Here is a 288,358-nt window from a genome sequence, read left to right as displayed (position 1 = left end):
TGAACAGAATGCTGGACTGGGCTGATCCAGCATGGCTCTTAATGTGTTCTTATGTTCTTAATTGCCCATTCAGGACCAAGACACCCCAAAATATTTTTCATTGCAAGAGGGAACAATATAGTGTTCCTGGGAAAATTCATGTCCCCTACCCCTACCCCAGCTACTGTGAGGATTGAGGATTGTGAGGATTGAGGGGATAGAAAAGTCTGAGGGTGGTGGTGGCAGATGATGTCCGTGTCCCTGTTAATAAAAAAGTGTCAGTGCTCTGTTTCTGTAAGCCCTGGCTCCACTGTTTAACCTACTCAGTGTAGATTCCATTGAGAATCTGCTCTTCTATCTGTTAGATAGACAGATAGTTTGGTTTGTTACAAGCTATGAAGACAAACAAAAGAATTCTGTGTACTCAAGGGAGCTTTTGACTTTGACACCCCCCACACAAACACCAATAATATATGTCAAAAAGTTTTAGAACAAATCTAAATTCTTCAAAATGATGTTTCTTTCCATCTTAAAACTGTATTATCACCATAACCTGAAAATATTGCCATAAGATGTTCTTCCTGTATACAGATGTGAGTACACAGGCCTAAAGTACTTTGGTACTGTATTTTTGGTAGGGATGTTGGAGAAATCCAGAATGGATTCAAATGACTTCCAATTTCTATGACTCTGGCCCATGGATTCTGCAGCAGACCAGCTTTTTTTCAATCATGTGGACCAGTGTTTTTACTTTCTGGAATTGTATGCAAATTTAGTCATGCAAAAATACAAAAGTTGCTGGAAAATGCACAAATAATATATACACCATTGAAAACAACAACGTTTTATACATCTCTGATTTGTCATCATCCTCTCCTGTGTAGCAAACTTTTTTTGTATGTGTTCTACTCATTGATTGTACACTGCACTAAGAAAATCAAAAATTCCATAAACTGTGAAATCCCTTTTTGCATGCTTTTCTGAAGACGGGGAGGAAAACATCTGAATCTGTCAATGAGCAGACAATGGAGTGAAAGATGCCAATCCACAAAACACAGACAGAATGGATTTCACAAAATATAAAGATGAAGTATCCCTAATATTTGATATATTTTTTATGAATCACCGTTCTGATTTTTAGAGATTACCACAGATATCTCAGTATCATAAATTCTTCAGTTAGGACACACTGAAGTACCAATGTCTCCCCTTTGGTTTACAAGCTAAAGGCATTGGCAGTGAAGAACACTATATCTGCTTTATCTTACCGCATCCTTTGAGACTTACATCTTCTTTTGATTTCTCACTACTTATTCATTTCCTAAATTAGACTGCAGGAATAGATTAACGTCTTATGTGTCATATCAGAATTGTGTCACAAGTAATTTGTTAAAAAGCATAGCTAAATGCTTTTAGGGACACTTCACTATATGCTTTAAGTTATATATCAATACGTGTTACATCAGAATTAGATGTACCAGAAACTTTATCTGCAAAAATTGCTGCAGTGGCTTCTCTAAGGACCCTGTCAGTCAGTGTTTGATGAGGAAGGCAGATCAGAGAAAACTCTTTTTTGAGAGTCAGAAGAAATGGCTAGTTAAAATTAAATACACACATTCGATAGAGCTTCCGGGGGGGGGGGCAGTACATGGCCAATTTCCTTGGGGCTAATTACATTATTGGAGGGGGAGTACGTTACTCTTTGGTGAAGTCCAGGGTCAAACGGCATCAGTAAGGATTTGGGGGATGTTCATTTGGCCATCTCAGAACATCCATATAAATTGATTTTACTAAATTCAGAATTGCTGAAAGAGGAAAGATTTATAGACCTTAATCCAGGAAGTCTGTGGGATGCAGTTATTCAACAGAAATGCTACACCCATGAGTGCTTACACTATGCTTATCCGGGGAAGACCCCACAGTGCAGTTACTTAAGAAAGCTCCTGCTGGATCAGACCAAGAGTAAATCTAGTCCAGCATCTTGTTGCAGGCGAAGTAGGCAACCATATACTCCTGGAAATCCCACAAGCAGCGATGGCGGAGAATTCCGCCACGGATTTCAGTGAGGCCTAATGCACTGGCATTCGGCCCCCCGAAATCTGTGGTGGAACGGCCTGCCCCCCGCCCCCCCGTGGATTCCCCCCGGGACGAGGCTTACCTTAAGTATTTACGTAGCCTATCACGGCTGGGCAAGAAACAAAAACGAAAAAACGCATACGCAAATGGCGGCGGCTATGGCGGCCGCCATTTGCATTCCCTATTTTTTGCCGTAATAGCCTACGTAAATATTTACGTAGGCTAGAATGGCGAAAAATAGGGAATCCAAATGGTGGCCGCCGTAGCCGCCGCCATTTGCGTACGCGGCTTCCCCCGCCCCCAGCCTTGATAGGCTACGTAAATACTTACGTAGCCTATCATGACAGCCTGGAAGAATGCAAATGGCGGCCGCTATGGCGGCCGCCATTTGCATTCACAGCAGCCCATCTGCGGCTGGAACTCCGGCTGCGAACGGCCCTGGCCAGCTGCTCTGCGGAGCCGCCACGGAGCAGAGCCGGCCGGGCAGGATTCTGGGGGAGAGGACTGGATCGCCTTGCCCCCCCGTCGAGGATTCCGGGGGGAGGGATGGAGTGCCCCCCCACTGTGAAAAATTCCACGAAAAGGTAAGTGAGTTTCGTACATCCCTACAAAATAAGCCCTTAGACAGGACAGTGCTAGTTTGTTGCTGGGTTCTTTCTCTGGCATGTCATGACAAACAACCCTGGGATGGAGCACTCCTGGGTTATTTAGTTGTTGTGTTCACAATGCAGGAGTTACAGACCCCTCACCCCCAAAACTAGCTTGTTGTGATGTGTAAAGTGGGCCTTGTGTATAAGCCAGAAACCACTGTAATGCACAGAGGCTCCTTCCAATGGGGTTATGCTGCAGGAGCTCCTTGAACTAGGGGAAGGGTTCCGTGAAGATAGAAGCTTTTGAAAGTCACATTTTTCTTGTGTTTTGTGCTGGCTCTGGAACTTGAGGGCTCAGTTTCTTCCATTTCACCATTTCCTCTGCTCAGAACCAAAATCACTCTAATGGAATGTAGAGTTCCATGGTGCTCCAACTTCAGTTCGCTACCACCACTAATGTAGCAGTGAATTTTGAAGTGCAGGTGCTCATCATGACAGGCCCTATAGCCAAGTCCCCAAGATGAGCCCCCAAATGCAGGTAGCTATGTTCATAGCTTAATCTCCATCAGAAGTAGGCCATTTGTAAAGCTAAGGGATCTGAACCACCCATTCAAGACCAAGCTACCCCAAACCAATTTTCATTCTAACAATATATTGTTGCTAGGAGAATCCATTTCCTCCAGCTACTGTGAGGATTTTAGCTCAGGCCAGAAAGACAGAGAAGTGTGACGAGGGGTGGCAGATGTCATAATTGTCCCTACTAATGAAAACATCCTTCAACCTTGTGAGCCCTGGCTTCACTACACCACTGGCTACCACCGAAGGAAGACTGACAGATGGAGAAAATGAATGATTGAATGGGAAAACGTTATGGAGGGATAGAACCAAAGAGGCCAATGAGTGTCAGGATTGGGCCCAAGCTCCTTAGTTTGGTTTTTGACTCTGATTCAGATTTGGAGACAGAGCTAGAAGAAGCCCACCCAAGACAGAGAGCAGGGGAGGAAATTCCCCAAGACTCACCAGGAGGCAGCAAAGAACCTTCCCAGGGCTTATTGAGCAGGAAGGCCAGGCTGAGAGACTGTCTTCTCCCTTCCCCTCTGGAACCTGGCCTCTGTTGGAGCAGGGAGGGAGCCATGTAATTGACAAATGCCAAAGTTTGCCACCTAGTTAAGGGGGCTGAGCTGAGAGGAGTTGGGAGGTGTCCCACCAGACTGGCTAGCTGTCAGAAGCTGGGTTGGGGGAATCCTCCCTGAAGGGAAGAGCCCAGAAAAAGTTGGAAGTTGAAATTAGTTGAAAGACAACTGCCCTGCTTCCAGTAGCTCTCTTAACAAAAGTGCTATGTAGCTAATTAGGCCCAGAGGACAACTCCCAGCCTTTGTATTTGCTTTAATTGTGAAGAGGTGCTATTAATTGAATAAATGAGATTGTGGATTGAACAGTGAGTCCCTGTTGCCTCGCTACTCAGCTTGGAATCCCTGAAAACGGGCATAAAAAGGAGAGATGAAGAACCTGGGATCTCGGCACTACACCTGTGCTCAAATGGCCCCTCAAAATTCTCCACCCTATTTGTGGGCAGAGAAATTGGAGGAGACTATTTCACCAAATTTCTCCAGGGGGAGGAGAAATTCTCAACACTTTCTCACTGGTGGAGCAGAGTTGTGAAACAGCTTTGTCCTTTTTTCATAAGGATTGGGGGGTGGAGGTTGTGCTGCTACTGCAAGTGGCAACAGCATCAACTGCATTGGCAGGCTGGCCTCCATTTTGCATCCTCCACAATGCAGGTGTGAGGAGGGCAGTGTTGTGTCTAGCTCCATGGAAGAGGTGCCTACATCAGTTCTACAATTTCCTGATTTTTTTTCTTCCCCCATGAAAGAGGCTTCCACTTTTCTTCTTCATTTTCAGTCTGTTCAATAATTTATTTTTGTGATGTTTGTGAGATTACCCAACCACTGCAAAGTGGCCAAGGATGCTGTGTGTGTTTCTTCTTCTTCTTTTTATTACACATCTCTGCATTGCTCTGAGCCTCCCATGCTTGCCTGCATTTCTTGGGTTAAAAAAACACTGTGGGAAGAATGACCTCATGATGTCTTCCCCTGGGCTTTAATTGAAATGTGGGAAGCCTGGAGACTACAGGCTCCTGGAAAAATTAGTATACAATGAAAAACAAGACACTTACATACACTCCTTGGTCACCCCCTTAGTAAGGTAAGCACAAGAAAACCCAACCCAATCCATGAGAATTTCTCCAAAGTTTCCTTCACCATTGAATTTCATTTCAAAAGCTATTTCTTTTCTATCAAATTGAATGAGAATGGTAAAAAAAATGTAGGAGAGATTTTCAGCACTGTACTATCCATTACTATCACTTATTTTAAAGAGCTGATTTCATGGTATACTTTCATGAAATGTAACTTTCAATACAAGGATATATCACCGATCTCTGCTTTGTAGTGGCAAGAACATTCTAGGTAAAGTACTTAACTGGCCTAGATGGAAACCAAAATGCATAAACAGTACAACATTAGACAACATTTAGTGAGAATATATAAAAAAGTATTTCTGGTGCTAAAAGAAACAAACATAATGCCTTTGAACTGGAAATGTGAAAAGTTCACATTCATTTTATTCTTTCTACTCAAGGTCATTGCTGTTGTTGTTGTTGTTGTTCAGTCGTTCAGTCATGTCTGACTCTTCGTGACCCCATGGACCATAGCACGCCAGGCCTTCCTGTCCTCCGCTCTCTCCCGGAGTATGTTCAAGTTCATATTCATTGCATCGGTGATGCTATCTAGCCATCTCATCCTCTGCTGTCCCCTTCTCCTTTTGCCTTCAATCTTTCCCAGCATCAGGGTCTTTTCCCAGCATCAGGGTCTTTTCCAGGGAAAAGACCAAAGAGTCTTTTCTCTTTGCATTAGGAGGCCAAAATATTTGAGCTTCAGCTTCATTATCTGTCCTTCCAATGAGCAGTCAGGGTCTCTGCTTCTTACTATGCTGTCTAGATTTGCTATAGCTTTCCTCCCAAGGAGCAAGAGTCTTTTAATTTCATGGCTACAGACACCGTCTGTAGTGATCTTGGAGCCCAAGAAAATAAAATCTGTCACTGCTTCCATTTCTTCCCCTTCTATATGCCAGGAAGTGATGGGTCCAGATGCCATGGTCTTGGTTTTTTTAATGTTGAGTTTCAAACCAGCTTTTGCACTCTCCACTTTCACCCTCAACAAGAGGCTCTTGAGATCCTCTTCGCTTTCTGCCATTAGGGTGGTATCGTCTGCATATCTGAGGTTGTTGATAATTCTCCCGGCAATCTTAATTCCAACTGTGATTCAACCAACCCAGCGTTTCTCATGATGTATTCTGCATATAAATTAAATAAGCAGGGCAACAATATACAGCCTTGTCGTACTCTTTTCCCAATTTGGAACCAATCGGTTGTTCCATGTCCGGTTCTTACCGTTGCTTCTTGACCCTCGTACAGGTTTCTCAGGAGACAGGTAAGGTGGTCTGGTACTCCCATCTCTTTAAGCATTTGCCACAGTTTGTTGTGATCCACACAATCAAAGGCTTTAGCGTAGTCAATGAAGCAGAAATAGACATTTTTCTGGAATTCTCTTGCTTCCTCCATGATCCAGTGAATGTTGGCGATTTGATCTCTAGTTCCTCTGCCTCTTCGAAACCCAGCTTGTACTTCTGGTAGTTCTTGGTTCACATACTGCTGAAGCCTAGCTTGTAGGATTTTGAGCATCACCTTGCTGGCATGTGAAATGAGCTCAATTGTGTGGTAGTTTGAATACTCTTTGGTATTGCCCTTCTTTGGAATTGGAATGTAAACTGACCTTTTCCAGTCTTGTGGCCACTGTTGAGTGTTCCAAATTTGTTGGCATATTGAGTGCAGCACTTTAACAGCATCATCTTTTAGGATCTTAAATAGCTCAGCTGGAATACTGTCATTTCCGCTAGCTTTGTTGTTAGTAATGCTTCCTAAGGCCCACTTGACTTCACTCTCGTGGATGTCCGGCTCAAGTTCAGTGACTGCACTATCATGGCTCTCAGGGACATTCAGATCTTTCCTGTATAGTTCTTCTGTGTATTCTTGCCACCTCTTCTTAATTTCATCTGCTTCTGTTAGGTCCCTGCCTTCTTTGTCCTTTATCATGCCCATCTTTGTACAAAACATTCCCTTGAGATCTCTGATTTTATTGAAGAGATCTCTAGTCTTTCCCATCCTATTGTTTTCTTCGATTTCTTTGCATTGTTCATTTAAGAAGGGCTTCTTGTCTCTCCTTGCTATTCTCTGGAAATCTGCATTCAGTTCTGTATATCTTCCCCTTTCTCCCTTGCTTTTCGCTTCCCTTCTTTCCTTAGCTACTTGTAAAGCCTCATCAGACAGCCACTTTGCTTTCTTGCATTTCTTTTTCTTTGGGATGGATTTAGTTGCTGCCTCCTGAACAATGTTACGGACCTCTGTCCATGGTTCCTCTGGCACTCTATCAGGTCTAATCCCTTAAATCTATTCCTCACCTCCACTGTATATTCATCAGGGATATGATTAAGGTCATACCTGAATGGTTTAGTGGTTTTCCCTACGTTCTTCAATTTAAGCTGAAATTTTGCAAGAAGCAGCTCATGATCTGAGCCACAGTCAGCTCCAGGTCTTCTTTTTACTGACTGTATAGAGCTTCTCCATCTTTGGCTGCAAAGGACATAATCAATCTGATTTCAATATTGACCATCTGGTGATGTCCATGTGTAGAGTCGCCTCTTGTGCTGTTGGAAAAGAGTGTTTGCTATGATCAGCGTGTTCTCTTGGCAAAACTCTATTAGCCTTTGTCCTGCTTCATTTTGTACAACAAGGCCATGCTCGCCTGTTATCCTGGTGATTTATTGACTTCCTGCTTTAGCATTCCAATCCCCTATGATGAAGAGGACATCTTTTTTTTGGTGTTAGTTCTATAAGGTGTTGTAGGTCTTCATAGAACCGATCAACCTCAGCTTCTTCGGCCTCAGTGGTTGGGGCATAGACTTGAATTACTGTGATGTTGAATGGTTTGCCTTGGATTCGTACTGAGATCATTCTATTGTTTTTGAGATTGAACCCCAGTACTGCCTTTCCCACCTTTTTGTTGACTATGAGTGCTACTCCATTTCTTCTACGGGATTCTTGCCCACAGTAGTAGATAGAATGGTCACCTGAATTAAATTCGCCCATTAAAACATAGCTGTGCCCTTGGTTTCCCCTTTCTCACAAAATTTCTTCATACTTCATATTTCTTTCCTAAGCCCAAATCAAATACTGTGCTCTGTTTAATAAGGGTTTTAGATCAAATCCTCTTTGGATAAAAGGTTGTTATGCATTATTAATTACCCATTGTTATTACAGCATGCATGTCTACTATACCCCATAAATAACAAATGAATCCTCTTAGAAATAAAACAAAGCATTGATTAAAATGCACCATAATTGCTCTAATTGCACATTTGGACCATTTAGTAAATAAATATAGACTGGAAAAAGGAATATCCAAACGCGTCATGCCAGATTTTCAATGCAGAAGTTAGTTTTGAACTAAGTTGTTTTTGATATTTCAACAGTAGTATTCATAATACATTATAACAATGAAAATGTCTTTTGAAAATAATATTGTGCCCCCACCCCTGGATGCTAGAGATAAATTGGATCACAACTTTATTGATAAACACATTACCCTGACCACACTTTCGCCCTACCTAGATCCAGGAAGATGCCTTAAAACTTATTCTTGCTGCCATCTGTGATGGTGGAGCTCTTGGCAGTCCCTAGGGAAGGGTGAGACCCAGCCCTCCTACTGGGTCACTATATACATCTGATGAGCTGCAGTCAGCTTTATGAGTCTCTATTTATGCAGGCCTGATATAGCTGTTGGGGCCACTGGTTTTTCTCTTTTTTCCCCTTGTCTTTATTTAGCAGAAGCATTCAAAAGGTTCTTTAACTATAGCAAAGGCCAGCATCAAGGGTAGGCCCACACCCCAGCAGGAGCCCACTGAAAAAAGCCCCCCGGATTTGCTCCTCCTCTTCACCACTGCGGCCTGTTTGTTTCCCTGCTTCTTGCTCTGGCCCAGACAATGGTGGTGGTGAGAAGGAGGAGCAACAGATGCCACTTCTTGCTTGGCTCCCTGCCTGCCAAGCAAACATCTGGTAGCAATGAGGAGAAAGAGCAGGGGGAGCAATAGCAGCTGGTGACAGTGGCGGTGAGAAGGTAGATTCACTGAGGGAGGGGGTTCACTGAGTGTGCCTTGCCTGAAGCTCCTCGGAAACCTGGAGTCAACACTATCATCAACAAATGACTTTACGGAAGACAGGAATTGGGAGAGGATCTTCCATTTCTATCCTAGACACATCCACTGTAGACGTCTAATGCTTGTCTCAGTGTGAGGCCTAAGCAGTAGTAGCTCATGAGGCAGTTCACTGGAGGATGCCATTATCTGCTGCTGAGCACCACTATGTCGGGGGAGGGAAACCCAGCACTCTTCTTGGAGGGCAGCATGAGGTAGTGGAGGCAACAGGGGTAAGGCTGCTGAGTGGCGAGCAGTCGCCAGTGTAGATGTGTGTAATGATGCCAGGAAATAATGGTGGGTGCTGCTGAATCCTCAGGAACTGCCTGCCTTCTCAGTGAACTGATCTAAACAAGACCAATGGCTCTTCCACGGCTTCACAGCACCTTCCACTTAAAGTGCCAAGTCCAAGCTCACCCATGCAGCAGTGTTCAATGGTGGATGTTTGTATCTGAATCTGAATACCATTTCAGTGAACCATTTCATGAGCAGCCCCTGGTTTTAACACATAGAAGGGAAGCCTGCAGTCTTGAAGGGTGGCTTAGAAATGCATTAAGTAAATGAGAGATTATTATTTATCTACAACGTCGATTATTTCTCCAAATGTCTTTCTTGAGAAAATGTGAGCATTCAGCAGGCCTATATGTTGGGTTGGGTAAGTCTGGGTGGGCAACACCCAACCTGCTGTCCCTTTTTGTGTCCCTCCCAATGGCTGCTGCACTGCCAAATTGCAGCTGAATTTTGCCAAGGCAGTGAGTGAGAGAGAGAGAGAGAGAGAGGGGGGGGGAAATTGCGGGCAATTTTCCATTAAAACAAGGCACACAGGGAGTGTGCACCTTGCTTTAATGCTAAATCAGTAGCAATTTCAGCAGTGTCTGATGTCTGTCTCTGTGTGTGTGAAGCCCCATACCCTCTGAAATTGCCCATCCCTGATAAGTAATGGGACAACATTACTGTATGTTTGAAGTTGATTTTGTTTATTTTATTGAAGGTATTTACAGGCCAACTTTTACAGCAAACGCCAGCACAAGGCAGCTTCCATAAAAAAATACAATATACAAAATAATTAAAAACAACTTAAATACACATGGTAGGCTCTAACAGTGTCCTACCACTGGCAGAAAGCACTGGCAGTTCCCGGTGCATGTGTGGCCCCTACTACTGCCAGCAGAGATATAGCGCTTCTGGGGGCAAGCCCCAAATGGCTGGAAACACAAGTGGAAGGCGCGACCTGCATTGAGCAGGGGGTTGGACTCGATGGCCTTGTAGGCCCCTTCCAACCCTACTATTCTATGATTCTATGATTCTATGACCTGTCGCTGCAACCTGTCCCTTCCAGAAACTTGTGTTTCTGGTTGTTTTGGGGGCTTGCCCTCAGAAGCACTAGGGCACCAGTGGATCCTACCCATAATAACAAACCATCAATAAATAAAGCAATAAAATCTATTATTAGACCAGCATAATGCCATTAAAAGCAACTACATTTTTAATGTTGTTTTAACACCAGTTCATGCCAATCATTTTAGGAAAAAACAACCAGAACTACATAGTTCTTTAAAGGCCACTAAAATGCCTACAATGGAGGGGCCATGCACATCTTGCCCAGAACAGGATCCCCACAGTTGTGACGCAACCAACAAAACGGCCCTGTCTCTTATGCCAACCAGTCCGACTGATCTCACTGGCAGGCATAGGAGAAGGGCCTCTGTATTTGATCTTCAAGCATGGGCTGATTTGTATGGGTGAACACAGTCCTTCAGTTAATCTGGTCCCAAACAATTGAGGGCTTTATAGGTCAATATTATCACTTTAAATTGGTTTTGGAAATTCACATGCAGCCAGTACAACTTACACAGTATAGGTGTCATATCCTTTGACCACCTTTCCCCGTCAACCACATTTTGCAGTTCCTGAACTGTCCTTAAGGGCAGCCCCAATTTAGAGCATGTTACTGTAGACTAGTATGGAGGTCACGAGTGCACAAATAACTGAGGCAAGGGGTGCTTCCAGATGGAAGGATCCTAGAGCGACCAGTCAGGGCGCATGTGCAGCTCTTCCATTCTTTCTCCCAAATGGATTCTTTGTGGTAAGAAAAAAAGATGGAAGAAGCAGCGGGAGAACTTGGGAGGGTTATGAGTAGGGATGTATGGATTTTGTTAAATGTGTTCTGTCTGTACATCATGGATTGTCTTTCATTCCCTTGTTCTACTCATTGATGGAATTGGGGTTTTTGTATGAGAATTTCATTCATTTTCAAATGTGCATGTGTGCAAATGCACTCTTGTGCAAGTGCATTTTTGCGCTAATCCCTCCAAAAAGTAAAACAAACAAACAAATAAACCTGGTCCACAAATCTGCACAATCCAGGTAACTCAGAAAAAGCTAGTCCACTACTGAATCTGCAAGTCGGATTCACAGGAATCCAAACTCATTTTAATCTGTTGAAGATTTCTCGAACATCCCTAGTTATGAATAGCAGATTATGACATCTGGACACCCTTCCCCCCCGGTAAATTCTGTGAATGAGGCTGAGCAATGGCACAGTAAAAGTATCATCAAGAAGCACTGTAAGTCTCTAGACAGGCTTGCAGCTGGTGGGTCAGTCTAGGTTGGTGGAAGCCATTCCTACCACTGCCACCTGTGTACCACAGTTACTGCAAAATCCAGAAGTGTATAATTTCTTGCACTTGTAAAACCTTTTATTTATCTGTCAAGATGATCATTTCATTCAAGGTATTATTATTATTTTTTACTTGAACTGTTCACTAGTCTCCTGCCAGGACAGACATAGGCCATTAGCTGCAAGGATGAGCTTTTTCTAAAAGCATGTCCTGCACATTTTTAACAAGAGAGTATTTTTGGACCCTGGTGGTTCTCTAGAGGAATATGACCAGAATATAGAAGCTTTTAAGCTGCAAGTTTTTTTTTTTTTTTTAAGAAAATGCAAGGTGAAACAGGATGTGAACTTGGAGAGTTTCCTATGAAGAACTTAGATTGACTGCCCCTTAGAGTGCAGCTGTCCAGACAGGTTTACCTAATTGATCTCAATAACCATTTACTTTAATGGTGCCTTGCATCAGTAATTAAGATCAGCCCTTTCTACCACAGTTTTAAAAATCCCTGTGGAAAGTGAGAAGAAAGTATTACAATAACTTCTCCTGTCCACAAAACTGCCCTTTTTTCTATTCAATATTTTAGTTTGTATTCCACAAATTCCCTTCTTTATGGGGCAAACATTTATGAGGCAAATTGGTCTGTATAACTATAGTATTGAAATTACTAATTTAAATAAAAAACCCTGTCTGTTTTAAAAATCAGCCATTTATATGTCACATTCATATCTTTTTATAGTCTTTCTATATAGTTATCATTTTCTAAATAATTGATGCATTAGATAAATAGTAATGAATAATGTAGCGTTCAAATAGATTGTTGATAATGGTTGTATCCACACATAACATTAAGCTATGGTTTATAGTTAACTATGGTTTGTTCCTTTAGCCATGAATTGTCTTGCAGACAAACAAAACCATTTATTATTTCCCCTATTTTTTCTTTGTTGCTCTCCTGCCCATTTTGCCAGTCTTCAGACCAGTTTCATTTTCAGGCTGCTCTTGCTGGGTGCCTCTGTTTCAGAGTGGACAGCAGTGCAAACAAGCCAGTGATAAGCCACAGTTCTGGTTTCAGACATCATGACAAGCCATGCCAAGCCAACTACAAACCATGGGTTCTATTTGTTGTTTATAGCTGGTTCACCAACCATGATTTGTTTACAAGGATGGGTTTAGATGCCAGATTTCAACAAACTACACCATGGCCCAGCTTTATGTGTGAACCAGGCCAATGGATGGGGCATATCATTATACCTGAATACTGAAAGATATATAAATTAAAACTAATTTTAAAAATACATGTGAAGACCTTGATCATTAATGACTTCAGTCCAGCTCCAGCTGCATGCAATTAATGACCCTGAACAACCCTAGAACAGGATGAGAATGTACATCCCTGAGTGCAGCAAAAATGCATCTAGCCAGTTGAAACGGGACCCAGAAGTACATTGCAATAGGGATTTTGATGTACTTCCAGATGAATTGTTGTTGTTGTTCAGTCGTTCAGTCGTGTCTGACTCTTCGTGACCCCATGGACCATAGCACTCCAGGCCTTCCTGTCCTGCTATCTCTCCCGAAGCATGCTCAAGTCCATATTCATTGCATCAGTGATGCTATCTAGCCATCTCATCCTCTGCCGTCCCCTACTTCCACTTGAATATATGCATCCAAATAAAATTATCTTCTTGCATGTGGATCTCTCTAGTTGAACTGGAGCAAATGGGTTTGCAAATTACTGGTCTCCTTACGATTCTCGGAATGGAATGACTGATCAGTTTCATGTGTGTGTGTCAGTACAGATCAAGAGGATAAGTTAGCCATTGTATGAAATCAACTCTGGACATTAAAATATTTTTAAATATTTTTAAAAATATTGCGCTAGTTATTTGTTTTGATTTCAAGCCAAAAAATTCTCCTTCAATGAAGACCTATAGAATAATACAGTGGAGTGAAAAAAATAAATAACACATTTAAAGAAAACTTCAACTGAGGAAAAATCCACATCCACATCCACACCACAAATAATATACAATGATTGAACCTTCAAAATGGAATGAACCTTCAGAGAATCAACATTCTATCATGCCTAAGAGAAGCTTTCCACATTATGAGCTTTCAGGTCCAAATAAATGAAATATTCTAGGTACTAGCCATGAAGTATAAGAACAAAACAAACCCTTGGAAAAGGTCAGGCAACCAATGTATGCTGAAGAATACAGATTACAAACTGAGTCAAGAGACTACGACACGATCTAAATGAGAGACTAGAAAGAACAATATAGGTGATGAAGTCAGAGTGTATACTGAGGAAGATTTCTTGTATACAGGTGGAGAAAGCATGTAATAAAAAAGTAATCGAAAAAAGATTGATAGAGACACACAGAAGTGAAGAACAAAGAAAAGGAGAGCTTTGCATTTAGTAGTTATGAAAACGTAAGCTAGGATGGCAGGGTTCATGAGAAACAGTGAGATTATGGCACAGTGAATTCCCATTGGTGCTATAAAGTTCATACGATGCTCTTTCCTCACAATTACTATTGGGGCAGGGGAAAAAATCCATTCACAAATTTAAAAATGCAGTCCAATTAAAATATGGACTTGATTTTGGAAGTGGTGGAGAAGGGAGAGAGTACTGACACAGAGGTTCAGCAGGGTGACTGCTAAGATATGGAATCCAAAGCATAAACCATGATCTGCTTTCAGCAGTGAAGAGAGCAGCATTGCTTCCCCCTTGGAGTTCATTTTGGTGGTGAGCGGGACACCCAGCGTCAGGTGTGTGAGAAATTGGTTTCAGTTCCTTTTTGATCAGTATTTTGCCAAGTTTGCACCTTTTGAATCAAACGCAGACTCGGATGCAATCTGCGGTCGAAGTCCATACACTTCTGAGCTTGCAATGGGATTCGTGGAGCAAAAGAAAATCACTCGACAACATATGTACTTATGAAAAAATGTGCACTCTTGACAAATGCAAACAAATATGCTTTAATCAATGGCAGAAGAATGCATATATTTCAAGGATGCATGCAACTGATGCATACATTTCGGAAAATGCGCGCCAAAATACACATGGATTTTCATGTGAAAAAAACGTTCTCAATCTGATACAGACTCAAGTCAGAATGAGCGTCAAGATGGAATTTGGAGAACTTTGGCCAGCTTTGCTGATTTGCACATCCCTAATCCAGGGTCCAGAGAGGTGGGCAGGTTCCCAACAGTGCACCACTTCCCATTCCCCCTCGTAGGTGAGAAATTCACTTTCACCTGCACTTGATCTCTGGGAAAGAGTAAAGCTGCGCATTTGGGTCACTTTTGTAGTGACCGCAAAAACTGCATTCCTGCCCTGACACTGACTGGCACTGGCTGGCTGGCTGGCTGGCTCCCAATTGCAGGGATCCCACAGGAGTGATGGGGCAAGGTGTTCCAGCAGGCCATGTAATACTCAAGCCATCCCTCCAGACTGACAGATTTCACCTATCATAACACTTAGGTATTGAGCAAATTCCTCACCTTAGGATGGTTTGGTTCTTTGCACATGCTCATTGCTTCACACAGAACAAAAAACCAACCCTAAATAGCTTGTTACATTTCTTGAAAGAGCTTCCTTTCCTTTTAACTGAACAATGGAAGAAGCAGTCTTTGAAAGAGAGATTAAAATAGACTAAAAATAATTGCAGAGTCAAAAAATGCTATTAATTTCCCCCCTTTCTGGGAAAAACATACTTAGCACTGATTTCATTTTTTATTTCTTTTTTACTGGATAGTTTTGTCAAAAGTCCGTATCATTACTAAGATAAAGAAATAGAACTGTATGGCAGTGTGCAGCTCTAAAATAGGTTTATCAGTGAGAAAAAAATAGTTCCTTTCTCTTTTCTCCTTGATCATGCAATCTAATCATTGTGAACTCCTTTGGTCTTCAATTCTTTTGTAATCTTTTTTTCCCCATAACAAAATCAGGTTTTCCTCATTTTCTTTCCTTCTTTGTCTGCTCTTCATAGAATTGGACAGAAGAAAGTAAGTGATAATGCAGACGGTTTTAAAATCTTTTATTGCTTTTGAAGCTCCAAAGCTTCCCAGGAGTTAACAAATAGATTTTGGCACTCTCCCTATTAATTCTGCTTTCTAACACTCTGCATGCCATGTAAGCTGCCTCAGACTGCATTACTTTTATCTTTGCCAACAGAGGCCCTGCAATTTTGACTGTGCATTAATAGGTGGTCTGGCTGTGCTGCGCTGCAGTTGATCTGTCAGTGTGCAGCTCATGAAACCCTCCTAGATCAGATACTAATTGCCAGCTACAACCATTTTTGGAAGGCTTGAGGTGAACCTCCATTGCCACAGTCAATATGGGACTCCAAAGGCACTTGACCGAGCAAAGGAGTGAATCAAAAGAATCTCCATAAGGCAGAACCATAGGCTCAAGTGACAAATTTAACCCACCTGGGAACCCAATCCAGCCCTATAGGGTCCTCTCAATAATGGGATGTTTTGTGGCTTCCCGGTTTTTGCATCTCCCCCCCCTTTCTAAAAGGTTGAAATGCCTCCTAAGGCTTAGTTAGTGGCACCAAGACCTTCAAGTTAAGATGCTGTCATGTTAGTCATTTTGCCCCCTTTTGCCTTTGGTCCCCCCAACCACTGGAAATACCCCCCCCCCCAAGAACCATCTCCAAAATTGAATTCAGCTGTCAGGCTGGAAGAGGTTCAGCACCCCTGCCATAAGGGCATCCTCTAGAAGCTATGTGCTGGCTGGTTCCGAACACATCCCACATTTGAGATTTTATCAAAGAGGTGAACATTGCAAATTATCCTTCAGAACCCATCGGGCACATACACACACACCCCTGTTCTTTCTTGCAGGCCTCGAATGCCCCCATCCCTGCCATGCTCCTGAATTTGCCACCCAAATTCAGTGACATGGTGGTGTCAGAGATGGAAATATAGCTTGCTTTTAAAAGTCAAAAAAGTGGTTTGCCACTGAAATTCATTTTAAAGCAAAATAGCCGCTCTTTTCCCGACTGCTGTTGCACTTCGGCAGCAAGCCACATTTTCAGCTTTTAAAAACTGGCTATTTTACTCACTGCCTTACCACCCATTTCAGCAGTATAGTGCCATTGGGGGGAAGGGGTACAGCCCTCAGTGGGGTCTGGGGGGGGCAATGTGGCCTCACAATCCCTGGAGATTGCATACCTCTCTTTTGGGGGAAGGGTCATAGCTGGTAGGGCTGGAAAAATTCTTGCCTGAAACCCTGGAGAGGCATCGCTAGGGATGGGCAGATTCCCTACCTGTCATCCTGCGGAGAAATCTGCCCGCGGGGGGAGGCAATCCATCCCTCCCCCCGGAATCTGTCCAGGCCGGCTCCACTCCACATTGATCTTGCGGAGCTGGCCGCCAGCTCCGCATTGCTGGTGAATGTCGGATACAGCTGGCAGCCATTGCTGTGCCATATCGCTGTAAGTCTCTGGACACAAATGGCATAGTGGGTGCCATTTGTGGCCGTAAAGCTGGTTGATTAGCTGAAATGCAACCATTTACGGCTGCATTTAGGTTAATCTACCAGCTTTATGGTCGCAAATGGTGTCCACTATGCCATTTGCATCCCTGTTTTTTGATGTGATAGGCTACGCAAATATTTGCGTAGCCTATCACGGGAACAGGGACGCAAGTAGGGATGTCAGAGAATTCTGCCACAGACTCCAGTGAGGCCAGATTCCTTAGAATCTGCCCCCCCGGAATCCATGGCGGAACAGCCTCCCCCCCGGAATCCCCCCGGGACAGAGCTTACCTGGCGGCGGTGGCGGCGGTGGTGGCAGCGGCGGCGGTGGCAGCTACAGCAGTGGCAGCGGATGCGGCGGCAGCGGCTGGTCTCCTGGCTGCTGCCAGGTTGCTGCGGCCACAAATGGCAGCTGTCATTTGCATAGCTTCCTTTTGCTGTGACAGGCTATGTAAATACTTACGTAGCCTATCACGGCAAAGAGCAGGGGTGCAAATAGCGGCCACTACACCATTTGCATGGCTTCCTTTTGCTGTGGTAGGCTACGTAAATAGTTACGTAGCCTATCATGGCTTGACAGCCATGCAAATGGTGGCCAGCATAGCGGCCACCATTTGCGGCCACAGCAGCCCGGCCGCGGCCGGAATTCCGGCTGCGGCCGGCCCCGGCCGGTGGCTCTGTGGAGTCGCTGCGGAGTGGAGCCAGCCAGGGAGGATTCTCTACCAGCTAATCTACCAGCTTTATGAGTGCAAATGGAGCCCACTATGCCATTTGCATCCGGAGACTTACTTACAGGGATATGGCATGGCAATGGCTGCCAGCCATATTGACATTCACCAGCGATGCAGAGCTGGAGGCCGGCTCCGCAGGATTGATGCAGAGACGGATCTGACCCGGATGGATTGTGGGGGGAGGTTGAGGTGAGTGCTCCGTTCCGCCATGAGCCCCAATGGGGCCGGATGCTTGGAATCCGGCCTCATTGGGGTCCATGGCAGAATTCTCCCCCATCCCTAGGCAGTGTCAACAATACCAGGTTAGATGGACCAATGGTCCAAGTATAAGGCAGCTTCCTATGTTCCTATCAGGAGCTGGTCCAAAGAGGGTGTAATCCCTAACTTTTCCAACATCTATACATAATAAGTCATTTAGGGCACAATCCTATGCATATTTAGACATGCCGGGATTTGCCGGCTAGGGAATGCTGGGAGCTGTAGGATTTTTTTCTGTCTAAACATGCATAGGATTGTGCCTTTAGAGAAAATGCATTGTTATCCTACACAGTCGCAGTAAGTCTTTTATCTAAAGTATAAAAAATATTTAATGAGATCCATACTGAATGAAAATTAAGAATATAGTACAAAGAAATGAGATATGTAAAATGTTTGATAATTTGTTGCTTATGGTATGGATATTGCTTGCTAGTTATTAGAAATAACATCTTTCTTCCTCTTTGCAGAAGTAATGTGAAACATCAGTGATGAGTTCCTGCAAAAATAGAATGAAAAGTAAGCTGTTGGCATTACACTGTGTTACTGAATATCATGAAAACATTTTGTAATTAATATGGGGCATTTCACAGATTACACACACACAAACCCAGGTTTTCCACTGAACATATACCCAATAGAGAGCTGCATCCAGTAGCTGTCTAATGAGCGTACCTGTATGATGCACATGTTTTCTTTTCAACCTCATATTTGTCGCATGGAGACTTTATATTTCTAGGAATACACATGATTGAGTGTTGGTGTACAGATTTTTTTTAAAAAATGTGATGTGTGAATCAAGGATCAGAATTTTAATTTTAAAAGAACCTGTAATTTAGCACTTGTAATCTAGAACCTTCTGCCCTTGTCTGCTTGCACTGAGAAAGTCTCAGGTTGTAACTGACAGAATAAGCATTTCAAAAATATAATAATCAAAAATATATAAGAAATAGAAAATGACTCCAGAAACTGGTCGGGAAAGTTTGTTGCTATCTCACAGATACCCTTTGTAGGGAAAGGCATGAAAGTCACAGGAAGCAGGTATCACTGGAAGCATGCTTATTACTTAGGGATGGCGGAGAAATACGCCACAGACTCCAAAGAGGCTGGATTCTTTAGAATCCAGCCCCGGAGTCCATGGTGGAACGGACTACCCCCCTGCCACTCCCCAAAATCCCCCCGGGACAGACCCTACCTGGCACCAGCTGGTCCGGGTCGTCGTCTTCGTTCCGCAGTCATCTGCTGCTGGGCTGCGGAACAAAATGTGTCCGGCATAGCAAACACCATTTGTGTCCCTGCCCTTGGCCATAATTGGCTACATAAATATTTACATAGTCTATCATGGCAAAGAGCAGGAACGCAAAAGGCGTAGCAGATGCCATTTGCATCCCTTCCCTTTGCCGTGATTGGCTACGTAAATATTTACATAGCCAATCACGGCCAAGGGCAGGGATGCAAATGGTGTTCCCTACGCCGGATGACATTTGCGGCAGCAGCACAGCAGCGGACGGGAGTCTGGCTATGGGCAGCCCCGGCCGGTTGCTCTGCAGACTCACCATGGAGTGGAGCCGGCCAGGCAGGATTCCGGGGGGAGGAACAGGTCACCCCCCCCCCCGCAGACGCCTGGACTGGAACGGGGTGAGTATTCTGTACACCCCTATTATTACTTGATGAAGATGTCATCCAATGGTGACTTGCATGTCATCACAGATGATAATACCATAGACAAACTACTATATCATTTCAGCTAATCTCAAACACAATGATCTTCAGCTGAGTCAGTTCACACAGAAATCTCTTGCTCATAAAGTAAGTCTTTCTGCAACTGCTATAGCAGGGAAGCCTTGCCGGTGACTTCCCTGCTGTGGAATATGCTGCTGCTAGGGATGTACGAAAGTAGGGATGTCAGAGAATTTCGCCACGAATCTCGGGGAGGCCGAATGCCAGCGCATTCGGCCCCCCTAAATCAGTGGCGAAATGCTCTGCCCCCCCGCCCCACCCCCCCGGGATGGGACTTACCTTGGGTGAATCTTCCTGGCGGCGGTGGCTCCGGTGGCGGTTCGGCAGTGGTTCGGTGGCTGCGGAGGCTGGTCTTCCGACCGGCTGCCACCGCTGCCATTTCCAGTAAAAATCCCAAAAAACAACATGATAGGTTACGTAAAGATTTACGTAGCCTATCACGGCTAGACTTTTAAAAAATACCATGATAGGCTATGTAAATGTTTACGTAGCCTATCACGGCTGATTGAAAAGAAAAACAACAACAACGCGCGTACGCAAATGGCGGCGCCCATGGGAGCCGCCATTTGCATTCCTTATTTTGACAAATCTTAGTCTACGTAAACATTTACGTAGACTAAGACGGAGAAAATAAGGGGAACGCAAATAGCGTAGACGCTACGCTATTTGCGTTCCCCTTATTTTCGCCGTCTTAGTCTATGTAAATGTTTACGTAGGCTAAGACGTGTCAAAATAAGGAACGCAAATGGCGGCGCCCATGGGCGCTGCCATTTGCGTACGCATGTTTTTTCTTTTCTTTTAAATCAGCCATGATAGGCTACATAAACATTTACGTAGCCTATCATGGCTTATTGCAGGGATGCAAACGGCGGCGGCTACGGCCGCCACCATTTGCGGACCTGGCCAGCCAGGATTCGGGGGGGAGGGACGGAGCGCCTCCCCCCCCGTCCAGAATTTCAGGGGGAGGGACGGAGCGCCTACCCCCCAGCCAGAATTTTTGGGGGAGGGACGGAGCACCTCCCCCCCACCTCAAATCAAATTTCATTAAAGGTAAGTGACTTTCGTACATCCCTAGAGTCACTTACCTTTCTGCGGAGTATGTTGATGGTGGGGGGGAAGCGTTCTGTCCCTCCCCCCAGAATCCTCGATGGGAGCGGAGGCGATCCATTCCTCCCCTCCGGAATCCTCCACGACCGGCTGTGCTCCGTGGCAGCTCCGTGGAGCAGCCGGCCAAGCCCAGGCCAGAGCCGTCCACAGCCGGATTTCTGGCTGCGGAGGGCTCTGGGTAAAAAAAAACCAACAAAAAAATCGCGTACACAAATGGCAGCAGCTACGGCTGCCACCATTTGCATTCCTTATTTTTGGCCGTCTTAGTCTACGTAAATATTTACGTAGGCTAAAACGGCGAATCAAAAAGGGATGCAAATAGCGCCCGCTACGCTATCTGCATTCCCCTTTATTTTCGCCATCATAGTCTACGTGAATATTTACGTAGACTAAGATGGCCAAAAACAAGGAACGCAAATGGCGGCGGCCGTAGCTGCTGCTATTTGCATACTTGGTTTTGTTTTTTACCCAGCCATGATAGGCTACGTAAATCTTTACGTAGCCTATCACGTCTTGTAAAAACAAAAACACAAAAAAAGACAAGACTGCAAATGGCGGCGGCGGCAGCCTGTCGGAAGACCAGCCGCCGCAGCTGCCGCCGCCAAAGCCACCGCCGGAGCCGCTGCTGCCTGGAAGTCTCGTCCGAGGTAAGTCTCATCCCGGGGGGGATCCGCGGGGGGGGCAGGGGGGCAGGGGGGCAGGCCGTTCCGCCACAGATTTCGGGGGGCCGAATGCACTGGCATTCGGCCTCACCGAGATCCGTGGTGGAATTCTCTGACATCCCTAGCTGCTGTAGCCAGCAGTCAGCTAGCATGGCTCTACCAGGCTCAAATGCTTCCTCAGAGTGAAACATTCTGGGTTAGGTGGCCTTGGAGACTGGTCATGCCATGGCAGTAAAGGCCGTCTCCAGGGCCACCTTGCCACCAATGCCTCACCCTGAGGAACGACCCCTCAGAGTGAGGCATGAATTGGGATGGAACAGGAGTTTCCCACTGCCGGGGCCCGGGGGGGAGGGAAGAGGAGAAGTGGCGGCAGCACATCCTCCTGCCTCAGCTGGAGAAATGTCTTGCACTGGCCCTGATACGGCATTCAATTTCAGGTTAAGGTTCTGTATTAGTGATGTGTATTGGTGACATCATTAATTCATTGCACATGTATTAGCAAAGTATTTGAACATGGACCCAAACATAGACGGACAGACACATTTGTATTAAAGCTGTTCTCAAATCCTCATTTTCCTTAAGTTTGTATTTTCTGAAATCCTTGGCAGGTTGTGCCCATGACTTCTCTTTCATTTCAACTTCTTGAATATTTGCATCCTACCCTTCTATTCAGAACAGATCCATGGACAGCTTACAAACAAGTTTTTAAAAAAATCAGATATAATAAAATAACACCCCCACCCCAAATATAGCAATATCAATTAAAACCACCAGTAGAGGGAAAAGAACACATTCCTGCCATATAATCCAACAACAGTCTAGGTAAACCTTTGTAAGGTTCAGCTAAGGATGGATACACAAGAGTCAAACCATATGTTGTTAGAAACCTGAAGTACCTGCAAGGGTTAACATTACATCTACACCATTTAATTGATAAATTATTTCAGTTAATCAAAAGAAAATACTTTGACCAATTAAAAAGATGCCTATGAGTAATAGGCAGCAGATTTCCCGCTGGCCAAGTTAATTATTTTTAATATAGAGGGTAGGACCCAGTCTGGCAGGTTCAAATTACAAGAAAAAGGATTCAGATCAAACATTACAAAAAACTTCCTGATAGTATGAGCTGTTCAACAGTAGAACAGACTGGGTCTGTTTGCATGATCATGGAGTGGGAAATAAGCCGTGGTGGCTTATTTCCCCCACCACGCGTACTGGTCACTTGCAGGTTGCTTGCTGGGAGGATTTGCATAATTACCCTTGCCAGTGCAGCTTGCCATGTCATGCAAACCTAGAGAGAGTGGCTTGTTGCTGCAGTTAGCAAGGCACCCCAGAACCCCACAACAGTTCATGTGAATCCTCACTGGTTCACATGATGCAGCAAGTTGCACCAGCAAGCGTAAATATGCAAATCCCCCTTCCCCCAGCAGGTGACCAGCACATGCCACAGTAGAGGTGTACGACAGTCACTTACCTTTTTGCAGCTTGGATTCGCGGTGGGGGGGAGGCGCTCCGTCCCTCCACCCGGAATCCTCCCTGGGCCGGCTCCAGTCTGCGGCAGCTCCGTGGAGCTGCCGGCCAGAGCTGTCCGCAGCTGGAGTTCCGGCTGCGGACGGGCTGCTGCGGACGCAAATGGCAGCCGCCCTAGCGGATGCCATTGGTGTCCTGCGAAGCTGCCATGATAGGCTACATAAGTATTTATGTAGCCTATCACCGCAAGCCAAAAAAACACACAAAACAGCGTACGCAAATCATAGAATCATAGAATAGTAGGGTTGGAAGGGGCCTACAAAGCCATTGAGTCCAACCCCCTGCTCAATGCAGGAATCCAAGTCAGAGCATCCCTGACAAATGGCTGTCCAGCCTCGTCTTGAAGGCCTCCAGTGTGGGAGAGCCCACCACCTCCCCAGGTAATTGGTTCCACTGTCATATTGCTCTTACGGTCAGGAAGTTTTTCGTGATGTTCAGCCGGAATCTGGCTTCCTGTAGCTTGAGCCCATTATTCCGTGTCCTGCACTCTGGGATGATCAAGAAGAGATCCTGGCCTTCTTCTCTGTGACAACCTTTCAAGTACTTGAAGAGTGCTATCATATCTCCCCTCAGTCTTCTCTTCTCAAGGCTAAATGGTGGGGACTACGGCGGCCGCCATTTGCGTTCCTTATTTTTATCATTTTAGCCTACGTAAATATTTACTTAGGCTATTATGGTGAAAAAAAAGGGGAATGCAAATAGTGCCCACTATGCTATTTGCATTCCCCTTTTTTTGCCATAATAGCCCATGTAAATATTTATGTAGGCTAAAATGGCTAAAAATAGGGAACGCAAATGGCGGCCGCCGGGAAACCCCCGGGACGGAACTTACCTGGGGCGGATGTGGTGGATGCGGCGGCGGTGGTACCGGCAGTGGTGGCGGCGGTGGTTGGTCTCCTGGCCGCCATTACTGTCCTTTGAGCTGTGATAAGCTATGTAAGAATTTACATAGCCAATCATGGCTAACACTCCCCCCCAAAAAACCCCCAGCGTACGCAAATGGCGGCGGCTATGGCGGCTGCCATTTGCGTTCCATATTTTTCGCCGTTCTAGCCTACGTAAATATTTACATAGGCAATTACGGCAAAAAAAAGGGAACCGCAAGTAGCGTAGTGGGTGCTATTTGCGTTCTTTTTCCCCCCGCTGTTTTATCCCACGTAAATATTTTTTATTTATAATTTTTTTATATATATTTATATAACCAGATCATCCCCTATCCACCCCACAGCAAAAACCAGGTCCAGGGTATGTCCTGCCACATGTGCTAGGCCAGTGATGTACTGAGACAGCCCCATAGTTGTCATGGTTGCCATGAATTCCTGAGCAGGCCCTTTCAGGAGTTGATGTTGAAGTCTCTAGGGATGTCAGAGAATTCCACCATGGATCTCGGTGAGGCCAAATTCCAGTGCATTTCCCCCCCCCCCGAAATCCGTGGTGGAACAAAGCCCCCCCTGCCCCCCTGAAATGGGCCCACAACGGAGCACCTACCTGCTGCCGTCTGCGCTGACTTGCAAATGGCGTCTGCGGCCACCATTCGCTTCCTCCATGTAGCCGTGATAGGCTACATAAATACTTACGTAGCCTATCACGGCTAACGCAGGGATGCCATTTGCGTCCCTGCGGAAGCTGTGATAGGCTACGTAAGTATTTATGTAGCCTATCAGGGCAAGCCAAAAAAACCCAACAGCATACGCAAATGGGGGCGGCTATGGCAGCCGCCATTTGCGTTCCCCCTTTTTTTCGCCGTTCTAGCCTATGTAAATATTTACATAGGCTATTAACGGCAAAAAAAAAAAGGAACGCAAATGGTGTAGTGGCCGCCATTTGCGTTCCTTTTTTTTTCTGTAATAAATGCCAAAAATCGCAGCCACTACACCATTTACGTTCCCTTTTTGTTGTTGTTGCTGTAATAGCCTACGTAAATATTTATGTAGGCTAAAATGGCAAAAAAAGGGAACGCAAATGGTGGCCGCCATAGCCGCCGCCGTTTTCATTCTCTTAGTTTTGCCGTGATAGGCTACTTAAATACTTACGTAGCCTATCACGGCTAACGCAGGGATGCCATTTGCGTCCCTGCGGAAGCTGTGATAGGCTATGTAAGTATTTATGTAGCGTATCAGGGCAAGCCAAAAAAACCCAACAGCATACGCAAATGGGGGCGGCTATGGCAGCCGCCATTTGCGTTCCCCCTTTTTTTCGCTGTTCTAGCCTACGTAAATATTTACATAGGCTATTAACGGCAAAAAAAAAAGGAACGCAAATGGTGTAGTGGCCGCCATTTGCGTTCCTTTTTTTTTCTGTAATAAACGCCAAAAATGGCAGCCACTACACCATTTATGTTCCCTTTTTTTTGTTGTTGCTGTAATAGCCTACGTAAATATTTATGTAGGCTAAAATGGCAAAAAAAGGGAACGCAAATGGTGGCCGCCATAGCCGCCGCCGTTTTCATTCTCTTAGTTTTGCCGTGATAGGCTACTTAAATACTTACGTAGCCTATCACGGCTTCCGCAGGGACGCAAATGTCTGGCTGTGGGTGGCCCCGGCCAGCGGCTCTGCGGAATCTCCATGGTGCAGAGCTGGCCGGAGAGAATTTCGGGGGAAGGGATGGAGCACCTCCCCCCCACTGCGAATGTCACCCTTCGAAAAGGTAAGTGACTTTTGTACATCCCTAGAAGTCTCCCAAAACCACTGTTCTAGGGTTCTCCAACACCACCTCCGAGACCATCTCAGCTGGCTCAGGCAGGAAGACTGCAGGGCAGCAGGGTGGGCGGTACACCAGCAGCATATCTGTTCTGTCTCTTTGGCCCAACACAAGGTACAGACCCTCAAAACTGGTGCTAGGGTAGATGGGTTTCCTCGTGAGGGAGATGGAATCCTTATGGATGACAGCAACTCCTCCACCCCGACCCTCCAATCAAGGTTGGTGCTGCACTAAGTACCCAGGTGGACAAAGCTGAGACAGATCCACCCCACCTGTATCATCCACCCAGGTCTCAGTAATGCATACCAGGTCAGCCCCTTCATCCACAATGCACAATCAAATCATGGATAACAATTGTTTTATTATAGACTGACCTGGCATTCAAAAGCAGCACCAACAGATCAGAGGGTGGGCTGATAGGGCAACCTAGATTTTGAGGTATGGGAGGAAAACCGAAAGATGGGACACATTTCAAATATCTGTCCTGCCTTTCCCTTACCTGACATGTCCAACCCCCAACGCCATACCTCCCATGCCCCTACCCAATCTGCTCTGGAGCTTCCCCAACCCTCTGAAGCAGATTTTGAGAGCAAGGGGGAGGGGGAATCAACCCTTCCCCATTCCACGGATGGCAGCTCCATTCCAATAGCAGAAGGGGTTAGCTGGGTACAGCACATTGTGGATCATGTGATTTTTGGCTCATGTATTTATTATTTATTTGTTTGTTTGTTACATTTATACACCACCCAATAGCCAAAGCTGCTTTCTGGTATTTTAAGATGCTATTTTAAAGTTTCAATATCTAATGGTTCAATTTTCATTCTTGACCATTCATTTAGCCATTTAGGCATCTTCCCCCAGCCCCACTTAACAGTACCTGTTTCCCACCCCTTTGCCTCCTATAGAAGAGACGTTTTACAATTGCATATTTGTTTCCTGTCATAATAGATGCATAGAGCAGATGTGGCTGGGCTTCGTGTGACCTCCTTAGCAGTAACCCACCTAGTCCAGCATTGTCCTAGTAGCTAAGAGAGAGTTCAGCTGTCCCTTAGAATAGCAGAACTGTGGATAACCTAGGAAACCTTCGCTATGCATTAGGAAAATAGGAGCACGTGTATGTCCTTATCACCACTGTCTACAAAGGCCATATATGCTTCCACAGCTAAGGCCCCAAAGAAAATGTGTTCTTAAAATAGAAGAAAATCAATGCTAGCACATCAGTTAGTCACCTTGAATATTTTGCCTCTGGCTTGCTTTGTGCTGGTTAAAATCCTTATGCAGGCAGGTTATCCAGTGCTTTAACGATAACGTACTAGGGATGTCTGAGAATTCCGCCACGGATCTCGGGGAGGCCGAATGCCAGCGCATTCGGCCCCCCGAAATCGGTGGCGGAACGGTCTGCCCCCCGCCCCCCCCCGGGATGGGACTTACCTTGGGTGGATCTTCCTGGCGGCGGCGGCTCTGGCAGCAGTTCGGCAGCGGTTTGGTGGTGGCGGCGGCAGCCGGTCTTCCGACTGGCTGCCGCTGCCGCCATTTCCAGTTAAAAAAAACAAAAACAAAAAAAAGTGATAGGGTACATAAAGATTTACGTAGCCTATCACAGCTAGATTTTTAAAAAACACCGTGATAGGCTACGTAAATGTTTACGTAGCCTATCACGGCTGATTTAAAAGAAAAAAAAAGCGCGTATGCAAATGGCGGCGCCCATGGGTGCCACCATTTGCGTTCCTTATTTTGGCACGTCTTAGTCTACATAAACATTTACGTAGACTAAGACGGCGAAAATAAGGGGAACGCAAATAGCATAGATGCTACGCTATTTGCGTTCCCCTTATTTTCACCATCTTAGTCTACGTAAATGTTTATGTAGACTAAGACGTGCGTGCCAAAATAAGGAATGCAAATGGCGGCGCCCATGGGCACCACCATTTGCGTACGCGCGTTTTTGTTTTTGTTTTAAATCAGCCGTGATAGGCTACATAAACATTTACGTAGCCTATCACGGCTGACTGCAGGGACACAAATGGCGGCAGCTACGGCCGCAGCCATTTGCATCCCTGCTAGCCAGCGGCCAGATGTCCGGCCGCTGGCGGAGCCGGCCGGCAGCTCCGCAGAATCCCTGCGGAGCAGAGCCAGCTGGCCAGAATTTCAGGGAGAGGGACGGAGCGCCTCCCCCCCAGCCAGAATTTCGGGGGGAGGGACGGAGCGCCTCCCCCCCCCACGAATGTCACCCTTCGAAAAGGTAAGTGACTTTCATACATCCCTATAACCTACTGCCTTTTCATATAATTGGGATCTTAACGTAAGCACCATCAAAATTAGTTATTGAAGGTCTGTGTGAATTTTCTCTAGCAACTCTTTCACTTCAATAATCAGATTTGTGAGATCTGAAAACAGAATTTCCTGTAGAATTTTGGGGAGGGACAAAAGAAAACTGCTACTATGCCCTCAAAGTTTCTGCATCACTTTATGCATCAGGAGAATCCATGGAACAACAAATGACATAAACCATCAGGGCCAAACAGATGTGGCACTAAACAGTGGGGTGTAAATGTAGCAAAGAAAAAGAAAGCAAATAAACATGCTCATTGGAAACATGTCGTTGTTTTTTTAAAAAAATAGCAGGCGGAGTTGATTTTATTAAGATTGCTACACACAGGAGAGTAAAACAGACACACACACCCAGACTTCAGAGCCACTATTAGCTCTGGAAGAAAAGTGCGCAGTGCGGGAGGAAAGAGTTAAACCGCTCCTCTCTGTACAAAGTAGTCCTTATTTATTTATTTATTTATTCATTCATTCATTCATTCATTTATTTATTTATTTAAACCCCTCATATTGTAAATGAATTTCTCCCACTGTGCCTGCTATTCTTTTTGTTTGTTTGTTTCAACTAATGTAATTCCAAGCGATGTGTTTATTTGATATTTATTTGTCACATTTATACATGACTTTCCAATAAAAAATGCACAAGGTAACAATAATAAAATCCACAATAGAAAATATTAAATCCACACAACATTAAAATACGCTGACACAATAAAACTAGAAAAATCAAATCAAAAAAGGTTCAAAGTGTTGTTGTTGTTTTTTAAATGGCAGCCAGGAAAAAAAATACAGATAATTAAAATACAGAGCAGCAGAGAAGAGAAAATCATCTCAGTTGGCCAAATGCCTATTTAAATAAAAAAAGGGATTTTGCCTGCTGGTGGGAGGCCAACAATAAGGGAACCTGGCTAGATGTGCCTTGTTTAGTAGGGAGTTCCAAACATCGCTGAGAAGCCCTTTCACAAGCTCCCACTAAACATACATCAGGGACAGGAATTCCTGCATGGAGCAGGGGGTTGGACTGGATGGCCTTGTAGGCCCCTTCCAACCCTACTGTTCTATGATTTTGTGAGAGAGAGGATGAAGCTGGACAGCCACCTGTCAGGGAAGCACTGACTTGGATTCCTGCATTGAGCAGGGGGTTGGACTGGATGGCCTTGTAGGCCCCTTCCAACCCTACTATTCTATGATTTTGTGAGAGAGAGGATGAAGCTGGACAGCCACCTGTCAGGGAAGCTCTGACTTGGATTCCTGCATTGAGCAGGGGGTTGGACTCGATGGTCTCATAGGCCTCATAGAACACCAGGGCAGGTTCCTACATATAGGAGTAGGCTGGTCACTTATGGATCTCCCAAAAAGACAAAATGCATCACCAAAAAAGGGGGTAACACAGGACACATTGCATAAAATGTGCACATGCAAATTATATGTATAAATGCACCTTTAGAAATAATTATTATAATTTGAACAGAAATACAATAAATCTCACAGTATTACATAAGATGGTGATCAGGTCATCTGGATGCCTGCCAGTTCTGCCTGGTATCCAGGTGCTTACTGTGGATAGGCAACAGTTCTTATGGTTCTTTATCTTTAAATTGGAATTGGATTGGACAGCCCTTTAAAGAGAGGATGCCTTCAATAGAGGACTGTCCTCTGTAAAAGAGGACACATAGCCATCCTAGACTTGGCCTCAAGCCTTTTAAGAGTGTATAGGTCATAGTCAGCACTTTGATGGGCAGCTACTATAGCTGTTGAAATGTAGGAGATGTACATAGTTTTCATGAGTTTTCTCTTCAGGCAATTTTTTCTCTATCACAAAGGCTTCTTAAGCTTGTCCAAGGGCATTTTCACACATGAGGTTTAAAGTGGCTCTTGTTTCAATTGGTTTTGTAATGTAAATATGCCCAGGATGCCTCTGCCCTTCCCTCCCCATAGTACATGCTGTCTGCCTACTTTGTTTGGTTTTTTACACTGCCAAAATGCATTTACCCATTCCTTAGTAATTTAAAAGGGGTGTGTGGTTTTTTTTTTTAATTGAAAATCTGCTCTGGGAATCAGGGCAGGGTTATGAGTCAATCAGCATCATGTACAGCTACCTTCTGCTTTATATAAATTATATATATAAATTATAGTTAAGGTCAAAGAGTAAAATAAGGGTTTGACCATTTGGAGTGGTAATTGGGGGGTAGGTTGTCCTTTATAAAAGGGGAATGGTTCCACCAATCTTTCTGAAATTTAAAGGTTTCAGAAAGAAGTGTTTGTTTTACATACCCTGAAAAGTTCAGGAAGGCTAGTGATAGTTTTAGGGGAAAGATCAGAGAAAATGCAAAACAAACTATCAAACAAACAAAAACTTGCTTAGTCAAAAGTGATTCTGAGAAACTGATTGGTGACCTTTTTTGTACACTATTTCTGAAAAATCCAAAGGCTTCTCACCCAAAACATCAGTAGTTTCTGATCCTTCTTGTATTGTAGTTGGTAGAGAATACCTTTTTTTTCTATTTAAAATTCTTGCTTTTTCAAAAAATAGCTTTTTAATCTGTAATGAGTACCTATGGAACTCTCATAACTATGCGCAACCGCCGATGCTTCTCTTTCTCTCCTCCCCACCTCACAGCTGATTTGGAATACTGAAGGGCTAGGAGAAAGGATATCTGATCATGAAAGCTGTAGTAAGAGCAGAATGTGTTGGATTTGGAATGTGGTGGGTCTGCTAAGTAAGCATCCTCCCTTCCCTGCCCCCTGCCACTTTAGCATCGTTCATGGTGGTGCTGAAATGGTGATCTGCTGCAGGTGACCAGGGAAGAGAGGAGGCCTTGTGTGAGGCCTCCTCCCTTTCCCAGTCACCCCAAGGAGATTGCAAGACTGCCTGGGGGGAGGGAGGGAAGGGAGGAGGGCTTGCACAAGGTCACCCCCACTCCCAGGGAGTCCCACTGCCACTTCAGCACCACTCATGATGACACCATTCGTGATGGAGATGTGCTCAGGGTGACCTGGGAAGGGAGGAGGCCTTGTCCCTTCTCCAGCCATCCCCTCGTCCCTGGCCGATATTTCCCCTTCCCCTCATACATCACGGATCATCCCCCCACACACAACTGGATTGCTCATCCCCCCCATGTTAGATAAAAAGTCCTTGCTTTCGGTTTAGAAGAAAAGAATGCCAGGCAGGCAGCAGTGGATCCAACACTATTTTATTGAACGTTTTGCAAAACGGGTGCAGAGCAGTCTGGACCCCGAGACACGTGTGCAAAAGCCTTTTATATCATATCGCTTCTATTGTTCTCACCAGTAACCAATGAAACAGTTAGTACATCGGCTCACTAAGTTAATATCCAATAAACAGTCACTATCAGCTTACCAAGCCGTTAGTCATGAGTGCGTCAGTATGATTCCCTTTTTGCTCCGCCTATATTTTCCCGCCACTCGGGCTCTTACGTAACTTGAGACGCCAATGGTTATGGAGTCTCCTTTTTCTAACAATTCCCTCCTTTAAGTCTTTATTCACGTCTTAAAGCATTTAAAACGGAGTTTCTTTATCAGCACAATAAAGCAAGAGCATCTGTTTTGACAGAGCGGTTTCAATTAACCGCTGGGATAAGCCTCTAGCGCAGGGGATAATGCAACAACCAAATAACACTAAAACTCCTATCATCACTACAAGCGAAATAAGGATTGAGGCTGCTAGGTGTTTCCATTTTCCAAACCATCTCTCCAACCAGTCAGTCACGGGGTTGTTGATCCCTGAATTCTCGGCTAATTCTTCAGACAAGGCGGTGAGACCCTGCAAAGCCCTTGTTACCGTGCCATCTGGGGCAGTGTTGTTAGGGATGAAGGTGCAACACCGTCCACCTAGCATGACACAAACCCCTCCTTTTTCTGCTAACATCATATCAAGAACACGCCGATTTTCCCAAGCCATTTGGCTGGTGGCATCTAGCTGCTCAGCCAATCCTTTTACAGCATCTCGAGTATAGTTTATAAACCTCTGCTGATTATAATAAACGTAATTGATCCAATCTACATTTTTGTTAATGGTCACCCACCAAAACAGGGTAGATTCAAATCCTGCAGAAATTTGATTTCTTCCTTTGAACTCATCTGGCACTCCCCTTGGTACTCCTATGGAGTCAATATATATTTGATCATCAAAAGGGGTTACTGATCGTTTCTGCCGGGGTTGGCCAGTCTTCTCTGCTGGATGGTATGCAATTGAAAAGGGGACTGCCAACTGAACTAACCCACAAGCTCCGGACCAATTGGAGGGCAATACCTCATACAACTCTAGGCCACCACAATACCACCAGAGATCAGCTCGTGGGATTGAAAGGGAATTATTCCTAAAGCGAGTAGAATTAACACATCTTACTTTACTCGTCAGGTTCCCTATACGCCCCTCTGTGTCTGCAAGGTTTCGGTGTATGCATCCGGTATGGTTTCTTCTTTGCAGGAAGACTGTGGAAGGTCTGACACGATCCTTTGATTTGAGTGGGGGGTATAATTTATTGAGGGTTTGGCATTCCTCCTCTCCCCATGCATCAGGGTGTTGGAACAAACGGATCACGCAGGTGAGGAGGGAAGGAGTGTCCCATCCCAGTGGAAAGGGCAGCACCTTTGCCACAGATCTCCCTGTGGCACAAACAAAACAGTCAGACTTATTTAAAGACTTGGCTGTATACTTTATCCACTCTAACCACACATTATCAGTTTCCTCTGTTATTGGGATCCCTAACCTGGTTCTCCAGGGACGCCTCTCTTTCTCAGGGATCTGTACCAGAAGTGGTCTGAGGGGTGTTGGTGTGACATTTCGGGGTTTTATCTTAAAGCTGTCAAGCCCAAGTCCTTGAGGTATCACCATCCACGTTAATATTTCTTTAACCAACATTACCAACACCACCCACAATACTTGCTTCATATTACAAGTTTTTGTAATTCGAACCCGAGCTTTTCCCAGATGTTGTGACTTGTATATTACAGGCGATTGTGGCTCCTGGATGGCTTCTTCACCTGTGTCCTTGGCAGCTTCCAGAGGGGTGCCAGGGAGCAAAGGACCGTTGCCTGTGTCCTCCTGTTCTTTCCAAGTGACAGAAGGAAGCGAGGGTCGCTTAAATGGCTTTATCCGGCTGCAATGTGTCCATTTACTAGAACCCACAAGCTTTACACACGAGTGGCTGGTTGGTCCCACCAAATAAGGCCCCTCCCACCCTTCCTTTAAAGCTTCTTTATTCCACTTTTTCAGCAACACCTCGTCTCCCGTCTGGAAGAGATGGATAGGTGCATCTAACGGCAGTCTCTGAAACGGAACGGAATAAGCTCGTAGCTGTGAAAGAACAGACTGTAGAGAAGTCAACTGATCCCTTAGCATCTGATCACCCACCTCCCACTTGACTTCCTCCCTCCTTCCGCAGTGTACCCGAGGCGGGAACCCAAACATCAGTTCAAAGGGGGACAATTTTATGTCCTTTCTTGGCATCCTTCGAAGCTTCGTTAAAGCTATTGGCAGAGCCTCAACCCAAGTGAGCTTCACCCCTCGTTGGAGTTTGGTTAAAGTCTCCTTGAGGCTCCGATTGATTCTTTCAACCTGCCCACTTGCCTGGGGCCTCCAGGGGCAATGTAAATGCCACTCTATTCCCAGAGCTTGTGCCAGCCCCCGTGTAATAACTGAGGTGAAATGTGAGCCCTGATCGGACTCTATAACTTCGGGCAGGGAGAACCGGGGCACCACCTCCTGTAACAATTTAGCAACAACAGTTTTAGCTTGGCAGTTCCTACATGGAAACGCCTCTACCCACCCTGTCATTTGACATACTATTACAAGCAAATACCTGTAACCCCTACATGGTGGCATCTCAGCAAAATCAATCTGCACCCTCTGGAAAGGATAGTAGGCCCATGGTCGCCCTCCTTTTGGAGGAGGGGGTGCCCTGGGAGGGTTGGTTTTCTGGCAAACTTCACAGGTTGCGGCTAGTCGGTGGGCGCATACAGTTAAGCCAGGGGAGACAAATAGCCTCTTGCAATAGTCGATCATGGCTGATGCTCCAGGGTGTCCAAGAGAATGGTGAACTTGCTCTAGAACAACCCTCTGCAGGGTCTGTGGAAGAAGCAGTCTTCCATCTGTCATCTGGATCCATCCGTCATCACAGGGACTTATTCCGTGTTCTTGTGCCATTCGTAACTCAGCAGGGGAGTATGTGGGGCGCTCTTTTCTTTTGGGTAAAATGAGGAATGTTCCTTGGATTCCCTCTCTGGCTGCTCTTTTTGCGGCCTCATCTGCCTTCTGATTTCCCTGTCTCCATTTTTCCTCTTTTTCTTTCCCATGGGCTCGGACGTGGACAACAGCTACTTGTGAGGGTAGCTGGAGGGCATCCAGAAGATCCACTATTAGGCCGCCATTAGCCACTGGAGATCCGTTTGCTGTAAGGAATCCCCTCTCTTTCCACAGTTGCCCATGAGCATGCACAACGGCGAAGGCATTTTTGCTATCGGTATAAATATTTACTCGCTTTCCCTTGCTGGCTTGCAGGGCTCTTGTCAGGGCTACCAGTTCAGCGGATTGGGCGGAGAAATGAGGAGGCAGCCTTTCCTCACGCACACTCTCCTCTAGAGTAACGACAGCCGCGCCTGTGTAGCGCCTTCCATCCAGCATATAGCTAGATCCATCTACAAACAGATCTCTGGCTCCCTCTATTGGTTCATCCTCAAGGTCCGGTCGGCCTTTGGTGTCCAGGTCTAATACTTCAAGGCAGTCATGATCTGGGAGTCCTGATCCGTTTGTGCCCAGTAATGTTGGCAGCAGTGTGGCGATATTAAAGCTGGAGCAAGCCTTAAAAGTGAGGTTTTCATTTGTTAGTAAACCTATTTCATATCGGGAATGCCGGGCTGGGTTGAGAAATTTGCTTCCTCCTCCTGATCCCAAAATTTGTGGCACTCCATGCGGCACCCAAATTTCAATGGGTCCTCCCATTGTCAATTTCTCCGCTTCAGCGCAAACCAGAGCCGTTGCCGCTACTGCCCTCAGGCAACTTGGCCATCCTCGCGCTACGACATCTAGGACCTTGGAGTAATATCCCACTGGTCTCCAAGAGGGCCCTTTTCGCTGGCAAAGCACTCCCGAAGCTATGCCCTTATTTTCATGCACATAAAGTCTAAATGGCCGGCTGGGATTTGGTATGGCTAGAGCAGGTGGTGACACAAGAGCAGCTTTAAGGCTGAGAAAAGACTTATTCATTTCCTTAGTCCATTTCCATTTATCCAGTCTATCTTTCTGCAGCGCCTCATACAGCGGCCGCGCTGTCTCCCCATAGTTTGCTATCCATAGTCGGCAGAATCCGGTCAGCCCCAGGTAGGCCCTCAATTCGCGGGGGGACTTAGGGACAGGAGTGTCACGGATGACTTCAACTCTTTCTTGCCCTAGGCTCCGAGTCCCCTTAGTTATGTGGTAGCCTAGGAATTTTACAGTTGGTTGGGCCAACTGTACTTTTTCTTTTGACACTTTATACCCCCCCCCTGCTAGATAGTTGAGGAGGGAAACCGTCCCACTCAGGCACGCATTCTTGGCCTTGGCTGAAATCAAGAGGTCGTCACAGTACTGGAGGAGATGCACCTCTGAGTGCTGCTGGACCCAGGGTTCGAGATCCTTTTGGAGCTGCTGGCCAAAGACCACCGGTGAGAGATTCAGCCCCTGAGGGATGACTGTCCATGCTAATTGAACTTTTGACCCCCCCCCTGGGCTTTCCCATTCAAAGGCGAACAAAGGCCTTGAATCAGGGTGGAGGGGGATGCTGAAAAAGGCGTCTTTTAGGTCTATGACAGTGAACCAGGCGTGCTCTTCCGGAATTCCTACAAGGAGGGTGTGTGGGTTGGGGACCACAGGATGGGGGGCCTCGATCTGCTGATTAATGAGCCGGAGGTCTTGCACTAAGCGGTAGCCCTGGCCCCCCCCTCCCCTTTTTGGCACAGCGATGATGGGCGTGTTATAGGGAGACATTATCTCAATGAGCCGGCCTTCTTCTCGGAGCTTTGTTATTACTGGTTGTAGGCCCTCCTTTCCTTGGCGGGAAAGGGGATACTGTTTCACATGAACAGGCCTCGCTCCCTCCTTGAGGGGAATTTTGTATGGTGCTGCCGACTTGGCACGAGAGGCCCCTCCAATCCCGGCCCAAGCTAGAGGGTTGACTCTGTTTTCTATTAAGCTCCAGTCCTCGGTGGCCTCTGGGATGGATTCTTCTGCAACCTTCAAAAGGGCCATTTGGTAGTTACTACTCTGCTGTTTAGGGAGCCGTATCTCCATCCTTCCGTCAGGAGTAAAAGCAATCTCAATTTGGAGTTTAGTCAATAAGTCCCTCCCTAGCAATGCCACCGGACAGGAGGGGGTACAGACAAATGCATGTTCTAGGTGTGTTTTCCCAACCTTGGTGAACAGGGGACGAGAGAGGGGCACTTGGGTTGCCCTTCCCTCGACCCCCATTATGGTGGTGAACCCCCCACCTCCCGTTGGGGGCTCACTGAGGGGGAGGACGGACAGGGCGGCCCCTGTGTCCACAAGGGCTTTGTAGGAGCGGCCCCCAACCTTTATTTTGACCATGGGGTCCCGTCTTGCCTCAGAGACGGCTAAGAGGGGGCCGGGCCCCGGTCTGTCCTAATCTCTTTCCTGTTCATACAGAACTCTCTGCGCTTCTCCCGTATTTTCCCCTCTCTCTTTCTGCTTCAAAGCCTCACAGTCACGCTTCCAGTGCCCCATTTTCTTACAAAAGGCACATTGATCTTTCCCCAGGGGAGATCCTTTCCTTCCCCCTTTCCTCCCCTTCCTAGCTCCCTCCTTGTCAGGTTTAAGAACCGCAGCAAGGAGCTTGGCCTGCCTTTTGTCTTTTTCTTTTCCTTCTTCTTCTTCTCGCCTCTCATAAACCTTTTGAGCTACTTCAACTAAAACTCCTAAGTCAGCTGCCAACCCTCCTTCAACTTTTTGCAACTTCTTTCTGATGTCCTGGCAGCTATTTCCCACGAACTGAGTCGTGAGGATCCTTAAATTATTTGGATCATTCAAGTCAATGTCTGTATATTTAGCGAAGGCTTCCCTCAGCCTTTGGAGGAACACAGCAGGAGGTTCGTTTTTGTCTTGCTTTAGAGTCAGGACTTTTTGCAAATTGGGGGCCCTTCTCGCGGCTTGCTTCATGCCTGCTAAAATGAGTCGAAAATAGTCAGCATGTAAGCGTCTATGTGCCGCTGTGGCCACCCCCCAATTGGGTCGCCCTGTGGGCAGAACCTCCACCGTCTCCTCCTCAGTTGCTTGGGGATTTTCCTCCCTATACTTGGCTCGTGCCCCTGCAAGGATGGTTGGCTTTTGGCTGAGAAAACAGGTGTTCAATAGCATTTGTGTATCGTCCCATGTGGGGTTGTGAGTAAGCCTCACATTCTCCATCAGAGACAGGAGTGGCCCGGGATCCTCTTCAAAGGAGGGGTTAAATTGTTTCCAATTATACAAATCAGATGTTGTGAATGGGACATAAACAAACATCGTCCCTTGAGGATGTTGGGCGGTAGGGTCGGGGACTTCTCTGATGGGGAAGGTGAACTTCACTGGTGGTTGGGGGTCCTTTCGCAGGTTGTAGTTAGGTCCCCCTTTTGCCTCTCTCTGTAGGACCTCCAATTTTTCCTCTAGGGAATATAGACGATCTTGGAGAGTGTCCTGGCGTTCAACTAGAGGGGTGGGGTCCTCCGGTACTATTTCATGAGAGGGGTCCTTCTCGGGGGCATCTAACCGCTGGGCGGGCCCCTCAGGAGAGGGTGGTGGTTGCAACGAGCGCCCTGCGACGGCTGTCCCGTAGGGAGGAGGAAGCAGTAGGTCCTCCGGTGCCGTGGCCACGACCCTGGGTGGTCCTTCTTTCGGTGGTTTCCTTTTGACCACCATGGGAAGGGCAAGGGACATGCATTTAACAACCCACGGAGCAGGCCTGCCGCCAAGGGGCACACAAGTTGCCCACGAATCAATATAAGGGAACTGGTCCCAACTTCCCCTCTGTGCTACTATTGTTCGCACATCAGATACCAAGGTTGGGTCAAAAGACCCCTCGGGTGGCCATTTGGGTTCTAATATTGGCCATTCCCGGGTGCAAAAAAAGACAAGATGATCCTTTGTCATCTTAGTTCCATAATCCTGCTTAAAATGTGACCAATTGCGCAAACAACACTCCAAGGGCGTATGGGACTTCTTCGCAGACTTAGATTGGGACCCGCCCATGACGGTGGGAATTTCAGTCAGCAATTCTTGCGCTTCGCCCTCCTCTGACCTAGCCCGTCTCCGGGGTAAGGAAATGCAGATCGGGGCTCCCCACTCGCTTCGCCCATAGGCGTCTCACACAATCACAAACACACCACCGTCCCGCGTTTATCCCCTGATGTAAGCTGTTTCACTTACCCCAAAAGCCTCTTCTGTCCCGCCCGCAGCTGCGTCCAGCTGCTTTATTGATCCACTGCCGGTGCCTAAAAGGAGTGATCACGTCTCCCTCTTCCTCTGGCGTTGGTCCCCAGGCACTTCTGCCGCCACCGTCGTGAGGAGAAGGCAGTATAAAACAACCGCCTGTGGCCACTTCTCCTCCGCGGCCCCTCGGCTCAGCGCGAAGGGGACGCGCCCCGAAGCAGGATCCGAGTCACGGCACCAAATTGTTAGATAAAAAGTCCTTGCTTTCGGTTTAGAAGAAAAGAATGCCAGGCAGGCAGCAGTGGATCCAACACTATTTTATTGAACGTTTTGCAAAACGGGTGCAGAGCAGTCTGGACCCCGAGACACGTGTGCAAAAGCCTTTTATATCATATCGCTTCTATTGTTCTCACCAGTAACCAATGAAACAGTTAGTACATCGGCTCACTAAGTTAATATCCAATAAACAGTCACTATCAGCTTACCAAGCCGTTAGTCATGAGTGCGTCAGTATGATTCCCTTTTTGCTCCGCCTATATTTTCCCGCCACTCGGGCTCTTACGTAACTTGAGACGCCAATGGTTATGGAGTCTCCTTTTTCTAACACCCAGATAGACTGAATCCTCCCCCCCTTGTAGGCTTGTGTGTACTGTGTCTCCCCATCCACAGTCTATGTGTGTGTTTGTGTCTCTACCTCCTTGTTCGTATGTGTTTGTTTCTACTCCCCAGTGTGTGTGGTTTAAAAAACCAATTATTGCCTACATCTATAATAATAAAATAGGAAGTATGTCTGTCTGTCTGTCAGTGCCATAGCTCCAAGAACATGAAACCTAGACACCTGAAAAATGTATGCATTGTATACAAATAAACAGTAGTTAACCTTAAGTCCAAATAGGTAACTGTAGGAGACATCTAGGCCTGGTCCTGCCTGCCAGGAGGACAGCTGTTGCCTGCTTAGTCCTGCTCCAGTGATTATGTGATAAGCCTCTAACAATGGTAGGAGGGGAAAATCGTTTAAAGGGGCAGTGCACACTCAAATACACAACAGTATGCATACAATCAGTGTAGCATTATAGGAGTGTTGTGAAGAAACTTTGAACTCTTACAGTCAAGTGAGGTGCAGAGGTTCACAGAGCACCCAGCGTGGCAAATTTAAAAGCAAATATGTTGGGGAGATATTTCCTTTTTAAAACACAAGGAAAGTCAATAATAAAGACCAGAGGGAAGGCTGTCTCATGTTAGCCACTCTCCATGCACCCACACTTTTCCTAGGACTTTCAGGCCCAAATGCAGATGGAGAGGATGGAGTCCCTGGAATGAGCAAAGATAGCTCACACTGTCTTGGTCTTGTGTTGTCTTATAAAGCCCCTGGAGAATGGCCTTATATTGCTTCGGGGGGGGGGGATAAGTTGATTGCTGTAGAATAAGCTAAATATTCTTTCCTTCCCTCTCATATGGGCAATGGCAAGGTCTGTATTCTTTTTTTCCATGTGGGCTTTCTTCATTAGGAACCAATGGGCTTTGTTAAAATACTGCTATATGAGTAAATGAGAAATTGGCAGTTAATTTCTCATTCCCTGCATGGCCAACTAGGTGCTGGTTTGCAATGCAATCCTATAAATATCTATTCAAAACTCAATGTGGCTTTCATCTGAGTGGACATGTACAGGTTCGACTATTAGTGAATATTTAGCAATAAAACCTTATCCTGTCAAATATGCCTGTCCTCATCCTTTATCCAGTTAATATGTTTAATTTATTATCTAATCCTCACTTATCCAAAACTTCTGTTTATATAAAAATATGTTTCCTAAGATCAGTGCCCCCTTTAGCAGTACAGAATTCATACTGTGACCTTATATTTACCTTAGTGAGGTTTTTGTTGTTCCATAGGATCAGAAAGGCACTACAGGGAGGCCTACACTGCTTTATACAATAAAGGCCATAAAGGCTTTCTATTTATGGAAGTCAGATACTTGGTGAGGCATAATTCATGGATTAAATTTTGTGGAAGTTTGAGATCTATTTTAAGATGTGTATAATAAAAATGCTTTTTAAAAAAAAAAACCCAATACCTTACCCAGTTATAAATTTTATTTTTTGTTTCCCCTCAGAAACTGGCAAGATAGCAGCTGAGTAATTTCCTTCGGGGGTGAAACAGCACTGCTGGGCCACAGGGAAAAATGAAAGCCAAAGCATGAGTGGGAAGGGGGAGGTCTTGAGGCTATAAAGTTGTAGCAGTGACCCAACATGTCAACCTTTCACTTTTAGTCATGAAAAAGTAGTCAGATGTGCCACTTCTCCATCCCTTTCTTCATCCCTTTTGACAGATAACACCTAAAACAACGACGTCAGCCAAGGAAGGTAGTATGCATTCCTTGTCACTTCCTTAGTGCTTTTTTTTTTTTTGTTATTATTAAAAATGCTTGCTACATAAAGAGACTTTTGTCAGCATTAGGATATACATAGCCTAGTTTGAACTTGAATGTGGTGTTCTAAGCCTGAAGGTACTAAAGAGAGACATAAAGGCCGTCTGTTTCAATTTCTACTCAAACAGTGTAGAAGGAAAACAACTTTACTGAGTTGTTCTCCTCCACGCTCATTCAGTTACCATAATATGAGGGGGGAAATGGGCCAAGCCTGTTGGCCTTGCCCTCACCTGCATGTTTTCATCACAATTCCTGTAGCCCCTCAATGTATTGGGAGCTGAGCTTCTGCAGCAGGGAGTCTTTCCTACTCAAGTAGGTTCCCTGTGCGATTGAGAATCCTGATTTAGAATGGTGACAGGAACATGTAGGAGGTTAAGGGGCCAAAGGGGCTGCCCCGTTCTCCCACTTGCACAATGGGGATTGTGTGTGTGTGTATGTGTGTGTGTGTGAGTGGGTGGGTGGGTGGTGGTGGGGCAGTATGAATGAATAGGGCTATAGTCTTCACTGTTTGGGTAAAAAGTGAATCAGATCTCATTTGTGGATAGACTGACAGAAATGATTTGTTTGAGGTGGGTAAAAGTCACACAAGATGCAATTCTTTAATCAAAATGTCTGGTGCCAGGACAGCCCAAATGCTGTTCACCTTCACAAGTCTTGCTTTTTGTTAAAGAATCTCAAGCATGATTTCCACCGATCTCTCTACCAGGACTTATTAACTAAAAGCATTTTTAAAGCTCTATTCATCCTAATGGGTACCATGGAAATATACAAGAGGTATGAAAAGATTAAAACATGCTGCAAATATAATAGAGTACAATTTAAATACCCCAACATCGTAATAAAAACAATTCAGAGGCGTCAAAACAGCAGAGCAGACTATTTGTTCATACATTGTTGACAACCAATGACTTGTTAACCATGGGTTGTTGAAAATGCAGTGGGAGTGTGTGTGTTGGTTCCAGCTATCTGCCTGCTCCCACTGTTTGTGATGTCCAAACCTGGTACTCAAGGCTGTTGGGGTTCAAACTCCGGGTTATTCCCGACAACCCAGGTTCAAACATCACAGTAAACAACCCCAGGACAGGGCATCCCTGAATCGTTTAGCTCCATGTGGCAGCAGTGGGAGCAATGGGCAGCCAGGAATCAGCATGCTTGCTCGCTCCTGCTACATTTTCAACAATTCATTTTTTTAACCATGGGTTGCGACATACAGACCAGACCTATATATAAACCAGCTTGCAAACTGACCCTTTCCCTAAGTTAAGCCACGTGCTAACAACAACATTCAAATTTCAGGTTGTACATAGAACAGACTACCCCCTCTCTACCTTCCTCTGCCTGTATCTTACTATTTTACAACAGTAAAGTCAGGGCCATGAATGAAGAAAGGTGGGGGCTCTAGACTGTTTTTCTTCAAACAAAAGCCCCCACCTCAAACTGCTTTGGAATTAAAGAGAGTTTAATAATAGTTTAAGATACAGCAAGCATCTTGGGCATGGATGATTTGGGTGAGCCTGGAGTAGCTTTTTGAATTCTGGCCAAAGACTGTATCATGACTGTTGAGATGAGGCCTTGTGAGAAAAAAGACAGATTTGGTTCAGAAAATACATTCTTCATCCATAGTCAGAATATGTACTTGCATCAACTCATATACTAGAGAGGTTTTGAGTGAATGGATATCAAGCTATATGCTAGGACATCGAGACACAGCTCAGCATGACTCCAAATTACTGTTATTCATCATTTCTAATATTTCTTCCATTTAAAGATCTGATACTGCATAGTATTTGCACTGGAGTGGTAAACTCTGAAACAGTGCTGTGCTGAAAATTTCTTCCACCTTGTTTTCAACAATCCTTATTGAATTTGATAGAAAAAATTACCTTTGAAAAAAATGTTCAAAGCAGAAAAATTTGGAGAAATTCTCATGGGTGGGGTTTGGAGTTCTTTTGCTTACCTTACTTATGAGGTGGCCAAGGAGGGTATGTGAGTGTCCTGTCTTTCATTGTACAATCATCTCTCTGGCAGCCAGCAGCCTCTGAACTTCCCGCACTTCAATTAAAGTCCAGGAAAAGATATCAAAAGCCCTTCCTCACAGGGCTTTTTCAGATCAGGCAGTGTTGGCAGCTGGGGAGGTTGCAGAACGAGGAAGAGATGTATAATAGAAAGAACATACACACACACAGTACCCTCAACCACTTTGCAATGATAAGGTAATCACCACCAAAAGAAATTCCAAAGAAATTCTAAAGCATCCTTAGAATGAGGCACAAAAATGGAAGCCTCTTTCATGGGGGAAACCTTTGGGAAATTGATGACAGATTTTGGCACAGCACTACTCTGCACAGACCATAACTATTCATTTGATATATTAAATTAAAATGAGACATATTCATGAGAAAGATTTAAATAAGAATAACAGCATTTTGGTAGGGAGGAATACAGCTTGTCCTGTTTATGTGTTACTCTTATTCTCCTTCCCTGGGTTGAGTAAGGGAGTAAGAAATGGTGTGATTATTAGTAAGTCATTCTTGAGTACTTATCATGCAAATAAGATTCTGAGATATTATTTTGTCTGTTTATATAATCAGATAGATGTGTTCAGATGTGATTTTCAACTCTACAGCATTTCTGTCATTTTTGAGTTTGACTGAATGGATTCTAAACTCTATTCATAGTTTTCAAACTGTGAGCCAAAATCATTTCTTCATATATTGAACCTGTTCTGAAACTGAAATGTTTATGGAAGTCACTAGCATTTATTATTTGCAAAATATGTTTAATATAGTTTCTTGGTATTTTTATGTGTGTGAAATCATGAGTATCTCACAAAATCAGCAATGCTCTATGAACCAAACATAAAGAAGATCAGATACAGAACGACTGGATGTATGATGTGTGCATATGAAATCTTAAATTGGGTGAGAAAAAGATCAGCTGTGTTCTATGAAATTATGAAATAAAGAAATATATGGAATAATTTAATCTAGAGATCAAAATGTCATAACACTTAACATTTGCAAAACTGGTAATCAGGAAGGTTCAGCTTGAGTAGTAGTGTTTTAATGATGGATGAAATGAGGAAATATTGTTTGCCTGTTTGGATTCTTGAGGCACATCTTTGGGTGAATTTCCCCCCACTATCAGTTCAATGCTTAGGATTAAATCCAATTTGGCAGGGGAAAAAAAAATTTCTGAAAGAACAAGACTACACGGTATTAGAGAAATTGAGAACACTGCTCTCCCACATTTCATCTTGTGTCTTGTGGAGACAGCAACTCATGTTGACTATTACGCTGTGATATATTCCTTATTGAAAGACATCTTCTTGTGCAGCCTCAGCACAAAGTGCATCTGGATTGCATTGTATGAATGAATACTTTTGATCCCTAAGGAAGCTCTTGGGCAGAGTGGGTTGTATTATCTGAATGCATATGAAAGCAGTCTTCAAGAACTATATCATCATATATCAGACTGTTTCAGGAACTACAGATACAAAACCATACCTCTACATGATGATTGCAAGACTGTACAGTGAAGATTTAAGAGGATAGCAATAGTTCAATAGTAGTTCACATGAGGACCCTAATTCAGTTTTGGAATTTGCTATGATAGGACCTCAGCTGAAGTCTCTGAGGGCGGAATCCTATGGGATCTGCCCTGGGTACGTATAAGTAAACTTGGAGGCTTACATGTATCCAATGTAGAGTGGGAGGAGGCACCTTGAGCCTCCCACTCTGCATTTAAACTAGACTAACTGTCTAGTGGTGGCTTTGGGGATGGGGAGAGAAGGAGGCTGAGGCAGCCATAGAATTTCTCGTATGGCTGCCGCCCTGGTTTCCCCCCACCTCCCCACCCCCAAGAATGCCTCCTTTCCCCATCTCCATGCTCCGGTGTGTGAGCGCAGAGAGGTAGTCAGTGGGTTCTCTCCATGACGGCTATGAGGGGGTGGAGGAGGGGGAGGGGAGCACGTTTTCCTGCCTCTGAGCTTGAACCCCTGTCTACAAGCTCAGAGTCAGGAAACCGAACAATCCTATGTCTCGCAGGTGCTGTCTAGGGGATGTAGGATTGCTCCTTGAGTTATTTTAAATCTAAGCTTTCTATCTTAAAGATATTGGGAAGGTTTGCACAATGATTTTCAGCCACAGTGGCTGAAATAAATAAGCCACCATGGTTTGTGGCACATGCCAGGCACCCTCAAGTGCCTTTTCCATAACACAACCCCAACTCATAGGTTGTCATGTCATCTAAACCCAACAAGGCTGGGTTGCTGGAATGGTTAACAAACCACCCACAACCCTACAACAGCCCAAGGGGTTCTGGTTCTGGGTAGTTTGTTGACCATGCCAACAACCCACCCTTAGCCTGGTTCAGATGACATGACAACTTACAAGTGGGGTTAGGTTAGGGAATGGGTGCCTGCAGGTGCCTGGCACATGTTGCAAACTATGGTGGCTTATTTATGCCACCATGGCTGAAAATGTTTGTGCAAGCCAGGTCTTTCTGTTCTTACTTTCCGTATCATTATGCTGTGGATTAGCCATTCCTCAGAGCAGTCCGCATTATATTCAGCAGTCAAAATGGGTGTTAGAAAATTATATTACAAGATTTCTCCCCACGTTTCCTGTGAATCCTCTTTAGTAGTTCTCCTCCACATGACTGTAATCACTTGGAGGAAGAGAGTGAGGCCCTGCCTACTGGTCCTGCACGTGGGTAAGTGGCTGAAGAGGGAAACCTGCTCTTCTCGTGAAGGCTTCCCCTGTGATTTAAACTCTGTCCCTGTGATTTAAACTCTGCAGAGTTGGGGTTCTAAGCTGTGAGAGGAGCCTGCATTTTCACATTTCCCCCTAGTGCATAGAGGGGAAATGCAGTGGGAGCGGCACATGCCAGGCATGTGCTACATCCAGTGGGGATGTGATGGGGAGCATGGGGTCAGGGTAGGGATGTACGAATCCCTTACCTGGATCCGCACAGGGGCATCTGCGGTGGGGGGTAGGTGCTCCGTCCCTCCCCCTGGAATCCTCCCTGGCCGGCTCCGCTCCACGGCAGCTCCGGAGTTCTGGCTGCGGCCAGGCTGCTGCGGTCGCAAATGGCGGCTGTCATAGCAGCCGCCATTTGCATCCTGCCAGGCTGCCATGATAGGCTACATAAGTATTTACATAGCCTATCACGGTAAAGGCAGCCATGCAAATGGCGCAGTGGCCGCCATTTGCGTGGCTGCCTTTACCATGATAGGCTATGTAAATACTTATATGGCCTATCATGGCAGCCTGGCAGGATGCAAATGGCATTGAGTTTCAGGGAGTATAGACTTACGTAGCCTATCACGGAAAGAGCAGGGGCGCAAACGGCATAGCGGCTGCCATTTGTGTCCCTGCTCTTTGCCGTGATAAGCTATGTAAATACTTATGTAGCCTATCATGGCAGCCTGGCAGGATGCAAATGGCGGCTGCTACAACAGCCGCCATTTGTGGCTGCAGCAGCTGGCCGAGAGACCAGCTGCCGCTGCCGGAGCCACCACCGGAGCTGCTGCCGAAGCCGCCGCTAGAGCTGCCGCCGCCTCCGCCCCAGGTAAGCTTCATCCTGGGGGGATTCTGTGGGGTGGTGGGGGGTGGGAGGCCATTCCACCACGGGTTTCTGGGGGCCGAATGCCAGTGCATTTGGCCTCACTGAAATCCGTGGCGGAATTCTCCACCATCCCTAGGTCAGGGGAAGTGGAGCTGTTCATTCCTCCACATGATTATAATCACATGGAGAAGAATGCTTGAAGGGGGTGATCATAGGCTTTCATTCTAGCTCCTTCAATATCCACTGATTGTATTCCTTCCAACCATCAGGCATCATCCCATCTTTTATTATATCTATACTCCCTGAAACTCAACTCCTTCCATAAGCCACACAATATCACCCTCTCTGTGTACATGGAAGATTATAAACCAAATATTCAGTTCTTATTAAGAGGGAAACTATAATTCTTTGTGTTATCACATTTATTCTTGGGTTTTTAATTATCTGCCAAAGGGGGATACATAAAGTATTAATTTCAAATTACCAAATGGCTACAAAAGCATACAAATCTACAAGTGTGTGGAAGATCCACTATCAAGAAGGAAAATTAGGATGCTGTAAAGTTATGATCAGTTACTGTTGAGTGAATATTAATCCCTAGGGTATACCACTATCTGGTCCGCAAAGATCAAATAGAAGACATGTCCATATTTCTTCCTGCATTATTTGAAGTCACTACAGAATTATCATTATTTGTATGTATTGTTAATTCACACAGTCTGAATATTAGCTCAGATAGGGATGTTTAGTGAGGGCTGTGAATAACAACTTAACAAAAACATACCACCTAAACTGGATATATTCTTTCAGATATATTGGACTTCAAAGGTGGAGTCTTGTGTGGTTCCCACCACCACCACCACCATCTTGTGAGCACAGCACATACAATACACTAATTTGCTTGTACACATGGCCAATATGTGTTCTTAGGCATGGATAATATACCACTGGAAAGTACAAATAAGGTGCAATCCTATGGCCGCTAGACAGAGGCTAGGCAGCCATAGGGTTAGTCGGTTCCTGGAGAACTGCCTCCCTGCCCCCACTGCCTCATAGGCAGCATGGATCATCCCTGCCTGCACTCCATGCTCATAAGAGCAGCACGGAGTGCAGCAAAAAGCGGGCGTTCCTGGGGGCGGAGCAGGGAGGGGAGTATGGAAGTGCCAGTACAACATTTTCTAGGTGTCATCTGGCCTCTCCATCCTGCACTCTGATATTCTGTGACTATACAGTTGAAACTGGCCATATAGCCATGAATACAGGGCAGCTGGAGCATGGAGATGTTCCTTCCCCCCCCCCATCGTTTTAGCCTACGTAAATATTTACATAAGCTATTATGGTGGGGAAAAAAAGGAACGCAAATGGTGCCCACTATGCTATTTGCGTTCCCCTTTTCTTCACCGTAATAGCTTACATAAATATTTACATAGGCTAAAATGACGGGATAAAAAGGAACGCAAATGGCGGCCGCTGTAGCCGCCGCCATTTGCGTACACTGTTGTTTCCCCCCCCCTGCAAGCTGCCCAGCAGCCGGATGTCCGGCTGCGGGCGGCCCCAGCCAGCGGGTCCACAGAATCTCCGCAGAGCGGAGCCGGTCAGATTAGGATTTTGGGGGGAGGTGCGGAGCGCCTCCTCCCCACCACGAATCACCCTGTTGAAAAGGTAAGTGACTTTCGTATATCCCTATTCCACACTCCTCCCGCCATGCATTGGATAGGTGGTCACCTCCAAGTTTGGAGGCAGCTGCCTATCCCCATAGGATTGCTTCCTCTGGCTACTTTCTGGTAACACATTTGTCCGGCGTGTGGTTAGTACAACTGAGGGCTCATAACTCAGTGGTAGAGCAGATGCTTTGCCTTCAGAAGGTCCCAGGTTTGATCCCTGGCATCTCAAGGTAGAACAGGAAACCAAACCCTGCCTGAAACCCTATAGAGCCACTGCCAGTCAGTGTTGACAATGCTGGGCTTGATGTAGTGATGGTTCGAGTCAGTATAAGGCTGCTTCCTATGTAAAATTACTTTGTTAAGGCAGTAGGAGGAGTACACTATCTGTGCCAATGATGCCTTGCCATCTTTCATCAGAATGACTGAGCGACACTTTTATTAGAACTGTCATTTCAGCCATCTAGTATAGAATATCTACTGTGTGATATCCCCATGAGTAATAATGAAAGCTCATCTATAAATTAATGCAAGAAGTGTTGCCTCAATAAAAATTGAATAATATAGCTGTTTCTGATCTTCTTAACTTTCTTTCATCAAGTTAGGAATTTAAATTGTAGTATTCTTTAAGAATCTCACTGAATAAGTGAGTCTAATGACAAAAATCAGTAAAGACAATTGACAGTAAGTAACAAACCCAACAGCTAGATGCAAAAGTAATAATTATAGCAAAAGTAATGGACAAGGGACTATTATGGGAATGATCAGTTCATGGGTTTAATTCGATTCATTATACAGTATTTTTATGGACCTGATTCAGACAAAGTCCAGCCCTCCTTGAAGAACCTTGGAACACACGTGGGTGCCATTTTTTGTTACCTCATGCAGCAGCTGCACAGGAGGTCTGTTCATATGGCTCTGATGACACTGTATTATTTATTTATTTATTTATTTATTTATTTATTTATTTATTTATTTATTTCCATACCACCAATAGCCGAAACTCTCTGGGCAGTTCACAAAAATTAAAACCATGAAGTACAGCATAAAACACTATAAAATAGGAAAGCTTAAAACTACAACATACAAGTACAACCAGAATTAAACCTAGCAGCGATGCAGAGATTTAAAACAGCAGAGGTAAAAGACTTGAATGCCAAAATGCTGGGAAAATGAAAAGGTCTTCACCTGGACCTTCACATGCAGTAGTGCCAGTCGTTTTGGGCAATACTATGATCTTTTAAGTTGTGACATGAATAGTCCCTGCGTGGGGGTATTGGTTCTCACGAACATGAGCACTGCTAGGTCATGAGCCCATTGGTGGCTTTGGCAGACCATTGCATTGAGGCACTGAATTGGGAGCTGGGGCTTGTCTGAACTAAGCCATGGATTTTTCAATCTAATCCACTCTGCTAAGGGAATCTGTCCCAGGCCAAAACTCTGCAGGACTGTTCACATAGAACTGTGAATGAGCATGAGCTAGCAACACCAAGGCATGATCTGTGTTGCACAGAACATACCTGATAATGATATAGGGAGATGTGATACAAAGAAGGGACGTGAGAGTCTCTACAGATAGTATTGAAGATAAAATTTTGGCAGGTGGAGCTGCTTTTACATGGGTGAGAAAAGGTATGCTAAGAATTACAAAACTTCACATTTCCTTTCTGTAAGTCTAAGCAATGAGTAAGGATGGAATCTTAAATACACTTACTAGCGAGGACTCCCTATTGAACAGAGTGAGGCTTACATCTGAGTAAACATACATAGAACTTTGCTGTACAACTCAGGGCCTAGTTCTCACATATTATGTTGTCTGCCTAAGTGCCTTGAGAACTACTTGTGCAATGTACTGACTTTGCACACATGAATGTGTAATGCCAGTTCCGTGCATTTTCCACTGTGGACATTGCCACTGTGGACATGTTTGTGTGAACTATACATGTCCTCTTATTGACATGTTGTTCTAGAACAGCCTTCCCCAATCTGGCACCCTCCAGATGTTTTGGACTATAACTCCTATCACCCTAATCCAGCATAGCCAATGGTCAGGAGTAATGGGAGTTGTAGTCCTAACATCTGGAGGGCTCCAGGTTGGGGAAAGCTGTTCTAGAATGACAAGAAGGTCTGTAAAGACCAGTATGATCATGGTGTCCCCTTTCCCCCTCATTTCCTTTTTCTTGTCCCTGCCATTTTCCTGCATTGACATTTTATTCTAACAAAAAAATCCTGCTTTTTTTACATCAGCCCCTTTGATGATGATTGAGGAATCAGCCCTCCCCATCTTCATTGAGTTAGGTGTGTCTGCCATTTCTTGGTAGCACCACTGCACCAGAACGCAGAACATGAGCTGCTGCAACATATTGCAGTGATGTGGCAAAATAGAGCCAGAGTCTTGTCTGAAGCACCGACCATTGAGATTTAGGGGGCGCAGCTGGGAAACTGAAAGCCCCTGATGACAGACACTGTGTACCATGCCTTAGCAGTTGGCAGAAGATAGACATGAGCATGGCCACACTGTGAGTGGTCCAAAAAGCTGCAGAGGAACTACAAATTAAATGAGGAACGAGGCTTCAGACTGTGCACAGATTTATATATTTATTGCACACAACCTTTTGAGCCACAGGCGTCTGCCCTTCAAACAGATGGTGAAAGCAGCCCAGGTCTAGGAAAGTTCCAGATTCACTGTGGGAGGTACTGGCACAACAGCAGCTACAGCCGGCGCCCCATGAGTTTGCAATTGTTCCAGAAAAGAATGGGGCCTCTGAGCTGTGGCAGTGATGGTGATGATCAACAAACAAGTTGGCAGCACCAATTCCCAGTTCTTCTTTGAGTAGGTTTCCAGAAAGAAAGATGCTTCATCAATGGCCACACATTTTAACACCACAAGGGATGAAGATCAAGCCAAAGCAACATCTGGCTTGCTGAGCTGAGCCTTTCATGACAGCGATGATTGCAGTTCAGGTGTGTTATTCATCTTGATGCCTGTCATGCCCTAGCCATGCAAACATCACCAACTGGATTAGGTTCCTTCCCTTCCTTACACTAAAGAGGAAGAGACACATAGCAATGTTTTCCATATTATCTCCATACGTATTGCTTGCCTGTAGGTTCCATTATTTCCTGATGGACTAGCACCAAATTAATTTTAGTTCACATATAATTGCCCTCAAAGCAAAAATTAAATACAGAAATAACACAACGAAGGGCAACAAAAGAGAAGTAGAATGGGGCGGGGGTGGGCTTTGCTGTACTGAGTTTTCAATTTATTTCATCAGATTTCAGCTATTACCTTGAATGTCTGCCATTTGATGGGCTTGCAGATGAGCTTTAGGGAAGGTACACAAGCCAGTTGTTTTTGAGCAGAATGAGGGTTCTCTCATCCAGCGGGATTGCAATAGAAATGAATGAAACTAGAATCAGAATGCATTTTAAGAGTCATTAATTTTGAGTGCTATTACATATCAGGGTCATTTTTGTGTTGAATCACCAATGAGTGTCCTCTTCCAATGCAGAGCAGAAGCACTAGGGTGTGAAAGTCAAATACATATTTTGGAAGAAGCAATATTCAAGTTGTTGAAACAGAAATGTACTCTGATTAGCCAACAATACCCTTTTATTGGTGTCTCAAAGCAATATTTCTTGGTTTGTTAGAAAGATACAATACAATTATATGCATGTTTATGCAGAAGAAAGTCCCTCTGCATTCAGTGGGGCTTACTCCCAAGTAAACGTGCATAGGATTACAGTCTTGATGTCTAAAAGGTGTCAAGGTTCAACCCTTAAGTTGTAAGGATTTCACCTGAAACACCTACCTTAGTTTAGCAAAGCGGTCAGAGAATCAGTATAGAAACTAGCTGGATGTGGGGGCCTTGAGTCAAAAGGACACTATACGTTTTAGTATAAACATAAATAAATAAATAAATAAGGCACCAAATTAATATGTTATTGCAGTAGTGTGGAAGCTCTGTCCCCGTGGTCTGGCTTGTGCTGTTCCAGTAATATCTGAATGGGGGAACCATGCAGATGAGGGCAAACTTGGAAAGAAACGGCTCTGTAAATACTGCTGGGGGATGCTTATACTTAGGAGAAAAATGTTACTTTGCAACATTTAAGTTGCAATCCTATGCACACTTACCTATGAGTAACCCGCATTAAAGACAGTGGGACTTCCAAGTAAACATATGTAGGACTACACTGCAAGTACTGAGTGTACTGTACTTACTGTACTGAGAAGTAAATTTCTCAGATTTACTTCTCAGTACAGCACTCACGCTAAAGCATTATGCAGCCAAAGAAATATATAATATATATTCCTCAAGATTTGTTCTCATGACTTATTTCATTATTTATTATTTATATATTACATTTATATCTCACCCTTTTTCCTCCCTAAGGAGCATACATAATCCTCCTCCTCCCCATTTTATCCTCACAACAACAACCCTGTGAGGTGGGTTGGGCTGAGAGTCTGTGACTGGCCCAAAGTCACCCAGTGAGCTTCCATGGCCAAGTGGGGACTAGAGCCTGGATCTCCCGACTCCCAGTCCACACTCTAGCCACTACACCACGCTGGCTCTCTCTAATGGAACTGATCTTACTTATAAGAACATAAGAAACCTGCTCATTCAGGCCAAAGGCTTATCTAATCCAGCATTCTATTCTCCCACAGTGGCCAACCAGATGCCTATCAGAGAAGCCACAAGCAGGACATGAGGGCAAAAGCTCTATCCCACTCACGTTCCCCAGCAACTGGTGTTCAGAGGCATGGTGCCTCTCCTCCTGGGGGTAGCCTATAGCCATTAGGTATACATAAGAGCCACTGATGATCTATTCTCCATGAATTTGACTAATCCACTTTTTAAGCCATCCAAGATCCAAGTAAGTTCAACACATCTTGTGATAACACATCCTATCATTTAACTACGGGCTGTGTGAAGAAGCACTTTCTTTTGTTTTTCCTGACTCTCCCATCAGACAAGGCCAGCAAGAGTCTTCAGCTGCTCGCTCCTACAATGGCTTGATTTTGAGAATGAATTAGGCCAGAATATGTGATAAAACATGCACCTCCATTTACAGTGCTATTTAATTAAGTAGGGCATTCCATTGATCCTGTTGTCAATACAAAGGGTAACAAAATTATCAAGTTAGCACTAAATAAATTCAGACCACTGTTGCCTGTCAATTTTTGCCATTTGAGACTATTTTGCAACATGCCACAGCTCAATAAACATAGTTCTAGTCTAAGTTTCCCTATTGAGAATTTTGTCATGAATATCAGCAGAAATTAGATACTGCTTTGAGACAACACAAATGTGTTTAGGTCACAAGCTCAAACATCTTCATTTTTCCTTAAGACAAGAGATACGTCCCACTAGAACCTTGTAAACTGATACGATCAGGCAACTTAATTTTTGGTTTTTGATTTCTGTTTGGATTTGTGTGTGTGTGTTTGCAATCAAATATAAACACCAAATCATAGGACTTCCTATGTAATTTTGAGAAGTGGGACTGAGATTTGTATTGAAATTGTGTGACTTGTCAATGATAACGGGAATCAGAGACTCTTCATGCTACCACTTTAGCCATATCAACCCATTTCAAGGTACTCATGAGCATACAGGAAACAAAATCACTCTAGACAGGTTTTTGGTAGTGCTGTGCCGAAAATTTCTCCCACATTTTTTGAACTTTCTCATTCAATTTGATAGAAAAGAAATTGGTTTTGAAAAGAAGTTCGAAGGAGAAGAAAATTTCAGAGAAATTCTCATGGAATATGTTTGGGGTTCTCATGCTTACCTATTTATGAGGTGGCCAAGGAGTGTGCATCAGTGTCCTGTCTTTCATTGTACAATCACCTCTCTGGCAGCCTGTGGCATCCTCAGCTTCCCATACTTCAATTAAAACCCAGGGTTTTTTCAGACCAGGAGGTACAGGCAGCCTGGGAGGCTGCAAAGCAATGGAGAGAAGCATAATGGAAAGGAAACAAACAAACAAAAAACAAGCACACAACAACAACAACACACAGCAACCTTGGACACCTTGCACTGATAAAGTAAGCTCAAAAACACCCCCTCTCCAATCAATTCAAAATAAATTATCGAACTCCCTGAAAATGAGGTAGGAAAATAGAAACCTCTTTCCTGGGTGGGGCGGGGAGGAATGTTCAGGAAATTAGAGAATGCCCAGCATGAGGTATTATAAGCATCTGCATTAGAGAGAGGATGTAAGCACAATCATCCCTCTGAAATTTAATGTTTTGAAGTCCCTGGGGAAGGTGTGGAATCCTGAAGAATGAGAACTAGAGCAGAGCCAAAAAAATTCAGAAGACATTTTTTTTCTCAGAAAATTTCTGATATATAGATATTTACCCCCCCTAGAAATAAAAGGCCACTTTGCAGAATTTTCTCCAAATGTTCTCCGTGTGTGTGTGTGTGTGTGTGTGTGTGTGGTTGCCTCCTGCCCTCCCTGGCCTGCAAAAAGCTCCAGAACAAAGCTAGATATGGGGCATTATAGATGATGCAAAATTGGGGCCAGGCTGCCGACATAGTTGATGCTGTTCCCACTTGCAATGGCAGTGAAAAAATCAATCAATCAATCAATCAATCAATCCACTTCAGAAAAAAGAAAGAAGCTGTGCTACCACCCTGTGCTACAAATGGTGAGCCCTACCTGTAAAATTGGCTCCCCAATTTCTCTGCCCACAAATAGGCCATTTGTGCACAGCTCTAGTTTTTGGTGCGCCAACAACAGTGGCAACTGAAGAAATATTGTAGTGTATGGAGTATTATGTAAGAAACCAAATGTACAGTTACAAGATGGGGGATACGTGGCTCAACAACACTACAAGCGAGAAAGATCTTGGAATTGTTGCCAATCACAAGCTGAATATGAGCCAACAATGTGATGTGGCTGCAAAAAAGGCAATTGCCATTTTGGGCTGCATTAATAGAAGCATAGCTTCCAAATCCCTGGAAGTACTAGTTCCCCTCTACTCTGCACCGGTTAGGCCTCATCTGGAGTACTGTGTCCACTTCTGGGCACCACACTTTAAGAAGGATGCAGACAAACTGGAGAGGGTTCAGAGGAGGGCAACAAAGATGATCAGAGGACTGGAAACAAAGCCCTATGAAGAGAAACTGAAAGAACTGGGCATGTTTATCCTTGAGAAGAGAAGACTGAGGGGAGATATGATAGCACTCTTCAAGTACTTGAAAGGTTATCACAGAGAAGAAGGCCAGGATCTCTTTTTGATCATCCCAGAGTGCAGGACACGGAATAATGGGCTCAAGTTACAGGAAGCCAGATTCCGGCTGAACATCAGGAAAAACTTCCTGACTGTTAGAGCAATACGACAATGGAACCCATTACCTAGGGAGGTGGTGGGCTCTCCCACACTGGAGGCGTTTAAGACGAGGCTGGAGTCTGGACAGCCATCTGTCAGGGCTGCTCTGACTTGGATTCCTGCATTGAGCAGGGGGTTGGACTCGATGGCCTTGTAGGCCCCTTCCAACCCTACTATTCTATGATTCTATGATTCTATGTTGTGCCTTTTACCGTGCTTCATACAGCCAAATGGCAATGCTGTTTTTGCAATGTGTGTATGCATTTGGTATCATCTCACTTTCCTCCAAGGAGCTGTGGGTGGTTGGAGGCTAGGCAACCAGGGGAGGGCTGGACAGAATTAAATCTTGTCTTGGTCTTCTACTTGCAGTTAGCTCTGCTCCCATTCAGTTCACTTTCCCTTCCCCACATCCATGGTGTATGTATGTTTTACTATTGGCCTAGTCGGGGTTCCCAGAGAATGAACAGCATCATGATTGCCTCTAAGCTTTCCAACAAGAAGTTTTGGAATGTGCAAAGAGAAAGGGACTTGCATGGATCTCACTAGGCCCCAGTTCACCATTGCAGAATCACAGAAGGACAACCCTGAACCTGGACTTAAACCTACAGCATTCCAAATCTCCTCTTTGTATCCCTTCTCCTCTAGAATATATGTGCTCTAATCTCTCCTTCTCTCTCATTTTTCAATTTTTATCTATCATCTCTCCATTCTACCACTTGCATTGCCCAAACCCAAGCTTTTCTGCAGGAGGCATGTATCATGCTCCCATCATTCCCTACTCATGGTTGTTTATGGATTCTTTAGATGATGTTATGACCCATCAGTTTTGCTTCTATTTTTAAACAGCACTTTTGCTGAGTTTTTTTTTTTTTTTTAGAGCAGGGAAATTGCAGTATTATTTGTGAAAGGGAAAGAAAATGCTTTCTCCACTTGTGTATTTGCACTATTTCACTATACCACAGTGTCCCCTAGAGGTTATGTAGTGGAAAAGCAGGAAAGGGAACACTCTTCGTATAGTGCTCGGACCTCAATACTCCGACAAAACCAAAACTAGATGCAATGGATTAGCAGCCTCATGTAGAAAAGCTCCCCATATAATTTCATTCTAAGTTTGCCCCATTGTGTCTAGGCTTCCATCACGAATCTTTCAAATCCCTAGTGCCCTCTCCATTCCTTTATTTTGCAAAGGTATCTGTAAAGTTTTCAAGTCTACAGAGGCAAAGGGGGAAAAAAGTTCAGGTTTAGAGGCCTGGAGTTTTCTGTTGGGAAGGGGTAACCCTGAGAGGAGTCATTTCATTTCTCCAGTTAAGCATCAGTTTTGTTTCTCCACTTAAATTTCATTTCTTCAGGTTTGAAGTAGTACTTTTGGTTTTGAGGGAGAAGGGTATAGGAAGAGAGCCAGTAAAAATCAGAAAGACCAGGCTGCAGCCAGAGCAAGAGCCAGTAAGAGAAGAGATGGCCAGAGCTTGAAGTGAGAGCAGAGACTGAAGAATGAGCAGGAAGAAGCAGCCCTGAAAAGTGAAATCTAAGGACAGCTAGGGTAAAGAAACTTGCATTTTGCAAATTTATTTTCTTTTAATGCCTTTTGTATCATTCAGCTCTATTGTGTGAATGCCTTTAGTTGTGATTTGCTAGCTTTAAATTTACCATTAAACTGTTGTGGTTAAACCTTGCATCTAGAGTCAGTTGTGGTTAAACCTTGCATCAGTCACCCCATGTCTACAGCTTAAATCCCATATTACTGGGAAGGGGATATTTTAAAGAAGGAAAATGGGACTGTTATGGGACCTATGGAGTCCCACTTATATCTTATGGAGGCAATATATCCTTAAGGAGTTGCTTAGGGGTCCAGGTCATAAGTGGAACCTTGACAGTTCTTTCCCAACTTCATCTCTCTCTCTCTCTCTCTCTCTCTCTGTCTGTCTCTCTCTCTCTCTGTGTGTGTGTGTGTGTGTGTGTGTGTGTGTAGTTCCTAGTTCTGTATACATACCCATGTGCTGGTCCAAGCTTAACTGGGTGAACCTAACCAACTTCTCTATTCTGTATCAAAGCCATACACTTGCATCTTCTCATGTATTTTGTAAAAAGCCTATATTCTTTGACTCTGTCCTTACTCTGTTGTCAATAGCTAATCCCTCTCCACCCCCACCCCCTCCATGGTGGATATTTTGCCTAGACCCAAGATGTATACTTACATGTGTTGGTCAGTTACACATGTATATTTGCATGTTGGTGTGCATGTGTGTTTCAGGACATACTATAATGCCATTCTCCTTCAGAATACTTAACAAGTAGGAAAACAACTGAAACAGGCTTCCTGTCACAAATTGACATGACATCTTGGGCACTGCCATTAATTAATCCAGGAATGTCTATTTTTATCAAGCAGAACTCTTGAATATTTATTTTCAGAGAGAGATTTTAAAAAGAGAGAGAAAGTTAATCATCACCATGCTATTGTATGGCAATGAAAAAAATTGGGGGTCTAATCCCTATTTTTTTTTACAGTCTCCCCGCTGAGTATAACATCAGTTTCCATCCCTTTCATCTTGCTACTTTGACACTGGTGTTCAAAAAACTGTTCTCATTTTGAGAGGCAACAGAGAATACTCATATCTTCTCTGAATATTAGTCTGAGAAAATTAGGAAGCTTGCATTTTCCCCAGAGACTAAAATGCCTTTCTTTACAAATATACATGTGTATAATTAATCCAAGCTACCATTAACTTATGCAAATATGGATTAACTTCTCATCCATCTGATGCTTATCTGCATGCAGATTTCTTTCAGTCTTCATCTTTATCTAAGAGCACTGAGTTGGCAGATATTACATTTATCTTGATTAGTACTGTTGCCTTGTAAGTTAAAAAACACAGACAACTTATTTTCAGTAACAATTCTTATTATTTTAATCATAGTTTCATACTGGTATTATATTTATGACGAGGGTGTCCTTTTTGTGGCCATGCAATAAGTATTTTAAGAATTGTTCATGTAACTTCTCCTCCCAGCAAAGCTGTCAGTCAGAATGGTGACTGAAGCCCAGGAATGAGGGGAAGTGAGTTCACGGCTAACTCAGGGACGCCATTTGCATCCCTGCGGAGGCCGTGATAGGCTACATAAGTATTTACGTAGCCTATCACAGCAAAAAACCAACAAAAAACAGCGAACGCAAATGGCGGCGGCTACAGCAGCCACCATTTGCATTCCTTTTTTTTTTTTTTTTGCTGTTTTAGCCTACGTAACATTTGTGTTCCCTTTTTTTTCGCAGTAATAGCCTACGTAAAGATTTACATAGGCTAAAACGGCAAAAAAAAGGGAACACAAATGGCAGCCGCCGTAGCCGCTGCCATTTGCGTCTGCTATTTTGTTTTGTTTTTTTCCGTGATAGGCTACATAAATATTTACATAGCCTATCATGGCAAAATACAGGGACGCAAATGGCGGCGGCTATGGCCGCCACCATTTGCATCCCTGAAGGCTGCCCAGGAGCCGGATGTCTGGCTGTGGGCGGCCCTGGCCGGCGGCTCTGCAGAATCTCCATGGAGCGGAGCTGGCCAGAGAGAATTTCGGGGGGAGGGACGGAGCGCCTCCCCCCCACCGCGAATGTCACCCTTTGAAAAGGTAAGTGACTTTCATACATCCCTAAGTGTCAAAGGCCTCTTTGTTTGGGCAGCAACTCACCTGTGAGCCCTGAACAGTACTTTTGTCTAGGGATGTATGAAATGACTTACCTGTTTCATTTCGTACATCCGCGGTGGGTGGGGAGGCACTCCGTCCCTCCCCCCGAAATCCTTGATGGCCAGCTCTGCTCTGTGGCAACTCCGCGGAGCCGCCGGCCAGGGCAGCCCACAGCGACATCCTGCTGGGCTGCGCAGGGACACAAATGGCGGCCGCCATAGCCGCCATTTGCATCCCTTTTTTTTGCCGTGATAGGCTACGTAAATATTTACGTAGCCTATCACTGCCTCTGCAGGGACGCAAATGGTGTCCCTGTGTTAGCTGTGATAGGCTACGTAAGTATTTATGTAGCCTATCACGGCTAAAATGGTGAAGCGAATGGTGGCTGCAGACACGGCTGCCATTCGCAGAGCAGTGCGAATGGCAGCAGGTGAGTGCTCCGTTTTGCGCGCCTGTCGCGGGGTGGGGGGCGGGGGGCTTCGTTCCACTACGGGTTTCAGGGGGATGAATGCACTGGCATTCAGTCTCACTGAGATCCACGGCGGAATTCTCCGCCATCCCTACTTTTGTCAGGAGCTGCTGGTTAGAACTGTGAAGCCATGTCCCCATGTGGTAAGCCACTTAGCACTACAGGCTGAACTATTCCCCTGGTATTGAAAAGTTCCCAGGTACTGGAGCACTTTTGCCCATTCAGGCTGGCTACTGGCTCTCTTCAACAGGAAGGAGTATCAAGACTTCCTGTTCAGGCTAAGACTTAGCATGGTCAGAGTGACATAGGTAGAGGTCCCCTATAAGGTCCTCTCCCCTACAGATCACAGAGTCCAAACTTTCCCTAGGGCTTCCCAAAACACCAGCTGCAACCACCTGCTGATTTATAGAGAAGAGTTGGACTCTGTAGAGCCTTAGCTGTGTGATTCAAAGCCAGCACATGGGGAGATTTATGACAACCTTCAAAGCCACCCAGACCAGAAAATAATAAATATGTATGTATTTATTTAACACATCAACATTCAGAACAAACAATAACTGATAAATAGCAACAGTAGTGGTTCTAAAACCCTAGTAGCACATCTCTGCTTTCAATAACTTCTCTCCCTCCCTTCTCATTCATGCCCTTCTGATTCTACTCATGAAAGGTACTATCCTATGCAAGTTTAGATGGAAAAAGGACTACAACTCCCAGCATGCCCCAGCCTGGCTAGGGCATGCTGGGAGTTGTAGGCCTTTTTTCCATCTAAACTTGCATAGGATTGCACCCTAACTAACTTAGGGCACATTCCTATGCATGTTTAGATAGAAAATGCTGGCTGGGGCATGCTGGGAGTTGTAGGACTTTTTCTGTCTAAATATGCATAGGATTGTGCCCTTAACTAACTGGCTCCTAAGTCTTTTCACTGTTTCTCACCATCCTAACTGAACTCCCTCTGCCTGACCTCTCACTGTCTCTGTCCTCCTAACTGACTTTCTCCAACTTCCACTAACTCCACCCATCATACCATTCTGGCTTTGCCTGTCAATCATTCCTCCCCTCATTCTTCTGTTCGAGGCAGCTATAGCCTTTCCTGGTTCTGGCTCTTAGCATATTTTGACATTTAGCTTGTTTCCTCTCTTTCTCTCCTGGGCTTGAACGTCTCACCTCTTATTTCTGGTGCGATGTCTGGCTCCTAGTTCCCAGCTCCCACTTGACAGCTGTTTACAACTCAGCTGTAACAACTTCCTGCAGCCACTGACAGAGAATATGTGGCTAGTCAAAATACTGAGCAAACTTTCTAACAAGATAGACCAAGGTGGGAAAAATCCAAAAATCAAACAGGGTTAGGAAGGTCTTCCAGGGTATGACAAAAATCTTACATTTTCTGATCCGCTGTACTAGTGGTGCTTCATCATAATGGTGATGACAAGACTCTTTTTTCAATAAAGGAAAACCATGGTATAGGAAGCAGAAGATAATGCACCTTGCCAAATCTAACATTTCAAATAACCAATTCCTAAACCCACTGTTTTAGTGTTTTTGTGCTTTGGCTTAAAATAAATGAAACCAAGGAAGCAATTCCAAGTCCAAAGCCAGTGCCCAAGTCAATGGCCAAACTGTCCAGACATCAGTCCTGCTTCCTATAATTCAAACCTTCACTATCAAAATCCATTATGTATCCTGAAGGTAAGTCTATGTGATAGCCTTTCCTGCATGAAACACTGAACTATCTGCAAAGAGGGAAAGGGTCAATGGTAGAATCATTTTTTGCTATATATTTGTTGTTGTTGTTGTTCAGTCGTTCAGTCATGTCCGACTCTTCGTGACCCCATGGACCATAGCACGCCAGGCCTTCCTGTCCTGCGCTCTCTCCCGGAGCGTGCTCAAGTTCATATTCATTGCATCCGTGATGCTATCTAGCCATCTCATCCTCTGCCGTCCCCTTCTCCTTTTGCCTTCAGTCTTTCCCAGCATCAGGGTCTTTTCCAGGGAGTTTTCTCTTCGCATTAGGTGGCCAAAATATTGGAGCTTCAGCTTCAGTATCTGTCCTTCCAATGAGCAGTCAGGGTTGATTTCCTTTAGGATGGACTGATTTGACCTCCTTGCAGTCCAGGGGACTCGTAAGAGTCTTCTCCAGCACCACAGTTCGAAAGCATCAATTCTTCGGCGCTCAGCCTTCCTTATAGTCCAGCTCTCACAGCCATACATTACTACTGGGAAAACCATCGCTTTGATTAGACGGACCTTTGTCGGCAAGGTGATGTCTCTGCTTCTTACTATGCTGTCTAGGTTTGCCATAGCTTTCCTCCCAAGGAGCAAGCGTCTTTTAATTTCATGGCTACAGTCACCATCTGCGGTGATCTTGGAGCCCAAGAAAGTAAAATCTGTCACTGCTTCCATTTCTTCCCCTTCTATATGCCAGGAAGTGATGGGGCCAGATGCCATGATCTTCGTTTTTTTAATGTTGAGTTTCAAACCAGCTTTTGCACTCTCCTCTTTCACCCTCAACAAGAGGCTCTTGAGATCCTCTTCGCTTTCTGCCATTAGGGTGGTATCGTCTGCATATCGGAGGTTGTTGATAATTCTCCCGGCAATCTTAATTCCGACCTCTGATTCATCCAACCCAGCATTTCTCATGATGTACTCTGCATATAAGTTAAATAAGCAGGGTGACAATATGCAGCCTTGTCGTACTCCTTTCCCAATTTTGAACCAATCGGTTGTTCCATGTCTGGTTCTTACTGTTGCTTCTTGACCCTCGTACAGGTTTCACTGAGTTACGCAAGCCCCTTCGCCACAACAAGGCAGTGATCCATGAAGGGGCTATATATTTACCATGATCTAAATCATTACTTTAATGATCTATATAAGCTTGCAGGTGTTTGGGGACAGGGCACGCTAAACATCTGAGATAAATAGTGGGACGGGAGGCATACTATAAAGAGGTTATTGTGGGAGGGGGTTCTTAATGAAGAGGCACTTGTGTTTCAAAGGCTCCAGTCAATTATCTAAATCCTTTCCTCTTTTCACACACACACATTCGGGCAGAACAACTGACAATTTAGTTCATTGTGCACAGCAAAACACTGTAATGTTTATCCATTTCTGGAAAGCTGTGCAGACTATATGCCAGAGCACAGTCAATTGGCATTAGCTTCGATGTGCTGCATCAGTGCACCTTAGCTCTATTTCACCCATTATGGTGCAAAGATTGCTCTTTGTGTTCCCAGGGATCTTTTGTATGAAAGAGCTGTCGTCTTCTCTGCCAAAATGGCTCTGCTCTGTGAGATTAGCTTTAATTAAAGTGAACCAGAAGACCCTGCACAATGCTACAACAAGATAGCTGAACCCTATTGAATAGCAACGTACAAGAATAAAGCTAGAGGATAGAACATCTAAAGGACAGTTGCTTTAGTGTTTTACCCAATTAGAGCACTCCAAGTGAGCTCTTGCAATGTGTCACAGCTATATAACACTGTGGATCGAATGCCTTTGGTCCAAGGATACCAGTTGCAAAATACCTGCACATACATTAGGCCATTTCTTGTCCTGGCTGAGAGGAGGAGTGGCTGGATATGAAAGGGCAAGTGTTGAAGATGAAAAAGGGAACATATGTTCCCTTCTTGCCCAATTGACACTTCTTGCCCAATTTAAGAAAGTGATAAAACTGTAGAGCTGGAAATGACTTGAAGGCCAGGTTTGGGAGTCCATTCCATCAGTAGTCCCTGGGCATGGAAGTTCACTATGACCTGAGGAGGACCCCCCCCCGGAGAACCCTCAGCACCCCTTATATACTTCTGTAGCCTGAGGACATAGCCCTATGCTCAGCCTCAAACTCCAAGGATGAGTTCCCCACAGCTTTCCCTGTCCCTCAACCACACAGGAACATGAGGTTACAGATGCCTTCCCAATCTGGTGCCCTCCAGATGTTTTGGACTACAACTCCCAGCATTCCTCACCATTGCCCATGCTGGCAGGTCTGACGAAAGTTGAAGTCATAAACATCTGGAAGGCATCAGGATGGGAATGGCTGGACCAATAACCATGGACCATTTAAGAACCACAGCCACTGGGATGGAGCCTCTGACAATCCTGGTCCTGCCAACCTTCTTAAGGCCTCAGTTGCCTGCAGTCCCTTGCTAGGACAGGGGACGGGGGCTCACTGATGAAGGAACATTTCCAGCCAGTATCTCCTGTGGTATGCTGTCCAAGGTCCTGAAAGGTCCTGTTTTAGCCCATACATTCCATGGGCTAAAACAGACATTACAGTAAAGGTGTGTCCAACAGCTATGGTTTTTTCCCCTCATTTTTACTCCCTGGGCATCCTGTTTCCCAGCAAAAACACCAGCTCTGCAGAGAAACAGCACACAAGGATCACACACCTGTTTCTTCGCAGCAGTTCTTCTGGGAATGCAGCCATGTGGCTGCTTCTGTCCGCAGCAGGAGATGGTGTGACCCTCCAGAGGGTTCCAGGGATGGATCCATTGGTCTCCAATCCTCCAAAGTTGCCCAGCCCTGCTCTAATTCCAGGTGGTAATTCCTGGAATTCCTCATACCAACTCATGGATTAGAGTCTGGAATACACTATCAGAGAGCTCTGGTTGAAATTAACCCCCAAATCTGATTCTTCTATAGTGTTGTAGCTGTGAAGGAGAGTGGGCCACATAGACACAGCTGAACAAGATGTTCCATACCAGTGGTTATATTCCAGTACATCTCTGGCAGTTGCAGTGTTTGGACAAAGGATTCACAGCCTCTTCCTTTAGCAGGGGACATAATTTCAGTGTAGCTTGATTCCTCTTTACAGGTGCCAGAGTGAGTTTCAGGAGGCCTAAATTAAATCCTGTGTCAACTCTGTATTAATATAAATGCTTTTCCTTTCTACAACACTCCCTTCCTCAAATGAAAATTAGGAAGTTGAAAACAAATAAAGCATGAGTACTATTGCCCACAAAATAAACTGTAAAAGTATTAAAGCAAGGTCATTTTCTAATCAGGTTGCTCTTTTCCCTTTCTGATAGGTAATAAAATATATAATCTGCTTCCATTTCTTTTCTTGCAAGTACAGTACATGCTCTGCATAGGCAATATACTTTCTCCTTCCTCCTATTCACCATGAAATGCAAAGGGTCTTTAGTTATTTCTGTGATAGTAGAAATAGTTATACCAGGAACTCCACAGGCCATGCAGCTGAGATATTTGGGGGAGAAGGGAGCTGGCACTTCCTGGGGATAAGCAGATTGTTCCCACTTCATATTATTGTTGAACCAATTAAGAACAAAACAACTTAAGAAGAGCCCTGCTGGATCAGACCAAGGGTCCATCTAGTCTAGCATTCTGTTCACACAGTGGTCAACCAGCTGTTGACCGGGTACCCACAAGCAGGACACAATTCAACAGCACCTTCTTGCCTATGTTCCCCAGCAACTGGTGTACATAGGTTCACTGCCTCTGGTACTGGAGGTAGCACATAGCCATCAAGACTAGTAGCCATTGATAGCCCTCATGCGAATTCAATAGTTTGACTATGCACTGTGTGAAGAATTTCTTCCTTTTATATGTCCTGAATCTCCCACCAATCAGCTTCATGGGAAGACCCCGGGTTCTAGTATTATGAGGAAAGGAGAAAAATGTCTTCCTATCCACATTCTCCACACCATGCATAATTTAGTACACCTCTATCATATCTCCCCTTACCCTCCTTTTTTCCAAGCTAAACAATCCCAGCTGTTGTAACCTTCTCTCTTAGGGAAGATAGTCCAGCCCCTTGATCATTTTAGTTGCCCTTTTCTGCACTTTTTCCAGCTCTACAATATCTTTTTTTAGGTGTGGTGACCAGAACTGGACACAATATTCCAAGTGTGGCTGTGCCATAGATTTGTATAGGGACAGTATGATATGGGCAGTTTTATTCTCAATTCCTTTTTGAGTTTTGCGTAACATGGAGTTTGCCTTTTTTCATAGTGGCTGCACACTGGGTTGACATCTTCACTGAGCTGTCCACCACAACCCCAAGATCTCTTTTTTGGTCGGTCACCACTAGCTCAGATCCCATCAGGCTATACTTGAAGTTGGGATTTTTTTGCCCCAACGTGCATCACTTTCCCCCACACAGGCTGCAATCCTAAGCACACTTACTTGGAAATAATTCACACTGAACTCAGTGGGGCTTACTTCTGAATAAACCTATATAAAATGGCACTGTTGGCATATATTATAACAGAATAACATTGCAATTCTTCACACACACTCCAAAATCTCACTGAAATCCATGGGCATTGGAGAGCTAATGCCAAGGAAGGGTACTATGGACTGACTCAGTGTTGTGTAAATGTCATCCAAGAGTTATTTATAGCAAATGCAATTGCATTTCATATGCTCCATGTGTCACATAGCTCAAGGCAAATGATGCTTTATACTGTGAATATGAAGAAATGATGCATTTCCCCCTCTTAGACACAGATTGTGTTCACGTAAATAGGTACTTGTTACTACTAAACAGGTTCCTGCTAAACAGCCCTCTGGGCCACACTGAAGCATCCATTTTTAAGACGAATGTTATATCCATTTCACTGGGAAATTCTGCTTTATAAAATAGATGGCACAACAATGTTGGCCTTGAATTTTTGCTCTAATATGCCTGCCTTCTTTACTGCCATCATAACCAATTTCTGCTTGTGAGTGAAGATAAACATTCATAGCCTTGGGCCAAATCCTATACTACTAGTAAACCTGTTTTGGATTCTTGGATACTATAATTTCTATCAAAACTTAACAAGTTAGCTATGCTTCAGAACTAAACCTTTAACAGTACAATCGTATACATATCTACTCAGAAGTAGGTCCTATTGAGATCAATTGTCCTTAATCCCAAGTACATGTGTGAATGTGTGTGCTTGTGTGTAGGACTGGAGCCTCAGACAATAATATTTAGCATTTAAGTGTTCCAAGTACACATATCATCTCCTTAATCTGTATATTGACCTTGTAAGGTAATAAATATTATTTTCCCCACAATGCAGATGGGAGATATGGCAGCTTACTTAAGGCTATTTAACATGCTCATCGAAAAATGGAGATGTGAACTAGGAATTTCCTGGTTTATAGTTTAGTTTGTGCGCTACTAGGCTACACTTTTTGCAAGCTGATGAGTAAATATTAAATACACAATGGGGGATTTCCCATCATCTACAAGCTTTATCTTTATTTTTGTGTTTCATTAGATTTATTTATTTCATGTTGTACTTTAATATAATGAATAAGGTATATAAATGTTTGAATACAATAATTTCCCTTCACGTTTCTTCACCTCCAATAACTGATCATGGTTTTCCATTCCTTTGAAATTACATTTGGGGTAACCACTCATGATTCCCAGGATCCATTCTTCCTTGGGGAAAGAAGCATTAACTCAGTGGTAGAGCACAGGCTTTAGGTTCCAGATTCCATCTCCAGCATCCTCAGGTAGGGCTGGGAAAGGCCCCTGTCTAAAATCCTGGTGTGCCACTGCCAATTGGTGTAGGCAATACTGAACTAGATGGACCTACGATCCTAATTCTGAAGATGCTCTAAAGTGACATTTGTGCTTCCTCTACTCAGCCATGGCCACCCAGAATATACAACTAATCTTGGAAAGGGAGGGAAAGGAGAGGAAGCATTCACGGGAATCACTTTTATTTTGTATCCTTGATTTTTTTTTTTCACTAGATGACTTTAAGCTGTCATTCATTTTGTAATCATCCTAGTAAAGAATTGTTGGAAACAATTTCACAGGCATGAATTCTCATTTGGCATTTCTAGGTTTAATGATATGATAATGAAATGGACTTTGGGATGGTTCCGTCAAGATTCCCCCACATCGCATCACCCCACCCCCTTTAAGGAGCAGAGACAATAGCTACAGGGAACTGATTAGATATAAGGAATATAAAAAAGCAATCTGAGCCAAGACCTCATGTGCTTTAGCAGAGTGTTGGTTTTACTGAGGAGATGTGGGTTCACATTAGCGATAGGTCATAGATGTTTTTTCCTTGGATCATGTCAGCTTGGAAAATAAGCTGATTTACTTCCCCAAAACTTGGAAATAGCTTGCCGAGTCAATCCAACTTCAGAAGATGCCTCCACCACCTCCATTGGGAAACTACATTTCCCATGGGCCAGCAGGGCCTTTCTCCCTGACATGCTATGAGCACACCAGCAGAGAAAGGAGGAGAGATTCTGTCTTTTAATTTCCCTCTTCCTGTAGCCAGGGTGTCACTGCTACTGCTGCCCTGGATGGGCAACTGTTGTTTAAAGGACAGGGGAGGGGCTTGGGGAAGGCAGGCTGAGTGAGTCAGAAAGCCAGATTTTAATCAGAGCCCTTGTAATGTACAACTCTCCTCTGAGGCATCCTTGAGCCTATACCAATTTTCAGCACAACATACCTCAGAGAATGGATGTGAGGATAAAATGGATAAGCCCTGTATTCCTAGGGATAAAAAAGGAATAGCAGTAGGATCTGTGTAGGGGTGTGTGTGTGTAAACAAATATAAGGAATAAATCAAAGTCAATGGGGATGGCGACATGGGGAAGACCCATCTTAGGTCAGCTTGCAACCCTGTAGTGGGCCACAACCTACCAGTTGAAGACTAGTGAGCTTGAAGCTATGCATCTACAAATATATCATTTGTCAGAAACATGTGTGGTCTGTCAACCAGTTAGTCCCTTTATGTGCATGCAAAAGCTCACAAACATTTATTTTGACTTTATTTTTCATTTCTGAAAGTCAAAAATGTCTTGTGATGCAATGGTTTTTGGCAATGCAGCATAAGAGGAGAGAGAAACTCCTATTGAGGAAATGAAAATAAAAGCCTTGGAACGTATGGCTCTCCACTACCCCTCCTATCGAATTATGGTCATGATGTGGAGATGTTTGCTTTACTTACAATTTGCCTTATCATACATTTAACAAGAATGTGAAGAAAAAGCTAGGGTGGACAAGTCTGAAATTTGGAAGCTTTGTTTGATCTTACGTACTGCTAATTTGTTTTTTGGGGGGATTCTTTTTTCTTTCTTTGCCCCTTTTAAAACTACACATGATGCATCAGATTTCTGTTTCCTAGATAAACATTCTTGCAGTGATTTGTGCCGCATTTCCTATGCAGACGGCTGTGCTAGACGGCATTTTTGACTGAATGGCATGATAACAGCAATCAAGAAACATTACAGCCTGTCATAGAATTATGCATTTGAATAGGTGTTCCATATACCTGAGATGCCTGAATCTACCTTGGCATTGGCAAAGAATCTCAGAAACATAGAATTATTGCAAGGATTTGGAAGACTTTCCAATAGGTAGCCACCCATAAAAAGCAAGCAGCAGCGCTGCATGCATGATTAAAAGAGAATTGATAATAAATATGAATAATGTATTGAGAAGGGAATTAACTGGAGTAAATCACTTGTCTTGCTGGCAAGCTGAGCAAAGTTACAAAGCTGCATGCCAACTTCCAGCGGACTCTGGTTGCTTAGTTGGTAGCCCGGTCAAAATGAACTGTGTCTGACTCCTAGGGATGAGGGAGAAATTCATTCAGTTCGCATTTTAATTTTGCACTTTTAAACTACTATGTGAACCAACACTCAGTTATCCTTGAAATTCACACTTCTCTGTATTTTATAATGGAGTTATATAACCAAAAGATGTGTACAAAAATAGATATATTAGGGAAATAACTTTATTTAGGCAAATAGTTTGCAAAAAAAAGTAAGGCTACACACACACACACACACACACACACACTGTACATATAACTTTACATATACAGTGTGTGTTACAAGGAATGTGCACAAAGGTGAATTTTCATGTGTACTTTAACTAGAGATCCTTAAAGCCTGTGGCAAATGGAATTTAAAATTGGACAAATTCTCAAAATTTGAGATGAACCAAACGTAAGTTTAGAAAAATGAAAGAAACTGGATTAGACAGATTCATTAATCCCTCCTTACTTCCTGTAAGTATATATAGCAGTTTCTCAAACTCTGGGTCAGGACTCAGGACCCACCAGTGGGTCTCAGCCAACCTTTAGGTGGGTCTCAGTGCTGCAGACCACCCAGGACCTCTTTGACTCTTTGCTTGATGGCCCTGTGTCATGGTTGCCCCATGCACACTGCACAGGCAGGGTAAGTTGGTTAGAAAGCAAGGCTTATCATCATCATCATCTTGTAAAATGGAATAAAGAGGATAAGACACAGAAGCTGTTATAGGAGAAAATGAATGTAAATGCAAAAGGAGGGAGGGATGAAAGAAGTTGGTAGATGGGAACAGATTACAAATTAAGTATGAAAGAAGAAGGGGAGAAAGAATGTCAGGAGATGGGTAAGAAGAATTGGAAAGGCATGTGGGGGGAGGACAAAAACGATATAAAATAAACTGGGTTTTTTCCTACTTAGAGCAGGGGTCCCTAAACTGTTTCAGGCTGTGGGAATATTTGGAATTTTAAGAGAGGGTCATGGGCACTCTCACACAATGGCTGCTATGGAGGGGCTTGCTCATTCATAAAGTAGCTTCATGGCTCTCTCAGGTGGGCCCTTGGAATAGAAAGTTTGAGAATCCCTGATATATAGCATTGTAGCCCTAGAGTTCATTCCTATGGTCTGGGCTGGTAGCTGAGTTTTCTCTAAGTCCAGAGTCTGGGTTTTAAAATTATTTTGAAATATAAACCTAGTTCACCCAGTCCTTTCAGAATTTATTTTTCAATGTGCCCAGCTTTTAAAATTTTATTTAACTTTTTTTACTGTGAAAATTGAAAATATATCTTGCTTGTCAAAGAGCTGTGTGAGGAAACTATGCCTACTAGAGATTTATTGGGCTGGACTGGGCACATGTATACTACTACTTTGCCATACATGCACTTTAACATATAAGAAAACACATAAGAATAAAATGGAGGCACTGATTGAATTAAGCCACCGAAGTGAAGGTGAGAAACTAGAAGGTTTTAAAAGTAACACTCATTAAAAAAAACAAAAACAAACCCATGCATGGTTAGATGTAACTGACATTGCATTTAAAGGTACATGCAGCATTGGTACACCCATATAGTGTGTTCCCACACTGATGACTAGCATGTTAATACTGCATGCAAAGGCACAGTAACCCATTTTAAATATGGTATCATCTGCATGTAGCACTGCATGGGGGAAGTATTTCTTTTATACAATGCCTCAGTCAGGAGAAAGAATAAGGATCTGGCAACAGCTCACGATCTGATTGTGGAGATGTCATGAGACCAGCTGTGCCCTGATCCATGAGAGGAAGAGAGACCAGGACAAATAGAGTGCTCTACTTCTGTTTGCTCTTCTCTCTTCCTTTGGCCTTTCTGTTGCCACCAGGTAGAATTCTTTATTTTACCTGCCTGTTTCCACCAAACAGCATTTCTTGTAAATAGGCTTTTAGGTATGGGGTGGGTAACCCAACAAGAAAAGAAATCACACTGCTGAAACAACAAAAATGTAAAGTTACTGAAAAAGTATTATTATTAGGGAAAAGGTTTAATATCTGAATTGTTACACCTCACACACACACACACACACACGAGCAAAAAGTTAAGAAAACATCCAAGTTAAATGCATCCAGCTAAACCAAACTAGACCACGTCTCTGTTTTCAAGTTCTTTCCAGCAATATCTGACTGTCAGAGTTCTCAACTTTACCAAGCTTTTTCTTGATCCTTTTTCTTCTTTCCTTCCAGCATTTCAATCTTCTTCTCAGTTTCAGCCTTCTGCTACAAAAACTGCCTTTTGCCTCACCATTTTATATGTTAAAGCTTGCCTGTTCTATTCTAACTCTGACTAATCAGGAGCGCTCACTTTTGCCCTTAATTCTTTTTGCTGAGCTCTTTGCAAAACCAACACTACTTCTTGCAAAACTCCAGACCCTTGGGTGCCACAATGTAAACAAAAACCCTTCTGCAACCCCTTATCTGCTGAACTTTGTTCTCTTGCTTGCTTTACAGACCTGGCAGCACCAAGCCTAGTGAAACATTAATGGAACATTTCACCTTTTGATTTTAGTAAATACAGCAATGAAATCAACTTCATAATGCTCATAAAACTATATACAAAATTAGAAAACACTTCTGCTCCTCATTGGAGATGTGTGTCTTTCTGTATAACTCCTCAGAAGAATGCACCTCTTTCTTTGTCACCTTCATTACAACATAGCTATCAGCACCACATCATTATTACATGAAAAGGAGAGGCATAGTTAGAATCAGAAGTTTACAGTAAAAACCAAAAACATTTGCCAATCATTTTTATTCACACACCCTATCAAAGAGCACTGAGTATATTGCAGAAAAGTGAACAACACCAGTTCAGTACAGAGAACATTTTGCTGTGCACTAAGCAAGATGGTGAAGCTAAATTACAAACACTGACCTAGGAAATCAAATGCCTCATAAATGGGTAATAAGCTGCATCAACAAGACAAGTGAATATGCAGTAGTTAGCTTGTTCTGCAAGTGTTCATAGAATTATAGAATAGTAGGGTTGGAAGGGGCCTATAAGACCATCGAGTCCAACCCCTTTTTTTTATGATGCTTGAAAAGTATCAAACCTGGTATGCAAATAAAGATATTACTTTCTTTTAGATGCTTAGTATTTATCTCTTTGGAAAATAACAATTTCTTTAAAAATTAAAATTAAATAAAAGTCACACTACAATAGAGAAAACATACAATTGACATACAAGCTATAGGCAATGTGCTTTAGTTCATTTCACTATTCCGTTAGGACTTCTAGAACAACATGTTAATGTACATCAGGGGTAGGCAACTTCTGGAGGTCCAGGGGCCATTTTCTCCCCCAGACTCCCTGTGAGGGCCACAGTCCACAGGGCACCCCAGAAAGACCACAAGTGCTCTGTAGCACTACAGAGCACTAAAACAGTTAGATTTAGCTTGTTTCCAACCTGGATTTAACCCTTGTGGTGCTCTGCAGTGGCCACAGATTGCCCAAGGGGCCAAATTTAATATTGTGAACCATTGATATTCAGTAGTATATAAATGCCACAAATACATACATACATACATACATCTCACAAATAAATACATAAATAAATAAATTTAGCTTGCATTTTTATTTTTTTGTTTTCGAAGGTCAGCAGGGACTGTGATAAGGGTCAGCGGGGGTTGCACGTGGTCCATGGGTGACATGTTGCTGACCCCTGATGTACATATTCATGCAAAGGTGGAAAGAGAAGATCGTACCTGCTGATAGCAACCTCAAACTCCATGCATTGGAATCCAGACTTAGTCACAACTTCAGTGTGCCTTCTCCAAGTATGATGAACTTAATTCCCATTGATCTCTACTTGGAGCAGGACTAAGTTGAGATCCAACCCATGTGTTTGATCAGGCCATCTGCACAGACCTTATGTACATATGAGCTGTATACTCCACCTGCATGATCTGCTCCATGAAAAAAAATATGAGGGAGATATTGTTTGTACAGCGTGTATACATATAGGTTCTGTGCAGATGAAGTGACCCAATCAACATGTGAATGGCAGAGGATGGGTATGATCCTACTTCCCCTCCACATGTTGATTGTACGTACGTTGTCTGAACACTCCTAGTGTCCTGTATGGAATGTGGAGAAATATCAGGCATTTATCTTTTCCAGACAAAATCTATCCTCGTCCCCGATTACATTTGAACATTTATCAGACTAGCAGAAGTAGTGCCATGGGAACAATGAAGAGGAAGTGACTCCTATTGCTCTGGAGGAAAAATTGTGGGTACACAGCCCACACTGCAGTGATAGAAAACACATGCTGCATAGCAAAGACAGTTCTTTCGTTAGTGCCAGCATCAAAAACTGTGCACTGCAGTGAAGTATAACATTCTTCGATTTTCTTTTTATCGAATGTCTATTAAATTCATCTGCTTCATCTCATCTTCATTTTCATACCTAACAGAATACCGTCCTGTGCTGGCACCGTGGTTTCCCAGCATAGGCTTAAATTCCTTATATCATTAGAGATATGTGCTGACCCAATCTTACAGTGTTGTGAAATCATATCTGTCCCAGCTGCAGGCAGGAAAAAGATGAACATAGGAAAAAGCTGAAACTATAATGTGTGAATTATTGTCACATCTCTGCTTTCATTTAGGCCTCGTGCACTCTGTTTTATATTTGTTTCTGCCCTTCTGCTCAATAAATGGCTCCTTATGAGTTTCTCATAAGGGTCCTTATGAGTTTCTCATTATATTGCTTTGTTAATGGACAATAATCAGTGCTTTTTTACTGGTGGAACTCACCGGAACTGAGTTCCGCTGCGGTGGCTTAGTGGTTAAGATGCTGAATTGCAGACCGGAAGGTCAGCAGGACAGCAGTTCGAGACCCGAGTGCTGCATGACGGAGTGAGCTCCCGTCTTCAGTCCCAGCTTCTGCCAACCTAGCAGTTCGAAAGCAACCTAGCAGTTCGAAAGCAAGAAATTGCAAGTAGATAAATAGGTACCGCTTAGGCAGGAAAGGTAACAGCGTTCCGTGCACCTCGGTGTTCAGTCATGCCGGCCACATGACCACGGAAGCGTCTTCGGACAGCGCTGGCTCTTCAGCTTAGCGGACACGACTGGTTGGGGGCACCTTTAGCTTTATATATATATATATATATATATAGATAGAGAGAGAGAGAGAGAGAGAGAGAGAGAGAGAGAGAGGGTTTGTCCACTATTTTAATGCTCTTCATTACAATTTAATCTCTGTCTACTCCCAAGGAAATCTAATCCAAGAGTTCCGGTACCTTTTTCTCCAGAAAAAACCCACTGATAATAATAAGCTATTTTTATAGGGCAAACATCTAACTCACACACTGGAGCTACCATTAAAAACATACATATAGCTACGCTGAATCAATGGTTTGTAGTTTCAGGCTTCAATACCACTACACATGTGCCTGGGAGTCAGCTCCACTTAACTCAGTGGGGCTAACTTCTGAGTAGATATGCATAGGATTGCAGAGTCTTTTATTAGTTGTGTCTGAGTGTGTCATTCATATTTCCACTACCTGTGATCTCAGCACTGTACATATTTCTTATTTTAACATAAGATACAGACAACTATCCTAACATGCCTTTAACTAATTTCTGCAGTTGGCATATTTGAGTAAAATGCTGGGCATGAGGTTTTGGAATCCAGTATCAGTTTTGAAGATTAATGCCATTTAAGTAAAGCAGCCTAAGGGCATTAGCCTGAATCTAAACAAAGTTCTTACTCTGTTAAAATTTTAAAAAAGAGGGGGAAGGAAGAAGCTAAGAGTCAATGGAATTGTGTCAAATGATTTAGGCCATTTTTTCAGCTGAAGTACATTTACATCTGCAACACTGTTGAACTGTAGAGATTAATTTGTATACATTCTCAAAGACTATATATGTTTGAGGCAGTATCCAAAATTGCCATTGCACTAGTGGTAATGACCTCCAGAACAATGAGAAAGTAGCACTTGGTAACAAACTGGAAACGACCTGAAACTACCACTTCAAGAACGGGACAAGTCAGCGGAGGTCACGGAAGGAGCTCTGCTAATTTGTCCCATTCCAGAAGCAGTAGCTTTGGTTAGTTTCTTGTGTTGCGCTGGCAAGCACTTCTTTCCATTGCAGTAGTATTCATTCCCACTAGTAGTGCAATGCCTTTAGAGCTAGCCATTGTCAACATTGGATACTGCCCTTTATGTTTAATCACCAAGGCACTAACAGCTACTTCCAAGGCACTAACAGATAGTGTAATCTTGATTCTGATGCAGAAGTTTTGTTTTTATTTTACTATTTATTATTTATTGTATTTATTTATAGTATTTGTATATCACTCCACATCCAAAGACCTCAAAGCGGTGAACAGCAGACAGGGTAAAAAATAAAAACGAGTTAAAAACTTTTTTTTTTTTTAAGACTAGGGATGGACGAAAGTCACTTACCTGATCCCGAAGCTTGCTTCGCGATGGGGGGAAGGCGCTCCATCCCTCCCTCCAAAATTCTGGGTGGGGGGAGGCACCCCATCCCTCCCCGCTGAAATTCTGGCCGGGTGGGGGAGCGCCCTGTCTCTCTGGCTGCGAAACCTCTTCTCCTGCCGGGACGCAAATGGCGGCAGCCATAGCCACCGCCGTTTGCGTCCCTGGCCTGCAGTCAGCCATGATAGGTTACATAAATGTTTACGTAGCCTATCATGGCTGACTTTGAAAAAAAAAAAGCACGTACGCAAATGGCGGTGCCCATGGGCGCCGCCATTTGCGTTCCGTATTTTGGCACGGGTAGTCTACGTAAATATTTACATAGACTACAGTGAAAATAAGGGCAACGTGAAAATAAGGAACGCAAATGGAAATGCAAATGGCGGCGCCCATGGGCGCTGCCATTTGCATATGTGCTTTTTTTTTTTCCCAAAGTCAGCTGTGATAGGCTACGTAAATATTTACGTAGCCTATCACGGTGTTTTTTGAAAATCTAGCTGTGATAGGCTACGCAAATCTTTATGTAGCCTATCACGTTTGTTGTTGTTCTTTTTTTTTTTTAACTTGGAAATGGCGGTGGTGGCAGCCAGTCGGAAGACCGGCTGCCGCCGCCACTGAACCGCCACCGAACCGCTGCCGAACCGCCGCCAAACTGTCGCCGGGAGCCGCCGCCGCCAGGGACATTTGCTCAAGGTAAGTCCCATCCCGGCGGGGGGGCCAGGGGGGGCAGACTGTTTCTCCACCAATTTCGGGGGGCTGTATGCGTTGGCATTTGCCCTCCCAGAGATTCGTGGAGAAATTCTCTGACATCCCTATAAGAAACAGAGTTCTGATAAAACCAAATTTAATAAACCGTGGCCGGTCACTTGAGGAAGGCTTCCTGAAAAAACAATGTTTTCAGGCGACCCGAAGGCAACACAATGTTGGTGCCTGCCTGACCTCCAAAGGCAGGGAATTCCATAGGAAGGGGGCCACCACACTGAAGGATCTTTTCCTGGTGGACTCCAATCAGGCCATGGCTGTATGTGGAACCACCAGGAACATGCACATTAACATCTATTTCTCTCATTGGGCTACTATACTTTGGGAAACTCACAGAAGGAAAGTTTCCCATCCCTTCCTCCTTCCTGTAGCTACTTCTGACACCTCTGTCAGAGGGCCTCCAGAACAATGTGTTTAGGGATGTCAGAGAATTCCACCATGGATCTCAGTGAGGCCAAATTCCAGTGCATTTCACCCCCCTGAAATCCATGGTGGAATGAAGCCCCCTGCCCCCCCCATGGAAGGCACACAAAACGGAGCACTTACCTGCTGCCGTTCACGCTGCTTTGCGAATGGCGGCCGCATCTGCAGCCACCATTCACTTCCTCATTATAGCCGTGATAGGCTACGTAAATAATTACGTAGCCTATCACAGCTAACGCAGGGACGCCATTTGTGTCCCTGCGGAGGCGGTGATAGGCTATGTAAGTATTTATGTAGCCTATTATGGAAAAACAACAACAACAACAACAACAACAGCGAATGCAAATGGCGGCGGCTGCCATTTGCGTTCCCTTTTTTTTTGCCGTTTTAGCCTACATAAATATTTACGTAGGCTATTATGGCAAAAAAAAGAAAAAGAAAAAAGGGAACGCAAATGGCAGCCACTACACCATTTATGTTCCCCCCACTTTTTTTTGCCATAATAGCCTACGTAAATATTTACGTAGGCTAAAACGGCAAAAAAAAAGGAGAGCAAATGGCGGCCGCCGTAGCCGCCGCCATTTGTGTTTGCTGTTGTTATTGTTGTTTTTTTGCCATGATAGGCTACGTAAATATTTACGTAGCCTATCATGGCAAAATACAGGGATGCAAATGGCGATGGCTACGATGGCCACCATTTGCGTCCCTGTAGGCTGCCCAGCGGCCGGATGTCTGGCTGCGGGCAGCCCTGGCCAGCAGCTCCACAGAATCTCTGTGGAGCAGGACCGGCCAGAGAGAATTTCGGGGGGAGGGACAGAGTGCCTCCCCCCCACCGTGAATGTCACCCTTCAAAAAGGTAAGTGACTTTCGTACATCCCTAAATGTGTTATGGAGTACAGGACACTGCTGGTAGGAAGAAGGGATGGGACAATTCCCTTGCATGAAGTTAAATTATCCTAGTGACCAAACCAGTTTTAGGGAAATTTCCTCTTTCCCAGCAGCCCGCATGCACTACCCCATACTGGTCAGTAAGGCTTTGCGGGTGGCAGGTGTCTGCAAGGAGGATGAGGAAACAGAAAATTTTCCTTCTACTAACTTACTTAGTAGTATTCTGGATGGACTCTATAAGAAATTATATTTGGAGCAGCATTTCTGTGTGCTCTGCTGCTCTGCAAAACAACTATAGAGGACATAGACCACTATATTACCCAGTGTCCCCAGATAATGACCCTCACACAAAATACCTGTCTTAGTTTAGTTACAGGAAAAAAATGTGTGACACCAACTGAACTCGAATAGTTTTTGTTATTAGACAAGAATAATGATGTTGCTATGCATGTTTTTTAAATCTGCATTGGCAGCCAGGAAACTGAGAGGTAAATTTGTCACCCAAATTTGAATGTCTTCATGTTTATAATGATTTATAGCTAATCAAATAAAATTATCTCCCTCTGCTTCCTTAGTAGTGCAATCCTATACAGATCTACTGTACTCAGACATATGTCCTGCTGAGTTCAATTTGGGCTTAATCCCAGGTAAGTGTGTATAGGAATGCAACCTAAGTTAACTTACGTATGAATCCAGCCATTATATTTTTAGCACATACACCCAGAGTGTGCCAAAGTCTAGCACTTTTCAGCCCCATTCAGCTAGGGCTGTGAAGGAACTGAGCACTGCCAACCCCCATTCTTCTAAAGCTGGGCCAGGAAGAGTTCTGGGTAACCATCACTTTTATCAGTTCATCAGAGATGTAGCTTGGAACACTATGCATCAGTGGAAATTATTTTTGTGCAAACATGCACAGGATTGTGCTGTTTGTCTGATGAAGTCAATACCTGAATTGTAAAACCATGAATAGAAATGTAGTGACAGCATTGCTTGGAAGAACAATGCAAATTTGTCTGCGATAAACAGGACTAGAGATCTTTCAGAGTGCAACTTTTTAAATTTTTATTTTAAAGAAAAGGCACATCTAAGAAAAAAATGTAACCCTTTTCAAGAAAATACTTTTTTAAAAAATCACATGGAATACTTCCATAGGGCAGAATCTGAAATGTTTTGTCAGACTGCTCACTATATCTGATGTCAAAGCCAAGACAGTTCTGCAGCTGTAATGACTCTGGCAACAAATCTGAACTGCCCTTTAAAAAAGAGCACATCATGCAATGAGAAGGTCACCCTAACTTTAAATATCTCTGATCTTGCTCTTTAATATTGAGTAGACAAGGAGAGGGCAGGCTTAAGAAAACTAGGCATTCAGCATGACCTGAATGATGATACACCATGCTATGCAGAGGACAAAATATTAGAACGGTGTGCAAATGGCCTCTTGGAATTCTCCACCCTATTCGTAGGCAGAGAAACTGGGGAAACAATTCTCCAATAGTTTCTTGCAGGTAGGGCTCACCATTGGCAGGAGTTGTAGCACACACAGCTTCTTTTTTTCCCAAGGGTTTTTGTATTCTTGTGCTGCTAATGCAAGTGGCAATAGCATCAACTGTGTTGGCAGCATAGCCCCCATTTTCATCCTCACAATGAATGTGTGTGTGTGTGTGTGCGCGCACGCGCGCGTGTGCGTGTAGGGGGTGGGGCAGTGTTTAGCTCCAGGAAACAGTTGGAACTAGTCCTGCCAAAATCTGTCTTCCAATTTCCTGGAAGTTTTTTCCATCATGAAAGAAGCTTCTGTTTTTCTGCCTCCTTTTCAGGGCATTTTTATAATTCATTTTGAATTTATTTTGGTGGTGGTTTTGAGCTTAACTAATCACTACAAGGTGACCAAGGGTATTGTGTGTGTGTTTTATTTATCTGTTACAAAACTTTCCATTGCTCTGCAGCTTCCCAGGCTGCCTGTGCTTCCTGATTTGAAAAGCCCTATGGGAAGAATTATCTTATGATTAGGGATGTACGAAAGTCACTTACCTTTTCGCAGCTTGGCTTCGTGGTGGGGGGAGGTGCTTCGCTTTTCCCCCCGAAGTTCAGGCGAAGGGGAGGAGGCTTCCCGCCTCGCCCGGCTGAAATTCAGGCCGGGGGGGAGGCTTCCTGCCTCGCCCGGCCGAAATTCAGGCCGGGGAGAAGCGCCCCGTCTCCCCGGCCGCGAAACAAAAAGTAAAAAAAAAAAAAAAAAGACCCCGTGATAGGCTACGTGACGATTTACGTAGCCTATCACGGCTAGATTTCCAAAGTCAGCCGTGATAGGCTACATAAATTGTCACGTAGCCTATCATGGGTGACTTTGAAAAAAAACAAAAGTGTCTAGTCTACATAAAGATTTACGTAGACTACGGCGAAAATAAAAAGGTAAAGGTGTCCCCAACCAGTCGTGTCGGACTCTAGGGTGCGGTGCTCATCCCCGTTTCTAAGCCGAAGAGCCAGCGCTGTCCGAAGACGCTTCCGTGGTCATGTGGCCGGCATGACTGAACACCGAGGTGCACGGAACGCTGTTACCTTTCCCGCCGAGGCGGTACCTATTTATCTACTTGCAATTTCTTGCTTTCGAACTGCTAGGTTGGCAGAAGCTGGGACTGAAGACGGGAGCTCACTCCGTCACGCAGCACTCGGGTCTTGAACTGCTGACCTGCCGACCTTCCAGTCTGCAGTTCAGCATCTTAACCACTAAGCCACCACGGCTTAGCGTTCCCTTATTTTCGCCGTAGTCTATGTAAATGTTTACGTAGACTAGACATGCCAAAATAAGGAACGCAAATGGCGGTGCCCATGGGCCGCTGCCATTTGCGTACACACTTTTTTTTTTTTCAAAGTCACCCGTGATAGGCTACGTGTAGATTTATGTAGCCTATCACAGCTGACTTTGGAAATCTAGCTGTGATAGGCTACGTAAATTGTTAAAAAAACTAAACTAAAAAACTAAAAAAACTAAAGTTTTTTACTTTAGTTTTTTTTTTTGCAATGGCGGCGGCAGCAGCCGGTCAGGAGACCGGCCGCCGCCCCCACCTGCGCCGAACCGCCGCCGAACTGCTGCCGGGACCCGCCTCTGGGAGGGACATTCGCCAAAGGTAAGTCCCATCCTGGGGGGGTGGCGGGGGGGTGGAGGAGAATTTCACCGCCGATTTCGGGGGCCGAATGCGTTGGCGCTCGGCTCCCTGAAGATTCGGGGAGAAATTCTCCGCCATGCCTACTTATGATGCCTTCCCTTCAGCATTACCTGAAATGTGGAAAGCCAAGGAGGCTGCAGACTGCCAGAGATATGATAGTACAATGGAAGACAGGACACTCACACACACTCCTGGGCAACATAATAAGTAAGGCAAACACAAATCCTGAATCCAACCCCTCATAATTTCTTCACGAGCAATTGTTGGGTTAATTCTGGGATGTTTAAAAACATAAACAACCTAGTGATTCTGGGTTTGCATGTCACGAAACAACCCAGGAATGGGGCATTCCTCAGTTGTTAATTCAAAGCAGAAATAATGAACTTCTTCCTGCAACACGCTCTGCTTCTCCTCTCAATTCTTGGGTTAAACAACCCAGGAATTACTGCTATGATGTGTGAACCAGGTCATTATCTGATTTTATAAGCATACTGGATGGGCCAGGAGTGATTTCACTTATCACTCTGACAACAAACATTCAAGAAGTGGGTATAACAGAAGGTGAGCATGGGGTGGGGAATATTTTGCAAAAACAAAAAACAAACGACCCCTCCATTAAACTCTTTTCACCATTTTAGTCATATTTGTGGTGGTGGGGACTGTAAAATGGATGAAAATTACCCACTTAGAATAGGGCAGAAAATTTGGTACTCATCCTGATTTGGCTTCACAACTTGATTGGCTACAAAGTGTCATGCTGTAATCCCAGTTGCTGCTGTGTGACTGGCTTGATCACGTAGCCTCTTAAAGGAAAAGGCACCAAAGCAGCTGCTTTATCAACAAACCAGTTCTAGCAGTTTTCACCTCTACCAGCAACAGGTATTTTGTAAAGAAATGGGCCTTAAATGTCCATTCAAGACCCAGCAATCCCATTGCAACAGGGATAGCACTTAACAATATATTGTTGCTGGGAAAATTCATTTTCCCACCAGCTATTGTGAAGGTTTCAGGTAAACTCAGAGGGAACAGAGCAGCATGAAGGCTTTGTCAGATTACGTCATTGTTCCTGCTAATCAGAAAGTCCCACTGCTTCAAGCCTGCAAGCCCAGGGGTTTAAAAAGATCTTGTAATTTGATTCTTTAGTTCAGTAGTCTATGCCACTCTCTGTAAGCCTTTTTTTAACTACACTCTACTGCAATCTAATTCAGAGACAAAATGGGGGGGGGGATATCCAATTCAGGCTGTTCAGGCAAATAAATGTTATGAAATGGAGAGAGTGTGTCATTTAGTTTTTAGTTTCCAGTTCCCATTCTAAGATCTGGTGCTTCCACAAAGTTGTGTAGTTTAATTAAAACTACTTTTAAAGCTGACTGAGGAAAACTGGGACAACCTCCTGTTGTGTAAATGCTTAACACCATTTGACAATTGCCATAATTTTAATTAACACAAGCAGCCATTTCTTCTATTCTTAAATAATCTGTAGTACTAAAGTGTTTTTATTCCTGTTTTCACTTTTTAATAATGTAAGAAGCATTCCGATAAACATTACGCTACATGCATTACAACCATAACCACAAATACACAGTCACAAAATAGAGCAGGCCAACATTGCACTAGTTTACAGTTTTGTTTGATAGAATTCACCCTTGAAATTCAAACAGGAGGTAATTGCAGCTGTCAATACTTAATTAAAATAGACAGAGAAGTTATATGTAGGGACTAAATCTGAAAGTCATATCTGATGATAGCCTGGGACTGACTTGTGCTATTAAGAAAATATGGATTTCTGACTGCAAATTGCATTTGTGGCCATATTTGTTTCTGGGAGCTACAAATTGTGTAAATTGGGGGTGGGGGGAATTGATGGAGCAAATTTCTCACCCATCCCTATTCTCTTCAATTCATCAGCAATGTGTATTGTTGGAACTGATGCTTAAATTGTCCTAGAGACAGACAAGAGATAATATGGATCAGTTCCTCACTACTCTTTATTCTCTACCATCAATTCTTCAGAATCCTGTAGGGGTGGACGAAAGTCACTTACCTGTCATCGAAGGCCGTTCGCGGTGGGGGGGAAGGCGCTTCGCTGGTCCCCCCGCGAAGTTCAGGCCGGGGGGGGAGGCTTCCCGCCTCGCCCGGCCGAAATTCAGGCCGGGGGGGAGGCTTCCCGCCTCGCCCGGCCGAAATTCAGGCCGGGGAGGAGGCGCCTCGCCTCGCCCGGCCGCGAACGCGAAAGTAAAACAAAAACAAAAAAAACGCCCCCTGATAGGCTACGTGACGATTCACGTAGCCTATCACGGCTAGATCTGCAAAGTCAGCCATGATAGACTACGTGAATCGTCACGTAGCCTATCACGGGTGACTTTAAAAAAAAAAAAAAAGCGCGTACGCGAATGGCGGCCCCCATAGGGAGCCGCCATTCGCGTTCCTTATTTAGTCGCTGTAGTCTACGTAAATGTTTACGTAGACTACGGCGAAAATAAGGGCAACGCAAATAGCGTTGCCCTTATTTTCACCATAGTCTACGTAAACATTTACGTGGACTACAGCGACCAAATAAGGAACGGGAATGGCGGCTCCCTATGGGGGCCGCCATTATCCGTACACTCTTTTTTTTTTTTAAAGTCACCCGTGATAGGCTACGTGACGATTCACGTAGCCTATCACGGCTGACTTTGCAAATCTAGCCGTGATAGGCTACGTGAATCGTCACGTAGCCTATCAGGGGGCGTTTTTTTTTTTCCCCCTTTCATTGCAATGGCGGCGGTGGCAGCCAGTCGAAAGACCGGCTGCCGCTCCCGCCTCGCTCGAACACCCGCCGAACCGCCGGCCGGACCAGCCACCGGGAGGGACATTCGGTGAAGGTAAGTCCCGTCCCGGGGGGGGTGCGGGGTGCGGGGGGGTGCGGAGGATTTCTCCCCAAAACTTGTTCGGGGGGCCGAACACGTTGGCGCTCGGCCCCCTGAAGTTTCGGGGAGAAATTCTCCGCCATCCCTAGAATCCTGTTATTTTGTGTGCTAAAATGTATCTTCTAAAATGTTGCTGCAGGCTAGTCATTTCATTAAATGATTTCCAAAAATAATGAAGCTTCTCTCTAAAGCCTATTCAGTATTTTATTTGTTATCAAATATCCAAGAGGATTACAAAGTAATCCTGACCTACTGAGCTGGTGCTGACCAGGTCTTGTCCATACTTAGATGTCACCCTTCTCCATCTTAGAAAAAGTTTCTATTATTCAGCTCTGAATATAAGTAGGGCTTCAAAAACTGCCATTTTTTACCATTTTTAACCAGTGATACATTTTTATCAATAAAACTAGCTTCATTCTTCATTTAAAATTCAGATCCAGAAATCCTGCATGACCTTGTCAAAGAGCTTAAGTTTATCTAATTAAAAACCCCAGAGAAGCCATACATGAGCTGTCATTTAAACTTTCAGCTCATATGTAAAAAAAGGGGGGCACATGGAAGGGATGGTGGAGAATTTCTCCACGAATCTCCAGGAGGCCGAATGCCAATGCATTCTGCCCCACATAATTGGTGGTCAAATTCTCTGCCGGCCCCCTGCCCCCCCCGGGATGGGACTTACCTCATGCTAATGTCCCTCTCGGCGGCGGGTCCCGGCGGCGTTTCGGCGGTATTTCGGCAGGGGCGGCGGCTGGTCTTCTGACCGGCTGCCACCGCCACCATTGCAAAATAAAAAAGGAAAGTAAAAAAAAACAAAAAACACCCGTGATAGGCTATGTAATGATTTATGTAGCCTATCACAGCTAGATTTCCAAAGTCAGCCATGATAGGCTACATAAATCATCACGTAGCCTATCACGGGTAACTTTGAAAAAAAAAAAAAGCGCGTACGCAAATGGCGGCGCCCATGGGGTGCCGCCATTTGCATTCCTTAGTTTGGCATGTCAGGTCTACGTAAAGATTTACGTAGACTACGGCGAAAATAAGGGAACGCTATTCTATCTATCTGCTTGTTCTATGCTATCTGTTCCCCACGGGCGCCGCCATTTGCGTACGCACTTTTTTTTTTTTTCCGAAGTCAACCGTGATAGGCTACATGACGATTTACATAGCCTATCATGGCTGACTTTGGGAATCTAGCTGTGATAGGCTACGTAAAGCATTACGTAGCCTATCTAGGGATGGCGGAGAATTTCTCCCCGAAACTTCGGGGGGCCGAGTGCCAACGTGTTTGGCCCCCCGAACAAGTTTCGGGGAGAAATTCTCCACCCCCCGCCCCCCCCCAGGATGGGACTTACCTTTGCCGAATGTCCCTCCCAGCGGCGGGTCCAGCTGGCGGTTCGGCAGGTGTTCGTGCAGGGTGGGAGTGGCAGCTGGTCTTTTGACTGGCTGCCGCCGCCGCCATTGCAATCAAAGAAAAAAAAAACGCCCCCGTGATAGGCTACGTGACGATTAACGTAGCCTATCATGGCTAGATTTGCAAAGTCAGCCATGATAGGCTACGTGAATCGTCACGTAGCCTATCACGGGTGACTTAAAAAAAAAAAAAAGCGCGTACGGATAATGGCGGCCCCCATAGGGAGCCGCCATTCGCATTCCTTATTTGGTCGCTGTAGTCTACGTAAAGATTTACGTAGACTACGGCGAAAATAAGGGCAACGCAAATAACGTTCCCTTATTTTCGCCGTAGTCTACGTAAATCTTTATGTAGACTACAGCGACCAAATAAGGAACGCGAATGGCGGCTCCCTATGGGGGCCGCCATTAGCGTACGCGCTTTTTTTTTTTAAGTCACCCGTGATAGGCTACGTGACGATTAACGTAGCCTATCATGGCTGACTTTGCAGATCTAGCCGTGATAGGCTACGTTAATCGTCACGTAGCCTATCACGGGGGCGTTTTTTTTTAAAAAAAAAAACTTTGGAGTTCGCGGCCGGGCGAGGTGGGAAGCCTCCCCTCCGGCCTGAATTTCGGCCGGGGCGAGGCGGGAAGCCTCCCCTCCTGGCCTGAACTTCATGGGGGGAGCAGCGAAGCGCCTCCCCCCCACCGCGAACAAGCTTCGATGACAGGTAAGTGACTTTCGTCTACCCCTAAGCCTATCACTTGTGTGTGTGTGTGTGTTTTACCTTTTTTTTCGCGGCCGGGTAGACGGGGCGCTCCTACCCGGCCTGAATTTCGCCGGCGAGGGATGGGGCGCCTCCCCCCCGGCCTGAATTTCGGCCAGGCAAGGCGGGGCGCCTCCCCCCCTCACCTGAACTTTGGGGGGAGAACCAAAGCGCCTCCCCCCCACCGCAAAGCAAGCTGCGGGACAAGGTAAGTCCCTTTCGTCCATCCCTAAATCCAATATCTCTATCGCTGAGCTGATTCACACATGCATATAACATTAGATCCAGCACAGTTGTTGTTGTTGTTGTTGTTGTTATTTGCATTTCTATACTCCCCCATAGCTGAAGCTCTCTGGGTGGTTTACAAAAGTTAAAACATTAAATACAATATAAAAAGTTTAAAAGCCATTTACAAAACAGCACACAGACAATATACACAAACAACATATAATTAAAAACACATTGCTTTTCAATTGCCAGTCCACATTCAGCTGTCAGATATCAACATTTGTTTTCCATCATAGTTATGGCAGCTTCTCCACCTGTTTCTCACAGTTCCATATCCTTTAGAAACAATACCCAATGCTATATTCCAAATTATTATTCTTGCTGTTCTCTTTTGGGTGTAACCATCTTGATCACATTGGTATATAAGCTACACTGAGAGACAGCCAGAGTGGGGCCCTGTTAAATTTATTGGATTTCTCAGTTGGTTTCAGTACAGTCAGCTGTGTTATCTTTCTGTCTGTGTATGGGCATGGATCCCTTATGAAACATTTTAAAATAATTTAATAATTTCTAAAATAAAGCCTGTACATAGTTTCTAACATAAAGCCTTTCCCCCGCATTTTCTCTTCATTCAGCACTGTAGCAAGAGAACAATGACATGTCCCTTAAAAGTAGAATTAACTCTATTGATTATGTGCAGATCATAATTTTTAAGAAGTGGAATGTAATTCTTGTGTAGCTACAACATGGAAACTAACAAAGTCACATACAATGTGTTAGCTCCAATCATATATAGAATCATAGAATAGTAGGGTTGGAAAGTGCCTATGAGAACATCGAGTGCTCAGTGCAGGAAAGCAAGTCAGATTAGGGATGTTGAAGAACTCCACCACGGACTCTAGTGAGGCTGGATTCTTTAGAATCCAGCCCCTGGAGTCCGTGGCAGAACGGACTACCCCCCACCCACCCCGAAATCCCTGGAATGGACCTACATGGTGGCTGCTCTGGCAGTGGCTCTGGCAGTGGCTCCGGTGGCGGCTCCGGGTCGTCTTCCGGGCTGCTGCAGCCGCAAATGGTGTCCTCCGTAGGGGATGCCATTTGCGTCCCTACCCTAGGCCGTGATAGGCTACTTATATATTTACATAGCCTACCACGGCTAAAGGAGGGATGCAAATGGCAGCCCCTGCATAAGTATCTACGAAGCTTATCACGGCAAAAGACAGGGATGCAAATGGCATAGCGGCCGCCATTTGTGTCCCCGCTTTAGCCGTAATAGACTATGTAAATATTTATGTGGCCTATCACAGCAAAAGCAGGGATGCAAATGTTCAAACTATTGAACAGTGGCACTTATTTCACATGCCAGTAAGGTAATGCTCAAGATCTTGCAAGGTAGACTCCAGCAATTCGTGGAACGAGAATTGCCAGATGTACAAGCTGGGTTTAGAAAAGGGAGAGGAACTAGAGAACAAATTGCCAATATCTGCTGGATAATGGAGAAAGCCAGGGAGTTTCAGAAAAACATCTATTTCTGTTTTATTGACTATTCTAAAGCCTTTGACTGATCATAACAAATTGTGGCAAGTTTTTGGTGGTATCGGGATACCAAGTCATCTTGTCTGCCTCCTGAGGAATCTGTATAACGACCAAGTAGCAACGGTAAGAGCAGACCATGGATCAACGGACTGGTTTAAGATTGGGAAAGGAGTACGGCAGGGTTGTATACTCTCACCCTACCTATTCAACCTGTACACAGAACACATCATGCGACATGCTGGGCTTGATGAAGCCAAGGCTGGAGTTAAAATTGCTGGAAGAAACATTAACAATCTCCGATATGCAGATGATACCACTTTGATGGCTGAAAGCGAGGAGGAGCTGAGGAATCTTATGACGAAGGTGAAAGAAGAAAGTGCAAAAGCTGGGTTGCAGTTAAACCTCAAAAAAACCAAGATTATGGCAACCAGCTTGATTGATAACTGGCAAATATAGGGAGAAAACATGGAGGCAGTGACAGACTTTGTCTTTCTAGGCGCAAAGATGACTGCAGACTCTGACTGCAGCCAGGACATCAGGAGATGTTTACTTCTTGGGAGGAGAGCAATGACAAATCTTGATAAAATAGTGAAGAGCAGAGACATCACACTGACAACAAAGGTCCGCATAGTTAAAGCAATGGTATTCCCCATAGTAACCTATGGCTGCGAGAGCTGGACCATAAGGAAGGCTGAGCGAAGGAAGATAGATGCTTTTGAACTGTGGGGCTGGAGGAAAATTCTGAGAGTGCCTTGGACTGCAAGAAGATCAAACCAGTCCATCCTCCAGGAAATAAAGCCATAGACTGCTCACTTGAGGGAATGATATTAAAGGCAAAACTGAAGTACTTTGGCCACATCATGAGAAGACAGGATACCCTGGAGAAGCCTGATGCTAGGGAAAGTGGAAGGCCAAAGGAAGAGGGGCCGACCAAGGGCAAGGTGGATGGATGATATTCTGAAGGTAATGGACTCGACCTTGGGGGAGCTGGGGGTGGCACCGGCCGACAGGAAGCTCTGGCGTGGGCTGGTCCATGAAGTCACAAAGGGTCGGAACAACAACAAACCACGGCTTAGCTTAGGGACACAAATGGCTTGCCCTAAGCAGGACGCCATTTGCGTCCGCAGCAGCTGGGCAGCAGATGAAGGCTCTGCTGCAGATTGGCCCAGACGGCAGCTCCGCGGACTCGCTGAGGAGCGGAGCCAGCTGGACAGGATTCCAGGGGGGAGGACTGGATTGCCTCCCCCCTGTTGAGGATTCCGGGGAAGGACAAGATCGCCTCCCCCCCGCCGCGGAACCCAGCGGATCCAGGTAAGTGGGGTTTCGTTAGGGATGTAGGAAAGTCACTTACCGTTTCGCGGATCTTCTTCGCAGTGGGGGGGAGGCACTCCGTCCCTCCCCCCGGAATCCTCGACAGGGGGGGAGGCGCTCCATCCCTCCCCCTGGAATCCTGCCCAGCCAGCTCTGATCTGCGGGGATTCCACAGAGCCGCCGGACGGCTCCGCCTGCAGCCGGACATCTGGCCACTGGGCAACAGGGATGCAAATGGCGGCGGCCTTAGCCACCGCTGTTTGTGTCCCTGTACTTAACTGTGATAGGCTACATAAATATTTACGCAGCCTATCACAGCAAAGTAAAAAAAAATGCGTACGCAAATGGCGATGGCTACGGCGGCTGCCATTTGCTTTCGCTATTTTTCACCGTTCTAGCCTACGTAAATATTTATGTAGGCTAGAATGGCTAAAAATAGTGAACGCAAATGGCTGCCGCCATTTGCGTATGCTGTGCCCAGCTGCGGCCAGCCAGGAGACCAGCTGCTGCCGCCGCCCCACCCGCCACTGCTGCCCCCGCCCCTGCCGCAACTGCTGCCCCCACCACCACAACTGCTGCCCCCGCCACTGCCCCCACTGCAGCCGCACCTGCTACCCCCGACGCACCTTCCGCCGCCCCCGCCGCTGCACCTTCTGCCACCCTCACCGCCGCACCTGCCATCCCCACTGCACCTTCTACCGCCGCACCTTCCGCTGCCGCCATGCCGCCACTGTTGCACCGCCACCGCCGCCACCGCCACCACCGCACCCGCAGCCGCATCCGCCGCATCCTCCCCAGGTAAGTGCCATCCCGGGGGGGTCCATGGGGCAGGCGGGGGGGCACGAGGCCATTCCACCGTGGATTCCAGGGGGCCGAATGCCAGTGCATTCGGCCTCACTGGAATCCGTGGTGGAATTCTCTGCCATCCCTAGGTTTTGTACACCTCTAAAGTCAGAGCATCCCTGACAGATGGCAGTCCAGCTTCATCTTGAATATCTCCAGTGTGGGAGAGCCCACCACCTCCCTAGGCAATTGGTTCCATTGTTGTATTGCTCTGTCAGGAAGTTTTTCCTGATGTTCAGCTGGAATCTGGCTTCCTGTAACTAGGGATGTACAAAAGTGACTCACCTTTCCGCGGGTTATGTTGATGGTGGGGGGGAGGCGTTCCGTCCCTCCCCTCAGAATCCTGGCCATGGGGGGGAGGCGCTCCATTCCTCCCCCCCAGAATCCTGGCTGGCCGGCTGTGTTCCGCAGCGATTCTGTGGAGCCGCCGGCCGGCTCCGCCAGCAGCTGGACATCCAGCCGCTGGCTAGCAGGGACACAAATGGCAGCGGCCATAGCCACCACCATTTGCGTCCCTGCAGTCAGCTGTGATAGGCTATGTAAATGTTTACGTAGCCTATCACGGCTGATTTAAAAAAAAAACCCAAAAAATGCGCATACGCAAATGGCGGCGGCCATGGCCGCCACCATTTGTGTTCCTTATTTTGGCCCGTCTTAGTCTATGTAAACATTTACGTAGACTAAGACGGCAAAAATAAGGGGAACGCAAATAGCGTAGCAAGGTGATCTGATAAAAAAAATGAGATCAGAGTTGTTCTTGACAAATCCACGTTGGCTTCGAGTAATCACTTCATTGTTTTCAAGGTGCTTACAGAATAATTGCTTTATCATCTGCTCCAGAATTTTCCCAGGGATTGATGTCAGACTGACTGTTCTGTAGTTCCCAGGTTCCTCCTTTTTGCCCTGTTTGAAGATAGGGACATTAGCCCTCCTCCAGTCATCTGGCACTTCATTCATCCTCCATGATTTCTCAAAGAGAACATACAGTGGTTCTGAGAGTTCTTCTGCCAGTTCCTTTATTACTCTAGGATTAGGGATGTATGAAACCCCTACCTAGCTCCGCTCCGGTGCATCCGCGGTGTGGGGGGAGGCACTCTGTCCCTCCCCCCGGAATCCTTCCCATCCGGCTCCACTCCGCGACAGCTCTGTGGAGCCACCAGCCGGGGCCAGCCACAGCTGGAATTCCAGCTGCTGCTGGGCTGCTGCGGCCGCAAATGGCAGCAGTTTGTAGTGGCCGCCATTTGCATCCTTGCAGCAAGCCATGATAGGCTACGGCCGCTACGCCATTTGTGTGGCTGCCTTTTGCCATGATAGGCTACGTAAATACTTACGTAGCCTATCACGGCTTACTGCAAGGATGGAAATGGTGGCCACTACGACAGCTAGTACCTGGTAGCGGCTGGGAGACCAGCTGGAGCCGCCGCTGCATCCGCCGCTGGAGTCACCGTATCCGCCGCCAGATACTCTCTATCCCGGAACGATACCACGGGGTGGCGGGGGGGGGGGAGGCCATTCCACTACAGATTCTGGGGGGCTGGATTCTAAAGAATCCAGCCTCACTGGAGTCTGTGGGGGAATTCTCTGACATCCCTATCTCTGATGCAGTTCATCTAGCCCTGGAGATTTGAACTCATTCAAAGTAATGAGGTGTTCCTTGACCATATGCCTGTCGATCTCAAGCTGCAATCCTGCCCCTTCAGCCTGTACTTCGCCTTTGCCAGGGGGTTCATAGACCCTCTTTTGGGAGAAGACTGAGCCAAAGTAGGAACTGAGTATCTCTGCCTTTTCTTTGTCATCTGTTATCATTTTGTCATCCTTATTTAATAGTTGAACCACCATTTCTTCCCTCTGTCTTTTACTCTGCACGTATCTGAAGAAAGCCTTTTTGTTGCTTTTAGCATCCTTTGCCAACCGCAGTTCGTTCTCAGCTTTAGCCTTCCTGACACCATCCCTGAAATTCTGTGCTACCTGCCTGTACTCTTCCTTTGTTGCTTGTCCTTCCTTCCACTTCCTATATGTGTGCTTTTTTGTTTTCAGGTCATCTCTAAGCTTTTTGTGAAGACACATTGGCTTCTTCTGTTGTTTTCCACCTTTTTTTCTTGTTGGAATTGTTTGTAATTGCGCCTTTAGAATTTCCTTTTTTAAAAACTCCAACCCATCTTGGACTCCTTTTTTTGTTAGAGTCACTTGCCATGGGACCTTACTCTTATCACTGTTCTGAGTTTATTACAATTGGCTTTCCTAAAATCCAGGGTACGCATTTGGCTACACTCGGCTTTTGCTTCCCTTAGAACTAGGGATGGCGGAGAATTTCTCCCCGAAAATTCAGGGGGCCAAGCGCCAACGTGTTCGGCCCCCCGAAGAAGTTTTGGGGAGAAATTCTCCGCACCCCCCCACCCCCGCACCCCCCCCGGGACAGGACTTACCTTTCCCGAATGTCCCTCCTGGCGGCGGGTCCGGCCGGCGGTTCGTCGGGTCTTCGTCAGGGGTGGGAGCGGCAGCCGGTCTTTCGACCGGCTGCCGCCGCCGCCATTCCAATAAAAGAAAAGCTATTTGCATTGCCCTTATTTTCTCCGTAGTCTATGTAAATCTTTACATAGACTACAGCGACCAAATAAGGAACGCGAATGGCGGCTCCCTATGGGGGCCGCCATTTGCATACGCACTTTTTTTATTTTTAAAGTCACCTGTGATAGGCTACGTGACGATTTACGTAGCCTATCATGGCTGACTTTGCAGATCTAGCCATGATAGGCTACGTTAATCGTCACGTAGCCTATCACGGGGGCGTTTTTTAAAAAACTTTTTATTTCGCGGCTGGGTGAGGTGAGGCGCCTCCCCCCCGGCCTGAATTTCAGCCGGGCGAGGCGGGAAGCCTCCCCCCCCGGCCTGAACTTCGTGGGGAGAGCAGCGAAGCGCCTCCCCCCCACCGCAAAAAGCTGCGAGACCAGGTAAGTGACTTTCGTGCACCCCTACTTAGAACCAAGAACTCAAGTATAACATGGCCGCTTTCCCCCAGAGTTCCTGTAACTGCTACTTTATCCACTAAGTCATCTCTGTTGGTTAGCATCAAGTCCAGGATAGCCGATCCTCTAGTTCCTTCCTCTGCTTTCTGTAGGAGGAAGTTATCTACCACACAAGTCAGGAATTTCCTGCAAGGGCCATGTTTTGCAGAATTTGTCTCCCAACAAATATTGAGGAAATTGAAGTCCCCCATTACTACCACATCATACTTCCTTGCAACATTGGCTATTTGCTTTTCAAAAGTTTCATCCCCGTCTTCTCCTTGATTGGGTAGCCAGTAGTAGACTCCGACCACCATGTTCCTTTTATTCTTTGATCCATTTATTTTAACCCAGATTCTCTCGATGGGGCTATGAAGCTCATCCTCCTGTATTTCTGTGCAGAAATATGTATTTTTCGCATATAGTGCAACCCCACCTCCCTTTCTGTTCCTCCTGTTCTTTTTGAACAAGTTATATCCTTTAACTGCTGTATTCGAGTCATGAGAGTCATCCCACCAAGTCTAAGTTACACCTATCAAGTCATAATTTCCCTCCTGTATTAAGAGTTCAAGTTCATTCTGAGGGAGAGGGAGAGGGGGAGGGAAGGGGAAAGAATCTTCTTTTTTCTTCATTTCCTTTCCTCCTCCCTTTTCCTTTTCTTTTTTCCTCTTTCCTTCTCTTTTTGTTATTGTGGTGTCCTCACCAGAATATTGTATTGTTGGGAAATTGTAGCATTGTTCGGGTTGCTGGTAATTTTGGTATTGTTTATTTCATTTATAAAGATAAAATAAATAAAAATATATTTAAAAAAAGAGAGTTCAAGCTCATTCTGTTTGTTCCCCATACTCTGAGAATTAGACATCGAAGACCATGAGCTTCATGGTCTGGCTTTCTTCCTACATATTTCTGAAGACTATTATTGGGCACTACTAGAGCTGTTCTCTCCATTGCAGTGCATGAGCCTTCGTCCATTGTTACCCCTAACTTTATGTCTCCCTTCCCCGTAGGATTCAGTTTCAAGCCCTCCTGTATAAGTTCTTCATGCTATCTTAAGGAGCGCCTCCAGCAACACCAGACAGGCCGCTTAACAAGATCAGCCTCGGATGGCCTTCTCTCTGTCCCATCAGCCATGACAGCTAGGCTGGTGAGGACGAGGGAGAAGGCCTTCTCTGTGGTGGCCCCCACTCTGTGGAACTCCCTCCCTAGGGAACTCCTCCATGCCCCGTCTTTAATGAGCTTCCGCCACGCATTAAAAACGTGGTTGTTCAGGCAGGCATTTGGGGTGGGTTAGGGTATTTTTTATGATGTTTTGAATGTAGAATTTTATTGTTTTAACTGTTTTGTTGTTGTACATCACCCAGAGTGGCTGGGTGACCAGCCAGATGGGTGATTAATAAATTTAATAAATAAATACATAAACAAACAAACAAACAAATGCTGTGGCCAAACATATTCTTCCCAGCCTTTGTGAGGTGCGCCCTGTCCTTGCCAACAGTCCATCTTCCAGGAAGTATAGCCTGTAGTCCTAGAATCCAAATCTCTCTTGTCGTCACCACCTTCATAGCCAGTCATTCACCCAGAGTATTTTTCTTTCCCTTTCTATCCCTCTTCTATCTACTGGAAGGATGGATGAGAAAACTATCTGGGCCCCAAAGTTCTTGAGTTTCCTTCCCAAAGCTTCAAAGTCTGACGTGATTTCTTCATAGCTCCACTTGGTGGTATTATTTGTTCCCACATGGGTGAGAAGAAAGGGATAACTGTCAGTGGGCTTTATGAGTGCGGGCAACCTTTCAGTCATGTCTCTAATCCATCCTCCCGGGAGACAGCATACCTGTGAGTCGATGGGTCTTTGCGACATACCTGGGTCTCGATCCCACGCAGCAAGGAGTCTCCCACTACTACTAGTCTTCTCTTCTTGTTGTTGTAGGCCTTGGTTTCATTGCCTCTGCTTGACTGACCTTCAGCCTCTTGCTCGCTCTCATGCAGGTTCCCCTGTGATTCTTCCTCTGCAGGCTGTCCTCCAGTCTCATCCTCAAGTACCTGAAAATGGTTTCACAGCTCCACTGTTTCCACTGGTGCAGAGTGGCTTCTAGTTCTTCTGCTCCTAACTATCACCCTTTTCCAAGGAGTATCCTTTACTGCATTTTTCCTCACCTCCGCATTTCCCTCTTCTGCCTCAGCTTGTTGTTGCTCTTTAAGCTTCTGGTCTTCACTTTGCTGCTGTAGTTCCAGCATTCTGTCCAAAAACTCTTTGTGTTCTCTTATTCCCTGGAGGGTTGACAGTCTCCGCTCCAGTCCTCTTACTTTTTCTTCCAGCAGCGTGATCAACTTGCACTTGTTGCAGGTGTAGGCCATGTTGTTCTCAGGCAAGAAAACAAACATTGCACCACCACTGGAGAGTCTTGCAGGGCACCACCACTGGAGAGTCTTGTACTTCCATAGCCTCTCTTTGTGTCTAGCAAAAACAGACAATTTAATAAAGAAGATTTGTAGTAATTTAGGGTCATGGCTAGCTACAGATGGTTGTATCCCGTTTAATAGAAGTCCATAGCTTCTAAGGATGCTTAGGAATCAGATGCCTTTCATATGGAACTGAGCAGCTGCTCCCTGGCACATCTGCGTACCACACTGCTTGCACACTGGGCCTGAAAGGTGGAGGACAAGCTGGAATTGGATGAGGAGGTTTGCAAGGGTGTAAGGAGAGCCAGATGATGCGGGTCCAGTTGCCATGGCATAGTGGCATCTCCTCTGCCTTGCCCAGGTGTCCAGCCCTTCCCCCTTCCTTCTCTGCCTCTCTTGCCTTCTGTCCAGGATCTAATGGTGCTCTGTCTGCCCCCAGGGCCAGATCTGGGGGTGGGTGGGTAGTAGAGCAACCCTCTGGTTTTGTCAAAGTCTCCCTGCAGCCAGTGCTTTTTTCCAGCCTCTCCCTCCGCACTCACCAGTAGGGATGGACAAAAGTCCCTTACCTGATCCCGACGCTTGCTTCGCAGTGGGGGGGAGGCAAGGTGGGGGTCCCTCCCACCAAATTCTGGGCGGGGGGGAGGTGCCCTGTCCCTCCCCGCCAAAATTCTGGCGGGGGGGAGGCGCCCCATTCCTTCGGCCGCAAACCTCGTCTCCTGCCGGGACGCAAATGGCGGCGGCCGTAGCAGGGCCATTTGCGACCCTGCAGTCAGCCGTGATAGGCTATGTAAATCTTTATGTAGCCTAACACGGCTGACTTTAAAAAAAAAAAAGCGTGTACGCAAATGGCGGCACCCATGGGCGCCTCCATTTGCATTCCTTATTTTGGCACATGTAGTCTATGTAAACATTTATGTAGACTACGGCGAAAATAAGGGCAACGTTATTTGCATTGCCCTTATTTTCTCCGTAGTCTACGTAAATGTTTACATAGACTACACATGCCAAAATAAGGAACGCAAATGGCGGCGCCCATGGGCGCCACCATTTGCGTACGTGCTTCCCCCCCCCAAAGTCAGCCGTTATAGGCTACGTAAAGATTTACGTAGCCTATCATGGTTTTTTTTTTTAAATCTAGCCGTGATAGGCTACGTAAATCTTTACATAGCTTATCACGTTTTTTTTTTTTTAACTTGGAAATGGCGGTGGCTGCAGACAGTTGGAAGACCGGCCGCCGCCGCCGCCGAACCACCGCCAAACCGCCGCCGGAGCCGCCACTGCCAGGGACATTCGATCAAGGTAAGTCCCATCCTGGGGGGGGTGGAGGGGGGCAGACCGTTTCTCCACCAATTTTGGGGGGCCGAATGCACTGGCATTCGGCCTCCCCGAGATTTGTGGAGAAATTCTCTGACATCCCTACCAGCCTTTTTGCTCTATGTCCTGTCAGGAGAGAACTCTAGACCTGCACTGCAGCCCACTTTCTTCCTCTTTAAGTAGGCACCAGAAGATGGGAGGAAAAAAGTGTGAGAGAGAAGATACTACCAACTAGTAGAAGATACTACTACCCCAATCTATTCCTCACATGCTTTCTCTCCTATCCCTCTTCAGCACCGCTTTCCAAAGCAGACTTCTTTCTCCTCAATTGCTGGCTGCTTTTTGCTCAACCTGCTTCTTACAGGCCTCTCTCTTGTGCGTGCACTCCCACTTTTCCCATTTCTACCCCTCACCTGACTTGGCTTTGGTGGCCTTTTAAACCTCTCCACACTTTCACCCACATGTGCTAGGGGACAACCTTTTCCTACCCACTCTTTCTATCTTTCCTTTAAAAAAAGATAGAATACCTCCCCCGTCACTCTTTTATTTCTCCTGTTTTCTCCTCCTTCTCATGAAGGGTGGGTGGGTGGAGGGGTGGGGAGACTCTGCTGCCACCACATCTAATGTGGCCATGGCTGTCCAGCTCCTTTAATCCCTCTGGCCCAGCTGGTCCCTTCTCAGCCACCCAGCTCCACTTCAGCTGTGTGGACCATCACCACCTTGACCACCTCACCTCGCCAGTGCTGTGAGATGTTGTATATTTTATATTCTTAGATAGTCTTATCCCTTCAAATGTTGCTTTCTGTAAGAAGAAAAGACACATCATAAAGAGGTGGCTGGAGCTGGATTTCTGGTGTCTCTGAGCATTTGGGATATGTTGCAGTGTTCCAGCAGAGAAAATTAAATCCTAATACCTTTTCAGGGGTGGGGGAGATCTCTGAGGCATTTGAAGAAATGATTTTTCCTTACATTTTGGAGGTAACGTAGCTGTGTAATTATATTTACACTTATAGAATGGTGTATCACAGAACTCTTATTGGTTTGAAATGCCATTACATATATTGCAGGAGCCCCTAGGCTAAGCTTGATTTAAATTTGCATACATTTTCATGTATTTAGCAGAAATAAATGAAGAGTTGCAGGCAGATACCTGACAGCCATTATGGCATTAAAATCTCTAGGATATGGGGTTCAGGCAGCACCCATGAACTCCTTAGGATACAAGGAGTTATCTCACTCTCTTGTTCATTTTCTCTCTCTCACACACATGGAGGAAAGATAAAAGCTGACATTCTTTGGTAGGGGCCAGATATTCCACAATCACTGTTCATTAAGAATATAAGAAGAGCCATGCAGACCAAGGGTCCATCTAGTCCAGCATTCTGTTCACACAGTGGCCAATCAGCTGTCAGCTGGGAATGCTCAAGCAGGGCATGAGTGCAACAGCACCCTCCCACCCATGTTCCCCAGCAACTGGTGTACATAGGCTCACTGCCTCTGTTACTGGAGATAGCACAGAGCCATAAGACTAGTAGCCATTGATAGCTTTTTCCTCCAGGAATTTCTCCAACCCCCTTTTAACGCCATCCAAATTGGTGGCCATCACTACATCCTGTGGTAGCGAATTCCATAGTTTAACTCTGTGCTGTGTGAAGAAGTACTTACTTTAATCTATCGTGAATCTCCCACCAATCAGCTTCATAGGATGTCCCTGGGTTCGTATTTTGAGAGGGGGAAAAAAATGTCTCCTTATCCACATTCTCCACACCATGCATAATTTAGTACACCTCTATCATTTCTTCTCTTATCCTCTCTTTTTCCAAGCTAAACAATCCCAGCTGTTGTAACCTTCTCTCACAGGGGAGATGCTCCAGCCCCTTGATAATTTTAGCTGGCCTTTTCTGCACTTTTTCCAGCTCTCCAGTATCTTTTTTTAGGTGTGGTGAGTGTGACCAGAACTGGTCACAGTATTCCCAGTGTGGCCACACCATAGATTTGTATAGGGGCAGTATGATTTTGGCAGTTTTATTCTCAGTTCCTTTTCTAATTATGCCTAACATAGAGTTTGCCTTTTTTACAGCAGCCACACACTGGGTCGACAACTTCACTGAGCTGTCCACCACAACCCCAACATCTCTTTTGTGGTCGTCACCGCTAGCTCAGATCCCATCACACTATACTTGAAGTTGGGATTTTTTGCCCCAACATGCATTGCTTTACACTTGCTTACACTGAACTACATTTGCCATTTAGATGCCCACTCTCCCAGTTTGGAGAGATCCTTTTGGAGCTCCTCACAATCCCTTTTTATTTTAACCACCCTAAGCAATTTGGTGTCATCTGCAAACTTGGCCACTTCACTGCTCACTTCGAATTCCAGACCATTTACGAACAGGTTGAAAAGCATTGGTCCTAATACAGATCCCTGTGGGACTCCACTATTTACTTCCCTCCATTGGGAGAATTTACCATTTATTCTTGCTCTGTTCTTTAACCAGTTACTGATCCATAAGAGGACCTGTCCTCTTATTCCATGACTGCTAAGTTTGCTCAGGAGTCTTTGGTGAGGGACTTTGTCAAAAACCTTTTGGAAGTCCAAGTAAATAATGTCTACCGGTTCACCCCTGTCTACATGTTTATTGACACTCTCAAAGAAGTCTAAAATGTTAGTGAGGCAGGACTTAGCTTTGTGGAGCCATGTTGCTTACTGATTTTATCTTTAATAATGCCTTCAACCAATTTACCTGGAACAGACACTAAGCTATTGGGCCTGAAGCTTCCTGGATCCCCCCTGGATCCCTTTTTGAAAATTGGTGTAACATTGGCCATCTTCCAGTCCTCTGATATAGGGGTGGGCGGATCACTTAACTGGCTCCGTTCTGGGGATCTGAGGTGGGGGGGGGAAACGATCCGTTCCTCCCCCTGGAATCCTCTTCGGGTGGCTCTGCTCCGCAGCGAGTCCGTGGAGCCACCGGCTTGGGCCGCCTGCAGCCGGACCTCCGTCCGCTGCTGGACCGCAACCGCAAATGGTGGCTGCCATAGCGGCCGCCATTTGCGTCCCTGCTCTTTGCTGTGATAGGCTACGTAAATATATACGTAACCTATCACGGCAACGCAGGGATGCAAATGGCATCATGGCTGCCATTTGTGTCCCTGCGTAAGCCATGATAGGCTATGTAAATACTTATGTAGCCTATCACGGCTAACGGAGTGAGGGAAATGGCGGCTGCTAGAGGTGTACGAAACTCAACTTACTTGGCTTTGCTGTGGTCTGCAGGTGGAGGGAGGCAATCTGTTCCTCCCACCGGAATTCTCGATGGGGGGGGAGGCGATCCGTTCCTCCCCCCCAGAATCCTGCCTGGCCGGCTCCACTCTGCAGCCAGTCTGCAGAGCCACCAGCCAGGACAACCCACAGCGGGGCCTCCAGCCGCTGCCGGGCTGCTGCGGATGCAAATGATGTCCTGCGTAGGGGACGCCATTTGCGTCCCTACGCTAGCCCGTGATAGTCTACGTAAATATTTACGTAGCCTATCACGGCTAAAGCATGGGCGCAAATGGCATCCCCTACACCATTTGCATCCCTGCTTTAGCTGTGATAGGCTACATAAATATATACATAGCCTATGACGGGCTAGCCAAGGGACGCAAATGGTGGCTGCTACGATGGCCGCCATTTGCGGCTGCAGCAGCCCAGCAGCAGCCGGAACTGCCGCCACCGCCGCTTCATCCACCCCCGGAGCTGCTGCCGGAGCCACCACTGCCGCATCTGCCACCAGGTAGGTCCGTCCTGGGGGGATTCTGTGGGGTGGGGGGGGAGGCTGATGTGCCACAGACTCCAGGGAGCCGGATTCTAAAGAATCCAGCCTCACTGGAGTCTGTGGCAGAATTCTCAGCCATCCCTAGCGGCCGCAGACCAGGGCCACCATTCGCACCCGAGGAAGGCCGACAAAAGGTAAGTTCTGTCCCGGAGAGGTTTTGCAGGGGGGATTGTTCCGTTCCACCATGGACTCCGGGGGGCGGCTAAAGAATCCGGCCTCACTGGAGTCCGTGGCAGAATTCTCCGCCATCCCTACTCTGGTATCGAGGTTGATCTTAGGGACATGTTGCATATTTTGGTTAGAAGATCAGCGGTTTCATATTTGAGTTCTTTGAGAACTCTTGGATGGATACCTTCTGGGCCCAGTGATTTATCTGCTTTCCATTTATCAATAAGGTCAAGAACTTCATCTTCTGTCATCACTATTCACCTCAGTTCCTCAGACTCCCTTCTTGAAAATGTCACTTCAGGCACAGGGATCTGTCCTACATCTTCTGCAGTGAAGACAGATTAAAATAATTCATTCCACTGCTCTGCAATCTCCTTGTTCTCCTTGTACTCCTTTAACTCCATTATCATCCAATGGTCCAACTGCCTGCTTAGCTGGTTTTCTGCTTTTGATATATTTAAATAATTCTTTATTGTTGGCCTTGATGTTGTTAGTGATGTGCTCTTCAAAATTCTTTTTTGCATCTTTTATTGTCTGCTTACATCATTTTTGTGCAAGCTTGTGCTCTCATTTATTTTCCTCACTTGGGCAAGACTTCCATTTTCTGAAGGAATCTCTCTTTTCTCTAATATCTCCCTTAACACTGCTCATTAAGCATGCTGGCAACCTCTTGGACTTGGTGCTACCGTTCCTAAACTATGGTATAGATTTTAGCTGGGCTTCTATTATTGTGGTATTGAGGAATCTCCAAGCATTCTGAAGGGATTGAATCCTTTTGACTCCCCCTTTTAACTTCCTTTCACCAGTTCCCTCATTTTAGAGAAGTTTCCTCTTTTGAAATGTGACTATGTTGGACTTCCTGGGCAATTTTCTACTTAAATATATATTAAATCTGATAGCACTGTGACCACTGTTTCCAAAAATACTTTTTATTTTATTTTTTATCTTTATAAATGAAATAAACAATACCAACAACCTAATCAGTAGCTACAGTTTCCCAACAATGCAATATTCTTAAGAGGACACAGCAATAACAAAAAGGAGCAAAATAATAATAATAATAAAAGGATTAGATTTAAACTCCAATACACACAGGCTTCAAATTCCATTCACTTAAAAATTATACCTATAACATTGGCAAAATTACAATTCAATACAGCATGATTAATCTTATCATGTCATCAGTCTTATAACAAGGAAGCAGGCCTACAATTCATTTCCAGTGACCATATAGCCAGTCTCATAATAATGATAGTAATAATAATAAAAAGAAAGGAGATTAAGAAGGATAAATAATGATAACAAATCACTAATAAATTTTATAATGTTATATGATAATAAAGGTGAAAACCCACCTTAAAACAATCAGTAATATATTTTATACTAGATATATAAATGAGTGTGCATATTTCTATACACCCTCAGACAGTATATTTAGATACTCTATATCATATCCATTTTAAAGAAAAAGGATTTTTTTTTAAAGGAGAAAGAAAAATGAAAGAAAGCAGATGGATATATAGATAAGCAATTAACTCTGGCCTAACCTGAGTCATTCGGACAAAACATAACCAGTTAACAAAACATGTTTGTGGATTCCAGTTCATGGGGCTGTAGCAGAAATCTCAAGCATTTCTGCATTTAGCCATGCCTCCACCATTTCATGATTTGGGAACTTCTTCATCTGACCTTCAGAAACAATGCACAGTGTAGCAGGATATTTTCAGTGATATTGTAAGTTCATTTGTTTTGCCAAATTTTTCGCCTTAATGAATTGTCTTCTTTTCTCAGCAACTTCTTTGGTGTAATCCGGAAATAACATAATTTTATTTTGTTTCCAAAAAAGATTTCCACCCCCTCTCGCCAAACACAGGATATAATTTTTTGTGGAGATTCTTGCAAATTGGACTCTAATTAGGGATGGACGAAAGGGACTTACCTTGTCCTGCAGCTTGCTTCGCGGTGGGGGGAGGTGGTTCGGTTCTCCCCCCAAAGTTCAGGTGAGGGGGGAAGGCACCCCGCCTCGCCTGGCCGAAATTCAGGCCGGGGGGGAGGCGCCCCATCCCTCGCTGGCAAAATTCAGGCTGGGGAGGAGCGCCCCGTCTCCCCGGCTGTGAAAAAAAAGTAAAAACAAAAACAAAAACACACACCCGTGATAGTCTACGTAACGATTTGCGTAGCCTATCATGGCTAGATTTCCAAAGTCAGCCATGATAGGCTACATAAATCGTCACATAGCCTATCATGGGTGACTTTGGGGGAAAAAAAAGCGCGTACGCAATTGGCGGCGCCCCATGGGCGCCGCCATTTGCGTTCCTTATTTTGGCACATCTAGTCTACGTAAAGATTTACGTAGACTACAGCGAAAATAAGGGCAACGCAAATAGCGTTCCCTTATTTTCGCCGTAGTCTACGTAAATCTTTACGTAGACTACCCCTGTCCAAATAAGGAATGCAAATGGCGGAGCCCATGGGGCACCGCCAATTGCATACGCGCTTTTTTTTTCTTCCAAAGTCACCCGTGATAGGCTACGTGACGATTTACGTAGCCCATCACGGCTGACTTTGGAAATCTAGCCGTGATAGGCTACGTAAATCGTCACGTAGCCTATCACGGGTGTGTTTTTTTTTTTACTGTACTTTTTTATTTTGTAATGGCAGCGGCGGCAGCCAGTCGGGAGACTGGCCCCCGCCCCTGCCCCCGCCGAAACGCCGCCGGGACCCGCCACCGAGAGGGACATTCGCCGAAGGTAAGTCCCATCCTGGGGGGGGCGGGGGGCCGGCGGAGAATTTCCCCAACACTTTCGGGGGGCCGAATGCATTGGCACTCAGCCTTCCGAAGATTCGTGGAGAAATTCTCCGCCATCCCTAATATAATCGTATAGCCAGTCTCTTTGGCATTTGGCACACAAAACGCCTACTCAATATCAAGTAAATAATCAGATGGCACAGGGAGTATCTCATGCAAAAGCTTATCCACAAAAGTAGACAAATTTACATCACTAGGCACATCCTTAATACCAATTATACGTACATTAGCCCTGTGGGTAAAAGCCTCCAGTTGAGAAATTCTGACAAGTGAGTTGTTAAAAACTTGTGACGCAGTTTCATTGGCTGCCACCCTATCTTCCAGCTTGTTAACCTTTGCCTCCATTTTTTGCCAAGAAGTGTTAATTAAATCCACAGTCCCTTGCAGGGTGGTGATGGAATTTTGAATTACATCCAACCTTTTAACCTGTTCAGCTAATTGCGAAGACAAAGTTTTTATCAGAGTAAATAACTCCCCTATATTTTCAGTTCTCAGCACCTTTGCCAAAGGAGGTAAAGGGGGAGTAGGCAGAGATGCATTTCCTTTTTTTCTCCTTGCTGTAGCCATGTTTCTCTTCAAACAGATCTTGCAGGTCCTCAAATATCCTCAATATTTCAACATGTTAATATTTCTTAAACCATTCCTCAGATATTGTTGGTATTTCTTAATCCATAAATTAGAATGGAGCACGTCAGCCCTAATTTCTCCTATTTAAACAGGAGTTTCAAAACAACTTTTGGCGATGATTAAGCTCTGGGATGGTAGCCTTGGAATCCAGCACCCCTGCCGCTTCGCCGAGGGACTAATTTACCAAGACTTCATCCAGATGCTGCCTTGACTCCCCTTTTCATTCCAGGGGAGAGATAAAAAGGTTTTTCAACCTTTTAAAAAGCTGTTTGAGATAGCATCCCGCGGAGAGTCCGTGGAACGCTGCAAGGGCAACATTGGCTCTGACCGGAAGTCATGACTGCTGTTTCCAATTGGTTCAACAACATTTAAATCTCGTACTAGGTCCTGGGCAACACCACCTAGGAGTAAATCCAAGCTTGCTTCCCCTCTGGTCAGTTCCATGACCACCTGTTCTAGGGCACAATTGTTTAGGGCATCAAGAAATTTAACCTCTTTGTCATGGCTGGAACATGCATTTATCCAGTCAATGTGGGCGTAATTGAATTCACCCATTATTACAACACTTCCTTGGTTGGAGGCCTCCCTGATTTTGTGTTCCATCTCAAGGTCACTCTGAGCATTCAGTTTTGGGGGACGATAGCACATCCCTAGCACTAAATTAGTATTGGAGCCTGGTATTGTCACCCACAGAGCTTCTGTGGAAGAGCCTATCCCTTTTTGGTGTTCTAGTCTGCTCGACACTATGCCCTCTTTGACGTACAGGACACCTCCCCCAGTACGCCCTTCCCTGTCCTGCCTATAGAGTTTATATCCAGAGATGACCGTATCCCACTGGTTCTCTCCACTCCACCAGGTTTCTATAATGCCCACTATATCCAGGTTTTCCTTTAAAATCAAGCACTCCAACTCTCCCATTTTGGCTCGGAGGCTTCTAGCATTTGCATATGCATGGTATCCCTCCCCAGATGCCTCTGTCGTGTGCATCTTTTGCTATGGGATATTGGCCCCTTTGATTGGCTATTATGTTCTACCATGTACTCCTGGCCTATTTCCTCCCCTTTTACATTTGGGCAATCAAAAACATTTTCATCTTCATCCTTTGGGATGATTTAACCTGATCCTTCCCAGCTCTTCTCGGCTTTCTCCCAGGGTTTAGTTTAAAAGCTGCTCTACCACCCTTTTATGTTTTGCATCAGCAGTCTGGTTCTATTTTGGTTCAAGTGGAACCCATCCATCTTGTACAGGCCTGGCTTGTCCCAAAATGCTCCCCAGTGCCTAACAAATCTGAACCCCTCCTCCCTGCACCACCGTCTCATCCATGCATTGAGACTCTTCAGCTTCGCCTGTCTAGCTGGCCCTACGTGTGTAACAGGTAGCATTTCAGAGAATGGGGGCTATTTCCCACCCGCTACATTGGACACCATTTGCATCCCTGCCTTTTGCCATGATAGGCTATGTAAAGATTTACATAGCCTATCATGGCAAAGAGCAGGGACACAAATGACATAGTGGACGCTATTTGCATCCCTGCTCTTTGCCATGATAGGCTATGTAAAGATTTATGTAGCCTATCATGGCAAAAGGCAGGGACTCAAATGGCATCCGCTATGCTGGTTGCCATTTGCGTCCAAAGACAGGCAGCAGTGGGTAGCAGTGGATGGCAGCAGATGGGCTGCGACAGGTAGGATCCGGCTGGTGCAGATTTCCCTGGGTGGTGGAGGTGAGTCTTTTGTTCTGCCGCAGACTCTGGGGGGGCAGATTCTTAGAATCTGGACTCATTGGAGTCTGAGGCGGAATTCTCCACCATCCCTACCTAGCAGTAAGGCTCTTTGAACTAAATAGGGCTCACTTCTGACTAGACATGTCTAGGACTGAGCTGGAAGTTAGTAATGCTTTCCAAGGCTTCTCCAAGTTTGCAAACCTAGGAAAATCCCCCTGGAAACAGCTGCCCTTCCTTCTATGTAAACCTATTTACTTATTTACTTACTTATTTTAGTTGAGTCTCTCTGGGTGGTTCACAAAATCAAAACCACAAAAATACAACAGAAAATGCAATATAAAATATGATAGATTAAAGCTACAGAATAAAAACACAACCGGAGTAAATGTAGGGAGGTGCAAGGCTGCTATCCTGTTTGGATTTTAATTGAGATTTCACTATGCTGGAATAAATGCACTCTGAACTTGCACAAGATCTGCCTGCTTTGAATTTAAAAGCAAAACAAAACCAGGAATAGAAATGGGCACCCAGCTGGTGAATTTCAACTGCTGCCTTCTCATTTCCCTTTGAAAAATAAAGCCCTTGGAACAATGAATCAAAGGGAGCCCCTTTTAATGGGAGAGCTCACAATGTAACAAAATTCTGTAAGTTTTCTTGTCTGGTTGTGGTTGACTGGTTGTGAAAGTGACCAGAAAAAACAAGGGGGGAGTTGATGCATCTCATAAGCAAGTCTGCTTTTCATGTATCATATAGGTTGACTTGCAAGAAGGCAAATTCAAATACCATGGGAAGACATTTCATTTTCAAAAACTGGGGAAATACAATGATTAAAAAAAAAAGAACCGTGCCAGTTTATAAGATCAGAATTAAAGCTATCTCATGTTGGCTCAAACTCCAAAAAGCCAGAAATTGGAAGCTAACTGATATACGCCATAATCAATTATGATGCTTCATAACACAGTATAGGACCAGGACAATGTGAGTCATCTTTGCTGGTCCCAGGCACTCCACCCTTCCCATCTGGATTTGGGCCTGAGAGACCAAGGAAAAGTGTGGGTGTGTGGCGGGTAAGTTGTAATCAAGCACAAATTGTGATGTTGCACAACATCATCACTGATCACAGGGCACGTCACTTAAGGCATTGGTCTTAGCTTCATCTTATTTTCATTTCATTTAATATATTTCTATACCGCCCCATAGCCGAAGCTCTCTGGTCAGTTCACAAAAATTAAAAACCATTCAAATACATGATAAAAAATATAAAAACTATTCACATAATGATATAAAGCAAATAGCACACACAACAATAACATATATCTAAAACAGTTTAAAACTACCAGCCAGAGACAATCAGAGACTCATACACTGCCAAATGCCTGAGAGAAGAAGCCAGTTTTAACCTGGTGCCAAAAAGATGACAATGTTCATGTCAGGCAGGCCTCATCAGGGAGATTATTCCATTAATGGGGAGCAACCACCAAAAAGGCCCTCTCCCTTGTTGCCACCCTCCGAGGCTTCCTCGGAGGAGGATCCCAGAGGAGGGCCTTAGGTGCAGAGCATAGTGTCTGGGTTGGTTCATACAGGGAGTGGAGTTCTGTCAGGTACTGTGGTCCCAAGCCATGTGGGGCTGTATAGGTCAAAAGCAGCACTTTGAATTGGGCTCGGAAGCATGTAGGCAGCCAGCACCGACTAGCCAGAATCAGTCTTATATTTGGCCTTCTGGTCCCTGTTATTAGTCTGGCTGCCACAATTTGCACAAGCTGCAGCTTCCAAATAATCTTCAATGGCAGCCCCACATAGAGCACAACACAGAAATCTAACTTGGAGGGTACCAGAGCACAGACAACTGAAGCCAGGTTATCCCTGTCCAGATAGGGGTCTAGCTGGGCCATGAACCATAGTTGGTAGAAGGCCCTCCATGCCACCGAGGCTACTTGAGCCTCAAGTGATGAAGATGGCTCCAGGAGGATCCCCAGGCAATGGACCTGCTCCTTCAGGGGGAGTGCAATCCCCTCCAGAACAGGTTGAGCACCCTTCATCCAGTCAGCAGAACCACCCACTAACAGCATCTCAGTCTTGTTTGGGTTAAGTTTCAGTTTATTAGCCCTCATCCAGTCCATTGTCATAGCCAGGCACTGATTTAGCACATCCACAGCCTCACCTGAAGAGGATGAAAAGGAGAAATAGAGCTGCGTGTCATCAGCATACTGATGACAGAGCACTCCAAAACTCTGGATGACCACACTCAATGATTTCATGTAGATGTTGAACAGCATGGGAGACCAAACCGACCTCTGCAGAACCCTATACTGGACAGTCCATGGGCCTGAGCTGTATCTCCCAAGCACCACCTTCTGGAGCCAACCATCCAAGTAGAAGCAAAACCACTGCAATGCAGTGCCTCCCACTCCCAGCTCAGACAATCACCCCAGAAAGTTACCATGGTTTCGAAAGCCACCAAGACATCAAGGAGAATCAGCAAGGTCACACTCCCCTGTTCTCTCTCCCAACATGGGTCATAATACAGGGCAACCAAGTCTGTTCCCATGCCAAAACCTGGCCTGAACCCCGACTGAAATGGATCTAGATAATCAGTCTCACCCAAGAGTGCCTGGAGTTGGTTGGCAACCACCTGCTCAAGAACCTTGCCCAGGAAAGGGACATTTGCCACTGGCCTAAAATTATTACTATTTTCCAGGTCCAGGGAGGGTTTCTTTAGGAGTGGTCTCACCACTGCCTCTTTGACGTGGTCCGGGACCACTCCCTCTTCCAAGGAGGCATTCATCACCTCCCTGGCCCAGCCTGCTGTTCCTTCCCTTCTAGTTTTAATAAGCCAAGAGGGGCAAGGATCCAATATGGAAGTCGTAGCATGAACCAATCCAAGCACCTTGTCAACATCCTTGAGCTGTACCAACTGAAACTCATCCAGTAAAATTAGGGATGGACGAAAGTCCCTTACCTGTTCTCGAAACTTGCTTCGCGGTGGGGGGGAGGCGCTTTGGTTCTCCCCCCGAAGTTCATGTGAGGGGGGGAGGCACCCCGCCTCGCCCGGCTGAAATTCAGGCCGGGGGGGGAGGCGCCCCATCCCTCGCCGGCGAAATTCAGGCCAGGTAGAAGCGCCCCGTCTACCCGGCCGCGAAAAAAAAAGTAAAAAAAAAACATCCACACACATACACACCTGTGATAGGCTACGTAACGATTTACGTAGCTGATCACGGCTAGATTTCCAAAGTCAGCCATGATAGGCTACGTAAATCGTCACGTAGCCTATCACGGGTGACTTTGGAAAAAAAAAAGCGTGTACGCAAATGGCGGCTCCCATGGGGACCGCCATTTGCATTCCTTATTTTGACATGTATAGTCTACGTAAAGATTTACGTAGACTATGGCGAAAATAAGGGTAACGCAAATAGCGTTCCCTTATTTTCGCCATAGTCTATGTAAATCTTTACGTAGACTAGACGTGCCAAAATAAGGAATGCAAATGGCGGCGCCCATGGGCCGCCGCCATTTGTGTACGTGCTTTTTTTTTCCCCCCAAAGTCACCTGTGATAGGCTACGTGACGATTTACGTAGCCTATCACGGCTGACTTTGGAAATCTAGCCGTGATAGGCTACGTAAATTGTTACGTAGCCTATCACGGGGGTGGTTTTTAGGGATGGGGGAGAATTTCTCCCCGAAACTTTGGGGGGCCGAGTGCCAACGTATTCGGCCCCCCGAAGTAGTTTCAGGGAGAAATTCTATTTGCGAAACGCTATTTGCGTTGCCCTTATTTTCACCGTAGTCTACGTAAAGATTTACGTAAAGATTTACAGCCCCCTATGGGGGCTGCCATTAGCGTACGCACTTTTTTTTTTTAAAGTCACCCGTGACGATTAATGTAGCCTATCACAGCTGACTTTGCAGATCTAGCCGTGATAGGCTACATTAATTGTCACGTAGCCTATCACGGGGGCATTTTTTTTTTAACTTTTTATTTCGCGGCCAGGCAAGGCGAGGCGCCTCCTCCCCGGCCTGAATTTCGGCCGGGCGAGGCGGGAAGCCTCCCCCCCGGCCTGAATTTCAGCCGGGCGAGGAGGGAAGCCTTCCCCCCCTGGCCTGAACTTCGGGGGGAGCAGCAAAGCGCCTCCCCCCCACCGTGAAGCAAGCTGCGAGACCAGGTAAGTGGCTTTCGTGCACCCTTAGGGTTTTTTTTTTTTTACTTTACTTTTTTTTTTTGCAATGGTGGTGGCGGCAGCTGGTCGGGAGACCGGCCGCCGTCCCCTCCTCCGCCGAACCGCCACCGAACCGCCGCCGGGACCCGTCGCAGAGAGGGACATTCGGCTACGGTAAGTCCCATCCTGGGGGGGGCGGGGGGCCGGCAGAGAATTTTCCCACCAATTTCGGGGGGCTGAATGCGTTGGCACTCGGCCCCCCGAAGTTTCAGGGAGAAATTCTTGGCCATCCCTAAATAAAACTCATACAATCAAGCTGTACCAACTGAAACTCATCCGCGGCTCTACTGGCTAGCTTCCAATTTCCTGGCTTTTTGGAGTTTGGGCCAACAGAGATAGCCTTCACTCTGCCCTTTTAAATTTTTAAATCATTAAAAATCAGGTAATTTTTAAATCATTGATAACTATTACTGCAAGTCCATTTGCTACTAAGAGGGTGCTTAAAATAGTTACATGTTTAGAATAGACCAGGAAATAGTAAAATGGATAATGAAAGGGGTTAATAATTTCAGAGAATAGTGTCATATTGAAGGTAGCCTATATCACATGAGTTTTTTCAACTAGTTTAGGGTGATTAGTATGTATCAGTCAAACCATTCAAGTTTGATTTCAATTCAGGTTCACAGATATTAGATTCTGACTCACTGCTTAGGTTCCATTCAGACAAGAATGGGTGGGGAGTAGTTCTGTGACCAGGTCAGCAATTATGAACCAGTTTTGATTTGTTTCAGATACATTTTACACACAAAGATTAATGTAAAACTTTTACAATTGCACTACAAACCCCTAGAAAATGAATACATGGTAAAAATATTTTGAGAAAACATATTTTTAAATATGCAACATGCATGCAGTAATGCCACATCCTCCAGAAGGCTGTGAGTCATATTTGACAATTGAGTTAACAGAATCAATTTTCACTCCCTCAAATACTTTTCTGCATCAACTAGCAGAGAAGAAATAGATGATATAATTTTAGCTGATTTCAGGAATTTTTGCGTCTTGCCTGTTGCCTCTCTAAGTGGTGAAGAACAGTGTGGCATTCCAGCTCCTTCCCAGTGAGAATTCCCCTTCTCTAAGGCGTTTCTCACCCCAAGGAGGAAACACCTTTCCCCACACACAAAGAAGCAGGACCTTTAAGGCTTAGGTCTAACCCTTTACTTAGTCCTCTATCTGTGAAGACACACAGACTTTACGTATAACCTTGTACTGTTCCCTTTATACCTTCCCCTTACATAGCCAAGACCAGAAGGTATAGGATTTATAATCAAAGAAAGTTTTATTGATTACAGTAATAAATTGTTGAATAATAAACAGGTAACTCTTAATTTGAAGGCAAAAGGAGAAGGGGACGGCAGAAGATGAGATGGCTAGATATTATCACTGATGCAATGAATACAGACTTGAGCACACTCCGGGAGAGAGCGCAGCACAGGAAGGCCTGGCTAGGGGTGGACGAAAGTCCCTTACCTGTCCTTGAAGGATGTTCGCGGTGGGGGGGAGGCGCTTCGCTGCTCCCCCTGGGAAGTTCAGGCCGGGGAGGGAGGCTTCCCGCCTCGCCCCGGCCGAAATTCAGGCCGGGGAGGAGGCTTCCCGCCTCGCCCGGCTGCGAATGCGAAAGTTTAAAAAACAAAACAAAAACGCCCCCTGATAGGCTACGTGACGATTAACGTAGCCTATCACGGCTAGTTTTGCAAAGTCAGCCGTGATAGGCTACGTCAATCATCACGTAGCCTATCACGGGTGACTTAAAAAAATAAAAATAAAAAGCACGTACGGATAATGGCGGCCCCCATAGGGAGCCGCCATTCCCGTTCCTTATTTGGTCGCTGTAGTCTACGTAAAGATTTACGTAGACTACGGTGAAAATAAGGGCAACGCAAATAGCGTTCCCTTATTTTCACCATAGTCTACGTAAATCTTTACGTAGACTACAGCGACCAAATAAGGAACGGGAATGGCGGCTCCCTATGGGGGCCGCCATTATCCGTATGTGCTTTTTTTTTTTAAGTCACCCGTGATAGGCTACGTGATGATTGACGTAGCCTATCACGGCTGACTTTGCAAAACTAGCCGTGATAGGCTACGTTAATCGTCACGTAGCCTATCACGGGGGCGTTTTTTTTTTTCTTTCATTGGAATGGCGGCGGTGGCAGCCGGTCGAAAGACCGGCTGCCGCTCCCGCCCCGCTCAAACACCCGCCGAACTGCCGGCCGGACCCGCCGCCGGGAGGGACATTCGGCAAAGGTAAGTCCCGTCCTGGGGGTGTGTGCAGGGTGCAGGGGGGGTGCGGAGGATTTCTCCCCGAAACTTGTTCGGGGGGCCGAACACGTTGGCGCTCGGCTCCCCGAAGTTTCGGGGAGAAATTCTCCGCCATCCCTAGCTGCAGCCAGTATGGATGGCTGAAGGGATGCTGGGAGCTTTAGGACTTTTATCTGTCTAAACATGCATAGGATTGTGCCCTAAGGTGTGATGCTGGCCAAAAGCTTAGATGGCTTTTTTAAAGGATTAGTTAAATTCATAAATTCGTAGTCTATCAAAGGCCTCCATATTCCCAATAGTATGTCTTTAGAGCCAGAAGCTGGAGATCGCACCACAGTGGATAGTTATTATGTGACATCCTGCCTTTGAGCTTCCAGAGGTATTTCATTTGTAGTCGATGGAACCAGAAAGATGAACAGTTCAATGCGGCTTACTCCCAGAGAATGGTATAGTATCACAGCCTCCAGTGCTGATGACCACTATCATTAGCTGCTGGATTTCAAATATCAAAGCTGATACTTAATGGGTGGAGTGACTGATTTTGATAGTCAGATACCAATTTCAGGGAGAAAGATGGACTAGGAATGAGTATTTTACCTTAGATGAACGAATTTGATGGGTTTAAAAACACTGATTTATAAAGATGCAATTCTATGCATGTTTAGACAGAGGAAAAAAATCCTACAACTCCCAGCATTCCCCAGCCAGCATGGCTGGCTGGGGAATGCTGGGAGTTATAGGACTTTTTTCTGTCTAAACATGCATAGGATTGCATCCTAAATTATTCTAGCAGTCTCGCTATACTGTGCCTGGTTATACTCAAACTTTCACAATCCTTCCTGGTACTACATTTCTCCATTTACTTCTTTTCATTGACAAGTGTTACTGTATAAAGTTGGCTCTGAAAATATTATGACCATTCTAATCATCGTTTAGATACCTTGGAGCATGACTTACCTAACTTCTCTGCCAGAATTTGCAGAATGTGACACATTTATTGCAGCTGCACTCGCCTCACCATCTGCCAATTTTGTAGCAACGGTTTGAGAAATCTGTGCTTAGGAGAGCTGCATTTCAGGTGTCGACATCAGCTGTAATGTCAATACTCCTGCTCTGTCAAAGATTGACAAACTGTTGTAAGAAAATAAAGAAATAGGTCAGGCCTTGACATTTCTACTGGGAAAGAACATGCAAGAAATATAGCTGGTGAAGCTGTCTTTTTATCACAAAGGAGATAAAAAGGCAACACCCTTCTCATCTGTTCCCTTGCAAATTACTTGAGAGCGGAGATGGGTCAAAGAAAATGCAGACAACAAGCTTGGATCGAAAATTGGGCCACATTTATTGAAATATTTGCAAAGGGGTAACTAGGACGGGCATCTAACTGTGTCAGCAGCTAGCTGACACTTCTAGGGCGAAAACACACCCAGCCTGAGGGGTGGCGGTGATCTCGCCATCCCTCCGGACTGCCCCTTCTGGGGGAGGTAGAACTTCCGGTGTCACCCCCAACCCGGTGCCGCACAACACCTGGGTGAGTGAGTAGGGTTGGTCTCCCAGGCAACCCTTATCCCCCTGCCGAGCCGCACAACCCGTTTGGGGGGCCTCAGACATCACCTGTCACCATAAGGTGCCTCTGCGTGCACACCATCCCTACTCCCTTTCCTGTTTTGCCCATCCTAGCCGCCACAGGAGTCACAAGCCTATTGCTTGTGAAACTCCCCCCACCTGCACAGAAGAACTTCCCACAGGCCCCTTTGCAGATCGGCCAAAAATAAGTTGTTGCCTATGTCTGACAGGCTCCGCCCCCGCCCCCCGCCCCCCTCGGGATGGGACTTACCTTTCCCAAATGTCCCTCCCAGCGGCGGGTCCCGGCGGCAGTTCAGCAGGTCTTCGTCAGGGGCGGGGGCGGCAGCCGGTCTTTTGACCGGCTGCCGCCACCGCCATTCCTAGAAAAGTAAAAAAAAACACACGCCCCCGTGATAGGCTACGTGATGATTAACGTAGCCTATCATGGCTAGATTTGCAAAGTCAGCTGTGATAGGCTACGTAAATCGTCACGTAGCCTATCACGGGTGATTTTAAAAAAAAAAAACGCGTGCGGCTAATGGCGGCCCCCATAGGGAGCCGCCATTCGCGTTCCTTATTTGGTCACTGTAGTCTACGTAAAGATTACGTAGATTTTTGCAAAAATAAGGGCAACGCTATTTGCGTTGCCCTTATTTTCGCCGTAGTCTACGTAAAGATTTACGTAGACTATAGTGACCAAATAAGGAACGCGAATGGCGGCTCCCTATGGGGGCCACCATTTGCGTACGCACTTTTTTTTTTTTTAAAGTCACCCGTGATAGGCTACGTGATGATTAACATAGCCTATCACAGCTGACTTTGCAGATCTAGCCGTGATAGGCTATGTAAACCGTCACACAGCCTATCACGGGGGCTTTTTTTTTAACTTTTTATTTCGCGGCCGGGCGAGGCGCCTCCCCCCCGGCCTGAATTTTGGCCGGGCGAGGAGGGAAGCCTCCCCCCCCGGCCTGAACTTCGGGGGGAGCAGCGAAGCGCCTCCCCCCCACCGCGAAGCAAGCTGCGAGACCAGGTAAGTGGCTTTCGTGCACCCCTACCCAAATATGTACAGCCACGTAAATGGGGAAGAATTCCAGGAAGGTGAGGTCACGATAGATACTGCCGGCAGCCCAGCTGTCTGGCCACTGGCAGAAGCGGCATGGGTTTCGGGAGCAGGAACCTTTGTAGCTGAACTCCCAGCACAGCCAGCGGTGTTGAACCCCTGGACCCGCAATAGGCCTAATGGCTATTGCGGGCGACAGCTTGGCCAGGATGTGGCCGCTGTCGGACCTGTCGCCGAAGCCTGGCCTAGAAGGGGTCATGAATTGGAGCCAAAGGTCCTGGTCCTTCAGATCCCAGCGCATGGAGGGATCAATGGCGGCCCTCCTACAAAAGGCTTCATCGTAGGCCAGCCATGCACTCCCTTCATATTCGGTGTAAGCCCTGTATATTATGTCAAGGTATTTGGTGAGAACCCAAGCCCTCTCAGGGAATCTCTGTTGGAGGATGCCAGCGTAAATTAAAAAACCTGGCAACCAGTTCGCCCAGGTGCGAGGCACTTTGCGGGCTTTGCTCCGCTCAGGATCTCGGTCACGGGTCCTATCTTTATCGCTGGGTTCGGGCTCACGAAAGAGCAGGGCAGAGACATCGGTAAATTCACCCCGCAGAATCTTTTCTCTGGTGGCAATGGTTAAGTGAAAACCAATAGGGGAGGAAGTAGCACCAGTGGGCATAGATCCTCTACTGAGGTTGGCGCATGGGTCAACCGAGGACAACTGCGGGGCTAGGACAGGAGGAGAGAGGGAAGCCAGGGGGTCCTGAAAAGAACCGGTGGGCCCCTGCCAAACACTGGCAGAGGCGACTTTAATTGGATGAGGCTGGAGCAGTGGAGGAGCTGACGTGGTGGCATCTCCTGCTAAGGGGAATGTAGTGCCAGGCCCCACTGAATTAGGTGGGCTAGCCACAGAAGCAGTTGAGCTGAGAGTTGAGGCTGAGGCAACGGGCTGAAGTAACTGAAGGAAGTGAGAGAGGGGGAACTGGGCCACCCTGAAGAGTAAACCATGGCAACCAACCCCATGGGGTGATTTGTCCCATGCCCGGCCATGCGAATTGAGGTGCCAAAGCAGTCTCACCTGTATCAATCATAGGTGTGCTCTGATCCCTAGCTGGAAGAACTGACATTGCTGCTTGTGCACCCAGGGAAGATGAGGCCACAGAAGGGAGGAGCTCCACTGAAGGCGGTGCGCCTTCTGGAAGAGCCAAGGAAGAGGAGGTGGATGCCTCAATAGCGTCTAGACGAGCTGAAATAGAAAGAAGCAACGAGCGTTGGGTCTGCTGCCGCGTTCGCTTAGGTTGGACCGCTGAGGGTTTTGGGGGCCTGGCTGGGGGACGGAGAGGTATCCCCGAGGAATGCTCAGCAGCTTCCAAACGAGAAAGAATTGATGACAGTACCAGGTCTGAGTCCTCATCAGACTCAGAATCAGGCCTTGGCAGCGGCCTTTTGGGGAGGGGGGGAGGGGCCCTCCCCTTACCTTTCTTACCACCTTGGCCCTTCTTGGGAGGCATGATGCAAAAGGTAAGTTAAGCTTAGCTGCTATCGGAGACTTAAGTAAGCAAATGGGCACCCCAGGCAACAGGCAGCTATCACACAATCTTCACGATCAGCGGATACGCGTCCCAGACTGAGAGATTAAAGCTTAAGAGGTGCAGCAAAGTTGTTGTTGTTGTTGTTGTTGTTGTTTTTAGAGGAAACGCGCTTGAGCGCGGGCGCCCTCAGCTGAGGGCGCCCTAGCTCAGGAGGTGCCAAACAGGCAGCCGCGGCTGCTTCAATAGTTTAAGTAATTAATTATTTTTATTTATTTATTTATTTATTTATTTATTTATTTATATTTATTTATTTTTTGGGGGGAGATGCCAACAGGAGAACAGCAAGGCACTGGGGGGGAAACACCTAGCCCCTGGCCCTGCCGCCAGACTCCCCTCCCCACCAGGCCGTCTAAACTGTCGAGCTGGGGGGGGGGGAGGCAGGCACGCAGCTGTCGGGACAGCTAGAGCAGGCAAACGCGGGTGCTGCGCTCAACGCGCGCCGCCGCCGCACCGCGCCGCCACCAATGCCTCCGAGGCACAGCGAGGTAAGCAAAAGGCCACGGCCAGCGGCGGCTGGCAGAAGGTGAGCCTGGCAGACCAATACACCGGCCGGCAGACAGGCCGGGAGCCGGCCAGCCAGCCGGCAAACAAAAAAGGGTGGGCGATTGAGAGACTGGGTGGGCGAGTGGGCAGGCGGGCAGGCAGGCAAAGGAACGAGGGGGCGGGCGATGGAGTGGGCGGGCGGGTGAGCGAGGTGATTGGGGGGTGAACAAAGGCCGAGGGGGCAGGCAGGTGGGCGTGCACCACCCCACCCGGACCCTCGGGAAGGAGTAAGGCGCCTCACCCAGGCACGCAAACTAGGAGCCGCGGCCGGCGTTTAGACAGCGAAGAAGAGAGATCACGTGCTCGAGCGCTGCCACCGCGCCGCCGGCCAAACCGGGGCTGCAGCGGGCGCTCGAGGAAAGGAGCCGGCAGGGAGGGAGGAAAGGGGGGTGGACATGATATCACCAGTAACGTTGGCTCTCCTGACGGCCAGCGGGCGCCGTCCCAGAGGGAGTGGCGCCGGAGCGCACGAGACCCGCCACGAGTGTCGGCAACTCGATAGCCGTGTGTGAATAGAAGCTTTGGCGCGCAGAAGCACGCTGAGTCCAGGTGGCTGGAAATATGACGACGAAGCCGGTCTCCAGCAGGCGAGAATCCCTCGTCGAATCTAGGTGAGTCTTTAGTTCTCAATAGCTGCGTCGTGCCAAAGAGCTGAGATAGGGAGGGGGGTCGAGTTTAAGACAACTTGGCCTGCTCCTCCCTGACTGGTGGTGCGACTGGGGTGCATCAATCAGAGGCCCATACGTCTTATCACCCCACCTGCCCGCAAAAGCCCCCCCCTTTCAGCCAGACAAGCTGGCGCCAGGTAGGGCATATTTAGGCATAAAAGCTTAATCTGTAATAATAAACCTGGTATCAAGTGTGCAAAATAGTGAAGCTTTAAAACATTAAAGCTTTGCTATACATTCTCAACATATGTGGGAGTGACTGTGTAGAACTTACTGCCAAAAACCAACCAATCTCATAAGATGCCCACTGGCAGAATCACGTTTCTTCAATGCATTCATGCTTTGTTCTGTGAAGCCCTGTCCTACTAAATGTGTCAAAGGTAGGGATGGGGGAGAATTTCTTCCCGAAACTTCGGGGGCCGAGCGCCAATGCATTCGGTCCTCCGAAGGTTGTTCGGGGAGAAATTCTCCGCCCCCCCCCGGGATGGGACTTGCCTTTCACGAATGTCCCTCCCGGCGGGGGGTCCCGGCGGCGGTTTACAGGTGTTCGTCAGGAGCGGGGGCAGCAGCCGGTCTTTCGACCGGCTGCCGCCGCTGCCATTACAAGCAAAGTAAAAAAAAAAAAAAATGCCCCTGTGATAGGCTACGTAACGATTAACGTAGCCTATCACGGCTAGATTTGCAAAGTCAGCCGCCATTCGCGTTCCTTATTTGGTCCCTGTAGTCTACTTAAAGATTTACGTAGACTAGGGGTGCACGAAACCCACTTACCTGGTCTCGCAGCTTTTCGCGGTGGGGGGGAGGTGCTTCGCTGCTCTCCCCCCGAAGTTCAGGCCGGGGGGGAGGCTTCCCGCCTCACCCGGCCAAAATTCAGGCCGGGGAGGAGGCGCCTCACCTCGCCCGGCTGCGAAATTAATTTTTTTTTTTTAAAAGTCACCCGTGATAGGCTATGTGACGATTTACGTAGCCTATCATGGCTGACTTTGCAAATCTAGCCGTGATAGGCTATGTTAATCGTCACGTAGCCTATCACGGGGGCGTTTTTTTTTGTTTTGTTTTAGTTTTATTGGAATAGTGGCGGCGGCAGCTGGTCGAAAGATCGGCTGCCGCCCCCGCCCCTGACGAATACCCGACGAACCACCGCCAGGACCCACCGCCGGGAGGGACATTCGGCAAAAGTAAGTCCCGTCCCGGGGGGGGGTGTGGGGTGTGTGTGGAGAATTTCTCCCCGAAACTTGTTCGGGGGGCCGAACACGTTGGCGCTCGGCCCCCCGAAGTTTCGGGGAGAAATTCTCCGCCAGCCCTAACGTAGACTACAGCGAAAATAAGGACAACACAAATACCATTACCCTTATTTTCACCGTAGTCTACGTAAATCTTTACGTAGACTACAGTGACCAAATAAGGAACGCGAATGGAGGCTCCCTATGGGGGCCTCCATTTGCGTACGCGCTTTTTTTTTTTTTTCAAAGTCACCCGTGATAGGCTACGTGATCATTAACATAGCCTATCACGGCTGACTTTGCAGATCTAGCCGTGATAGGCTATGTTAATCGTTACGTAGCCTATCACGGGTTTTTTTTTTTCTTTTGAAGTTCGCGGCTGGGGAGACGGGGCGCTTCTCCCTGGCCTGAATTTCGGCCAGGCGAGGCGGGAAGCCTCCCTCCCAGCCTGAATTTCAGCTGGGCGAGGAGGGAAGCCTCCCCCCCCCCGGCCTGAACTTCGGCCCGGCCCGGCCGAAATTCAGGCTAGGTGGGAGGCTTCCCACCTCGCCCGGCCGAAATTCAGGCCAGGGAGAAGCGCCCCGTCTCCCCGGCCGCGAACTTCAAAAGAAAAAAAAAAAAAACGCCCTCTGTGAGAGACAATGACTGGCCCAAAGTAACCCAGGGAGCTTCATGGCTGAGTGGGGACTAGAACCCAGATCTCCAGCCCAACACTCTAACCACTACACCACATTGACATGCAATCTGATTCTATCTGATGTGTTATGTTTTTCTTGTATTGGTGCTTTTATGATATTTTGTTGAGCCATATTAAATGCCAACTATGGCAGAAAAACTGGCATAGAATTTTAAAGATAAATAAACAAATAACATCTAGAGCTGGTGAAGGTCTATTTTCAATCTGTATCACTTTTGCATATTTTAACCATAATTACATTCAATTCTCTTTCCTCATTCATTTGTGCTTTTTTTTAAAAAAAAAAAATCCTCTCAAAATACTATTTAAATGTGTATTGTCTATCAAAATAGTATTTCAAAGCTTTTTTTATACATTTACACTGAGAGAACTGCATCACATTTGGAGAAGCATGAAATCCGGTGTTTAACTAAATTCTGATCTCCACATTATTCTGATAAGTGTGGATCAGGTCATTTCGTATAGGAATTTGCAAATATCAGATTGCTCAAGCATTACAAATGACATCTTAGTTAATTATGCCTTAGAAAGAGGGAATAATGAATGTAGTGCTGTGACAAATCTGTCCTCCTGAAAATGTTCTTCCACTATGAAATAAGCTTCTACTTTTCTGCTTCGTTCTTGGGGCAATTTAGAATTATTTTGGAGTTCTTTTGATGATGTTTCTAAGCATTCCTTTTCATTGTGAGGTGACTGAGGATGCCTTGTCCCCCCCCCCACACACACATCTCTTCATCACTCTGCAGCCTTCCTGGCTGCCCACACTTCCTGATCTAAAAAAGCACCATGGGAGGAGTCATCTTCCCCTGGCCTGGCTGTGAATTGAAACATGGGAAGCCACTAAGGCTGCAGACCACCAGAGGGATAATTGTACAATGAAAGAATATTTAAGTATGGTGTGTCCAGCTAGGGCTGGAAGCTCATTGACTTCCTACTGGCTTGGCCCCCCAGATGCCAGTCTGCTGATCCCTGCACTTGCCTGGCTTGGTGTGCACTGAGATGGGCAAGCGTATGTCTGCCCGTTCCCTTGCCGAGCTGCATTTGTGTAAAAATGGTGGCTCGGCCTGTTTCATAAAGGGCCATTTTTGCAAATGGCCATAAAGCGGCCAATTACACAACATTACAGGCATAAATAGGCCATTTACACCCATAATGTTACATAAATGGCCGCTTTACGGACACCATTTGTGTAAATGGCCCTTTACAAAAAAGAAGCCAAGCTGCCATTTTTACACAAAATGGTGGTGAGGCAAGGGAGCGGGCAGCTGCTCATCCACAGACCACATGGTGAGCAGGGTCAGGCGGCTGGTGTAGGAGTGCACAAAAGTCACTTACCTGGTCTCGCAGCTTGCTTCGCGGTGGGGGGGAGGCGCTTCGTTGCTCCCCCCAAAGTTCAGGCTGGGGGGGAGGCTTCCCTCCTCGCCCGGCCGAAATTCAGGCTGGGGGGGAGGCTTCCCGCCTTGCCCGGCCGAAATTCAGGCAGGGGAGGAGGCGCCTCGCCTCGCCCAGTTGTGAAATAAAAAGTTAAAAAAAAAACACGCCCCTGTGATAGGCTACGTGACGATTTATGTAGCCTATCATGGCTAGATCTGCAAAGTCAGCCGTTATAGGCTACGTTAATAGTCACGTAGCCTATCATGGGTGACTTAAAAAAAAAAAAAAGCGCGTACGGATAATGGCGGCCCCCATAGGGAGCCGCCATTCTCATTCCTTATTTGGTCACTGTAGTCTATGTAAAGATTTACGTAGACTATGGCGAAAATAAGGGCAATGCTATGCGTTGCCCTAATTTTCGCCGTAGTCTACGTAAATCTTTACGTAGACTACAGCGACCAAATAAGGAACGGGAATGGCGGCTCCCTATGGGGGCCGCCATTATCCGTACGCGCTTTTTTTTTTTTTAAGTCACCCGTGATAGGCTACGTGACGATTCACGTAGCCTATCATGGCTGACTTTGCAAATCTAGCCGTGATAGGCTACGTTAATCATCATGTAGCCTATCACGGGGGCATTTTTTTTTCTTTTGTTGGAATGGCGGCGGCGGCAGCCGGTCGAAAGACCGGCTGCCGCTCCCGCCCCGCACCAACAACTGCCGAACCGCCGGCCGGACCCGCCGGCGGGAGGGACATTCGGCGAAGGTAAGTCCCGTCCTGGGGGGGGTGCGGGGGGCAGGGTGGGTTCAGAGGATTTCTCCCCAAAACTTGTTCGGGGGGCCGAACACGTTGGTGCTCGGCCCCCCGAAATTTCGGGGAGAAATTCTCTGCCATCCCTACTCATAGATAGGAGAGAAGCAGGGCAGAATTTTCTGCCACTCAACTCATGGCCTGGAGGCTATTTTAAGATCAGCCAGGGAAGGAAGGAAGAAAGGAAGGAAGGAAGGAAGGAAGGAAACAAGCAAGCCAGCCAGAATGACCTTTACGTCACTGTATCCAGTTTTTGTGAAACTGTAATTCAAATGTGAACCTCTGGGCTTGCAAATTTCTTTAGAATTACTATTCTTAACATTCCAGAACACATTGCATCATCATGTTCTTTGTAAAGGACATTATAATATAAATCCATAAGTTGCCTGGGTATGTTTCTCTCCCACCCCAGTCCACAAGAAACAGTCATCAGCTTCTACTTTGCCCTTGCCAAATGTAATTTTGGGCGGGGGGCTTCTGTTCAAGAACATGAGAAGTACAAGCTATCAATTTTCTACAGATACTGAGCAAACTGCCTGTAAATTGTTCTTTTAATAACTTCTTGAGGGAGAATGCTTTGGCCTTTCCGTCAAGGATATTTCTAATTGTGTTGGATTTAGTTGACATTTTCCTAGGATCTTGGAAGTGATGAGAAAACTAAATTTGACAATAAACCCAAGTTTTTGACATTCATGTGGTCTCTAGTGAAGCTAGAATAGCACTGTTCAGGAACAACAAGTTCCTTGGGATTCATCTCTCAATCAAGAAAAAAATGAGGAGTGATTCAAACATGACACTTCCCTTTATAAAATGTTGTTTTTCTCCACTGCATTTTGCACATCATAACATACATGCAGTGAGTTTAATTTTTCAGTTACCAAGAGGTTTGAAGTTCATGGTGGCTAAAAGAAAATGGCTGATTGAATCATCCAATTTGCAGTAGTTGCATGTATGACATCTAGGAATGGGCAAATCTGTCAAGTCCATTTCCACAGATTTTCTTCTTTTCCCACTTCCAAGTCCATTCTGTGTCTGACCCATGCAGATTGCTTTTTTAAAAATGGAAAAAAAATCTGTATGTGTTCTTGTGTCCATTTTTCAAATGGACACATTAATGGATGCACCAACTAAAGTGTTTTTGTGTGCATTTTAGAAATGTACATAGTGTTTTTTGCACATTCAAATGTGTACCCTGCATCAAAAAATTTTTTTCTTTCTTTTGCAGACTGCATTGCAAGGCCAGCAAAAGATGGATTTCTAACTGCAAATTGTGTTCATTCTTTCAGTTTCAGAAAGTGCAGATCAGATAAATCTGAAAAAAAAGGTGGAACGAATTTCTCATGCACCCTGAGATATATCAACTAGTTGAAAAATTACAATGCCCCCTCAGTGCTCTTCTTTGAAAAGCACAGGCAGTGGGTTTCTTTCGAAGAACTTAAATTTCAGGTGAAAAAAATGATAATTAGGGAGCAATGAACCACTTAGGGCAATATTCACATCTTCTGGTTCAAGGGAGCAACCATTTGCACAAGGGGGCTTTCACTCTTCTAAAAATAACCCCAGAAATGAGTGGAAATGCAAATTTCCAGATTGGAGCAGGTCAGCAGAACTCCCTTCTGCGAGCTCCACTAACTTGCCCCATTCCAGAAATGAGTGTTTCCACTTGTTTATCAGGTTATTTTTGGAAGTGTGAAAGCCCCATTGTGTGAATGGTTGCTCCCACAAGAGGACAGGCACAATAGGAAAGTACCCCTAATGTCAAGTGGGAGGTTAATCACAATATTTCTTCAATATAATTTATAAGGAAGGAACCAAATTTCAGATTTAGGGATGGAGGGATCAAAACTAACTTGGAAAAACAACAACACCTTTAAGCTGAACTAAACTCTCCTCCAAACATTGTCTCAGCTCATAAGAACCTCTCATTTGTGCCCTACCTTCCCAAATTTAAGTTGCAGGAATGAGTGATGGGGGTAAGAGAGAAGTAAACTGCTGACAGAATAAACTGGGGATGGCAGAGTGTTCATCTTTAAGTTCCCACCATGTTTCTGGCAACACAATGGATCATCTCCAGGATCTGAAGTTTTAATTCCTCTTGAGTAAATGGACTGAAACCCCAGGGTCCTTCCTAACACAGTGGATGGACATTTCCAGACATACTTGGAAGTCTCCATTATATCTACAGAACATAGCAGAAACATAAAGATAGATGTCCCACCCCCCACCCTGCTACTCCCAGCCTTCCACACAAACACTCCCTTTCACCTCCTTGCAAAGAAAGCTTGAGAAATGGAGTGTGTGTGTGTGTGGGGGGGAACTAGTGGCAGATAAGTGGAGGGCTGGAAGAGAGCTGCCAAAAGACTCCCATCCTCTGGAGCTTTAGGCACTTGCAGCTGAGGTAAAATTCATTTGCTCTTACCATTCTCCTTAATGTTCTCACTTTATGAATATTAATGTTAAATATTTCCAAGGTATTTTGTGACGCTTCAAATGTTTGCTGAAGAAAACTTTGTATCTGTATTTGGCATTCAATATATGTGATTTTAGGAACTGATATTAGAAAATATTTGGCAATTGACATATAATGGTATTTAGTATTTGTTTAGTTGATAGGGGACATGTAATGGTATTTGGTATTTGAGTGTTTAATAGTTGGCACATAATGGTACTGTTAAGCCCCAACCCTGCTCTGCTCCAGTTCCCTGAGCTGTGAAGAGTTCCAAAGGGTCCAGTTTCCCTTTGAATGAGACAGCATTCGAGACTTCTGTGTCATTGCAGTATTTGTTTATTTACACATATACAAGCAGAGCATAAACAGATAATAAATCTGCTAACCCATTCTCAAATTCCAGAAGAGACACCGTTTTCTCTCAATGGTCCATCACCAGAGAACACACAGCTCCCTGTGTTTCTCTGGCACCTTCTCTTTTGCTGAAAATTGCCAACTGCTTCAAGTTTTTTTCTCCAACCCCTCTCAATAGTTGGATGGTGTCAGTTTTCCAAATTTTGCTGCACAATGCATTCTAAAACAGGAAAGACGAAATATAGAAAACTACCTTATTCCAGCCCCTTCATGGATCACTGCCTTGTTGTGGCGAAGGGGCTTGCATAACTCAGTGAAGCCATAAGCTATGCTGTGCAGGGCCACCCAAGATGGAAAGGTCATGGCGGAGAGTTCTGACAAAATGTGGTCCACTGGAGAAGGAAATAGCAACCCACTCCAGTATTCTTGCCAAGAAAACCCCATGGAACGTATCACAAGGCTAAAAGAGATGACGCCGGAAGATGAGCCCCTCAGGTCGGAAGGTGTCCAATATACTACTGGGGAAGAGCAGAGGGAATTTCCAAGCAGCGCCAGAAAGAGTGAAGCGGCTGGGCCAAAGCCGAAAGGACACTCAGCTGTGGATGTGTCTGGTGGTGAAAAGAAAGTCCGATGCTGTAAATAACAATATTGTTTAGGAACCTGGAATGTCAGATCAATGAATCAAGGTAAGCTGGAGGGGGTCAAACATGAGATGGCAAGATTGAACATCGACATCTTGGGAATCAGCGAACTCAAATGGACAGGCATGGGCGAATTTAATTGAAGTGACCATTGTATCTACTACTGTGGGCAAGAATCCCTTAGAAGAAATGGAATAGCACTCATAGTCAACAAAAGGGTGGGAAAAGCAGTACTGGGGTACAATCTCAAAAACAATAGAATGATCTCAATAGGAATCCAAGGCAAACCATTCAACATCACAGTAATTCAAGTCTATGCCCCAACCACTGAGGCCGAAGAAGCTGAGGTTGATCAGTTCTATGAAGACCTACAACACCTTCTAGAACTAACACCAAAAAAAGATGTCCTCTTCATCATAGGAGATTGGAATGCTAAAGTAGGAAGTCAAGAAATCACCGGGATTACAGGCAAGCATGGCCTTGGTATACAAAATGAAGCAGGACAAAGGCTAATAGAGTTTTGCCAAGAGAACACGCTGATCACAGCAAACACTATTTTCCAACAGCACAAGAGGTGACTCTGCACATGGACATCACCAGATGGTCAATATCGAAATCAGTTTGATTATGTAGTTTGCAGCCAAAGATGGAGAAGCTCTATACAATCAGTCAAAACAAGACCTGGAGCTGAATGTGGCTCAGATCCTGAGCTTCTTATTGCAAAATTTCAGCTTAAATTGAAGAACGTAGGGAAAACCACTAAACCATTCAGGTATGATCTAAATCATATCCCTCATGAATATACAGTGGAGGTGATGAATAGATTTAAGGGATTAAACCTGATAGACAGAGTGCCTGCAGAACTATGGACAGAGGTCCATAACATTGTTCAGGAGGCAGCAACTAAATCCATCCCAAAGAAAAAGAAATGCAAGAAAGCAAAGTGGCTGTCTGATGAGGCTTTACAAGTAGCTGAGGAAAGAAGGGAAGCAAAAAGCAAGGGAGAAAGGGGAAGATATACCCAACTGAATGCAGAGTTCCAGAGAATAACAAGGAGAGACAAGAAGGCCTTCTTCAATGAACAATGCAAAGAAATCGAAGAAAAAATAGAATGGGAAAGACTAGAGATCTTTTCAAGAAAATCGGAGATATCAAGGGAACATTTTGTGCAAAGACGGACATGATAAAGGACAAAGAAGGCAGTGACCTAACAGAAGCAGAGGAGATTAAGAAGAGGTGGAAAGAATACACAGAAGAACTATACAGGAAAGATCTGAATGTCCCTGATAGCCATGAAAGTGCGGTCAGTGAACTTGAGCCGGACATCCTAGAAAGTGAAGTCAAGTGGGCCTTATGAAGCATTACTAACAACAAAGCTAGTGGAGATGACAGTATTCCAGCTGAGCTATTTAAGATCCTAAAAGATGATGCTGTTAAAGTGCTGCACTCAATATGCCAACAAATTTGGAACACTCAACCACGGCCACAAGACTGGAAAAGGTCAGTTCACATTCCAATTCCAAAGAAGGGCAATGCCAAAGAGTGTTCAAACTACTGTACAATTGCGCTCATTTCACATGCCAGCACGTTTATGCTCAAAATCCTACAAGCTAGGCTTCAGCAGTATGTGAACCGAGAACTACCAGAAGTACAAGCTGGGTTTCGAAGAGGCAGAGGAACTAGAGATCAAATCGCCAACATTTGCTGCATCATGGAGAAAGCAAGAGAATTCCAGAAAAATGTCTATTTCTGCTTCATTGACTACACTAAAGCCTTTGATTGTGTGGATCACAACAAACTGTGGCAAATTCTTAAAGAGATGGGAGTACCAGACCACCTTACCTGTCTCCTGAGAAACCTGTACGAGGGTCAAGAAGCAACAGTAAGAACTGGACATGGAACAACCGATTGGTTCCAAATTGGGAAAGGAGTACGACAAGGCTGTATATTGTCGCCCTGCTTATTTAACTTATATGCAGAGTACATCATGAGAAACGCTGGGTTGGATGAATCACAGGTTGGAATTAAGATTGCCGGGAGAATTATCAACAACCTCAGATAAGCAAACGATACCACCCTAACGGCAGAAAGCGAAGAGGATCTAAAGAGCCTCTTGTTGAGGGTGAAAGTGGAGAGTGCAAAAGCTGCTTTGAAACTCAACATAAAAAAATGAAGATCATGGCATCTGGCCCCATCACTTCCTGGCATACAGAAGTGGAAGAAATGGAAGCAGTGACAGATTTTGTTTTCTTGGGCTCCAAGATCACTGCAGACGGTGACTGTAGCCATGAAATTAAAAGACGCTTGCTCCTTGGGAGGAAAGCTATGGCAAACCTAGACAGCATAGTAAGAAGCAGAGACATCACCTTGCCGACAAAGGTTCGTATAATCAAAGCTATGTTTTTCCCAGTAGCAACGTATGGCTGTGAGAGCTGGACTATAAGGAGGTCTGAGCGCCGAAGAATTGATGCTTTTGAACTGTGGTGCTGGAGAAGACTCTTACGAGTCCCCTGGACTGCAAGGAGGTCAAATCAGTCAATCTTAAAGGAAATCAACCCTGAGTGCTCATTGGAAGAACAGATACTGAAGCTGAAGCTCAACTATTTTGGCCACCTAATGCGAAGAGAAAACTCCCTGGAAAAGACCCTGATGCTGGGAAAGATTGACGGCAAAAGGAGAAGGGGATGGCAGAGGATGAGATGGCTAGATAGCATCACCGATGCAATGAATATAGACTTGAGCACACTCCAGGAGAGAGTGCAGGATAGGAAGGCCTGGCGTGCTATGGTCCATGGGGTCACGAAGAGTCGGACATGACTGAACAACTGAACAACAACAACCTTATTCCACGTCAGACTATTTGTCCATACCTCAGTATTTCTAGTCTGTTAGTGGTTCTCAGTGGTATCAAGCGGAGGTCTTTCATACCACCTGTTATTTGGTCATTTTAACTGGAGATGCTACATGCAGAAGATATTTTCTACCAGTGAGCTCTGATCGCCTTCCAAACTGTCAGGAGATCCCTAGCTATTAGAAGAACTTCTCTTGCCATTACCTCCAGTTGATTAAACATCAACCAAATCATTCTGGACTATTAACAAGCCACCAGACGAATTAAATATGGTGTGCCAGCATCCGTAACAGTATTTTGTATTTGACAGTAACTGAGATTCCATAAATTCATTTCAATTGAGTTCATCTACAGAGAGCAGATGTATAACAATGTGAAACCTTCCCACCTTGGCAAATGTGTTGTCCCTTTAATTCAAATTTATTGTCTTGAAGACATTGCTTTAGATCTCTTCTTAGGAAATGATAAGGTGTGAGTTCTGAAATTTCTTTCTGGGTTATTACCCATTATATTGCACAGATAAATTGCCCAAACTACACACAGTCCTATAGTCTACAGATGAAATATTTATAGAATACTCTAGTTGATATCTGCAAACTGGCAAAAAGTAAGCAATGTATTTTCCCCCACTCCCCAGTCATTTTGTATGTCTCACTCTTTGACATAGTGTGAAGAAAGCATAAAGTGCATCCAAGGCAATTCTGACTTTTAATTTAAAGGAGGAAAAAGGCCAGATGAGTTGGTATTGATTCATTTGTCTCATAAAGTATTGACAAAACAATTTTTATTTGAACTTTTCCCAGCCTATTGTCTATGCTTCAGGCTACAAAATCCCCTTTAGTCTCTCCAATCCCCTGCCCGCTTCAAGCAAGAAGAAAATTATTTATAGCTAAAATCTACCAGAAGCCTTGATTACACAAAACTGAAAGAAAAATAAAGTGTCATCCCAGGCCTCGAATCCATCAAGAACCACATTTATATTAGGAAAACAGTCCTGAGGTTACAGTCCTCAAACCACTTAGTCTGGAGTATGCCACAGAGGCACTCCTCATGATATTAGATCCCCTATTTTTGTTCTCAAAAGAAAGCATGTTTGTTCCTGTATGGCATTTTTGTAAGGGCACAAAAATGGGGAAGATGAGTGAGCTCTCCCAAGCTCGTCTCACATTAACTTGGAAATTGTCCAAATCCTTATGTGGGTCAAATGGAAAAACTCAGGTATTTTTTTTTTTTGTATAATCATGGAATTTTATTTTATTTTGAAAGAAAGTTAACAAAATAAAAGCAACAACAACAAGAAGAACGTGCATAATAATAAATCATAATCACTAAAGAAACAGCAGAATTCACTAATTATAAACCTAAGTAGGAGCTAAATTACTAATGAAAGTAAAAATGGAAGTTCTACAACATATGAAAGGTGCATGTGCAGGTGTATGTCATTTTGTGTGTTTGTGCATAGTAATCAGAAAAAAATATAGGCAGCAGTATTTTGTTGGAACTTTATCAAAAGTCTGAAGTGCCTCACCATAGAAAATGAATGGAAACCATGGTTACATAATGTCATTCTTCAAGTTAGTATTCCTTGCTTGCTGCACTTGCTAAATAAGTTTATACATACTCATTGTCTCCTAAATTGTATTAATCCACTGCTTTTTAGATGGTTGCTTTGGAGACTTCCAGTTTCAAGCTATACATAACTTTCCAGCTGTATACAATTGCCTAAGAAGGTATTTATGCAGGAATCCAGAATTAGGGATGGGCAAACTCACCTGACTCCATCCCGTGCCCCGCTGCCAGGCTCCTGCCGGCTGCATGTCCTAGGGATGTCAGAGAATTCTGCCACAGATTCCAGTGAGGCCGGATTCTTTAGAATCCACCCCGCTCGGAATCCGTGGTGGAACGGCCTCCCCCCCTCGCCACCCCACGGAATCCTCGCAGGACGGAGCCTACCTGAGGGCAGATGTAGCGGCTCCGGCAGCAGCAGTGGATGCGGCGGCGGATGCGGCGGTGGCTCCAGCTGGTCTCCCGGCTGCTGCTGGGCTGCTGCAGTCGCAAATGGCAGCCGTCGTAGCGGCCACCATTTGCGTCCTTACAGTAAGCCATAATAGGCTATGTAAATACTTACATAGCCTATCACAGCAAAGAGCAGGGGCACAAATGGCGGCCGGGGAGGATTCCGGGGGGAGGGATAGAGCACCTCCACCCCACCGCGGATGTCCCGGACCAGACGGGTGAGTGGGATTCGTACATCCCTAACATGCCCCTGCTCAGGAGAGGCCACCCGCTTCCCTGACAAGCTGCTTCCCACTCAGCTTCCATCCTCCCACTGCTGCGGCTGCTGAAAGCAACTGCATCTCTCTCTGCCAGGTACCGGCAGAGGGAGGTGGGATTCCTCAGTGGCTGCAGCAGGATGGGAACCAAGAGGTAAATGCCATGGTGCTTCCCTCTTGGCTCCCATCCTGCTGCTGAGAGCAACCGGAGGCATGGTTGCTCAGCTGGTGGTGGCCCCCCATGGTCTCCTTCCTTGCAAGGAGAGCACGAAGGGTTGAGAGCCCAGACCGGGGGGGGGGACTTTTCAGTAAAGGTCCCCTGTTATGAAACAGGCTGAGCTGCTAGTCAGACAAGTGCAGGGGGCTGGGAACTGGCGTCCAGGGGCTGAACTGGCTGGAACCTGCCGACTTCGAGCCCCCAAATGGATGCTCGTGACATATCTATGTAGGATCATGGGTTCAAAAGGATGAAGTAGCATTGCTTTAGGGGCTACCAATGGTCTAACATGAAGAAATTCCTGACAGTAAACAGAAAGCATGTTCCCCGCACTGTAGAGCATTCCCAACAGTGATGAAAGTATGAGCCAATATGACCACACCTCTTCCAACAATATTGACTGGAATCTGAGTGTGTTAGGTGAAGCCTTGTAGGAGTAATGCACCACCTTCTCAGAATGTTGTATTGTGCTTCCTTTTTATTAGTGCTGATTGATAAAGATGCAAAAGTAGTCCAAATACACTGGCAATCATCTTCATCCAATGACTCACTTAAGTCAGTCTCCCATGCCATCACATAGGATGGCTTGTCATCCAGTAATGGCATTTGAAGGATTTTATAAATAGATATCAGACCTTTATTTGAAGTAAAAGCAGCTTCTATAAAAGATTCAAATGAAGTAATTTTGCTGCCTTCATAATGTGATTCAGGCTAAGAAAGTGACGCAATTCCAGATTCTGATAAAAGGGTAGTACAGTTAGTTCAGTTCTTTTCAAAACATCTGCATAGGAGAGAGGTTCTCCTGTATCAAATAATAATAATAAAAGTCTATAAACTTTTGCTGCTAACCAAGCACAGAAACCTTGAGGATTGTTATGTGCTTCAAATCCTGGATGATGCAACAGCAACATTAGTGGAGACAGGTCAGGAGCCAGTTTTTTCCACCAGTGTTCCCAAATAAGTCTCTAATCACTGGATGCTCAGAGAGGCACTTGGGCCTATCACAGTGTCTGACCCATATCAAGGCATCTAGAGAGTATTTGCCCACTGTTTGTTGTTCCATGAGTGTCCACTGGTGCTCTGAGGAGGGATGCATCCATCCTACAAGAATTTTCAGCTGAGCAGCAGCATAATATAATTCCAAATCTGGCACTGCAGGACCACTTTTTGTCTGGGGTCTGCTAAGAGTTGCTCACTTCCATCCAGACCAAATAAAATCTGGCAATAGTTTGTTCCATTTGGTCAGAGTTGGAATAGGTAGATGAAGTGGAATTGTTTGAAATAAGAAAAGGGGTCTAGGCAAGTTATTCATTTTTACTATAGCAATTCTAACTGACCATGATAACTTACCCTTACCTCATTTTTGAGTATCAGAGTGAATTTGTGTGTACAATGGCTGATGGTTAAGTTTATAGAGTTCATGTACTGAGGGAGAGATATGAACTCCCAAATGTCACCAAGGTTTAGTAATCCACACAAAAGGAAATTTCTTTTCTAGGTTGGCTTGTGTAACTGCAGATAGATTGATATTACTCATCTTTGACTTATGATAGTTTGCTTTGTACCCAGAAACTTGCCCCAAATCATCAAGCAGTGATATTATTTCTGATAATGCTGATACTGGATTTGTTATATAGAGGGTCATGTCATCTGCAGACCGGCCCACTTTAGGTTCTGTATGACCAACATGTATGCCTCGAATACACTGATTAGCATGGAAAGCAATGGCAAGAGGTTCAACAGCTAAGGCATACAGTAAAGGAGACAATGAGCAAGCTGGCCTACCCCTCTGTAACTGAAAAGTCCTTGAAGTGTGATTATTAACAGAGACACATGCTCAAAGGCTTTGATAATTGGATGTGATAGCCTTACAAAATGTTGGTCCAAAACCCATCTTCAAAAGTCGGCATTTAAGATAAGGTAATCTCAGGTAATTTTATGAACTAATCCAGGGGCCGCCATTTGCTGCCTTTCCCCATCAGCTCCCACTGCTGAAAACGCTCTTCTACTTCCCTTTCCTTAACTTTAACTGGTGGCTGAGATGGGCACACTAGTGGGAACTGGAGAGACTAAGGGATCTCATAGTCCCCATGCCTGATGTCTTTGTGGATCAGTTGCATACAGGTATAACTGAGCAGTGGATTCAATGTGAAGAGAGCTGACCATGCTCAGCAACAATTGCCTTTCTAAACCACAAATTGGGCTCATCTATACTGAGTTACCATTCCAAATAATATTTAAGGGAAGTTATATTCATATGGAAAATATTTCAGTTGCATTATTAATGTGTGCTGTTTGGGGAGCATTACCCATTCAAACTTGAAATGTAAACTAGGAGAGCAGCATTTCTCTTCCATTTTATCTAAAGTAGCTGACACAAATGTCACTCATATTCTAGTGAAAACATTGTTTGAAATTTCATAATGAAAAGGTCAGATTATGCTATCATAGACTCCACAGAAGGAAGAGAAACAAACACTAATTAAGAAGAGGTAGCATGCTGAATGACTGCTGGCACCACCAGTTTCTGGCAGACACTGAATAGGCAACCTGACATTAACAGTGCAATCCTATACATATCTACTGAGAAGTAAGTCCCATTAAGTTCCATGGGATGTATTGCTAGGTAAGTGTGTGTATAAGATTGCCAGCCTTAGGCCTTAATCTCAACCTTTCCTTTAAATGAAAACAAAAAGACTTAAATAATGGTTGTTTGCTATATAGTTTTCTTTGGTATCCAATGAAAGATCATTTATCCTAACCATTCATGCTTCATCCCGTTGAAGACAGTGTCACTGAAATAGGCAAGATGCCTCCCATCTCTAACAGTTAAACATTAGAACCCTGTAGAAACTGAACTATTTCCCATGCTTGCTACTTTTCAGAACTAGGCCTGGAATCAGTACAAATGGCATATATTAACAAGGTTTAAAATTATATTAATCCAGCTGTTATCTGAACATTTGTACCATCATGCAAAAATTACCATCACAAAGGATCTATTTTCCTAGGACTCTCCCATCACCGTCTTGTATACCAGCCAAACACACATGCCCCCACTCTGCATTCAACGTCCATGTGAATGGGGCCAAAATCTGTACCTGCATAAGTCATCTTCATATAGGAGGAAATCCTGAGTAGACCAGGATTCACCCTTATGTGAGTTATACCACTTTCAATATTGTCCTTTATGTGGACTGAGGAACCCTCTATATGGGCATTGGTACACCAATTGCATAGCCAGCATAGGACATAGCTACATCATCATCAGAGGGTATGGTGACTATACAGGTCAACAGAGGTGGTGTTAAGTGGCATGACCCTGTGTCCCCCTCATATGTGCTTTCATCATGTGACACAGGCCATTTGAACCCCTCTGATGTGATTTTCCCTAACAATGTGGGCAGAAATACGTATGTTATTAATAGTTAAGGATATGCAAAATTACTTTGCGAAATGTAGTAGTCTTAAAGCAATGCTATTAACTTTCTTCAAAATTCCCCAGCTTTTTGCCTGAGGAACCTCCAAATCCACCTCACATTTTATGTCAGGCTGCTGAGAGGAGCAGACCCTGAGCATCTAGACTGTGTGTCAGTGTTTTTTCACTGACAAACTGCCCAGGGCAGTTTCTCAAATTGCCAGATGTGCTCTTGGACCAAAAAGGTTGCCTACCCCTGCCTTAGATGTATGAAAACTCAGAAGTCAAACAGTATTTCTGAGCTTGCAATACCATTTGCACAACAAAAATGTGTTTGAGAAATGTGGTTCTTCTGAAATCTGAGCATGAAAAAATCTGTATATTTGAGAAATGTGCACAAGCATGCTTCAGTCAATGGGAAAAAAAGGTGTACATTTCAAAAATGTGCACAATTTGGAAAAAATGTGCATGAAAATGCACACAAAATAATATAGGGATGGCGGAGAATTCTGCCATGGATTTCAGTGAGGCTGAATGCACTGGCATTCAGCCCCCCAAAACCCATGGCGGAACGGCCTCCCACCCCCCACCACCTCGCAGAATCCCCCCGGAAAGAAACTTACCTGGGGCTCCAGTGGCAGAGGTGGCTGGTTTTTTGGCCGGCTGCTGCAGCCGCCATTTGAGTCCTGCCAAGCTGCCGTGATAGGCTACGTAAGTATTTACGTAGCCTATCACGGCAAAGAGCAGAGATGCAAATGGCGGCCGCTATGCCATTTGCGCCGCTGCTCTTTCTGTGATAGGCTATGTAAGTATTTACATAGCCTATCACGGTAAAGGCAGCCATGCAAATGGCAGCCATTATGCCATTTGCATGGGTGCCTTTAATGAGATAGGCTACGTAAATACTTACGTAGCCTATCACAGAAAGAGCAGCGGCACAAACGGCATAGTGGCCGCCGTTTGCGTCCCTGCTCTTTGCCGTGATAGGCTACGTAAATACTTACGTAGCCTATCATGGCAGCCTGGCAGGATGCAAATGGCGGCCACTACAGCAGCCGCCATTTGCGTCCACAGCAGCCCGACTGCAGCCGGAACTCCAGCTGTGGACGGCCCTGGCTGGCGGCTCTGTGGAGCTGGCCAGGGAGAATTCCAGGGCGAGGGACGGAGTGCCTCCCCCCCACTGCAAATCACATCTGCGAAAAGGTAAGTGACTTTCGTTTCGTACATCCCTAAAATAATGTGAAAAAATAGCAGTGCTCACTATCCAATATGGACACAAGACAGAACAAACTTTGAGATGGAATTCGGAGAACTTCGAAAAATGTGAGTTTTGCTGAGTCACGCATCCCTACTACCATTTTATTTTTTAAAGTGCAGCTGGTACATTCAAGTTAATATTTATTCCTTACCTTACTGAAAACAACCACTAAACTAAAAACAACAACAACCCACAATGTTAAGAAAGTTGAGAAATTGCCCCTGAGATGGTGGATGAAGTATTGACAGTTTGTCTCAATCTGCACCATTCAGTTGGTGCTAGGGATGCTGGAGAAATCCACAGTGGAATCAAATGAGTTCAGATGTCTATGAATCTGACCCACGTATTCCGCAGTGGACCAGCTTTTCCTGAGTTGCACAGATTCTGCAGACTTGCATACCATAGTTGTTGTTGTTGTTGGGGGTTTTTTACTTTCCAGAATTTTACGCAAATGTAGTCATACAAAATGTGCATTTCCCCCATAGGCTAAGGCATGAAACTGTGCATTATGGAGAGGATTTGTGCATGGGGGGGATCTGCACATTTTAACAAATGTGAATTTGTGCAAATGTGAATTTGTGCACATTTGGGAAATTGCAAAAAAATCAATCCAATTCCATCAAGGAGGGTACAATGGAACAAAAGGCACCTGACAATCTGCAAAATGTAGAAAGAACAGAATATACAAAGTCCATACATCCTTAGTTGGTACTGTACACAGCTGACAGGTTGCAAATATTTTCCCCCAAGTTTAATCCTTAAAAAAAGATTGCATGTCCGCAGAAAACATGGTGACTGCACTCCCATATCAACTTTACCTCTTAAATGTTATATATCTGGATGAATCCAAACCAAAGCATGGGTAAGAGTTAACAGGATGAGACAGAACAGTGTGTGTGTGTGTGTGTGTGTGTGTGTGTGGTATTTCCTGGCAATTGGTATTAAAATGTTTATTTATTTTTATTTATACCCCACCTTTCTATCAAGAAAATGGCACTCAAGGCAGCTGATAATCATAAAAACAAAAATATAAATTAAAAAGAATAAGAATAAGAAATTTCATTTTAAATATACTGCATTAAATATACTGCTTCAGTACAAGATTCCACAGAACACTTTTTAAAAATGTTGCCCTTTTATGATAGGAGTCTAAAATGAAATTTATGCTCAACCCAAATTGAAGGGCCATAGCTCAGTGGCAGAGAGCACCTGCTTTGCATGCAGAAGGTTCAATCTCCGGCATTTCCAGATAGGGCAGGAAAAACTCTTGCCTGAAGCCCTGGAGAGCCTCTGCTAGTCAGTGTTGGGCTGGGCTAGATGGACCCAGGGTCTGACTCTGTATAAGGCAGCTTCCTTTGTTCCACTGTAAATATTTGTAAATATTAGTGCTGTGCTGAACCTTGCCCCTTACTTTCGTGAAATTCTTCCTTCTCTGTGAAAGAGACATTGTTTTTTTTCTGCCTCTTTCATAGGGAAGAGGAGAATTTTGAAGAGTTTTTGAGTGGGAGTGGGGAGGCAGGGGTTCCGTCTACGCTATTTAGTGCACGAGGCGGCTCTGGAGACATCTACTTAGCTTTTTAAAATGTCTCCCCTGACACAGTTTAAATTGTTTCCCCTTCACTTCACTCACAGCATAACGGGGCCTTCACAGCTGGTTTTCAGCTCAACAGCAGTCCCTGGAATAGCTAATGTCACATGGCCACATGGCCATTCCGGGAACTGCCGCTGCCAAGTTGCTGCAAGCAGAAATGGGACTTGTTTTAAAGTTCTTTGGAAGCAGAATGGGACAATGAAAGAATGGGATTCATTTGCAATGGCACTGTTTTGATCTGTCTGCAAGTTCTTAAAACGTTAGAAATCTCCCTCTCCTGCTTGCAACTACGGATGGATGGGTGCCCCCTGTCCAGGTTCTCCGGGCACCTACCCAGCCCTGCACCTGCTCGCTCACCCCCAGTCCTGTGCACAAGCTTCCTGCCGTTTGCCAAGCCACCCACACTCACCCAGGACCTGTTCTCCAGCGCCATGATAGCCATTTTGTGAAAAAATGTGGCAACCGCAGAGATGCACACAATGGCCCATTTAAGCTTGTAATCTTGAGTATATGGGCAATTCATGGTGTCATTTTGCTTACAACTAGATGTGCGCATTTTCACGGCTGCCACGTTTTTTCGCAATATGGCAATCGTGGCACTGGAGAACGGGTCCCGGGTGAGTGTGGGCAGCTTGGCAAGCACAGGAGGGGGCGAGTGGGGGCAGCAGCTTGGCGGGCACAGCTTGGGGTCAGCGGGGCAGTCCACCAGGCTCCCGGACCCAATCAGGCACCTGCAAATCCCTATTGCAACACTGGAAACTCTTGTTTACAGCATTAGAAACCCACCAGTTTCCATTTCCATTATTTGTGCCTGTCAGGCAAGGCTGCTAATAGAGGGTATGACAGAGACTATTTAAAAAATAAAATGAAATTGTGTCATCCTCATTTCCAGAAATTCAGGAGTCTCTCTCTCTCTCTCTCTCTCTCTCATTCTCTCATGCACACACGCACACACACACATACACACACACACTGCACTCCCCCTCCTCCCCACTAGGGGTGTATGGATTCCCCACTGTCTGTTCCCCCCTGGAATCCTCCAGAGTGGCTCCGCTCTGCAAGAATTCCATAGAGCCACCCAGCTTGAGGACCGCTTACCTGCTGGACTCGTCCCATTCTCCTCCACGCTGATGGCCTTTTTTTTTTTAATGGTGATGGCAGGATGTGCCCATAGACTTATATGCAAACTAGAGCTGTGAATCTTATGTAAAGGTCTATGGGCATATCCTGCCTATCTCCATTTTTTTAATAAGGTGATTGGCACGGAGGAGAAGGGGACAGGTCCAGGAGCAAGCAGCCGGAGCCATTCTGCACGGAATCCTCCTGGAACGGAGGTAAGTGTAGGGTTGGCAGAGAATTCCGCCACAGATTTCAGTGAGGCCGGATCCTTTAGAATCCGCCCCCCCCCAGAATCCATGGTGGAACAGCCTCCTGCCCCCCGCCACCCTGCGGAATCCCCTGGGATAGAACTTACCTGGGGCAGATGCTGTGGATTCGGTGGTGGTGGCGGCAGTGGCTCCGGCGGCAGCAGCTGGTCTCCTGGCCAGCTGCGGCCGGGCTGCTGCGGCCACCATTGCCATCCTTGCAGCTGTGTTAGGCAACGTAGGAATTTTACATAGCCTATCATGGCTACCACCCCCCCAAACCCAGCATACTCAAATGTCGGCGGTAATGGCGGCCGCCATTTGCGTTCCCTACCATATTTTTCGCCGTTCTAGCCTACGTAAATATTTATGTAGGCAATTATGGTGAAAAAAAAAGGGAACTGCAAATATCGTAGTGGGCACTATTTTCGTTCTTTTTTTCCACCATTTTATCCTACGTAAATATTTACGTAGGCTTTTACGGCGAAAAAGAAAAAGAAACGCAACAAGCACCCACTACGCTATTTGTGGTTCCCTTTTTTTCCCGCCGTAATTGCCTATGTAAATATTTACGTAGGCTAGAATGGTGAAAAATAGGGTAGGGAACGCAAATGGCGGCTGCCCTATGGGGGCCGCCATTAGCCATACGTGCTTTTTTTTTTTTAAGTCACCCGTGATAGGCTACGTGATGATTAACGTAGCCTATCATGGCTGACTTTGCAAATCTAGCCGTGATAGGCTACGTTAATCGTCACGTAGCCTATCACGGGGGTGTTTTTTTTTTTTTTTACTTTTCTTGGAATGGCGGCGGCGGCAGCCGGTCGAAAGACCAGCTGCCGCCCCCGCCCCTGTCGAAGCCCTGCCGAACCACCGCTGCGACCCGCCACCGGGAGCGACATTCGGGAAAGGTAAGTCCCATCCCGGGGGGGGTGTGTGGGGTGTGGGGGGGTGAGGAGAATTTCTCCCCGAAACTACTTTTGGGGGACGAATACGTTGGCACTCGGCCCCCCGAAGTTTCAGCGAGAAATTCTCTGACACCCCTAATCTGGCCTCATTTGAATCTGCAGTGGATTTCTCTAAAATCCCTCCTCCCAACCGAAGTCATGAACTACCCAAAGCACACTCCCTGCTTAGGAGGGAAGCGGCAGCAGCAGCTACCTCCCTGCCAGAGTAGGGACAGCAAGGTGAGCAGCAGTAGCTACCTAATGTGATTTGAGTTTGCAAAACACTCTCCCCAACCAAGCAGCAAGGCAGTTGTAGCTGCTTTCTTCCCAAGCAGACAGAGAAAAGCCTTTGGAATCACCGGGGTACCAGCTGATAGCCAGCATACCCTGTGCTCACAAAATACTCTTCCGACTCAGGAGTAAAGTGGCAGCAACCATCTCTGTGCTTGAGAAGGAGGGGATGGCACCCTATGCTTCCAAAGCACTTTGCGCTATTCCTGCTCAGAGGGGAGCAGCAGCAGCTGCTGCTCCCCCCCCCCGTGCCCAAGAGGGACGAGAAGAGCCTTTGCAAGCACAGGGGCACTGGACAATAGGCAGTGCTTCCCGAGCTGGCAAAGGACTCTTCAAGCTCAGAAGGGAAGCAGCAGCAACCACCTCCCTGCACGATACAGGAGAAGAGCATTTCCAAGCACAGTATATTCATATGTGGAATGCAAAAGGAAGAGAAAAAAAACCCACACACACACCCCTCAGCGGCTCCTGGTATTAATGTAAGTGTCAAAGCCGCGTACCCCGAACACTTCTCTGAAAATTCTCACACTTTCCCACAAGTTTTGTATGCAATTTCTTTTCGACCCTCCCCCCACTTGAATGGCTGGGGAAAAAAAACAGATCGAAAATTCCGGCACAGCACTAGTAAATATGTTATGGTCTTTCTCCTCCCTTCAATTTTGGCAGAATGGCAGTATGTAAGTTCAGTAATGAAATAAATATCAGATTACCAAATTTAAGGCATTAGACAGATAAATCATACAAAATATATTATTTTCTTCTGGGTGGGCACTTAAGTAGAGCGTAAAAGGAGCTCTAGGAAAAATGATACCTGCAGTGTATGGAATGGTATTAAAACCATTTTGCAATCTAAATTCCTGATGCCATCTCACATTAACTCTCAAAAGATTATAACATTCCAGCTGTGAATTTTACATTAAATGTCAAATATAATTGGACACAGAGGAGGAGAGAAAAGGAACGCATGACAGTCTTAGGAGGAAATTTGACATCTCCACTGACACAGTGTATGTGGCCAACTGGCAACAGAATCTAATACATCTTACAAAGAAAATTTAGCTGCTTTGAAATCAATTTGAAAACACTCAGCAGAGGACAATTATGCACTGATATAGTTTAGCGCACACTGACAGGTTAAACTTTTGAAAAAGGCAAGAGAGATTGCTCGGAAATGGGTGGAAGTTGCCTTAATAATATTGCTTCTGTCAAGGTGAGATTTCTGTTCTCCTTGAAAAATCAAGACCATAAAGACCGCAGGAACCCCTTTCCTTATAATATTGTCCACCTGGGTACCCAGTGTGGTACCGGTCTAGATTGGAGGGTTTGGGGGGGGGGTTGCCATCATCCATAAGTATTCCATCTCCCCAACAAGGAAACCCATCCATCCTAGCACTAGGGGTGCACAAAAGTCACTTACCTGGTCTCGCAGCTTGCTTCGCAGTGGGGGGGAGGCGCTTCGCTGCTCCCCCCGAAATTCAGGCCAGGGGGGAGGCTTCCCGCCTCGCCTGGCTGAAATTCAGGCCAGGGAGGAGGCGCCTCGCCTCGCCCGGCCGCGAAATAAAAAGTAAAAAAAAAAAAACGCCCCCGTGATAGGCTACGTGACGATTTACGTAGCCTATCACGGCTAGATCTGCAAAGTCAGCTGTGATAGGCTACATTAATCGTCACGTAGCCTATCACAGGTGACTTAAAAAAAAAAAAAGCACATACGCAAATGGCGGCCCCCATAGGGAGCTGCCATTCGCATTCCTTATTTGGTCGCTGTAGTCTACGTAAATCTTCACGTAGACTACAGCGAAAAATAAGGGCAACGCAAATAGCGTTGCCCTTATTTTCGCCGTAGTCTACGTAATCTTTACATAGACTACAGTGACCAAATAAGGAATGCGAATGGCAGCTCCCTATGGGGGCCGCCATTAGCTGTACGCGCTTTTTTTTTTTTTAAGTCACCCGTGATAGGCTACGTGACGATTTACGTAGCCTATCATGGCTGACTTTGCAAATCTAGCCGTGATAGGCTACGTTAATCGTCACGTAGCCTATCACGGGGGCGTTTTTTTTTTCTTTTTTTGGAATGGCGGCGGCAGCAGCCGGTCGAAAGACCAGCTGCCGCCCCTGCCCCTGTCGAAGCCCTGCCGAACTGCCGCTGCGACCCGCCACCGGGAGCGACATTCGGGAAAGGTAAGTCCCATCCCGGGGGGGGGGCGGGGGGCGGAGAATTTCTCCCCGAAACTACTTCGGGGGGCCGAATACGTTGGCATTCAGCCCCCCGAAGTTTCGGGGAGAAATTCTCCCCCATCCCTACCTAGCACCAGTTTTGAGGGTCAGTACCTTGTGTTGAGCCAAAAAGACAGAAGAGGTATGCTGCTGGTGTACCACCCCCTCCCCCGTACCCACTGCCCAGCAGTCTCCCTGCTTGAGTTGGCTGAAGTGGTCTTGGAGGTGGTGCTGGAGAACCCTAGGACTGTGGTTCTGGGGGACTTCAACATCCACATTGAGGCTGTCCTGACAGGGCCCACTTGGGACTTCATGGCAACCATGGCAACCACAGGGCTGTCTCAGTACATCATTGGCCCAGCAGATGTGGCAGGACATACCCTTGACCTGGTTTTTGCTGTTGGGTGGATGAGGGGTCATCTGGGGGTGGGGGGTCAACAACCCTGTTGTCATAGTCAGATCATTGCCTTGTGAAGTTTGGTTTGGTGATAGCAGATCCATCCTGCAGGGGTGGGGGACCAATCAAGATGGTCCACCCCTGGAGACTTATGGATTCCGATGGATTCCTCAACACTCTGTGGGATTTTCCAGCTGATAGGGCTGGCGATTCGATGGAGGCCTTGGTCTCACTATGGAATGGTGAGATGAGAAGGGCCATCAATACAATAACTCCCAAGTGCCCACTCCGATGCTGTGGAGCACAGAATTCAACTTGGTTTACAGAAGATCTATGGGCAATGAAACAGGCCGGACGACAGCTAGAGTGCTGATGGCACAGGTCTCGGAGCAAGTATGATAGAAGATTAGCAAAGACTAGGGATGTATGAAAGTCACTTACCTTTTTGCAGCTTTGATCTGCGGTGGCGGGGAGGCGCTCTCTCCCTCCCTCCAGAATCCTCCCTGGCCAGCTCCGCTCTGACTCCGCAGAGCCGCCATCCAGGGCCATCCGCAGCTGGAGTTCTGGCCATGGCCAGCTGCTGCAGCAGCCATTTGCGTCCTGCCAGACTGCCGTGATAGCCTACGTAAGTATTTACGTAGCTTATCACAGTAAAGGCAGCTACGCAAACGGTGTAGCGGCCGCTGTTTGCACCCCTTCTCTTTGCCGTGATAAGCTACGTAAATACTTACATAGACTATCATGGCAGCCTGGCAGGATGCAAATGGCGGCTGCTATGGTGGCTGCCATTTGCGGCTGCAGCAGCCAGCTGAGAGACCAGCTGCCACTGCCGCTTAAAAAAAAAATATTTATGTAGCCTATCATGGCAAAATACAGGGACGCAAAAGGTGGCAGCTATGGCAGCCACCACTTGCATCCCTGCTGGCTGCCCAGCGGCTGGATGTCCGGCAGTGGACGGCGTCGGCCAGCGGCTCCATGGAATCTCCGCGGAGCGGAGCTGGCCAGAGAGAATTTCGGGGGGAGGGATGGAGTGCTTCCCCCCCACTGCGAATGTCACCCTTCGAAAAGGTAAGTGACTTTCATACATCCCTAGGGAACTCCGTCATTGTTGTTGTTGTTCAGTCGTTCAGTCGTGTCCGACTCTTCGTGACCCCATGGACCATAGCATGCCAGGCCTTTCTGTCCTGCGCTCTCTCCCGGAGCGTGCTCAAGTTCATATTCATTGCATCCGTGATGCTATCTAGCCATCTCATCCTCTGCCGTCCCCTTCTCCTTTTGCCTTCAGTCTTTCCCAGCATCAGGGTCTTTTCCAGGGAGTTTTCTCTTCGCATTAGGTGGCCAAAATATTGGAGCTTCAGCTTCATTATCTGTCCTTCCAATGAGCACTCAGGGTTGATTTCCTTTAGGATGGACTGATTGGACCTCCTTGCAGTCCAGGGGACTCGTAAGAGTCTTCTCCAGCACCACAGTTCGAAAGCATCAATTGTTCGGTGCTCAGCCTTCCTTATAGTCCAGCTCTCACAGCCATACATTACTACTGGGAAAACCATAGCTTTGATTAGACGGACCTTTGTCGGCAAGGTGATGTCTCTGCTTCTTACTATGCTGTCTAGGTTGGCCATAGCTTTCCTCCCAAGGAGCAAGCGTCTTTTAATTTCATGGCTACAGTCACCGTCTGCGGTGATCTTGGAGCCCAAGGAAGTAAAATCTGTCACTGCTTCCATTTCTTCCCCTTCTATATGCCAGGAAGTGATGGGGCCAGATGCCATGATCTTCGTTTTTTTAATGTTGAGTTTCAAACCAGCTTTTGCACTCTCCTCTTTCACCCTCAACAAGAGGCTCTTGAGATCCTCTTCGCTTTCTGCCATTAGGGTGGTATCGTCTGCATATCGGAGGTTGTTGATAATTCTCCCGGCAATCTTAATTCCGACCTCTGATTCATCCAACCCGGCATTTCTCATGATGTACTCTGCATATAAGTTAAATAAGCAGGGTGACAATATGCAGCCTTGTCGTACTCCTTTCCCAATTTTGAACCAATCGGTTGTTCCATGTCTGGTTCTTACTGTTGCTTCTTGACCCTCGTACAGGTTTCTCAGGAGACAGGTAAGGTGGTCTGGTACTCCCATCACTTTAAGGATTTGCCACAGTTTGTTGTGATCCTCACAATCAAAGGCTTTAGCGTAGTCAATGAAGCAGAAATAGACGTTTTTCTGGAATTCTCTTGCTTTCTCCATGATGCAGCGAATGTTGGCGATTTGATCTCTAGTTCCTCTGCCTCTTCGAAACCCTGCTTGTACTTCTGGTAGTTCACGGTTTGCATACTGCTGAAGCCTAGCTTGTAGGATTTTGAGCATCACCTTGCTGGCATGTGAAATGAGCGCAATTGTTCGGTAGTTTGAACACTCTTTGGCGTTGCCCTTCTTTGGAATTGGAATGTAAACTGACCTTTTCCAGTCTTGTGGCCACTGTTGAGTGTTCCAGATTTGTTGGCATATTGAATGCAGCACTTTAACAGCATCATCTTTTAGGATTTTAAATAGCTCGGCTGGAATACTGTCATCTCCGCTAGCTTTGTTGTTACTAATGCTTCCTAGGGATGGCGGAGAATTTCTCCCCGAAACTTCGGGGGGCCGAGCGCCAATGTGTTCGGCCCCCTGAACAAGTTTCGGGGAGAAATCCTCCGCCCCCCCGCCCCCCGCCCCCCCCCGGGACGGGACTTACCTTCCCTGAATGTCCCTCCCGGCGGCGGGTCCGGCTGGCGGTTCGTCCGGTGTTCGAGCGGGGTGGGAGCGGCAGCCGGTCTTTCGACCGGCTGCCGCCCCCGCCATTGCAATCAAAGAAAAAAAAAAACAAAACGTCCCCTGATAGGCTACGTGACAATTCACGTAGCCTATCACGGCTAGATTTGCAAAGTCAGCCGTGATAGGCTACGTGAATCGTCACGTAGCCTATCACGGGTGACTTAAAAAAAAAAAAAGTGTGTACTGATAATGGCGGCCCCCATAGGGAGCCGCCATTCGCGTTCCTTATTTGGTGGCTGTAGTCTACGTAAATGTTTACGTAGAGTACGGCGAAAATAAGGGCAACGCTATTTGCGTTGCCCTTATTTTCGCCGTAGTCTACGTAAACATTTACGTAGACTACAGCAACTAAATCAGGAACGCGAATGGCGGCTCCCTATGGGGGCCGCCATTCGCGTACGCGCTTTTTTTTTTTAAAGTCACCCGTGATAGGCTACGTGACGATTCACGTAGCCTATCACGGCTGACTTTCCAGATCTAGCCATGATAGGCTACGTGAATCGTCACGTAGCCTATCAGGGGGCGTTTTTTGTTTTTTTTTTAACTTTCGTGTTCGCGGCCGGGCGAGGCGGGAAGCCTCCTCCCTGGCCTGAATTTCGGCCGGGCGAGAAGGGAAGCCTCCCCCCCGGCCTGAATTTCGGCCGGGCGAGAAGGGAAGCCTCCCCCCCCCGGCCTGAACTTCGTGGGGGGAGCAGCGAAGCGCTCCCCCCCACCGCGAACAAGCTGCGACAAAAGGTAAGTGACTTTCGTCCACCCCTAATGCTTCCTAAGGCCCACTTGACTTCACTCTCTAGGATGTCCGGCTCAAGTTCAGTGACCGCACTATCATGGCTATCAGGGACATTCAGATCTTTCCTGTATTGTTCTTCTGTGTATTCTTGCCACCTCTTCTTAATCTCATCTGCTTCTGTTAGGTCCGTGCCTTCTTTGTCCTTTATCATGCCCGTCTTTGCACAAAACGTTCCCTTGAGGTCTCCAATTTTCTTGAAGAGATCTCTAGTCTTTCCCATTCTGTTGTTTTCCTCGATTTCTTTGCATTGTTCATTTAAGAAGGCCTTCTTGTATCTCCTTGCTATTCTCTGGAACTCTGCATTCAGTTGGGTATATCTTCCCCTTTCTCCCTTGCTTTTCGCTTCCCTTCTTTCCTCAACTACTTGTAAAGCCTCATCAGACAGCCACTCGGCTTTCTTGCATTTCTTTTTCTTTGGGATGGATTGAGTTGCTGCCTCCTGAACAATGTTACGGACCTCCGTCCATAGTTCCTCAGGCACTCTGTCTATCAGGTCTAATCCCTGAAATCTATTCCTCACCTCCACTGTATATTCATCAGGGATATGATTTAGGTCATACCTGAACGGTTTAGTGGTTTTCCCGACGTTCTTCAATTTAAGCCGAAATTTTGCAAGAAGCAGCTCATGATCTGAGCCACAGTCAGCTCCAGGTCTTGTTTTGACTGACTGTATGGAGCTTCTCCATCTTTGGCTGCAAAGGACATAATCAATCTGATTTCGATATTGACCATCTGGTGACGTCCATGTGTAGAGTCGCCTCTTGTGCTGTTGGAAAAGAGTGTTTGCTATGATCAGCATGTTCTCTTGGCAAAACTCGATTAGCTTTTGTCCTGCTTCATTTTGTACACCAAGGCCATGCCTGCCTGTTATCCCGGTGATTTCTTGACTTCCTACTTTAGCATTCCAATCCCCTATGATGAAGAGGACATCTTTTTTTGGTGTTAGTTCTAGAAGGTGTTGTAGGTCTTCATAGAACCGATCAACCTCAGCTTCTTCGGCCTCAGTGGTTGGGGCATAGACTTGAATTACTGTGATGTTGAATGGTTTGCCTTGGATTCGTACTGAGATCATTCTATCATTTTTAAGATTGTACCCCAGTACTGCTTTTCCCACCCTTTTGTTGACTATGAGTGCTACTCCATTTCTTCTAAGGGATTCTTGCCCACAATAGTAGATATGATGGTCACCTGAATTAAATTCGCCCATGCCTGTCCATTTGAGTTCGCTGATTCCCAAGATGTCGATGTTCAATCTTGCCATCTCATGTTTGACCACCTCCAGCTTACCTTGATTCATTGATCTGACATTCCAGGTTCCTAAACAATATTGTTCTTTACAGCATCGGATTTTCTTTTCACCACCAGACACATCCACAGCTGAGTGTCCTTTCGGGTTTGGCCCAGCCGCTTCACTCTTTCTGGCGCTACTTGGAAATACCCTCTGCTCTTCCCCAGTAGCATATTGGACACCTTCCGACCTGAGGGGCTCATCTTCCGGCGTCATCTCTTTTAGCCTTGTGATACGTTCCATGGGGTTTTCTTGGCAAGAATACTGGAGTGGGTTGCCATTTCCTTCTCCAGTGGACCACATTTTGTCAGAACTCTCTGCCATGACCTGTCCGTCTTGGGTGGCCCTGCACGGCATAGCTTATGGCTTCACTGAGTCACGTAAGCCCCTTCGCCACAACAAGACAGTGATCCATGAAGGGGATCTCCGTCATGCCCCCTATTTAATGAGCTTCAGTCGTGCATTAAAAACATGGTTGTTCAGGCAGGCATTTGGGGTGGGTTAGGGTATTTTAGAAAATGTTTTTATTGTAGAATGTCATTGTTTAAAACTGTTTTATTGTATGCACGTCGCCCAGAGTGGCTGGATGACCAGCCAGATGGGCGATTAATAAATTTAATAATAAAATAAAATAAAATACATCCCTACCGAGAATTGAGATGTCTTAAAGGAGCCCTCCTCTTTGTCCCACCAGTGTGAGACATACACTATGGTGGGATGTGAGATGCCACAGCTTTTTCTGCTGTGGCGCCCAAGTTGTGGAGTGCCCTCCCTGGGAGGCCCGATTGGCACAGTCACTGGTTTCATTTCAGTCCCAAGTTAAAATGGCTTTCTACCAAAGCCTTTGAGGGCTCATTGGATTCCCGGATTTTGTACACTGTTTTAACTGTTTTATTGTTTTAGATTTTAAATTGGTATTAGCTGGCTTAATGATTTAACATATTTTTAGCTATTTAAATTATTTATTGTTGTACACTGTTTAAATTGATTTTCTCTGTATGCCACCCTGAGATCCTAATGATATAGGATGGGATACAAATGTTTTAAATAAAAAAGAAATTGTAAGAAGCCTATGATTGCTTCAACACAGTAAATGTACTCAGAAGTATTAGATTTTTAAACAAAGCATACAGACAGCAAAATGAACAACTGGTAAAAAGCATTCCTACGCTATTGGTCTTTTTGTCCATTCTTTGAAATAAACTTGAGATTATCTTTGCCACTGAATGTAGACTAGGGTTGAATGAGAATTAGAGATGGGTGAATTTCATTCAGCTTGGTTTGTTTTTTTTTTTAAATAACTTATCAAAATTTGCAATCTTCTTCACAAACAGGATGGAAAGAACTTGAGCTTTAAAAAAAAAAAGAATGTGGGAGAAAGCAAAACTGTCAGATTTGTCCATCTAGGCAGAGATCTTTGAGTGCTTAGGTCTTATAAGTCTGAGTTTGAATCCCTACTTCAATTCAGACATGTTTGTTGTACTAAATTAGGCTTGCCAGAATAATTCTGTGTATTGAATCCGGCAGGTGCTGCTGATGGGCGAGAATTTCATTTGGTTTATTGTTTGATAAGAACTTGCTTACCAATATTTGCACACTTCATTAAAAGGACGGAAAGACCTTGAGATTTAATAATCCAGATATGAGAGAATGTGAAACTGTCAGATTTGTCCATCCCAGTTAGGGTACACATGGACAGTTATCAATGATGGGCAAAATAATTCTCCAAAATATTCATTAAGTTTCAGATTCATCAGTTGGAGGCAAAATACACCTCCAGGATAATAAGGCTGTGCGGTTTTTTGTTGCTGCAGTGTGAACGATACATTGCTAATGGAAATTGTCTGCTAAATGAAGTGAATGCATGAATGCAATTTGTTTGTCTATAGCACAAAGGCCATTATGAAATACAGTACTATATGAAATATAGCAATACAAAAATATAAAATATAGCAATGCAGAATACCAATAAAAGCAACCATATAGTAACACACCGTTACAAAAGGTCTATAACAGATCATCTCCTTTACTGTCCACTGCAGATATCTTTAAAACAAAAAAATCTTTAAAGACAAATTTTCTGTATTGCTAATGCAAAAGTAGCGACCTTATTTGTAATGAAATCACTATAATCTGCAAACAAGTCACAGATAATGTCAGCTGGAGGCCTTCCTGCTCTTACGTTCAAAAGATCTCCCAGAAAGTGGGCCCAAGGTTCCTTATACAGGGGACAATATAACAGTTAACACACTACATCTTCTACTTCTCCAGTACCACAGATACACAACCACTGTGTCGGGGGTTTATACTTTCCTTCCAAATATGATGAGGGCGTTGTTTGAAAATGGAAGGCAGTAAACACCTTTCCAAGGGCAACAAAAGTAGGGGTGGACGAAAGTCACTTACCTGTCGTTGAAGCTTGTTCGCGGTGGGGGGGAGGCGCTTTGCTGCTCCCCCCGTGAAGTTCAGGCCAGGGGGGAGGCTTCCCGCCTCGCCCCGGCCGAAATTCAGGCTGGGGGGGAGGCTTCCGAAATTCAGGCCGGGGGGGAGGCTTCCCGCCTTGCCCGGCCGCGAACTCCAAAGTTAAAAAAAAAAACAAAAAACGCCCCCGTGATAGGCTACGTGATGATTAACGTAGCCTATCACGGCTAGATCTGCAAAGTCAGCTGTGATAGGCTACGTAAATCATCACATAGCCTATCACGGGTGACTTAAAAAAAAAAAAGCACGTACGCTAATGGCGGCCCCCATAGGGAGCCGCCATTCGCGTTCCTTATTTGGTCGCTGTAGTCTACGTAAATCTTTACGTAGACTACGGCGAAAATAAGGGCAACACAAATAGCGTTGCCCTTATTTTCACCGTAGTCTACATAAATTTTTATGTAGACTACAGAGACCAAATACGGAACGGGAATGGCGGCTCCCTATGGGGGCCGCCATTATCCATATGCACTTTTTTTTAATTTTTAATGTCACCCGTGATAGGCTACGTGACGATTTATGTAGCCTATCACGGCTGACTTTGCAAATCTAGCCGTGATAGGCTACGTTAATCGTCAGGTAGCCTATCATGGGGGCGTGTTTTTTTTTTCTTTTCTTGGAATGGCGGCGGCGGCAGCCGGTCAAAAGACCGGCTGCCACTCCCGCCCCCCACAAACACCCGCCGCCGGGAGGGACATTCGGCAAAGGTAAGTCCCGTCCCGGGGGGGCGGGGGGGCAGAGAATTTCTCCCCGGAACCTGTTCGGGGGGCCGAACACATTGGCGCTCGGCCCCCCAAAGTTTCGGGGAGAAATTCTCCGCCATCCCTAAACAAAAGTGAACTCCTGGGACTAACTGAAGTACTGGCACATACATTGGTTTTAATTCGGTGCCAAGTAAAAACATGACTTTTTACCAAAGCCTTTGAGGGCTAAATGCATTCCCTAAAGTAGCACACTGTTTTAACTGTTTTATTGTTCTAGATTTTAATTGGTATTACTGTGTTGAATGGTTGAATATGTTTTTAGCTGTTTAAATTATTTATTCTTTTATACTGTTTAAATTGATTTAATCTGTACACCACTCTGAGATCTTAATGTTATACGGCTGGATACAAATGTTTTAAATTAAATAAAAAAATAAAAAATAAAAAAATACTAAATAGCAGGGTAAAGTTAATAGTATGATCACTGGCTGAGGCTGAATGTAATTTCCAATTATTATTTTTTTCAATTTATGAAAATATCATTTTTTAGCCTTTGTAATGAAGAACTTCGGATTTACAAACTGGTGTGCAAATTTTCCTGCATTCTCATCTATATGAAGCAAATGAATTTACATTTTTGCTAGTTCTGTGCTGAACCATACACCAAATCAAAGTTCAGGAGGAAGTAGTACTTTTGGGAAAAACAGAAATATTCCCCAGTAAATCCCTTCATTGTGCAAATGTTAATCTTATTTTTATCCTGTTTATTGCCACATGTTTTCCCTATCTGCTGCTGCTTTTGTGTAATGTTGTTTTCTAGTTAGGCCTTCTCTTTTACTTTACAGAATGAATGATCCCACTCTGCCAGGGATTACATAGTGACCAAGATGATGTTTTAACATTATGAAGCCATCGGATTTGGCTATGTGCTGATGGGTCAAGAAAACCAAATTAGAGTGAGAACAAAGTTTTGTAGATGGGATACATGCATGAATCAATCCAATCAATGATCACGTAGTGAACTGATGGTGTCATTGAACAGACAAATCATTTCCTTTCTTTTTCCAGCTATCTCTGAAGTGAAAAATCACTGAAAGGGAGCAGGGTGCTTTTCAACAAGGATGAATATGAGGTATCTGGGGAAACAAAAGTTAGTGGGTTTTCCCCACCCCACCCCCTCAATCATTTATTAAATTTCAAAAGGTGTCTTAGAAAAAGAGGAATGGATTTTTTTTTAAAAAAAAATTCATATAATTGCAAAGGGAATCAGTAGTCATAAATAACTCATCGAATATGACATTAAATTATATTAATATGTCTTGTCTTGCATGTTTTCAGTTTTACTCTACCAATAGTACATAAAAGGAGACTGCTTCAAGAAAAGCACTGGTTAAATGCAGCTTTCTGTCTCATAACCATCTCTAAATCATGTTTGTTGTTGTTGTTCAGTCGTTCAGTCGTGTCCGACTCTTCGTGACCCCATGGACCATAGCACGCCAGGCCTTCCTGTCCTGCGCTCTCTCCCGGAGCGTGCTCAAGTTCATATTCATTGCATCCGTGATGCTATCCAGCCATCTCATCCTCTGCCGTCCCCTTCTCCTTTTGCCTTCAGTCTTTCCCAGCATCAGGGTCTTTTCCAGGGAGTTTTCTCTTCGCATTAGGTGGCCAAAATATTGGAGCTTCAGCTTCATTATCTGTCCTTCCAATGAGCACTCAGGGTTGATTTCCTTTAGGATGGACTGATTGGACCTCCTTGCAGTCCAGGGGACTCGTAAGAGTCTTCTCCAGCACCACAGTTCGAAAGCATCAATTCTTCGGCGCTCAGCCTTCCTTATAGTCCAGCTCTCACAGCCATACATTACTACTGGGAAAACCATAGCTTTGATTAGATGGACCTTTGTCGGCAAGGTGATGTCTCTGCTTCTTACTATGCTGTCTAGGTTTGCCATAGCTTTCCTCCCAAGGAGCAAGCGTCTTTTAATTTCATGGCTACAGTCACCGTCTGCGGTGATCTTGGAGCCCAAGAAAGTAAAATCTGTCACTGCTTCCATTTCTTCCCCTTCTATATGCCAGGAAGTGATGGGGCCAGATGCCATGATCTTCGTTTTTTTAATGTTGAGTTTCAAACCAGCTTTTGCACTCTCCTCTTTCACCCTCAACAAGAGGCTCTTGAGATCCTCTTCGCTTTCTGCCATTAGGGTGGTATCGTCTGCATATCGGAGGTTGTTGATAATTCTCCCGGCAATCTTAATTCCGACCTCTGATTCATCCAACCCGGCATTTCTCATGATGTACTCTGCATATAAGTTAAATAAGCAGGGTGACAATATGCAGCCTTGTCGTACTCCTTTCCCAATTTTGAACCAATCGGTTGTTCCATGTCTGGTTCTTACTGTTGCTTCTTGACCCTCGTACAGGTTTCTCAGGAGACAGGTAAGGTGGTCTGGTACTCCCATCACTTTCAGAATTTGCCACAGTTTGTTGTGATCCTCACAATCAAAGGCTTTAGCATAGTCAATGAAGCAGAAATAGACGTTTTTCTGGAATTCTCTTGCTTTCTCCATGATGCAGCGAATGTTGGCGATTTGATCTCTAGTTCCTCTGCCTCTTCAAAACCCAGCTTGTACTTCCGGTAGTTCTCGGTTCGCATACTGCTGAAGCCTAGCTTGTAGGATTTTGAGCATCACCTTGCTGGCATGTGAAATGAGCGCAATTGTGCGGTAGTTTGAACACTCTTTGGTGTTGCCCTTCTTTGGAATTGGAATGTAAACTGACCTTTTCCAGTCTTGTGGCCACTGTTGAGTGTTCCAGATTTGTTGGCATATTGAATGCAGCACTTTAACAGCATCATCTTTTAGGATTTTAAATAGCTCGGCTGGAATACTGTCATCTCCGCTAGCTTTGTTGTTACTAATGCTTCCTAAGGCCCACTTGACTTCACTCTCGAGGATGTCCGGCTTAAGTTCAGTGACTGCACTATCATGGCTATCAGGGACATTCAGATCTTTCCTGTATAGTTCTTCTGTGTATTCTTGCCACCTCTTCTTAATCTCATCTGCTTCTGTTAGGTCCCTGCCTTCTTTGTCCTTTATCATGCCCATCTTTGCACAAAACGTTCCCTTGAGATCTCCAATTTTCTTGAAGAGATCTCTAGTCTTTCCCATTCTGTTGTTTTCCTCGATTTCTTTGCATTGTTCATTTAAGAAGGCCTTCTTTTCTCTCCTTGCTATTCTCTGGAACTCTGCATTCAGTTGGGTATATCTTCCCCTTTCTCCCTTGCTTTTCGCTTCCCTTCTTTCCTCAGCTACTTGTAAAGCCTCATCAGACAGCCACTCGGCTTTCTTGCATTTCTTTTTCTTTGGGATGGATTTCGTTGCTGCCTCCTGAACAATGTTACGGACCTCTGTCCATAGTTCCTCAGGCACTCTGTCTATCAGGTCTAATCCCTGAAATCTATTCCTCACCTCCACTGTATATTCATCAGGGATATGATTTAGGTCATACCTGAACAGTTTAGTGGTTTTCCCGACGTTCTTCAATTTAAGCCGAAATTTTGCAAGAAGCAGCTCATGATCTGAGCCACAGTCAGCTCCAGGTCTTGTTTTGACTGACTGTATAGAGCTTCTCCATCTTTGGCTGCAAAGGACATAATCAATCTGATTTCGATATTGACCATCTGGTGATGTCCATGTGTAGAGTCGCCTCTTGTGCTGTTGGAATACGTTCCATGGGGTTTTCTTGGCAAGAATACTGGAGTGGGTTGCCATTTCCTTCTCCAGTGGACCACATTTTGTCAGAACTCTCTGCCATGACCTGTCCGTCTTGGGTGGCCCTGCACGGCATAGCTTATGGCTTCACTGAGTTACGCAAGCCCCTTCGCCACAACAAGGCAGTGATCCATGAAGGGGAAATCATGTTTACATACTCCTTAAAGCAGAATTTTATGGCACACCCTTCTCACACCAATCTGAGTTAAGGAATTGTGCTTTTCGAAAACAATTAACTCTAGCTGTTAACAATACATTGCCAAATAACACCCAGTGTTACTTTCATGCAAAGGTCTTTTCATGCAGCATACACATCATAACTGAACATGTGAAGAAAATAGATAGGTTGAAATACCACTCTTTAAATATCCTATTAATTAATTCTGCAGCCTCAGGCGTGAGCCTTGTGAGGTCAGGTCTCTCTCTCCAAGGGTGGAAATCATCCCCAGAAAGGGAGATCGAAACGTTCCTATGACCCCTGGAACACCCTCTAGGGACAATAGGATTGCACCCTAAGCTTTTTATACATGTCTGCATTTATGAAATTCATTATCATTATGAATGCATATCTCATTTGCTTCTTAAGGAATTCCTTTTTTATTATTTCATAATTGATAAATTGACTTTTGATGTAGAATCAGTAACTGTTTAAACTGTAAAGGGCTACATACAATATCACACTTGTTCACTGGTACTTCCCCTTCCTGTCCTCCCCCTGCACCTCCCCTCCTATCTGCCAATTGGTCCTTAAGGTCCCCCAACCCTACAGAACAGATCTGGGCAGGGCTGTTGGGGGCAGAAAATATCTTCCACCACCAGTGTTCATTCCATTGGTGGATGGGCACCATTACATATAACCCCGTGCTTTTATACAGTGTTCTTAATTTTTGTGTTTTGGACTGTTTTGAGCAGATTTTACGACCTAATTTATTTGAATAAGCTGCATGTAACTTTATGTCTAAATAAAATAATATAAATAACTGATTCTATCTTAATCTTTCACCACACTTAATTCCAGCAACTAAATAAAAATCAAATTTTTTACTGAGCGAGGAAGAAGCTGGTAAAAAGGTCTGAGATGATGAAGTTGTTTTTCCTGGAGCATGCCCACAGTACCACCATATGGTAAATACAGTCAGCATACAGCAGAAACCAACAGTTATTTAGGATTGTTTGTCTGTGCTTGGCAACTATTTACTGTTGTTTTCTATGGCTAACCCTTGCATGAACTCAGTTCTATGCACCCGAGATTTCTTAGACTTACTTACTCTAGCTCTCTCACATAGCTAAATCACCTCCTTCTAGACATCTGCTTGTAGCTTAATCTCTCTTGCAGCAGACATCAAATGCCTCCAAGCGGAATATGAAACAAGCTCTTTTCATGGAAGTTATGTTCCTCAGGTGATAGATCAATGCACTAAAGTAATCCAAATCCATCTGTATTAAGCAAGGATGGATTATTGGCCATTATGCTAAAAAGTCCATCCTCAGATAAGATCGTGCCAAGGAGGAAGAGGACTTTCTGTTACAATATGGATGGAAGAGAATTTCATTTCAGTTCAAAAATCATCAGAACTTGCCTTGTTAGGCAAAAAGAACACTTAAAAAAATGATAGTTCATTCCCAAATGTTTGGTCATGTTCAAAAATGCATTTCATTTTATTTTTAAGTATGCACACTTTAAACTGCAGAATTTTCAAAAGATATGTCTTTTCATGCCTTAGTCAATAGGGGGAAGTGTACACTTTTCAAACATGTGCACAGAAATGCACACTTTTCCCATTCAATATGCGCTAGGCGTGTATGAAACACTTACCTGGTTCCGCTGGGGCCATCTGCGGTGGGGGTGTGTGCTCTATCCCCCCCCCGAATCCCCTCTGGCTGGCTCTGCTCCACGGCAACTCCGCGGAGCTGCTGGCCGGGGCCAGCTGCAGCCGGAATTCCGTCCACTGCCAGGCTGCTGTGTCCGCCATTTGTGTGGCTGCCAGCCGTGATAGGCTACATAAGTAATTATGTAGCCTATCACAAAAAAGGCAGCCATGTAAATGGTGGCTGCTATGCCATTTGCATGGCTGCCTTTTTCATGATAGGCTAGGTAAATACTTATGTAGCCTATCACAGCAAACAGCAGGAGTGCAAATGGCGTAGCGGCTGCCATTTGCACCCGTTCTTTGGCGTGATAGGCTACGTAAGTATTTACGTAGCCTGTCATGCTAAAGCAGCCATGCAAATGGCGGCTGCTGCTACGGCCGCCATTTGTGGCTGCAGCAGCCCGGCAGTGGCCGGGAGACCAGCTGGAGGAGCTGCCACCACCACTGCATCTGCCACCGCATCTGCCGCCACCGGAGCCGCATCTGCCACCAAGTAAGCTCTGTCCTAGGTAGGGATGTACGAAAGTCACTTACCTTTTCGAAGGCTGACATTCGTGCTGGGGGGGGAGGTGCTCCATCCCTCCCCCCAAAATTTTGGCCGGGGGGGAGGTGCTCCGTCCCTCCCCCCCGAAATTCTGGCTGGCTGCCTCCACTCCGCAGGGATTCTGTGGAGCCGCCGGCTGGCTCCGCCAGCGGCCAGACATCTGGCCGCTGGCTAGCAGGGACGGAAATGGCAGCGGCCATACCCGCCGCCGTTTGCATCCCTGCAGTCAGCCATGATAGGCTATGTAAATGTTTACGTAGCCTATCACGGCTGATTTAAAAGAAAAAAAACGCGCATACGCAAATGGCGGCACCCATGGGCGCCGCCATTTGCATTCCTTATTTTGGCACGTCTTAATCTATGTAAACATTTACGTAGACTAAGAGGGCGAAAATAAGGGGAACGCAAATAGTGTAGCATCTACGCTATTTGCGTTCCCCTTATTTTCGCTGTCTTAGTCTACGTAAATGTTTACGTAGACTAAGACGTGCCAAAATAAGGAATGCAAATGGCGGCGCCCATGGGTGCCGCCATTTGCGTATGCGCGTTTTTTTCTTTTAAATCAGCCATGATAGGCTACGTAAACATTTACGTAGCCTATCACGGTGTTTTTTAAAAATCTAGCCGTGATAGGCTATGTAAATCTTTACGTAGCCTATCACGTGTTTTTTTTTTTAACTGGAAATGGTGGCGGTGGCAGCCATTTGGAAGACTGGCCGCCGCAGCCACCTCCGCTGAACCACCGCCGAACCGCCACCGGAGCCGCCACCGCCAGGAAGATCCGCCTAAGTTAAGTCCCATCCTGGGGCGGGCGGGGGCAGCAGACCATCCCGCTACCAATTTTGGGGGGCCGAATGCGCTGGCATTCGGCCTCCCCGAGATTCGTGGTGGAATTCTCTGACATCCCTAGCCCTAGGGGGATTCTGCGGGGTGGCGTGGGGGGAGGCCGTTCCACCACGGATTCCAGGGGCATGGATTCTAAAGAATCCAGCCTCACTGGAGTCCGTGGTAGAATTCTCTGACATCCCTAATATGCGCACTTTCCCCATCCAAACAAAAAGAAAAACAGGTTGCAAACAAACACAGGAGAAAGGCAAATGGAGCTATGAAATTGAGTTTGGAGAATGTTGGCAACTTGAGCATCCCTGGTTCTCCCATCCCAATGTTACAATGTTTACCTCAAAACACAGACATCAGACATAGCCTTTGAAAAACTCCACTTCAAAGAGAAGAAAAGTCAGCCATGGCTTCTTCTGTCCTCCTCAGTCCTGTTCTTTGTCCATCTCCCTCACCTTCTGTCATGAGTAGGACATCCTGAAGGAGGATGAATGACAAGACCAAGGAGGGTATAAACAGGTAAGGGCCAAAGAGAACCTACACTTGCCCTTTGTCACCACATCAGCTGGTGACTGAAAGCATAACATTCACCGTTCAGGTTGTGAGGTTGTCAATCACCAGTTATGGTTTGATTGTCTAGGATTCCCCGCATCTCCTGCCAGTATATCCATTTTATATCTGTAGAAAGCTCCTTTTCTCTGCTTCTTTTCCCTATAATCAAACCACTGGTCCAGTTTGTGTAGATACATGTGTGTATGTGTGTGTGAGTGTGTTGGGGGGCATAATTCAGTGGTAGAGCACATGCTCAGTGGTAGAGCACATGCTTTACATACAGAAGGTCCTATCCCTGGCATCTCCAGTTAAAGGGTCAGGTAGTCGGTGATGGGACAGACCTCTGCCAAAGATAGAGGAGAGCCATTCTAGTCAAAATAGACAATATTGAGCTAGATGGACAAGTAGTCTGACATGCTGCAAGGCAGCTTCCTACGTTTCTATCCGTAGCAAGAAGCAACTCAAGACTTTGGCCAGCATGAAAAGAAAGCTTCAGGAATAGGGCAAAATGGGCTTGATAAAAATAAAGTGACATGTGGCTAATTCTGGCAGATGGCAACGTTGGGGTCAGGGTCAACAAACCCTTCAACCTTACCATGTCTGTTGTAATTGCCCCCATCATCCATTTTATTTATTTCATTTCATTTCTATACCGCCCAATAGCCGAAGCTCTCTGGCCAGCTTGTTGTTGGCCAGCTTGTTGGTGGTTGGACACACTGCCTCACAGGATAATGTTAAAACTTTGCTTTAATGCCAGTGTGTGGATAAATTTGTAGGGATGTTGGAGAATTCCACCACGGACTTCAGTGAGGCCGGATTCTTTAGAATCAGGTCCCCCAGAGTCCATGGAGGAACGGACTATCCCCCCGCCACCGCCGAAATACCCCCGGAATGGTCCTACCTGGCGGCGGCTCCGGCAGCAGCTCCGGCCGCAGCAGCGACGGTGGCTCCAGGTCATCTTCCGGATGCCATTTGAGTCCCTGCCAAGCCGTTATAGGCTAAGTAAGTATCTACGTAGCCTATCACGGCAAAAGGCAGGGACACAAATGGCGGCCGCTACGCCACTTGCGCCCCTGCTCTTTGCTGTAATAGGCTACATAAGTATCTATGTAGCCTTTTGCCATGATGGGCTACGTAGATACTTACGTAGCCTATCACGGCTTGGCAGGGACGCAAATGGCGGCTGGCGTAGTGGAGCCGGCCAGGGAGGATTCCAGGGGGGAGGGACGGATCGCCTCCCCCTGCACTGCGGACTGCCGGCTGGAACGGGCTAAGTGTTTCACACACCCGTATAAATTTGGCATTCATAATTCACTTACTTAACTTACTTAGAGTAACCTTTAAGTCAGGGGTGGGAAACCTTTTTCAGCCCGAGGGTCACATTCACACTCCAGGGAAGTGTATCAGAGGCTGCATGACAGCAAGGGGCAGGTCCAGAACCCAAAGAGGGCAGGGCCATCTCCACTCTCCCTCACACACACAGACACCTCATTCATACCATTCACACACACACCCCTTCAAATGCACAGAGATGCACATGCACACCATTCATAAATGCACACACCACTGCAGCAGCTCCCTTCCTTTTGCCACTACTACAGTAGTGAAGAGGGAGCTTCTGCTTCAAGAACTTTCACTTCAAGGCACTCCAGGTTCCTGACTAAGCCAGCTTACTTCTCCCGTTACCTCTCCCCAAGGGGTGGAGCTTCAGGGAGATGGTGGGGCCTTCACTGGGGCCTTGGCAGGGAGGCCTGGAGGGCTGAATCCAGCCCATGGTCCAGATGTTCCCCAACACTGCTTGAAATAAAGTAAGTTTTAGGTAAAAAATAGGAATTGCAATATTTTAATATTTCTCTTAATTGGAGTTGCATTGTTTTGCGGTGATCTTTTTGTTGTTTTTTGCCAGTATTTTAACTGTATTTCAAAATTAAAAAACAGGTTAACATTGTAATAATATGAAACAACTGCTGGATTCGGTCAGAATGGGTTTTGCTTTCTGGGAGGAACCAGGATGTAGTTAAGGGCAACACCCACTGCTTCTGGCTGGAGGAAAGAGAGGCCACAACCTGAGAGAACTCTGTATAAGAACCTTTGTCTAAATAAAACTTGGATGTTTGTTTGGAAGTAGAGTCTGTTTGTATCTGTGGGGTGCAGCCCACCAATTGTGAAACAATGTCTTCCCTCTTGCCTTTTTTTCTATACCTATTAGGGGTGTACGAAACCCCGCTTACCTGGCTCTGCCGAGTTCCACAGGTGGGGGGAGGCGCTCCGTCCCTCCCCCCAGAATCCTCGCCGGGAGGAGAGGCGCTCCGTGCCTCCCCCTGGAATCCTCCCTGGCCGGCTCCACTCCGCGGCCAAGCCGCGGAGCTGCCGGCTGGCTCCGGCCACCCGCAGCTGGACATCCAGCTGCTGGGCAGCCCTACAGGGATGCAAATGGCGGCTGTCGTAGCCGCCATCATTTGCGTCCCTGTAGTGAGCCGTGATAGGCTACGTATATTTACATAGCCTATCACGGCAGGGGGAAAACCCCAGCATACGCAAATGGCGATAGCTGCCATTTGCGTATGCTGGGTTTCCCCCCCCCCCGCCACCGCTGTGATAGGCTACGTAAATACTTACGTAGCTTATCACTAGGGATGCCAGAGAATTTCTCCATGAATCTTCGGGAGGCCGAATGCGTTGGCATTTCTCCCGAAATTGGTGGAGAAACGGTCCACCCCCCCCGCCCCCCCTGGGATGGGTCTTATCTTTGGTGAATGTCCCTCGCGGCGGTGGCTCCCGGCGGCGGTTTGGCGGCAGTTCGGTGGTGGCGGCGGCAGCCGGTCTTCTGACTGGCTGCTGCCACCGCCATTTCCAAGTTTAAAAACAACAACAACAACAACAAACGTGATAGGCTAAGTAAAAATGTACGTAGCCTATTACGGCTAGATTTTCAAAAAACACCGTGACAGGCTGCGTAAATCCTTACGTAGCCTATCACGGCTGACTTTGGGGGGGAAAAAAAGTGCGTATGCAAATGGAGGCACCCATGGGCGCCGCCATTTGTGTTCCTTATTTTGGCACGGGTAGTCTACGTAAATATTTACGTAGACTACCCATGCCAAAATAAGGAACGGAAATGGCGGCGCCCATGGGCGCCGCCATTTGTGTACGCGCTTTTTTTTTTTTTCAAAGTCAGCCGTGATAGGCTACATAAAGATTTACGTAGCCTATCACGGCTGACTTTGAAAATCTAGCCGTGATAGGCTACGTAAATCTTTACGTATCCTATCCCTTTTTTTTTTTACTTTTCTTTTTTCTTTCGCGGCCGGAGAGGCGGGGCACTCCCCCCCGGCCAGAATTTCAGCAGGGAGGGATGGGGCGCCTCCCCCCCGGCCAGAATTTCGGCGGGGAGTGGCGGGACGCCTCCCCACCTGCCAAGAATTTCCAGGGGAGAAACGGAGTGCCTCCCCCCCCTGAAAAAAGCTGCGCGACCAGGTAAGGGACTTTCGTCCATCCCTACTCCCCCCCCCTTGTTGAGTATTCCAGGGGGAGGAACGGAGCACCTCCCCCCCACTGGAAATCAATCTGCAAAAAGGTAAGTGACTTTTGTACATCCCTACTGGAAGGAGATGACATTTATAGGAAGCAGGGGTGAAGGAAAGCCAGTTGGCATACCAAAAGGGAGTCTTTTGCATAGGTGAGAATAGCAGCACACACCAGACTTCTTCCAAACTTTCAACTATTTATTATTACCCCTTGTTGAGAAAGCCTTAGGCAGAAAAAAAAATGGATTGGAAGAAAAGAAAAAGTGCAACTTAAGGTGCAATTCTTTGCATGTTTAGACAGGAAAAAAAGTCCTACAACTCCCAGCATTTGCATATGATTGTGCCCTTAACTGAGAATTTTCTCTCCCTGGTTACTGGCCCATCAAGGCTGAGAACTGATCTGACTTCTTAGGAAGATGCCCAGGCCTAACCATTCACTGAGGCTTCTGCTACAAAAGTGGAACAGATCCTTCCAGTTCACATTACTTGTTCATGCTGGGCCTTTGGGCTTTTCTTTTAAAGAAAAAGAACACAACAGAGATAGGGTAGGGGCATAGAGAAGGTCATCAAGCAAGGAATTTCATAGCTGTGGCAGCATTGTTTGGCATTAAATGGATTTAAGAGTGCAATCGTATGCATGTTTAGACAGAGAAAAGGCCTACAACTCTGAGTATGCCCCACCTAGCATTGCTGGCTGGGGCATGCTGGGAGTTGTAGGCCTTTTCCTCTGTCTAAACATGCATAGGATTGTGCCCTAAGTCTACTACCGCAGCCTATTCCAGCATCCCAAATAGGCAAAGAGCATTCTCTTGAATATACCATCCAAGCACAAAGTCCACATTGTACATACAGGTCTTTGTTGTTAAAGTTGAAACATTTCTTCAAATAACCTGGAAGCATGTAACATCTGAGCTTTATACAATCTAGATTTCATCAACAAAACCTGAAATTCAAAAGCCTTATTTATGTATGTCAGATGTCTTTCTTTTCTTTTTTCAATATTTTTTTCAAAGCTTCATGATGATGCTTTTACAACTGATCTCAAATACAAACTAATATTGAAAGATTTGTATCAAGTTCATCTGCAACTACAAATCTCTGCCTTTTGGAGATTCACCAAAGCCAGATAATCTTTCAGAGACCAGGTTTGCATGATTGCTGAGGCTTGCCGTGACATATCCACAACCAGCTGCAGCCCCCATGGGCTCCAAGTTGCCTATTCAGACCCCACTTTGTCATGTTGTGTGAACCTGGCAAGGGTGGGTTGTTGGCATGTTTAACAAATGACTCACAACCCTAAATAGCCCATGGGTTCTGGGTGGTTTGTTAACATGTCAACAACCCACCCTCACAGGGTTTGCATGATACAACAAGCTGCTAAACCCTGGGGGCTAATTAGTGTGACGTGAACAGACTGAGAAAGTGCTGGAAGAATGGTTTGAGCTGTTTTTTTAATGACAAGTATTCAAATAAGTTTGGAATTCCTTTCAACTGAGATACTGTGATTTTGTATGCATGTATTCGGTAGGGTGAGGGAAGAGTTGTAGTGGAGCTAAGGCCCACAGGGTTGAAGCAGCAGGACCGTTTAATAAGGGGAGGTGATTACATGATCTGCCGCCCACCTCAGGTTTCCCTGTTCCATCCCACACCAGCTGGTGGAGCAGAATGGATTTTCCCAGAACCAATATATTGCTGAGATGGCTGGATGTGTGCCTGATTTTATCTGATCTCAGAAGCTAAGCAGGATCAGCCCTTGTTAGTACTTGGATGGAAGACCACCTGGGAATCAGGCTTCCTGCATGGAGCAGGGGGTTGGACCCGATGGTCCTGTAGGCCCCTTCCAGCCCTATGATTCTATCCCTGTTGTAATGCAAAGTATTTTGGGGTGGTGGCTTGGTCTTGAATGGACAATTAAGACCCATTCATTTTACAAAAGGCCTGCTCCTGGTGGAGGTGAAAGCTTGATATGGATCAACATAGCTGCCTGCATTTTTGGACTCTCCTTTGGGGTGTGGCTATGGGGACTGTAATGATAAGCACCTGCACTTCAACATTTACCACTGTGCTACTGGGAAAGCATGTGTGCGTCTTGTCTTGAGGAATAAAATTTATGCTTGGATTTAAATGTTGTGTACTACCTCTGGGCTGGAGAAGTATAATAACCAAATACTATTCCACAAAATGAATATGTGCCATCTTCAGAAGTCTTATTAAGTGTGCATTAGCCATAAACAGAATTTAAGTATAGTTACAGGAACATTCTGAAATTGGAAAAGTATGCTATTAAACAGTGCTGAAAATAACTTACTCAACATGTGTTGTTTGCATTTGGATCCTGACAAATGTGACAAACTCAAGGACACCTTGCAAAAAGTAACATGACACAGTGGAACAAATCATTTTGTTTAATTTAAATTGCAGTGCAAATTCACAATGCTATGGTTGCTCGGCACTGGGTCAATTAATTAATCAAATGCTGTGCTAGTGGGTGGAATAAAGCACTGAAACGGGATTGAATATTGATTAACATCCCCCCTCCCATAGAAACTAATTCCTTGGTCACATTCTACTGAAACAAACAATTTTTGTTTAAAATTTTCAAGGGAAAATCAAAATTAAAGTGAAAGTGCCATTCATTTTAAATTATTTAGAGTCATTGCACTTATGATGTATTGACATGATGAACATAATTCCTCTGAGTTACCAAGTGGATGCTGGTGTTATTTTCAGCTTAGGATGGGGAGCACAGATGTTGTTGGACTGCAATTCCCATCAGCCCTAGTTTGTGTAGTCAGTGGTGAGGGATGATGGGAGTTGCCGTCCAACAACACCTGGAGGGACTCCCTGTCCCTCTTCTAGAATAACCCTAGCCCTATGCATTCTGAACCTCTGGGCACCAAATGCATGAAGGGCTTCTCGAGAATGCATCCAGGTAGCCCTACCTCCTAGACACTGATGTCCATGCTGGCTGTGTGCCACACTGACCATGGATTGATGAGTGTTTGTCCTGGGGAGTTCTATACACATACAGCTGAATGCATGTAGGCTGCCTTCAAACTGATGCCAGTTGCTAGTTGTATGGGGGACGGCTAGCAAGCACTAGGACAAGCACTAGCAAGCATTAGCACCTAGGAGCTGGGGCTGTCCAGGCATCTTCTTGAAAGCCCCTTCATCCATCCAATACCCATGAGTACTGAATGACTGAACAGATCTCCCATAAATAACAGTTTCAGACCAAGCTGGGGCAAATAGCAGGGTGGGCTGCTGTTTAGGGAAGGGCCATAGCTCAGTGGCAGAGCACATGCTTTGTATGCAAAAAGTCTCAGGTTCAATCCCCAGCACCTCCAGGTTTGTTGTTGTTGTTTATTCGATCAGTCGCTTCCAACTCTTCGTGACTTCATGGACCAGCCCACGCCAGAGCTTCCTGTTGGCCGTCACCACCCCCAGCTTCCCCAAGGTCGAGTCCATCACCTCCAGAATATCATCCATCCATCTTGCCCTTGGTCGGCCCCGCTTCCTTTTGCCTTCCACTTTCCCTAGTATCAGCATCTTCTCCAGGGTATCCTGTCTTCTCATGATGTGGCCAAAGTACTTCAGTTTTGCCTTTAATATCATTCCCTCAAGTGAGCAATCTGGCTTTATTTCCTGGAGGATGGACTGGTTTGATCTTCTTGCAGTCCAAGGCACTCTCAGAATTTTCCTCCAGCACCACAGTTCAAAAGCATCTATCTTCCTTCGCTCAGCCTTCCTTATGGTCCAGCTCTCGCAGCCATAGGTTACTATGGGGAATACCATTGCTTTAACTATGCAAACCTTTGTTGACAGTGTGATGTCTCTGCTCTTAACTATCTTATCAAGATTTGTCATTGCTGTCCTCCCAAGAAGTAAACGTCTTCTGATTTCCTGGCTGCTTTCAGTGTCTGCAGTCATCTTTGCACCTAGAAAGACAAAGTGTGTCACTGCCTCCACGTTTTCTCCCTCTATTTGCCAGTTATCAATCAAGCTGGTTGCCATAATCTTGGGGTTTTTTGAGGTTTAACTGCAACCCAGCTTTTGCACTTTCTTCTTTCACCTTCATCATGAGGTCCTCAGCTCCTCCTCGCTTTCAGCCATCAAAGTGGTATCATCTGCATGTCTGAGATTGTTAATGTTTCTTCCAGCGATTTTAACTCCAGCCTTGGCTTCATCAAGCCCAGCACATCGCATGATGTGTTCTGCGGACAGGTTGAATAGGTAGAGTGAGAGTATACAGCCCTGCTGTACTCCTTTCCCAATCTTAAACAAGTCTGTCATTCTGTGGTTTGTTCTTACCATTGCTACTTGGTCGTTATACAGATTCCTCAGGAGGCAGACAAGATGACTTGGTATCCCCATACCAACAAGAACTTGCCACAATTTGTTATGATCCACACAGTCAAAGGCTTTAGAATAGTCAATAAAACAGAAATAGATGTTTTTCTGAAACTCCCTGGCTTTCTCCATTATCCAGCAGATATTGGCAATTTGGTCTCTAGTTCCTCTGCCTTTTCGAAACCCAGCTTGTACATCTGGCAATTCTTATTCCATGAATTGCTGGAGTCTACCTTGCAAGATCTTGAGCATAACCTTACTGGCATGTGAAATAATTGCCACTGTTTGATAGCTTGAACGTTCTTTGGTGCTTCCTAGGGATGGGGGAGAATTTCTCCCTGAAACTTCGGGGGTCCGAGTGCCAACGCATTCGGCCCCCCAAAATCGGTGGTGAAATTCTCCGCCACTCCCCCCACCACCCCCCCTGGGATGGGACTTACCTTTGCTGAATGTCCCTCCTGGCAGCGGGTCCCGGAGGCGGTTCGGCGGGTCTTCGTCCTGGGCGGGGGCGGCAGCCGGTCTTTCGGCCGGCTGCTGCTGCAGCCATTAAAAGGAAAGTAAAAAAAAACACACACCCCTGTGATAGGCTATGTAACGATTAACGTAGCCTATCATGGCTAGATTTGCAAAGTCAGCCATGATAGGCTACGTTAATCGTTATGTAGCCTATCACAGGGGCATTTTTTTTTTTACTTTTTTTTTCGCGGCTGGGTAGACAGGGCACTTCTACCCGGCCTGAATTTCACCGGCGAGGGATGGAGCGCCTCCCCCCTGGCCTGAATTTCGGCCGGGCAAGGCGGGGTGCCTCCCCCCCCTTGCATGAACTTCGGGGGGGAAGCGAAGCGCCTCCCCCCCACCGCGAAGAAAGCTTCGAGGACAGGTAAGGGACTTTCGTCCATCCCTAGTGCTTCCCTTTTTTGGTATGGGGATATAAGTTGATTTTTTCCAATCTGTTGGCCATTCTTGTGTTTTCCAAATTTAAATTTGCTGGCATATGGCATGCATCACCTTGACAGCATCATCTTGCAAGATTTTAAACAGTTCTGCTGGGATACCATCATCTCCTGCTGCACTGTTATTAGCAATGCTTCTTAAGGCCCATTCAACCTCACTCTTCGGGATGTCTGGCTCTAGCTCACTGACCACACCGTCAAATCTATCCCCAATATTATTATCCTTCCTATACAGATCTTCCGTATATTCTTGCCACCTTTTCTTGATCTCTTCTGCTTCTGTTAGGTCCTTGCCATCTTTGTTTTTGATCATACCCATTTTTGCCTGGAATTTACCTCTGATGTTTCTGATTTTCTGGAAGAGGTCTGTTGTCCTTCCTATTCTATTATCTTCTTCCGCTTCCGTGCATTGCTTGTTTAAAAATAATTCCTTATCTCTTCTGGCTAACCTCTGGAATTTTGCATTTAATTTGGCATATCTCCCCCTAGCACTGTTGCCTTTTGCTTTCCTTCTTTCTTGGGCTGCTTCCAGTGTCTCAGCAGACAGCCATCCTGCCTTCTTGGTTTTCTTTTTCTTTGGGATGTTTTTTGTTGCCGCCTCCTCAACAATGTTGCGAACATCTGTCCATAGTTCTTCCGGGACCCTATCTACTAAATCTAGTCCCTTAAATCTATTCTTCACCTCCACTGCATATTCATGAGGAATATTAGTGAGCTCATATTTAATCTGTGGGTCTTCCCTATTCTCTTTAGTCTGATTCTAAATTGTGCAATAAGAAGTTCGTGATCTGAACTACAATCAGCTCTAGGTCTTGTTTTTACCGACTGCATAGATGTACGCCACCTTTGGCTACAAAGGATGTAGTCAGTCTGATTTCAGTGTCGACCATCTGGTGAAGTCCATGTATAAAGTCATCTCTTAGGTTGTTGGAAGAGAGTGTTATGCACAGTGAGTTGTCTTGGCAAAATTCTATCAGCCTATGTCCTGCTTCATTTTGTTCTCCCGGACCATGCTTGCCTGTAATTCCAGGTGTCGTTTGACTACCCACCTTAGCATTCCAGTCTCCTGTAATGAAAATAACATCTTTTTTTTGTGTACTATCCAGTAGGTGCTGCAGATCCTCATAGAACTGATCTACTTCTGCTTCTTCCGCATCTGTGGTTGGGGCGTATATTTGGATCACTGTGATGTTAAATGGCTTACCCTGAATTCAAATTGAGATCATTCTGTCATTTTTTGGATTGTATCCAAGCATTGCTTTAGCCACTTTATTATTAATTATGAAGGCTACTCCATTTCTTCTGTGGTCCTCTTGTCCACAGTAGTAGATCTGGTGGTCATTTGATGTGAAGTGGCCCATTCCAGTCCATTTCAGTTCACTGACACCCAAAATGTTTATATTTAATCTTGACATCTCCCCAATAACCACATCCAATTTGCCCTGGCTCATAGATCTTACATTCCAGGTTCCTATGGTGTGTTGATCTTTAGAACATCGGATTCGTCGTTCACCACCAGCACCATCGGCTGCTAGCCGTCCTTTCGGCTTTGAGCTAGCTGCGTCATCACATCTGGGGCTAGTTGAACTTATCCTCTGTTCCTCCCCAGTAGCATTTTGACTATCTTCCGACCTGGGAGTCCCATCTTCCGATGGTATACCGACATATCTCTGGTTGTACTGATCCATTTAGTTTTCATGGCAAGAATACTGGGGAGGGTTGCCATTTCCTTCCCCAGGGATCATATTTAGTCTGACCTCTCTGCCATGACCTTCCTGTCTTGGGTGTACCTTCACGGTTTAGCTCATGACTTCATTGAGGTGCTCAAGCTCCAGCTCCACGACAAGGTAACGATCTCCTTTGCTGAAGGCACCTCCAGGTAGGGCTGGAAAAACTCTTGTCCATAACCTCGGAGCGCCTCTGCCAGTCAGGATTGACCACACTGGGCTAGATGGACCAATGGTGTGACTCCGTATAAGGCAGCTTCCTATGTTCCTATGTCTATTGCCATAAGACTCTGCTTTTAAGAGTTGCAGAAGCATGACTGGCCTCAGAATACTAGTCTAGATGGCCCTATAGCTTCACCCACCTCGGCTCTTATGTTCTTATTGTTTAAAGTACTACTACTATAATAAACCTTTAAGACAATGTGGGGTACTTCCAGACAAGGGGCAGTATCCAACTGTGTCATTCCATTGCAGGAACTAAGTTCTGAACTATGCACAAGGGAAGAATCCAAATAAAGTTATGTTTGCTCAAGTGTAGTTGCGCAAGCAGTTTTGCATTATGCTTGTGCAATGCACAGTGCAACCTGTGGTGCAACTGGTTGCACATTCTGTTTGGGTTACGCAACTGCTTGCACCCATGTGCAGTGCACTGTGCTACCTGTTGTGCAACTGCTTTGCAGCATAGTGCAACCCATTGTGCAATTATTTGCACAACCAGTTGCAAAAGAGTAATGGGCAACTGCTTGCACAAGGGAAAGATTCAGCAGAGCTCCACTAGCACTATTTGAGTTTGTAGAATGTCACCGTTGGATACTGGCCAAGGCTTTTATTGCACCATCACCTTGCCTCATTCACAGAATTTAGGTGTGTCTGTGTGTGTGTCCGTGTGTCCAGATATCACTGTCTTCCACTTATAACTCTCTCATTTTTCCCACCACTTCTTCCATCTTTTTCCTTACTTCAGAAAATCCACTAAGGAGAAAAAGATAGAAGGCATTGTGCAACTATTCCAACTGTGGATGCTGGGAGCCCCCTCCCCCCTATGGAAGCACCTTATAATAATTAACTAGTGTTCCAATCCAGCAAGAGTAGCAGTAGATCCCTACTGCAAGCATCATATAAGCTGCTGCCCTGCAGACTCTTCCTCCCACACTATACCTGGGACTAACTAGTATGGATTCACAAACAATGGGTTGGCTCCAATGGTGCCCTTGTGCAGGTGGCCCAGGCATGTCACCGGCAGTGGCACACTCATGGCCCTTACTGCTGGCAGATATGATGATCTATCACTTCTGGGGGCAAGTGCTGGAACGAGCTGGAACACTCATTTCTGGAAGGAGCGCACCTGCGCAAGGGCGCCGTTGGATCCAACCCATTGTGACTACACCGTCCAGTCACGTTTTTCCCCTTCCCACCCCCACCCCCTGTCTTTTTAACATTTTGCCTGAAGAGCAGATCTTGGGATCTTGAAAGCTTACACAATTTCTTAATCCTTTGGTTGGCCTAATAAAGGTATTACAGCAACATGGGTTTGGGAATCTTCCTTATGGTCAATGTGACATTTAGCTTCTAAATAAGTACTGTTTTTTGACTGAAAGAACTTGGCATGTTTAGCCTTGAGAAGAGAAGACTGAGGGGAGATATGATAGCGCTCTTCAAATACTTGAAAGGTCGTCACAGAGAGGAAGGCCAGGATCACCCCAGAGTGCAGGACCAGGACACGGAATCATGGGCTCAAGTTACAGGAAGCCAGATTCCGGCTGAACATCAGGAAAAAATTCCTGACTGTTAGAGCAATAAGACAGGGGAACCAATGACCTAGGGAGGTAGTGGGCTCTCCCACACTGGAGGCATTCAAGATGAGTCTTGACAGCCACCTATCAGGGATGCTCTGACTTGGATTCCTGCACTGAGCAGGGGGTTGGACTTGATGGCCTTGTAGGTACCCTTCCAACCCTACTATTCTATGATTCTATAATTATATGACTGCAGGCAAAAAAGAAAAAAGCTGAAATTCTCTCTCCCCCACCCTCAAATACACTAAAGTCTAATACCGCAGGCATGGTAGCCTTTGCTGGATTAGGATTTTGTACCAGCACAAGAGATTATGTATTGCTGATTTGCAAGAAAAAGATGAATATCTTGTTTCATTGAAATATAAAGATGCTTCTCAAAGCATCTTTGCAATGGTGCAATGCTTCTCAAAGAATGTTGATAAGATCACAGTAGTGGGAGCTGCCACCTCCAAAGCGGGGTAGTTAGAGCCTCCTGTTCCAAGGAAACATACAGGAAACCTCCACTAAACTAGGGATGGGTAAACGAACAATGATTGAGATCAGCAGGATTCTCCAAACAATGTCTTGCCACTCATCTTGTGCCTGATTCCCATTCCTGTTTGCGCTCGCTGCTCACTCTGTGCGGATGGGAAACTTGCACAAATTGAGCAGCAATCAAATGGGAGAGTTGCACAAGTTCCCTCAAATTTTCACAAATTTCCCCAATTTTTCACAACTTTCCTAATGTGCACAACTTTCTTCCAAAAAGTGGTGCCGATTCAGTCCATGGAGGAAATTTGTGCAAATGAGGAAAATCATGCAAATTGAACTGGGAATGGGGAGTGAGACAAACGCGAGCCCGTGTTTGACAAATGTACAAATATTTTCAGTGGACGTGTGCTTGTCCTCATGTTCAGCACTTCAAACACATGTTTTGCGAGCAAAGCCAACTTTCTCCTACATCTCTATACTAAACATTGCGATATTTGTGTAACCAGTTTTGTAACCTGGGAAATCTTCCAAAATGTAGAACAATAATTTGAAGCAAGTGAGCATTCTGCAGAATAAAATGTTTTAACTGATACCAGCAAGTTCTGAAAGAATAATACCGGTACTGAGAACAAATGCTGGTCTAATAATGGACACTGAAGCTTCAAATGTACTCCATCAGCAAATTCGTTAAATAAGTTCAGCAAAAGAGCCATCAGTTGGCTTAGGCTGTGTGTACTGTGGTTCCAATCATATATCATAGAGAATGGGTTCCCATGCTAGTCCTGCTGTTCTGGCAAATCTATCAATGCTGCCATTATCGCCATTCCGTATGACCATCACTGTTTTTCCTTAATCTACTTTTCTTTTGTGTCACATAATATAATGATCATGAGGTAGATAAGATACTTCACTCATTTTTTAAACAATTCTCATATAACTAGAGAGTGAACATATGTAAAGACATGTGTGCCTCTGATTAAAATTAATAAAAGGACCTTACAGTCTGTCCTGCAAATGTGAGGACTGACAGATATAAACAGGAGCATGCCTGCTCTGCTCCTTTAGTTGCTCCTCTGTGTAGTGTATTTGACTGAACCAAAACCGCAACACACACACACACACACACACATATCATGGGCTGGAATTTTCCTGCTCAGACACCTAGCCGATTGTGCACAGGTAGACTGTTCTTCGGGAATTTGCTAGCTATTTGTAAGCAATTCGCAAACAAGAGAGTGTGGTTAGTGGGCCAAACGAATTGCTCATTGTGAATTGTTGGCTCAGCTGTCCTTACCAATCTCTTCTTTTTGTCCACAAATCCATTTTAAAACAGAAGAGGCATAGGCTGGACCATTTTCCACAACAAATGGACGTGACCAAGCATTTTCTTGTCAACGGGGGAATTGGCTAGATGGGTTTTAGAGCATAAATATCAATTCTTCAAGCTGAAGGGGGATTTTATGCCTTAGTATTAAGCCTCTAGCACTGGCTGATATCAGAGACAGATACTAGACTAGATGGACCTGTTCTGTTCCTAAATCTTATGTTGGACACTGTTTTAAGAGGTTGATGGTAGGATACCTACCAGTCTATTTTTCTTTCAAGCTCTCACTATGCTCAAGGACATTGAACAGCTGAGATTGCTATGCCACTTCAGTACTTTTAGAGGCTCCTGTCAAATTCATCATCACATTTAAGACTCCCATGATAATACCATGGAATGTATTTTTAGCTCAGCATCCAAGAGCAATAAAGGCTTAAGGACATCCAAACAGAAATATTTTTAAAAACCTTTAAAAGCCTGAGTAATTCACGTTTTTCCTACGTTTGCACTTCTTTGACAATAATAGCCACCTCCATTTATTCAGAGTCCCTTAATTTGATTCATTCCAGTTGATCTGGAAACCACATGAGGCCTGCTGTATCAATTTGTCTTTTATTTTGTAGTCAGGCAAGTTATTTTTAGCTGGCATCCTTCTCTTTTGTGCATTTATGTTTCCTTCCGCTGATTTACATATAACCGGAAATATATTTTTTCTACCATTGGAGTGATTGACAAATGATCCTTTGAATGTGTATATGTGTTTAGTCAGTACAGTGTTAATCAATTATAATAAACATCAAATAGCCTTTACAGTTTAGAAAACCTACCTCTATGTAGATCCTGAGTAGTGTTATTGCCCTCCTTCAGCTCACTGCTTCCAAATGTGTGTTGTTGTTTTTTACAACCTGCATGATTTAACAATATTGAGAATATTACCTGCCTTCATCACTAAATGAAGTATGGGTTGAACCCAGACCAGTCATACTTGGATCAGCAGACACATTTATTTCAATGTGATTTGAGTTAGCCATGACTAACTTAAGTCCTGACAATTTCAATGTGTAAGTTCAGTATGTGTTAGTCTTGATCCAACCCATTGTCTTTAAGTTTTACATTGGCATTCAAAATGTCTCCTCAGTGTTGGCTCCCCAATTGTGGAATGCCCTCCCCAGTAAGGTTCACTGGGTGCCAACATTGTCATATTTGGCTCCTGTTAAATTCATTTTTAGCATTTTAATTGGCATTTTCACCTGTTTGAAATAGTTTTAACTTTTTGCATGTTTGAAGTCCTGCTATAAGACACCTTGAGTCTTTTTTAGTGGAAAGATGTCATAATTTAATAAATAATAAGTAATAACATTGACATCAGTTACTCAGAAATTGCTACTTCAGTACCACCATTTTAGCTTTCCCTCTGGACTATTTTTTTTTTACTTGCATCAGCATTTTGCTGTAACTTCGTGATACAATGATACTCTCAAGATCAGCACCTGAATTATCCATGACTGAAGGAGATTGGATGTCAAGAGAAATAGGTTATAGGGTGGAAGTTAAATTATTTGCCAAGGATAGGACTTATATAGCACCATACTATGATGAAATCAGATAATGGTTTCAGCTTCTTTTTATAAAAAATCCTGAAGCTCTACCACATTGTGCACATCTTTGCCAAGGAAACAGGTACTATTGAGCAGTATCAGCCAACAGAACCCCTTGTTTAACGGAGTTCATGTCAATGGCCAGACAGACCTTCCCATGTAAATAGTTTAATAATTTAAAAAGTTATCTCAAACCATTTGGCTCTGGACAGAAGCTCTTTGTATCTGCCACCAAGTCCCTGATAGGGATGAACAAATCTATTAAATTTGGTTTCTCTCAGTTTCCACTCTTAAGTTCAGTTCATCTTGAACTTTGAGCATTTTTCTAATTGTATGTCTGGTTAACCCCAGTCTTTGAGAATTAGTGCCAAACTAAGTGTTTGGGAAAGCATTTATAGTGGAGGTCTGAGAATGCATTTCTGCATGTCATTTTCACAAATATATTATTTGAGTGTGCAGCTTTCCCTATTACACACAATTCTGTACTCATTTTTGGACTGGAGAGCTCCACTGTAAAACTCAGAGAAGTGAGAATTTCGAAGGATAACTGAGTTTCTTTTCCTGTATTGGTTTGAAAGTGAGAAATAAGCTAAGTTCAGATTAAAATGCAAACCCATCCCTGGGTCTGCTGCTTTACTATTTATTGGTCAAGTGGGTGATCAGAATTATTTTTGCATGCAGGGTAATTATTTTTAAAATTAGAATAATTACACAAAGCACATTTTCTATTAAAACTTTATTGTTCTGATGTTTGCATGTGTGAGTGAGTGAGTATGAATGGTAAGACTGATGAGAAAGACCACAATACAGGTTCATTAAAAAAGAGAGAAGCACTGCCCTTTTGAACAACAATAATATAATATACATATGTAATCTTCCTTTGCATTCAAATGTGGCTCTGTTCAGGATTGCTATACTGTGTGATTATTTTCTGAATATGTAGATCAGCTTTAAAGTCAGGCTGTGACACCCTGAAATATCCTCTGCAGGTTGCAAGAGACTCCATAAATAGCTCAGCAGACATATCTGCAGCAGAAGCATCTGAACAGACTCTTAGAGCCTTCATCAGGCTTTGCTGGGCCAGGCAGAGAGCCAAATAGAATAACAGGAGTGAAACTGAGGCAGAAACCCATGCTCAGCTACTGTATCTCAAAGTGTAGGAAAGATCTTTCCTAAAATTATTCTAGCAACATAAAAGGCCACAATGGTTAGCTGCTGCCTGACTATGCTATGCTAACAAAATAAATAACTGCAATTTACAGGCTAATGGGAATTGTAGGCCAAAATATCTGGAGGGCCACTGGTCTTATGATGCATAAAAGAGCACTAGAGTGAGGAAAGACTATCATGAATCCTTAACATAAAAATGCAGATTTAAAATATTTGGATTCAACAGCACCTGAAGTGGAAATCTACTAGTTTTCAACTATATAAACAAAGATAGAAGAAAACATATTTACTCTTCAGTAATATCTTTGAGAGAGAGAGAGAGGGAGAGAGAGAGAGAGAGAGAGAGGAAAAATAGTGTAAAAAATAAATAGATGATGTGATGATGAAAGAGGAGCAAACACTCATCAGCTGTTACAATAATCCATGTGAGAAATAAAGGTATTAATCAGAACTTTGTCATGTAGAATAATGCCAAATTACCTGCAAATGTTTCACAAATATCTATCTAACATGTAGAATGAGTGGGTTTATTAAAAGAAGAAAATTACATATTAAGCTAAAAACAAGGTGCTCATATTTTTGCTAAACAGACTTCATGCAGCAGATGGAATGTTTATAATCGCATAAACAGATAAGTTGTAACAGCACACAAAAAACAAAGCAGATTTATCAAATCTGCAGGAACCCCCTCCCCTGCATTCTATTATTTTGAAGCTCTTTGCAAGAGCCCAGCTGAAGTAAATGCATAGCTGAGGTTGTTTCCAAAGGATTTCAAGATTAGATTTTCAATGAAGGCTGATATAACATTCAGGTAATGCATCTCAGTGGGAATCTTTTAATATTCTGTGGGAAGGTGCCAATGGAAGCTTCTCCCCTGATGCACATCATCTTCAGTGATGATTTTAGGAACACAGGAAGCTGCCTTATACTGAGTCAGACCCTGGGTCCATCAGTCCATCTAGCCCAGTATTGTTGACACTGACTGGCAGCAGCTCTTCAGGGTTTCAGGCTGGAGTTTTCCCAGCCCTTCCTGGAGATGCCAGGGATTGAACCTGGGACCCTCTGCATGCAAAGCAGGTGCTCTACCAGTGAGCTAATAATAAACTATTACAGTTGTAATAATTATAATAAATGATTACAATAAATTGTTACAATATTTTCACTGGGACCAGAGTAGAGAGGAAAGAGTTAAATACCCCTTCCCACCCACCACAGTCTCTAGCCTGATCAGGCCTCCTGTGGCTGCTACTTGTATTTCTAAAAAGATTCACAAAAATTAAACATATATTTGCATCACATGTAATTTGGGCCTAAATTCCTTAAATATAAAAATCACAAGTAAAATTATGGCTGTTTTGATTATTTGAGGTAAAAAAAAATGAATATTTGATAAAAGGCTGCCCCCTGTTTAGAATTAGATACTATGAAATATTATTACAGGCACTGGATGGGTGAAGAGTTTAGGGGTTAATGGGATGGGTTGAGTGAGGTAACTTGTGGATAGAAGGGAAGAAAGAATGGAAAGAGTGAAAGGTGGGGATGGGATACAAGAAAGAGTAAAGAGACAGATGGTGATGAAAGAATGGCATAGATACAAAAGTGTGGATATTTAAGCAAAAAAGAAGAGTGGGTATACAAATGAATGCATAAGATGGAGGATGCAGTTAATGAGGTCATAGAAAAAATAAGGGTGGGAATGAATCTCTTGCAAAAATGACTGAAGGTGGAATGAATGGGAAGGATGAATGACAATGAATATAATAAGTAAACACCTGAAAACGGAAGGGAGGAATAGAGGCTGCAGTGGAAATGAACGAATGAATGTGAGAACAGATGGGAGGGCTGACACAAACCCCTCGCGCACACACACACACAGACCCTTAAGTGCCATAAGTTTTACAGAGTTAAATATCTGTCAACTGTCAAAAGCATAGTCATTTTTTCTTGCTTTTTTATTATTGGGGTGTTGATGTATTAACACTCCAGGGACGGACACACACATACACATACACACACACACCTTCTCTCTTTCCATGCCTTGATTAAGGAACTGGCATCTCTTTAAGATCCTTTCCATGTTAATGTAAACATGCCACCATAGTTTTGACTGCTCACATCTTTCCCATTTCCAGGAATGGGAAGTATGTAGAGCTAAGCCATATATGCTGCCTGTTGGGAATAGTTAGCTATGCTCGTAATAGTGTAACATGTAACTGTTACAGTATTAGGTTGCTCACCCAGTAAGCTAGCAACACATCTTCTGCCTGATCCTGCGCAGAGTTAGGCAAACCTAAGCCTATTGATTTCTATGGACTTAGATCAGGAGTGGGGAACCTGTGGCCCATCGGACATTATTGGACTCCAGATCAAATCAGCTCCAGCCAGCATGGCCAATAGTCAGGGATCATTGGAGTTGGAGTCCAACAACATCTGGAGGGCCAGAGGTTCTGGTTTAGAAGATACACTTAAGTCTGCATAGGATCAGACTGTGTAGTTCAGGAATGTTTCTTCCTTAGCAAGACTTGTTCTTCTATATATTTAAGAATTCTAGCTTTAATCATGTTTCCCAACAATTTACCTGAGACAGACATCAGGCTAGCAAGTAGTAGCTTGAAGATTGTTCTTAGAAGGTCAACAATCGACTTAGTTCTTCAGATGCCCTCTCTGAGAAACAAATTCAGGTGGCCATATCTGATGAGGTATCCCAGCTTTCTACTGGAATCAACAATATTTTGGCAACTTGGTGAAAAAAAAAATTACTCTCCTTTCCTTTGCATCTCTGGGTGATTTTTTTGTGGCTGTGTAATGGATTCTCCATCTGTTACTGAAGAGACACTTCAGCTTCCAAAATGCCATTAACATTCTTCAATAGCACATTCAATTGCCATCCGCTTGCATGTTTTTTATTATAATTAAATACGGATCATAATAGAATATATCCTGATTGCATTTTCAAACTGAATTTTCCCTTTTATATTTTCTTTCACTTTGTTTCAGGTGCAAGAGTCCTTTTTTTTTTTTTTCCATTGAGGTTTGGACACTCATTTAATGAGTTATTCATCATGACCTGTAATTATACCTCCTGGAATAGTAACTTCCATACTTGGTCAACTGGAAAAACAACTTAAAAATGGCTCAGTTACATGATTTCAAGCTGTTAATAAGACAGCTCCCATTCCCAGTTCAAGTCTTTCCATTGGTTTGTGCCCATTTGCTTTGATCACCAGCTTTACAAGTCATTCTCAGCCTTCAGTGATTTTTTACATGCAGGGTGAGCTTCCTCTTTTAATCCTGCTTAGTTCATGACCTGACCTACCATTCTTCATTGTTGACTAGCAAAATACCTGTGACAGACAGCAGGGTTCATATCGCAACACTACTCACAAGTGCAGTGCATTCGTCATATCACCTGTATGAAATAACACCTGTATGGGATAATGTATGGAAGGGACGGTGGAACCCCTTTCAGCCCAAGGACTGAATTCAATTTTGGAGAAGCTCTTGGAGGCTGCATTTCTGCATTGGGTGGGGCCAAAGGCAAAATGGATGGGCAAAAAACCATATTTTAGCTTGAAGTTCTTACTGCCACTAACTAAGCCTTAGGAGGGGCATTTCAACTAGTGCTGTGCTGAAAATCTCTCACACATTTTTTTTTCAACCATTCTCATTCAATTTGGTAGAAAAGAAATTGCTTTTGAAAATTCAACAGAGGAGAAATTCTCACGGGCTGGGTTTGGGGTTCTTGTGCTTACCTTACTTATGAGGTGGCTGAGGAGTGCACATGAGTGTCTTGTGTGTCACTGTACAATCATCTCTGTGGCAGCCTGTAGCCTCCTTGGCTTCCTGCACTTCACTTAAAGCCATTATGAGGAAGACATCATGAGGCAATTCCTGTCATGGGGCTTTTGAAGTTCAGGAAGTGCAGGTGGCCTGGGAGGCTGCAGAGCAATAGAAAGGTGTGTAATAGAGAAAGGAAACATACACAGCACCCTCGGCCACCTCGTAGTGATTAGGTAAGCTCAAAAACACCACCAAAAGAAATTCAAAATTCTGCCTCAAAAAAGTGGAAGCCTCAACACAGTTGATGCTGTTGCCACTTGCAGGGGTACTGCAATAAACCAAACACCCTTAGGAAAAAAGAAAGAACCTTACTCCAACCCCTGCCAATAGTGAGCCCTATCTGTTGGAGAATTTCCTCTCCCCTAGGAGAAATAGGCCCCATTACTTCCTGGCATATAGAAGGGGAAGAAATGGAAGCAGTGACAGATTTTATTTTCTTGGGCTCCAAGATCACCACAGACAGTGACTGTAGCCATGAAATTAAAAGACGCTTGCTCCTTGGGAGGAAAGCTATGGCAAACCTAGACAGCATAGTAAGAAGCAGAGACATCACCTTGCCAACAAAGGTCCATCTAATCAAAGATTTACGTAGCCTATCACAGCTGACTTTGAAAATCTAGCCGTGATAGGCTACGTAAATCGTTACGTAGCCTGTCACAGTTTTTTTTTTTTTTACTTTACTTTTTTTATTTCGCGGCCGGGGAGATGGGGCACTCCCCCCCCAGCCTGAATTTCGGCAGTGAGGGATGGGGCGCCTCTCCCCCGGCCTGAATTTCGGCCGGGAGGGGTGGGGTGCCTCTCCCCTGCCAAGAACTTCGGGGGGAGAACCAAAGCGCCTCCCCCCCACTGCGAAGCAAGCTGCGGGACCAGGTAAGGGACTTTCGTCCATCCTTAGGTCCTGGAGCCCTGCATGAGGTATTATGCTCCCTGCTAAGCTTTATATTTCCATATCTAGCGTTGTTGTTGATGTTCTGAGGCTAAAATGGAGAGGAGAACCAACTCTCTGCATGTCTACTCAGAAGTAAGTCTTATTGAGTTCAATGCGACTTACTCCTACACATGTCAGCACCCCTACATATGTCAGCATACAAAGCTGAGCTGGGGGCAAGTGGGGTGCTGACATATGTAGGAGTAAGTCACATTGACCACAATAAGACTTACTTCTGAGTAGACATGCACAGAGTTGGTTCTCCTCTCTGCTCAGCTTTGTATTCCCACATCTAGCTCATTATCAAACCTCCTGTTAGTTATCTCAGAATACCCTTGGGTGAATGGGGGGGGGGGGTTTCCAGGGAACAGCTGGATTGAGCTTCCCAACACACACACATAATGGAAGAATATAGTTCTTCATATTCCCTGGTATGTTTATTCCTCATTTTGTCCATTCCCTGAGCATGTGCAGAGTGTGCTTTTTATTCAAACAAAGAGAAAGTTGCTGATCTTTCCCTTCACGCTGCATTTGTACAAGTGTGACTGCTTCAGAAATAACTTTCCATTATACTGTCTCTTTTTCTTCATGAGTTTCATAACAGAAGTATAGTGTAGTGGTTAGAGTTCAGCCCAAAGTCACCCAGTGAGATAACTAACAGGAAGTTTGCTAATGAGCTGGATGTGGAAATACAAAGCTGAGCTGGGGGCAAGTGGGGTGCTGACATGTGTAGGAGTAAGTTGCGTTGAACTCAGTAAGACTTACTTCTGAGTAGACATGCACAGAGTTGGTTCTCCATTTTAGCCTCACAACATCAACAACAACTCTGGATGTGGAAATATAAAGCTTAGCAGGGAGAATAATACCTAGTGCAGGGCTCCAGACTGGCATGGTCATTTTAAAACTTTTTTTAGGGATGTACGAAAGTCACTTACCTGTTCGCGGATTATGTTGATGGTGGTGGGGAGGCGCTCCGTCCCTCCCCCCCGGAATCCTCTGCGGCCGGCTGCGCTCTGTGGCAGCTCTGCAGAGCAGCCGGCCAGGCCCGGCCAGGCCAGAGCTGTCCGCAGCCGGATTTCGGGCCGCGGAGGGCTCTGAGTATAAACAACAACAACAACACCGCGTATGCAAATGGCGGCGGCTACAGCCGCCACCATTTGGTTCCTTATTTTTGGCCATCTTAATCTACATAAATATTTACGTAGACTATGACGGTGAAAATCAAGGGGAACGCAAACAGCGTAGCAGGCGCTATTTGCGTCCCTTTTTGATTCACCGTTTTAGCCTACATAAATATTTACGTATTTGCGTTCCTTATTTTTGGCCATCTTAATCTACATAAATATTTACGTGGGCTAAAACACAGAACCAAAAAGGGACGCAAATAGCTACACTATCTGTGTTCCCCTTTATTTTTGCCGTCATAGTGTACTTCAATATTTAGGTAGACTAAGATGGCCAAAATTAAGGAACGCAAACGGTGGCGGCCGTAACCGCCGCCATTTGCGTACGCGGGTTTTTTTTCCCCTTACCCAGAGCCCCCCGCGGCTGGAAATCCGGCAGCGGACGGCTCTGGCCTGGGCCTGGCCGGCTGCTCCGCGGAGCTGCCACAGAGAACAGCCGGCCATGGAGGATTCCGGGGGGAGGGACGGAATGCCTCCCCCCCCACCATAAACATAATCTGTGGAAAGGTAAGTGACTTTCATACATCCTTAACTGAAAGCAATTACTGCACATCTCAGGGCAGGGGGAAAAATATGTCAATATGTATGAAAAATAGCCTTTCTTACAGAACTTATGCAGACTCACGGAGATGGCTGGGCACTGGAATTACGGTTGTCAGTACGAATTTATCTTTGTAATTTTCAGAGTGGAAAAAAAAGAGGAGAATTCCGGGGGCTTGTGAACGACGGTACGGAGCACTGGCAGCAAACTGCGGAAGTCAAGCGGCACGGAAGGTACACAATTCGTACATTCCTACTCACACCTGAAACTCAAGCAAACAGTCTCCCTCTCCAATCCTCCTGATTCCTCCCTTTCATTTCCTCTTCCTCCCCACTTCTTTCCATGCCTCTACGACAACTCCCAACATGCAATTACCCTACCACAATACCACCTATCCCCCTTATTTAAAAACAATACAATTTCCCCATCCAACCAACTAAGATATAAAAGACTAGCACATCTCTGCAAACAATGTAAGACAAGTTATCCTCAAATCAACAACCTTGTTAATTGCAGCTGATGTAAGAAAATTACAGAACATAGCCTTTAGCCTATACAGGCTGTCATCTGGTTCACTGAGAACGTTGATTAGGCAAAGATGCTGGTTGGCTATTCTGTGCAAGGGGTAATACACTGGAGTCATCAGTGCAAACTAGGTGACCAGTAATTTTGGTAACAGGATAATACTGAGTAGGAGCCAGGTGCCTGGCATTCCATATCTGCTCATTTGTAGCAGAGTCAGAATGAGCAGGAGCCAGGTACAGGACATTCCATATCTGGCCATCAGTTTATAGGTGTATTGTCCTACCCTGTCAAGTACCTTGAGGGGTAAAGTGAATCTTGATTCACCTTTCCGAATGATTCCCGGTTTCTTCACTTGTACAATTGAACCACATTGTATTCCTGGTTCCTTGGCTCCAAAACAGTGATCTGTGTACCTCTTACACTTTTGTTGTTTCTTTGTTACTGTTTGCCTTACATCTGACTGTAGAGAAGTATCTGGCTTAAGCATTTGTAGTCCAGCAACACTAAGCTTTGTATGGATCTCCTTCCCATGTAATAATTCAGATGGTGACGTCTGTGTTGTGGCATGTCTTATGGCTCTATAAACTTGTAAAAACCCTGTAATGAAAGCATTCCATGCCTTACCTTCCAAGTCAGCTGTTTGTAGACTTTCCTTCAAACTTCTATTAAAAGGCTCTATCTTTCTATTCACCTGTGGATAATAAACTGATGAGTTTGATATTCCTTTCTGACAGGAAAGTTTCTAACTCTACTGAATTAAATTAAATACCATTATCTGAGATCAATTCCTTGGGATCTCCTTCTCTACTGAAAACTGAAGCGAGGAACTTGATAACTGTAGCAGAAGTGGCATTTTGAGTAAAAGCCACTTTGGGCCATTTACTAAAATAGTCTATAAGGGTAATGGCATAACGACAAACAGAAGGCCCCTTATCAAACAGCCCCACAATGTCAATGGCCAGCTTCTCCCAGGCTGAATCAGGCAGTGGGACAGGCTGTAGTGGAGGCACACATGTGGTTGCTCTCTTGCCACGAAGCTGGCAAGTCACACAAGATTTGATAGCAGCCTCAACTTGCATATCCATTCCAGGCCACCAGTATAAATCACACAGTCATTGTTTGGTTCGTACAATACCTTGATATGTATCATCGGCCAATTGTATCAGTTTTGCCTGTAGTTCTGGTGGAACAATGAGACGATGAGTGCCCCAGATCACTAAACCATCGTAGGAGGCTAATTCCTCACAAATCTTAAAGAAGGGCAGCAGGGTCTGATCCACATTATGCACATTGTGTGGCCATTTCACCATGAGGTAATCCCATAGTTTACATTGTACTGGACAGAACAAGCAAGCAGCTTTAAACTGCTCCTTGAAAATAGCCATCAGAGCAGATGTGATGGAAGCAATGAACTCTGTGTCCTCATCTTGTTCAGTCTCTGAGGATGGCAAAGGTAGCTGGAATAAACAGTCTGCGGTAACATTCTCGGTGCCAGGTCTGTACTCCTTCTTGTATATAAAAGCCAACGGTTTAGCAGACCATCTGGTGATCCTCATTCCTGCCCTCCCCAAACCTTTAGTTGTAATCAAGGTTGTGATCAGTATGTAATGTGAATGTGCAGCCCCACCAATAAATCCACCATTTCTCTTTAGCCAATACACATGCCAGTGCCCCCTTTTCAACTGTAGAGTAAGGCTCTTTCTGACCCTTACAAAGTTCTGGATGCAAAAGCAACTGTCCTTTCAATCTTGTCTCCATGAATGTGGGCAAGTACAGCCCCCAGACCATAGTCAGAGCCATCTGTAGTCAATATAGTAGGTAGTGCTGGGTCAAATATGGACAGTGCTGGGCTATGGTTAATCCATGCTTTCACTGTCTCAAAGCTGGTTTGTGCAGCTGATGTGCACATCCAGGGTGTAGATCCACGAAGCAACAGATGTAGGGGTTCTACTACAGATGCATAATCTAGCACAAATTTTGCATACCAAGATGTAAGGCCTAAGATGGAGTGCAGTGTTTGGACATCTTTAGGTGGTGGAGCATCTGTAATTGCCTTGACATGGTCGGGATCAGGTTTCAATCCATTTTGTGATATAATATGCTCCTTCTGTCTGAACACACATTTGGAAAGGTTCAATTTTAGTCCTGCATCTGTTATGCATTTCAAGACAGTTTGCAGACGTTTTTCATGTTTGCTGGAGTCTGTCCAAACATGGTGATGTCATCCAGATAGCACTGAACTCCTGGCTGATTCTTAAGAATCAAGGACATCATCTTTTGAAAGGCACTGGAGGCTGATGCTAATCCATATGGAACACATTTAAAATGAAACAAGCCATCATGGGTGATGAATGCAGTGCGGTCTCTACTGTCCTCATTTAATAAGACTTGATGATAAGCACTTTGTAGGTCAAGGGTGGAAAATAATGTGGCTCCCCACCGTTCAGTAAAGATTTCTTCTATGTGAGGGAGTGGGTGGCTGTTTTTGTCTCCTTCAAATACCATGGCTTTTTTTTTTTTTGGCTCCCTCAAGTCCAGACAAAGGCGGATATTTCCTGCCTTCTTTGTAATCACAACAATTGGAAAAACCTACTCAGAAGAATCAACAGCCTCAATTATGTCATTCTGCACTAATTTTTTAAGTTCCTGTGATACAGCATCTCTCACAGCAAATGGTAACCGGCATAGTTTCTGTTGTACTGGCCTCACATTGTGTCTAATTTTAACTTTGTGAATGAAGCACTTTGCACAGACTAATTCTCCTTCTGTGTTGTGAGCTATTATAGTTGCAACAAGCCAAGTATGAACTGTGGTACTGTTGGCTGGTATTTAGGTGATAGTCCCATTAAGTACTTGTATGTGCAGTGCAACAAAAAGATCTCTGCCCAGGATGGGAGTTCCCTCTGGTACAACATAAAACTCAGCTGCCACACAATTTGCCTCAAATTCTACTTTTGTTGTTGTTGTTGTTCAGTCGTTCAGTCGTGTCCGACTCTTCATGACCCCATAGCACGCCAGGCCTTCCTGTCCTGCGCTCTCTCCCAGAGCGTGCTCAAGTCCATATTCATTGCATCAGTGATGCTATCTAGCCATCTCATCCTCTGCCGTCCCCTTCTCCTTTTGCCTTCAGTCTTTCCCAGAATCAGGGTCTTTTCCAGAGAGTTTTCTCTTCGCGTTAGGTGGCCAAAATATTTGAGCTTCAGCTTCAGTATCTGTCCTTCCAATGAGCACTCAGGGTTGATTTCCTTTAGGATGGACTGATTGGACCTCCTTACAGTCCAGGGGACTCGTAAGAGTCTTCTCCAGCACCACAGTTCGAAAGCATCAATTCTTCGGTGCTCAGCCTTCCTTATAGTCCAGCTCTCACAGCCATACATTACTACTGGGAAAACCATAGCTTTGATTAGATGGATCTTTGTCGGCAAGGTGATGTCTCTGCTTCTTACTATGCTGTCTAGGTTTGCCATAGCTTTCCTCCCAAGGGGAAAGTGTCTTTTAATTTCATGGCTACAGTCACTGTCTGCAGTGATCTTGGAGCCCAAGAAAATAAAATCTGTCACTGATTCAATTTCTTCCCCTTCTATATGCCAGGAAGTGATGGAGCCAGATGCCATGATCTTCGTTTTTTTAATGCTGAGTTTCAAACCAGCTTTTGCACTCTCCTCTTTCACCCTCAACAAGAGGCTCTTTAGATCCTCTCCGCTTTCTGCCATTAGGGTGGTATCATCTGCGTAGCTGAAGTTGTTGATAATTCTCCCGGCAATCTTAATTCTGACCTGTGATTCATCCAACCCGGCGTTTCTCATGATGTACTCTGCATATAAGTTAAAAAAGCAGGGTGACAATATGCAGCCTTGTCGTACTCCTTTCCCAATTTGGAACCAATCGGTTGTTCCATGTCTGGTTCTTACTGTTGCTTCTTGACCCTCGTACAGGTTTCTCAGGAGACAGGTAAGGTGGTCTGATACTCCCATCTCTTTAAGAATTTGCCACAGTTTGTTGTGATCCACACAATCAAAGGCTTTAGCATAGTCAATGAAGCAGAAATAGATGTTTTTCTGGAAATCTCTTGCTTTCTCCATGATCCAGCGAATATTGGTGATTTGATCTCTAGTTCCTGTGCCTCTTCAAAACCCAGCTTGTACTTCCAGTAGTTCTTGGTTCACATACTGCTGAAGCCTAGCTTGTAGGATTTTGGGCATCACCTTGCTGGCATGTGAAATGAGTACAGTAGTTTGAACACTCTTTGGCATTGCCCTTCTTTGGAATTGGAATGTAAACTGACCTTTTCCAGTCTTGTGGCCACTGTTGAGTGTTCCAAATTTGTTGGCATATTGAGTGCAGCACTTTAACAGCATCATCTTTTAGGATTTCACATAGCTCAGCTGGAAGACTGTCATCTCCGCTAGCTTTGTTGTTAGTAATGTTTCCTAAGGCCCACTTGACTTCACTCTCAAGGATGTCCGGCTCAAGTTCAGTGACTGCACTATCATGGCTATCAGGGACGTTAAGATCTTTCCTGTATAGTTCCTCTGTGTATTCTTTCCACCTCTTCTTAATCTGATCTGCTTCTGTTAGGTCCCTGCCTTCTTTGTCCTTTATCATGCCCGTCTTTACACAAAACGTTCCCTTGAGATCTCCAATTTTTTTGAAGAGATCTCTAGTCTTTCCCATTCTGTTGTTTTCCTCGATTTCTTTGCATTGTTCCTTTAAGAAGGCCTTCTTGTCTCTCCTTGCTATTCTCTGGAAATCTGCATTCAGTTGGATATATCTTCCCCTTTCTCCCTTGCTTTTCGCTTCCCTTCTTTCCTCAACTACTTGTAAAGCCTCATCAGACAGCCACTTGGCTTTCTTGCATTTCTTTTTCTTTGGGATGGATTGAGTTGCTGCCTCCTGAACAATGTTATGGACCTCAGTCCATAGTTCCTCAGGCACTCTGTCTATCAGGTCGAATCCCTTAAATCTATTCATCACCTCCACTGTATATTCATAAGGGATATGATTGAGGTCATACCTGAATGGTTTAGTGGTTTTCCCTACGTTCTTCAATTTAAGCCGAAATTTTGCAACAAGAAGCTCATGATCTGAGCCACAGTCAGCTCCAGGTCTTGTTTTTACTGACTGTATAGAGCTTCTCCATCTTTGGCTGCAAAGGACATAATCAATCTGATTTCGATATTGACCATCTGGTGATGTCCATGTGTAGAGTTGCCTCTTGTGCTGTTGGAAAAGAGTGTTTGCTATGATCAGCGAATTTTCTTGGCAAAACTCTATTAGCCTTTGTCCTGCTTCATTTTGTACACCAAGGCCATGCTTGCCTGTTATCCCAGTGATTTCTTGACTTCCTACTTTAGCATTCCAATCCCCTGTGATGAAGAGGACATTTTTTTTGGTGTTAATTCTAGAAGGTGTTGTAAGTCTTCATAGAACCGATCAACCTCAGCTTCTTCGGCATCAGTGGTTGGGACATAGACTTGAATTACTGTGATGTTGAATGGTTTGCCTTGGATTCGTACTGAAATCATTCTATCATTTTTGAGATTGTACCCCAGTACTGCTTTTCCCACCCTTTTGTTGACTATGAGTGCTACTCCATTTCTTCTACGGGATTCTTGCCCACAGTAGTAGATATGATGGTCACCTGAATTAAATTCGCCCATGCCTGTCCATTTTAGTTTGCTGATTCCCAAGATGTCGATGTTCAATGTTGCCATCTCATGTTTGACCACCTCCAGTTTGCCTTGATTCATTGATCTTATGTTCCGGGTTCCTAAACAATATTATTCTTTACAGCATCAGATTTTCTTTTCACCACCAGACACATCCACAGCTGAGTGTCCTTTTGGCTTTGGCCCAGCCACTTCACTCTTTCTGGTGCTACTTGGAAATACCCTCTGCTCTTCCCCAGTAGTATATTGGACACCTTCCAACCTGAGGGGCTCATCTTCCGGCGTCATCTCTTTTAGCCTTGTGATACGTTCCATGGGGTTTTCTTGGCAAGAATACTGGAGTGAGTTGCCATTTCCTTCTCCAGTGGACCACATTTTGTCAGAACACTCTGCCATGACCTGTCTGTGTTGGGTGGCCCCGCACGACATAGCTTATGGCTTCACTGAGTTATGCAAGCCCCTTCACCATTTTGCTGATAGACAACCAAGAGCTGAAATTGGATTCCTTGAGTAACTTATGAGATGCAATTTAGGTGCCATAAGTGCTGAGCCAGTAAGGTATTGTATATAAATACACTTGGGCAGTATGGAGACTGCAGAGCCTGTATCTAACATCAACTTAATATCCTGGGATTTCCTTACTGTAGGAAAACACACTGTAACAAAGCATGTCATTCTGTCCACTGTAGTAGCTTCAGCAAGGTCTTCCAGACTTAAAACAGTAACTTCTGGTACAGCAGCTTCACTTATAGATTGTTGAGACTGGGCACTCTGGCATACCGTAGCAAAATGTCATTTCCTTTTGCACTGTCTACACCGTGCCTCCCTTGGAGGCAGTTAGCATAATTTGTTGTATGCTGTGTTGATCCACAATGATAACATACTGCATGTACACATTTCTGCAAGGTAAGATTAGTTTCTACTTTCTAGCAAGAGGCGTTCCCTGATGTGGGGCATCACTGTCTTCTCTACCAATGGATTCTGAATCATACCCTCTGCCATATCTCCAAAATTACAAGTAACAACCATTTCCCTCAAAGCAGTAATACATTGATCTGTAGTTTCTCCTTGTTTCTGTCCCTGCTGGCAAAATTTATAGCTTTCCACCACAATATTAACTTTAGGCACAAAAAGGTTTCTTAAAGCAGCCAAAGCTGTCTCATATTTATCATCCACAGCAGGTAAATTACAGAAGTTTTTCTGAGCTTCTTCTTCCAAGCAATGGATGAGTAATACACGCTTCCTTGCATCTGGACGTTCCTTGTCATGAATAGCCAGCACATAGGTCTCAAACATTCTAGTCCAAGAAGTAAATGGAATCACTGGCTCACCCGGGGTTTGGAGGAAAGGTGGTGGTGGAGTCAAAGGTAGAAGACCCGTCCTGCCTTCATTGCCAAGTTGTTGTATTGCAAGAATCCCAAGACACCAGAGACAGCTACTTAAATGCTTCTTTATTCTAGGCCTTCATTAGGCCTTTTCTCAAAAGTGGAACTCAAGCAGCCTCCTTCTCCAGTCCTCCTGACTCCTTCCTTTCACTTCCTCTTCCTCCCCACTTCTTCCCATGCCTCTACTACAACTCCCAACATGCATTTCACCTACCACAATACCATAGGGGTGCACTTGTTTGCACCGTTCCTTCATCTTCACATACTGGGTGCTATTTCTTGGTCATGCCAAGAAATAGTGTGACAAAAGCCAGAGTGTGACAAAACCTGGATACTGGTTTTTATATAGATCTTTTACCTTTTGCCTGTTGTTTATAGATCAGGGGTGGGCAACATATGGCTCTCCAGATGTTTTGGGCCACAACTCCCAGCATCCTTCATCATCGGCTATTCTGGCCTAGGGCTGATGGAAGCTGTAGGCCCAAACATCTGGAGACCCACAAATTGTCCACCTCTGACGGTCATGAAATTTTTACCAGTGCAATTAGCCACTCCAAGCATTTTCTGACCATTAATATCTGCAAAGTGGAGACAAAGATGTTTGGCACTGAAACACAGGATAACAATTATGATACCATGACTAAAGGCTGAACTAAACATTCAGGAAAGGACACATAGTAGAGTTATGTGTGCTAGCTTTTCCTTCTCTCCTTAAGCACATGCGGCCCCAATTTGGATTGGGACCATGGCACTCAGAGAGAGGGGTTTGAATCCTTCACCTCCACCCACCTTTTTCATGAAATTCCACCCAAACCCCCAGGGTGAAGAAGAAAAGTCTCCAGTGTGTGTGTGTGTGTGTGTGTATACATGTGCATGGGGGGGGGGGAATTTCACACACACACAAATAAAGTGGAGAAAGGAGTAAATGCCCTCTCCTGGAACACCATGGTCCCAATCCTAATCTAGCCCACCTGAGCTTACAGGAGAGTAGGAAAAGCTAGCATGCATAGCTATGTGTGTTTCCTGAACATTGAGTTTGGCATTAAGTAGCACTGAATTTGGACATGAGAAACCTAGATTCAAATCCACACTTTGGGCTTCTTCACACAGAGCTTTTATCCTGCTATTGAGATTGCTCACTCACAGAAGTTTGTGGGCCCTTTAGATGATGTCATCAGCCTCCGGGGCATTTCCAGCACTAAATGACCTTTATTCCATTTTTTAATATATCGGAGATAATGAGGTATCAAATTACCCCACTTGTGTTCTGCATAGGTTCGCTCCATGAAAAGAGGAAAAGCTGCAATCAGAGGAGCTATATCAATGAAATATATGGAAGACTCAGACAAAGGGGAAAGAGGAGAGGGCAAGGGAAGCGCATGTAAAGGGAGTTCATCCTACTTTTAAACCGGAAACAGAAAGCCCCATTTTAAATGTGGGATTTTAGGCTGGTGTAGAGATGCTCTTAGACAAGAAGTTTACTGAGTAGCCTTCTAATCACAATGCTTGAAGCCAAAAGTCCTCTCCCCACAACACACACACCAATTCATGGTAAATGTAGTCCTTGCCATTACTGTTTTGATGTACATAACTTATAGAAGCGTAAATAGTTTCTGGTGACAAAATAAGCCAAAACAGACATTACTTTAAATTTGAATCTAGAAGCTACATTTTTTCCTGTTTTTTTTTTTTCTCTAGAGTAGGTGCAGGGAAGGAATCTGGTTTGGGACCCTAGCATGAGGAGTAGGGGACTTTTAAAATCTGGATCTTTACCCCCTGCACCTACTCTAAAGTAAACATGAAAAAAAGACATAGACCTAGATACAGATTTCAAGTAATGTCTATACTTGGCCCTGAGAGTTGCATGTAACCTTTTGTCTCCTGGGTTCTCTTTAGCAGAAATTGTTGCTATTAAGGGCCAAATATTTCATGATGATGGATCATTTATCATTGTAAACTGAAGATCAACCTATTGAAGATACTAAAAAGTTCTATAAAATCAACCCACATGTGTACTTTGTAAGCTCATTTTTCTAAAAAACAGATCATGCCCAGGAACAATTAGGACAGTTAAGGAGGCACCTTTCCCTAGTGAATTCTCCCCACCTCTGCGTTCCCCACCCCATTGCAAGAGTAAATTGGCTTCAGAAGGGGGTTCTGTTAGGGAGGCCTGGCTGGCAGATTGGGGAACTCAACTATGACCCTGAATTTGGTGGTGTTTGGATCCAAACTATATGTTACATAGAATCATAGAATAGTAGGGTTGGAAGGGGCCTACAAGGCCATCGAGTCCAACCCCCTGCTCAATGCAGGAATCCAAGTCAGAGCATCCCTGACAAATGGCTGTCCAGCCTCGTCTTGAAGGCCTCCAGTGTGGGAGAGCCCACCACCTCCCCAGGTAATTGGTTCCATTGCCGTATTGCTCTGACACTCAGGAAGTTTTTCCTGATGTTCAGCTGGAATCTGGCTTCCTGTAACTTGAGCCCATTATTCCGTGTCCTGCACTCTGGGATGATCAAGAAGAGATCCTGGCCTTCTTCTCTGTGACAACCTTTCAAGTACTTGAAGAGTGCTATCATATCTCCCCTCAGTCTTCTCTTCTCAAGGCTAAAAAACATGCCCAGTTCTTTCAGTCTCTCTTCATAGGGCTTTGTTTCCAGTCCCCTGATCATCTTTGTTGCCCTCCTTTGAACCCTCTCCAGCTTGTCTGCATCCTTCTTAAAGTGTGGTGCCCAGAACTGGACACAGTACTCCAGATGAGGCCTAACCAGTGCTGAGTAGAGGGGAACTAGTACTTCCCGGGATTTGGAAGCGATGCTTCTATGAATGCAGCCCAAAATAGCATTTGCCTTTTTTGCAGCCACATCACATTGTTGGCTCATATTCAGCTTGTGATCGACGACAATTCCAAGATCCTTCTCGCTCGTAGTGTGGTTGAGCCACGTATCCCCCATCTTGTAACTGTGCATTTGGTTTCTTTTTCCTAGGTGCAGAACTTGGCATTTGTCCCTATTAAATGCCATTCTGTTGTTTTCTGCCCAGCACTCCAGTCTATCCAGATCACTTTGAATTCTGTTTCTGTCTTCCAAAGTATTAGCTATCCCGCCCAATTCTGTGTCATCTGCAAATTTGATCAGCATTCCCTGCACCTCCTCCTCCAAGTCATTAATAAAAATGTTGAAGAGCACTGGGCCCAGGACTGAGCCCTGCGGTACCCCACTCGTTACCTCTCCCCAGCTTGAGAAGGTCCCATTGATAAGCACTCTTTGAGTCCGATTCTGTAGCCAACTGTGGATCCACCGGATCATTGTTTCATCTAGCCCACTTCGAGCTAGTTTGCTCATCAGGATATCATGGGGCACTTTGTCGAAAGCTTTGCTGAAGTCGAGGTATATGATGTCTACAGCATTCCCACGGTCTACAAGGGAGGTGACTTGATCAAAAAATGAGATCAGATTTGTCTGGCAGGACTTGTTTTTGACAAATCCATGTTGGCTTCGAGTAATCACGGCATTGTTGTCAAGGTGCTTCCAGATGGATTGCTTTATGATCTGCTCCAGAATTTTCCCAGGGATTGATGTCAGACTGACTGGTCTGTAGTTCCCAGGTTCCTCCTTTTTACCCTTTTTGAAGATAGGGACAACGTTAGCCCTCCTCCAGTCATCTGGCACTTCCCCGGTCCTCCATGATTTCTCAAAGAGAATAGACAGCGGTTCTGAGAGTTCTTCTGCCAGTTCCTTTATGACTCTAGGATGCAGTTCATCTGGCCCTGGAGATTTGAACTCATTCAAAGTAATGAGGTGTTCCTTGACCATATGCCTGTCGATCTCAAGCTGCAATCCTGCCCCTTCAGCCTGTACTTCGCCTTTGCCAGTGGGGTCATAGACCCTCTTTTGGGAGAAGACTGAGCCAAAGTAGGAATTGAGCACCTCTGCCTTTTCTTTGTCCTCTGTTATCATTTTGCCATCCTTATTTAATAGCTGAACAACCATTTCTTTCCTCTGCCTTTTACTATGCACGTAGCTGAAGAAAGCCTTTTTGTTGTTTTTAGCATCCCTCGCTAACCTCACCTCGTTCTCCGCTTTAGCCTTCCTGACGCCATCCCTGCAATTCTGTGCTACCTGCCTGTACTCTTCCTTTGTTACTTGGCCTTCTTTCCACTTCCTATATGTGTCCTTTTTTGTTTTCAGGTCATCCCTAAGCTTTTTGTGAAGCCACATTGGCTTCTTCTGTTACATTAAATACATAGTGTGGAGCCACTCTTTTACTTTTAATTACTCAGAAGTAAATACATGGGGGACTCATACAGATAGGTACCAGTCCAAGCAAGGAGGGGAGGGTTAAAATTCCCCCTTCCCACCCCTTGCTCCCCTCCCAATATTTGCTAACCCATGGGTCTTAAAAAAAAAACCCCACACCTTCCTTTGGTGCCAGTGAAGGTGCCCCCCCATTTAAATTCCCTTGCAGTGGGGAAGATATCAGGAGGGAGGTGGGTTGGAGAAGATTTAAATAAACCTGCCCTCCTCACAAGTCATGGTCCCAATCCAGTTTGGGGCCCCACACATTTACTTGTGAGTAACTGAAATGTAGAATGGCAGCTGCATACTACATCTTTTACTTTAATGTGTACTTTGGACCAGGGTCTACCTTGTAACGGGGTGAGGATTTCATACTTTGCACCCCCCCACATGTGAAATTTGCTACTCTTGTTAATTTTGATATAAACCATAGTACCCGGAACACAAGGTATTGTATCTGTTTAGAACACTTAATATTTTGAGAAGATTGTTTGACTGTCTTTTCTAAAGGTGCGAATGAGTTAAATCTAAACAGGAAGAAATCTTCCCAGTCGTTTTCTCATCTGCTTTGGGGAGTTACAGTCTGAAAGTGACTTTCCTTAGCTAATGAGCTATTCCTAATGATATGCATGTGTCAATATCTTGTTAAGATTGATCTAATGGTTTGTTTTTATAATTGAATTTTACTTAATCACTCATCCAATTCACTGACATTTTCTTAGTTTATTAACTGTTCAAATTACAAACATTAAGTTGAATGTATGCAATGAAGGGATTTATTTCTTGCTTCTTAAATTCACAGCTTAAACTATAGCAGTTAAAGCATTCTTGTCACAGATGTAGCAAATACAGCAGTGAAACTTCAAAACTATAGCAACAAATCTTTTCCTCTGAAATTTTAATTATAAGATGCAGCATTACTATGTACCATGTTTAAAATTATTAAGGTATTTTCCTTGACCACAAAAATACTTGTTGGCTTCTGGGCCTCACTGGATATGAACACTGTTCTCGACAGCTCTCTGTTAATCATCATAAAGATGCAGTTAAAGACTATGGTGCAGGACCATAATGTAATGAATGAAATATTTAGATTTGTCATGTTATCTAGATTATTATTTTTTATATCTACAGCCTTCATAGCAATATAATTGTTTCAGTCTCAAACCAAAATAAATAGTTCTTAACTTCTGATGCAGATTCTATTTAGCAAGATGTTAGAAAAGCGAGGCTTTATGTTAAAATAATCTCTTCAAATTGAAGTTTGATTATTGTAAGTGAGATTTCGCATAGGTCTAATGATGTGGTACAAATGCTACCTTAAAACAGTAGCAGTACAGAAATTGTGTTCTTCTGGCTGATTACCAGTAAGAACAAAGAACAACCGTAAAGCTTTCTGAAATACAGTAGTCAACTGACTTCAATGTAATCCTCAGATAAATTGGTCTCCACAGTGTGTGGTATATTGCACCTGAAGTTAGTTCTCCTTCCAATAAAACAGCTAAATTCTTCCTTCTGATTGCAAAACCAAATAAAAATGTCCTTTCACTCTTTTACTGTGATAAGCTTTGCTGTATTGTTAGCTTTTGCTCTGCAGAGTATATATAAAAAAGCAGATGTGCAACTTCCATTTAGGCAGTTCCAGTAAGTAACAGATTGAGGCTTCAATACTATATGCACTTACCTGGTAGCATTCCCTACTGAACTCAGTTGAACTTACTTCTGAGTAGAGATATATAAGATTATACTGTGACTGTGGTAGAGAAATGGAACATCTTAAAAAGAAATGCAAACATGCCATTTCTACTTCCATTATTCTCCAAGTAGTTTTTTATAATTATAATAATAATAATACAACGTAAACCTAACATATGCTTTATTTTAGCTTAACTGATTGTATATACCATTAAAATGGCAACACACTGAACATATATGTACATTCTTCACTGGTAATGTCTGATAATAGCCACATTTCTATCATTTTATACTAAGCAAAATGAGGAATTGTTTGCATAAATGACAATAAATAATGTCTAATCCACTATTCATAATGCCCCTGATATTTATATCTGTATCTAGGGCTGTACCAAATATTCTGTCATTTCAGTTATATAATAATAAATACTGCTTTTGTGGAAACTGAAATATTTCCCTGGTGGGGAAAAACCCATAATTGAAAGAATTACCATCTTTTCTTGTGTGTGTGTGTGTGTGTGTGTGTGTTATTTAAACATAAATGTATTATAACATCACAAATATACAAAATAAAACAAACAAAATTCCTTTTGAAATAAACCAATCATATAATTTCATATGAATGAAAAAGAGAGTATAGATTAACATTGTCTGGAAATTTACCATTCCAAAATGCAACAAATGTTACCCATTTTTCAACAAACTCCCCCACCCCAAATAAGTGATTTTTTCCCAAACAAGTGATATTTTCTTCATCCTGTTCACTAACATTTATTTCCCCAATGTTACTACTTCCTAATTGGGGCTACTTCTTTGTATTTATGGATTTATTTATTTGGATTAAATAATCTTTATTATTTATTTATATATTTATTTACTGTATTTTTAAACTGTACAACAACTGAAGTGTGCTGGATAGTGTACAATACATTAAAACAAGGTATAAAGATTGAAACAAAATAAAAACAGTGCAGAATAAGACCAAATTAAAACCAGCAGTAGAATAAAAGCACTAAAAACAGTTCTGATTTTTTTTTTTTTTTTAATCTTGACCTGGAGCTGGAAAGACCACAATGTACATCCCAGGCGAATCTGCCTGGGGAGAGCATTCCACAAACAGGATGCCAGAATGGAAAAGAAAGATCCTCTCATAGCCACCCACTTTGTCTGATTTGTCAGGGGCACCTGGAGGAGGGCCTCAGACAATGATCATAATGTCTGGGTAGGTAAATATGGGAGAAGACATTGTGTTGATGCTGCTGGTTTCTAGTTGGAGGTTCATTGCTTTCATGATTTTGCCATTGGCTACTTTGAGTTCATAAAAAGTTAAAGCAGGGTAGACATGTTTGGAGATGAAATGCAAGAAATACATGTGAGGAGATCAACCTTTCTTAATCTTTAAATGAAGAATTCTGGGGGTTCTGCCTGAGTGGCTGTGCAGCCCTTATGGTAAGAGTGTTAAAAGGTGTTTGCAGAATGAGTTTAAATTATGCTGATTAAACAGTGCATTCTGACAAAACCATGAAGATATTAAAGATGGCTTCTAAGATAGCTGCACAATTACAGGGAAAAGCAACAATAACCAAATGGGAATAATGAAGAATAGTAAGAAAAGAACAATGCTCTGTTTCAGTCCTGTGTTGTCATAATCCTGTGTTAATTTGCATCCTTCAGTGTATTCCTAGGTTGTTGAGAAGCTTGACTGCAGGCTGAAGTGGATTATTATATTAAAATGTTAAAATTCACCTCATTACCCAGCATACTTACTTCAATTATTCATCCCATTAACCTGAGGCTAAAGATGCTGTATGCGATACCCGTTCCTCAAGAGGTTAATCTCTATGGATCTCTTTCAAGGTTAAAGACTTGTAACATGCTCTCTTGTAGCAATACAGCTTGGAGCTTTTACACGTAGGCTTCTGGTATATAATTGAACTGAAGAATATATACAATATATTAACAACCCCCCTCTTTTTTAAAAAAGAAACCATTTCAAATCATTGATGTTCAACAGAGGAACAAACATGGCTTATACTGCTTTGTTACTTCATTTTTCTGCACAGCAGCAATACATTGATCAGCCCTATACTGAATCAGACAACGGCTCACTGAACCTCAGAAAGAAGCCTTTTATAGCTTTGCAACTGGAGACACTTGTGCATCCAAAGCAAGGGATCAAATGGTGCAGTGGTAAATTTTGAAGAGCAGGAGCCCCCATAGCCCTGCCCCAAAGGAGAATTCATAATCACACCTGCAGGGTACATTAATATTTATATCCTGGTTTTCTATTATTTACACTGGGCTGTCTCCAGTGGTGTCATTCTATTAGCGCAAAGCTTCTACTGTTTGTGGCCATCCTTGTGCAAGTGTTAAACCCAATACTTCAATTCTGCTTGTGCAAGCAGTTGCATAAGCCACAGAATCATAGAATAGTAGGGTTGGAAGGGGCCTACAAGGCCATCGAGTCCAACCCCCTGGTCAATGCAGGAATCCAAGTCAGAGCATCCCTGACAGATGGCTGTCCAGCCTCGTCTTGAACGCCTCCAGTATGGGAGAGCCCATGACCTCCCTAGGTCATTGGTTCCATTGCCGCATTGCTCTAACAGTCAGGAGGTTCTTCCTGATGTTCAGCCGGAATCTGGCTTCCTGAACCTTCAGCCCATTATTCTGTATCCTGCACTCTGGGATGATCGCGAAGAGATCCTGGCCTTCCTCTCTGGGACAACCATTTCAGCAGCCATTGAACAAGGCATTGTGAAAGCTGTCCTTCAAGCTGTTCCACAGCTCTTTACAACTTCATCAGGGTAGGTCTTGCTTGCTCTAGTGTTGCTAGTTGTTCTGCAAGTGACTGCCCAACCGCTAGTAGAACAATGCTAACTCTTGCCATTCCCTTGCTCATGTAACATTGGATATAACCCACTCAAAGGAGAAAAGAATTCTGGTCAAAAACTCCATCATAAAACCCAGACATCCAAAACCAACCAGTCAACAAAAAATGAATAAAATATCACAATTATGTTGAATATGTAAAATAATAATGTATACTCACATACCCAAAGAAACCGAGGAACTGTAACTTCTTAGGTCTCTGTTAAATGGGTTCCTTACTGGGAATACAATTTTCATGTTATTTGCATTGAATATTGTTAATTAACCTACTGATATGTTTCATGCTCCAATACATTTTTGGTATGTTTTAAGTGAACTGTTGTTGAATTGTCAGTGTACTATTGTAGCGTATTGTGCTTTGGTGTTTTGTTTTGTTTTAATTCATGACTATGGTGTTATTTCAGCCTTGCAGGGCACTATAATCTTCAGGGGAGGCTCTGTTGTCCATGCCATGGTTCTGTTTGGTGATGACATGGAGACGGGCCTTCTCCACAGCTGTGCTGTCCTGTGAAATGATCTCCCTTCTCAGGTATGTCAGGCCTCATTGCTGGTGTGTTAAGTATTTATTGGAAAGATATGTTTGCTTTGGCTTTCCCCCAGCCATGAGCTATCTTTATAACAACCCCATAATACTATTCTGTGTGTATGTGTGCGTGTGTGGTCTTTTTTGTTTTGTTTTTATTCTTTTGTAAACTCCTTTGGGATTTGTGCTTGGAACTCTTGGTGTGTGGAGTTAAGCAGAGTAGATAAATCCCAGGATTTGTACACAAGCAGGTTAACTATAAAACAGCTTTATCTACAGATGATTTGTTGTTATTTATCAGTAAGTTAGACTCTCCTATACCGAAATTAGTAAGATTAATTGATACTTTTGGTACACTTTCTGGTTATAATATCAACTGGTGAAAATCTGAATTAATGTCTGTAGGCAGTATCAAGTAGGGCTGTGCGCAGACCCCCTGCTTTGCTTTGGATGCTGCTTCAGACCCTCCGAATCAGCCCCACTTCAACTCAGTCTGATTTAGACCCCCTCTGCTTTGACTTGGTTTGGGATCTGAAGGGGGATTTGGGCATCCAGATCACTTGGTTTGGGCATTTTCTCATTGACTTGCATGGGAATATGTGCATTTTTGCAACCACCATTTTATTTCTCAAAAAATGGCAACCCCAGAGCTCGACGAGGCTGCCAGGGTGAGCATGGGCTACTTGCCAAGTGCAGGAGAGGCTCAAATGCTGTCCATAGACTGGTGAGTGGGGGCAGGATCTGGGTGGATGCTCGAAGAACCTGGATGGTGGTGGGTTTGCACATCCCTAGCAGACATATCTCTTGATTTGGAAAGGTGGGCATCACTTAATTTAAGTTCTTGGGGGTAACATACTTAAAATGAACGTTTTGCCACAGATCATCTACATATGTACTGCGAAATATTCCTTTATATATTCCCCAAATGTATAAGCTGCTTGAGTCCCATTTTTGGTTGAAAGGCAGGGAGGACAGGGTTAGAGAGCGCTTGTGGGGCGGGGGCTGCCATGCCAAGGAGTCTGGCAGTCAAGCTCTTGTGCTCATAAAGGATGGAGAGGAGGGGCGGCTCACATAGTTTGGTGGGCGGGGTGAGCAGGGAGGTCGCTGAGCAGGCCCAGACCATGCAAATGTGGGGGGCAGCAGCTCATCGAGCTCCCCTGTGCCCCAGACAGAGATGGGTCTATCCATCCCTATCTGCGATAATCACAGATATTCATGCACTTTTAAATGATATTCCTGTGATGTGGGGATTAACAGATGTACAGCAAAATTGTACCTTCAGAGCCCTTATACTTGCAAAGAGATGATGTATACTTGAAACTTGGAAGGATAAACACCCACCACAAGGACCGGCCCGACTATTACGTGAGATCAAGCAGCCCCACCAGGTGGCAAAGCAGGAAAGAGTGGCAAATTGTGCTGCTGTCCCCACCCTGCCCCTGCAAGGAGGGCTCACCACCTTTTTCTATTGCAGGTGGCTGTGGGCAGCTGCGGCTGGAGCTTCCACCACCCATCTGCCTGCCCACTTGGCCAGCCACTCCATCACTTACTTGGGCAGCCAGTTGGCCTCTTGCTCCTGCCTGCCTGGTCACTCCTGCCTTGTGCCCCGGCCACTTGCGGGGATCTTACAAGCTATCCTGAGAGGCTGGCCCTGGCTGACCTCTTGCGGGAATTTTCAGGACCTCTTGTGATAGTTGGTGCACAAGGCGGGAGGAAGCAGTTGCCCTGCTGGCAGGAGTAAGTGACCGGCTGAGCTGGCTGGACAAGCAAGTGAGGGAGAGGCCAGCTGGTGGGGAGGAAGGAACACACACAGGAGTGAGGGCAGAGGTGATGCTGCCGCTGCCAAGGACAGCGGTAGGCAGGTTGGCTGGGTGGAGGGTGACCCTGCCACCTTGCTTGAGGCAGCAAGATAATTTGGGCCAGGCCTGCCTACAGCCTGTCATTCAGTGGGCTGAACTGCTTTGGCCACATTTGAATGTATCTCCTACAGTCGTCAACTTCATTTGAATACTTATTTAGTTATATGAACTGCTTATATTAATGTATATATTTGAAACAGAAGGGTTGAATCCTTTCCTTTCCTTTTTCTTTTTATTAATGATGTTGTGAACAATTATTGTGAATGGATATGGTTTTATGTCATGTTCTTTCCGTTTTTTTCTCTATTTTCTTTCTTTTTTTACTATTTTTTTGCTACTTTTCTCCCCTTCCTCTTTTTGTTATATTTGCGAATAAAAAAGCCCCACAAAACCACACATCTTCATCCAGCTGGAAAGCAGTCTATAGCTTTTAATAAGAAATGCAAACAATCTTGCAAAGACATGTCAGCATTTAAACTGCTAGCATGAAGTAGAGACCCCAACAAAGAAATTGTTTCCCTCATTTTCTGACTTCCTCTATGTTAACCTGTCACTAACAACAGTGGTGTAGTGGAGGCAGGGCTCACAGGGATGCAGCCCTGACACTTTCATTAGCAGGGACTCTGATGTCACCGGCCACCCCCCCCTCAGAATTCCCTCTTCCCTCTGAACTTAGCTGCGATCCTCACTGTAGCTGTGGGGGGAATGAATTTTCCAAGCAACAATATATTGTTCCTTGTTGGAATGCAAAGTGTTTGGGATGACTTGGTCTGGAATGGGCAATTGAGACCTCTTCATTTTACCAAAGACGTGCTCCTGGTGGAGATGAAAACTCCTAGAACTGGTTTGTTGATATGGATCGATACAGCAGCCTGAAATTTTTTGGACTGCCCTTGGAGACTGTCACAATGAGCTCCTGCATTTCCAAATTTACCACTACACCTCTCTCTCTCTCTCTCTCTGTGTGTGTGTGTGTGTGTGTGTGTGTGTGTAGTTCAATCCAGCTGGGTGTGTGGACATTTCTGTTGGAGGGGCAGGTGGGACATATAATGAAGGAGCTTAGGGAAGGCTAATGGGTAATGTTGGGACGCTAAGGGAGTGCACAAGGGGAGATTTGCAGAGACCTATGACCCATGGGACATGGCCAAATGTAACCAATCAGGAAATGAATTCAAGGTCCTCGTACTCTGAAAAGTGAGAAGTCAAGAACATTGAGCAAGAGTTGTCATTTTATCTTGAACAGTGCCAGTCAGAGAACAGCTAACAAGTAAAAGGAATGGCTTTTGACTCCTAGAGGCCGGTGTGATGATGTGAAAACTAGTCTTTGAAGGCTGAATGCTGTTAGATTTTTCCCAAGTGATGTCAGGGTTCCTAAGTTCCTGGACCAGTGTGGAAAGGAGACGTGGTGTATCAGATTCCCTATTGCTGAGGTAATGTAGGAGCAGAACATTAAAGGAACATACATTAAGAATATGGCTTCTAAAATTCAGGCAAAACAGTTAATAGGGAACTGGTAAAACACAAAAGATTTCTCTCTCTCTCTCCCCCCCCCCTCTCCTTTTGGAACAGACAGATATTCAGAATACCGAAGTTTCTCTTTTACAATACAAATAGGGTGTGATCTTATAAGCACTTACTTGGTAATGAAATATTCAGCTGAATTTGGAAATGGGTTGTCAATTACAAGTATTTTTAGAGGGAGGAAAATGTTCAGTCCACATTGCATGTAAATATTACAAGTTACAGATGTTTCATATTCCAAAACAGAAAATTACAGGCAGTATCCTGTACTGCCCTTGTGCCTCTGCTTAGTTCTGTTGCTCTAGTGGAATGGACTGCTAACACAATAGGAACTGGGGAATCCTGAAATAACCATGGCAATGAGTGAAAATGCTCATTTCAGAATGGGTCAAGTCAGCAGAGCTTCCTTCTGTGAGCTCCACTGACCTGCCCCATTCTGGAAATTAGTGTTGCCACTTGTTTCTGGCTGTTTCAGGAACTGCTAGTTCCTGTTGCACTAGTGATCCATTCTGCTAGCATGAGGGCAGTATAGGATACCACTCCCTGCATTTGAGCAACTTCACTAGTAAAAAGAGATGGTGTAGAATACATTTGAGGAAAATGAGGAGTAAGAACACAAGAGACGTTTTTAGACCTCACATTAATCCTCAGAAAAAGTTAAAAATTTATTCTGTATCTTAGGAAACTGTTCCCTTCTTAGTCTCGGATGAATTATACATTGTTATGAAATGATGGCCTAATTATTTTTATGTAATATTGGTGTTTCAAGAGTTGCAGCAGCAGCAACACTTTAAAATCTTGCTTGAGGGCCTCTTTATTTTTTTAAACTATTTTTATGAAATCATCAAAAACTGAAAGGCTGTTTAAACATTCATTTTGGAATGATGTGCACATGGGATGGTCTCCTTTTGTTCAGAACTCGGTTCAGTCTCAAAGAGGTAGAAAACTGAAAGTGATACTACCTACAGCAGTGAACTTAGATGCTCTGCCATATCATTTGTGTAGCATTTATGTCACTTTCTAAATCTTAATTAACATTAAATAAAATTGAATATATGTTCATTTCCTTTTCTAGCAACAGAACATCATAATGTGTTGATTAATTTCAGTGGGCAGAAAGGGATTTTGGAAGAAGAGGGACCCAAGGTACTTGTCAATTCACTCTGGTGGGTAGAGTTCCCATCAAGTTCTCTAAAAGCAGCATGAGTAGACTTTAATCCACATCTGCCAAGTCAAGGATTCTCCCTCCCTTCCTCTTTTTCATATGCATGCATGCGTGCGTGTGCGCGTGCACACACACAATTGATATGGTACAGGCTTGCATTCACATTACCAAAGTTTGTCTTGCACAACACAAAATACACTATTCTACAAAGGCAGGAGTAGGGAAGTCATTTTGGCTTCAGTCCTATAACCACTTCAGAATAAGCCCCATTGTACTCATTGGGACTAACTTCTGAGGGCCAAAACAGACATTACTTTAAATCTGTGTTGAAAAGCTGCGCCTTTTGTTCATTCTTACTCTAGAAGAGGTGCAGGGCCCCAGTGCAGATTTTAAAAGCCCTCTAACCCCAAATTGGGAGGGGGCAGCACCTGCTCTAGAATAAAAATAAAATAGCTGCTAGATACAGATTTAAAGTCACATTTGTTTTGGCCTTAAATATAGGATTAAGCTGTTACTTTCTGTTTCCCATCCACATTTCAGGCACCACTGAGTTTGAACTGGGTCCTGGAGGTAAGGCCATATTTCCATGTTCCCTGCACCATTAGTGTTGTAGGCTGGAGAAGACAACTGCAGGCAGTTTGGCAGGACATTGTCATGACAGCCCTGAGAATCAGGTGATGCCAGAGACCCAGTCCTGGGCCACTGTTTACTGTAAAGCTCCCAGATCTGCTGTACTCCTTCAGCCTCAGCAACTCATACCTGAGCTGGGCCACCAGACTGTCAGATGCAGGTCCTTGCTAGCCTTTGGACCTGAGCATCTGGCATCAGAACCTAGAAGAGTTACATAATAAAGAGCATTGTGTATGTGTTGCAGTGCACTAATCAAAGTGGAAAGTCCATTCATCACAGATTTAGGATGCAATCCTATCCAGATAGGTGGCCACCTCTAAACACGGGGGCAACCGCCTATCCAAAGCAAGGCAGGAGAGGTATGGGGGGGATTGTTCCCTCCATGCCTCTCCTGCCCTGCTATTTTCCACTAGACAGCCATTTTCGGCTGTCTAGCCGGGTGGGAGGGGGCAACCGGAAGAGGAGGCTGCTGTAAGACACATTGGATGTGTCATATGTGCAGCTCCACTCTCCCCGCCCCCAGCCCCGCCCCTTTTCAGTCATTCCATGCTCCTCTTCTGAGTGTGGAGGATGGGGCTTCTCTGCGCTGCCTCCAAGGCAGTGCAGATATGGGGGGAGGTCAGTTTTCTGGGAACTGACCTCGGAGCACAGGCTCTGAGGTCAGTTTCCAGAAAAGAGCATACCCTATGGCCCTCTAGACAGTGTCTAGTGGCCACAGGATTGTTTCCTTATTGTTCCAAGAAATTCCTCTTTTTGTTTGTTTGTTTAATTTTATTTTCGAACTGGCCTGAAAAAACAAAGAAAAAGGTCTGGTCTGTGCTTGTGCATTTAATAGCCACTTTATATGCAGAAATCAGAAGGATAAAGTTTTAATGGCATAAAAAAAATATCATCACCTGCTGACTGCTGTAGATCAAACATCTTTTCAAAGCTTCAGGGGCCAATTCAAATATTGCCAACCTCAATTTTTCTTTGATTTGTTTTGGAGAAGATACGTCTGTTTCATTCCAGCCACAGAGAAAGCCACATGACATTAGGAGCATAACATTCTTACACAAAAAAACATTGTTGTAGAAGAACTTCAGGTTTCAGATCTGGCATAAACACCAAGCTGCACCCTGCTGAAATTCCCTCTTCCACACAACTATGCAAAGGGGCAGGAGCCCTGTCCCCTTCCGCATCTGGAAACCCTATGAACACCTACAAACAGAAAGTATGAAGGGATAGATTGGCTTTAAGTTTTTACTAACAGTTATATGTGAGGTTAAAGATTTTGCTCAGGTCAGGGTCCTGTTTTGTTTTCCTTCCACTTTGTCTCCATTTAAGCTAAGATTTGGCTTGGATTTGAATTCAGGGAGTTCAAAAGGGGCCATAGCTCAGTGGTAGTGTTGCAGAACTCAGAGTCAGAGAGACCACGGAGTGAAGGAAAAAGAGATGCTTTATTTAACGCGCGGGCTTAAGGCTGGAATCATTTCCAAAGAGCCAGAAGCCCCGAAATACATCAGCACATTGTTTTTATAGACATTGTGACACATATGAAACGGCTCCTCCTCCCCCTCCCGCGTGGGGTTGCAGTCCTCAACATTTCTTCTCTTAGCACCATTGTTTATAATACAAGAACTGGGTTATAGGGTAGCCATGATAAGGAGAGAACAGAAGAGAACAGCAGAGAACAAGATATACAATTGTATGACCTTTGACAAGATAAGGAATTCCTGTGTCTTGTCAGCTTACAACAATATATTCAAGGGAGAAAGAGCTCAGCAAGAACATGAAGCATGAGACTGCATGAGGCTACTTAGTCTGACCCCCGATATGGCTGCTACAGTAGTGCACATACTTTGCAAGCAGAAAGTCCCAGGTTTGATCCCTGGTATCTCCAGGTAGGGCAGGACTGCTTTTTCCCTTTTTCTTTTGTAGTGTTCTCTCAGTACAGATGTGCACAACAGAGAATGGAGAAAGATGCAAATGAATTGTTGCAGCAAAAAGTATATGCTCCAATTCTGGAATTAATTCTAGAAGTTCTCCTGTTGTTGTTTATTCATTCAGTCTCTTCTGACTCTTCATGACTTCATGGACCAGCCCACACAAGAGCTTCCTGTCAGCCATCGCCACCCCCAGCTCCCCCAAGATCAAGTCCGTCACCTCCAGAACATCATCCATCCATTTTGCCCTTGGTCGGCCCCTCTTCCTTTTGCCTTCCACTTTCCCTAGCATCAGCATCTTCTCCAGGGTGTCCTGTCTTCTCATGATGTGGCCAAAGTACTTCAGTTTTGCCTTTAATATCATTCCCTCAAGTGAGCAGTCTGGCTTTATTTCCTGGAGGATGGACTGGTTTGATCTTCTTGCAGTCCAAGGCACTCTCAGAATTTTCCTCCAGCACCACAGTTCAAAAGCATCTATCTTCCTTCGCTCAGCCTTCCTTATGGTCCAGCTCTCGCAGCCGTTGCTCTCCTCCCAAGAAGTAAACATCTTCTGATTTCCTGGCTGCAGTCAGTGTCTGCAGTCATCTTTGCGGCTAGAAAGACAAAGTTTGTCACTGCCTCCACGTTTTCTCCCTCTATTTGCCAATTATCAATCAAGCTGGTTGCCATAATCTTGGTTTTTTTGAGGTTTAACTGCAACCCAGCTTTTGCACTTTTCCCCAGAATCCTGTCTGGCCGGCTCTGCTCCGTGGCCAGGCCGCGGAGCTGCTGGCCGAGCCAACCCACAGCAGGGCCTCCAGCCACTGCCGGGCTGCTGAAGACGCAAATGAGTAGGCCTGCGAAAGCCCTGCAAAATGGAACCTACCTGGCTTCGGCTCCGGCAGCAGCTCCGGCGGCAGTGGAAGTGGCGGCTCCGGCTGCTGCCGGGCTGCTGCAGACACAAATGGCATCCTGAGTAGGGGACACCATTTGCATTCCTGCTTTAGCTGTCATAGGCTATGTAAATATTTACGTAGCCTATCACGGGCTACCAATACCATAGGGACGCAAATGGCATCCCCTACTCAGGATGCCATTTGCGTCTGCAGCAGCCCAGCAGCAGCTGGAGCTGCCGCCGCTACTTCCACTGCTGCCGGAGCCGCTGCTGGAGCTGAAGCCGGAGCCGCAGCCAGGTAGGCACCATTTCGCGGGGCTTTCGTGGGGTGGTGGGGTGGGTTGCTCCGTTCCGCCACTGATTTCAGGGGGCCGAATTCACTGGAATTCGGCCCCCCTGGGATCTGTGGCAGAATTCTCTAACATCCCTACATTCAGTACACCTAATAATGGTTGTTCTATTTCTGTTAAGAATACCTTATAATATTCTGGTGTAAAACTATCCATACCTGGGGCTTTATTGTTTTTTTAAATCCTTAATTGTGTTACATAATTCTCATAAGGTAATAGGCCTCTGTAATTTATTTATATCATCTGGTGTTATGCTAGGTAGTTTGATCGTATTCAGATATGATTCAATATTCTCTCTAGAGGGTTGTTCTGAATTATATAAACTTTCATAAAACTTTTTGAACTCATTTGCTATATCTTTAGATTTAGTATAAACTGTACTTCCTTTCTTTATTTGCATAACCATTGTGCTATGCTGTTTCTTCTTTAACATATAAGATAGTAATTTATTGGCTTTATTGCCTTTTTTGAAAAAATGCTGTTTAAGATATCTTAACTTTTTCTACACTTGGTCACAAATCAGTAAATCTAACTTCTTCCTAACACTTTCCTTTCTCCTGTATATAATATTGAACATGCCTGTTTATGTTCTTGCTCTAGTTTCTGAATTTTATTTTTTAAGTCCAGTATGTTTTTTTTCCTTTTGCTTCCTTAAGAAGCATGTTTTTTGTATTATCAATCATCTCATATAAGCTTTTGAAGCTTCCCAGATGGTTGATTTTGTTAGTTCAGAAGTGTTATTAAATTGAAAATATTCATGTAATTTAATATTTAAGTCCGATACATTTTCTTGATTTTGTAAAATAAAATTATCTAACTGCCCTTTCCTGCTTATTAACTGCTCTTCTCCAGACAGCCATTCTACATAAATAGGAGTGTGGTCTGCATATTCATTCATATATATATATATGGTTTTATTGATACATATGATATTTGTTTAATTATATAGGGAGAGGCAAAAAAGATATCTATCCTTGAGTAAGAATTGTGAGGAGGAGAGAAAAAAGTATAATTTCTCTCCTGGGGATTTAAATATCTCTACACATCAGTAAGATTTTCTTTTTTAAATTTTTTAATAAAACAATCAGTCAGTTTACCACTGCAGATTCTTAAAGATGATCTGTCTAGTTGAGGGTTGACCACTCCATTGAAATCCCCTCCAATAATAACTTCTTTGTCCAAATTCGCATTTATTATATTATTCAATTTTTTATAAAACTCCTTTTGATTGTTATTTGGAGCATACACACATCCTACTAAATAAGTTTTACTTCCCCAATATATAGTACCAAAAATAAATCTGCCCTCTGGATCAATTATCTCTTCAGAAAACTTAATTTGAGAGGGGATTTTGACTATAATGGCCACTCCCCTTTTTTATTATTTGCTGAAGCAAAATAAACTTCCCCTAAATTTAAACTCTTTAGCAGTTGTTCATCCCCCTTTTTAACATGTGTTTCTTGGAGAAATATCAGATCTACTCTTTCTTTTTTCAATAGGGAAGCAAATTTCCTCCTTTTAATGGGGGAATTTAATCCTTTAACATTCAAAGTTATAATTCTAAGTTTATTTGACATTTTTTATTACTAAAAAGGAAGAGAAGGAAAAAAGAAGAACAAGAAAAAACAAGAAAAACTATCAATATGTTAACGATGTTACATAGGAAACCAAGCAGGTAGAAACAGTCAAACTATGAGGGGTTTACAGAAGAATAAATCCCTAATAATCTCTAAAAGTTGTTTTGCCTCTTCCACTGACTGGACCATAACCCACTCTTTTCCCATTCAAACATTTAATTTAAATGGGATTCCCCAACAATATTTAATTTTCCTTTCTTGTGAACAGATTATCAAAAACTTCATGTCTTTTATTTTTTTCAGTGTCTCAGGGTGTAGACCAGAGAGAGCCTGAATCTCTTTGTCATCAATTTTCAAGGTGTTTCCCAACCAGATCTTTTTTTGTATGGCTTCTTTAGTTGGTAAATGGTAGGGATGGGGGAGAATTTCTCCCCGAAACTTCGGGGGGCCAAGCGCCAACGCATTCAGCCCCCCAAAATCGGTGGTGAAATTCTCCACCCCCCACCCCCCCACCCGGGATGGGACTTAACTTTCACGAATGTCCCTCCCGGCGGTGGGTCCCGGCAGTGGTTCGTTGGGTCTTCATCAGGGGCGGGGGCGGCAGCCGGTCTTTCGACCAGCTGCCGCCGCCGCCATTATAAGTGCAGTAAAAAAACAACAACAACCCCGTGATAGGCTACGTAACGATTAACGTAGCCTATCATGGCTAGATCTCCAAAGTCAGCCATGATAGGCTACGTTAATCGTCACGTAGCCTATCACGGGTGACTTTGGAAAAAAAAAAGCGCGTATGCAAATGGAGGCCCCCATAGGGAGCCGCCATTTGCGTTCCTTAAAGATTTACGTAGACTACGGCGAAAATAAGGGCAACGCTATTAAGGGCAACGATACGTAAATCTTTACATAGACTACAGGGACCAAATAAGGAACGCAAATGGCAGCTCACTATGGGGGCCGCCATTTGCGTATGCACTTTTTTTTTTTCAAAGTCACCTGTGATAGGCTACGTGATGATTAACGTAGCCTATCACGGCTGACTTTGCAAATCTAGCCGTGATAGGCTACGTTAATCGTTACGTAGCCTATCACGGGGGTGGTTTTTTGGTTTTTTTTCCGCGGCCAGGTAGACGGGGCGCTTCTACCCAGCCTGACTTTCGCTGGCGAGGGATGGGGCGCCTCCCGCCCGGCCTGAATTTTGGCCGGGCGAGGCGGGAAGCCTCCCCCCCCTCGTATGAACTTTGGGGGGAGAAGCGAAGCACCTCCCCCCCACCGCGAAAAAAGCTGCGGGACAAGTTAAGTCCCTTTCGTACATCCCTAGTAAATGGTAAATAAGACTGGTAAATTTAACAAAAATGTCCTGAGGTAATTATGCAGGGTTTGCATAAACTGAGTTAATTCTATAGGCTGATTCTATTTCTACTGCATAGCAAATATCTGGTTCAAGAAATTCTTTTATGCATTCCTCTAAGTAATTGGTAAGATTTTGTCCTTCTAGACCTTTTATTCCTCTAAGTTTCAAGTTACATTTCTGTGTCTCATAATCTAATTGTTCCATTCTTACTCTTAATCTAACCATTTCAGTTTTAGTATCATGCTGTTCAGCAGCTATTTCCTGAAGAAATCTTCTGATCACTTGTTGTTGTTGTTTTTTAATAATACAAGTTCTTCATTATGAATTTCAATTTTCAGTGTTTTTTCTGTGTCAACAAAACGTTGTTCCAAACCCTTAACTGTGGTAGATATCTCACTTATTTTAGATAGATTTTCTTTATCGTGTTCTTTAATCAGATTTGTTAATGATACTTCCCCCTCTTTCTGCTTCTCTTCTATCTTTTTCAGTAATGTTTGCTCAGTTTCCTTATCTTTTTCTATTGCGCACACTTAAAATTCTTAAAATTCTTTAATTTTGAGTGCTTTGATTTCCTCTGCTAATGAACTAGATGTTCCTGCTTCATCTTCATCCTTTTCTGCTTTTTTACCCTTCCAACCCATCATAAAAAATATGGGATTTCCCAAATGTAAGACCTGTTTCCATTCGATTTATAACAGTTATAACATTTAATTCTGCAACTAATTCATTTAACAACAAAATTATTCAAATATGGAAAATACCAAATGTGAGGAATTTGTTAGAAATTACAATCATAAATGATAATCACTTCAGTATATTCCTTTCTATCAGTCTTACAAATTTATAAATCCTCAATGATAAGTCCTAGAAAATTAATTAACCTGTTTGTTAGTCTTACCAATTCAGCTTACAACATAGGCTAATTTAAGGCAAGTCAGTTAAACTCCCAACTCCAGTTCAGCTCCAAGTGTGGCTCTAAGTGTGCCACACTCAGCGCCTCACTCCACCCATTGCTGAGGCGTGCGCTGAGGCACTGGCCTCAGCTGCAGGTGTTGCTTTTTTGAGGGCAGCAACCCGGAAGTCGGTCTCCCCTCCAGCTGGTCTTGCTGCCGCTGCTGCACTCTCTCTCTCTTCACCCCTTCCTCTCCAAACAGAGTTGTGGGGCAGCCGGTCCCGCAGGTGGGGTGGATGAGGCAACTTGGTGTTGGCATGAATGATTTTTTTCGGTTTGTAATGTTCTGCTGCCTTGTGAATTGAGCACCAATATTTTTCTCCAGTTTGGAATGCTAAGCAAGATTCTACAAATGCACTGTTAAAACAAGCACCACAGCCAACAGTAAGCACATGGGAAGAAATTCTTAAATGTTAAACCCCATCCTCCTGTTCAAAATCTCATGATTATGGTTGATAAAACTCTTTTGTTGTGAAACTTCCTTAACTTTTAAAACGGCAAGGTATTTACAAAACAATATCATGGTGTACAAACAAATACACTGGATAGTAGGGGGACATCCAAGCCATAATTTCTAGGGCTCAATTTGATAATGCACCCTCAGTGTGCACGCACCCACATTACAGATCAGGAAAGAACACTTGGGTAATACCAAATGCTCCCCAAGAAATCTTGGCAAATATCAAGCTGATTCTGAAGCCAAGCAGAGCCTGGCCATTACTATCAATTATTGCTTGCATAGCCAAAGGTTTTATTCCCTGCAAGTTAAAAACACTTCCCCTGTGTATATTAAACATTTTACTGGTAATCAATATTAAACAATTTAATATGAAAATGTATGAATAGTTTTTATTATTCTGCTGGGCTAGCTGAAAGATAATGTTGAAAAGTCTGATTTGGTTCTATTGTTGGTTCTATTGTCCTGTTGTTGGTTCTATTGTTTATTGGTTCTATTGATTCAAAGAGAAATTGGTGTTGCAATTAAATTCTTCAGAAATCCTACTAATATATGCCAGGATAGTGAAAGTTTGTATGTAGTTGAATAGGCTAAGCTAACAGGTTATTCTGTAAAGGATTTCATAACTTAAATGTTTAATGGACTTTACTTGTCCAGTTTGGGGAAGTTTTCTCAGGAAAGAACATTTGACCTGAAAATTCATTGTCAGCTATGCAATTTTCTCTCTTTGTAATGTGATTTGAAAGAAGAGTGCCATCACAGCACAGCAGGCAATTCATGTGAAGGTAATATTGGTTGCTTCTTTCTGACATTAGAACGCTCTGCCTGGCACTCATGTACAGTCCCCTGGGCACATTATTCAGCACATTCCCACTAACTCTGTCCTGGTGCTGACAGGCTTCAGAGAGAGTGCAACATCTGTCATCCATGGGTTTCTTCAACCTAAGTTGCCTACTAATGTGTAGAAATACCCATAATCTTGCTTCATTTGGTTTGTCTGAAGTGGAAAAGTTAGAATAACGTGAGGCTAGTTTCTATGCTCTAAAGCAGCATAAAAGGAGTTGGGGGTGGGGGAGAAACAATTTAAAAATGGGCTCTGTACTAGTTCCTGCCATAGAAGTCTCATTCTTAGAGCATCTTAGTAAGAAGTGCTTGAAGGTTCCTGCCTGATTCCTAGGAAGTGTGTGTGTGTGTGTGTGTGCACACACACACACACACACACACACACATTTGCAAATGTGAGCCCCTAGCAGACACCTGATGTAGCCGTGAGGGATAAAATGTTGGGCATCCCTGGTTTAAGATTAAGGCAGCCAGGTCTTTAATATGCTGTTTGAATTGAACCCAGCATGGTAGTTTCATGATTTTTGCCCCACTTAACTAATCTAAAATTACAACTCCCATCTTCTTCAGTTATTTCCTTACCACCACCTACTTCTCGCTGTCTCCATGTCTCACGTGCATAACCATCAATGCAGACTATAGTGAGTGCAGGGCTAGACCTGGACTTGGACTTCAGTATAGTGCCCTTTATGGGCTCCCTCCTCCTAAATCTGTGGATCCCTCCCTCCCCAAGCTGGCTTACCTAATGGCAGCACTCCTCTGATTGCTGCCATTCTGTGAACATAAGAAAAGCCCTGCCGGATCAGAACAAAGGTCCATCTAGTCCAGCATTTTGTTCACAGAGTGGCCAATCAGCTGCCTCTGGGAAGCCCACAAGTAGGGGATGGGTGTAATAGCAGCCTCCTATTTGTGTTCCCCAGCAACTGGTATACAGAGGCATCCTGCCTCTCTGATACTGGAGGTACCATACAGCTATCAGGACTACTAGCCATAGCCTTATCCTACATGAATTTATCTCATCCCCTTTTCAATCCATCCAAATAGATGGCCATCACTACATCCTATGGAAGTGAATTTTACAGTTTAACTATGTCCTGTATGAAGAAATATTTCCTTTTATCTGTCTTCAATCTCCATTCAGCTTCACTGGATGACCCTGGGTTCTAGTATAATGAGAGAGAGAAAGAGAGAAATGTTTCACTATCCACTTTCTCTACACCACGCATAATACCAGTATCATGTCACTCCCCCCACCCCCCAGTTACTGGCTCCCACCCCCTAAACTGAAAGCCCCAAATATTGTAACTTTTCTGCAAGGAGGAATTGCTCCAGCTCCTGGATCATTTTGTTTGCCATCTTCTGAATGGCATTGGGAGGCAGCCATGTTCATTCCAGCAATGGCCAAGACTGAAGCTAACTCAAGGGGATTGTGGAAAATGTAAAATGGTGGCTTGTTCATGCCTATCATCCAACAAAGGGGCACCAGGGCAGGCATCAGTACTGGTGAGTCCTGATGGGATGCTAGGGCCACCACTGGGTGCCTGAAGATGTTGGGTGCTGATGCCAGTCATGGGTAGATAAAATGGGAGGGGAGAGAGAGAACCATGTATGCTAGCTTGAGCTCCTGGAAAAAAAATCATGGGATTTAAAAAATAATAAATACATAAATACATAGAATGACCATAGACACATAATGCAAGTTTGCTTTAGCCTGGGGAGGGATTATTTATTTAATATACTACTATGATTCTAAATGACTCTGTAGGCAATTTCTGCATTTTGTAAACAATACTACACTGAATTCTCAATTACACTTGTTAAAGTGTATATTTTTGAAACTGTTTTAAGCTGCTACTACCAAGACCATTTGACAAACTAAGTTTAGCTTAGTTAGCACCAAATATGCTGGACAGAAAGCTGAAAAGTGTCCTAGGCATTGGATAACTCTGATAATATTATACATCTACCCTATATTCCATAATAATGACATTATCTGTTACACTGCGTTCACACATAATGCTTAAAAATCCTTTCTATGGATGAAATTGGAGCAGTGAAAGTTGGTATTGCCCAACTCCTTTCTTTTCAACTAATAGTTCTGTCTGTCCAAAATTGCAGTTGGACTATTGGAGCACAATTTACTGCCTATTTTTACAGCTGAAATATATGGCGCAATGATGAAAAGACCCAGCAGATCTACCTTCCTTTTTCCTGTGGCCTTTCAGATCTAGAATTATTTTCAGAAAGTGTGGAAAACCACAACAACTTTTCTTTTTTGGATATTTAGATGGAATATCAACAACATTCAGACAAAATAAAGAATCTGGAAGAAAAGCTGCACATTTGCAGTCATATTATTTATGGGACAGCACCCTCTGATATGATCAAATCCATCTTGGATTTGTCGTACTGTTGAATGCCGTCCAATTGCTCACAGTTGGGAACTCAAAACTGTAAGTATGACAGAAGAAACATTTCATGGAAAAAGCAGAGTAATTGCTTGCATCAAGCAATAACTGGAATAATAAGCATTTCCAGAGGGGTAGGTGTGTTAGTCTGTTGCAAGCAAAAACAACAGAGTCATATGGCACCTTAAAGACCAACAACAAAAGAAGCAGTTCAGCAGGTTACAGTTCAGCCATTACAATGGTTATATAAAACTCAGTTGTATAAAATTCATTTATATAACACCCAGAATCAGTACAATTTAAATTATATAATAGGCCTTCTTCATAGCTATGGAAGGTTATATTTGGTTATACACATTTGGTTATATTATACACACACACACACACACACACACACATTTATTTTTATTCTGAGATGTTGGAGTTGCTAACCAGAATGCACATTGAATGCATGTTGGATTTCACCAACATTCTTTTTCTTTTTTTTAAGATCTAAAGTGCTTTATGCTGCTTTTATGAAGAAATTTGTGAATGTTCACAAATTCGTATCAAAAAACCCTGAACTGATTGAGCTTCTCACTCATTTGCACCAGCCAAATTCAATAGGTACAGCTATTCCCAGCATGGAAAGGGCCATGATGTACTTGCCTGCCATCCATGTAGCTGTTAAAGTTGAGGCACCTGTCAGAAAAAAGACAGGTAATTCAGCACTAACATGGTTGAATACAGAGGGACTCAAACCCAGACTTTGAAGTGCTAAGTAATCAAAGCTCTCTGCCTGGATGAGTCAGTTTCACTTTCCCCCATGTTCATTTTTTTAAAAAAATCTCAAGTTGTTTTATGATGAAATTTGTAGTTTCTGGTAAATTCTAATTATCACCCATCCCTAGCCACAAGAAGAAGCAAGAACATGCAGTCAGCTGCCTTGATACATGCTGCAAATCCAAGGTTGGCTGAAAGCAAACACAACAGTGGTAGTCCAGAGCCAGGACGAAGTAAATTGGAACCACTTCATACAATTGTGTGTGTGGGTGCAGTTATTGAGGGAGAGAGGTACACAAGCGTCCCTCTGAGAAACACTGAACTCAGGAGGAAGCGACAGGTTATGGGAATTGAAGAAATACAACAAGCACAGACTGTGCTGGGCACCTTTGATGATGCTTTAATTTGAAGGAGCTTTTGAAGTGTTTTGCCGTTTCTGTTCACTTTCTCATACTATCCAGCATTACACAGATGGAAATAGAGACACTCTTTGATGTACTTGTAATATATCTATTCTCACACGATGTCTATAAACCTTTCTGTGCATAAAATACAATACAAATTGGTGATTAAATGGCACTTAACACCAGCAAGAGTCAATAAGATGTCCTCAGTTATTTGTTTGGTGTCAGACATTAAACATCATATTTCAAGATAGATCTGTCAACATTTGTTTCACCTAGTTTTTCATTTCTATTTATTTATGTATTTATGTATTGTATTTTTAATCTGCCCAGTAACAAATATTCTCTGGGCAAACTACAAATTGTTAAAAGAATAAAATGCAATACAAATGGTTAAAAGCATAAAATATGAAAAAAAAGAATCAAATATGAAAAAAGAATCAAATACAAAGAACAGAATATGATTCAGTAAAACATAACAAACCTTTATTTCTCCAAACTTAAGTTCATTTTGTCTCATTTTCATATCAGTCTGTTTTTTGTTTTTTTTTTAAGTCCGCATGGACATTTGCACAGATTTTCAGGCACATATCCCCTAATATGCACATTTTGAATGCAATTTTGCCTAATGTATGTATGTATGCAAGCAATTTTCCTTAACATAATGCTTTTGTGTATGTTATTTCTTCTAATATACACATTTCTGTGTGCACATGTCCATAATGTATACATTTGAATGCATTTTTTTTTAGGTTGGAGAACTGCATCACAAAATTTGGAAAAAGTGTGAACATTGAAGTATAACTGCATTTTAGTTTGTGTATTGGTTTGGGAAGTGCAACAAACTAATCCCCCCATCCCTAATTATATCTCAGATTGCTGCTCACACCATCATACTGATCTTATTTAATGCAAAGCCCAACTTTGCAAAAATAATGAAGTTATCTGTTTCAACTGTTTTAATTCCTGCTAAAACAGTTTGGAAAGACATTGTTGTGAGTGGAGACGGGGCAATGAAGAGACAGACAACAAAGGCTTGGATTGAAATTGGGCCACATTTATTGAAATATTCTGCAGAGGGGAAACCTAGGATGGGCCCTGACTGTGCCAGCGGCTAGCTGGCACTTTTATGGGCGAAAACACACCCAGCCTGAGGGGTGGCATGTCAGCCTTGCCGCCCATCTGGACTGCCCCTTATGGGGGAGGTAGACCTTCCCCTGTCGCCCCCTCCCAGTGCCGCTGAACACCTGGCTGAGTGAGGTGAGTCGGTCTCCCAGGCAACTCTTATCCCCCTGTCGAGCCACAGAACCCATTCAGGAGGCCTCAGGCCTCACCTGTCACATTAACAGTGCCTCTGAATGCTCACCATTCCTAAGCTCATTCCCCCTTGCCCGTCCTAGCTGCCACCGGGAGTGAAAAGCCTATTGCTTGTCAAACTCCCCCCCCCCTGTGCAGAACTTCTCACAGGCCCCTTTGCAGATCGGACAGAAACATGTTGTTCCCTGCATCAGACTGCTCTGTGAGGGGCACGGGGCAAAAGAGGCTTCACCGGCCCCTCCCCTGCAAAGTGGTGACACGAGGGATCCCCAATGGCATCCCGAGATGTCTTCTCACCTCACCTACCCACAACGCCCCCTCCCCATGGCCAGGCAAGCTGGAAATGGGGGAAGGGCATTTTCAGGGCATGGGGAACCCACTCACAATTAGGGAATGCTGCCAAAATGTTCAGAACTGGCAAAGATGAACAAGTTAACAGAGGAAGTCCACAAGAAGGAGGAATAAAATTTTATTTATTTATTTATTTATTGCATTTCTATCCTGCTGTTTTCCTCTTGCAAGGAACCCAAGGCGGCTTACATTATCCTCCTCCATTTTATCCTCACAACAACAGCCCTGTGAGGTAGGTTGGGCTGAGAGTCTGTGACTGGCCCAAAGTCACCCAGTGAGCTTCCATGACTGAGTGGCGACTAGAACTTGGATTAGAGAAACTTTACTTTTGTAAAATAAAAATAAAAATGTAGTCTTGTTCATGCTGTAAGCCGCCTTGGGAGGGCTTCTGCCCTTAAAGGCAGCCAAGACATTTATAAATAAATAAATAAATAAATAAATAAATAAATAAAATACTTATTTTTTTATCTTCAGGTTATGTTGTCTTTTATATATCAACACAGGCTCATCTCTGTCTCCTGTAGGCTGTATAGATTTATACTGCAGTTCCCTGTCCTGTGCCAGTTTCTGAACTAATGAGAGTTAGTTTCCTTTTTTGTAAATCTTCAGAGTATTTAATCTCACAATGGATCTGGTTATACTCATTACAGGATAGCTTAACTCAAACACATTCATCTAGGTCATTATGGTAACTTTAATTTGGGGGATACTGGTGGAAGGGAAGCTAATGTACTCTAGTGCACATATGTGCACAGTTAAAACTTTTTAAAAGGCATTTCCCCAAAGAGAGAATAACAGGAACAAAATATAGACACTATCTACCAAGCACAGGTATGGGAAAATAAGGATGTTAGCAGTGTATGTTTTGTGAAAATCTACACAAGGCCATTCCCCTTGGTGCAGGGACAAGGTTGCTGGAAGGGCAGGGAGGGCTGAGATGCTACCTGCATCAGTGTGTGGACTCAAGCATGCACTGTCGGCATGACTGGGGCTAATCCAGCTCTATAAGCCTGCAGAGATAGTTCCACAGCCTCTTCCCATTGGAGCTGTTAGCCTCCCCCCTACATATCAGTGCAGGCATAGCTGGTCACCCCAGGGCTGAGTAGGAGGGTTTTTTTTGCCTGTCCCCCGATTGGCCTAGGTGGCTGTTTTTCTGCCTATTCTGCACTGATGTTGAACTAAGGTTGGTGTGTGTGTGTGTGTGGTGGAGGGAGATTTGTTAGGTTAACTAAAGGCACAATCCTATTCAGATAGGTGGCCGCTTATCCAATGCAGGGCAGGAGAAGCATGGAGGGGATAATTCCCTCCTGCCCTGCATTTTCAGCTAGACAGCCAATTGCAGCTATCTAGTTGTGGGAGGATGGAGCAGGGGAGGAGGCTGCTGTATGACACATTGGATGTGTCGTACAGGCATTTCCGCTCTCCCTGCCCCAGAATGCCCCCAGCCATGCCCCTTTTCATCCGCTCTGCACTCCTCTTGTGAGTGCAGAGGACGGGACTGTTCCACACTGCCTCTGAGGCAGCACAGAGGTAGGGGGAGGTCGGTTCCTAGAAAACCAGATATCCTATGGCCATCTAGCCGGTGTCCAGCGGCTATAGGACTGCTTTCTTAGTCACATTGCTTCCTTAGTCACATGGTGACTGGCAATTGCTGAGGCTTGTTGCTGAGGGCTGTGGGACCCATGGCGATATATGGATTGCCTTCGATGCCAACTCAGCTCAGCTACTCAGAATTATGGGGATCTGGGAGGGGGTGACATGGCAAGGCCTTCCTACTCACTGTGAAATGTGAGGCCTGAGGAAGGGTGGTCTCAGGTCTACCACTCTCAAAGGGCAGGGTGGCCTCACCAAACATCCCACAGGCTAGTCACTTGGTAGAGGAAGAGTTTAGCTTCCCACACTGACACCCCTTCAGATGAGGATTGATTTTCAATAGTTCAACCCATCGGTTTGTCCTGCTTCTTTATTACTGCCTATGCTCGCAAATGTGGTGCACAGGAGGCTATACCATAATTATACCATATTATTTATATTTTATTTATTTATAATAGTGTCGTAATCAGTTAGCATTTTATATAGTTCCACTTGCAGTCCTGTACATGCTTAATCTGGGAGTACATCCCATTGAACTAAATGGGAATTACTTCTGAGTAAAATATCTTACTGTCTTTTATTATTCTCCTCCACCCCACTTTAACCTCCCTTGCAGTGCAAACAAATGGAAGACCACCTCTGCATTGCATTTGTAAGGAGAACAAAACATGCACAAAGTCCTGTAGAAGTGATTCCCCCTTTCTGGGCTATGTGTTTGATGAAACATTGATAGTCTCTCTCAGCATAAGGAACTGGAGCATCTTTTGAAATATGACCATGTTTAGGGTCTCATCCTCATATGAAATAAATGGCTTTGTTTTGGTGGAATCTCTCAAGGTTTTGAACAAAATGAAAATATCCTCCTGAAATATGGTGGCACCAATTGGAGAGAATAGAATAGAGGAGGAACATGGTATTGAGATTATCTTCTACTGCTAGATTCATTCGCATCTTGTACCGTATGAAGGAATTCTCACTCTGATCTTTCCAGACAATAGTATTTAAATAAAGGTTTAAACAACATTCAGGTTGCATTTAGGTTGCTTTTGTTATACGTTGTTTGTTTATATTGTCTGTGTGCTTTTATGTAAATGGCTTTTAAACTTTGTATATTGTATTTTAATGTTTTAACTTCTGTAAACTGCCCAAACACCTTTAGCTATGGGGTGGTATAGAAATGTGATTAATAATATTAATACTAATACTAATGATGATGATGATGATGATGTAGAAACTTGGGAAAGGATCTTCTCTGTGGTGAAGCCCCATCTTTGAGATGCTTTCCCCACTGAAGCTCAACTGGCCATTGATGCTGCTATCATTTCTGCAGCAGGTTAAAACATACTTATTTGCCCAGGCATTTTTAAATTTTATGCGGGTTTATGTTCAGATTGCGCTGCTGTTCTTATGGTTTTGTGATGTTGTGTTATGATGTTGTTGTATTATAGTGTGACATATTTTGGTTTTTATGCCTTTTGTATATTATATGCCCTAATATCCTAGGACTGGGATAGGGAACTTCTGGCCTATCTCTGGCTTGCAGATGCTAATTGTCACCCACCATGGGCCCTTCCCCTACTCAGGCCCACCACCTGGAGGCTACTAGGGGCTTGGGGAGGGGGTCAGGAGGGGAACCCCCCTGTTAAGAACATAAGAAGAGCCAAGCTGGATCAGACCAAGGGTCCATCTAGTCCAGCATTCTGTACACACAGTGACCAACCAGCTGCCGACTGGAAACCCACAAGCATGGCGTGAGCAGAACAGCACCTCCCACCCATGTTCCTAGGGATGTACGAAATCCTGCTTACCTGGCTGTGCTGGGTTCTGCAGGTGGGGGGAGGTGATCCATTCCTCCCCCTGGAATCCTCGACCGGGGGGGAGGCGAATCGGTGATCCGTTCCTCTCCCCCGGAATCCTGCCCGGCTGGCTCTGCTCTGCTGCCAGGCCGTGGAGCCACTGGCCAGGCCAACCCACAGCAGGGCCTCCAGCCGCTGCCGGGCTGGTGTGGACGCAAATGGCGTCCTGTGTAGGGGACGCCATTTGCATCCCTACACTGGCCTGTGATAGGCTACATAAATATTTATGTAGCCTATCATGGCTAAAGCAGGGACGCAAATGGCATCCCCTATGCCATTTGCATTTCCGCTTTAGCCGTGATAGGCTATGTAAGTCTTTATGTAGCCTATCATGGCAAAAAAAAAAGGGAACGCAAATGGCAGCGGCTACGGCGGCCACCATTTGCATTCCCTTTTTTTTCCACCGTGATAGGCTACGTAAATATTTACGTAGCCTATTACAGCAAAACAGAGGGGCGCAATTGGCAGCCACTATGCCATTTGTGCCCCTCTGTTTTGCTGTGATAGGCTACGTAATATTTAAGTAGCCTATCACGGAGGAAAAAAAAGGGAACGCAAATGGCGGTTGCTGTAGCCGCCATTTGCGTTCCCTTAGTTTTGCCATGATAGGCTACGTAAATACTTACGTAGCCTATCACGGCTTCTTCAGGGACGCAAATGGCGTCCCTGCGTTAGCTGTGATAGGCTATGTAAGTATTTACATAGCCTGTCACGGCTATATGGAAGAAGCGAATGGTGGCCGCAGACACGGCCGCCATTCGCAATGCAGCGCTGACGGCAGCAGGTAGGTGCTCCTTTCTGGGTCCATTTCGCGGGGTGAGGGGGTGGGGGGGCTTCGTTCCACCACGGATTTCGGGGGGCCGAATGTGCTGGCATTTGGCCTCACCGAGATCCGTTGCGGAATTCTCTGCCATGCCTACATGTTCCTCAGCAACTGGTGTACATAGGCATACTGCCTCTGATACTGGAGGTAATATACAGCCATCAGGACTAGTAGCCATTGATACCCGTCTCCTCCAGGAATTTGTCTAACTCCCTTTTAAAGGTCTAACCCCCTTTTACTTCTTGTGATAGCAAATTTCTGTGTGAAGAAATACTTTCTTTTATCTAGGGATGGTGCTGGCACCCATTTTGATCCTCAAATCTGTTGGACTGCTGGCCCCTGAGCCCCCCGAGCTGAGCCCATCAAGCTCTCCCCCCAACTAGCTGGTCCTTGGAATGCTCTCCTGCATTCAGTAAGCAGCCTGCAACTTATCCAGGCCCATCTACCTCTCCCCTGATTGCCATCTTTTTAAAAAACACGGCAATCAGAAGTCCATGCCCATAGACTTATATACAAAATAGTGCTGTGAATCTAGAGTATATGGGCAATTCACAGGGCTTTTTGCATATAAGTCTATGTGGGCACACTTAGGTATGAATAAATCTGGATCCAACCTGTTCAGAGGAGATCAATGCTCTCTGCAATAAGATTGTCTTCACTTGCTTGCTGCTGGAAGGCTAGCATTCAGGAGGCAATGGTAATTTTACTTGGGAGGTGGAAGAATCTGGGTGGAATGACTGTAGGTTCATGTAGAATGTGGGACCAGAAATGTCCTTCCAACCAGTTCTTACAAGCATCTACATAAGCACACCTGAAGTGTTCCCAGTGAAGATATTTTTCAATCAATTTAAGTTTTGCTGACATCTGACTATTAAATGATGGATTGTGGGTTGTTACAACCAGGTCACTGGAAATGAGTTCACCATTTCCCATCATAGTAGGTCATGTATAAGATCACTCCTGACAGCCACTTATATTATTTGTCAGGTTTCTTCAGATTTCTTCACTGGGCCCATGCAACAGTGAGTTGTGTCTAATATTAGTCTAACAAAATTCTCATTCATTTTAACAAGTTTACTCTAAGTAGGACTAACATTGTAATCAAGCTAATGGCTATAAAATTTAGTCAAATTTACAGCATTTGTTTTATTTATTTTTTAAAAAGAGCAAGTTGTCTAAATTCTGTTCTGTGTAATTTAGCCTGTCTTCAGAATACAGTTCTCCAAACATGCCTGGACTTTGGCCTTCACTGGAAGTAATTGCCAGTCAGAAAAGGTTGGCCTAGTCCTCCAGGCCTTCTGTCCAATTAGTTGCCAAGTCAGCTAAAAATTACCCAATTGTGGGTTAAACAAATAGATGGAATTCTTTGTCACATCAGTTTAGCCAATACAGTACAACGTGTTCATTTAAAAATGCTGGCCATTCTCTTAACTTCCTCTGACCTTCCAGAAGGAAAGTTAATGCAAAGTCACTTTCAATTTTTTGTTGTTGTATACAACTGATCTTTATTTGCTAATAGACGCTTTCCAGATTTTCTTGTGTGGTGTTAGAGCATCAACCCTTTTAAAGAGTTGTTTTTGGCCCTGGATTGTGACATCTCCCCGAAGAAAGAATCTATCTGTTGATCATATCCGTATCTTTATTTTATTTTAAAAGCACACACACTTAAAATTTATCAGGTTTCATACTGGAAGGCAACAACAGTCCAAGAAGCATAAATCAAGCTCTTGAATACCAGTCAGGTTGACTGTGCTCATGTCACCTTAGAGAGAAGGTTGATCCTTTATAATTCAAAGTTCTGGGCTGAATCTACACATAACAATTATACTGTTATCGTACTGTTTTCATAACTATTGGTGCCCATTGGTGTCATGTGTACAACAGTTATGATAACAGTATGATAGTGGTATAAACACTATGTGTAGATTCAGCCCTAGTGAGATCTAGGACTATTTCATAGCAGTTAGTGCAGCTAGCACTAACTCCCTAGTGAGGTTCGCCTGGCGCCTACATTGTATTCCTTTCGGCGCCAGGTGAAGACCTTTTTATTTTCCCAGGCATTTTAGCATTTTAGCTTTCTAAATTTTTATCTTTGCTGTTTTAAATCTGTATTTTAAACTCCTGCACTGCTGCTAGGTTTTATTGTGGTTGTATTGTTATATTGTCGTTTTAATGTTCTGTATATTTTAAATTGTTTTATTGTGTGTTGCTTGGATTTAATTTTTGTGAACTGCCCAGAGAGCTTCGGCTATTGGGCGGTATAGAAATGAAATAAATAAAATAAAATAAATAAATAGCATTAAGATCTGACCGACCAGATGGACCAAATTCTATTTAAAATGTAGTCAGAGTAGTAGATACTGTGTCAGGAAAGCACAATCAATTGGGACTCTTAACCATGCCTGCCATGTTTTCTACATATTTACAAACATGAGTGTCTTTCCACACTTTATGATATTTGAACCTGAATGTAATTTTTCAGTAGTCACCAACCTCTAAAAAGCAATCATAATGAAATCAATAGAGGTTGTGATGAAGATGGCAACTCTGTTCAACTCAGTTCCTTTCAACTGATAGCAGGTCATTGCTTGTTAAGAAAATTGATTATCTGAACTCATCACAAATAGCAACACTTCTTCTTCTTCTTGTTGTTGTTATTTTGTGAAGCATTTACTAGGTGCTGTACAAAACAAAAATTCATAGGAGAATGGACATACAGTTAGCCTCCATGTCTAGAATCCAAAGAAGCTGTATGTACTTGTGTATGCAAACTGTTCATCCAGCTGGATCACTCTTTGAGAGTTCTTCCATAGCTGTTCTGTCTGCTGATTATAGGGATGGCGGAGAATTTCTCCCCGAAACTTCGGGGGGCCGAGCGCCAACGTGTTCGGCCCCCCGAACAAGTTTCGGGGAGAAATCCTCCACACACACCCCGCCCCCCGCCCCCCCCGGGACGGGACTTACCTTCCCTGAATGTCCCTCCCGGCGGCGGGTCCGGCTGGCGGTTCGTCCGGTGTTCGAGCGGGGCGGGAGCGGCAGCCGGTCTTTTGACCGGCTGCCGCCCCCGCCATTGCAATCAAAGAAAAAAAAAAACACGTCCCCTGATAGGCTACGAGACGATTCACGTAGCCTATCATGGCTAGATTTGCAAAGTCAGCCGTGATAGGCTACGTGAATCGTCACGTAGCCTATCACGGGTGACTTTAAAAAAAAAAAAGTGTGTACGGACAATGGCGGCCCCCATAGGGAGCCGCCATTCCCGTTCCTTATTTGGTCACTGTAGTCTACGTAAATCTTTACGTAGACTACGGCGAAAATAAGGGCAACGCTATTTGCGTTGCCCTTATTTTCGCCATAGTCTACGTAAACATTTACGTAGACTACAGCAACTAAATAAGGAACGCGAATGGCGGCTCCCTATGGGGGCCGCCATTCGCGTACGCGCTTTTTTTTTTTTAAAGTCACCCGTGATAGGCTACGTGACGATTCACGTAGACTATGGCTGACTTTCCAGATCTAGCCATGATAGGCTACGTGAATCATCACGTAGCCTATCAGGGGACTTTTTTTTTTTTTTTTTACTTTCGTGTTCGCGGCCGGGCGAGGCGGGAAGCCTCCTCCCCGGCCTGAATTTCGGCCGGGCGAGGCGGGAAGCCTCCCCCTCCCGGCCTGAACTTCGTGGGGGGAGCAGCGAAGCGCTCCCCCCCCACCGCGAACAAGCTGCGAGAAAAGGTAAGTGACTTTCGTCCACCCCTACTGCTGAAGTGAAATTAGGGATGTCGGAGAATTTCTCCACGAATCTGCGGGAGGCCGAATGCCAATGCATTCGGCCCCCCGAAATTGTTGGGGAAATTCTCTGACACCCCCCGCCCCCCCCCGCTGGGATGGCACTTACCTCTGTCGAATGTCCCTCTCGGCGGCGGGTCCCGGCGGCATTGCGGCGGTGTTGCGGTGGCGGCGGGGGCGGCAGCTGGTCTTCCGACCAGCTGCCGCCACTGCCATTTCCCTGTAAAGTAAAAAAACAAAACAAAAATGTGATAGGCTACGTAACGATTTACGTAGCCAGCACGGCTAGATTTTCAAAGTCAGCCGTGATAGGCTACGTAAATCTTTACGTAACCTATCATGGCTGACTTTGAAAAAAAAAAGAAGCTCATACGCAAATGGCGGCACCCATGGGCGCCGCCGTTTGCGTTCCTTATTTGGGCACGGGTAGTCTACGTAAAGATTTACATAGACTACAGCGAAAATAAGGGCAACACAAATAGCAAAGATTTATGTAGCCTATCACGGCTGACTTTGAAAATCTAGCCGTGATATGTAGATACGTGATACGTTACGTAGCCTATCACGTTGTTGTTGTTTTTTTACAATTTACTTTTTTATTTCGCGGCCGGGGAGACGGGGCGCTCCCCCCCCGGCCTGAATTTCGGCCGGGAGGGGCAGGGCACCTCCCCCCACCACCAAGAATTTCGGGGGAAGAAATGGAGCGCCTCTCCCCCCCACCGAAAACAGCTGCGGGACCAGGTAAGGGACTTTCGTCCATCCTTAAGTGAAATGCTTTTAATGTGAACTACAGATTGCCTGCATTAATGGGAGCTGATGCAACAGACCACTTCAAAACAACAACAACAACAAATAACACATCGTCTATACCTGCATCTGTGGGTCTTCTCTGAGCATGGATATTGCTTCTTTAGATTGTAGCCCAAGAAAAAGCCATCTTCATCTAACCCAAGGTTAGATTGGCCTCCTGGTATGGCCCATGAGCCATACACTTTCTCTGGCCTTCTTTACACAGCAGTGCAGGGCCAGTCAGATGACTCTCATGTTCTGCTTTTCTCCTTGTCAGCACCACTTCCTGAGCAATTTCATCCAGAAAATGGTGCTGGCAATTTCAAGAGGTACATGAGAGACTTGCATTCTAGTCTCTCCAGGACCTGGAGTCCAGGTTCTCATTCCTTTGGGAAATGGAAAATCAACCCAGCGGCTCCTGCCTCATCAAGGGCCTCTGAAGCAATTATCTTCTCTGATGGAGAGATGCCTTGAAGCTGAGCTGAAAATGGCTATTCATGTGACCACTCTCCCAGTTCAGGGGAGTCCCAATGGTCAAGCCACTCCACATTCCTGCTGCTATCTCCAATCTCAGATTGGAGGTAATACTGGGGGGTTTGCTGCTGGCACGCACCAGCAGGGGAATCCCTGCTTTTGTCTCTGATCTCATATTGGAGATAAGAACAAAGGGGATCCCTTGTGAGGGGGTACTTCCAGGCGGCAGGGCTTAGAGCCTAAGCCCCACCTCCTGGAGGAACCCCGAGAGGCTGCACAGCCTGGATAGGGGTGTCCCATGGGCTGGATTAGGCCCGTGGGCCAGAGGTTCTGCACCCCTGCCCCTAGGGTTGCCATTTCCTAATAGGAGGAATACCTGGCAGTAGTAGCAGGAGTATGCTGCAACAGTCACGTGATCCTTTTGGCTTCAACAACACCCAATTCTTCTTTCAGTGGAAGGGAAAGGTGATTTCCCATTGGCCAAGCTGTTGAAACTGGACAATGATGTCAGGATGGGAAGGTCTCTGGCTCCCAAGCAGCATGGCTGGGGAAAGTCTGAACTCACAGACTGAAGAATTTTGCCGACCTGGTTCTAAAAAATTCTAAAACTGAAGAGAAAATATATCTGTGTAGTAAAAAAAAGGGCCTTACATTAATCAAAAATGTATTTTGATTTAGTTTAACTATCCAAATCTAAATTGAACTGTATATGACTACACTAATTAATACAATCTGTGCTACACCACAATTAAATACTCACTGTATGTGTGGTTATGGGAATATCATGTGTTCTGCAGGCATATAAGTGTCATGTTGGGATTCGTGGCAATAAATTTTCCTTTCATACTCAGTTAAGACTTCCCAAGAGATAAGAATGGCAATGCAATGATCAGTAATCAGAGGGGCTCAAACTATATATAACTGGTAAAAATGTAAAGATTCACAACTTTCCCTTTGATTGTAAATCACCAAAGTATCATAGATAAGTATTTAGGATGTAAAATAACCAGTGTTTGACATGCTCAGTCATAAGACCATGAATCTTATGATAGAGAAGAAAAAGAAAACACACACACTCACACACACTACAGGATCTAAATTATAATCTTGAAATATGGAAGTCATATTGGGGACTCTTAAAATATGGGACATCAGTGTTGAAGCAATGCTGGGGAAATATATTGTTTCTTGGTTTCCTCATGGGCACTTAAACAGTACACTTTATAAGACATCACAAATAATCAGTGATGGAGCAATGCATTCTGAAGTGCCAGTGGCAAGGCTGGAAAAGGGTAGGTGATGAAAATTTGACTTCTCTTGGAAGTAATGTAAAAATTCTAATCCAGTTTTCTTTTGTCCTCCACCCTGTGCACCATGTCTGAATATTATATTTTTGGCACACTAATAATAAATGAATGTCAACAGGTAAGCTGAGTTAGGATCTTGAATCTCTTTGAATCCCATTATCTACTGTAATGGGACTAACAACTCTTCTTTTTAACCTTTATATGATTTGATTTGATTTGATTTGGGAAAACAAACAAACATTATTTAGGTTTAAAAAGATAAAATTATTAAAAATAACAATATTCTAAATGTACATTTAATTGTAGTTTGTAGGAGTGGAACAATGAATCTTAAAAATGCACAATTCTTGACACGTTTCTATTTCCCCCACTTCATGCAATACAATCTTAAAGTAAATAGTGAAGAAATATATGGCAGTACCCTACACTGCCCCATGCTAGTGGAATGGACAGCTAGTGCAACAGAAACTAGCAGTTTTTGCTTATTTCTAAGGTTATTTCAGAAACCACTAATTCCTTTTTCAGTAGCAGTCTGGTGCAACAGAGGATACTGCCCATAAACTGTAACACCAGACCAGAATAAAGATTAGGAGAGGGAGAACATGGATTACTTGGAGGAGGAGGCAATAAGAGGAAGAAGAAAATCAAATATTGGTAGGGATGTATGAATCCCTTACCTTGTTCCATTGTTGGTCTTCCATGGTGGGGGGGAGGTGCTCCGTCCCTCCCCTCGGAATCCTCCCTGGCCGGCTCTGTGGAGCTGCTGGCCAGGGCCATCGCCGCAACCAGGCTGCTGTAGATGCAAATGGCGGCCGCCGTAGCGGCCGCCATTTGCATCCAGCCAGGCTGCCGTGCTACGTAAATACTTTAGGTTACATAAATAGGCTACGTAAATACTACGTAAATACTATCATGGCAAAGAGCAGGGACGCAGACGGCGGCTGCTACGCTGTTTGCACCGCTGTTCTTTCCGTGATAGGCTACGTAAGTATTTACATAGCCTATCACGGTAAAGGCAGCCACACAAATGGCATAGTGGCCACCATTTGCGTGGCCGCCTTTACCATGATAGGCTATGTAAATACTTACGTCGCCTATCATGGAAAGAGCAGCGGCGCAAACGGCGTAACGGCTGCCGTTTGCATCCCTACTCTTTGCTGTGATAGGCTACGTAGATACTTACGTAGCCTATCACGGCAACTTGGCTGGACGCAATTGGTGGCCACAGCAGCCAGCCGAACGACCAGCCGCCGCTGCCCCCGGAGGCCCAGGTAAGTTTCGTTCCGGGGGGATTCCGCAGGGTGGTGGGGGGTGGGAGGCCATTCCGCCATGGATTTCAGGGGGCCGAATGCCAGTGCATTCAGCCTCACTAAAATCCGTGGCGGAATTCTCCACCATCCCTAAATATTGGGCAAGCATTTCAAGACAGTGAAAAGTGGGCAAGAGGGTAAAAGGGAACAGGGAAGGGGAATGAGAACAAAGTAGGGATGGCGGACAATTCCGCCACAGACTCCAATGTGGCTGGATTCTAAGAATCTGGGCCCCTGGAGTCTGCGGTGGAACAAAAGACTCAGCTCCACCACCTGGGGGAATCCATGCAGGCTGGATCCTACCTGCTTCCGGCCATCTGCTGCCATCCGCTGCTGCCTGTCCTGCTGCTGCCTGTCTTTGGACACAAATGGCGTCTGGTGTAGTGGATGCCATTTGCATCCCTACCTTTTGTTGTGATAGGCTACGTAAAGATTTATGTAGCCTATCACAGCAAAGAGCAGGGACACAAATGGTGTCCACTATGCCGGATGCCATTTGCTTCTGAAGACTGGCAGTCCAGCAGCGGATGGACCCGGCTGGTGGCTCCTCAGACTTGCTGCGGAGCAGAGTTGGTTGGGGAGGATTCCAATGGGAGGAACGGATCTCCCCCCCCCCTGCAGACCTCCCAACGGACACGGAGGTGAGTTCCGAACACCCCTAGTGCAAACATCGTGATTCTAGTTGGTCTTATAATCATCATATTCATCTATTTCACAATGAAAGGTAAAGCTGTTTCTTTAATTTTGTAAGTTTGAGAGAGAACAATATCATCCTGATGAGCAAGGTCCTCCCATAGGAACAACAGTGAAAAACTTTGGTCTGGATCCAGAGAACCATGAATTGTGTTCCAGTTGTGGAATGGGGCTTTCTGACCCCACCTCCATCCTGTAGCTCCCGCTGCCTCCCCCCCCACACACACACACCAAAAAAATAAATAAATGCAGTTCTGAGGATCTAGGGACCCTTAGAAATAGTGTGGAATAGGGCAAGACTGGTGTGGAGGGATGTCTAAGACAGTGGAAATCACCCGTTCACTTAAAGAGCAGTGTCTTTTCCCTCACTCCTCTGGATCCAGCCTCTGACAGTGAAGAAATGATAGTGGGGTATTGCTCCCTTTCAACAAAGAAAAAAGAGGAATTGTCCCAGAAAATTCAGAGAGGTAATTTATCCAACCCCAAATGCTGCAAAACAACATGGGTAGGAGAAATTAAACCCTCTTTCCACACACGATACCACTAAGTTGGGGACTACCTCCACCTGTAACTATCCTTCCCTCCCTAATACATTTATTTCCTCCAATGTTTGCTTTTAAGGAGATGACCACCCCCCATGAATTCTCACAGGCCACAACTTGTCCCTTGTATAACTTAGATACAAGAATGATTCAAATGCATTGCCTTTACCCTGAGGAAAAAAATACCCAATTTTATTAATTAGTTTTAAAACCAGCTGCATTAAAACTGTAGAAAATCTGCACACACACCCAACACACCTGCTCTGGACTGGCAGTACTGAAGGACCCAGCTAGGCCCCTGTCAGGGAAAGGAGGGGGTTCAGATCCAGCTGATCCAAAGCCAGATCTGTCGAGTACCCCATGTGCAGGCTTTCTGCTAAGTACCAGTACTATAAGCAGTAGCCTTTCACCCAAGGAGCATCCCATGGGCATAAATGGGCCATTGGGGTGGATGGAATACCTCTGTGGCCTCCTAACTGTCCCCCCTCCCCCAGCTAGGAGATCTAGGGGTTAGGATTATACTGCAAATGACTATATTTACCTTTTCCTTTGGAAATTAACACAGAAAGATTGACCAGGGGGAGGGGGAGTCCAGAAAAGCGTTCGCTGCAATAGCAAATATATATTTTAAAGGCATATTTCTTTGATTATATTTTCCTCAACTGAGTTTTGTAAGGAGGTTATAAAATATCCCAATTATTCTCCCTTCTATATAAGCTCCCCTTGTATTGCCATTTTTTTCCTATAGGACTTGCTCATTAGCCTAATGAATGTGCAAGAAAAATATCAACAATATAAAACCTGCAGGTTCTGTTCAGACATTTAAAACAAGAAGATATAACAACTTATTTCCTTTGGTAGGCATGCAAGCATCTTCCTCTATAATTGCCCGGGAAATTTTTCTTTCTTTCTTTCTTTCTTTCTTTCTTTCTTTCTTTCTTTCTTTCTTTCTTTCACTATCCAAGGCAATAATGTTAGGCTAGACATGTGTGTGTATTTGTGCGTGTGTGTTTTAACTTGTAATTTGTAGATCTATCATGTTGTCGCTGTCATCACATTTATATCCCATCTTTCTTATTTGGAATTCAAGGTGGCATACATGGGGTTCACAATCACAGGTAGTCTCTCATACAGGCACTGACCAGACCCAAAGCTGCTTAGCTCCAGCATAGATGCTACGTAACAATTTATTCCCCTTTAAATGAACAGGACTTGCACTCTGACCCCAAAGTTATGCCTAACTGGTATGTGCACAGTGACTTGTGCCTCATACTACAACAGATTTTACTTCCAGGCAAATAGGCAGCTTGGTGGAGGTATCACATGTGCAAGTTCCACAATGATTCTAACAGTTACGTAATTATGCTTTTATCATAATGATGCCCATATTTTCATAACAGTGCATAGAGCTGGGGATGGCATATGTTGTGTGCCTCTCCAGCTCTGTTCCTGTCCAGTCCTTTCTGAGCCATACCTTGCCTAAATCAGGATAATTGATTATTAACAGGTTATAATTTGTGAGTAGTAGTGATGGGTGATCCCTGTTGATTGTAGTCTGGATGAAATCTGGATTTACTGATGGGGAGAGGTCTGCATTCTGTGCTGCTGTAACCCTCCCTCAGGCTCAGATATTAGAAGGAAGGAGTTAAAACACCCACTGTTGTTCTCCTCTCTCCCCATGCTCTGAGCACCACTCTGTTTTCTTTCTCCATCACCTGACAGCTTTGGATCCCCTGCATAGCCTGTGCCTAGGCAGCATTGAAACAAGCCCTGGCATACATGACATCTGGGCACGCTGGCTGGGAAGAAAGCACCTCGCTCATCTCTAGGCCTGGTACACCTCTGCAAGCAACGATGACATCAACCAGCAACAATGCAAACAATGATATCATCAGCCTGTGATGGTGCACTGGGCCTTGCTGTAATGGTGGTGGTAGGTTATGAAATGGTAGCATATTCTGATAAATACCCATAGGGTCATCCACAAATCTGGGGGATTGAACCCCCGAAAATATTTCTGAAATGCAGTAACAGTTCTCTATATAAGAGCTATGATTTACTTTACATGCTAAAACAGTCCCCCTTCCCCACCCTGAACTTTCTATCCATTCTCAAATCCCATTGATCAGTTGCGTACTGTGGTGTAAGCAGTCTGAGGACAGGACCTCAAATACATTGTGATCATACAGGGAAAAAGAAACAGCCTGACACTTTCTTACCATTCAGTGCTATTGCAACAGACAGTTTCCCTTTAATCTTGCTTTAATAAATAAAATGTGTTGCAGATGAAAGACTTGCATTGAATTCCTTTCACCATTTTTATCTCAACTCATAATGCCATTTTAATGGGAACTCTGTACTTTGGAATAAATTGTCCTGCTATCTCACACTGCAGTGTGTTCTCAATAGACTTGGGCTAAAAATCTTTCACCATTGTGATAGCACTTTAGAAGATACTGTGGAGGAGTTCAAGCTTTTTGGAGTAGCATTTAGAGATTGAGGGGGATAACTTTAAAAAGCACCAGAGAAATTCACATTGAAGTTCAAAGGTTAATGAATAAATGTCATTTCTTTTTTTCAGTGTATCCATTTAACATTTTTAATGATAACATTCATTTTGCTATATTTCTATAAGACAATTCTTAATGTCACATTGTTATTTTTCATGCTTTATGTTTACACAACAGTTTTGAGAAATGTTCATAAACTGGTTCAAAACTGGTTGCGGAACATTTTGACAAGTACTTGCCAAAAAATGGAAAGAACTGTGCCTTGGACACAACCACGCCTGACCAGAGGCATTATTTCTGGTCAGGAGTGTTTGGATCCAAGACAACTGTATGAGTTGGGATTCAGACATTTGGATTTTAGAAAGGCATGAATTGGGATTTCCTCTGGAATGCCTTGAATGTGTTCCGTTCTCTTGCATGGAAAGAGAAGAGGGAGAATCTGGAAAATCCTGGAAAATTGGTAGCAACCACCACACAGTTGCTCTCATGTGGATAGCCTGAGGATAGCTTGATCTCTGTGGAGCCTTAAGGCAGCATGTTAAGCACATAAGAAGATCCATGCTGGATCACACCAAGGGGATATCTAGTCCAATGTTCTGTTCACACAGTGGCCAACCAGCTATCAACAGGAAACCCACAAGCAGGATATGAATGCAAAATAAATGTTGAAGTCCAATCCTTTCTTGCTCTATGATGCTATGAAGTAACATTGGTAAGTGTTATATCTGAAATTAACCGAACCGGGGGGGGGGGGGAAACAAGGTAAACTTGTTTTTGTGGTTACTGAACAGAGCCTTTCTTTACTGAACTTACATATTAATACTTGTGTGTGTTTAATAAATATGAAATTAAATTGTATTTCTGTAGGCCTGAGTTGAAAAAGGTGGTGGCTTTTCAGGATCCCTGATCCCCTGCCCCCCAAAAACAATTACAGTGATGCTTTGAGAGTGGAGTGAACAAGGGCAAGTGTGTTCTCCCATTCAGAGTGAAGGCAATATTTCTGCCCTGAGTCTGATTTTTCATGGTAGCATCACAACTGAAGCTGATTCACTAATTGATGTCATTATCAGATTATGGTTTATATATTGAAATTCCATTATTGCACTTTTATATAGTCTTGCAAATCACCTTGTGGGGACAATGCACCCTGAAAGGAGGGTTAAACATCTTTTAAAACAGTCAATCAATCAAGCTACTGAGAGCGAGGGCAGGAAGCTTGCCTTCATCCTGGTTTATTTTGTGATGCTATCACCTAGCCAAAATGTACTGACTGCATGAAAACACACAAAAAATCACACTACTTAAGTGATCCCTGATTGGTTAGGATAATTTAAGGAAGAAGCATGCCTTGTTTAAATAATGACATTGTAACTAAACATTGCGGGTGGGGAACAGTTGCATATAGGAAGCAAACAGCCCACAAACAAAGTAAGCAAGAGAACTTAGAAACTTCTCCCCTCACAGAAATGTTGATAGGGAAATAAATATTCAGTGCAGTGGAGCCCTCTGTTTATATATTAAGAAACATATGCTCTGCAATCCACATGTTCATAAAATATTGTGTATTATCTTTTGCTGTTAGTATATGTATTGTCATGTCATGTCACAGATAAACTGGGCTGACTTAAACTTAAGTAGCGGTGGTCTTACAGCCTATCGTGATTCGGCCAGTCTTCTAGTTGGCAAAACCCCTGACGACTTTAGATATATCCAAATGGCATGGGAGCTGCTATGCATAAATTATCTGAGAAAGAACATGTTTCTGAAATATGAATACTATGTAATTCATACTGAAAGGCGAGCTAAATGTTTTAATTACTGAATCAGCTGAAATAAATCACTGGAATAGAAAAGAAGCATTCATATCTACATTTATCTGTATTTTATTTAGTCTCCAGGCAACAGTTCATAGAATAGAATAGAATCATAGAATAGTAGGGTTGGAAGGGGCCTACAAGGCCATCAAGTCCAACCCCCTGCTCAATGCAGGAATCCAAGTCAGAGCATCCCTGACAAATGGCTGTCCAGCCTCGTCTTGAAGGCCTCCAGTATGGGAGAGCCCACCACCTCCCCAGGTAATTGGTTCCATTGTCGTATTGCTCTTACAGTCAGGATGTTTTTCCTGATGTTCAGCCAGAATCTGGCTTCCTGTAACTTGAGCCCATTATTCCGTGTCCTGCACTCTGGGATGATCAAGAAGAGATCCTGGCCTTCTTCTCTGTGACAACCTTTCAAGTACTTGAAGAGTGCTATCCCATCTCCCCTCAGTCTTCTCTTCTCAAGGCTAAACATGCCCAGCTCTTTCAGTCTCTCTTCATAGGGCTTTGTTTCCAGTCCCCTGATCATCTTTGTTGCCCTCCTCTGAAACCTCTCCAGTTTGTCTGCATCCTTCTTAAAGTGTGGTGCCCAGCACGGGACACAGTACTCCAGATGAGGCCTAACCAGTGCTGAGTAGAGGGGAACTAGTACTTCCCGGGATTTGGAAGCGATGCTTCTATTAATGCAGCCCAAAATAGCATTTGCCTTTTTTGCAGCCACATCACATTGTTGGCTCATATTCAGCTTGTGATTGACAACAATTCCAAGGTCCTTCTCGCTTGTAGTGTGGTTGAGCCACGTATCCCCCATCTTGTAACTGTGCATTTGGTTTCTTTTTCCTAGGTGCAGAACTTGGCATTTGTCCCTATTAAATGCCATTCTGTTGTTTTCTGCCCAGTGCTCCAGTCTATCCAGATCACTTTGAATTTTGTTTCTGTCTTCCAAGGTATTAGCTGTCCCGCCCAATTTTGTGTCATCTGCAAATTTGATCAGCATTCCCTGCACCTCCTCCTCCAAGTCATTCATAAAAATGTTGAAGAGCACTGGGCCCAGGACTGAGCCCTGCGCTACCCCACTCGTTACCTCTCCCCAGTTTGAGAAGGTCCCATTGATAAGCACTCTTTGAGTCCGATTCTATAGCCAACTGTGGATCCACCGGATCGTTGTTTCATCTAGCCCACTTTGAGCTAGTTTGCTCATCAGGATATCATAGGGCACTTTGTCGAAAGCTTTGCTGAAGTCAAGGTATATGATGTCTACAGCATTCCCACGGTCTACAAGGGAGGTTACTTGATCAAAAAATGAGATCAGATTTGTCTGGCAGGACTTGTTTTTGACAAATCCATGTTGGCTTCGAGTAATCACGGCATTGTTGTCAAGGTGCTTCCAGATGGATTCCTTTATCATCTGCTCCAGAATTTTCCAGGGATTGATGTCAGACTGACTGGTCTGTAGTTCCCAGGTTCCTCCTTTTTACCCTTTTTGAAGATAGGGACAACGTTAGCCCTCCTCCAGTCATCTGGCACTTCCCCGGTCCTCCATGATTTCTCAAAGAGAATAGACAGCGGTTCTGAGAGTTCTTCTGCCAGTTCCTTTATGACTCTAGGATGCAGGTCATCTGGCCCTGGAGATTTGAACTCATTCAAAGTAATGAGGTGTTCCTTGACCATATGCCTGTCGATCTCAATCTGCAATCCTGCCCCTTCAGCCTGTCCTTCACCTTTGCCAGGGGGGTCTTCTCTTTTGGGAGAAGACTGAGCCAAAGTAGGAATTGAGCACCTCTGCTTTTTCTTTGTCATCTGCTATCGTTTTGCCATCCTTATTTAATAGCTGAACCACCATTTCTTTCCTCTGCCTTTTACTATGCACGTAGCTGAAGAAAGCCTTTTTGTTGTTTTTAACATCCCTCGCTAACCTCAGCTCATTCTCACCTTTAGCCTTCCTGACGCCATCCCTGCAATTCTGTGCTACTTGCCTCTACTCTTCCTTTGTTACTTGGCCTTCTTTCCACTTCCTATATGTGTCCTTTTTTGTTTTCAGGTCATCCCTAAGCTTTTTGTGAAGCCACATTGGCTTCTTCTGTTGTCTTCCACCTTTTCTTCTTGTTGGAATTGCTTGTGATTGTGCCTTGAGAATTTCCTTGTTTAAAAGCTCCCCCCCATCTTGGACTCCTTTCTCGCTAGCGTCGATTGCCATGGGACCTTACTGATCATTGTTCTGAGTTTATCAGAATCAGCTTTCCTAAAATCCAGGGTACACGTTTGACTACACTCGGCTTTTGCTTCCCTTAGAACCAAGAACTCAAGTACAACATGGTCGCTTTCCCCCAGAGTTCCTGTAACTGCTACTTTATCCACTAAGTCATCTCTGTTGGTTAGGATCAAGTCAACGATAGCCGATCCTCTAGTTCCTTCCTCTACTTTCTGTAGGAGGAAGTTATCCACCACACAAGTCAGGAATTTCCTGGAGGGGCCATGTTTTGCAGAATTTGTCTCCCAACAAATATCAGGGAAATTGAAGTCCCCCATTACTACTACATCATGCTTCCTTAAAACATTGGCTATTTGCTTTTCAAAAGTTTCATCCTTGTCTTCTCCTTGACTGGGTGGCCGGTAGTAGACTCCGACCACCAGGTTCCTTTTATTCTTTGCTCCATTTATTTCATCCCAGATGCTCTCGATGGGGCTACCAAGCTCCTCCTCCTGTATTTCTGTGCAGAGATATGTATTTTTCACATACAGTGCAACCCCACCTCCCTTTCTGTTCCTTCTGTTCTTTTTGAACAAGTTATATCCTTCAATTGCTGTATTCCAGTCATGAGAGTCATCCCACCAAGTCTCAGTTATACCTATCAGGTCATAATTTCCCTCTTGTATTAAGAGTTCAAGTTTGTTCCGTTTGTTTCCCATACTCTGGGCATTAGTATATAGACATCGAAGACCATGTGCTTCATAGTCTGGCTTTCTTCCTACATGTGTCTGAAGACTATTATTGGGTGCTATCAGAGCTGTTCTCCCCATTGCAGTGCATGCGCCTATGTCCATTGTTACCCCCAACATTACATCTCCCCTTCCCTGTACGATTCAGTTTAAAGCCCTCCTGATGAAGTTCTTCATGCTGTGGCCAAACATATTCTTCCCATCCTTTGTGAGGTCCAACCCATCCCTAGCCAACAGCCCATCTTCCAGGAAGTATAGCCCGTGGTCCCAGAATCCAAATCTCTCTCGTCGGCACCACCTTCGTAGCCAGTCATTCACCCGGAGTATTTTTCATTCCCTTTCTATCCCTCTTCTAACTACTGGAAGGATGCATGAGAAAACTATCTGGGCCCCAAAGTTCTTGAGTTTCCTTCCCAAAGCTTCAAAGTCTGACGTGATCTCTTCGTAGCTCCGCTTGGCGGTATCATTTGTTCCCACATGGATGAGAAGGAAGGGATACCTGTCAGTGGGCTTTATGAGTGCAGGCAACCTTTCAGTCATGTCTCTAATCTGTCCTCCCGGGAGACAACATACCTGGCGAGTCCATGGGTCTTTGCGACATACTTGGGTCTCGATCCCACGCAGCAAGGAGTCTCCCACTATTACCACTCTTCTCTTCTTCTTCTTGTAGGCCTGGGTTTCATCACCTCTGTTTGACTGACCTTTAGCCTCTTGCTCACTCTCACGCAGGTTCCCCTGTGATTCTTCCTATGCAGGCTGTCCTCCAGTATCATCCGCAAGTACTTGGAATCGGTTCCACAGCTCCACTGCTTCCACTGGTGCAGAGTGGCGTCTAGTTCTTCTTCTCCTAACTGTCACCCTTTTCCAAGGAGTATCCTCTATTCCATTTTTCTTCACCTCAGCATTTCCCACTGCCTCATCTTGCTGTTGCTCTTCAAGCTTCTGGTCTGCCCTTTGCTGCTGCAGTTCCCCCATTCTGTCCAAGAACTCTTCGTGTTCTCTTATTCCCCGGAGGGTCGACAGTCGCCGCTCCAGTCCACTTACTTTTTCCTCCAGCAGCGTGATCAACTTGCACTTGTTGCAGGTGTAGGCCATGTTGTTCTCAGGCAAGAACACAAACATTGCACACACCTTGCAGGTCACCACCACTGGAGAGTCCTGTCCTTCCATTGCCTCTTTTCCCTTTTTGTGTCTAGCTTTGTGATTGTTCTAGACTAGCCTGTGCCTGCTCCTCTACTCAGTAGAGGTTAAAAGCAGAGTCCCACTGGTGTGAAAGTGTGTGTTACAAGACAAATAAATGGAAAAAAGTTAGATAAAATAAAAAATAAAAATAATTCAAAAAATGTTAGGGGCCTCCCCCTTGACCTCCCCTGCTGAACTCCCCTGGCCAATTCCTGTTTGCTCCCCCTGTGCGCTCCCCCTGTTTGCTTGCTCTCTGGGAGCATGCCTGCTTCTGTAGTCCCTGGACCAGCTGGAGCAGCTTGCTCTGCTCTGCTCTGCTCAGCTGGGAGGCAGGAAACAGACTGAAGCTTCCCGCCCAGTCAGCTGCTGGGAGTACTCAGGCCACACCCCTCCAATTCAGTTGGAGCTCTCAGAAGCACCTGGTGAGCTCACAGCCAATCAGAAGGATAAAGGGCAGCCCCCTGGGCTTCCTGCAACCCACTTATCTCTGAGCCTCTGTCTCCTTTGTCTCCTTTGTCTCTTCAACCACTGCAACTCCCCTGGCCAACTCCTGTTTGCTCCCCCTGTTCGCTCGCTCTGTTCGCTCGCTCTCTGGGAGCTCTCTATGCAACATTGTAGAAAGTTGCATAGTCTCTATGCAACATTGTAGAAAGGTAATTTAGTACAGGACTGAACTGATTATTGGCCTTAGTTTGGGGAGACTTGAGTTCAAATTCTCAGTCAGCCACGTTTATTTGATGGGCTTGGGCCAAACAGTATTTCTCAGCCCACCTACCTGATAGGGTTGTTCTGAGGATAAAATGAACACTATCCTGAACTCTTTGGAGGAAAGATGGGCTAAAAATACATACATACACTCACACATACTTATTTTCTCCAGAAATTTGTGATTCTTTTCCCCTTTATACCACACCCTGAGTACAGCTTGCTTGGCCTCGTGGTGGGCCATTGCGGGCGGGTGGGTGAGCTGATGTCCTCGGCCTCAATTGGCAGCCTGCGGTGGTTCCACCAGAGGTGAGAGGGGCCGGAGCACTATCTTCAGCTCTCCGCGCCTCTCCCAAACACCTCTCCAATGTGTGGCTGGCTGCAGAGCAGGTGCCTCGCACTTCTGCAGCTGGAGGAACGTGGGTGGTGGCAACGCTTGCCTTGGAGAGGCCATCGATGGCAGCCTTCCCTCCCTCGGGCAGGAGTGGCTGTGTCTGACAGGCAGTGGCAGTGATGGGCTGTTTTCCCCACCAGCAGCTGAGTCTGGAAGGTGGTGGAAGTGGTGGCGTCTCCTTGCCTGGATGCCGAGCGGCCGGGTTTTCTTGCCACAGCAGAGGCTGTGGCGGCTGAAGGCAATTATAGCAGCTGATTCTCTTGTCCTTGGGCTCTGGGAGGCCCAGGTCATGCCCGCTCTGGTGATCCCAGGCCTCACCGCCTGGCTGCCTCTAGCATCCGGCTCAGGCTTTCCCTCATGGTGGGGTTGTGGGGCCATTGGCTGACACGGCGGCAACTCTGGGCATCCAGGCCTGATCTTCAGGTCCCGGCTGGCCCAAGGTTTGGGAGTCCTCGGGGTGGGGCTTCCTTTTAGGGAATTTTCCCCAAGCCCAAGGGGGGGGGGTTCCCTGCTGTGGCTCAGGGTACAGGAGGCTACTGCCTTTCTTTGTCTGACCAGTGGGTGTCCTGGGGCCCTGGGTGAGGTGACCAATTAAGATCCCTATTCATCCATCCATCCATCCATCCATTAATTCTTTCTTTCATTCATTCATTCATTCAAAAAAAAAAGTCCTGCTTTTTTTTTGCGTGCGCGGGTGGGTGGGGGGCTTATTCCCCAACACTGCATCCCCTGCCGGCGAGCACTCCAGAGCTTCAGGAACCAAATCCAGTCGCCCAAGAGTCCAGCGAATATGCCCCCTAAAAAAGGACAGGGGGCAAGAAGGGAATGAGCAAAGCCCCTCTCCCTCCAGCAAACAGGCCTCGATGGAGACACGAGTCTTCATCAGAGGGGGAGGAGGACCCCGATTTGGCACTGATCCTTCCACATGTGGAGGCCATGGAAAAAGATGAAGGGATCACTCCACCTGTGCCTAGGCCAGCCACATCGGGTGGGTCTCAGCCTAAACAGACCAGATAGAAGACCCAGCGCACATTGCTGTTTTCTCTTTCAGACTGTTTAGATGCTATTGAGGCCCCTTCCAGCTCTGTCTCCCCTGAAGCTGAAGGACCAGCATGCGATGCCGGCATCTGGGTCAGCGGCAGCCTTGCTTACTGCATCCCTGGGGGACAGTCTCAGTTTCAGGTGAGACAGCTCCCTTCAACACCTTCCACTGTCTGGGGTGGGGCCCGATGGGGCCATGGCACTGGCTTCCATGGACGCCAGCCCCTAGATGGCCCTTTTCTCCGCCTACTGGAGAGCAAGCTGACCCAGACACAGTGGGGAACGAGTGTTTGCCTCATGTATTTATGCAGCCCCCACCTGTCCCAGTAACACCAGTGGGGGGGGGGTCAGCCATGGCACATTCTGGTTCTGACACTCTTGCTGCTGCAAGCACATTGGACACTTCCTTTCCCCCCTAGTCACAGCCAGGGGGCAATGCCACTGCTGGTGGCTGGTCCACGTCAGCCTTCTTCAGCAACAAAGTTGTGCATCTGTGTGGCAGGGCCCAGTGGACCCTGTCGATATAACCCAGTCTCAATCTTTCTTGATACATGCAGACCCATATGCCAATGTTGACAAGGATGCCATACCCACCGGTAGGGATGTCAGAGAATTCCGCGACGGATCTCAGTGAGGCCAAATGTCAGCACAGGACAGGCGGTCCTGCGGCCGCCATTCACTTCCTCCTCTTCCTAGCCGTGATAGGCTACGTAAATACTTACATAGCCTATCACGGCTAATGCAGGGATGCCATTTGTATCCCTGCAGAGGCCATGATAGGCTATGTAAGTATTTATGTGGCCTATCATGGCAGGGGGGGGGAAACCCCAGCGTACGCAAATGGCGGCAGCTACTGCCATTTGCGTACGCTGGGGTTTTTCCCTCTGCCATGATAGGCTACCTAAATATTTACGTAGTCTATCACGGCTCAATAGAGGGATGCAAATGGTGGCGGCTACGACAGCCACCATTTGCGTCCCTGCAGGGCTGCCCAGCAGCCGGATGTCTGGCTGCGGGTGGCCGGAGTCGGCCAGCAGCTCTGCGGCTTGGCCATGGAGCGGAGCCGGCCAGGCAGGATTCCGGGGGGAGGGATGGAGCACCTCCCCCCCATCAAGGATTCCAGGGGGAGGGACGGAGCACCTCCCCCCCACCGCGGATGCCCCTGTGAGGAGCCAGGTAAGGGATTCGTACATCCCTACCGATAGTACATCCATACCGCTAGTTTTTCACCTTTTGCCTGCTACTAAGGATAAGATTTTATGCGGTGAATTCATTGATGTTTTCTCCCTGTTACTTCAGGACCTGGACCCTAAGGATAAGGAGAAATCAGATGATAAGGATCAAGAAAAAGATAGGGGAAGGAAAGTCACTTGCACCTGGGCCAATTGGCTGCCAGGTTTTTTTATTTATATGGGGGTATTACAACAAAAATTCCCTGGGCAGGGGTGGGTCCTTATTAAATATCTGGATATGATTTATAGGGCATACTCCGAATATGAGGGATATATATAGGCTTGGCTGGCCTATGTTGAGACCTTTTGTATGAGGGTTGCTGTTGACCCCTCCCTCCGCTGGGCCATCAATGAACAGGATCTGTGGCTTCCGTTCATGAGTCTGGCCAAGCCAGGATTTGGCGATAGATCAGACAGTGGTCATATTTTGGCCAAACAGCCACCCACTTCAACTGTTCAGCCAAATGTGGGGCAGGTTGTTCAACACCACTTGCTTTGCTGGCAGTACAGTTCTAGAGGCTCCTGTTCCCGAAACCCGTGCCGCTTCCCATGCACTACCTGTCCCAGACTCAAGGGTTGGCAGGGTCACCCGCAAGATGGACAAGCACGTAAGAAATCCCGGGGAGGGCAACAACCTCCTCCCAAAGGGACCTAGCCTGGTTAGAATCGAGCCCCTTCGACAGCTCCTGGGGCGATATCCACAGAGGGAAGATGCGGTTTACCTAGACCAAGGCTTTACACATGGTTTTACAATCCCTTTTCAGGGTGAGTGTAAAGCTCAATTCTCTTAAGAATCAGAACTCTGTTCTCAGTATGGTTCAGCTGGTAAAAGCCAAAATTGACAAGGAAGTGGCCTCAGGTCGGGTTCTTGGCCCATTTACAGCATCACCTATCCCTAACTTGCATGTTTCTCCCTTGGGCATTGTTCCCAAAAAGGTGATGGGGGAATACAGGCTGATTCACAACCTCTCCTTCCCAAAAGGTGGTTCTGTAAATTACGAGATCCCAGAGCATTTATGTTCAGTGCATTATACCCCCTTTGATTCTGCAATTTCCATGGTCCAGAATCTCAGGCATGGGGCATTGATGGGCAAGTGCACGATAAAGTCTGCATTTCGCATCTTGCTGGTCAATCCTTTGGATTTTGACCTTTTGGGGTTCTGTTTCCAGGGAATGTTTTACCTGGACAGGGCCCTTCCCATGAGATGCTCCACCTCCTGCACCATGTTTGAGAAGTTTAGCACTTTCTTGGAATGGGCAGTGAGAGATAAGATGGGGACCCCAAGCATGGTTCATTATCTGGATTATTTTTTGTTTGCTGGCCCTCACGATTCTATGCAGTGTGTTGACTTAATGCGGGGTTTCGCCTCCATTAGGGATGGCGGAGAATTTATCCCCGAAACTTCGGGGGGCCGAGCGCCAACGTGTTCGGCCCCCCGAACAAGTTTCGGGGAGAAATCCTCCGCCCCCCTGCCCCCCGCCCCCCCCCGGGACGGGACTTACCTTCCCTGAATGTCCCTCCCGGCGGCGGGTCCGGCTGGCGGTTCGTCCGGTGTTCGAGTGGGGCGGGAGCGGCAGCCGGTCTTTCGACCGGCTGCCGCCCCCGCCATTGCAATGAAAGAAAAAAAAAAAAAGTCCCCTGATAGGCTACGTGACGATTCACGTAGCCTATCATGGCTAGATCTGGAAAGTCAGCCGTGATAGGCTACGTGAATCGTCACGTAGCCTATCACGGGTGACTTTAAAAAAAAAAAAAAAAAAGTGTGTACGGATAATGGCGGCCCCCATAGGGAGCCGCCATTCCCGTTCCTTATTTGGTCGCTGTAGTCGACGTCAATGTTTACATAGACTACGGCGAAAATAAGGGCAACGCTATTTGCTACGTGACGATTCACGGTCAGCCCATATGTACGCTGCTATGTAGATTGTGAAAACCGCCCAAAATGTTAAATCCTTGGCAATTTGGTCTGCTAACCAACCCTCACACCACACACAAGTTCCACACCCCAATGGTCACCCCAAATTACCCCAAAGCCCAGGGACCTGGCAGCATCAGAATGGACCTTCAAGTTGGCCTCCAGGAGCAACTCGCGCCTCCAGAAGGAGACACCATTAAACTCCTGCAAAAATTTAAGCCAAACCTCCAGATCCCATCGCATCGCTGAGGTGACTCTGGTTCAGTGGTGCAGTCGCTGCAGACAATGCATGGCTTAGCAGAGCCTTCTTAGGAAGACCTGACATGCAAAATTTAAACGACCAACCACCTCTTGCAATGCGAGGGTGACTTTGCAGGAATGCATTATTATGTGTATCTTTTCCCCCAGGACCAAGAGTTTGTCATTTGGGAGCCTGCAACATTGGTTGACAGTATCTAACTCAATCCCCAAAAACATCAAAACAGAAGATGGACCCTCTGTTGTTTCCTGAGCCAGAGGGACACCTAACTCATCCACCATGGAGGCTAGGGGTGAACGAAAGTCACTTACCTTTTCTCGCAGCTTTTTTGCGGTGGGGGGGAGCGCTTCGCTGCTCCCCCTGTGAAGTTCAGGCCGGGGGGGGGGAGCCGTCCTGCCTCGCCCGGCCGAAATTCAGGCTGGGTGGGGGAGGCTTCCTGCCTCGCCCAGCCGAAATTCAGGCCGGGGAGAAGCGCCCCGTCTCCCTGGCCGCGAAACAAAGTGTTAAAAAAAACAAAACCGTGATAGGCTACGTAACGATTAACATAGCCTATCACGGCTAGATTTCCAAAGTCAGCCATGATAGGCTACGTAAATCATTACGTAGCCTATCACGGGTGACTTTGGGGGAAAAAAAAAAGCGCGTACGCAAATGGCGGCGGCCTATGGGCGCCGCCATTTGCGTTCCTTATTTGGTCCCGGTATTGATGGCCCTGTGGACCATCATTTACAATTCTGCATGTCTTGTCAGAATAGGGGGCTTTCAGCTAGGACTATCAGCAGCAAGCTGGTGTTTTGGTCTAAATTTAGAGGTTTGGCTGATAACACTCTCAATTTCAGGGTGTGGTGAGCCATTCAGGCTTGGGCCAGGATGTCACCCCCAGCCACAGATTCCAAGCACCCCCTTTCTCCAGATATCCTCTTGGGACTCCAGGGATTGCGGCCATTCATATGTGCTTCACATTTTGAAGCATCATTGTTTCACGCAGCCGCTTTAATGGCTTTCTTTGGGGCTTTATGGATTTCCGAGCTTGTCATGACATCGAAAGGTGATGTATCTGGCAGAGCTCTGCATTATTTTGACATCCAGGTCCTCCCCGAAGTTGTTAGGATCTTGGTCCAGAGGTCCAAGACTGATCAGACAGGTAGGGGTGCCACGGTGTCACTTCTGCCAGCACAGGCTGAGGAACCATTCAGAGGCATGGTTATTGTGACAGGTGACACCTGAGGCCTCCTGCTCTGGGTTTTGTAGCCCATCGGGGGGATAAGGGTTACCTGGGAGGCCAACTCATCTCACCCACCTAGGTGTGGCCTGGGCAGGGGTAACAGGGGAATGCCTACCTCCCCCCAAAGGGGTAGCCCTGTGGGGTGGTGAGATGACATGCCACCACACAGGCTTTGAATGTTTTTGCCCATATCAGGGACAGCTAGAGGCTGCCCCAGTTTAGCTGCCCATCCTGTTTTTGTCAGGAGCTCTCTGGCAGCCTCTTTCAGTAGACTCCAATAGCCAACTCAAGACACAGACAAAAGGATTCTTTTCAAAGCTTTAATCCTTTTACAACTTAATGACTCTTTCAGATGCTAATCACCAGCAACTAAAGCAAGGAACAGCAGAGTGGCCTAAGCTTCAAATAGGCAGTTGATCCCCATTTGAAAGAGAGTCACCTGAAGACCCAGAACTTATGGGCTAGGGAGAGATCCTCCCTCTTTCCCTTGGGTCCACGGGAGGCGGCCATTGCTTGCACGCCAAACGGGCGCTACGCCTCCGTTCCGTGCCCTCCATCGCTCGTCGCTCCCTGCATCTGCGTCGAGTGTTTAGCAAGCCCCGTTCCCGCACTTTCTCACTGCTAGGCTCACTATCTAACTCAGGAATGCCGGCAGGAGGAATCTCTGCCAGCTGCTGTGCCTGTGAGGGATGAGCTGGCTCCTCTCCCATGAATAGCTGTTCCTCCTCAGAATCAGAACTGCTCTGGGGCTCTATGGGCTCAGTTTCCACCCTGACAGTTTTCCCCTTTGCTGATTTATCAATAAATGTGGTCCAATTTGAACCCAAGAACCTGTGTCAGTCTCTTTATTTCCCCATCTCTGCTTGCAATTAAAATTCTACATTATCTGCAAATGCTGTCACCACATTGCACCAATCTTAATCTCTCCTGTTCTTTTACTTTCCAATGGTCTTTTTTGGTTCACCGTTCTTTGGCCTTATCTTCTCCACTACAAATACTACATTTATCCTGAGCATTACAGCCGCCGCAAACCAGTTATAGCAGTGGCACCAGGTCGTAGTGGGAGATATGCTGCTGCTGAATCTCATGTGTGCTCAGCCTGGGAGGGGAAAAGCACACTGCCAGGAAAAAAATAAACAAGGCATAAAAATGACAGGCAGGCAGGCAATCCAGCCTCCATAGGAGCACTATCAAGTGGACCCATTGTAGCTGCTGTTCCTAATCTGGCAAACTGATACTTGAAATACTGTGTTCAAGAGCCACTTTTTGTATGAACAGGGATGTATGAGAAATTCATTTCAGGTCATTTTTCATCAGGATTGACCCAATTCACACTTTATGGACTGAACATGGACTAAAACACAATCTATGGTTAAAGTCCATACATTTCTGAGCTTGCAATGTGATTTGCAGACCAAAACAAAATGCATTTGATTGCATGTGTACATTTGAAAAAAAAAACACACAAAACATGCTTTAAGCAATAGAAGAATGCAGACATTTCAAAAATGTGCACAACTGATGCATACATTTCAAAAAGTACACACAAAAATGCACATGAATTTTCATGAAAAAAGAAAGATTGATCCAGACATAAGATGGAATGAGGTTTGAAGTGGAATTTGGAGAACTTTGATGAACTCAAGTTTTGCTTGTATGCACATCCTAAATATGAGTATGATTAGAAATAAAAGTGTTGTTCAGGCTTCCCCTGAACTCATGAGAGCTTAAAGTGTATAGATGGAATGGAGTTGCACATGTCAGCACTGCCCCTATGTCCATGTCAGGCCTTGAGCCTCAGTTTCCAACCTTCTCAAATGGAGCAGGGAGGTCTGTTCATCTTTCCTTGAACTGAAGCAGAACTCTCAGTGTAATCGGGAAACCCAGTATGTGAGTGTGTGTGTATGTCTGCATGTGAGTGTGTCTGTGTGCATGCTTTGTGCATGTGTGTGTGTATTTGTGTATGTGGACATACTTGTGTTGTGCAGCCCCTGGTCCTCCAGCTGACACCCCAAGGGGCCCTTGGGGGGAGAAGAGGTTGTGCACTCCTGATGTAAAGTATCATTTTTGTTAACAGACAGTACAAACAGAGCCTAAGAAAACAAATCCAGCAATGTTTTTTTTTTAGTTTTTTTCGGTGTGAAATTTCCACAGAAAAAAACAAAAAAAGAAGAGCGGGGAACCTTGTAGCTAACTAATATATATATATATATATATATATATATATATATATGAAAATACGACATTCTAAGAATTACATAATCTTCAACAAAAGCAGGCCAAATATCTAAATAAGTATTCCATTGCAGGTGGTATCTAGACACCACCCATTCAAATGTTGAAAGTGTTGGTCTCCAATCCTCTGCATTATAGGAGGTGAGCATTTATCCTTCCAATGTTGTAAGACCAGTCTTTTTGGTGTCAAAAGGGCACAGAGAATCCACTTGCACTGACCATGTGCTAAGGTAGCTAGTTTAAAAGGACATGCACATCAGTAAATATTAAAGGGTATTCTGGTGTGAAGTTTATCCATAAAATAACCTTCTCCCCCAAAGAGGCAACTATTGAACATTGCCAAATCATATGGTTAAAAGAAGCATCAGCTTTATTACACCTCCAACAATTAGCTGACTTAGACAAATCCTTATTATGGAACAAGAGGTTTTTTTGCTGATTTTTTGCCTTACATCCAGCTGTCTAGTGGTCTACTTCAGGCCAGCACACCGGTTATTTAAGATCTGTGTGTCTAGAAGTGCTGGAGCTTTAACCTATTTTGTAATTTGTACTATCCTAAAACAAATATTAGATGTATGGCTGAAATGAGCCTTGAGCTTGAAACTGACGAATCAGATTTTTATATTCCACTGACATTTTTTTGAGAAATAATGTGAATCAAATTAATACCCAGTAAATCTGCAAAATTAGTTGCATCCAAATGCTTATGAAGGTTTTTCCCCCCATTTTATTTGATTTACATAAGCAAAGAGATTTGCCGCCTTCTAATTTTTATAGAAAATATTTCTGGAGTCTACCTAGCTCATTTTACAGACACAGTTGTGCCTAATGTCAAAGGATTAAAGAGCAAATGAAAAATAGCTAGAAATGTTCAAGGTCATGTATTGAACTGATGCAGTTTTGGCGGTCAGGTTTTGATATCTTGGTACAAATTTTATGATTGGAAAAACCTTTTGCCAGGTCCATGGGCTTGTCAAATTGGAAGACAGGGTGCTATTTCCATTTTAAGGCTATCATTTTCTCCTTTTCTATTGTAAATCAAATCCCATGCTGTGATCTATACACCTCTGAAGATCTGCTGAGCACATGCTGGTGCTTAATAAAGTCATCTTCCTTTCCAAATTCTTTTCAAGACCAGGCTCTTAAATACAAAGGAACATAAGCAATTCTAAAAGTAATATCCCTTTCTCAGCAGATGGTTATTTATTCAACCAGCTGTCAGGAAACAATATCAACCAGCATAGTAATGTGCAAGGTTATAGTCAACACTGCCATTTTCCTGAGTCAGAGGCAAGATTTAAGAATTCCACTGATGGATTCACATTATTTGCTTTCAGTTCATGTGCTACAGAAATACCATAATCTAACACTACAGAATTAGAGTGTATCACTAGACTGTTACAGCTGTATGTAACAGTTGTAATTGCCACACTAGACAATCTCTATGAAGCAGTTTCTTGAGCAAAATCTCTTAGAGGCCTTCATAATTTACAATCTGACTCCAAGGGAAGAAATCCTTCCTAAGGGGCAATACTACAGAAAGGAACAGGGTTGAACTTGAAAGGATATTGTCCCAAGGTGTTAAATTAGTGTAAACTTTTTTTCTGCCTCAGTGAATTATCTCCTTCATTTAGCCAGAAGCTGAAGACAGTTGAATTTCTGTGCTAGACTCAATCATGTCTTGACCTTTCTTTGTTACTTATTGAAAAGAGTCAAGGACACTGCAAAGGCAAGGTATACATTTACCTTATGTATACATGTGTAAACTAGGTGATGGCACTGCATCTGAACTCCCTCAGTTTAGAAAAGTTGTGCCAGTTCTGAGCCGAGTGAAACTCCCCTCTCAAGTTTGACCTGACTCGTAAATAGTTCACCTCAGAAATAACCATCCCCAGCCTTCCTTGCTTTTAGTCTCTTTCCTTCCTGTCTTTCCCAAACTTACCTCACTAGGGAAGAGAAGAGAAAATGGTGACCAGCAAGGTTGGGAGTGGTGGAGTTCTTTAAGCTTCAACTCTGCCCCGGATCACAGCATGGGCACATTCCTGCTCAAAGAATTGAGCTAGGTGGGAAACTAAAGCTGCAGGTTCCACCATTTCCAGTAGTGAGTGATGAAGCTTGCAAAGATGCTTAGAAACATCTACTGTGTGGCTGCAAACATGGAGAAAATCAGCCCTCCATTATACCCAATCTTCCCTCCTGCTAGTAATTTCCCTTCTGCCTCCTTCTCATGTGTGACAAACTGTATATTCTGAACAGATCAACAACAGCTGCTAGAGCATCTGCATTTCAACACTCACTGTGGAGCTCCTTGATAGGCAAAAAAGTATTTGACTTTATTCACCTAATATACATTTTTGAGTTAATCCTTTTTTCAGTCCCTCAGCTAGTTGGACCTTGGTAGTCCTTTATGTAATGTAAATTCAGGCCATTAAAAATGTGGAACCATCCTTTAAATAAATTTCTAATTAGCTCTCTTGGCCCTTTTATATCAGAGATATAGCTGCTCTCACCACTGGATCTAACAATGGAGTCAGTCTCCATTAAGGGGCTGGCTTTTACTGTTCTCAGACAGGGATAGATGAGTATGTCAGTTTCACTTTCTCTCACATTTGAAATGTTAAAATCTCAAGTTCTTTGTCTCCTGAATATGAACTTTGCAAATTTTGGTAAATTCTTACAAAAAAATGAACTGAAATGAAATTGTCACCCATCTGCACCAGTTCAGCAGGTACAGCTATTCCCAACATGGATAGGACCAAATTGTACCTGCCTGTCATAAAGCTGTTAAAAGATAAAGAATCTGCCTGAAAAAAATAGGTAGCAATCCTAATTCAGCACTAACATGGTTGAATACTCAGGGATTAAAACCCAAATTTTTAACAGCAAAACACTCAAAGCCCTGAGCATGGATGGATGAATCTGTCACTTCCAGTTTCTCCCACATTTGATTTTTTTTAAAAGTTTTTTTTCCTGCGAATATGGAGAATTTTGCAAATTTTGGTGAATTCTTATCAAATGAAATTCTCAGCCATCCCTAGTCTCAGATTCCCAAAAACGGTTGAAGCATCACCATAGTATTTTCAACATCCAAATCAGTAGTCCAATTATGCTTTTACACCCTCTCAGATCCTCTTGTCTGCAAGGAATTCTGCACATGTTCTGAAACCCAAGGCACAGCTCAAGCAAGTAATATGTGACAAGGTAAATTACATTATTTTTTGAAATTTCATTTCAAGCCTGTGTGTGTGTGTGTGTGTGTGTGTGTGTGAGAGAGAGAGAGAGAGAGAGAGAGAGAGAGAGAGATCATTGCCTTTTCTTCCTTTTCCCCCTTTTCCTAAATGAAATATTTTATATTATGGGCATTTGGCTTCCCTTTTTAATATATATTTCTCATGATTTTTTCAATGAAATCATCCCTGTGTGCTAAGAATGGGCCCAGATTTTTTAACCTTAAACTCGGGGGGGGGGATTTTCTTCTCAGAGAAAGCTTTAAAAAACCTTTGTGTGTGCTGAATTGAAAATGTATGTGTGTGTGCGTGTTTATTTGCGAGTGGAGAGGGGTAATAAAGAGAAGGATGCAAGTGCTTGGATTGAAATTGGGCTACATTTATTGAAATATCTGCAAAGGGGAAAACCTAGGACAGGCACTGGACTGTGCCAGCTGCCAGCTGGCACTATAATGGGTGAAAACATACCCAGCCCGAGGAGTGGTGTGACAGCATCACCGCCCCTCAGGACTACCCCTTATGGGGGAGGTAGACCTTCCCCTGTCACCCCCTCCCAGGCCGCAAAGCTCCTGGGTGAGTGAGGTGAGTTGGTCTCCCAGGCAACCCTTATCCCCCTGCCAAGCCGGACAACGTGATCGGGAGGCCTCAGGCATCACCTGTCACATTAACAGTGCCTCTGAATGCTCACCATCCCTAAGCTCATTCCCACTTGCCCGTCCTAGCCGCTACTGGGAGTGACAAGCCTATTGCTTGTCAAACTCCCCCCACCTGCTCTGAAGAACTTCTCGCAGGCCCTTTTGCAGATCCGACAAAAATATGTTGATCCCAGCTTCAGACAGGTGCACACCATCCTGTCTGTAAAGTTCCCTCCTTGTCCGGATTATGTCCTGGTGAGTGATGATGCCATCATCGTGCTTGTATAGCCCCTAGGGATAGCGGAGAATTTCTCCCCGAATCTTCAGGAGGCCGAGCACCGACGCATTCGGCCCCCCGAAGTTGATTGGGAAATTCTCCGCCGGCCCCCCGCCCCCCCCGGGACGGGACTTACCTCCTGTGAATGTCCCTCTCGGCGGCGGGTCCCGGCGGCGGTTTGGAGGCGGTTCGTCGCGGGTGGGGGCGGCGGCCAGTCCCCTGAACGGCTGCTGCCGCCGCCATTGCAAAAAAAACACCCTAAAGTAAAAACAAAACAAAACACCCGTGATAGGCTACGTAACAATTTACGTAGCCTATCACGGCTAGATTTCCAAAGTCAGCCGTGATAGGCTACATAAATAGTCATGTAGCCTATCATGGTTGACTTTGGAAAAAAAAAAAGCATGTACGCAAATGGCGGTATTTGCGTTGCCCTTATTTTCGCCGTAGTCTACGTAAATCTTTACGTAGACTAGACGTGCCAAAATAAGGAACATAAATGGTGGCGCCCCGTGGGCGCCGCCATTTGCGTACGCGCTTTTTTTTTTTTCTAAAGTCACCCATGATAGGCTACATGACGATTTACGTAGCCTATCACGGCTGACTTTGGAAATCTAGCTGTGATAGGCTATGTAAATCGTCACGTAGCCTATCATGGGGTCTTTTTTTTTTACTTTTTGTTTCGCGGCCAGGGAGACGGGGCGCTTCTCCCCAGCCTGAATTTAGGCTGGGTGAGGCGGAGCGCCTCCCCCCCGGCCTGAATTTCGGCCAGGCGAGGCGGGACGCCTTCCCCCCCTCACCTGAACTTCGGGGGGGAAAGCGAAGCGCCTCCCCCCCACCGCGAAGCTAAGCTGCGAAAAGGTAAGTGACTTTCGTACATCCCTAATAGCCCCAAGGCTATTTCTCAGTCCACTTTCTGATGGGTCCTTTCCATGGCCTTCTGCGTCAGAACATTCTGCACTTCATTCTTGTGAATGAAGACCAAATTGTAGTTATCCCTGGCTCATGGTGCCAGGTAACTACGGATGTCAGAGAATTCCTCCACGGATCTTGGTGAGGCCGAATGCCACTGCATTCGCCCCCCGAAATCCATGGCAGAATGAAGCCCCTGCCCCCCCAACGAAAGGCGCGCAAAACGGAGCACTCACCTGCTGCCGTCTGCGCTGACTTGCGAATGGCGGCCGCAGCGCGGCCGCCCTTCGCTTCCTCATCATACTGTGATAGGCTACGTAAATAATTACGTAGCCTATCACAGCTAACACAGGGACGCCATTTGTGTCCCTGCAGAGGCCGTGATAGGCTATGTAAGTATTTACATAGCCTATCATGGCAAGCTAAAAAAAACACACCAGCGTACGCAAATGGTGGCGGCTATGTCGGCCGCCATTTGCGTTCCTTTTTTTTTTGCCATTTTAGTCTATGTAAATATTTACATAAGCTATTAGGGTGAAAAAAGGAGGAATGCAAATAGCGTAGTGGGCGCTATTTGTGTTCCTTTTTTCCCCACCGTAATAGCTTACGTAAACATTTACATAGGCTAAAATGGCAGGAAAAAAAGGAACGCAAATGGCGCCCACTATGCTATTTGCATCCCCCCTTTTTTTTGCCATAATAGCTTACGTAAATATTTACGTAGGCTAAATCAGCGAAAAAAAAGGGAACGCAAATGACAGCTGCTATAGCCGCCACCATTTTAGGGATGTACGAAAGGCACTAACCTTTCGTGGATTATGTTGATGGTGGGGGGGGAGGCTGTTCGTCCCTCCCCCCAGAATCCTGGATGGGGGGAGGCGCTCTGTTCCTCCCCCCCCCAGAATCCTGGCCGGCCGGCTGTGCTCTGCAGGGATTCTGCGGAGCCTCTGGCCAGCTCCGCCAGCAGCCGGACATCTGGCCACTGGCTAGCAGGGACGAAAATGGCAGCGGCCATAGCTGCCGCTGTTTGCATCCCTGTATTCAGCCGTGATAGGCTACGTGAATGTTTTTTTGCGTTCCCCTTATTTTCGCCATCTTGCATTCCCCTTATTTTCGCCGTCTTAGTCTACGTAAATGTTGACGTAGACTAAGACGTGCCAAAATAAGGGATGCAAATGGCGTCGGCCGTGGCCGCCGCCATTTGCATACACGCATGGTTGTTGTTGTTGTTTTAAGTCAGCCGTGACAAGCTACGTAAACATTTACGTAGCCTATCACAGTTTTTTTGTTTAACTTAGCTGTGATAGGCTACGTAAATCTTTACGTAGCCTATCACGTTGTTTGTTTGCTTTTTAACTGGAAATGGCAGCGGCGGCAGCCGGTTGGAAGACTGGCCACTGCAGCCACAGCTGCCGAACCGCCGCTGGAGCTGCCGCCGGAGCCGCTGCCGCCAGGAAGATCCACCCCAGGTAAGTCTCATCCCGGGGTGGGGGTGGGGGGGCAGACCATTCCGCCACCGATTTCGGGGGGCTGAATGCACTGGCATTTGGCCTCCCCGAGATCTGTGGTGGAATTCTCTGACATCCCTACACCATTTGCATATGCTGTTGTTGTTGTTTTTTACCTGCAGGCTGCCCAGCGGCCGGATGTCCGGCTGCGGGCGGCCCCGGCCGGCGGCTCTGTGGAATCTCCACGGAGCAGAGCTGGCTGGATTAGGATTTCCACTGCTAATCACCCCGTCAAAAAGGTAAGTGACTTTCGTACATCCCTACGGGTAACTCAGAATTGGCCAAGGCCTGCAGAATGAGGTCCTTGCCTTCACACAACCAGGTCATTGTCCCCTAGATGCAGCACCAAAACCTGCAGGGGGACATGCACCTCACATTGATGGAATAGAGTGGGGAGGGCACTCTCACTGCATACCATGTCTGCATACCACTGCATACCACGTCTGCCAAGCCCCCGAACACGGGCACACCGGGACAGTCCACAGCTTGACCTAGAACCTCGACCATCCCTGAATACCATGCTGTGACCACATGAGCACATGCACAGGTTCACATCCATTCCATAGATCTAAAGGAGATAAAGGAGAACAGTAAGTAACAGAAAAGGAGAGGCAATTCCCTGGCACCAAGGAAAAGCCCACACGTAAGTCCTGAAGGCCTTGGAGCGCCACCTGTTCACCACCTTCACTTGATCTGGTGAAAAACCCAAAGACGCAGCTGTAGGAGCAGCCCCTAATGCTGAAGGAATGTGTCCTAAATCGGATTTCCTAGACTGAGAGTACTCAGTGCCAGCTTAGTAACAGTCCAAAATTGATATAAATAGGGGGAACCCATCTGAGGAAAAGACTGGGCTATCTACCATCCCCTTTAGATGCAGGAAAGCAGCTAACGCCCTGACGGGGCATAATTCCTCTATTAGCATAGGGAGAAGGAACACCTCTGCACCCCTTGCTAATTAGTCAATTTTAAGTTTCTTGAACCAAGTCCAGACAATATCATATTGTTCTTGGGCATCAAGTATCTCAGGGCCCAGTCAGTCGCATCACATCTGGATGCCTAGACCAGCTTGGAGATTCTGAGGGCCCCAAAGAAAGCTGTTAAAGCGGCCACATAAAACAATGATGCCTTGGAAGTAGAGGTGCAAATTAATGGCCATAATCTCCGGAGACATAAAGCATATCTGGGGAAAGGGGATGCCTGGAGTCCACAGTTGCAGGTGACATCCTGGCCCTACACTGGATGGCATGTCGTGCACAGAAGCCTGTATCCCAGCAATCACCGGGCGTGACAAGCCTAATGCTTAGTAACGCTCCCCACTCCTGTGCTGAAGGGCTTCTCGCAGGCCCCTAGCTGATCCAATGAAGGTTGTCATTGCCAAATCAGACAGGTCCTGTCTATAAGGTTCCCCCCGTGTCCTAATAATTTCTAGAGGAGAGATGATCTCATCACTATTCTGATATAGGTCAATGCCATCTCCCGGTTCACTTTCCAACTGGCCCTCACTGCATGCTTCATCTCGTAGGGATGGGGGAGAATTTCTCCCCGAAACTTCGGGGGGCCGAATACGTTGGCACTCGGGGAGAAATTTCGGGGTCACCCATGATAGGCTACGTGATGATTAATGTAGCCTATCATGGCTGACTTTGCAGATCTAGCCGTGATAGGCTACGTAAATCGTCACGTAGCCTATCACGGGTGCATTTTTTTTAACTTTTTATTTCGTGGCTGGGCGAGGTGAGGCGCCTCCTCCCTGGCCTGAATTTCGGCCGGGCGAAGCGGGAAGCTTCCCCCCCCGGCCTGAACTTCAGGGGGAGCAGCGAAGCGCCTCCCCCCCACCGCGAAGCAAGCTGCGAGACCAGGTAAGTGGCTTTCGTGCACCCCTATTCATCTGTCAAACCACTAACACATGCACACTGGAACAGTCCGCTCTGGGATCTGCAGCCTGGCCAATAAGCCCTCCAACCAGCCCAACACCATGCTGTGTCCAGACATGAGCAGGCACACACATGCGGGTTCACATTGATTCCATTGATCTAAAGGAAAACTAACAGTGAGGACAAGAAAGAGATGCTGATCAGTGAAGTCCCACACCCTAGGAATGGAGCTGTCCGGGTGGACAATGAGCCCATAGAATCCCAGAGTAGTTCTGATTCGGAGGAAGAGCAGTCGCTCCTGGGAGAGGAGTGCGCCCCTTTTTCCCAGGGCCCGCAGCTGACAGAGATTCCTCCCACCCACATTCCTAGATTAGAAAGCAGTCCAGGGAGTGACCCAGCACCGATAGCAGACTGGTTGGATGCGCAGCGCAGATGCAGAGAGCGGCGCCAAATGGAGAGCGCGGAAAGGAGGCGTAGCGCCTGGTTGGTGCTCAAAGAACAGTTGCGCCCAGAGGATCCAAGGGAAAAGGGGAGGGATTCTCCCTAGTCCTTATATTCAGGGGTCTGCCAGTAATTGCCTTTCAAACGGGGACCAACTGTTCCAACCTAGGGCATAGGGATGCTGCTGCTCAGATCTAGTTGCTACCTGTAGAGTTGTAAGTTGTAAAAGAAGAATAAAGCTTTGAAAAGAATCCCTTTGTCTGCATCTGGACTTGGCTACTGGATTAGACTGAGAGAGCCCTCCAAGGAGCCCTTGGCAGGAGCCAAGACCATAACTGTAAACTACCAAGAAGGTTACAACTACTGCAGCTGAATGTGAGAGCAAAAAGCCCAAGGCTTCCTATCAACCCAGGTACAGGAGGCCCTTGTCCTGCAAGCCATGAAATGCACCATGGCTTACCTTATCTAAATACATGACGCTCAACGACAACCTCTTAGCATGGTCTCTGGAAGTGCCAGCATCCAGGTATTAGACAAAATGTCTAATACCTGGCATTCTACTACCTGATATTTATATGCCTCATGAGAAAACAGATATTACACAGGGGGCAGTGCAAATTCAATACTACCTGATCCATAATTACTGGATTGCAGGAGGACTGTGTGTTAATGACAAGAACAGAGACCTGCCCTTCACACACAAGGAATTTAAGAATGGACATTAAGCCTTGAATCAGCCCACATAGGCAATGCCACATATAGGAGAAGTTTGAATATATGGATCTTGAGATATCAGAGGGCCAACCCTTGGGTGTGGAGCTACACCCCCAATGATCCTATAAATTGACCCTAAAACCCAGCCCACTAGAGGCATCATAGCAAGTCTGCAACTGTACCTTGAAGATGAACTCATGTTCCTGAAAAGGAAACACTGGTAATCTTCAAAAATTGAAACGCATCCAAAATCCTCTTCCTGGGGGGGAGAAATCTACGTAAAGATTTACGTAGACTACAGTGACCAAATAAGGAACGGGAATGGCAGCTCCCTATGGGGGCCGCCATTATCTGTACGTGCTTTTTTTTTTTTAAAGTCACCCATGATAGGCAACGTGACGATTTTCGTAGCCTATCACGGCTGACTTTGCAAATCTAGCCATGATAGGCTACGTTAATCGTCACGTAGCCTATCACGGGGGCGGTTTTTTTTGTTTCTTTTATTGGAATGGTGGTGGCGGTAGCCGGTCGAAAGACCGGCTGCCGCTCCCGCCCTGGACGAAGACCCGCCGAACCGCCGGCCGGACCCGCCGCCGGGAGGGACATTTGCCAAAGGTAAGTCCCGTCCCAGGGGGGGTGCGGGGGGCGGGGGGGTATGGAGAATTTCTCCCCGAAACTTGTTCAGGGGGCCAAACACGTTGGCGCTCGGCCCCCCAAAGTTTCGGGGAGAAATTCTTCACCAACCCTACTGTGACATCACGAAAGCACCTGTATAGGTCAACCTGCCTCACCCCACAGGCATCCTATAGGCACTATCGCTCTGAAGGTGCTCACAGAGTAAGAACAAACTAGGCCACATACAGACTTAACAACCTGCAAGCTGTATCCTTAAATATAAATTTAACCAAACGTACCTACTGTAGATAAATCTCTGATTTCCAAGAAAAGTGGGCCTGACACTAGCCCTGGCATGAAACCCAGAACCTTTCTAGAATGCAAGTTACAATGCACACTGTATCCTTCTGCCATGGAACCACTGCAAAGCCATATGAAGGGCTCAGTTCCAACTGGGAAGGGCCCTTTTGGATAGGGCTATTACCATGAAAACCTTCCTGTCCCGGTTTATCAATACTCTATGTGGTCTTGTTCCACTACTTTCCATACACTGGATGGGGAAAGAATGGGATTGTACAAATGGGCAAGGGCACATACACCCCATCTATACCCCAGCCCCATGTAATGTGCACAAGTAAGCACAGGTCGTGCAAGCACAAGACCCTTTGCACCTAAATCCGGATTTACTGTGGCGAAGGTATAAATAGCCTGGAATGGTTCTGCCACTGCAGACACTGGGGGAGGGTAGGTGCAGGGGAGGGGGTTAATCCTGTAGCACTAACACTAAAGTTAACCCAGCACTAGGTGGAATAAAACTATAAAAGATTTAATAATACCATGTGCCCTGAGTCCATAATTATTAGCATAGAGGGCTGCCCGCTGGCTCGGATGTCACTAAGCCACGTGTGGTATAGCCACATACTATACCAAATGACACGGGATGGCTTGGTCCTGTGGAGCTGCAGATTTCGAACTCGGAATAGGAGCTGAGCTGGAGGATGCTTGATGGCACATAGATGCGCTAATGACACCAGATGACTCGATCCTTTGAGAGCTGCAGAAGGAATGGGCCCATAACCTGCGGCGGAGCCATGCTGGAGGTAGCTTTGATCGTGACCAAGTGTGCTGCAACTAGGGATGGATGAAAGTCCCTTACCTGGTCCCGCAGCTTTTTTCGGGGGGTGGAGGCGCCCCATCCCTCCCCGCTGAAATTCTGGCTGGGGGGGAGCGCCCCGCCTCTCCGGCCGCGAAAGAAAAAAGTAAAGTAAAGTAAAGTAAAAAACAAAACAAAATACATGATAGGCTACATAAAGATTTACGTAGCCTATCACGGATAGATTTTCAAAGTCAGCCGTGATAGGCTACGTAAATCTTTACGTAGCCTATCACGGCTGACTTTGAAAAAAAAAAAGCGCGTACGCAAATGGTAGCGCCCATGGGTGCCGCCATTTGCGTTCCTTATTTGGGCACGGGTAGTCTACGTAAAGATTTACGTAGACTATGGCAAAAATAAGGGCAACGCTATTTGCTGAGCTTTGCCAGGTCTTTAAAGAGAGGCAATAATTCTCTCTCTCTCTTATACCTGATTTCTGATCCCAGTCATTGCCACTTATTCTTTGTGTGGCATGCATAAACTATGTGGAACTTTTAATTTAAACTTAAAAAACCCCCAAAACTTTCTCTCTCTCTCTCTCTCTCTCACACACACACACGCACGTATCATGGTTATACAATGCTAGTAATATTGTCTCAACATGAAATTTGGAAAGGTCAGATGAATTATTAAATTGAATTAATCCTATAAAGCTATTACTGGACACATTTCTTTTATAGCAATATGCATTTCCTCACACTATTATAGTCCCAAGGCCCAGATGAACATAATTCATTCCAGATTTTCAAACATTGCCTGTGAAACAAAGCTATGAATAGGGATGGTGGAGAATTTCTCCCCGAAACTTCGGGGGGCCGAGCGCCAACGTGTTCGGCCCCCCGAACAAGTTTCGGGGAGAAATCCTCCGCCCCCCCGCCCCCCGCCCCCCCCGGGACGGGACTTACCTTCCCTGAATGTCCCTCCCGGCGGCGGGTCCGGCTGGTGGTTCGTCCGGTGTTCGAGCGGGGCAGGAGCGGCAGCCAGTCTTTCGACCGGCTGCCGCCCCCGCCATTGCAATGAAAGAAAAAAAAAACAACTGTCCCCTGATAGGCTACGTGACGATTCACGTAGCCTATCACGGCTAGATTTGCAAAGTCAGCCGTGATAGGCTACGTGAATCGTCACGTAGCCTATCACGGGTGACTTTTAAAAAAAAAAACGCGTACGCGAATGGCGGCCCCCATAGGGAGCCGCCATTCCCATTCCTTATTTGGTCGCTGTAGTCTACGTCAATGTTTACGTAGACTACGGCGAAAATAAGGGCAACGCTATTTGCGTTGCCCTTATTTTCGCCGTAGTCTACGTAAAGATTTACGTAGACTACAGCAACCAAATAAGGAACGCGAATGGCGGCTCCCTATGGGGGCCGCCATTCACGTACGCGCTTTTTTTTTTTTTTTAAAGTCACCCGTGATAGGCTACGTGACGATTCACGTAGCCTATCACGGCTGACTTTGCAGATCTAGCCGTGATAGGCTACGTGAATCGTCACGTAGCCCATCAGGGGACTTTTTTTTTTTTTTTTTACTTTCGTGTTCGCGGCCGGGCGAGGCGGGAAGCCTCCTCCCCGGCCTGAATTTCGGCCGGGCGAGGCGGGAAGCCTCCCCCCCCCGGCCTGAATTTCGGCCGGGCGAGGCAGGAAGCCTCCCCCCCTGGCCTGAACTTCGCGGGGGGAGCAGCGAAGTGCTCCCCCCCACCGCGAAAAAGCTGCGAGAAAAGGTAAGTGACTTTCGTTCACCCCTAGCTATGAAGTGGTCCAATGTGCATATGGACCTCTGTCATGAGCAGCCTTCCTGGCTTGCGTCAGTCTCACTAGAATGCCATGTGTGCATTGAGGGTGGGCGTGCTCTCCCCGAGTGATAGGGGAAGCTTCATTTCCTTGATTTCTATTAGGACTGTGTACCACTTTGGCCCGAGGCCCGAACCCCAAGTCGAAGTGGGCTGCTTCAGGTCACTTTGACCCCTTCCGAGATGAAGTTTGCCAAGAGCCAATTCAGCCCTCAGACCCAAAAAGGAGGGATGGCTCAGCTTTGCTTTTTCTCACATTCATTTTTTAAAAAAAATCTCAAGTTTTTTTCCCTCTCCCTTCCCTATGAACTTTGTAAATTTTGGTGTGTTTTTTTTAAAAATAAAAACAACCAAATTGAAATAAAATTCTCATCCATCTGCACCAGCAAAATTCAATAAATACAGCTATTTCCATTATGGGGAGGACGATGATGTTCCTGCCTGCCATGGAGATGTTAAAGATGAAGAACCTGTCAGAAAAGAAGTGGTGGCCACCACAAAAAATCACTAACATAGTTGAATACGCAGGGATTCAAACTCAGTCTTTTAAAAGCTAAGTACTCAAAGCCCTGGGCCTGGAAGAATGGATCTATCAGTTTTGATTTCTCCCACATTCAATCATTTTTAAAGTCCTAACTTCTTTTTGTCCTGAATATGGAGAACTTTGATAATTTTGCTAAATTCTCATCAAAACCAAACTGAACTGAAATTCTCATCCATCCATATGAACAAATGTTCTACATGCCTGGGGTAGATAATACTAAGGACTGCGTAAAAACTGTTTCATTCATGTTTCACAGTTGGTCCATCACCTTTCATTCCATCGTCCACCCATCAACAGAATCTGACTTTTTTTTGTTTCCGAATTCGTGCAAATTTGCATTTGGGCAAATGTGCAATTGTGCAATTTTGCATGTGCAAAACTGTGCAAATTCCCCCAAATACACATTTTCACACTTTAGCCTATGGGGGAAATGTGCATTTTCAGCCGTTTGTTTTTTTTTAATCGTATTTTTCTGCAATGAAATTTGCAAAAAATTCAGGTAAATTAGAAAATTGGTCTGTAAGTCTCCAGAATCTGCCCGACAGGGTTATTTGTGCTGCGGAATCCTCAGGTTGGATTCATGAAAATCCAAACTCATTTGGTTCTGTTGCAAATTTCTCCAACATCCCTAGATAATACTGAGCTAGATAGATCAACAGTATGACTCAGTATGAGGCAGCTTCTTATGTTCCTGGGATTGTGCTACACCACTTTTCTTCATTTTGAACAGCTGACCCCAATGTCATATTATTGCAAATGGCTTTAAGAAGCCCCTTCAGTTTCAATTGCAGGTTGCCATGCGACACAAGGAGGGCTTCTGTTCAAAGAAAAATAAGTGCAAAGAACTAGTTTCATGGTTCACTAGATTCTGGCCAAAGTAAACAACCTGAGATGATTTTTCTCCCTAACTAGTTCAGCAGCAATTTGGGCCAAACTGACCTGTGCTCCAGTCTGACAATGAAATCTGCAAGGAAATGCTGACATACAACTTTGTGAATGAGGTGCTGAGCTAACCTCAATGAACAGTGCTGACCTGGATCTGCTGCCCAGAACAGGGCTATTTGTAAGTATTCTATTTGCTTCTTACCAGTATCATGCCCTTTGGTGGCTGATGACTGATGTGCCTTTGGCTGCTTGCAGTAGAATTATTTCTTAATTCCCTCCTAGGGATGTATAAGAAATTTGTTTCACAGTTTGGTTTTGACCAGAATTCACCCAATTCGCATCTCCTGGACCCAAATGCAAAACTGAATCCAATCTCCAGTTGGTCCATATATTTCCGAGCTTGTGATGTGATTCAGTGACAACCCCCCCCCCATGTATTTGACACTAAGCATATATCTAAAAAAATGTGCATGAAAATGTGCACACAAACATGTTTTTATCAATGGGAGAATAATGCATACATTTCAAAAAATGTGCATAATTGATGCATACTTTTGGAAACATGCACACAAAAATGCACACTGAACTATGCATGGATTTTCATGTGAATAGAAGAAAACAACAACAACCCTTCACCATCTGATACAGACATGAGTTGGAATGAGCATCAAGGTGGAATTAGAAGAATCTGGAGGAACTCAAGTTTTGCTGATTCACACATTCTTATTTTCTCCACAAGTATTAATTTTTGTGCGACATCATGCTTGGTGTATCACTGTCCTGTTGTGCTTTATTGGAATGCAGGTGACACTGGTGGGGTGGAGATTCCTTTCCGGGTTACAACCAGCTAGAAGTCTAAAGGAGCGATCCAAGGTGTTGGACCATATCCCCAAACTGGGTCCAGCGCCTTGGATAGCTACTTTAGACATCTGCCTGGTTGTAACTAAAACCCAGAATGGAATCTCCGCCCCTCCGAAATCAGATCCACCAGTCTCCCCTGTTGGAATGGTAGTATGGAGTCTGTTCTAGATTGCTGTGACAACTCAGCTAGAGTTACAATATCCCTCCACTGGATGCACAGCACCACATCTATGCCAGCTGTGATCCTTGGAGTGTCTCCAAGGACAACATAGACAGAGGGCATCTGAGTAATCTTGCCTCAGAGTTCTGATGCAAGAATTCTCCTTTCTCTCTTTGCCTTTCATATGTTGATTGAAGGAACTAAAGGCTCTACTTGCATCGATCAACATCCTCTTTAATGCTTGATTCTTTTGAGGAGGGGGCAGGAAGAACACTCACAACACAACATTTAAGCATCTGCTAAAACTTGCCCAAAATAGAAAAAAAAATCCTTTATCCTAGCTTCAGTTAACATTATAATAGAAATAATGTTTTGCTTTTGCTTCCATATTCTGTTGCAAATGAGAACTGAGTCACATGCAAGGGCTTGTATCATTTAATTTGGTCTCTGATGCAAACATGAGGAAAACAGGAAAATGAGGGACAGAAGGAGGGGCACAAAGAACAATTATCAGTAATAAGACTGGAAAAGGCATCCATCTCTCTTGCCACAACTTTTTAGATTTCCTTCAGTCTCAATATTGTAGGCCGGAGTTGTAGCCAGAACATAGCAAGGGAAAGATGCACACATACACACAGCACTGTTTTCAAGCCTGTTTTGGTTTTGGAAATTAAAAAGAAAGGATAACGCCCAAAGTGAATGATAAGGGCAAAACTGGATGAACAGTACAGAAAGAAGTTGTTATGTCCAAAATTGTATTCTCCACAGAATGATGGCAATGTTACAGCAAAAACAACTGTCTCATGGCACCTTAAAGACTAATGGTTTCATCATGGCATAGGCTTTATGAACTAGAGTCCACTTTATCAGATGCATGAAACATTATCCTCAGTTGGCAGTTATACCTAGACACGGAGCAGGGAAGGGGGCAGGGAATGTAAATAATGTGGCCAAATTGCCATGAAATAAAAACAAAACAAAGCCCCACACTCTGTGACTGTGACAACTCTATGTAATACTAAAGATAAGTAGTGACCATTCACAAGTGCAGCTATTGATGATAATGCAATGATAATTAATACTTGCAATGTTAGTGGTAGCAATCATCGTCCCTGCTCAAGTCCAAGCGGAGAGAATCAAACTTCCTGATAACCAGAATCCTATGGTTCAAGCTTAAAGGTCATATTGAATGATATTATAATAATATTAAAGATTACGTAGACTACGGCGAAAATAAGGGCAACGCAAATAGACTACTTATTTTCACCGTAGTCTATGTAAAGATTTACGTAGACTACAACGACCAAATAAGGAACGCGAATGGCGGCTCCCTATGGGGGCCGCCATTTGCGTACGCGCTTTTTTTTTTTTTAAGTCACCCGTGATAGGCTACGTGACGATTAACGTAGCCTATCATGGCTGACTTTGCAGATCTAGCCGTGATAGGCTACGTAAATCGTCACGTAGCCTATCACGGGGGCGTTTTTTTTTAACTTTTTATTTCACGGCCGGGCGAGGTGAGGCGCCTCCTCCCCGGCCTGAATTTTGGCCGGGCGAGGCGGGAAGCCTCCCCCCCGGCCTGAATTTCGGCCGGGCGAGGCAGGAAGCCTCCCCCCCCAGCCTGAACTTTGGGGGGAGCAGCGAAGTGCCTCCCCCCCACCGCGAAGCAAGCTGCGAGACCAGGTAAGTGGCTTTCGTGCACCCCTAGCAGTAGTGGAGAAATCTGCTGAAGACTCAAATAAGGCCCAGTTCTCAAGAATCTGACCTGTGAAGTCTGCAATAGACTGACCCCACTCACCTGGGGTTCATCGGATTTCCTACAGGGCAGCTCTCCTCCATTCTAAATGGCATGATCAGCTAATGGCAGTGTCAGGGTGGACACTGAGCCCATAGAATCCCAGAGTAGTTCTGATGCTGGGGAAGAGCAGTCACTCCTTCGGGAGAGGAGCACACTCCTTTTTTCCCAGGACCAACAGCTGACGGAGATTCCTCCCACCCACATTCCTAGTTTAAAAAGCAGTCCAGGGAGTGACTCAGCACAGATAGCAGACTGGGGGGGATGTGCGGCGCAGACGCAGAGAGCGGCGCCAAATGGTTTGCGCTCAAAGAACGGTTGCGCCCAGAGTATCCAAGAGAAAAGGGGAGGGATTCTCCCTAGTCCTTATATTCAGGGGTCTGCCAGTAATTGCCTTTCAAACGGGGACCAACTGTTCCAACTTAGGGCATAGGGATGCTGCTGCTCAAATCTAGTTGCTACCTGTAGAGTTATTAAGTTGTAAAAGAAGAATAAAGCTTTGAAAAGAATCCCTTTGTCTGTGTCTGGACTTGGCTACTGAATTAGACTGAGAGAGCCTCCAAGGAGCCCTTGACAGCCAGCCACCATTAGCCCATCACAGCAAAAATACAGCTGCAAATTGTGTGATGTCAGGGTGGACACTAAGCCCATAGAATCCCAGAGTACTTCTGATTCTGAGGAAGAGCAGCCGCTCCTGGGAGAGGAGCGCGCTCATCCTTCCCAGGGCCAACAGCTGGCAGGGATTCCTCCCACCGGCATTCCTAGCATAGATAGCAGTCCCGGGAGTGAGAGAGCGCATGAAGCAGACTTGCTGAATGCGTGACGCTGACGCAGGGAGAGGCGCCAAATGGAGGGCGTGGGAAGGAGGCATAGTGCCTGGTTGGCGCGCAACAACGGTTGCGCCCAGAGGATCCAAGGGAAAAGGGGAGGGACTCTCCCTAGCCCATATGTTCAGAGTCTGCCAGTGATTCTTCTTCAAACCAACTGTTTCAACTTAGGGCATAGGTACTCTGCTGCTCATATCTAGTTGCTAACAGTAGAGTTGTTAACTTGTAAAAGAAGAATAAAGCTTTGACAAAATCCCTTTGTCTGTGTCTGGACTTGGCTACTGGATTAGACTGAGAGACGCCTCCAAGGAGCCCTTGACACCTAGTTTATGGCATCTGCAGCTGTAAAGCATGTCCTTCTTTGTAGCTTATGGGTGTTTACACCACAATTTACATAGGATGAAGTGCTTTATGGCCGCAAATGTTGTAAACTACACAAGTTACAGGCATATTTTCCCCGCGATTGGCTAATGGCAGCCACCATTAGCCGATTGCGCCATTTAGAATGGAGGAGAGCCACCCCATGAAATCCAATGGATGCGGTAAGACTCTGGGCAAATCCACGGTGGCCCAAGCAACCTGGATTTCCCCACTGCAGGCCTCCCTCCAGACAGGACATTGGGAAGTTCATACATCCCTAGCTTATGGGGGTAAAGGCTCCCCACGTTCATAAGGAAGTGGAAAGGGGATGGGACAGAGGCATGGGAGGGATGTTGGCAATATAAAAAGAAATGGGTGATCAAACGGGGACAGAAATGGGCAAAAGAGGATGAGCAGGGAAAAGTTATGGTTAGAGTAGGGATGGGAGGGAATTTCACGCAGTTTGCATTTTGATAAGAATTTACCAATATTTGCACTGGGGCTGTGCAGGGACCCTCTGATCCGACTCGGAAGCCGCTTCATGGAGGCAGACTACTTCATGGAGGCAGGCCTGATTCAGCTCGGGCTGGTTTGGGGGCCTGACCCGACTTGGCCCAGAACCCAAAGTGGGATTCGGCCATCCGAATCCCCCGGGGGGGGGCTGATGCCCTGTGCAAACCCCAGCCCCTTACCTGGGTCACTGGTTCTGCCTGTGGCACCACTGCTGCCTCCTCCTTCTCCGCTGCCACCTCTACCTCCACCGCCACTGTCGCCACCCCCACTATCTCTGTCATTGCCGCTGCCTCCTCTGCCAGCTCCGAAGCCCTGGCTGCGCGCTGGATTTTGTTGCAGGGAGTCGCCTTTTTTAAAATGGCCACTCCCGCCAAAAAGAGCTGGCACATATCCAGGGTTCAGGAGCTGGCGGCTGTGGTGATGGTGGTGGCAATAGTGGCAACAGCAGCGGGGGTGGTGATGGCGGCAGTGGCGGCAGCGCTGGAGGCCATGGTGGTGGCAGCTCCCATGAGTCACTTCAGGTCAGGAGCTGGAGGCGCTGGCACGGCTGGCTGGGGTGCCGAAGCTCCGAAGTGCACTGAACACTTTGGAGAGCCCCCGACCCGCTGTAGGGGTCACTTCTTGCCCGGTCTGATTCACCTTGGAAGGGGCCCAAAATTAGGGATGGGGGAGAATTTCTCCCCGAAACTTCGGGGTGCCAAGTGCCAATGTGTTCGGCCCCCCAAAATAGTTTCGGGGAGAAATTCTCCGCACCCCCCTGCCCCCCGCACCCCCCCCCGGGACGGGACTTACCTTTCCCGAATGTCCCTCCCGGCGGCGGGTCCCGGCGGCGGTTCGTCAGGTCTTCGACAGGGGCAGAGGCGGCAGCCGGTCTTTCGACCGGCTGCCGCCGCCGCCATTCCAATAAAAGTAAAAAAGAAAAAAGAAACGCCCCCGTGATAGGCTACGTGACGATTAACGTAGCCTATCATGGCTAGATTTGCAAAGTCAGCCATGATAGGCTACTTAAATCGTCACGTAGCCTATCACAGGTGACTTTAAAAAAAAAAGCCCGTACGGCTAATGGCAGCCCCCATAGGGAGCCGCCATTCACGTTCCTTATTTGGTCGCTGTAGTCTACGTAAAGATTTACGTAGACTACAGCGACCAAATAAGGAACGCGAATGGCGGCTCCCTATGGGGGCCGCCATTTGCGTACGCACTTTTTTTTTTAAAGTCACCTGTGATAGGCTACGTGACGATTAACGTAGCCTATCACGGCTGACTTTGCAGATCTAGCCATGATAGGCTACGTTAATCGTCACGTAGCCTATCACGGGGGCGTTTTTTTTTTAACTTTTTATTTCGCGGCCGGGCGAGGCGAGGCGCCTCCTCCCCGGCCTGAATTTCGGCCGGGCGAGGCGCGAAGCCTCCCCCCCCGGCCTGAACTTTGGGGGGAGCAGCGAAGCGCCTCCCCCCCACCGCGAAGCAAGCTGCGAGACCAGGTAAGTGGCTTTCATGCACCCCTACCCAAAATGGCCCAAAGTGGCCTGCTTCAACTCGGGCCTTGGGCCTTGGGCCAAAGCGGCGCACAGCCCTAATTCGCACTTCATGAATCAGATGCTGTTATTCCTGCTTCTCGTTATTTTGTGATGCGATTCTCTGAACAAAAAATGCATCCCCAAATGGTGTATAGTAGGGAATGTGTCCACAAAAATCCATACATTCATGAAAGAAAGTACAAAACAGCATTATATTCAGGAAATCCTGCCACAACTGCATGTACTAGAAAAATGTGCACATTTTTTTCTTCATACTTAAAAAAAGAGGAAGTCACAAGTGGGTGTGGTAATGGGGTGGAATCACCTTGAGACTGGGACGGGGGAGTGAGAAACGGAGAGAAACAAAAACAGAAAGATTCATCTATTCCTTGTTTAGGGACCAATTTCTCACCCATATTTTTCTACCTTTTCAGAAAGAAAAGAATGAGTGAGAAGATGGCATGTGTGTGAATGAGAGAGATGGAAGGGGGAGAGAGAGGGGGAGAGTGAGAGAGATTCTCCTATGGTCTGCTGATTTTCAAGCTAGGTGGTAGGTTAGGGGCACGGGTTCTGTGCACTGGAATTTACCATCAAAATGTTACTGCACAGGCAATTTGGGTGAAGGGCAATATAAATATCTGCTTAATGGGGTAGACTTTTCCAGACAGAAAACAGTCCTGCTGCCTCCCAAGGATGGTTAATAGGATCTTCACTGTGCTTTTAACAAATACCTTTTTAAAATCAGGCCACTTTGGAAAGTTCGTCATGGTGATGGCTTTGTTGTTTTGAGAGAGCCAGCAAAATGCATGCTCTTTAAAAAGGGTTGAGCAGTGCATAAATTTAAGGATGAGAATGTAAAAAAATATAAATATATAAATATACAAAACAGCTTTCAAAGGAGTACAGAAGATGAACGAAATAATAAAAAGCAGGAAAATAGAAAACAGCAGGGAAGTGTTTTAAAAGGCCTGGTAAAAGACTGGGGAAGTAGTTTGGAAAAGAGAAGGTTAGGGGGAGACATGAGAGCGGTCTTCAAATATCTGAAGGGCTATCATGCTGAAGATGGTGAAAGGCAAGACTAGAACCTATCGGTAGAAGTTGTAGGAAAGTAGATTTGGGCTAAACAATAGGAGAAAATTACTAACAGTAAGAGTTGTTCAGACTGCCTCAGGAGGTGATGAGCTCTCCATCACTGAAGGTATTTCAGAAGTGCCTGGATGGCTACCTATCAGGGATAGTGTAGTTGCATCCTTCAGTGAAAATCCTGCATTGAGCAGGAGGTTTGACTAGATGACCTAAAAGGTTCCTTCCAACTCTGTGATTCCAAATGTCAAAAAAGGGTATTTGTATGATGCAGAAAAGTCATTAGGTGAGTCTCCCTGCAGAGAAGTTTCCCCAAACAGGGTGCCACTGCTGAAAAGGCCCTTTGTGCATTTGTCTGGTTCCCAAGACATAAAGGTCTTTAAATTAAAACCAGAGAAAAGAAGAGGAACTAAATTCACTTTAGAAAACCGTCATCAATGCTTGTCCCAAACTATTTCCAACAGTATCAGTGAATGTCAGGGCTCTGTCTCACAGCCATTTGGTGGAATGTCAAATCTTGGAATGAAAGCTTATTTCCTTTTATTTTCTTACTTACATTGTTTATATTGCACCCAATCACAGAGTTTTCTAGGTTGCTTATGACTGATAACATATTGAAATACAAATCAAAACTAAATAAAAAATACAGCATAAAAAATGCAGAAGCAAAGGATACAATCAACACAACTGGACCCTCGACAGGACAAAATACGTTTAAACAGATCTTAAAATTTCAAAAATTATCTAGAGAAACCCTTTAAATTACTCATTTAAAAAAAAATATGGGAAAATAGAAAGTTTTATATCTGGCACAGAAAAGACCATAACCTAAGTACCAAGTAAACCTTTCTGTGGAGGGCATTCTACAACTGGGGTGACACCACTGAAAAGGCCTTCTTCCAAGTAGCTGGCCACCTGTCATGCCTTACTTAGTGGGGACCCTCAGAGAAGGACCTCAGCAGATGAACTCAGGATCCAAATAGGTACGTGATGGAGGAGGTGATCCTCCAGGTAATCTAACCAGGTTAAAACCCCCACTTCAAATTAGGCCCAGAAACAGGCCCATAGACAAGCTACTCATGGCAAGCTATGCATCATCATCATCATCATCCCATGGTGGCTTTGCACCAGCAGAAAGCAGTAACACTTGCACTGGAACTCAAGTTTGTCACCAATTACCCCTACCCACTACAGTCTTTTGTGCTATATCTCATACAGTTCCAGAAGGTTCTCCTGTCCTCAGAAGCATCTTGGGGTGGGGTGGGGGCTGTAGTGGGTAGAGGAGATTGGCAAGAATCAGGTCCTCATGTGGACCATCATGTGTGACTGTAAATCATTTGCTTTAGTGCAAATCCAACACTGGATTCGACCTCTTAGTATTCTTATCTCCAGAAAGGAAATCGACCAAAATAATAATTTAAAAAGTGTTCCTCCATGTGTTAGGTCACAATGTTGTGCACCCTTCTTATGTTTTGTTTCATTTGTTCATCCTATCAGCTTATATTAGATTGTGTCTGTCGTAGTAGGGATGCCAAACCTCTTTCAGCTCCAGGGCTGAATTCAATTTCAGAGAAACTTTTGGGGTCCTCATTCTGGGGGTGGGGAACAAAAGGGCCAAATGCAAAAGGGGTGATACCCCAAATACCAGCTTATTCTAGCATAAAGCTGTTACTGCCAGGAGAGACATTTCAACCTTTCAGAATGGGAGAAAATGGCGCAAACGCCAGGAAATTACCAAACGATTGGTGGTAGGCGGAAAGGGGGTGCCACCAGGAAAAAGGCCATCTGAGAAACACCAGAGGGCTGGATTGGGGCTCCAGGTGGGCAATATTTGACCTGCAGGCCTGAAGTTCAATATCCCTGAGGTAAAGCCTATATATATGTATAACAAAGTGAGCAAAATATGCTTTGATAAGCTAAGGTATGGATATTCCAGTGGTGATTCTCTGTTAAGAGCACAGAGTTAATAAATGCTCTTACGCTGATTGCCATAAGGAAGTTTGCAGTAGCACCAGGTAAACAGAGGGTGTTTACCATTTTCTCATTCCATTCTGGCCAGCATTCCTGCTTCAGTACCCTGTGTTATGTCTATTCTTGTTGGGCTCTGCTGACTGACCAAATCGGGAGATAAATGAAGTACTAAGGAGCCCGGAACAGCTGAGCCACCAGCCTCATTGCACAGCCCTGGGACCATCTTCGGGTTTTGATAAGACTGCCACAGCTCGTGCCTGTATCTCTCCCATAATGATTTCATAGTTATCATGCGCAATCACAGGCACAATGAAGGGGTTCTGGGAAAGCTAGATAATGACCTTGGCAAGTGGCTAGGAAAAGAACTGCAGAATTATTTACAGCACTTGCCTTGAAGGGATAATTTGGCAACAGCACTACAAAGCAGGGTGGGGAGGGCAGCAGTTAAATTAGCAATAGATGTTTAAATATTAAAAACCCTTTAAAAATAACAACAGGTAGAAGACAAGGAGAGCAACCTTGGGGACTTATTTTCCACTTCACTGGTGGATGGCTTGCAATCTAAAATTCTTGGTCTAATAACAAAAGACATCTTAGTAAATTACTCTGGGGGAGGGAAGCCCTTCTGCTTTGTGCATTTGTCAAATTGGTACAAGTTCTGACACCTATGGTAGCTGCACATTTTATACTGGAGCCCCAGCCAACATTTCAGGACAAATGCCATGCAAGTGTTGTCTCCCTGAAATCTGCTGAGCTTTTAAAACAATAAATATAATGCTGGTGAGAACAGTCTAAATCTAGGAATTTTTTAAATGCCTCTTTAGATTCTCTAAATAAATGCCAAGAGCTGCAAGGTAAGTTTTGAAAGCCAGAGTACTAGATAATGAGAGTATAAATGTGTGCTATGGACTGGTCCCTGGCTTTTTAGAAGTCCAGTATGGATGGATAGATATAGCCTCAGTCACTGAGAGTAAGGAAACTAATTTGTTAAATTATAGAATTTATGTATAATCAATACATGAGGATGGGCAAATCTGTCTCAGTTTCTATGATGTTTGCATTTTTTTCAGGCAAAAGTTTATTCTGTCCCATCTCTACATCAGTTTGCAAATGTATGTTTTGGAGTGTTTCTTTCTTTTTTTTAAGTCCACATGAAAATCCATATACATTTTCATATGCTCATTTACATATGCACAGAAATTTGTACGGATTTTGTGTTCAAGGGAGATGCTGCATTCTCATCTCTTTTTAGGCTTGACAAGAATTGCAAGACATGGCAAAGGAGAGTGCTGTGCAAAGGACAGCAATGTGGCAGCTGCAAAGACAGTTTTTGGTTAGGACTCCTGCTGTCTACTCCAGCCACGCTGGACTCCGTTTCAGTGTATCTCCACAGTAAGGGACTTCATAGCTCAAGCTGTAAAAGTGCCTGCTTGAACTCAGAGGTCACCAGCAAAATGCCTGGTCTCACAGCCTGTTACATAGGATTATCAGAAATGAAGAATCACTGGGATTGGCACAGTGTCAGTTTAGCTCTTAAAGCTGAAGTTATTAATATTTTGATAATCTTTGGAGATGCTTCTTACATTGACATTTCCTATTGATGGATCAGTCTCTGTGTTAAAGAAAAGCTTGTATATTAACACGTTTGAAGTGTGGCGCACATGTGTTTTTTTCTTCTTCCCCACTGCAAGTAGCCTGGCTGTCATTGGTCTTCTTTTTAAATAAATACAATCCATCTGTGTCATCTTCACATTCATCCTGGAAATGCTTTGTCTAGAGTCAGCTGTGATCCAGAGAACAGACAGCTGGACTTGGACCTACAAGTATTGAATTCAAAATCCCCTTTTGCAATGGGCTCACTGGAACTAAATTCTATTAATATCAGTAGTAATGGATGAACTTACCCCAAGTGAATTTGATATTTACTTGGAAAGTAATGCATTTATCCATGTGAGTTCAGACAACAGTTGTCCTTTCATTTGAGATCTTATTCTGTGTATATGAGATTTTGCACATGCGCAATATCAAAGTGCATCTTGGGAGCTGTAATTTGGAATCATGTCGTGTGTGACCACATTACGTGCCTCCTTCCTGATTGGTTGTTTTTGCATGGCCTACCTGTGTGATGTTTACTTGCCAATCTCTAGTATATGGAGGAAAGAAGATGAACTTGCAGAGTCCTTCTCCTCCTCATGGAGCCAGAGCTGCTGCTGCGATGATAAGGGAAACAGTGGTGAACACACCAGTTCATTCAAGGGTTAAACCAACTCAGTGCATGTGCAGAAATCGCATTGTTTAGATGCAGACTGCACATCTTACAAAGTTTGCAACCAATTCCAAATGTAATAACTAATCCGTAATACACCAGTTCAGGATTGCGACAAAGGTGAGCATTACAATCGCACAAGTTTTGACCAATGAGATGAATAATTACAAGAGTTGGCAGCATCACTAAATATCAGGGGTTCTCCTTTTCAAACAAAGTGTTTAGGATTGGGACATTGGCTTGCCTTCTATACATATTCTGTAGCCACTTCTGGGGGTGGAGATGAAGCTATGAATCAAAAGTACTTATTCCAAAGCAGTAAAGCTGCCATTTTAATTTCCCACAATGCCTCAGAGAGATGTTATTTTATATGACCAGGGACACTGTGGGAAATTTAAAATGGTGGACAGGGGCCCACCAATGGAGGAGGAGGTAGCCTTCCTTGCTGAGGTCTCCTCAGCCCTGGAGCATTGATTTATAACTGATCACATTCAAATAATATGTATACTGGTACTATATCTTTGTTCAGTGAGAGAAATGTTTGCAGCAGTTCTCATATCTATACAGTTCCTCCTTAAAACTGAAAGAGGAATAAAGGGGAAGAGATAGATCATTAATAGATTCTTTTTCAGTTGGAGCCCTTGCCTTAATGTACATGCAAGAGAGGTTCTGATAGCACCATCTTGGCTGTGTTAAAAGCATCTTAAACTTCATATTTCACTCCCTAAAGGCAAAGACTGAATTCAGATGGAAGGTGATTCATATATCAATATGTCTCCCAGACTGCATGGTGGAATCTTCAATTTCTCACTACAGGTGGCCTCTCAAGCTGTGCAACACTTTAATAAGGGGAAGACCACCAGAGGCAATGTATCCATTTGCTGGCCTAACATCTGATTGTCTTCTTGTACAGAGGAAACAAGTGCTCAGCCCAAAAGTACAGATGGAGAGAATTGTTTAACTTTGAAATACACTCAAGAAATCCAGGGTAAACAAAGCCACGAACTGAAACTCCTTATGTGTTAAATATCTCAGAATGTGCTGTAGCAAAAATACTGTGCTGTTGCACTGAAGTAGGATCTCAATAATGGAAACAAAACCAGAATGGAAAGAGGCCTTTGGTATTACTCATTTGAGGGAAATAAACGACTGCAGGGAATGGGCTCAGAAGCCTACCATTCAAAAATACAACTACTTGAATAAACACAAGTGTTTGCATTGTTCATGCAATTCATATGCTAGAGCTGAAATTTGTTGCAACTGTTATCGCTATGAATAATGTTACCAAGCAAAGTGAAAACTACTCTGTGGGCAGATTTCATGCAGATGAAAATGGGTGTGAATAGCTTATACACATCATTTCCTCCCTGACGATCCTGTGAATTGTATCCCTCTGAGTCCAGAGGGATGCATTACAAGTAGGTATATTTAAGATTTTTAAAGCTATTTCTGATGAATTTAGCATTCTTAGGGTGAAACAGTATTTTACAAGCTTAACAAAAGTCCTTCCCCTCCATACAGGCAGTAAATGCCATGTATCTGTTCTCAGAGAAAGCCTTCAAAAACTAGAAAAACATGCTGTCATTTGAAATCCATCAAATGAAAACCCATCTAACCCAATTCAACAAGAGAGACTGATGCATGTTGTGGATGTGATTACATAAACATAACCACAACTGCATACTGATGTTGAACTGACTGGATGCACCTTTTGATGGATGCTTCATTTGACATGAGTAGGGATGACTATCCATATCCAAGGCCACAGAAGGGTGCCATCCTGGGCCTCTGCTTACTTGGGCATTTGGTGGGTGATCCTCTTGGCAGCTGTATTGGCATTTTTACCCACAATGCAGAAGAACTTCCAGCACATTGCATTTTGGGGAGATAAAGATGGCAACCACAACCATGGCCACTGAATCAGGGACCTCAGACATCAGTTGTTCCCCCACAGGTGTCACCTGTGGCATAAGTCCCCATGTTCACTCAATCATGCTGTGTGGTGACACCAGGCCTTGTAATTGTCTTTCATTACAGCTGGCCACAGTGTTAAGGTTGTAGAGGCCACAGTGTCAAGACTGGTAGCTGAGGTACTACTTCAAATTCTACAGTCTTACTTGCCTCTCTTATCATGGCATTGTTTGGCCCTATGCCTTCCTAGGCCCCTCCATGACATTACACAGCAAGTAAATGGACAGACCCTTATCAGACAGGTTAAACCGATCAGAGCAGGAGAAGAAGCAGAGTGGATATCAGGAAGACTAAAGTGTGAGCAGGTCAGAGAAGATGAAGAGGCTGTCGTGAACAAAAATACAGTATTTCATACTGATGTGCTATTGGTAGAGGTGTATGGATTTCACTAAATGTATTTTGTCTGTGTTTCACAGATTGTTGGGCATCTTTCTTTCCACTGTCCACTGATTGACAGAACCAGATTTTTTTTTTAGGGATGTATGCAAATTTCATTCCAGCTGGCAAATTTGCGCAAATATCCCCCAGAAGTTGTTGTTATTGTTATTTATTTTTTTTAAAAAAAAAACAATCTGCAAGTCTGCATGACTCAGAAAAGGTGGCCCACTGTGGAATCTGCAGGCCAGATTCATAGAAATCATAACTGATTTGAATTCAGTGTGGATTTCTCAGACATCCCTAATGGTAAGTATGTTTACATCTGTAGCTGTTGACCCCTATTAATGAGTTGATCTTGCCTTGAAATAGAGAACGAATGAACATCATTGTGGTTCCAGACAAACGTAGGGATGTTGGAGAATTTCTCCACGAATTTCCGGGAGGCCAAATGCCAATGCATTCGGCCCCCTGAAATTGGTGGGGAAACTCTCCGCCCCCCTGCCCCCCCCGGGATGGGACTTACCTCATGCGAATGTCCCTCTTGGTGGCGGGTCCCGGCGGCGTTTCGGTGGCGATTCAGCAGCGGCGGGGGCGGCGGTGGCCAGTCTTCTGACTGGCTGCCACCACCGCCATTTCCCAGTAAAGTAAAAAAAAAAAAAAACGTGATAGGCTACGTAATTATTTACGTAGCCTATCACGGCTAGATTTTCAAAGTCAGCCATGATAGGCTACGTAAATCTTTACGTAGCCTATCACGGGTGACTTTGGGGAAAAAAAAGCGCATACGCAAATGGCGGTGCCCATGGGTGCCGCCATTTGCGTTCCTTATTTGGGCATGGGTAGTCTATGTAAAGATTTACGTAGACTACGGCGAAAATAAGGGCAATGCTATTTGCCCCATCCCTCCCTGCCGAAATTCTGGCCGGGGTAGAGGCGCCCCGTCCCTCCGGCCGCAAATCTCTTCTCCTGCTGGGACGCAAATGATGGTGGCCATAGCCGCCGCCGTTTGCGTCCCTGCAGTCAGCCATGATAGGCTACGTAAATCCTTATGTAGCCTATCATGGCTGACTTTGGGGGGGGAAGTGCGTACACAAATGGCGGCACCCATGGGCGCCGCCATTTGCATTCCTTATTTGGGCACGTGTAGTCTACGTAAACATTTACATAGACTACGGCAAAAATAAGGGCAACGCTATTTGCATTGCCCTTATTTTTGCCGTAGTCTACGTAAATGTTTACGTAGACTACACGTGCCCAAATAAGGAACACAAATGGCGGCGCCCATGGGCGCTGCCATTTGCGTACGTGCTTTTTTTTTCTCAAAGTCACCCGTGATAGGCTATGTAAAGATTTACATAGCCTATCACGGCTGACTTTGAAAATCTATCCGTGATAGGCTACGTAAATCGTTACGTAGCCTATCACTTTTTTTTACAATTTACTTTTTTATTTCGCGGCCAGGGAGACAGGGCGCTCCCCCCCCGGCCAGAATTTCGGCGGGGAGGGATGGGGTGCCTCCCCCCCGGCAAGAATTTCGGGGGGAGAAACGGAGCGCCTCCCCCCCACCAAGAATTTCGGGGGGAGAAACGGAGTGCCTCTCCCCCCCACCGAAAACAGCTGTGGGACCAGGTAAGGGACTTTCATCCGGTTCTCAGATATCCAAAATGCTCAAGATTGTGCAATGTAGAAACATTTACCTCCTTTGCTCCTAGAAAAAATTCAAGTACTGGAGATACTACAACTGTCTGGTTTGCTACAGCATTTTGCATTCACTTGAAATTCTAGAACTAACAGAAGCGACTCTCTTATTGTCTTGGTTTTGCAGCCAGGAAAATATTCTGCTGCTTACTTGTAGTCATCTTTCAGGTACGTCTTAGATCCATAGACTCAGATACATTCAAAAGAGGTCTTACAAAACACAAACAAATACCTTGACTCCTACATGCCTTTTCCATTTGTAGTACAAGTCTTTAAGTCAAGATACCATATAATTTATGCATGTCCAGTTCTAAAGGATGCTGTGAGCCAGAGATCTCACCAGCTGGTCAAGAAATTAAATCACAGCTTATTTTAATATTTAAATTTTATTCCTGCCATAATTTTATGCCTCAGTGTTACCATGTGCCCCCCTCTACATGTTCATGGCAATACACACATATACCTGAACTGCACCTATTGGGATATTTAACCAAATATCACAGTGGATTCTGGTGAGCAGCAAGACAACGAATCAGAGATTTGGGTACTCAGATATGTGGTTTGTACAAAAATAGACAGAATAGGTACATGAGAGGCATTCAGATGGAATCAACATTCATTCATTCATTTTTATTTTTTGTTTTACTTTACTGCATTTGTATACTGCTCTATGGGCTGTTCACAAAATAAGGGTTAAAACCATAATATACATAAATATACTAAAACAATTCTGATGGGCTCCTAACCTGACTGACTAACCATCTCTCAGTTTTCAGTTTTTCTTGTAACTCTCTCTTCTCTTGTTCATAAGCTCTTGAAATGGGTCAAAATCTATAGAAGAGGTAGGAGATGAGTAAAGGACTGGGAGAAATGGATCACCTTACAGTAATGTGGAGGTGGGAAAGGGAGTGATACAGTAAGGCGGTGATGGGGAATCCAGTGCCAAACAAGGGAACAGGAGAGCAACTGGAGTCAGATAGACATGTGAGGAGCCTAATAAGGATGGGGAAAGAATCTGAAAATGTAAATAATGATTTGGCCTGAGCTGGCCTGTCATAGGTATCAGTTTGCAAAGTCAGAGCAGCAGGACAGAAAACAGAATTAGAAATGGAAATGATGATCAAGTATAAATATTACTTATCCCAAGCTGAATAGGGTGGAAAGGGTCTGATCTCTGATGTAAACTGGGAATGTGTGTTTTGGACTGGAGCAGAGAGGTTGCTTGGGTTATTCCTTATGAGTTACCAATGGGCTAAAGTGTCCGAACTTTTATAAAACAAGCTGCAGCTTAGTGTTGTTGTTTTTAATGAACATCCATGACAAATGTTGTGATGGTGGAGTATGGGTGTTGGCTTGGCAAGGCTGAGATTCTCCTTGAGCTCCATATAGCACATATAGCACAGAGGTTATTCACAAAAACCTTCATTCTGCTTGAACATTCTGCTTACAAAGACAGTACAAAAGCAGTGTTGCGGCCAAAATAGGCGCTTCCTTGCTAAACAGGGTACAAGCTCCATCTCTAATTAAAACACACCCTTTCTTGATGTCTTGATTTGGGGAAAAGTTTTTTTTTTTTTAACTTAATACAAAAGACAGACAAAGCGTGCAGATGACACTGATTATGTTTGATTTTTCCTGCCAAGGGTGATAGATGCAAAAAGTTGACAAGCACAAAATGTTTGGGATGGGTGTCAAGTGAATCTGTTGAATGCAGAATTGGTATCCTTGATGGCTAGCCAGTCCCATACAAAAAAATCAACTTTTCAGATTTCATAGAATAGTAGGGTTGGAAGGGGCCTACAAGGCCATCAAGTCCAACCCCCCAGATTGATTCCAGATTTCTGGAATCAATGTGCTAAGATAGTCTTCCTCTGTCCAGTGCCCTCCAGATACTTTGGACTTCAATTCCCATAAGCCCAGCCAGCATGGCCAATTGTCAGGAATGCTGGGAGTTGTAGCCCCAAACATCTAGAAGACACCAGGTTGGGGAAGGCTGTTGCAGGGCAACAACTCGAAATGTGTATGGAGCTTGCTCTCTTGGCAACATCATGATGTGTTAAAATACTGTATATTCCTATCTAAGGCTACTGTAATAGTTACCTGGTAGTAGGTTCCATTGAACTAAGTGGGATTATCTATTAGGCAAATAGATAAGGCTTGCAGCCTAATGTATGATTTCGTTAATCATCAACCCTTTAATTGATTAGCCAAGCATTTCATTGATTAAACTGAAATATATTTTTGTTTTCTAAGCCTTAAGGTAAATAGCTTTTTGATATAACAAAATGAAGTGAAGAAAGATTTGCAATTTAATTTTAAAAATATACCACAAATACTCAGAAATATTTAATATTTCTAAGTATGAAATTGGTTAATATTTAACCGAATGTGGGTAGTGTCAGGAAATTTTTCCTTTTGTTTTGTTATTCCATTCATTTTTGTAAATAAAAACTTATTTGGTTTAATTATCTTTTTGTTTAAATCACATTAGATTCGTTACTCACGATTATGTGTTTTTATTTACTTTGATCTTTGTTGCTGCCTGTGGTTTCAGGGGCACCAGAGGCCCTCTTGAAGGGTGCCTCCTTGTACCTGCCACTTCATTTTCTCAGAATGCCTCCCAGCTGTTGCATCATTCCAGGACATTCGGGGGGGGGGGAGACCATTGACACAAAAAATAGCAGGGCCCACTGGTGGCCACATTGGGGGGGGGGGTGCCATACTGATCACAATGCCCTTTAATGATGCAACATCTATAGCATTATGGAAAAATAATATTGTAGCTGCCAGGAGGTACTACGAAGGTCTCTATAGCGTTGTCCTTATTTTCGCCGTAGTCTACGTGAATCTTTACATAGACTACAGGGACCAAATAAGGAACGCGAATGGCGGCTCCCTATGGGGGCCACCATTTGCGTACGTGCTTTTTTTTCCCCCCAAAGTCACCTGTGATAGGCTACGTGACAATTAACATAGCCTACCATGGCTGACTTTGCAGATCTAGCCGTGATAGGCTACGTTAATCATTACGTAGCCTATCACAGGGGCATTTTTTTTTTCTTTTGAAGTTCGCGGCCGGGGAGACGGGGCGCTTCTCCCCTGCCTGAATTTCAGCTGGGCGAGGTGGGAAGCCTCCCCCCCAGCCTGAATTTCGGCCAGGCGAGGAGGGAAGCCTCCCCCCCGGCCTGAACTTTGGGGGGAGCAGCAAAGCGCCTCCCCCCCCACCACGAAGCAAGCTGCGAGACCAGGTAAGTGACTTTCGTGCACCCCAAGGAAGAACAGAGGGAATTTCCAAGTAGTGCCAGAAAGAGTGAAGTGGCTGAGCCATAGCCGAAAGGACACTCAGCTGTAGATGTGTCTGGTGGTGAAAAGAAAGTCCGATGCTGGAAAGAACAGTATTGTTGAGGAACCTGGAATGTAAGATCAATGAATCAAGGAAAGCTGGCGGTGGTCAAACATGAGATGGCAAGACTGAACATCGACATCTTGGGAATCAGCAAACTAAAATGGACAGGCATGGGCGAATTTAATTCAGGTGACCATCATATCTACTATTGTGGGCAAGAATCCCTTAGAAGAAATGGAGTAGCACACATAGTCAACAAAAGGGTGGGAAAAGCAGTATTGGGGTACAATCTCAAAAATGATAGAATGATCTCAGTACAAATCCAAGGCAAACCATTCAACATCACAGTAATTCAAGTCTATGCCCCAACCACTGGGGCTGAAGAAGCTGAGGTTGATCGGTTCTATGAAGACCTACAACACCTTCTAGGACCAACACCAAAAGAAGATGTCCTTTTTATCATAGGGGATTGGAATGCTAAAGTAGGAAGTCAAGAAATCACCGGGATAACAGGCAAGCATGGCCTTGGTGTACAAAATGAAGCAGGACAAAGGCTAATAGAGTGTTGCCAAGAGAACACAGTGATCATAGCAAACACTCTTTTCCATCAGCACAAGAGGCAACTCTACACATGGACATCACCAGATGGTCAATATCGAAATCAGATTGATTATGTACTTTGCAGCCAAAGATGGAGAAGCTCTATACAGACAGTAAAAACAAGACCTGGAGCTGACTGTGGCTCAGATTATGAGCTTCTTATCACAAAATTTTGGCTTAAATTGAAGAACGTAGGGAAAACCACTAAACCATTCAGGTATGACCTCAATCATATCCCTTATGAATATACAGTGGAGGTGACAAATAGATTTCAGGGATTAGACCTGATAGACAGAGTGCCTGAGGAACTATGGACAGAGGTCGGTAACATTGTTCAGGAGGCAGCAACTCAATCCATCCCAAAGAAAAAGAAATGCAAGAAAGCCAAGTGGCTGTCTGATGAGGCTTTACAAGTAGCTGAGGAAAGAAGGGAAGTGAAAAGCAAGGGAGAAAGGGGAAGATATATCCAACTGAATGCAGAGTTCCAGAGAATAGCAAGGAGAGACAAGAAGGCCTTCTTAAATTAACAATGCAAAGAAATCAAGGAAAACAATAGAATGGGAAAGACTAGAGAGCCTCGGAGAGATGGCAGAGAATTCCACGACGGATCATGGTGTGGTCGAATGCCAGTGCATTCGGCCCCCCGAACTCCGTGGTGGAACAGCCTGCCACCCCCCCGCCACCCCGCAAATCCCCCCCGGGACGAGACTCACCTGGGGCGGATCTTCTGACCGGCTGCTGCCGCCGCCATTTCCACTCTGGTAAAAAAAAGAAAAAGAAAGATGTGATAGGCTACGTAAAGATTTATGTAGCCTATCATGACTAGGTTTTAAAAAAAAAACATGACGTGATAGGCTACATAAATCTTTACGTAGCCTATCATGGCTGGGTGGGTTAAAAACAAAACAAAACACCGCGTATGCAAATGGTGGCGGCTACGGCCGCCGCCATTTGCATTCCTTATTTTTGCCCTCTTAATCTACGTAAATATTTATGTAGACTATGACGGCGAAAATCAAGGGGAACGCAAATAGCATAGCGGGCGCTATTTGTGTCCTTTTTGATTCCCCGTTTTAGCCTATGTAAATATTTATGTAGGCTAAAACGGGGAATAAAAAAGGGACGCAAATAGCGCCTGCTACGCTACTTGCGTTCCCCTCGATTTTCGCCGTCATAGTCTACGTAAATATTTATGTAGATTAAGAGGGCAAAAATAAGGAACGCAAATGGCGGCGGCTGTAGCTGCCGCCATTTGTGTACGCGGGTTTTCTTTTTGTTTTTTACCCAGAGCCCTCCGTGGCCGGAAATCCGGCACCGGACGGCTCTGGCCTGGCCGGGCCTTGGCAGCTGCTCTGCGGAACTGCCACGGAGCACAGCCGGCCGCAGAAGATTCCGGGGTGCAGGAACAGAGCGCCTCCCCCCCCCGGCAAGGATTCCGGGGGGAGAGACGGAATGCCTCCCCCCCAACCATCAACATAATCCGCGAACAGGTAAGTGATTTTCGTACATCCCTACATCCTCGAGAGTGAAGTCAAGTGGGCCTTAGGAAGCATTACTAACAACAAAGCTAGCTGAGATGACAGTATTCCAGCTGAGCTTTTTAAAATCCTAAAAGATACTGCTGCTAAAGTGCTGCACTGAATATGCCAACAAATTTGGAACACTCAACAGTGGCCACAAGACTGGAAAAGGTCAGTTTACATTCCAATTCCAAAGAAGGGCAGTACCAAAGAGTGGTCAAACTACCGCACAATTGCACTCATTTCACATGCCAGCAAGTGATGCTCAAAATCCTACAAGCTAGGCTTCAGCAGTATGTGAACTGAGAACTACCAGAAGTACAAGCTGGGTTTCGAAGAGGCAGAGGAACTAGAGATCAAATCGCCAACATTTGCTGGATCATGTAGAAAGCAAGAGCATTCCAGAAAAACATCTATTTCTGCTTCATTGACTACGCTAAAGCCTTTGATTGTGTGGATCACAACAAACTGCGGGAAATTCTTGAAGAGATGGGAGTACCAGACCACCTTACCTGTCTCCTGAGAAACCTGTACAAGGGCCAAGAAGCAACAGTAAGAAACGGACATGGAACAACTGATTGGTTCAAAATTGGGAAAGGAGTATGACAAGGCTGTATACTGTCACCCTGCTTATTTAACTTATATGCAGAGTATATAATGAGAAACGCCAGGTTGGAGGGATCTAGGGATGTCAGAGAATTCCACCACGGATCTTGGTGAGGCCGAATGCCAGTGCATTAGGCCCCCCAAAATCCGTGGCGGAATGAAGCCCCTGCCCCCCCAACCCATGAAAGGCGTGCAAAACAAAGCAGTTACCTGCTGCCTTCCACACTGACTTGCGAATGGCGGCCGCCCTGCGGCCGCCATTCACTTCTTCATCACAGCCGTGATAGGCTACGTAAATACTTACATAGCCTATCATGGCTAATGCAGGGACGCTTTTTGCATCCCTGTGGAGGCCGTGGTAGGCTACGTATGTATTTACGTAGCCTATCACGGCAAGCCAAAAAAAAATAACAGCATACGCAAATGGCGGTGGCAATGGCGGCCGCCATTTGCATTTCCTATTTTTAGCCATTTTAGCCTATGTAAATATTTGCATAGGCTAAAATGGAGAAAAATAGGGAATGCAAATGGCAGCCACCGTAGCTGCCGCCATTTGCGTACGCTGTTTTGTTTTTTTGCTTGCCGTGATAGGCTATGTAAATACTTACGTAGCCTATCATGGCAGCTTCGCAGGACGCAAATGGCGGCCACTATGGCGGCTGCCACTTCTGTCTGCAGCAGCACGTCCGTGGCTGCAACTCCAGCTGTGGACAGCCCTGGCCGGGGGCTCTGCGGAGCTGCCGTGGAGCGGAGCTGGCCCAGGGGGGATTCCGGAGGGAGTGACAGAGTGCCTCCCCCCCACCGTGAATTCAAGCTGTGAAAAGGTAAATGACTTTCGTAGATCCCTAGAAGAATCACAGGTCGGAATTAATATTGCCAGGAGAATTATCAACAACCTCAGATACGCAGACGATACCACCCTAATGGCAGAAAGCAAAGAGAATCTAAAGAGCCTCTTGTTGAGGGTGAAAGTGGAGAGTGCAAAAGCTGCTTTGAAACTCAACATTAAAAAAACAAAGATCATGGCATCTGGCCTGGCCCCATCACTTCCTGGCATAGAAGGGGAAGAAGCTCAAATATTTTGGCCACCTAATGCAAAGAGAAAATTCCCTGGAAAAGTAGGGATGGCGGAGAATTTCTCCCCGAAACTTCGGGGGGCCGAGCGCCAACATGTTCGGACCCCCGAACAAGTTTCGGGGAGAAATCCTCCGCACCCCCCCACCCCCCGCACCCCCCCCGGGACGGGACTTACCTCCGCCTAATGTCCCTCCCGGCGGCGGGTCCGGACGGCGGTTTGGCAGCTGTTTGTCCGGGGCGGGAGCGGCAGCCAGTCTTTCGACTGGCTGCCGCCGCCGCCATTCCAACAAAAGAAAAAATAAAACAAATGCCCCCGTGATAGGCTACGTGACGATTAACGTAGCCTATCACGGCTAGATTTGCAAAGTCAGCCGTGATAGGCTACGTCAATCGTCACGTAGCCTATCACGGGTGACTTTAAAAAAAAAAAGCGCATACGGATAATGGCGGCCCCCATAGGGAGCCGCCATTCCCGTTCCTTATTTGGTCGCTGTAGTCTACGTAAAGATTTATGTAGACTACAGCGACCAAATGAGGAACTCGAATGGCAGCTCCGTATGGGGGCCGCCATTAGCGTTATGTGCTTTTTTTTTTTTTTAAGTCACCCGTGATAGGCTACGTGACGATTAACGTAGCTTATCACGGCTGACTTTGCAGATCTAGCCATGATAGGCTACGTTAATCGTCACGTAGCCTATCACGGGGGCGTTTTTTTTTTTTTTAAACTTTCAAGTTCGTGGCTGGGCAAGGCGGGAAGCCTCCTCCCTGGCCTGAATTTTGGCCGGGGCGAGGCGGAAAGCCTCCCCCCCAGCCTGAATTTTGGCTGGGGCGAGGCGGGAAGCCTCCCCCCCAGCCTGAACTTTGCGGGGGGAGCAGCGAAGCGCCTCCCCCCCACCGCGAACAAGCTTCGGCGAAAGGTAAGGGACTTTCGTCCACCCCTATGGAAAAGACCGTGATGCTGGGAAAGATTGAAGGCAAAAGGAGAAGGGGACAGCAGAGGATGAGATGGCTAGATAACATCATAGATGCAATGAATATGAACTTGAGCACACTCCGGGAGAGAGCGGAGGACAGGAAGGCCTGGATGGTCCATGGGGTCACGAAGAGTCGGACACGACTAAATGACTGAACAACAACACAAAATAAATAAATTTGACTTCTTGCAGCCCCATTGAGGAAAACATTGCAATTTGTAATTAAAATTAACCCATACCAATGGATCAGCAAAGGCTGAGATCCCATATACGTGTAACTCCCATTAAATGTATTGGGGCTTACTTCCAAGTAAACATTCTGAAAATCGTGCCGCATAGTTTTTGCTGATGAAACGCATGGCTAAAGAGTTCAAACCTATGTAGACTTACATGGGATTAGTACCTCTTCAACTCAGTGGGACTTACGTCAGAATAACATGCAAAGTATCAGTCTGCATAATTTTAATTCCTAAAAATAAAATGAAAAGAGTTGTTGCTTAGAATCTTCTCACAAATTTGATGTTTGTTACATGCCTATTTCTACCTTTGAAACATTCCTTGACAGTGTACAACAATGCACTGCAAAAATGAAAACTAAAGTATGTTGTTTGTCCCTTGCATCTCTCACCATGGTTCCTTTCAAAACATAGTAACCTATTTTCCTCCAGCTTCTAAACCTTTTCAAATAATTTTCTTCCTTCCCCTGTGCATTTAAACTCCCACTCCTTCCTGCCTCATTCAGTGTATCTATGACTCTTGCTAGCTGTTTTATTCTTCATTTCTAAGAAGCATCTCTTATATTCTTTTGTTACTTGTTCCACTCATTTAAAATTAAAGATGATTTAATCTTTATCCTCCTGGCATACCACCTTTACCCCATCTAGCTAGCTCTTAGAGGCTTTTGAAACTGAATTACAAAACTCCTCTTTCCTGATGAGTTTATCTAGGAGTTTAACCCATATCACTACAATTTACTCCACTTATGTCTCTTTCCTAATGATAATCATTTCCCTGATTCATTTCCTTTTATAGCCTAAGCAGGTTTGGAACGATTTTTTTTTTAATTGTCCCTATTTCTCTCAACAATGTGGCATCCAGAAGCAGCTGGCAGAAATCAATTCAATGAGCTTGACTTGAAATTTTGTTACTTAATGGGCAGAACCTAACAGACTGCTGAAGCCCCGTTGATTCTTTCCATCCTGCCGATTCCCTTCCACAAGTGATGTGTCCCACTGATTCCCATGCACAAGTGGGACCCACTGCTTACACAAAAGAGATTTAGAGCTTTCTCCAGGAAGCCCCAAAATTAGCAGAAACACTCATTTCTGGAAGGAGGAAGGTCAACGGAACTCCCTGGCTGTATGTGAGCTCCACTGACCTGCCTCCTTCCAGAAATGAGGGTTTCTGCTCATTTCAGATTGCCCTGGAAGAACTAAATCACAGTCGCACAAGCACTGGGGGTGGGGGGTTACTTGTGCAGTTAAATCAGCGGGGCAGAAGAGAATTGGTGGGGGTGTAAGCACATCACTAGATTCTGCCCAGTATTCTATTAATAATTTTGCAACCTGATCTTCAAGCTAGAAGGGTAAGTCAAGGGTAAATCAAGTTCCATTGAAATGAATGGAATGAGCATTGGCAGATCACTTTGTGGATCAGATCACATACTCCAAGACCTTGGATTTTCCTCAAACCTAAAGGTAGCTTGTGTTTAGCACGCTCTCTCTCCCCCCTCTCCCCCCCTCATTGAAATTAATGGGACTTAATAGTGCTTAACTTTGGCTATATCATACTGCTTGCAAAACAGTCTCTTTACTATTCATTTGAATTTGCCCATTTCCGCTATCTACCCATGGTACAATGGATCATGGAAGTCCATTGACTATTGGCAGTGGGTATTGAGAATGACATAGCAGAGGACCCATGGGTTTAAGGAAAACAGGTCAAAGTGAAGCACCAGATTAGCAGCTAATTACAACCATCACAAAGGTTCAACAGTGTGATTCCTTCTATAAAAAAAAAAATCTTTGAGTCATCTAGCTAAAAGAGGAAGAAATTCCATTGTCGTGACTATACACAAGAGAAAATTGTAAATAGTCAACTGCACAGCAAACTTAAAGTTGCAATTAACAAATACCAGTGGTGGTGGTGGGCAATGACAGAGTAAAAGAATGTTCTTTTCAAGAAAGCCATATTAATACCTGTACCACCTATCGAAGTCAGCATGTGCCACAGGTCAAGTCACTTCATAGCACCTGCAAGAATTCAGGTGATAATTGTACACTCAGATGAATGCATGATGTAATCATGGATGACAATGGCATATGTTACATATAAATATCCAGGAAGAACATTTTGCCACAGCATTCTAAAATACAAACGTTATTTCACTTATTTTCTAGTCTGCAGATGGAAGACCCACAGCTATAAAGATAAGCAGTGGGGGATCATGTGTACCTCCAAGAAATCTATCAAAGACTAGGTTTTTTTTCCAAAAAATGAAAAGAATAAGAAGAAAAAGATCACAGATTCTGCTGTGATTAGGTTGGCCACCTGTTCTGTTCTTTATGGGCTCAGACTTTATAGCAGATATTTTAGATGCAAGAAGTGAGTCTTGTCACAATACTTCGAAACACTGCATTTGCTGTTGGGATATTGTTACTGAAACTGGTCACGATACCCACCCTCCATGCCACACACACATTCTGCAGAACCACTCTTTCTGCATGAAATGGGGGTGATATTCAGAGTCAATCAGGATTTGGGTGAATTCTTGCAATGCCCTTACATTTCAATATGAGGTGCCTTGAGGTCTTCCTTTCACAAGCACAA

This window comes from Heloderma suspectum, chromosome 3 (assembly GCF_057233095.1).
Source record: "Heloderma suspectum isolate Gila_16-S chromosome 3, 16-S_ref, whole genome shotgun sequence".
Taxonomy (NCBI): domain Eukaryota; kingdom Metazoa; phylum Chordata; class Lepidosauria; order Squamata; family Helodermatidae; genus Heloderma; species Heloderma suspectum.
Note: the sequence above shows the minus strand (reverse complement) of the source record.